The sequence below is a fragment of the Spermophilus citellus genome (genome assembly GCF_964194105.1).
Source record: "Spermophilus citellus genome assembly, chromosome: X".
Classification (NCBI taxonomy): Eukaryota; Metazoa; Chordata; class Mammalia; order Rodentia; family Sciuridae; genus Spermophilus; species Spermophilus citellus.
In genome coordinates, this window is record NC_138190.1 from 31,726,014 (window position 1) to 31,945,741 (window position 219,728).

The following is a 219,728-nucleotide window of genomic DNA, read 5'->3' on the forward strand; positions in this document are numbered from 1 at the left end:
GTCGGAGTGCCCTAAATTCCAGGTGAAAGTTCCTTAAGTCTGAGGCATCTGTGTAAAAGGTAAGATGTGCTACATTTCCAAAACTTTGTGTCTAAAATCTTATTTATGGTGTGTCACAAACTCAATGCCTCTGTAGGCAGGACAGGTATATAATAGCAGATGATGTCAACTATAATAAACTGGGTGTGTGTGCTATCTGAAGGGAACAGTCATTCCCCAACCCCTGTCTAATGTTGCCACTCAGATTTTGTGACCAGCACTGCCTCATCCTCTGACTTTTTGAAAGAGGAAGCAGATGCATGAATTATTTTATATGAATTTTCCCCATTTATAAGTATTATTTCAAACAAACTTAACACAACAGCCATGACAAAGAAAACACTCCTGTAGGCTGGACTTAGCTACTTGATCAGTTGGTGACCTTTGAAACCAAGGGTTTCATGTTATCTCATTTTCCTTATTAGTACTCTTTCACTTAGAAGGTGTACATATTGAGTGTACAAGCACTTTTTTTGGTGAGGGATAAGTGCATAATAAATGATATAATTTATGTAAGAATGACATCTTTTATATAAAAATCAACCTAGGAGTGTGAAGTGGGCCTGGGAAATTTAGAGGAAGTCAGTAATGAATAATGTGACCACTGTGTATCTTTTTATAAGTTGTGTGGTGACTCTGGGGAAAGAGGTCTGATAACTTATAATGGAACACTAATAAGAGACTTTGAAAAACCTGGTTAAACCCCAATAAAAAGGTAAATGACAGAGTCTGGGGAAAGAAGTCATTCCTGAAGGCAGTTGGGTCCATTCTTCAAGGCTGTTTCTGAAAATAAAGCTTTAGGGAAGGACACAGAAGGATTTTGCTAGTCTTGCTGGCAGTTTGTGCGGTTGCTATGAATTGATGGTAGAATTAGATGAATTTGTTGCCTAAACCAATTGGAGTTTCTGTTTGTTTTAAATTGGGTATACAATGTATCATGCTCTGCAGCAACATTTAAATAGAGTTTTAAAATGACTGGGTTATTCCTGGTGGCACATGCCTGTAATCCCAGCAGCTCCGGAGGCTGAGGCAGGAGGATCGTGAGTTCAAAGCCAGCCTCAGCAACTTAGTGAGGCCCTAAGCAACTCACTGAGACCCTCTCTCTAAGAAAATCCAAAATAGGGCTGGGGATATGGCTCTGTGGTTGAGTGCAATCCCTGGTATACCAAAAAAAAAAAAAAAAAGACTTGGTTATTAAACCATAAAAAAAGCTCATTTTTATGGTTTGCATATGAGGCAGTCCCTAAATGCCCATATGTAAGTGCAGGAATGTTTAGAGGGTAAAGTGATTGATCGAATTGTGAGACCTGTAACCTAATCAGTCCATGCTAATTTGAATGTGCTGAGTGGTAACTGTAGGCTGGAGTAGGTGGGTCACTGGTAGTGAGCCCTGGAAGTATTGTTCTTCTGGCGGCCCCTTCCTTTCTCCCTCTCTCTGCTTCCTGGCTATCATGAATGGTGCAGTACTCCTCCATCATGCCCTTCTGCCATTATGGTCGGCCTCATGTAAGGCCCAGAGAAATAAGACTCTGCCAACTGTGGACCAAAACCTCTGGAACCATGAGCCAAAATAAACTTTCCTTCCTCTAAGTTATGCATGTCAGGTATTTTGGTCAAAGTAACACCAAGCTGACTAACACACTCATCAACTTCAGGAATTCTCTGCTACAACCCTCAACTTGTGCCAGAATAGTCTCAGAGAGAAATGGAGAGTGTCTGATTACAATTTTGTAGAGTACTACCCGATACCTTTAATCCCTTTCTGATCATGAAATTCATTGTCGAAGTTAATATAATAATGTTGATTGAGGTACATAGATCTTCCTCATAAAAAAATTGGGGAACTGGGCTGTGGCTGTAGCTCAGTGGTAGTGCACTTGCCTGGCATGTGTGAGGCACTGCAACTTAGTGAGGGCCTATGCAACTCAGTGAGACCCTCTCTCTAAAGAAAATCCAAAATAGGGCTGGGGATATGGCTCTGTGGTTGAGTGCAATCCCTGGTATACCAAAAAAAAAAAAAAAAAAAAAAAAAAAAAGACTTGGTTATTAAACATGTCAGAGGGATCACTAAAGCTCATTGTTATGGTTTGCATATGAGGCAGTCTCCAAATGCCCATATGTAAGTGCAGGAATGTTTAGAGGTAAAGTGATTGATTGAATTTCGAGACCTTAACCTAATCAGTCCATACTAATTTGAATGGGCTGAGTGGTAACTGTAGGCAGATGATTCTCAGCACCACATATAAATAAAAAATAAAGGTCTATCAACAACTAAAAAATATAAAAAAAACAAAAATCTGGGGACCATAGAAGAAGCTGTTTGTGCCCTGCTATGTCCCTTCAGTGTTCAATCAGACATGCAAAGGGCTGCTTATTGAAACACCTGCTACTGCTACTCTTTGCTTGAGGACTTTTTGTTTTGTTTTGTTTTATTTTTGTGGCCAAGGAGGCAAACTCAACTTATATTTGTAACAGGGGTTCACTTGATGCTTTGAGTATATCCCTTGTGGCTTTGAAACTTAGATTTTTTTTTCTTTCTCCCAATCTTCTTTACCCTAAATTTCTCCTCCCTGATTTTCTCCTTCCTGATCTTTCTCTAATCTTATTTTCTCTGAATCACCTCTATAAAAGCCCCCTTTTCCTGTGGATGGGCAAAATCACAGCCTTTGGGACAGAAGTCCCCTATATTTCTCCTTTGCTAGCAAAGCAATAAACTTCTTTTTCCTTTTTCTCAAAACTCTGTTCTCATTAATGGATCAGCATCGGGGAAAAGGATTGGGATTTTGGCAACATATTCAGGGCAAGATGGCCAGAAGTAGCCTTTAACCAATGACTGGTAAGGAGTTTTTGGATAACCAGTTCCCAGGTAATACTCATCTTGCTGGGCCAGGGACCACACTGGGAGAACCACTGTACTAAAAGCATGAGCCACGTCCAGGACCATTTTAGAATTTGATCATGTATGGCTGGGGATATAGCTCAGTTGGTAGAGTGCTTGCCTCACATGCATAAGGCCCTGGGGTCAATCCCCAGCACCCAAAACAAAACAAACAAACAAAACCCAAAAAACAACATTTGATCATGTATTCTTTTGGTAGAATAATTTTCTAAAATCTATTTTTAATTATACCTCCTACCAGTGGAAGTCAATTACTTGAAATAACTAGTAGGGGGAAAAAACTTTTGATTTATATTTTATGTTAGCTATTCCCTTCCTGTGATTTTAATTTTCTTGATGCTAAGGTTAACTGTTTTGGTAGGACTAAACTAGTATTAAAATTCTTTAGTGGGGCTGGGGATGTGGCTCAAGCGCGCTCTCCTGGCATGCGTGCGGCCCGGGTTCGATCCTCAGCACCAACAAAGATGTTGTGTCCGCCAAGAACTAAAAAATAAATATTAAAAATTCTCTCTCTCTCTCTCTCTCTCTCTCCTCTCTCACTCTCTCTTTAAAAAAATTCTTTAGTGCTAGAAGTTTTCTAATATTCCAGAAAAATTCAATAGCATTATTCATAAATCTCGGCAGGTCATATGGGACTTCTTCCACAAGCAATCTTTATAATAATAAACCCTTCATAAACGTAAACACAAATTATTTCATCCTGTTCATAATGTCAGCATTTTAAATTAAGTACATATGTAAATTATATGGCATTTTCTTCTCTGTGATCATATATTTCTTTAAAGGGAATAATATCACTTCAGACTTAATTTTACCTGCTGTCACCTCCTACCTAAATGAGTCATGTCAAGTACTGCATGCCACTTCTCTTGACAGTTACCTGAGAGTTGCTGTTTTCATGCATTCTGGTGCTTTTACTCCTCAAAGTTCCTTGATGTATTCTGAGAAAGAAATTATATTGATTGACTGATGAGAAGAGTTTGTGGGATACTGTTGAAAGCCATTGGTGTTTACCCTTGCCCTCCATCTTCTTATCTCTGAGAATTTCCCACAGATGGTTAATATTATCCTGGGCCTATTTATGGTGTAACCCCATTTTCTGCCAAGTTCTTGAAAACCAGCCATTCACTCACCTCTAGTCCTCTAGTCACTTCTAGGCTCTTCTGTTCCCTCCCCCACTGCTGATTTGTTTTATCCTTTTCCTCTGATAAAACTAACCTAAGGATTTGGGGTGTGCCCAACTTCTGAATCTTGGATATAACAGGGTATAGAGAACATGGTGGCAGACCAACCCAGTATCACAAACTTACACCACCATGTTCCTGTTTCCTTAGCTATGCCAGGCACCGGGAATTTCCCCTCAGGCCTACCTTACTGCTTATCTCCCTGCTCCTTCTGCCTTCTCTCCCTTGCTCTCATCCCTACCTCCCTTTTCCCTGGCTTCCTTCCAGGCCACCTTAATCTCTCTCACTCTGTTTCACAGTGGCATTCAGCTCTCTTTTCTGGCTCTCCTCCAGTTAAACTTTGAGCAAGGGTCCTCACATTTCTCCATTAAAAAGCTAGTCAAGGCCTATCATCAAAGTATAGGATTTTTCTAAATGAAAGCGCTAGCTACTTCTGAGGTGATTTGGATCATTCCCTTAGAGAAGAAGTGGCTGTGGTCAGTATTATTTTAAGTACCAGTTTTTCTTCTGCTCCATCTGTCAAAGGAAAGACAATAGGGCTCCTTGCTGCTGAGAGTATTTGTGTGGCCTGGCCCAGGTTTAGAAAGGAAAACTAAGGTGACTTACAAAATATGTTGTTGCCTTTTGTTAAAGAAAAAGCTTTAAAATGATTCTTGTTAAAGATAGAAAGGAGGGCTTTGTTAGAGGAGACTATCACAATAGGTATGGGAGAAAGGAAATCGAGAAATGAAAGATAGAGACCAGGCAGAGATACATAACAGGCTTGGGTTTCAGGACTCTTATGGGACACGTTCAGGAATCAGAGCCTGGCAGGTCCTAATGTAGGTGGTGAAGGGTTGGGTTGGTATGAGGAAGTAGTGAGCTTTTTTGAGAAAGGCCCTAGGACGGGAAAGTGAAAATTTTCTTAAAATGGCAGTGGCACTTAAGATGGCTGTCCAGATGCTAAGCAAGGACCTTACAGTGGGGACCTCTGGAATGGATTCTTGCAGTGGGAGATAGATTGGCCTCCATTCTAATTCCAACAAGGACAAGTGGGGCTTTAAAACCAAGAAGCAGAGCAGGAGTCTGTGGATGGAAAATGACTAAAAGGAAATATTAGGGGTCAGAGTGATTTTTGCTATGCTAACTCAATATAATTTTTTGTGGAACACAGGCAGGGAGATGAGGTATCATCATACATAAGGCTTTTGTCTGTGCCCAACTTCTGAGGGATTTGATCCTATATTGAGTGTGGTCAGATGCCCAGGGTTGGGGGGGGGTGTTCAGTAAACTGACATTGCAAGATTCTTACTTAAATTGGATTCTAAAAGGACAGAGACAGTAGCCCAAGGTCAGGCCTAATTGAGCAGAGGGCTCAGAGGAGCCTGATTAAAGTTTGGCCAAGAGTCTTTCTCAGTTTTTCTTGCTTAAGGAGTGTGGTAAGTCCAATTCTTGTTTATTCACCTTTTGTCCACTAAGGATCAGCTGAAATTTGTAATCCCAACTACTCCGGAGGCTGAGATAGTAGGAGTTCAAGTCTGAGGCCCCTTGGCAACTTAGTGAGACACTGTTTTGAAATAAAAAATAAATAAAAAGGGCTGTGAATGTAGCTCAGTGGCAAAGCAACCCTGGGTTCAATCCCCAGTATCTCCCTCCCCCACAGCCCTCCAAAAATAAAAGAAAGGAAAGAAAAAAGAATCTGCTGGACCAACAGTTCAGATTAGTTAAAAGAGGATATTTGCTGGAAGGTACAAGCAATTGGGCATTTACTAATGGGGATTTCCATGAGAACAAAAAGGAAAACCAAGGCTAAGAGTTGATATTCAGTTTCTGAGGTGAAAGCAACCTCATTTGGTAGAGTGAGGACAAGAGTTACAATTTGACAAAGTTCCTGGTTTGCAGGGTTTTTTTTTCCTTTGGGGGTGGGGTGCTACCAGGGATTGAACTCAGGGGCACTCAACCACTGAGCCACATCCCCAGCCCTATTCTGTATTTTATTTAGAGACAGGGTCTCACTGAGTTGCTTAGCACCTCCTCATTGCTGAGGCTGGCTTTGAACTCATGATCCTCCTGCCTCAGCCTCCCAAGCTGCTGGGATTACAGGTGTGTGCCACTGAGCTGGGCTTCAGTTCAGTGGTATGATCTTAAAAGTTATCAGAAACCTGTACTTTGGAGTACTTGTCAGAGTCTTTTCCCATGAATCTCTTTGAAGATGAAGCACATTGGACTGTAGCAGATTGCCAATGCTCTCAGAAAAGAATTAGAGTAAAGCAACGACTCTATGTGAATGATAAAAGACTTAAAAATGGCCACAATTAAAGATCTGATGGGAGTTCGTTTGAGAATAAAATTTGGTAATTTCTGAGATACGCAACAAAAAATAATAACTGGAATTATGATCATTAGCATTGTACCAAGATGTATCCTGAATAGCAAGGGTAATGACATGCTTTTAGAAATTGTATTTAATTTCTGAAATACAGATCTGACCTGGGGTGGGTTATTCATCACTTCTGACTTGACAGTGTTTCTCTGTGCAATTTAATGTATTGAATAAACCTTATTATTTCTAATATTCATTTTATAAGGTGAAAGAACAAATCCTTTGAAATCTTGCAAGGATCCTCTGGGAAATCTGAAAGTCTGTTCAAGAACAAGAAGATTTCAATTAAGATTTGATTTTGAGATGCTGCCAAAGGGTTTGAATACTTGATTAAAGAGTATTACAGATCACTATGAAATAATACTTAGGTTTTCTTAAATAATCAAGAATACTATAGGGGCTGGGGTTATGGCTCAGCGGTAGAGCACTCGCCTCGCACGTGCAAGGCCCTGGTTTGATCCTCAGCATCACATATAAATAAATAAAACAAAGTTTTAAAAAAAGAAATTTTATTAAAAAAAGAGTGCTATAAAGGATAACATAAGGCATAGGAAATTATTCTGGTAACACACAGAATCTTGTCTTCCCAGGAAAACTGAAAAGGTAAGCAAAAACCTTTTACTCCTCCTTATTAGTAGAAAAATAATAATCCAAGGAAGATTTGTTGTTCTAGTTTTTCATCAATATACTTTTGACATTAAAGCACATTAAAAAGAAAGAAAGAAAAAAAAAACTTCAAAATAAATCCATTGAGAAATTAGCCAGCTGGGTTATGTGAGATAACATCTCTTTTCCATAAATCTCTAAAAGCATTTATTCAGTTTTTTCTGCTGTATTTTCCTTTTCCTCATTCTGTAGCAACCAGTTGTTTAGCCCTAGAATAAAATTACTTTCTTCCCTTGCCCCAAACAAAAACACATTCATCATACTTTATACATTTTCTTCATACTTTATACATTTTCTTATCAAAACACATCCACCTTCCTCATATACTTTTAAAAAATGCTTTTACCTTCATGTGTAATTTTATGGAAGCTATGGACTACATTTTGGGTAACTGGAGAGACATCTAGCAGCTGTCTGGATGACTCCCAAGCCTATCTGAATGGACAAAGTATCCACTTCTATTTCTAAATAGCCTCTTTCCTCTTTTCAGTCTCAGGTGGGCTGCTTTTGGGTGTCCCTGAGTCCCCTGAGAACTTCCACTGGTAGACAGGTGACCTAGAGTTCAAATGGGGAGGGAAAAGTTCTGACCGAGGTAGGCTGAGGGTTGAAGCAGGTAGGGTTGAAATGGGACTTATCAAAGGATTTGAGATAATTCAAGACAAGATTAAAGGTAGTAAAAGAAGGAAGGAGAAATAGAGGTGATGGGAAGGGAAAAATATTGGAGGAGCCAGTTTGGGGGAGTTCTTGAATTTCCCAAAGAGGCCACTGAAGTTCTACATTATCCTTAGTAAAAGTACGCCTCGAAGAAAGGAAGAAGACCAAGTTGATGGACCAAAGTTTCAAGAAGGGGGCTTTTAATCGACTGAGAAGCTCCCATGTTCTTAACCAATAGTACCTTGACAATAGAAGCAGAGATATTCGGGACTCAAACCCAATTTATATTCCTTATAGAGATTAGCCTCTATAAACAGGAAAGCATAGGCCTCTAGAGCAGACTCAGAACCTTTTTTGTTTTGGTACCAGAGATTGAGCTCAGGGGCACTAGGCCACTGAACCACACCCCCGGCCCTATTTTGTTTTTTATTGAGAGACAGGGTCTCACTGAGTTGTTCAGCCCCTCACTTTTGCTGAGGTTGACTTTGAACTCACAATCCTCCTGCCTCAGCCTCCTGAGCCACTGGGATTACAGGTGTGTACCACTGCATCCGGCCTCAAAATCATTTTTTAAATTAATGCAATATTGTTATATATACTAGTGGGGTTCATTTTGTACATAATCATACTTGCACGGAATATAATTTGCTCCAATTCAGTCCCCTGCACTTCCCCTTTCCCTCCCCTCCTCCCTCCCCGTCTATCCCCTTCCTCTATTTTCCTTTTATTTTCATAGGGATTCCTTCATCCCCACCCCTTTCCTCCCTTGTTTTGCTCTAGCTTCCACATATGAGAGAAAAACCTTAAGATCCTTGACTTTCTGAATCTGGCTTATTTCACTTAATATGATGTTCTACAGTTCCATCCATTTACCAGTGAATGCAATAATTTCATTCTTCTTTTATGGCTGAGTAAAACTACATTGTAGACATATACCACATTTTCTTTATTCATTCATCTGGTTCTATGATTTGGCTATTGTGAATTGTGCTGCTGTACACATTGATTTGCTTATATCGCTATGTATGCTGATTTTAGTTGTTTTGAATAGATACCAAGGAGTGGGATAGCTGGGTCATACAGTGGTTCCATTCCTTAGACTCAGAATCAGAATCTTAAGAACCAAATCTAATTCCTAGCACCACCAAAAAAAAAAAAAAAAGAATAAAAAAAGAAAAGAAAAGAAAAAAAAAGTCAAAATCTATCTTTGCTAAAGTCAACAGATTTATTCAGACCAGTGGTTCGGGAATTGAACTCACTAACGGATTCCTAGATAGTTATCCTAGAGTGAAGACAAAGATTTCATAGGTACACTTGGGAGTCCTGAGAGAGAGGTCCAGGGGTTCAATGATAAATCTTACCTCATCTGAGTCACAGCAGTGTAACTGTCAAAGAAAAAAATAATAAATCTTCAATGATACTTGTTAAAGAACAGTAAGAAAGTCTTTATTCAAGGGGAGACTATTGAGGTGGGTGTAGAGACCATTTCAGTGGGGCTTGCAGTATGGGAGAGAGATCAGGCTTCCCTCCAACTCCAGCATAGACAAGTGGGGATTTGTAGCCAAGTGGCAGGGTAGGGGTCAATAGATGGAAAATAACCAAACATCAGGGAAATGCTGATGCTTACTAGACTAACTCAACTCAACACAATTCTTGCTGAAAGCAGGCCATATATCTCTGTGTGTGTGTGTGTGTGTGTGTGTATGTGTGTGTGTATGTATATATTTGGTACCAGAAATAGAAACCATGGTGCTTAACCATTAAGCCACCTCCCCAGCCCCCTCCCCTTTTTGAAAAAATATTTTTTAGTTTTATGTGGATATAATATCTTTATTTTATTTTAAAATTATTATTATTGTTATTATTATTATTATTATTATTATTTTAGTTGTAGTTGGACACAATATCTTTATTTAATTTATTTATTTTTATGGGTGCTGAGGATGGAACCCAGGGCCTCACACATGCTAAGCAAGTGCTATACCAGTGAGCTACAACCTTAGGCTTTAAAATTCCATCTGTGTCCTGTTATGATACATTTACTAAGCTATTTTATACCCCCTGAATTCATATCAGCAAGTCTATTATTAGGAGAAATTGATTCCAGTTTTAAAAATTTATTAGGTATGATTTCCTCAGTGATAATGAACGCTGGCCAAAATATGTGGAATGACAAAATCAGAAAAATGAAACTATGGAGATATTTTCTAATTTCACTTTTATTTCTTCTTTGACCACTTGGTCAAAGAAAAGTGTGTTGTTTAATTTCTATGAATTTGTGAATTTTCCAGTTTTCATTTTGCTATTGATTTCTAGTCTCACTTCACTTTTGTTGGAAAAGATATTTGACATGATTGCAGTCTTCTCAAGTTTCTTAAGACTTGTTTTGTGACCTAACATATAATGTGTCTTGGAGGATTTTCTCTGTGCTTGAAATGAAGGTATATTCTGCTACTCTTTCCTTATTGATTTTCTGTGTGGACTTTCTATCCATTATTGAAAGCAGGATATTGAATTCTTCTACTATTATTGTATTGCTATCTATTTCTCTCTTTGTTTATGTGAATGTTTGGTTTTCATATTTATTTATTTATCTATTTAAATTTTTTTTTTGGTTGTAGATGGACACAATACTGTTATTTTATTTATTTATTTTTATATGGTGCTGAGGATTGAACCCAGGGCCCCACATGTGGGGGGCAAGTGGTCTAATACTGAGCCACAACCCCAGCCTTGTACTTTTTACTTTTAACAGAGACACAAAACATAAAAATTGTACACATTAATGGAATACCATATAATGTTTTGATGCGTTATAATTATGTGATATTTAAATCAGAATAAACATATCTGCTCAAAAATTTATAATTTCTTTATAAAATGTTTATCATATTTGTAAGACCTGATGTTTGGTGTTTATATATTTATAGTTATTATATCTCTGATGCATTGACCCTTTTATCATCATATAGTATATTTGTCTCTTACGATAGTTTATAACTTAATGTCTGTTTTGTCTGATTCAAGTATAGCTACACTTGCTCGATTTTGTTTAAAATTTGGATAGGTGGTATAGCGATACCAGACTTCAAACTATACTACAGAGCAATAGTAACAAAAACAGCATGGTATTGGTACCAAAACAGGCGGGTGGACCAACGGTACAGAATAGAGGACACAGAAACCAACCCACAAAACTACAACTTTCTTATATTTGATAAAGGGGCTAAAAGCATGCAATGGAGGAAGGATAGCATCTTCAACAAATGGTGCTGGGAAAACTGGAAATCCATATGCAACAAAATGAAACTGAATCCCTTTCTCTCGCCATGCACAAAAGTTAACTCAAAATGGATCAAGGAGCTTGATATCAAACCAGAGACAAGGCATCTGATAGAAGAAAAAGTTGGCTACGACCTACACACTGTGGGGTTGGGCTCCAAATTCCTCAATAGGATACCCATAGCACAAGAATTAATATCTAGAATCAACAAATGGGACTTGCTCAAACTAAAAAGTTTTTTCTCAGCAAAAGAAACAATAAGAGAAGTAAATAGGGAGCCAACATCATGGGAACAAATTTTTACTCCTCACACTTCAGATAGAGCCCTAATATCCAGAGTATACAAAGAACTCAAAAAATTGGACAATAAGATAACAAATAACCCAATCAACAAATGGGCCAAGGACCTAAACAGACACTTCTCAGAGGAGGACATACAATCAATCAACAAGTACATGAAAAAATGCTCACCATCGCTAGCAGTCAGAGAAATGCAAATCAAAACCACCCTAAGATATCATCTCACTCCAGTAAGATTGGCAGCCATTAAGAAGTCAAACAACAACAAGTGCTGGCGAGGATGTGGGGAAAAGGGTACACTTGTACATTGTTGGTGGGACTGCAAATTGGTGCAACCAATTTGGAAAGCAATATGGAGATTTCTTGGAAAGCTGGGAATGGAACCACCATTTGATCCAGCTATTCCCCTTCTGGGTCTATTCCCTAAAGACCTAAAAACAGCATGCTACAGGGACACTGCTACATCAATGTTCATAGCAGTACAATTCACAATAGCAAGACTGTGGAAGCAACCTAGATGCCCTTCAATAGACGAATGGATAAAAAATGTGGCATTTATACACAATGGAGTATTACTCTGCATTAAAAAATGACAAAATTATAGAATTTGGAGGGAAATGGATGGCATTAGAGCAGATTATGCTAAGTGAAGCTAGCCAATCCCTAAAAAACAAATGCCAAATGTCCTCTTTGATATAAGGAGAGTAACTAAGAACAGAGTAGGGAAGAAGAGCATGAGAAAATGACTAATATTAAACAGGGATGAGAGGTGGGAGGGACAGGGAGAGAGAAGGGAAATTGCTTGGAAATGGAAGGAGACCCTCAGGGTTATACAAAATTATATACAAGAGGAAGTGAGGGGAAAGGGAAAAATAATACAAGGGGGAGAAATGCATTACAGTAGAGGGGGTAGAGAGAGAAGAGTGGAGGGGAAGGGAGGGGAGGGGGGATAGTAGAGGATAGGAAAGGCAGCAGAATACAACAGACACTAGTATGGCAATATGTAAATCAGTGGAAGTGTAACTGATGTGACTCTGCAATCTGTATACAGGGTAAAAATGGGAGTTCATAACCCACTTGAATCAAAGTGTGAAATATGATGTATCAAGAACTATGTAATGTTTTGAACAACCAATAAAAAAATTAAAAAAAAATAAAATAAAATAAAATTTGGATAGACTATTCTTTTCCAGTCCTTCACTTTCAGAGTATATGGGTATTTAAATCTAAATTGAGTATCTTATAGGTAACATATACTTGGATCTCATTTTTGAAAAAATTCATTCAGCTACTCTGTGCCTTTTTTAAAAAATGATTTTTTAAAAATATTTATATTTTAGTTGTAGTTGGACTAAAATATCTTTATTTTATATATTTATTTTTATATGGCACATGAGGATCGAACCCAGGGCCCTACACGTGGGAGGCAAGTGCTTTACCACTGAGCCACAACCCCAGCCCCATACTCTGTGCCTTTTTTTGGGGAGTTTATATATTTATATTCAATGTGATTATTGTTAAGAAAAAATTAAGACTATTTTGTTGTTTTCTGTCTATCTTAAGTACTTTTTTCCCTTGCAGTTTTCCTTTGCATTTCATTAATCTTTATTTGACATGCTTTGATTCCCTTTCCCCCATTCTCATTTTCCTTCCCCCTCTTAACATTTGTTAGGTATTGTCTTGTGGTTACAATGAGGCGTACATATAAAACATAGTTATGTAACAGAGCCCTTTTGAAATTAAAGACCCCAAAATGTTTCTTCCCCAGCTTCCTGGTTGTTCTTTTCTCAATTTCAGTGCAAGCTTAGAAACTTCCCCTAAAAAGCAGCAAGGTTTGAAAAACAGGAATTATGACATATTCTCAGGCCAGCACAGCTTAGGTAAATCTACATATGCATATTTCCCTTCTTTTTCCCTATTGTACCCCTCTCCTCTTACAAAAAAAACTGTTCATGTCCCTAAGCCCCCAGAAGATGGGGATTTGAGACAGAAGGTCTGCTTTGAATAAATCGACTTTCGTCCACCAACCTCTGTTTTAGTGGAGCAGTGAGCAGTAGAACCTTTCATTCCCAGTGAGAGTTGTAATAGTCTATTTTAAGCTGACAACAAAATTTCAATCACATACAAAAACTCTATTTTTATTTCCTTCCTGTGCACTTTATGTTATTGGTCTCAAAGTTTGCTTCTTTTTATTCTGTATCTATTAACATTTTATAGTTCTTTTTAGCACTGTTGTCTTGCAAGTTTTATACTAGAAAAAGTGATTCACCTACCATGATTACAATATTATAGTAGTTTACATCTGCTTATATATTCACTCATATCATGTTGTTTTATACTATTTATATGTTTTTGTGTTGCTGTTTTGTGTCCCTTCATTTCAATTTTTACATTTCTTATAAGGCAGGTCTAGTGGTAATGAACTCACTCTACTTTTGTTTAGGAATGTCTTTGCCTTTCTTCATTTTTGAAGGACAGTTTTACAATGTATGATATTTATGGTTGGTAATTTTTATTTTCCAGCACTTTGAATATATCATCCCACTCCCTTCTCGCCTGTAAGGATTTTACTGAGTAGTCTGCTGATAATCTTATGGGGGTTCCTTTGTATATGATAGGTCACTTTTCTTTTGCTGCTTTCAAAACACTTCTTGTCTTTGAGTTTTGACAGTTTGATCACAATGTGTCCCCAGGTGGATTCTCTGGGTTTATCTTATTTGGAATCTATTAGGTTTTCTGGATCTGAATGTCCATGTCAGAATTTATAAAACTTTGGACATTATTTCTTTGAATCAGCTTTCTGCCTCTTTCTTTCTGTCTCTTGTATTTCCATTATATATATATATATATATATATATGTCAGCTTGATGGTTTCCCACAAGTCCCTTAAGCTTTATTCACTCCTTTGCATTCATTTTCTTTTCCCTATTCTGAATAATTTTCAATAACCTGTGTTTGAGGTCAACGATCCTTTCTTCTTTCATAATCTTGTCTACTGTCAAACCTCTCTAGTGAATTTTTTCAGTTATTATATTCTTCAACTTCAATATTTTTGCTTGGTACTTTTAAAATAATTTCTATCTCTGTTGAAATTCTCACTTTTCAAATGCATTCTTCTTTTTTTATTTTTTTTATTGGTTGTTCACAACATTACAAAGCTCTTGGCATATCATATTTCTTACATTAGATTGAAGTTCTTGTCAAGCATTTTATGATGCTTGAATTCTCTGTCAGGTACATGATGTATTTCCATTTTACTAGAATTAGTTTCTGGAATTTATCTTTTTTTACTTTTCTGGATCATATTTCCTAGTTTCTTCCTTTTCTTTCACTCTTTGTGTTGGTATACATTAGAAAAAGCAGCCATCTCTCCCAGTTTTCACGGACTGATCTCACACAGAAGAAAACCATCATCAATCAACCCCACCAGAGATTCAGGGGATTTCTCAGTCCTTCATTGTAATCCAAACTACTGTCTTTATTCATAGCAGCCCCAGTTATAGATGGCAAAATGACAAGAAAGCAGCTCCCTATAGTATGCTAGGTCCTGACAGTGCTCTGAGATGGGCAAGACAGAGTCATGTTTTTCCTGAAGCCTTTGGAAAAGTTGGATCATTGGATGCAACATCCAACTCTTTTCTTCCTCAAGGAGATTCTGGGATTTCAGGCTTTTGCCCACTCATTTATACTGAACCAGGGAAGGGGATGTGGCAGGTATTTGTGGGCTAGTTCAAACCACCATCTTTGCACTTCGGGGCCCCCCCAGCCTTCTAGAGTATACTGGGCATCATCAAAGCTCTGAAATAGGTGAGACGGATGCTCCTTGGGCATTATGTTACAAAAGTTGTAACATCAGATGCATGGTTCAGTTTTTTCAATTCCCAAAGAAAAGATGGGACGTGGAATTTTCCTTCCCATTACATGGTTTTATGGTAGGGGTAGAGATTATGGTGAGAGAGTGTCTTGAATTTTCCTACAGGCTTTGATGTAGCTGGTTTCTCATTCCCCCAGGGTTCAGTGACCTCTTAACTAATTTCGGAAGTTCTCACAAAGAAAATTTGTGCACGTATTATTGTTGAGTCAGTGCGTCCATGGGGAAAAGGAACATCTAAGATTTCCTATTCCAACATCTTACCTTTCTAAATCAAGTCATTTTAATTGTACTAGAGAAGTTTACTGTTCAAGTAAATTCAGAGGTTTTTTTTTTTTTTTTTTCAGTGCTGGGGATCAAATTCAGGGCCTTCAACGTGATAGACTAGTACTCTGTCATTGAGCTACACATAAAATACATAATCACTTAATGTGTATACCCAAATTTTCATATCTCAGGTTTTTTAAGCTAAGATTTTTTTTTTACATTTAGATATGGAATTTTAAATCAAGGTACATCTATTGTTATATTTGAGTTGGGAGGAATTTCTTTTCTCTAAAGAATAGACCATTATGCAAGTTACAATGTAATAGTACTCAGAGAGTCCTTATTCTTAACAATAGATTCACATTTTAGGACTATGTCGAAGGAAGGCCATTTATATATAATTTATTCATAACCAGCTTCATGCTAATTTTTGAATCTCTGCTTCTTTCTAAAGAACTGTACCATTTTAGAGGTTCAGGACACTACATTTTTATTTTTTAAGAAAATCAAGCAATTTAATAGATTCTTGATGTGGAACTTGTAAATGATCTTTAAAAAAAAAAAACAAGATTTATGGGGGCTGGGGTTGTGGCTCAGTGGTAGAGCACTTGCCCAGCATGTGTGAGGCACTGGCTTCAATTCTCAGCACCACATATAAATAAATCAAATAATAAAGGTCCATTGTCAACTAAAAAAATTTTAAAAAGACTTATTGAGGTACAATCTACGTGCAGCAAAATTTCCCAAACTAACTTGCATATTTGGTGAATTTTTCCTAACGTATGAGGCTAAGTGCCATACCTTTGTGTGTATGTGTATGGTAATGGGGATTGAGCTTAGGTCCTTGCACATGCCAGGCAAGCACCCTACCACTGAGCCACATCCCCAGCCCAGTCCAAAAAGTTATTTCTTGCCAGCTTACAGTCAATGCCTTTTCCCCAACCCTGGGTAACTATTGATTTGGTTTCTTTCATCATAGATATTTTTTTGAGGGAAGTGGGGGTACCAGATATTGAACTCAGGGGTGCTGAGCCAGTCCTATTTTGTATCTTATTTAGAGACAGGGTCTCACTGAGTTGCTTAGGGCCTCACTTTTGCTGAGGCTGGCATTGAACTCGCAATCCTGTCTCGGCCTCGCAAGCCACTAGGATTACAGGTATGTGCCACCGAGCCTGCCCAGTATTTTCATTTCTTTTAGGTAAATACTTAGTGGTAGAATTCCATGTCTAAAAGTGTAATTTAAAAAGCAATAGCTAAACTATTTGCCAAATGTTGAATGACCATTTTTCATTCCCACCAGCAATGTATAGGACTCATTTGCTACCAGAGGGTATGGGCAGTCTTTTAAATTTTAGTCATTCTACTAGGTGTATAGTGGCAACACATTATTGTAACCCGTCGCCCGTGCGTGCACCAGGGATTGAACCTAGGAGCACTTAACTACTAAGCCGCATCCCCAGCCCTTTTTATATTTTATTTAGAGACAGGGTCTCACTGAGTTGCTTAGGGCCTCAGTAAGTTGCTGAGGTTGGCTTTTGAACTCGCGATCCTCCTGCCTCAGCCTCTCAAACTGCTGGGATTACGAACGTTAGCCACCATGCGAGCCACCATGCACAGCCACATTATTGTTTTAATTTGCTTTTCCGTAGTGAATAATAGAGTTAAGTATCTTGTCCTGTGTTTATTGACCACACATTTATTTGATGAAGCATTTTTCTAAATCTTGCTCATTTAAAAAAATGGGTTTCTTTTTTCTTAGTTTTGTATAGTATGTGTTTTTAAATTAATATTTTGGATAGGAATCTTTTATCAGATACCTGGTTTGAAAATGTCTTCTCAGTGACTTGACTTTTCATCTTCTTAAGAGCATCTTTCTAAGAATGGAAGTCTTAAATTTTGATGAGGCACATTTTATCAATGCTTTTTTTTTTTGTTTGTGGTTTATGCCTTTTGTGTCTTAAGAAGTCTTTGCCTAACCCAAGGTCACAAAGATTCTCTCCTGTGCATTCTAGAAGTGTTATTTAATTTTAGCACTTGTATTTATGTGTATGACTCATTTGACATTAATTTTTGTATATAGTATAAGGGAAAATTTGAGATTAATTTTTCTCCCATGTGGGTATACAATTGTTCTAGCACCATTTATTGAAAATTATCCTTTTCCAATTGAATTGAATTGCTTTGGGACATTTGTTGAATGTCTGGACTGTCTAGGTCCCCAGCGAATATGTAAAGTAGTTTCTGAACTCTGAAGACTTCATTAATAACTCACCTTCACCACCACCAGTATATGGTTTACTCTGTTCACTATTCTAAGTCTGTATCTTATACATATTTCTTTCATTTCACAGACATAATCTATTGCAATGATCTGTTTACATGATGTCTTTCCAGATAGCCTATTAGCTCTTTGATGGCAAGAACTGTTCTCTTCATTTATGTTCTGATGTGCTAACACCAGGCATGTAATAGGCATCCCAAACATAATTTATTGAAACAAATTGAATATGCAAATCAGATTCAAATGTCAAGTAGTTTTCCTATATGTGCATAACTGGAATTATTTTTGCAAAGTCCAAGCCAACTTACTCACTTTGTTGTCATATATATGTATATATACATGTATATATATATATATATATATATATATATATATATATATATATGTATGTATGTGTGTATAGTATATAGATGTATTGGCACTGGGGACAGAATCCAGGGGTGCTTTACCACTGAGCTACATCCCCAGCCTTTCTCATTTTTTATTTTGAGATAGGTCTTACTAAGTTCTTGGGGTTGGCCTCAAACTTGAGATTTTCCTGCCTCAGTTTCTCAAATTGCTGTGATTACAGGTGTGTACCACCATGCCTGGCTATTATCTAATATTGCTACATAGCACAAATGTCAATTTTTTTCCTGTCATCACAGACAGTTTAATTCTGACTATTAGGATAAGATTTTCATTTTAGAATCTGTTCTTTGACCTAATAATAAAACAGTTCATTACAGTTGCTATACTAAATGCTAATATGTATTACCTTATTTGATCTTTATAATAACGAGGCCATCATTATTATTATCCTTTTTTTACAGATGATGGAATAGAGCTAGGGGGTTCAGTAATCTGTCCAAGTCACACATGGACAATGACAGATAGGATGTAGGTGGCTCTTAATTTAAATACCACATTATAATTATTGCCTGGCTTCTTTCATGAAGGTTAAGTTGTAAATTAACTTTCACCTAGATAAAATTTAAGTCCCAGGGATCTGAGATATGGTACAACATCTTTGGTGAAAAATCAGGTGCTAGATTCATTGTCATTGAGTAGACATGTAGTTATATTCTCAGGCAAAATTGTGTTATACATTTCTCAGTCACATAATATGAACTCTTTTACATATTGCCAAATGTATTATAGAAGGTATTGTTATGTGTTATTTGGCTTGATATTTCCCCTTTATAAAGACATTCCTTTGGGCACGAAAGCTATTTCTCCTTCTGGAACCTTATTTGAAATACAAATGCCACACACAGCCAAGGCCCTCCTTATCAGCTAATATCTTATTTATTTACACATTACTTTATTAAAGGAAACTGGAAATTCATCCAGGTATAGATTAGAGCATCTTTTCTTTTTCTTTTTCTTTCTTTCTTTTTTCTTTTTTTTTTTGTGTGGTGCTGGGGATTGAACCCAGGGCCTTGTGCATGTGAGACAGGCACTCTACCAGCTGAGTTATGTCCCCAGCCATAAGTAGAGCATCTTGAGACTGATGAGTCTTACAAGCAAAGAAAGCCTAAGGGTATCAAGAGTTTGCATCTCAATTTTTTCCCAACTCTACTAGGAGCCCAGATCCTAACCGTTCCTAAATCCAATTTTTCTGATAGTTATGAGTTTCAAGCCAATTTTCTGTAATCTCAGGAATGGTACTTCTTATCATTTTCTAAAACTGAGCTGTTCTTGTGGATAGCTCTCTTTCTCAATATACCACTGATCATCTTTGAGAATTTGTCAGCACCTTTCTTCTTTACCTCACCAGCATCTGAGATCTATATTTTTAGTCACACATTCATTATAACAATTATGGTAGTATTAAGAGTAATAGCAAAAGCTGAGTTTAAATAGCATTTGCCTTTTTTCTGGTTGACTCATAGTGCATTATCTTCTTTATATTCACAATAATTGTGTGAAGTAAGTTCTTTTATCATTCCATTTTATAGTTGAGATATTTAAGGCTTAAATGTGTAAGTCCCTTGCCAAAGGTCATGTGACCTATAGTTGAGAGACAGGGCATGGAGTTAGTTTTGTTTGACAGAAGGATGAATACTTTTAATCATTTCATCATAATGCTTCACAGAAACCCCCCAAATGCCTCAGAAATGGGACCAGTTTGTCAGCCAAGCAGAAGATAATATTAGTAATAATCATGATCTTTATATCACATCTTGTTATTCATAAAGCACTATCAGATCTATCATTGGGATAGGATTTGTGTGCTGATTTCTTTTCCTATGAAATTATATTACAGATTAGCAAGAATTTTAGGAAGACTTTAGGAGTATTTAAAAAAGTGTCTTCTTCAAGAGTAAGAAGGGCAATCTGATAAAATGACCTTGGGATGAGTAACAAATTCAATTTCTTTGCAGTTACTTTAATAAGTTACCTCTTTATGTTACTTTGAAAGAGAACATTAATTTTTTGAATAAATGTTAGGAGAAGTAACTCAAGAGGAGATAATTAAATTTTTTGATTTAGTGTAAGTTCATTTAGAATGTTTTGTCTAGGATAGATTCTCATGTTCCTTGAATATTTGAATGGTTCCACCTGAAGATGAAGTGGTTGATCTCTGAGAAGCCTTTCTAAGATTTAAAACAAACAAACAAAAAAACCCCCAAGAATACCTATTAAGAGTTCAGTAGTGTTGTGTTAGAATGCTGACCCTTCATTGCCTGCTTAAAGCTTTTACTTCAATTATTTAAAAGGTGATTGGATAATGACCTTAGACCTTTTTACCTCTAAAATTTGTTGAGTTTGACTCTCTTCCTGATGGTTTTTAGATTTATATGATGTTTATTTATCTTAATATTGAAGAATACCATAGAAAAGTGCTCCTCAAACTTTTTGGCCTTGTGCCTTTCAGAAATTATTGAGGACCCTGAAAAGCTTCTATTAACATTTACCATAGTAGAATTAAAATTGAAACATTTTGAAACATAAGAATACATGAATAAATGTTCCATTGGCCATCAGAGTGATGATATCATCACGGGGTCATATAGCCTCTGGAAAACTCCACTGTACATTCAGGAGAAAATGAGAGAAAAAATGGTATTACAGAAGTAGTCTTGAGTTCAATGACTCCTTGAAAGAGTCTTGGGGATCTGGGGATCTTGTATGATATTTAAGAACTGTTTCTGGGTTGGGGATATAGCTTAGTGGGAAACTTGCCTAGCTTGTAGACCTGGGCTCAATCCCTAGCACTGCAAAAACAAACAACAAACAAACAAACAATTACTTAGTGCTGTAGAACTTATGTATTTAATTTCTTTATAGATGAAAGCAGATTAACGTTCAGGGAGTCTAGTTGACCATTATCTGTCTGCTATCCCTTCTTGGTCACTTCCTCAATTGCAGGGTAATGTATTAACAGGATAGGCCTTGTCTAAGCAAATTATTGTATAATGGTGCTATTTATCTGTTCTCCTCTGCACATTAAAATCTAGACCCAAACTATTGGTTGAAATACTTTTTTGTTAACACCCTGAGGGTTTCCTTTCAAGTCTTATGTTAATAATTGAAGGATTAATTTGAAAAAGATGAACACACATTGTAAAATAAACCAAATAGTGTGTACCAAATAATTTGAGAAATATCTACTTACCACAAATTTTAAAAATAATGTAGAGTATGGTTCCTAACATTAATTTCCAATCATGGAGTATAAAAATGAATGAAACCTTCAACAAAATGTATGTAAGGAAATGTCTCTGGTTCATGTAAGGAATTCTCTTTTAGTCATTCAGATTCCAAACCATCCATTAATTCTCTGCTGTGAACCCACTCTTATCTCTCAGTAGACTTCTTCCTTCTGCATATAAAAGATTTCCCCTCCCCTCCCCTCCCCTCCCCCTCCTCCTCCTCCTCCTCCTCCTCCTCCTCCTCCTCCTCCTCTTTCTCTCTCTCTTTTCTGGGAATCAAACCCAGGGCCTCATGTTCAGCATGAGCTCTACCACTGAGCTATGACCTTAACCCCATGCTTTAGTTAATCTTTCTTTGCTGTGACCAAAATACCCAATGAGAACAATTTGGAGGAGGAAAAGTTTATTTGAGGTTCACGGTTTCAAAGGTCTCAGTCCATAGATGGCAGACCCCATTGTTCTGGGCACAAGGTGAGACAACACATCATGGGGGAAAGGCCCAGCCGAAGAAAGCTGCTCAGTTCATGGCAGGGTCAGGAAGGAGAGAGAGATATAGAGATAGAGAAAAAAGATGAAAAGACCATAGAGAAGATGTACCCTTCCAGGACACAACCCCAGTGACCCACCTCCTCAGTCCAAGCCTCACCTGCCTACAGTTAGCACCCAGTTAGTCCATTCAAAGTAGGATGGAATGATTAGGTTACAGCTTTCATAATCTAACCATTTTACCTCCGAATATTCCTGCATTAACACAGGAGCTTTTGGGGTACACCTCATATCCAATCCATAATACTTTATAAAGGATTTGTATCTGTTTTAGAGGATCCTCATTCTAACTATAATTACTTTGAGTTCAAACTTGAAGTCCAGAGTTCTCTACAACTAAAATTTATTGTTCTGATTACTTTAATTTGTTAGTATGCATATTTATTAATGCTAAATTTAATGAAGCTCACTGTCTTTCAAAACCACCTGCAGTGACTGGAGAATGACAGTCTCTCTACTCTAATGGGGTGATAGAAGCATGATGGTACAACTTGGCCTTTTGTTGGAAAAGATAAATTTGAAGTTGAATATCTCTGGTTAAAAAAGTCTTCTCCAGGGCTGGGGTTGTGGCTCAGAGGTAGAGTGCTCACCTAGCAATTGTGAGGCACTGGGTTCAATCCTCAGCACCACATAAAAATAAAGATATTGTATCCACCTATAATTAAAAAATAAATATTTTTAAAAAGTCTCCAATGCTAAATCAGAGAAGTTAACGCCTTTGTCATTCATGCACACCTGTGGTTTCTTGTTATAAGCTTGTGTGAGTCTTTGCCTAGAACTATTTTTCTGGCCATGATTGTAACTTCACATTATAGAGACAGGAAAAAATATATCCAAGGACTACAGAAGAAGATCAATGAATAATGAAGGGTGGAAGTTTGTGGATAGATACCTCAGCTCCCTCACTCTGGGTTGAGACAATTCTGAGACTTGTTCTCTACAAACTCCTAGGTAGTCCCAATGGAATTGAGCACCGGGTGTCCACAGCAGAAGCCTGCTCATTAGTGAGCCTTGTATTGACTTTCTTCCCTTCTATCACTTACTATGGTGTTCCCTCAGGGCCACTTCTCATTTGTACTCACATCCTTGTCTCAAGTCTGTTTCTAGGGTATCTTGAACTAAGATACATGCCACCCATAAATGTGATTTACTCTTCTATGTTTACTTATGCCCTAGCCACATTAACATGTTCTACTTCCTGTAGCACCAGTGGTCAGTGTTAGTCACTGTTCCCATGGTAGCAGCCAGAACTTACAGTCAGTAGTGTCCCAATAAATTTTTAACAGCCAGCCTCAGAAAAAGAAGTCTTCTTTTATAGGTTTTGCTGACTACTGCCATGTATGTACTCCTACCACAACTGATTTCAAGCCACTAAAGTGATGGTCCTGAATGTCAGGATGAGAAGACATATGCAGAGTTGATTCTCATGAACCTATATAAGTTGATTTAGCATACCACTGTTTACAGGGCTAAGCTGATACAAACAGGGCAGTTCCAGTGACGAATATTTGAGTGGAATTTCTAATAATGGAGCATAAATATAATCTAATCATATTCTCATGCTTTAAATAAGGACCCTGACTTATGTTTACGGGGAGGAAGGAATCTGTTTAATATCATGTTGTTAATTAGGGAAATCAGAAATCTGGTCTTACTTCTTGTCCATTGATGCAGATGACAAGGAGCAGCATTTGAGGGCTACAAAAAGGATCTGTTTTACCAGGTTCAGTGGTAATGGTGAAAGGTGTGTTGTTGGAGGTGTAGGATCAACTAGGAATAGGGTTAGGTAGGAAAAAATGCGGCTAGTGCCTTATTGGTTTGCTTTTCTGATCTCCCTTCCATCCTTCAACAAATATTTATTGATGGTATATGACATGCCTGGAACTACACATTCAACACTGAAAAAAAAAAGAAAGAGTGCTTGTCATCATCCAGTTTACATACTAGAAATAATAAAGATGCCTAATAATTAATTGCAAGTGTATTAAGTATTAAGAAAAGGAGAGCTGGGCATGGTGGTGCACGCTTGTAACCCCTGCAACTTGGGAGGCTGAGGAAGGAGGATTGCGAGTTTGAGGCCAGCCTCAGCAGCTTAGCTAGGATCTAAGCTACTTTAGCAACACTCTGTCTCTAAATAAAAATAAAAAGAGCTGGGGATGTGGCTTAGTGGTAAAGCATCCCTGGGTTCAATCCTCAGTACCAAACAACAAAACAAAACAAAACAAAAACAGGGAAAGGGGGCTATGTAGTAACAGAAACTTAACCTTGTCTGGAACTTCAAAGAAAGGATTTTGAGGAGAGCAAACAGACTTGCAATTCAGAAAGACTGATTTGCAGAGCTAGATTAAGGGCAGGAAAACAGTGCTGGAAGTACAGTAAACTAGAAAAAAGGAAAGAATTATCAGAGAGAAAGTTTACTATATATGATTGTAACAAATATTTTCTTTCCTGTTCTGGGGTGGAATGGGTTTGGGAAGTGAAAGATGGTAAGTCATTGACTGTTTTAAACAGGGTTGAGGTGTGCTTTAGTTTATGTTTTTAGAAATATCACCATAATTATGGAGTAGAAAAGGATCCAAGCTTGGGCTAAACCAGGACAGTTACTCTGACGTCTTTTAGGATCTCATAAATGTCTAATGGGTGATTGTTCCAATGATTCCATAACCCCCTGATGGTTTATCTTAGCAATCTGATAAGTAGATATCCTATAAATATCAGCTATGATGTTTTAATATTATTTATACTCATCATTTTAATTTCTAACCTTTATACTACTCTAGTAGGTATTTGGTAATATAATCTGAACCTTATAATACAATGATAACTATAAAAACACTAGATGTCATCCTGAGTTACTTCATGAATATTAACTCATTGAATATGCCCAACAACCCTATACTCATCCTTATTTTGTTAAGAAACTAAAAGCACAGTGAAGTCATTTGCCCTATGTTACAGGGATAACAAATGGAAGAGCTAGGATTGAGACCCCAGGCTGTCTTCACCCCAGTGTCTGAGTATTATCCCCTGTGAAAAAATCACTTTGTATAATGTATGACCCAGGTAGGGAATTAGTTGTAATAAGTCCAATTATTGAGGTCTCTATTGAAGTAATTCTCTTCAGGTCTGAAATTTGCCAGTTTGATTATATTTGTTTTGTAACTTTGTTACTGGATTGAAATAATTGAACTTTTTAGTTAATTAGAGTCCCAGAGTACCAGGCTCTTCATTTTTTCCTCTTATTTACTTAACAAACATGTTTGTTATGCATTGTTATAAATGTACCACAAATACTAATTCATGACAACCCAAGGAGGTATGTATTGCCATTATCTGCATTTTACAGGTGAAGAAACAGGGGCACCAGAAGTTTGAATAAGACCAAATATAAATAAATGAATAAAATAAAGGTCTATCAACATCTAAAAATTATTTTTTAAAAAGCTAATAAACTAATTGGGCTGCATACCTAGGCACTCTGGCTTGGAGGTCTTGATTTTAACTTCTAGGCTGTACCATCTTTCTTACCTAGAACAGTTTCTCTTAGTCTCAGACAATTCTAATTTATTGAATAATAATGAATATTTCATTTTTGTAGAAAATATTCCTAATCTTTCCTTGATAGTACAATTTGACACAATATACACTAACATACTTGAACTCTTCACATAAACTACTAGAAGGTTAGTTTTATAGCCTATAGATTCCCCCCAACTTTCTGGAGGTATACTTATATATAACAATTGCTTATAATTAATGTTTCCAATCTGATTAGTTTGAACATATGTATTACATGTTTAATTTCTACACAATCTAGGTTAAATATATATATATATATATATATATATATATATATATATATATATATCTCACCTCTTAAAATTTTCTGTGTCCCATTAGTTTTTATTTTTATAATAAGGACATTTAACATAAGATCTGCCCTCTTAATACTTTTTTTTTTGGTACCAGGGATTGAACGCAGGGGCACTTGACCACTGAGCCACATCCCCAGCCCTATTTTGTATTTTACTTAGAGACAGGGTCTCACTAAGTTGCTTAGTGCCTTGCCATTGCTGAGGTGGGCTTCAAACTTGTGATTCTCCTGTCTCAGCCTCCTGAGCCACTGAGATTACAAGTGAGTGCCACTGCACCCGACTCTTAATAGGTTTTTATTTACGTGTACCGGTCTATTTTCTGTTACTATAATGAAATACCTGAGGTTGGGTTCTTACAAAGAAAATGACTTTTTTAGTTCATAGTTTTGGAGGTTGAAAGTTGAAATGACATACCCCTGGCTCTGGTGAGGGCCCTTTTGGCTGTGTCATTTCATGGCAAAGATGGCACCATGATGACAAGAGTGCATATTGCCAGAGAAGAAGTCAGAGTGAGAGGAGAAGTCAGGGTTGTTCTTTTTATAACAGCCTTCTTGCAAGAATGAATTCTCAGTCTCATAATAGCTGCCTTAATCCCTTCAGAGAGCAGCATGCCTTGTGACCACCCCTCCCCCAACACATACACACCTTTTTTTCTTCTTTTTCTGCTGTACTGGGGATTGACCTGCAGGGCCTCACACATGCTAGGCAAGCACTCTATCACTAAGCTGCATCCCTAGTCTAATTTTATTTTAAGACAGCATTTCACTAAGTTTCTCAAGCTGGCCTCGAACTTGTGATCCCCCTGCTTCAGTCTCCTGAGTAGCTAGGACTATAGACATGCATTACTGCACCTGGATAGGTCCTTCCTCTTAAAGGTCCCACCATTTCTACACTACCACACTAAGAAACAAACCTCCAATACCTAAATCTTGAGGAATAACCTTGAATCATATGTAAGCCATAGCAGTATACAATACTGTATTGTTAACTATGTGTAGCCTGTAATTTTTTTTTCTCTAGGGAAGACTTTTTTTGATTATTTTTAGTTATACATAACATTAGGATTCATTTGGATATAATTATAAAAGCATGGAACATAATTTGCTCTAATTCAGTCCCCATTACTTCTGTTTTCCCTCTCCTTCTCCCTCCCAGTTCCCTTTCCTATATTCTACTGATCTTTCTGCTATTTACTTACAGGTTTGTTTTTCTTAATTAATTAGTGTTTTGTGGATGTACATGATGGTGAGATTCACTGCAGTATATTCATATATGTACATAGGAAAATGAGGTCAGATTCATTCCATTGCTCTTTCCTTATCCTGTCCCTCCTCCCTCCCCCTCAATCCTCTTCATCTAGTCCACTTATCTTCCATTTTGATGGAATCCCCTCCTCCTTTTCCTTTCACCCCCTCCCCCCTTTTTTTGAACTAGCTGCCACATAGCAGAGAAAAATTCAACCTTTGTCTTTTTGGGTCTGGCTTATTTCACTTAGCACAATAGTCTCCATTTTCATCCATTTACCAGCAAATGTTATAATTTCATTCATCTTTATTAGCCTGTAGATTTTTAAACTTCCTAAGTATTATTCTTCTCTTACCCCTCCTTTCCTCTTATATGTAATTTTGTATAACCCTGAGGAACACCTTCCATTTCCATGTGATTTCCCTTCTCACTCCCTTTCCCTCCCACCTCTCATCCCTGTTTAATGTTAATCTTCTTCTCAAGCTCTTCGTCCCTACCCTGTCCTTGGTTACTCCCCTTATATCAAAGAAGTCATTTGGCATTTGTTTTTTAAGGATTGGCTAGCTTCACTTAGCATAATCTGCTCTAATGCCATCCATTTCCCTCCAAATTCTATGATTTTGTCATTTTTTAATGCAGAGTAATACTCCATTGTGTAAAAATGCCACATTTTTTTATCCATTCATCTATTGAAGGGCATCTAGGTTGGTTCCACAATCTTGCTATCATGAATTGTGCTGCTATGAACATCGATGTAGCAGTGTCCCTGTAGCATGCTCTTATTAGGTCTTTAGGGAATAGTCCGAGAAGGGGAATAGCTGGGTCAAATGGTAGTTCCATTCCCAGCTTTCCAAGAAATCTCCATACTGCTTTCCAAATTGGCTGCACCATTTTGCAGTCCCACCAACAATGAACAAGTGTACCCTTTTCCCCACATCCTCTCCAGCACGTGTTGTTGTTGGACTTCATAATGGCTGCCAATCTTACTGGAGTGAGATGGTATCTTAGGGTGGTTTTGATTTGCATTTCTCTGACTGCTAGAGATGGTGAGCATTTTTTCATGTACTTATTGATTGATTGTATGTCCTCCTCTGAGAAGTGTCTGTTCAGGTCCTTGGCCCATTTGTTGATTGGGTTATTTGTTATCTTATTGTCTAATTTTTTGAGTTCTTTGTATACTCTGGATATTAGGGCTCTATCTGAAGTGTGTGGAGTAAAGATTTGTTCCCAGGATGTAGGCTCCCTGTTTATCTCTCTTATTGTTTCTTTTGCTGAGAAAAAACTTTTTAGGGGGTAGAGAGAGAAAAGGGGAGGGGAGGGGAGGGGAGGGGAAGGGGGATAGTAGAGAATAGGATAGACAGCAGAATACATCAGACACTAGAATGGCAATATGTAAATCAATGGAAGTGTAACTGATGTGATACAGCAATCTGTATATGGGGTAAAAATGGGAGTTCATAACCCACTTGAATCAAACTGTGAAATATGATATATTAAGAACTATGTAATGTTTTGAACGACCAACAATAAAAAAAAACAAAAAATAAAAAAATAAAATAAATAAAAAGTAATAAATAAATAAATAAATAAATAAACTTCCTAAGAACCCAAGAAGGGAAGAATCATCATAGAAGTTCCATAATTTGCTCCTTGATTGATCTATATATGTTTTTCATTTCCATATTAGAATTGATATGTTAAAGCCCTGTCTAATTTTACAACCTGACATATAAATAACAACAAAGAATCATATATTCATTAAAATATTATATTTAAATAGGAATTACAATGTGACTTCTACTAACATTCTCATATCAAGTATATTCAAACTAGGTAATAGAAATCAACTTTAAAAATATGCATGTAACTTATAAATGGAGCTGTAAAGGCTTGCAATTAAGGAAGACCACTTTCTGTGGCTGTCATCCATCAAAGAACCTCTTTGTCATTACAATTTCTCGAACAACCATTTGGCAATTCTGTGCCTTGATGGGCTCAGGTCATTTTAGCTTTAAAGAACATTCTAATTTTCAGAACATTTTAAGGTGCATAGGTTCCCCCCCCCCAACTTTCTGTATTGCTTTCACTTCATCACTGTTGGCTTTCTTATCTCTAACCGAAACTCCAGGTGGTGCCTCAATAACTAGAAAGGACATGATGCAGAGTTGCAGAGTAAATATTTCTGGTTGATCTTCAGCTCAGTGAAATGCAGCCTTTTGAGTGCTGTCATAAAAGCTAGCATGACTCACAGCCCACATCTTATTTTCAGAGGTGACTAATGCTTCACAGATGTGTGATTGGCGTTCCACAATTACAAAAAATGCATTTGTCCCCCATTTCCTGGTTTTAATTCATTCCTTTCTCTCAGTTTCATCCTTGACCTTGACAAGATCCCCCTTGAAGATATAACTGTTTTCACCACTCAGATTACTAGAACAACTTCCTGGCTGGCTTTTTTTTTTTTTTTCCTGTGGTTATTAAACAAACCACTGGAAAACATGAACTTCTTGAATTGAAGGACCACCTGAAATTTTGAGAAAAAGCAAATCCACCCAACCAAGATGTCATTTAATTATTGAGCAAATATTATTGAGAGTCTTAGGATTTGACTTGGCATTAGATTTTTTAAGATGAATATCTAATTATAAATACTTAGTGCCCAATGTAAAGGGCCTGGGTCTTTTGAAGTCTGTGAAATCAGAGTGAAATTACTTGGAATCAATACTTGCATGTTCTAATCAACTGTATAAATTCAAGAGAAAGGTAATCAATTCTTATTAAACATTTGATAAAACTAGATGTCTTGGATGAATTATCTCATTTAATTCTTACACAATTTGGAAAGAAAGGAATAATTCACACATTTTACAGATGAGGAAACTTAGAATGGGAAAGATTAAATAATTTGCTTACAGTTACATACTTGGCAGAGCTGGGGTAGAACATAGGTGTGTGTGATCCCAATGTCTGTGTTCTTTGAACTGCATAACCTTATGTATTTTGTGCCATGGATTTCCATTATTCGAGTTTGTCTTTTCACATTGAAAAAGTAAATCCTAATGAGAAAATTAAAAAAGAAAAAAGGGAAAATAAAATAAACAAGCAAATATAAGACCAAAAAATGGGATTGGAACAACAGCTATGGCTATAAGGTTATGTAAAGTTACATAGCATCCTATGAACTACTGTGTACTGGGATTGAGATGGGAAAGCACAAAGGTTCTGAAAATTGGAACTTTAGTGACCATCAGGCACTTTTACATAAGGAAGTTTTGCGGCATCCACTATTTCATGGCAGAGGACCAGCCAAATATTTCAGGTAATTCCAATGACAGGAAATGCACATACAATTTGAGACTGTTTACCCCATTTTTGATCTTCTGTCTTGGTAAGAAAATCTTTCCAATAACCACAAATATCAAATACCTGTGGTTTCTATTTATGGATTCTAGTTATGTTCTATTTGTGTCCCTGAAACAATATAGAATTCATTAATTGAGTAAATGTTTTTTGACCATGTCTTAAGTGTGAGTTATAGAAAATTCTTGACCTGCAGGGGAAATCTGCTAGTTTTCTCTACTGGTAGTATTCTAGTTCCTGTGATAGTTTTAAAAATTTCCTTTGTGTGTCTTGTAAAATTGGTTAATGTCAGTAAACCTCTGATCTGCTTGTTTTTGGACCTGGGCTCAGTTGAAATCTTTGAGTGTTTTTTTTTTACCCCCTTCATTTTTTGCTTTGCTTTTTTTTTTTTTTTTTCCAGTGCTGGAGTTGGAACCCAGGGCCTGGTTCATGCTAGGCAAGCACTCTACCACTGAGTTATATCCCCAGTCAGAGGGTGTTTTTCTTTTAAAACCAAGATCATGACTCATACTCTGGTAGAGTTCTTTTTTGTTGTTGTTGTTCTAAGTTAGGTATATATGACAGCAGAATATATTTCGATTCATTATACGCAAATGGAGCACAACTTTTCATTTCTCTGGTTGTACACAATGTAGAGTCACAACATTTGGGGGATCCTATATGCACCTAGGGTAATGCTGTCTCATTCCACCATCTTTGCCACCCCTATGCCCCCTCCCCTCCCCTCACTCCCCTCTGCCCAATCCACAGTTCCTCTATTCTTCCCTTACCCCCCTCCCCCACCATTATAGATCAGCCTCCACGTATCAGAAAAAACATTTAGCCTTTGGTTTTTTTGGACTGGCTTATTTGCTTAGTACGATATTGATATTCTTTAACTCCATTCATTTACCTGCAAATGCCATAATTTTATTCTCTTTTAATGCTGAGTAATATTCCATTGTGTATCTATGCCACCGTTTCTTTATCCATTCATCTATTAAAGGGCATCTAGATTAGTTCCACAGTTTAGCTATTGTGAATTGAGCTGCTACAAACACTGGTAGGCTTCTTAGTAGCCAAGTTATTGGAACATTAATGGGCCACTCACCATTCTGACCCTACTATGTGGACCATGAGATATTTTTTCCCCGTGTGTTGATTCAATTGAATATAAAATGATATAGAGACAATTAAGAGGACAGCTAGCCCAGATTTGGTGACAAAAGGTTTTCCTGAGTCCACAGACATAAGAACTAAGTTTAAAAGAGGGTAGCCAGACAAGGTTGGATAGGCAGTGGGGATGGGGGTCAGGGCTATACATAATGGCAGGGAGGCCTATGAGAGCATGTCAGGTTTGAGCAACTATAAAAGTTCCACTATGTCTTCCTGAATTCTTATTTTCAAATTCATTGAGGTATAATTTATGTAGAATAAACTTTGTCCATTCAAACTAATGATGCAATGTAAGTTTTGATCCATGTATACACTCAGGAAACAATTACCATAACCAAATATAGATTTTTCCCCCAATTTCACTCCATCTTACCCTCCATTTCCAGCCCTGGGACAACAGGAATCTGCTTTCTGTCTCTGAAGATCAGTTTATCTTTTCTAGAATTTTACATAAAAGAGATTATACAGGATGTACAATTTTGTGTCTGACTTTTTTTATTCAGCAAAATGATTTTGAGGCCCAGTGTGTGCTGACATAAACTTGTAATCTCAGCTATTCAGGAGGTCAAAATAGGAGGATCACAAGTTCAAGGCTAGCCTCAGCAACTTGGTGAGACCCTGTCTTAAATTATAATATTAAGAGGACTGGGGATGTAGTTCAATAGTATAGCAATTGCCTATTATGTGTGAGGCCCTGCGTTCAATCTCAAGTGCTGACAAAAACATATTTTAAGATTTATTTTTATGTTCTATATATACCAGTCATTTGTTTCCTTTTATTTCTGAGAAGAAGTTCCTTGTGTGGATATGCCACGTTTTATTCATCCCCACTGGCCTATTGGTGGCCATTCAAATTGTTTCTAGTTTTGAGCAGTTATGAATAAAATTGATATAAACATTCATGTACAATCTTTGTGAGGACATATATTTTCATTTCTCTTGGCAAAATAGCTAGAAAGAGAATAACTAGGTAGCTTGGAAAGTGTCTAAAGGTGTTAAGAAACTGCCAAAAATTTTCCAAAGTGGTTATACCATTTTACTTAGCCATGAGCATGTATAAGATTTCCAGTTTTTCCAAATTCTCCTCAACACATGGCAGTGGTGTTTTATTATGAATGGTATGTGCTAGTATGTCATTATGGTTGTTTTAAATTTAATTTTATTATTTTATTGGCACATAATATTTTCATATATTTATGAGGTACAATATCATGTGTTGACTGATGTCTACATTGAGTAATGGTCAACTCAGGGTGATTAGTGCATCTATTACCTTCAACTTCCATCATTTCCTCATGGTGAGTACATTCACATTCCTCTCTAAGTGTTTTGAGATGTGCAATGCATTATGGTTAACTATAGTCAGTCTACTGTGCTGTAGAACACCAGAACTCTTCTACTAACTGTAATATTTTTAATTTGCATTTTCCTAATCTCTAAAGATGTTGGATAGCTTTTCATGTGTTTATTGGCCATTTACATATCTTTTTTTTATGAAGTGCCAATTCATGTATTTTGCCCATTTTTAATTGGTTATCTTCTGCTAATTGAGGAATAATATTTTTGTACTTCTATCTAAGAAGGATGTTTTATATATATATATATATATATATATATATATATATATATATATATATATATAATGTATTTATATGTATATACAAAATGTAAAAATAATATAACATATAAATAAATTTTTCCCAGTCTTCCACTTGCCTTTTCATTTTCTTAATGGTTTCATCTGATGAGAGAAAGTTTTTATTTTGGTAGTCTAATTTATAGATTTTTTTCTTTCATGATTCATGCTTTTGATATCAAGAAATCTTCACTTAACTCAGGGTTACAAAAAAATAGTCTCCAGTGTTTTCTTCTAGAAGTTTTGTGTTTTAGCTTTCACATTTAAGTCTATCATCCATTTCTAATTTATAGCATATTTTATATATCATATTATCATTGTTATGCACAACATATTATGTATTGTCTATATCTATCACGATACATTACTATATATATCATACATATGTTATATGGGTATGTATAAATGTAAGTAAGAGCTAAGGGTTTTTTCTTCCCATATGAAGATTGAATTGTGCAGGTACCATTTGTGAACAAGATTGTCTTTTCTCCATTGAATTACCTTGATGAACTCTATAAAAAAACCTCTTGACCATACATTTTGGGTCTATTTTTGTCTTTTAAATCTGTTCCATTGATCTAAAAGTCTATCATTTTATTATACTGACTCTATTACTATAGTTTTATAGTAAGACTTAATATCAGGTCACATGTCTTTCGACTTCTCTTTTAAATCATTTTGGGAATTGCAAGAGATGAAGACAGAGTTAGTCAAGGTTCAGATTATAATACAAGGTATTTTTAGGCAGGCTACAGAGCTATGTCCTGAAACTAGTGAACTATTAAAGAATTGTTTATGTAAGAGCAACAAGGTTATATATGTATTCTGGAAATCATTCTAGGAAATTAGTAGAGAATAGATTGGAGGGTCCAAACTGTTTATTTGTACATTTCTGATACCAAATGTTTGGGATTTTCCTCACACTAACCAATATTTCAGATCTCTGGATACTAACTGACTGTCCTATAATTCAATTCAATTCCGACCCTAGCTACCTGGAGTATCACACACCTCAGCGGTTAAGAGATCAGTCTCACAAGACTACACTCACTTCAGATGCAATTTGCAAGTCTGGGCCATCTGTACTTCTGACAGACCAGCTATAAAGTGGGAGATTCTCATAATGCCTTCTCCACTTTTGATTTGGTAGGAAAACCTGCAGAACTCAGGAAGTGACTTTACTTACTCACACCAGTTTATTATAAAAGATATTACTCAAGGGCTGGGGATGTGGCTCAAGCGGTAGTGCGCTCGCCTGGCATGCGTGCGGCCCGGGTTCGATCCTCAGCACCACATACCAACAAAAGATGTTGTGTCCGCCGAGAACTAAAAACTAAATATTAAAAATTCTCTCTCTCTCCTCTCTCACTCTCTCTTTAAAAAAAAAAAGATATTACTCAAGCATACATGCCTGTAATCTCAGGTACTGGGTAGGCTGAGGCAGGAGTGTTGGCAAGTTGAAGGCCAGCCTTGGCAACTTAACGAGAGTCTGTCTCAAAATAAAATTTTTAAAAGGGCTGAAGATGTGGCTCAGGTATAAATCACTTGCCTAACATGCATGAAGTCCTGGGTTCAATCTCTACTATTCCCACTAACAAAGGTGGCGGGGGGCAGGGGATACTACTCAAATGGAAGAAGTGTACAGGGCAAGGGGGATGGACAGTGCAGAGTTTCCATGTCCTCTCTCCTAGCATCATGATGTATTTATTAATCCAAAAGCTCCATGAAACCCATCATTCAGGGTTTTTTATGGAGATTCCATCATGTAGGCATAATTGATTCACCCATTGGTCGTTGGCAATTAACTCAATCTCCAGAACCTCTCCTCTCCCCAGAGGTATGGGGTGGAACAGTGTTGAAAGTTGGAACCCTCTAATCATGTTTTGGTTTTTCTGACAACCAGCCCTGATCCTGAAGCTATCCAGAGGCCCACCAAGAATGGCCTCATTAGAACAAAAGATGCTTCTATCATCCAAGCAATTTCAAGGGATTTGGAACTGAGGACAAGGACCAAATATATATTTATCACAGAAGTATAGGATTAAAATCTGAAAGAGTAAGAATAGTTAGCCTGTTTTAGTAATATAGAAGAGATGGTAAGGATTTTATTTAGGTCACCAAGATAGAACAGTACCGACCAATGGAAATTTTTGTAATGGTGGTACTTGGTATGGACTAATGTTTGTGTCCCCTCAGAATTGTTCTGTGGTGCCCTTATAGTCTAGATCTGTACTAACTAATAGCCAGAAGATACACATTTCTACTGAGTTCTTGAAATGTGTCCAATGAAACTGAAGAACTGAATTTTAAATCTTATTTAATTTGAATCAATTAAAAGGCTACATGTGTCTAGTGGCTACTGGATTATATAGTGTGGAGCTCCAATAAAGAATTGACTTCAGAAATAATGAGAAAGTTTTGAAAGAATTTCATCACTGATGGAGGTCAGACTGGGGATTCAATAAAGAAGAGAAAGAAGTTAAATATGAAACCCAAATTTCTGTGCATTGTGGTGTATTAATTATTTAACATCCTTATTACTTCTACAGCACAAACTTAATGAGGGTGAGGCCTGTTTGTCTTAGTCAATGTTTTATCCCTAGCACCTTATATCATACCTGATATATAGGAGGTGCTCACTGAGTATTTGTCAAAGGATGGATGGAAGGGAGGAAGGCAAAACAATCTGATAAAGCACTAGCCACATTCAATATGATAAAGGATTAGTATGAGAAGAAAATCCAGGAGGAAGTAAGTAGTATCTCATATGTCGGCACTTCTTATATATTCCTACTGCATTACATCATTTAATCTGTTCAATAATTCCCTGAGTTAGATATTTATTCCCATTTTACAGACACTCAAATTGAAAGTTGGAAAAGTTAAAGAAACTGAGCAAAGTGACCTTAACTAGGTGGTAGAGTTTCAAACTCTTGAGTTGGGACTAACTTACAGGAAAACAATACTAGCTCCAGGAGAGAAGTTTGGACTCTATACATACACTTTTTGGAATCAACAGTAAAAAGAAGTACTGAGGAAAGCTATGGGAGGAAGTCCAGAAAAGAGTCTTATCCTTAAATCTAAGGGTGAAGAAGGGCTAAGGAAGGGGAGGGAGTGGCCCCCATCTCAAGGACTAAATGTGGTCCATGTGTTTCATGGGTCTATAGCAAAAGTACTTTCTTGAACTGGGGACAGAGTCAGATAATAAGGCACCAAGGAGGGATTAGAAGAAGATACAATGATAGCAAGTGCAAACTTTTATTCTTTTTTTTTTCTTGGAAAGGGGATTGAACCCAGTAGTGATTAACCACTGAGCCACATCCTCAGCCCTTCTTATATTTTATTTAGAGACAGGATCTCACTGAGTTACTTAAGGCTTCACTAAGTTGCTTAGGCTGGCTTTGAGCTTGCAATCCTCCTGCCTCAGCCTCTTGAGTCATGGGATTACAGGTGTGCTCCACCACACCTGGCTATTAACGTTGCTATTTTAAGAAGGAAAATATTTGAGCTGGGCATAGTAGCTGCACTGCTGTAATCCCAGTGACTTGGGAAGCTGAGGCAGGAGGATTGAAAGTTTAAAGGCAGCCTCATCCTCTGTGACGCACTAAACAACTCAATGAGACCCTGTCTCTAAATAAAATATAAAATAGGGCTGGGGATGTGGCTCAGTGGTTGAGTGCACCTGAGTTCAATTCCTGGTACCACCCCCCAAAAAAAAAGAAAAGAAAATATTTGAGCATGCTTGTGGGAAATAAAAGACCATTGAGGTGGAGGAGGACCAGAGTGTGAAAATCCTGATGATGGATGTTGTGATCTATAATAACGCTTCTCAAACTGTGATCAGCAGACTCATACCAGTCCATGAACTGTGAGTTACTACTTGTCCAATATAGTAAATTCCTCTATTTTTATTTCATTTTTTACAGTGTGGGGATGGAACTCAGTGCCTTGATGCATGGTAGGTAAGCACACTACCACTGAGCTACACCTCTAGCCTCTGAGACAGTAACTTGTGATGCATACAGAAATGAAAAATAGAACTGGAGCGGTACCTTAGTGGTAGGATGCTTGCCTAACATGTGCAAGGCCCCTGGGTTTATTATAGCAAGACCCTATCTCAAATTAAAAAAATAAAAAATAAAAGCACTGAGGAGGTAGCTCAGTGGTAAAGCACCCCTGGGTTCAATCCTCAGTACTAATAAATAAATAAATAATTTTTAGCACAATTTGTTTTTTGGGGTGCGAGTTCAGGGGAGTGAACTCAGGGGCACTTGACTGCTGAGCCACATCCTCAGCCCTATTTTGTATTTTATTTAGAGACAGGGTCTCACGGAGTTGCTTAGTGCCTCGCTTTTGCTGGCTTTGAACTCTCAATACTCCTGCCTCAGGCTCTCAAGCTGCCAGATATACAGGCGTGTGCCACTGCAACTGGCCTTTTAGAACAATTTGAAAGAATTATTTGATAATTATTGATCTCAAATATTTAAAAACATGGGGCTTGTGTTTTATATGTCCTTCTTCCATGATGGTTATTTTCCAATGATTGACTTTGAATACATTTTACAAAAATATTGGTCCTCAGTGGACTGGATATTTTTTAAAGGTCCTTCATCACAGTATTAGAAGTATTGCTCTAAAGCAAAGATGCCATAGTGAGGTACAGAGAATAATTCTCAATGGTGTGAGAATACAAGAACATCTGTATGTGACAGAGAGATTATGTGAGAGAGAGAGAAAAGAGAAAGAGAGATTGAATTGTCTTACTATTATTTAATGGAGAAAATGGCTTTGCCAGGCATACTTGATCTATTTGTCCGGTGGTTTCTTGATGAATAGGGATTCCAGAGAAAGTAAAGATCTTCTATTAAGATGACGAATTGCAATGATGTTGTCATTGGGTCTTTAGGATTGAGCATATTTAAAAGTGTTGTAATTCTTATAGCCTAAGTGGATTTATGTATTATCCTCCCTAACATTTTTGTTTGCTTGTTTCTTTTTTCAGGGTTGGGGGTCAAACCTAGCTCCTCCTGCATGCTAACAAGTATTCTATTGCCCAGCCCCATCTTACTTAGTTTTAATTCAATTTACCCTCACTAAATGGAAAAGTAGATGAATAGACTTTTTCAAAGACAAAACAAATTGGTGTTAATGCTAATAAAAAACGTACAAATGAACAGCAGGAAGTCAACAGGGAAACAGTTGTTCAACTGCTAGCACAGGCTTTTAGTCACATTATGAAGAACCTGCATTAACAAGGTAGTTCAGTTTGACAAGATGGCAGCTGAAAAACATTCATGTTAACAAGAAGTTTCTTTGTCATGAGGATGCACTGTCAGTGTAATTAATGCCCTAAGAGTATTTTATGTCTAGAGAATGATTAATGATATTAATTAAGCTAGCAAATCAAAATTGGCAAGGCATTAAAAAAACCTTAAATGTCAAGTAAGTAAAAAGAAATGTCTAGAATTGTTTTCAGAAAGTTTCAAGTCATTTGTTCCTATTCCAGTACCTTTATTAATTTCATCAAATTGAGTAATAATTATTTAGAAAGTTATTTTGGTATTTCTTACAAACAAAAGATAAAAATCCACAAATTAGTGGGGAAATATTCATGCCTCTTGACTTTGTAAAAATGGTTAAGATAACCAGGCACGGTGGCGCACACCTGTGATCTCAGTGGTTTGGGAGGCTGAGGCAGGACTGGTAGCAAGTTCAAAGCCAGCCTCAGCAACTTAGCGAGGCCCTAAGCAACTCAGTGAGACCCTGTCTCTCTAAATAAAATACACAATAGAGCTGGGATGTGGCTCAGTGGTTGAGTGCCCCTAAGTCAATCCCTGGTAAAAAAAAAAAAAAAAAAAAAAAGAAAAAAAAAGTTAACATAATGAAACATGCACTGTTTAATCAGTAATTACTGTTTTAAAAGGCATAAGAAACAGTTGCAAATTAGAAGAAGCATATGAAAACCAAGAGCAGGGTTAATACATACATATTTTCGCTAACAACAAATCCTTTTTTAAAAGCCACCAAAATTGCTGTAGGGCACTCTAAACCCTATCCCCCCACGGAACAATTAAGTATAAACTATCAAAATCAACTTTTTCAGGATTCTGGGATACATTTCAAAACCCACAAAAACCTGGAAAGCACTTAATGAAGAACGAAGCTGTGAACATTTGGTAAGATAATTGGTGATTTAACTTACTTGCTATTTCCTGTTCCCACCAGCTCAGTGGTGGCTAGAAAACAAGGACCCCTGTACCTGCTGTCATTTAGTACTAGAGAGTGCAATGTAGGCTTACTCTCATAAAATTGTGTCTATGGTGAAACACCAAGTTGATCAAAGACTTAAATGTAGTCACTCCTAAGTGAAAAAAGCCAGACATGGCAAGAAAAATACTGCATGACTCACTTAGATGTTGAATCTTAAAAAAAATGTCAAATATATACAAACAGAGCAGAATGGTGGTTACATATTAAATGATTTTAGTTTTAGCATCCACAATAGGTAACTCCATAGAGACAAGAAAGAAGATTTATGGTTGCTAGGGGCTGGGGAACAGGAAGAATGGGAAATGACGTGTTGGGTAAAGGGTTCCCTTTGGAGATGAGAAAAAGGACTTAGGTGGTTGTGATGGTTGCCCAATTTTGTGACTGTACTACAGGCCACAGAATCGCCATCTAAAATGGAGAATTTTATGTTAAGTGAATTTTACCACAATAACAATTAACAAACAAACAGTGAGAAAGACAGTGAGAACAAGGAAGCATGCATGAGAAAGTGTTAATATTTAGGAGGCCTGGTAGACTATGGGAGCTCTTTGTACAGTAGATAGTGTCAATGTTTTCAAATACCCCCCTAGCTTCCCACATTCCCTATTGCAAGCAGCTACCATGCTCATACTGGCTGAAACCGGAAGAAAACACTATAATCTATAGTATCCACATTTGTTTTTATGGGAAGGGAGAATGAGACATGTGAGTCACTTTCCATTTCAGTAACTGATCATCTCATGAGTCTTCAGCCACAGAAGCTACATTTCTTTTTTTTACTTTGACTTTAATAGAAAAGCATCCTAGAGATCTAAAAGACTCTCAGTAATGAAGAGTTTGTGTTCTACAAATAATAAACAACTCTTCTCATGTTGCCACTGCCACAAAATGAATACCTTTAGTGTCTAGATTTTAAATATTTTACAATTATTTCATTAACCATGCAAATTTTTTGAGGAGGGTATGGGAGTACTAGAGATTGAACTCAGGGGCACTCGACCACTGAGCCACATCTCCAGCCCTATTTTGCATTTTAATTACAGACAGGGTCTCATTGAATTACTTAGGGCCTATTACATTGCTGAGGCTGGCTTTGAACTCATGATCTTCCTGTCTTGGCTTCCTGAGCTGCTCGGATTACAGGCATGCACCACTGTGCCCAGCTTGATCTGGATCTTTAAGGACCCAAATCAATTTGCCCACCATAAAAGGGAAGAAGCTGGGCTAAAAGTGGAGGTGCAGGATAAGAAGGAAAGGTACATATTTAACTTAAGCATAAATTATGTGAAGTGTTTTTGTTGTTGTTGTTTTGCAGTGCTAGGGATTGAGCCCTGTCATGCATGCTTTACCACTGAGCCACATCCCTAATCCTTTTTATTTTTCATTTTGTGTCAGGGTCTTGCTAAGTGGCTGAGGCTAGCTTCTGATTTGTAATCCTGCCTCAGCCTCCTTAGTAGATGATGCGCTGCTACACCCAGCTATACATGAAGTTTGTGCAGTGAAATATATGCATATGAAATATATCATTATTTCACCTTTAGGCAAGACCCAATTAGATAGATATTTTTGAAGCTACTTTATCAGACTGTTTTAGAAATGTGAACCAGCCTGTTGCAATAATCTATTATCACTGATTTAAAGTGTCTGCTCCTGAGAACTGGGTTTGCTAGCTTCCTTGCTGACCCAGGTGCCAGAGGTCAGCAGGTGTGGTTGCCTGAATAGTTATTTTCCCCTCATTTTTGGTCATTCTTCTTCCCTGACATGCTGGTATTTACAACATTTTTTTTAGTTGTTGTAATTAAGGTCTTTATAAATAAAAAAATAGACTTAGCATTTCCTAGGGCACAGAACATTTAGCTGCAGATTTTATTTTTAAAAACAGTTTGAATATGTTGTAGTAAAGAAGTTAATTGTCAGACTGAGAGATCCCAGGAGTGGCTGCTCTTAGAAGTCAAGAAAAGATGGAAGAAATTCAGGGTAGAGTGCTGTTGCATTCTTTAGCTCTCTTCATTGGAAAATTCTATGGGTGGTTAAATGCAATTAATTTCCTGTTCAGTGATTTTCACATTTTATTTGCATTATGGGTAAAGCATCTCAGTCTATATTTTCAGACTCTGGGAATTGAAGTAAGGATGTTTTTAGATGTGAAAATACCCACTCTCTTTTCTCTCACTTTCTGGCCAAAATGTCTGGCAAAACGGGATCTTGCTCTGTAGCAAGTTGAGTTTTCATGAAATGATTATTTTCAAATGTAACAATGGATCCTATTAATTAAAGCCATATCTTAAGTCTTGCTTGCCACTGTGAATTGTGGCAATACTTTTTCTCTATAATGCAGAAAATGGCTATTTTTTTACTATCTTTGGAATTAAGCTTCATTCAAATGTCTTTATAAATCAAAGTTTTCTTTTTTTTCTTTTAAAAAAATTTATTTATTTTTTATTTATATATGATAGCGGAATGCATTACAATTCTTATTACACATATACAGCACAATTTTTCCTATCTCTGGTTGTATACAAAGTATATTCACACCATTAGTGTCTTCATACCTGTACTTTGGATAATAATGATCATCACATTCCACCATCACTAATAATCCCATGCCCCCTCATTTCTCCTCCCACCCCTCTACCCTCTCTAGAGTTCGTCTATTCCTCCCATGCTCCCTCTCCCTATCCCACTATGAATCAGCCTCCTTATATCAAAGAAAACATTCGGCATTTGGGTTTTGGGGATTGGCTAACTTCACTTGGCATTATGTTCTCTAACTCCATGCCATGATTTTATTCTCTTTTATTGCTGAGTAATATTCCATTGTGTATATGTGCCACATTTTTTTTTATCCATTCATCTATTGAAGGGCATCTAGGTTGGCTCCACAGTTTAGCTATTGTGAATTGTGCTGCTATAAACATTGATGTGGCTGTGTCCCTGTAGTATGCTATTTTTAAGTCCTTTGGGTATAGACCAAGGAGAGGGATAGCTGGGTCATGAATCTGTACTCTTTGGAACAAATTTTAGGGAACTCAAGTTGATAATCAGAAAGAGTGAAAGAAAAAAATGAAAGTTTCTAAATTTTTTAACAGTTCTAAAACATGAATATAATATTTAGTATCACAACATATGTAGCCTAGAACACTACAGTTAGTGGGAAAGGCATAAAACTTATTTAATACACTTTCATGTTAGAGAAAAATTCACCTGATTATATTCCATGTTTGATAAAGAATAATTCAAGCTGAGTTGTGGGCTATCTTTTTTTAAAATATTCTTTTTTTTAATTGTATTGAATATTTTTTTTCTTTTTTTAAAATTTTTATTGTTGGTTGTTCAAAACATTACATAGTTCTTGATATATCATACTTCACACTTTGATTCAAGTGGGTTATGAACTCCCATTTTTACCCCGTAAGTTTTCTAATTTGGGGGAGCTTAACCACTGAGCCACATCCACAACCTTTTTTATTTTGTATTTTGAGATAGATTCTTGCTAAATTGCTTAGTCTTGCTGAATTGCTTAGGACCTAAATTGCTAAAGTTGGTTCCTTCCTTAAGCCTTCCTAGTCCCTGGTATTACAGGCATGTGCCACCATGCCCAGTATAACATAAATCTTAAACAACCATTTAAAGTCTCTAGAAATGGTCTTAAAGACAAACAGTAAATGAAGAAATACTTATTCAAGAAAATCTACTAAAACTTAGTGAAAATGTATCAATTAAAAAAGATAAATAGAAGGAAGACCAATAGAGTAGAGGAAGGAGGTGAGGGGGACGGAGAGGAGAGGAAAAGAGGAAGTACTGGGAATTGAAATGGAGCAAACAATATTATGTCCATTTATGAATATGTCAAAATGAACTCCACAATTATGTGTAATTATAATGCACTAGTAAAAACTAAATAAAAATAAAATAACAGTAAAAAAACAGCGAGAGCTGGACGCAATGGCGCATGCCTGTAATCTCAGTGGCTCTGGAGGTGGAGGCAGGAGGATTGTAGGTTCAAAGCCAGCTTCAGCACGTTAGCAAGGCGCTAAGCAATCAGTGAGACCCTGTCTCTAATAAAATACAAAATAGGGCTGGGGATGTGGCTCAGTGGTAAGTGCCCCTGAGTTCAATACCTGGTACCAAAAAAAAAAAAAAAAAAAAAAAAAAAAACCCAAACAATAAAACAACAACAAAAACCTGTGAGAGTTAAGATTCTGTAATATTTGAACTGAGATTGAGTCTTTGTTTCTCTCTTCCTGCTTTTGCAAAATGGAAACTCCCACAGGGCCTTGTGCAACAAAGAACACAGAAATCCTTCCCCCTCTACCTTCTATTAGGGCTATTTTTAGGGGAATTCAAGACACCAGCATTTTTTATCCTGCCCCCAGCCACTTGTTGCTATAGCAAATTTCTGGGTAGTGTGGCTAAGAGATTGGAGATTGCTATCCAAAGCTCAGTCTTTGTCCCCAATCCCAATCCAATAAGGAGGACACAGTTTTGAGAAAAAGAAAAGACATTTTACTGCTTTGCTAGCAAAAGAGAAACCCAGGAGACTCCTGTCCTAGAGGCTGTGATTCTGCCCATCAGGGGGAACAGGGGTTTTTAAAGAGGTGATTTGAAGGCTACGTTCCATGTGTTCTCTGGAGTTGTAATTCACTTGTTAATTTGGGAGATAATAATTTCTGAGATCTTCTGGGTGCCATCCCCAAGTCTGTGGTGGGTGTGTGCTCAAGGACATAACTCTATTACTCTGCCTAGGATGGGGAAGAAATGTAATCCTGTTTCCTTGAGGAGGGAGAGAGATTAGGGAGGAGGACAGAGAGGAAGAGAAACGTGTCCTTTTAAAAAGAAATTGCAGCCAGGCTCAAAGGCATGTGCCTGTAATCCAAACAGTTTGGGAGGCTAAGGCAAGAGGATCATGAGTTTAAAGCCAGCCTCTGCAACTTAGTGAGGCCCTGAGCAATGGGAAAAGGGCTGGGGATGTGGCTCAGGAGTCAAGCACCTCTGGGTTCAATCCCTGGTACAAAAAAAAAAAAAAAAAAAAAAGCACAGTGGCAGAGCAGCAAGGGCTATAGCATAAAGTGGAACACTGTTATAATTCCTTCTTCCTCTCAGGCCTCACTCATGGAATGGAAGCTCCACTCTCGGTGTGGCATCGTTGAGTATACTGGGACCTGATCATCCTTGCATGGGTTGTAATCCATGTGTGGTCCACTCTGGCAGAGGCAAGCTGAGAAGACCCAAAGCTACTCTTTCCTTTTACAAGTACTTAGCTCCTATAATAGGCGTGTTACTCTGAGAATATTGTGCCATTGTCCCTGGTCCCAGCTGTAGAATCAAGGCTCAGAAATTTTGTCTTTGAAGAGAAACAAGCCATAAAACAAAGAACTCTGAATTTCATGACTTTGTTTGCAATAAAGAATGGAAAAGTTCAAGGCTAAGGGTAGTCTCAAAAACAGTGAAAGTCTAGTGGAAAGCAATTGCCCCAGGACATTGTTAAGAACAATAGAGCAGTCAGCCAGTAATTCTGGAATTAGACAGCTAGGCTTGTCAGGGAAACAGACAAAGGGAGCTCTGTCAAACCAGTGTCATCCCAGGGTGACTGTGGTCCTACTCAAGTCTGCGCTCCTTACCGAATAACATCAAAGGTTTTACATTGCACTGGGGGCAGGATAAACTTCACCAAAATAATCCAGCTAGTCAATAAACAGGCAATTGATAACAAACACTTGGAGAAGGGGGTCAATACCCAGAGTTGCTACAAAAAAATGATGAGATATTCGAAGAAAAGGAAATTATGACCCATGTACACCAGAAAAAAGCAGGCAACAGAAACTGCCTGTGAGAGCATATCATATATATATATATATATATATTTTTTTTTTTTGGAAATGGAAATCCTTGATAATATATCGCAGCAACTCTGGGTATTGCCCCCTCACCAAGTACTTGTTATTACTTGCTTCTTTGTTTAGTGACTGGTTGGATTATTTTAGATGAGGAATTTAACAAACACCTCAAGGCTGTGATTATAAAGAGATAGAAAGTACAAAGCACCAAATGGAGGATTCCACCAATTGGGTCCCCTTCTTCCTCTGGGGAGAAGTCTTTTCTACTGTCCTTTAATAAAGCTTCTACTTTCCACTCAAAAAAAAAAAAAAAAAAAAAGAACCAAATGGAAATTCTGGAATTGAGAATTACAATAACTGAGATGAAAAGTTCAATAGAGGGCTGACCAGTAGTTTGAATGGCAAAGTGAATTTGCTGATAATGCAATTGAGATAACCTAATTTAAGAAGCAGAAAAAAAGAAGAATGAAGAAAAATGAAAAGAAGTTCTTCAGGCTGAAAGCAAATATCTATAGACAGTAATTCAAATCATAAATTTCAAAAAATAAATAATATTAACAAAGTACACTGGTGAAGATAATTATGCAGCTACAAAAGACCAGATTAGAGCATATTTATTTTCTTTAACTGATTTAAAAAGCAATTACATAAAATAATATGTGTATAATATATTGTGTATATAATATATACAAGTGTAATATATTTTCAAAAAATAAAGGGAGTGGATGTGAGCAATGTCATACTGAATTAAGGAAATGACCCTGGATAGTAACCTGAAACCACAGGAACAAATGAAGATGACTAGAAATGGCAAATGAAAAGGTCAATATTATTTATTCTTCTCTTGGCTTCTTTAAAGTACATAAGATCATATGGAATATTAATTATGTCAATGTATTTTTGGATTTATAGAATTTATTGATTTAATATGTATATCAATAATACCACAAAAGGATAAGTTAATAGCTCAGTGTCTCAATGGAATTAACATAAATTAGAGATTGTTTTTGATGAGATATGGTATAAGCCCTACAGAAACCACTAAAGAAGTAACTCCAGAAAATATAGTGAAAAAATAAAGGAATTAAAATGCTGCTTTAGAAAATATTCACTTACTGCAAAAGGAAGTAGTAAAGGATGAATATAAGAGCAAAAAGGACATGTGAGGGGGGCTGGGGTTGTGGCTCAGTGGTAGAACATTTGCCTACCATGTGAGACACTGGGTTCAATCCCCAGCACCACATAAAAATAAAAACAAATAAAGATATTGTGTCCATCCACAACTAAAAAAATATTTTAAAAAAGGACATGTGAGATATAGGAAACAAAATGTAAAATAGCAGGGGAAAATTAACTGTATCAGGAATAATATTAAATGCAAACAAAAGACAGATTATCTGACTGAATTAATAAACAAAATCCAACTATAAGTGTCTCAAGGAGACATACTTTAGAGTCAAAGATAAAATTCATGGAGCATACACCTGCACTACAAGCTACTCAGGAGGCTGAGGTAGAAGAATTGCAAGTTCAAGGCCAGCCTGAGCTACTTAGTGAGATTGTGTCTCAATATAAAAAATAAAAAAGGGCTGGGGATGTAGGTCAATTGTAGAACACCCCTGGGTCCCATCACCAATAAACAAACAAAAAGGGATGGCAAAAGATAAACCATAGAGACAGCAACCACAAGAAAGCTGGATTAGCTAGACTAACGTCTGAAAATGAGTATGTTAAAATTAAAAAAAAAAAGGCTACTAGAGATAAAGAGGAACAATCCATCCGGAAGATAATCAAGATAGTAATACTGGCATAAGCATGGACATATAGATCAATGGGATCAAGTTGAGTACTGAAATATATATACAACTGCTTGTTGGCAAGAGTACCAACACCAGTCACTGGGGAAAAGGCACAGTCCTGTTAATAAATGGTGGTAAGAGCTAAAACCATAAAACTTTTGGACAAAAGAAACAAAGGAATAAGTCTTTATGACCTTTGTTTCTGCAATTGGTTCTTACTTGACACTGAAAGCACAAGCATCAAATGACTTAATTAAGGAACACTTGGAGGATAATAAGCATTATTTCTGGGTGTGTGTGTGTAACAGGTTGTTTCCAAAGGAGGTTGATGTGTTGTTGTACTGAGTAGGGAAGATCCACCCTCAATGTGGGTGGGTACTCTCCCATCAGCTGGGGCCTGGGTAGAACAAAAAGGGGAGAAAAAGATTTTTCTGTCTGTCTCTTCTGGAGCTAGGACACTCTTTTCCTCCTGCCCTTGGATATCAGAACCCAGGCTGTCCAGCCTTGGGATTCTAGAACTTATACTAGCAAACCCCCAGGCGCTCAGACCTTTGACTGCAGACTAATTGCATCATTGACTTCTTTTCTGGTTCTTAGGCTTTTGGACTTGGACTGAGCCATGTTACCAGCATTCCAGGGTCTCCAGCTTACAAATGGCTTGTTGTGGGACTTCTAAGCCTCCTCAGTTCCTTAATAAATCTTCTTTATCTATCTATCTATCTATCCATCCATCCATCCATCCACCTACCTACCTACCTACCTACCTATCTATCCTATTGGTTCTATTGGTTTTGGTTCTTCTCTGGAGAACCTAGTCTAATACATCTCTCATATTGCAGCAACCCTAGCTCATGCTTATTTTTTATTTTTATTTATTTTTGGTAACTGAGATTGAACCCAGGGGTGTTTAACCACTGAGAAACACTTCCCCCAGCCCTTTTTATTTTGAGCGAATCTTGCTAAGTTACTGAGGCTGGCTTTGAACTTGAGATCCTCCTGCCTCAGCCTCCAGAGCCACTGGGATTACAAGCATGTGCCATCAGGGTTCTCATACTTAACTTTTTAAGTTTTATTTCTTTTGTACTGTTTAGCTTATGCTTGTGACATGACAGAAATGTTTCCAGTGAGAGTGAAGAAACACAGTCTTATGAGGACCAGACCTGTTTTATTTCCCCAAGTAAGTAGTAATGCTGACTCAGAGTTAAGTGATGAGGATATAGGCATTATGTCTTTATGAGAGGAGATTCAAAGTCACATTTTCAAAAGTGTGGATACAGGGCTGGGGTTGTAACTCAGTGGCAGAGCGCTTACCTAGCATGTGTGAGGTACTGGGTTCCATCCTCAGCACCACATAAAAAATAAATAAATAAACAAAATAAAGGTATTTTGTCCATCTACAACTAAAAAAAATTAAAAAATAAAAAAGTATAGATACATAGAGTAGATTACAGATAACAGAATAATTGTGGTCACTTCGTAAATAATTTATCATATAATATTACAACCATTCATTTTATACCTGTGCACCCTTAGAAAGAACCATTTTCTATCTATCATTAGTTAATCAAAATAGATAAATTATATTCTTCTTCATCCAAATTTGAGAGATGGATCTAAGTGCCAAGAAGTGTATTAAATTCTGATTCTTCCTTATTTGTAGGTACACATATTAGGTCATCTAAAACCACTTTCCTTACTTGTACTTAGGTTTGGCCATGCTTACTAGCTTTTATCATTTATTGATTCTTGGTATTAATTCTTGTTCTATAGGAGTCTTATTAAGGAAGTTGGGGCCTAATCTGACATGATAGAGATTTGGGCCTACTTTTTCTTCTAATAGACACAGTGTCTCTGTTTAATTCCTAGGTCCTTGATCCACTTTGAGTTGAGTTTTGTGCATGGTCAGAGATAGGGGTTTGCATATGGATTTCCAATTTTCCCAGCACCATTTGTTGAAGAGGCTATCTTTTCTCCAATATACATTTTTGGCACCTTTGTCAAATATAAGATAACTGTAATTATGTGGGCTAGTCTCTGTGTCCTCTAATCTGTATCATTGGTCTACCAGTCTATTTTGGTGCCAATACCATGCTGTTTTTGTTACTATTGCTCTGTAGTATAGTTTAAGGTTTGGTATAGTGATGCCATCTGCTTCACTCTTCTTGCTAAGGATTTAACTATTAACTATTTAACTCTGACTATTCTGAGTCTCTTATTTTTCCAGATGAACTTCATGACTTTTTCTATTTCTATAAGAAATGTCATTGGGATTTTGATTGGATTTGTATTAAATCTGTATAGTGCTTTTGGTAGTATGGTCATTTTAACAATATTAATTCTGCCTATCCAAGAACAAGGGAGATCTTTCCATCTTCTAAGGTCTTCTTTAATTTCTTTCTTTAGCGTTCTGTAGTTTTCATTGTAGAGTTCACCTCTTTCATTGGATTAATTCCCAAGTATTTTTTTTTGAGGCTACTGTAAATGGGGTAGTTTTCCTCATTTCCCTTTCAGAGGATTTGTCATTGATATACAGAAATGCCTTTGATTTATGGGTGTTCATTTTGTATCCTGCTACTTTGCTGAATTAATTTACCAGTTCTAGAAGTTTTCTGGTGGAATTTTTTGGGTCTACTAGGTATAGAATCATATTATCAGCAAATAGTGCTAATTAGAGTTCTTCTTTACCTATCCATATCCCTTTAATTTCTTTCATCTAATTGCTCTGGCTACTGTTTCAAGAATTATGTTAAATAGAAGTGGTGAAAGAGGGCATCCCTGTCTTGTTGCATTTTTTAGAGGGAATGCCTTCAATTTTTCTCCATTTAGAATGATGTTGGCCTGGGGCTTAGCATAGATAGCTTTTATGATGTTAAGATATGTTTCTGTTATCCCTAGTTTTTGTAGTGTTTTGTACATAAACAGGTGCTATATTTTGTTGAAAGCTTTTTCTGCATCTATTGAGATGACCATATGGTTCTTAACTTTAAGTCTATTGATGTGATGAATTACATTTATTGATTTCTGTATATTGAACCAAACTTGTATCCCTGGAATGAACCCCACTTGATTATGGTGTACTATATTTTTGATATGTTTTTGTATTCTATTTGCTATATATTTATTGAAAATTTTTGCATCTATATTCACTAGAGATATTTGTCTGAAGTTTTCTTTCTTTGATGTGCTTTGCCTGGTTTTGGAATCAGGGTGATATTGGCCTCATAGAATGAGTTTGGAATTACTCCTTTTTTTTCTATTTCCTGAAATAAATTGAAGAGTACTGGTATTAGTTATTCTTTAAAGGTCTTGTAGAACTCAGGTGTGTGTCCATCCAGTCCTGGGCTTTTCTTGGTTGGTAGACTTTTGATGTCATCTGTTAGTTCTTTACTTGAAATTGATCTGTTTAAATTGTGTATATCATCCTGATTCAGTCTGGGCAAATTATATGACTCTAGAAATTTGTCAATACCTTTGATATTTTCTATTTTACTGGAGTACAAGTTTTCAAAATAATTTCTAATTATCTTCTGTATTTCTGTAGTGTCTGTTGTGATATTTCCTTTTTCATTACATAATGTTAGTAATTTGAGTTTTCTCTCTCCTTCTCTTCATTAGCATGGCTAAGGGCCTATCAAGTTATTTACTTTTTTAAAGAACCAATTTTTTGTTTTGTCAATTTTTTCAATTGTTTCTTTTGTTTTAATTTCATCTCTCATTTCAAATATTTCCTAACTTCTATTTCTTTTGGTGTAGATTTGTTCTTTTTCTAGGACTTTGAGATATAATCTTAAGTCATTTATTTGTTGACTTTTTCATCTTTTAAGGAATGAACTCCAGGCAATGAACTTTTCTTCTTAGAACTGCCTTCATAGTGTTTCAGAGATTTTAATATGTTGTATCTGTGTTCTCATTCACCTCTAAACATTTTTTAATCTCCTCCTTGATATCTTCTGCAACCCATTGTTTATTCAGTAGCATATTATTTAGTTTCCAGGTGTTGGAGTAGCTTTTATTTCTTATTTTATCATTGATTTCTAATTTCATTCCATATGATCTGAGATAATGCAGGGTAGTATTTTATATTTGCTAAGAGTTGCTTTGTGGCATAATATATGGTCTATTTTAGAGAAGGATCCATGTACTGCTGAGAAGAAAGTGTATTCACTTGTTGAAGGATGAAATATTCTATATATGTCAGTTAAGTTTAAGTTATTGATTGTATTATTGAGTAGTGAAAGAAGTGTGTTAAGGTCACTCAAAATTATTGTGTTGTGGTCTATTTGACTCTTTAGCTTGAGAAGAGTTTTTTTAATGAACATAGATGCTCCATTGTTGGGGCATATATATTTATAATTGTTATGTCTTGTTGGTGTATGGTTCCCTTGAGCAGTATGTAGTGTCCTTCTTTATCCCTTTTGATTGACTTTAGCTTGAAGTCTACTGCCGCAGTCTGGCTGGGCACAATTCAGGAGCCACTTGTCAAAAGAAACGAACTTTATTTTTAGAACTACAGACACCAAACAAAACAGCTCCTCAGGAAAAAAAACCCTCAGAGCCCAACTGCCACCACCAGCTTCCCACAAGCCTCTCACCCACACAAGCCTCACCACCTCCCACAATCCTCCTGCTCTTGAGGCCGATTGGCTGGGTTGCGTGGTCGGAGCCAAAGAAGTCCCCCAATGAGCAGCTCCATGGTCTGAAAGGGCAGGGAAACAGCCCAATGAACATCACCGCAGAGGAGCCAATAAGCTAGATGTTGCTGGGGCCGCTGTGAACCAATCATCAGCCGGCAGCTGGAAGTTTGCTGGCAGCTAGAAGTTTGCTGGGGCCCCTTTGGCTGTGGCTCTCAACATGAGACCAAAAACTAGACATATAAAATGAGTAGGAAGGAAAATGAAATGAAAAATTTAACATTGAAATTATACCTAGAAAAAAACAGAATTCACAGAGTTCTGTTGTGCTTTGAATACACCTAGAACAGGCAAGAAAAGACACTCTTGGGCCTTACTGAGACTGAGGATACATCTCTGTTACTAAAATTTCTAGGTGAATCCACTGGGAATATCAGTAGGCCTCAAATACAGTTTAAAAGGTATTTTCAAACAGAGTAAAATCATGGTACTCATGCAGATATGAAATGGAAATATTCTGAAAGACTCTTCTTAACTCATGAGGGAATTGACAGATATTATAAGCAGTTCAAAAAAGAATCCAAAAACCAGACATTGAAATGTTTGTCATGAGGGATAGAGCTCAGTTGGTAGAATGATTGCCTCACATTCCCAGGCCCTGGGTTCAATTCCCAGCACCAAAAAAAAAAAAAAAAAAAAAAAAAAAAAAAAAGAGTTCAGATGGAGAAATGTTTATCATGAATATTTAAGTAACTGTATAAATGGACCTCTCCCAGACAACATGTTCAACATGTCTATCAGTGACCCAGATTTCAAAAGGGATGGGAAAAAGAATAAAGACAAAGTAAGGCTAGAATAATCAGAAAACCTAGTACAGTGTGCTCTAGGTAGAGTAATGTTTTCATTGAAACATGAATTTGTACTAGAATGTTAAAGCCCAGTAGAAAGTTAGAATTCCCACAAGAAGAGAGTCCCCTAAGGCCACTAACTTCCTATTATGGGCATTTGTAGACTGAGGCCTGATCAGGGCCCAGTGGACACCAGTGATATCATAAAAGTGGAGGGTGTCACAAAGACAGGTTCTGACCAATGAGGGACTGGAACACACTAATATAGTGAGCAGAACTAAGCTTTGATGTTTCAAGAGGCCCCGGCCACTGGAGAAATCAAGCAGAGCCTGTGGTAGCAGAAGGCATCAAGCATCATGGCTGGAAAAAAATACCATCAGAACTACAGGACTAAGAAGCAGACCATTTCCAGATCCACCAGAACAGAGCTGCAGTTCCCTGTGAGCCGCGTGGACCGCCTCCTGAGACAAGGTCACTATGCCCAGCGTCTAAGCTTTTTTACACCCATTTTCCTGGCTGGTGTCCTTGAGTACCTAACAGCTAACATCCTGGATCTGGCAGCTCAGGAGGCCGAGAGCAACCGCAGGGCACACATCACCCCAGATCATGTGAAGAAGGTGCTGGAGAAGAACCCGCAGCTCTGCCGCCTCTTCAAGGCTAACACCAAATCTCTGGGAACTTACAAGGCCTACAAGAGTAAGAAGTAATGATGACTGGGTCTCCAGCCCTGGTCAGACTTCTATCAAATGTCTCACCCAGCTCCAAAATCCCATACAGGAGGGATCCTGTGCTGTTGTCATCATCATTAAAAGCGTTTAAGTCAAAACTTGTGGATGTGACTCCTCTCAGTTTCTGTCATGTTGAGTTGGAGGGGTTTGTGAGGCACCCAGCAGGGGTTATCCCAAAGAGGGTTGGAGGGGTGACAACAGGGGTCAGTGTGGGGTGTTTGAATCAGTGATTTCAGGGGAGTGGTTTCTAACAGAGACAGTGCGGTCCCTGGTGGGGGGGAGCTGGCTGGGGTAGGAGGCAGAGAAGCTGTCCTTGTGGGCCCTGAACAAGGAGGACCCTGGGAGGCCAGGGGGTTGGCTGGGGCCTTCCCAGGCATGTGGGGTTCCCAGAAGGAAGCTGGTAACTGCGGGGGGGAGCTGAAGACCATGACTGAGGTGGGGAAGGCTTTCTTCACAGTAGAGAAAGTCTAAAGTCAGAAGGTGGCAGTGGTGGGAGTGGGGGGAGAATGTGGCACACCATTGGCATGAATTTAATGGGATGGGGTGTTCACACAAAGATGGAGGAGGGATGGAGAAACCACAAGGGAATGTCTGAAACAGGAATGATGGGGATGCTAATTCATTTATTCTTCATTCATATTCTTACACTCTGCCTCATTTTAAAAGATGGCTTATGCAGTGGCAGGCCACGCTCTGGTTTCCTCTGTGCTCCCTGTACCTGGTGCTGACTCACCCTCTCTGCCTCTGTGGAAGCAGAAGCACCTGGCTTGGCCTTTGGCTAATGCTCAGGAGCAGCCTGAAGATGAAGGAAACAGTGTCAGGGTTGTGCTTAGGGCTCCTTGGATGCTGTGCATGTAGAAACCCAAGAAGCCTTTCGTGCCACATAATGCCCGCAGGTCCTCACACTTACAGAAACCTCATGGTCAGGACATCCACCCCACAAAGCTGTGATTCCACATAGAGCCTTGAAGCACTCCTTGGCCAAGTTCATCTCTTCCTGCGCTGCTCATGCAAGTAGCAAGCAGGCCTCTCCCAGGTGACTGCTGGTGGAGGGTCCCCTTCAGCTGATCACATGGTAGGGACACCATTGCCCCTCTCTTCCCTGCAGTGAAACATCTCAGTGTCCAGGGCCTGGGTTTCTCCTTGTCCTGTGTCCTTTTATGGAGAGTGAGTGCCTCTAAAATGGGCAATGTCAGGGAGTAGTCTGAGTCACACTCTGGTGTGTGAAGTGGCACTTGGAGGTTAAACCTGAATGAGCCCTTGCTGATGGGTCCTCTACAGAGTCAAGGGGCCTAGAAGATCAGCAGTGACACTACTGTCTCTTTATATATTATGTTCAGTTGTGTTTGTGGTGTTCACAGGAAACATGGGGACTATGACCAGCATGGCATCATCCTAATCCAGCACCCTGCCAAATGCCCCTTCCACATGTGAAGGAAATGTATACTCGGGAAGAAAGGGGGTGCAGTGAGAACTACTGCCCTTGAGAAGGCATGAGACCACCCAGGTTTAAGCCTCTTGTGCCTTTTTAAACAATGGGTGGGTGATGTGAGGAAATGTTCCCTGTAGCCCGGATCCTGTGGAGAGAGAATGCTAAAACCTGACCAAAGAGAGGCTGCCAGTCAGGTCTGTGGTCACGTCACTGTCAGGGCCTGCCAGGGTCTGACACAGGCCAACACAGCAGAAATTATCATCAGTGACAATGGATGAGTCCAAGAGTCAAATCTTGAGGGGAATTTAGAATAATATTGCCATTGCCTGGGGAAATGATGCCTTTTGAAGCCCCAGGTTCCCCTACCATTGTGACAGATCCTGAAGGATATGACCAGAATCTGACAGTCTGAAACTTTGAAAAGGGCCTTTCTTACTTGTTGAGAGCCACAGCTGAAAGGGGCCCCAACAAACCTCCAGCTGCCAGCAAACTTCCAGCTGCCAGCTGATGATTGGCTCACAGTGGTGCCAGCAAACTTCTAGCTGCCAACTGATTGGCTCCTCTGTGGTGATGCTCATTGGGCTGTTTCCCTGCCCTTTCAGACCACAGAGCTGCTCATTGGGGGAATTTTTTGGCTCCACCCACGCGACCCAGCCAATCAGCCTCAAGAGCAGGAGGAGTGGGGGGAGGTGGAGAGGCTTGTGGGAAGCCGGTGGTGGCAGTTGGGCTCTGAGGGTTTTTCCTGAGGAGCTGTGTGGTGTGGTGTGTGTGTTCTAAAAATAAAGTTTGTTTCTTTTGACAAGTGGCTCCTGAATTGTGCCCAGCCAGACTGCGGCATTTGGTGGCCCGTACGGGGAACGAACCCACGACCTTGGCATTATCAGCTCCCAAAAGATGATTCTAAAAAGAGCAATCCTTCTACTGAATTCCAATATACTATTATGTAATTCACAAATCACAAAGTGCCCAGGTCACATTCCTATTCAGCTTCATCAGGAATACAGTGATATTTTAGAAAGAAAATTAATTGGCTATCCACATTTAAAAATCAACATGTTTTTGGCCAGGGATGTAGCACAGTGGTACTATGCTCGCCTGGTAAGAGTGAGGCCCTGGATTTGATCCTCACCGCTTCAAAAAAATTAATAAAAAATTAAAATAACAAACTGAATAAATCAAAATCTAAGAATAATTTAAAAATCTAAATTAAAAAAAAACTCTAAAAAAATCAAAATCAAAAATCTCAATTTAAAAATCTCAATTTGTGACTTCTCTTGGGAAATCACAGGGCCTGGGCATGTACATGGCTCACATCAGACAGAAATGATTAGCTGCTGCCCTATTAAAACTAGTCCTCTGTTGGTTGTAGCCCATACCCTTCCCTCTTGTATCCCATTGTTAACTCTGCTTATTTATAGTACCTGCACGGCTCCAAATACTACTTGAATTCATTATTCCTGCTGGAAGTTAAATCTAAAGCCATGATGTTCAGAAATATTCTTATTTAACCAATTAATATAGTGACATTCTCTTCAAACTGTCTCTGATATAAGACTAGTATTTTCTGTGTTTCTTGTTCTATCCAATTGTTGACAGATATGTGATCCTATTGTGCATGACTAATATAAAGTACATCTTTGAATCATCACTAGAGTTCAACAACACCCAGACTGGTGTACATTCTCTCCAACAAGAAGATTCCACTTACTTAAATATGTGAAAATCTCAGATTTCTATAAAGTTTCCTAAATGGTGTTGCTCAATTCCCATACCTGTTCAGTCAATCTTACTTGTTGTTGAAGCTCGTTCCTGTAGTGTATCCTGAGAAAAATGCTTTGAGATAGAATGTGTTAAATGTTCCCCTTTGGGAAGAAAGAATTCAAGTCTTCAATACTGAGGTATTAGTATTTCTCAGATTTCTGCCTTTTTTTTCTTTTCTTGTTACCTGGGATGGAACCCAAGGATGCTGTACCACTGAGATACATTCCCAACCTTTTATATACATGTATATTCAGTTGTAGATGGACACAACACTTTTTATTTTATTTGTTTTTATTTATTTATTTTATGTGATGCTGGGGGTTGAACCCAGTGCCTCACATACGCTAGGCAAGCGCTGTATCTCTGAGCCACAACCCAGCCATTCCCAGCCCTTTTCATCTTTTATTTTGAGATAGGGTCTTGCTAAATTGCCAAGACTAGCCTCAAACTTGTGATCCTCCTGCCTCAACCTCTGAACTTCTGTATACTGCTTTTGTGACCATGGACAAATCCTGAAATTATTTTTCATAACATTGGAATATTCAATTTACTTTCTTGTACTGTTTTAGGACTGTGATTTTAAATAGAACAAAAGTCAGTGAATAGGGTCTGCATTTAATATTCTTTTAGTGTTTGTCCTTTGAAGTCCTTCAAGGAAGTAGAAGATTGGTTTCTCTTAATATTCTCGAATAACTGGGGGTGAAATGTCTCTAAACTTCTTCTGTTAAAGCGAAATGTACCAAAGAAGGCAGGTTTGATATTGTGATCATGAGATTTTTGGGTTCTAAAATGTAGGATGAAAGGAATCTACCAACTCAACTCTGGGCGGGGCGGTCTTCATGACAGGAAGAGTCAAAATAGTGAAAGGAGAGGGAGAATACTATGCTCTGTTCTTGTAGTCTGATTTACTTGGGTTTCCATCAGCCTTCCGGGTTTTAAAATTAGGTTGAAAAGTATTTCAAAGATCTACTCAAGGTATACGATTTGCCATGTTAAGCTTCTCAGTTAAGCTTTCTGGAAATTCTAACTATCCACTGACATGGTCGTAAAGGTGGATATATGATAACATGAGAAGCTTGTGTTCAAGAGTCTACTCTCTGAAGTACTTGAGGTCCTGTCCTTTTTCTTGAATTCTGAGACTGGACTTTTTTGAAGACATTTTTTTTTTTTTTTTTGGTACTGGGAATTGAACTCAAGAGCACTCAACCACTGAGCTACATCCTCAGCCCTATTTTGTATTTTATCTAGAGTCAGGGTCTTGCTGAGTTGCTTAGCACCTCACTTTTGCTGAAGCTGTTTAACTCGAGATCCTCCTGCCTCAGCCTCCTGAGCTGCTGGAATTACAGGTGTGCACCACTGCACCTGGCTGAAGACAAATTTTTTGAAGACAAAATTTCTGTCTTGCAGCTGATTGTAGGATTTCAGGGAAGCATCAATATATATCAAAAACTCTCTGGAGTTGACAGAAATATAAAATGCTTGTGGTTCACTTATTCCAGGTAAAACAATATTTAATTGCCACAAGTAAAAATTCTGTGGGATAGCACAATAATAATATAACTGAAGAATATAAGGAGAAAAGGAGAAGAATATAAAGTCACAAAGAGTTTTTGTCAAAGTATCTATAAACAAAATGATTTAGCCTATTTTCTGTTAAGTATGGATGAGTGCTAAGCCTCTGTATTTGAATGAGCCTCCAGAGATAAATTTGATATGCTTCTTTAGTTGAAAAGTGATGACCTAGAAAATGCTATTGCAAACTAAAATAGTCAGATTGCAACCAAACATTTAGAAATAAAAACTGAAATCATGCTTTATAGCACTATAGTGTTATTGATTAATAATAGGGAAAGTCCTTCCAGGACTCTGATAAATAAAAACATAAAATTGACAGTGAGATTCTAACACTTATATAGATTCTTCCCTTATGTGACAGACTTTCTAAAAAATATTTCTGTTAATAATATTTTCTCTCCCCTGATTTTATCATAACACAATGTTTACACATATCAAGTAGCACATTGTACCCCAGGAATATGTACAATTGGTATGTGTCAACCATAAATAAGGTAAATTTTTTTAAAAAAATTAACAATGCAGACTGATAACCTCTTTGGATTAGACAATTTTTTCCCTGTACAACTCAGAAGTATCATCATCAAGGGACAGTAAATTTTTGTTATTTTCCAAGGACTTATGGGAAATTTTAAAAGATGTCTTTTTTTCTTTTTTTAGAGTGAGAGAGGAGGGAGGGAGGGAGGGGGAGAGAGAGAGAGAGAGAGAGAGAGAGAGAGAGAGAGAGAAAGAGAATTTTTAATATTTATTTTTTTTAGTTCTTGGCGGACACAACATCTTTGTTGGTATGTGGTGCTGAGGATCGAACCCGGGCCGCACGCATGCCAGGCGAGCACGCTACCGCTTGAGCCACATCCCCAGCCCTTAAAAGATGTCTTGAGTGAAAAATATATTTAAATGCATTATTTTTCATTTTAAGATTCTGTTAGGGAAAGATAAAAATAAAATTGCCAAGATTTAAGTAGGATTGTAAAAACCTGAGAATGTGCATGGTTGTAGCTCAGTTATCTTTCTCGAAGTGGTACTGCAATAAATATTTAAATAAACACTAAAGTAGTAACTTATTTTTCTTTCATTTAAAGATAGTAATCTGGGGCATATTAAAGTGAGAATGTGTTGCAAGTCATTCTATTACGATATGTAATCTGTACTTTGGGGGCAGATTGTAAAGAAAATGACCTATAGAAACTGAGGTTGGACTCCCTGACATCCAGAAGTATCAGTGTATAAATTTGTGTGCCTTTTAAGCCACCAAGATTTTAACAATTTGTTTTAGCAATGTAGGAAATGAATACATTTGCAAAGTTATCTTGTACATTATATTATTAAAATCAGATCCATTCTCTAACAAAACTTGATCTTTTTCCAGAGCAAATCAAATTTTTAGGTTGAATTCAAGATCCAAAATGATACTTAATTCTAAAGAAATTACAAGCTGTTTTTGAAAATTTATGCATTAGCTAATGAAAATTAAGTCAGCTTTGACAATTTTTAATACAAATTTGTACTCTTTTTCAAATTCTGTTCTGTGAACTTTCCAAATCTTTTGATACCTGCTCAATTTTGTCTTCTGCCAGTCTCTTTCCTCTTGTGGGACAAAAAGCCATTTTGCTTCTGAACAGAAAAATCTTACTTTTTCTCTTAGTAAAACATAAACCTTATCTGGAGATTCCTTAGTAGAATATCATTAACACATACAAATTATAACATTTAAGCCAAGTAACTTCTATTTCATGGAGAAAACTAGAGGTAGATAATTGTGTACTGTTTGTGATTTTTCTCAGATAGCTCATGAATATATCTAACTCAGTTTCGTTCAGCTACATGCATCTCTTTGAGTTTTTGTTTGTTTGGTTTGATTTTTGCCAAGGGGTGAAGGGTACTCAGGATTGAACCCAGGAATGCTCTAGCACTGAGCTACATTCAGAATCCTATTGATTGATTGATTGATTGATACTGGGGATTGAACCTAGGAGTGCTTAACCACTGGGCCACATCCCCAGCCTTTTATATTTTTTTATTTTGAGACAAGGTCTTACTAAATTGATGAGGCTGACTTTGAACTCGAAGTCCTCCTGCCTCAGGCTCCTGAGTCCTTTTCATTTTCAAAAGTTCTAAATTCCTTCAGTGTTTCAACTTTTAAGTGATGAAGACATTTGTTGAATGCTCGAAAAAGAATTCAAATTGTTTAAGCAAATTTATGATACTTACATCTTAAACTTGTTGTAGAAACAATTCTAGATCATTTTATTAGTAAAACTGTATAATTTTAGAAAAATACACCCAAGAAACATAAAAATATGTGATTGCATTATACTTAGTATTGATAAGTTAGGGAAGACATTATTATTTTCATAAAATCTGTATTAGGGTTCTCCAGAGAAACAGAACCCATAGGATATATACATTTCTGGTTATATATATTTGGAGATTATATATATATATATATATATATATATACATACACACACACACATATATAGACATGTGTGTGTGTAAATATATATATTTACACACACATATATAATCACACACACACACACACACATATATATGAAGAGCTATATTATTGAAATTGTCTCACTTAGTTGTGGAGGCCAAGAAGTTCTACACCCTGAAAGCTTGAAACCCTGGAAATTTGAAGGTATAATTCAGTCTGTGTCTATAGGCCCTCAAACCAGGAATGCCTATGTATGAGGCCAAGAGAAGATGTGTTGAGAGCCATCTGTGGGCTGTGTGTGGACTGCATGGCTCATCACAGCCTAGTGAATAGGATAATCTAGTGTCTGGAACTTCCGGTGGACATTTCCTCTGGCTGACTGCCTAGACACATGGTGAGTCCTACTCAAGCTCTGCCAAAGGTTCCGCACAGCACCAGAGATGAGGTGACCTGCTGTAGCCTCATAGCCCCTCTGAGATGGGTGTGACCTGCCAAGATGCCAGTTAATCTGCTGACTGCAAGATGTCACAAAGCAAGATTCTACCTCTGAAACCTTACTCCTGCCTTTGATGTCCCCCCTTAAATAAACCATAGGAGCCATTTTCTAGTTGTCCAGCTCCAGCTCCTGTTGGATTGGACCTATCAGGACTTCATCTTTAAAAGTATCCTTTCTCTTTGTCTTTTGTTCTTCTCTAATTGTTCTAGACTTTAATTTCTCAGGAGGCTTATCCCTCTGAGCAGGCAAGAATTCCCTGGTGAGGTGCTGGCCATCCCATGATACAGATGGACGTCCCAGCTTAGAGAGAGTGAATTCTCCCTCTACCACTTTCTTGTTCTATTTGGGCCCTCCATGGATTGGATGATGCATAGTCACATTGGTTAGGGCAATCTTTACTCAGTTTCCTGATTCAAAGACTAATCTCTCCTAGAAGCACCCAGAAATAATGTTTTACCAGCTGTCGGGGGATCCCTTAGCCCATGCAAGTTGACAGACAACGTTAACCATCAAAAAACACAAAATATGGCGGTGCTGGTATTTAGAGCGCAGCGGCTGATGGGCCAGGTCGCTGGCTCGCCCCCACCCTGCCCTGCTCGCAGACAAGTCCAAGACCAAGAACAGCCCCGAGTATGCTTCATTCTTTGCGGTCATGGGTGCTTTGTCCCCCATGACCTTCAGGGCCCTGGGTGCCGCCTATGGCACGGGCAAGAGTGGCGCCGGCATCGCAGCCATGTCAGTCATGAGGCCGGAGCTGATCATGAAGTCCATCATCCCAGTGGTCATGGTTGGGATCATCGCCATCTACGGCCTGGTGGTGGCAGTCCTCATCGCCAACTCCCTGAATGATGGTATTAGCCTCTACAGGAGTTTCCTCCAGCTTGGTGCAGGCTTGAGCGTTGGCCTGAGTGGCCTGGCAGCTGGCTTTGCCATTGGCATTGTGGGGGACGCCAGTGTTTGGGGCACTGCCCAGCAGCCCCGGCTGTTTGTGGGCATGATCCTGATCCTCATCTTCGCTGAGGTGCTTGGCCTCTATGGTCTCATGGTGGCCCTCATACTCTCCACAAAGTAGTCCCTCAAGCTCACCACCCACAGAACACCATGTAAAGACCACCCCCCTCCTCATTCCAGAACAAACAGCCTGACAACACTCAGGGGCAGCTGCCCCCTCCTCCATAGTTGGTCTTGTAAATGCTTAGTGTCCTAGTGCCCATCTTCTGTTGCCCCGCCTGGCCCACTCATCTCCCATCCAGGACCCCGACCAGTGAGGATGCCAGCCTCCGGCCCCTGCCCACCGCCCTAGAGTGCTTTGTGTATAAGGATGAATTAGAGTTGTAATTTTTCTCTTCACTGGATGTTTATTTATAAAAGATTTGACCTTGTTCATGCATCTGTGGAGCAACCCTCATCTCTCAACTATATAGTACCCTTTAGGTACAGTGTTGCCTTGTGGAGTCCCCCTTGCTGAGACTCCTTGGATAGAACCGCCCCTTGTGCCCAGTGCCCAGGTCGGGGGCAGAACGCCAGCCACCAGGCCCTGGCGCCCATCTGTGTCCAATAAAATTCTCGGATGTGAAAAAAAAAACCCACAAAATATTAAGCTAGTCTTATTTCCTAAAGATTTGCATAAACTGTATGACTTTAAATTATTTAAATGGTTATAATTTATAATTGGCTAGTACATATGTAATCAGAATAAAGCTCCTTTAATTCAGCAATTTGTATGAACTAATATATTAATATCATCCAGAGGTACAAAAACATTACATACTCACAAACATACAGGCAGAGAGAAATAAAGCTTGTAACTCTAGTTCTACAATTTTAGGCATAGTCAAAAGTAAGCACCAAAAGAGAAAACACTGGTTTAGATATTTTTAAAAATTCTTTTCCCAAAGGATACAAGATTCTTAATTGATTTGAGCTCAAAAACAAACAACAAACAAAAAGACTGGAAAACCATATTTTCTGTTGTTTGTCACCTAATGGAGATTAGGTCTCTATAAGCCATGAATTCATTTAGAGAGATCTCAAAATCATCAGACCCTAAAATGAAATTCTCATCCATTCTACCAACATTGGAGAACAATTTGTGGGTTATAAATGTATCTAAAATAAAACAAACACTAAGTTTGTTTAAACTTAAAATTAAAACTAAAAAAAATAGAGTCAATGATATTCTTTAGGTGATCTGGATTCCACTGAAAGAGCCAAGAAATAAATAAATAAATATATATATATATATATATATATATATATATATATATATATATATATGTTTAAAACCATGCACAAAGTGTATTTGTCATTGAAATTTGCTTGGAAGGGCTGGGGATGTGGCTCAAGTGGTAGTGTGCTTGCCTGGCATGCATGAGGCACTGGGTTTGATCCTCAGCACCATATAAAAATGAAATAAATATATTTTTTTAAAAAAGAAATTTGCTTGGATATGGTAGGTGAATATATCAGGCATTTTGGTTTGACATCTGAAACGATTAAAAGACGATTTTTAGAACAGGGTTAAATCATGATACTCATTATAGGTATGAAATGAACACATGTTAAAAGGTTTTATTTAACTCATGAGGCAACTAAAAGATGTTGTAACCATTTTTTTTTTAAAGAGAGAGTGATAGAGGGAGAGAGAGAGAGAATTTTTAATATTTATTTTTTAGTTCTCGGCGGACACAACATCGTTGTTTGTATGTGGTGCTGAGGATCGAACCCGGGCCACACGCATGCCAGGCGAGCAGGCTACCACTTGAGCCACATCCCCAGCCCCTATTTTAAAGGAGAATCCATACAGCAGGGACAAGAATATTAATCAATAATATTAAACTATGCCCAGAGATCAAAGCAAAGGCCTTAGGATGGAGCCTCTGTCCCAAAGTTTGAACTGCAGGCCCAGAAGGCAGAGCTTTAAGCCACAGAGGATGATTTTTAGGGCTTAAAACCTAATAGAACTTGTTAGTTGGGTTTCAGAATTGCTTGGGGCCACTGACTCTACTTTTTACTTTTTTCTCCCTTTTGGAATCAGGCTATCTATAACTTTTATCATATACCTGCCCCACCATTCTATTTGAGAGTATACAACTTGTTTTCTAGTTTAACAGGTCCACAGATGGAAAATAATTTTGTCTCAGGTTGTATTACATCTATAGTCTCACTCATACTTGATTAAATCATGACATTTTGGACTTCGGATTACTACTAAACTTGGTTGAGATTTTTGGAATTGATAGAAAGGGGTGAATATATTTTGCATGTGCATTGGATATGAATTGCTGGGAGCCAGAATGGACTTTGCTAGACTGGATAATGGCCCTGAAAGGCATCTAATTTCTAACCCCTAACCCTGTTAATGTTACCTTATGTGGCAAAAGAAACACTGTAGATATGATACCTACAAAGGGAAGGCTTTTGATATGGGGAGATTATCCTGGATTAAATGGCCGAGCCCTAAATGAACCACAGGTATCCTTATGAGGAAGGTAGGGAAGATTTGACACTGAAGAAGATAATGTGACTAATGAACTTGGATGCTATGTAATTGTCTTTGAAGATGGAGGAAGGGCCACAAGATATGAAATACAAGGACTATCACTCAAGGAACTGAAAACATAAGCAAATAAGATTCTCCCCTTGAGCCTCTGAAGGGTGCAGCCCTGTTAACAACCAGACTTCAACTTAGTGAAATGATTTTCAACTTCTGACTTCCAGAACCACAAGACAATAAATGTGTGTTGTTTTAAACAACTGACACTGTGGAAATTTATTAAAGAAGCAACTAGAAACTAATACACTTCCCAAATAAGCTTTTAACTAATCCTTGTCTCAACATCTGTTTGTAAGGGAACTTGCTAAGGATACAGGATGCAAACTAAATTTTCTTGTTTCTCCTGGTTTCCCGTCACCTTCCTGTTGCATGAAACATGTGATCATGTTCTGAGAGGGGTTAGAATTGTGAAAAACTGTATAAGGCTTGGCAGGATGAATAAGGTTTTTGGTGACACTTTAGTCAATAGTGAATCCCTCTGAGAGACTTTTGCTGTGACTATGATGGAGTAACTGGCATTCGATGGGCTCCTGTGTATAAACAACTAAAAAATTGGGGGAAAATATATGACCTGTTTTTCAGGCATTGTACAACAGGAAGGACAATGCAGTGATTTCATAGGAAACTTACAAGGTAGCTCAGCCATCACACTAGAGCTCTGCCTGGGAAAATGTTATAATGAATTTAAGGAAGTGAACTGGATTCCAGGCAGAACACAGTACAGTGGTCCTGCTGAACTAAGAAGGCAGACACTGGAGTTCAATAGACCTGAAAAAGCTGGGATTTGCAAGACAGGGCATTAGAAAGGAAGTTGCTATACAGAGCAAGATCTTCACAAATCCCTCCGTGGTGCATGCCTGTAATCCCAGTGGCTTCGGAGGCTAAGGTAGGAGCCTCTTCCAGCCCCCATCTCTTCCATGACACATTGATGAAACCCGGAGGTCATTTCACACATGCGCAAACATGCACAGACTCAAGGGCATACCCAGGTTAAAATTGACCTTCCTCTCCTTTGTCCCTTTTGTGGTATGTTCATACATTTTTATCGAAGAAAATACCACGTGATGTTCAATATTTTATTTCTTTTATGGGTCTATCCTGTAGTTCCACCTTCATAACAGATCACCCAAAACTTTATGGTTTAAAATAACAACTTTGGCCAGGCCTGTAATCCCAGCAACTCGGGAGGCTGAGGCAGGAGGATTGCGAGTTCAAAGCCAGCCTCAGCAATGGCGAGGCCCTAAGCAACTCAGTGAGACCCTGTGTCTGAATAAAATACAAAATAGGGCTGGGGATGTGGCTCAGTGGTTAAGCGCCCCTGAGTTCAATCTCTAGAATCAAAAAAAAAAAAAAAAAAACCCACCACCACCACAAAAACAAAACCAACCAACCAACCAAACAAACAAAACAACTCCACAAATCCACTTGGAGATTTTTCAGAGGGCTGAGGGCCACACATGTCTGCTACAGGTTTGAAGAGGAATAAAGTTATTACTAGTTAGCCAGTGTTGGGGAATGTTGGAGCTTTGGTGCAGCAAGAATAAAATGACCTTGAAAATACCTTGTTAATATCCTGGACATCCAGCCAAGACTTTGCAGAAGCCTTAGAAGTAATGACTATGCCCCTTCTTTGGGATTCCCACGGTTGCTAAAAATAGACGTGACTTTGGTACTATAAATCATCTTAGGAAAACAATTTTCTAAAAACTTCACTTTGTTCAACTCAAGATGCAGTGCAACACATGCCCTAAAAGAGCCTTATTTATTACCTAATGCTCAGTGCAATGCAACGGTTAAATACGTGGACTACTACCACATTGGAGTACCTGGGCTTATCTTCTGATTCTACCATTTATTAACTGGGTGACAATGACTAGACTATTGTTTGTTCATTCATAATGTGGAAATAATAATATTAGTACATACCTAATAAATGTGGGGAGTTTTAGGAGATCATATGCAAAGCATTTACAACAGTATATAGCACATAGGTGTTAGTTGTTATTATTTCATATATTTTTCTCAGATCCTTTAAACATAGTTTTCCGGGTGTTGAAAAGTCTGTTAAAAGAATGAATGAATCACCTTCAAAGCACTAGTGGAAAAAGTATATCATGTCAGAAAACCTCTTAAATGTTCTTTAGAAGATGAAATTGATTACCTTTCCCCTCCTGATCCCTGCTCAACTGTGCAGATACTGCATGCGTCTTGGAAAAGCTGTCCACCAGAGATAAACATTACTCTGTGCTACTGGGTGTGTTCGATGTGTAAATAGATTGTGGAAACACGGGAGGCTGGTTTTTCAAGTTCCTAGCACTTCACGAGGGTCAGGTAGCCCAGGATTGTACAGGTTGTGTGTCTGAAAGAACAGCAAGTCTACTGAACAGTCTAACCTTCAGTCTGAGGTAAGGCTAATATGTTTGTGGGTCTCCAATGTAGTATCTGCTTTCGTGATTTTTGTATTTTGTATCTTGATTTTTGTATTTTTTCAAAGGGTTTGGGGGAGGTTTACTGGTCAGGAAGGAAATTATTCCTCCCATCATTTGATATTGGATTTTACAATGAAAAGAGAAAGGGAGAAATACATGCAGCAAGGACATTTTGACCATCAGGCTGCTATAAGTTTGATGAATTGTGATGAGAAAGAGAGGTATCTTTTTGTTATGAGCACTTAATTTAATCTACAAAGTGAAACATTGCAATAGATTCTACTGAACACTAGTGACAAAAGATAGAAGTTCACAGCATAAGTACTATGTCATTTTGTCAAGAACCTCTCACACTTCTATGTATAAGACAAGACAGTCATCTTTCTCTGTATTTCTTTCAATTATTAGAAATTTCAGATGTTGCACTTAGCATTATTGAATCTTTTTTTGCATTCAGTTCCATTTTTAAAATTTTAAAATTTATTCTATATTTTCTATTGCTGCAATATAGTTGTGCATAATGGTGGGATTTGTTGTTACATATCATACAAGCACACGATATCAGTTCCATTTTTGATATGGATGGACATGATTTGTTGTTACATATTCATACAAGCACACGATATCAGTTCCATTTTTGATATGGATGGACATCCAGTATGGATAGATAATCAGTAGAAAGGTTTCAAGTTTGAAAACCCTGGAATAATCTCAACAAGAATGTGATATTTTTAACAGCAGGAGATGAGATATTGACTATGAATGTAAAGATGCATCAGGTTTTAAAAATTTCTCTTTAATATAGGTCATTTTATTCTGCAATGCAGTCTCCCTTATTTAAGTGAAAATATATTTTTTCAACATAATGTAGCAAACTAGAGAAAACAGGAGCTATATATTCAAAGCATTCAAAATAGAAAAAATTACTTATATGTAATAATACATTTAAAATAAATACTGTTTAAATACTAGCCTCCTTATAAAGCTTTTTCCCCTTCTTTTTATTGTACCAGGGATTGAACCCAGGGGCACTTTACTACTGAACCACATCACCAGCCCTTTTTAGTTTTTAAGTTTCAGGTAGGGTCTCAATAAGTTGCTCAGGGTCTTGCTATAAATTGCTGAAGGTGGCTTGAAGCTTCCATCCTCCTGTCTCAGCCTCCCAAGCTGCTGAGATTACAGGTGTGCGTCATAGCACCCAGCCTTATAAAGCTTTTAAACACAAGAATTAAGTGTTTGATATTTTCAACTTATGATGAATTGTTTAGACAACAGCTTAAACACAACACTATTAACAATTCATACTCCATGACTTAAGTACCATTCAGTACCATTCAGTTGGACTCTAGTGAAATCCTTAAATAGTTCTCTACGTCCCTTAGTACATATATGCACATACCCACACGTACATATATATTACATATGGGTAACTAATATCAAGAAAGTGGATACGAGGAAAGGTGAGAAAATGTCTTATTGGTCTTTTCATTGTTGAATCATATTGTTTTTATGTATTTATGAGATAATAAAATTCTCTGCTAGGGCTGGGGCTGTAGCTCAGTGGTAGAGCACTCGCCTATCACGTGCAAGGCATTGGGTTCGATCCTCAACACCTCATAAAAATAAATAAATAATAAATAAAATAAAAGTATTGTGTCTAACTACAACTAAGAAGAAAAAATTAAAAAGAGAAAAAATTCTCTGATAGAATGTGTTGTCTTTCAATTTATTCAGCTTTGATAAAAGTTTTCTAATAACAGGTTTAATGAATACAATTATTGGGTTTCTACCACTTTGTGTCTTGGAGCACATTTAGTACTTTTGTTGAAACCACTTTCTTATAATTATTTAGAGCGTTAAAGGAAGGGAAGGGAAATACAGCTTTAAAATGTGTGAAATGAGCAGTTTGTTTAAGCTAAGCTTTGTTACACAATGACATATGTTGTGACTGTTTTGCCAGCATATGTAAACTCTTGGATAATCATCTTTCATATGTTCTATTTCGGATTTACTTCTAACTATATTTTTGTACATCCCATATGTTGCTCGGGTGTGCTCCCTCACTCTCTTTTCTCTTTCTCTCTCGCCACCGCCTCCTGCACACATTCACACACTTTAGATGATTTCCCAGACCTCTTTAACTTCTCTGCAGCCGGGTTCAGTTCCTGCTGGTCTCTTTCTGTGTATCTTATCATCATTTCCTTAAACCTCTGTTTCTCCATATCTTCTGATTATGTTTTCTCCACATCTCCCATCATGCCTAGCCCACGGTTCTGATTCTACTAAAGACAGCACTAAAGCAAGTGGATCTCATTGCTTCTGTTACTTGCAAAGCTGTTAGCTGTAGTGACCACCTTAAGTTCTGGAAGATCATCTGGAAGTAGTGCAAAGCTCTTAGAGAAACAAATGTGATAAATACACAGTATACTGGAATAGGAAATTCACCTGATCTGGTTTCTCTTGCTTTTCAGGAAAAAAAAAAAAAATATATATATATATATATATATATATATATATATATGAGGTAACTAATACTTCCTCAATTTCTCTTTAAAATTTTACTTCCTTGGAGATTCCCCCATGTCATGAAACTGTCTTGATCACTTTACTGAGATTATACTTCTAAGTATCATCTATATATAGTGCTGTTAGGAAATGCTTTTCCAAATCCTTATCCGTTTTGTCTCCTTTGCATTAGGTAACACTTATGATCAGCTCCAACTTCTTGAATTTTCTCTTTCTTTGTTGTCCATTACTCTATATTATTCATTCAACTATTTTCTATCATTTTCCCTCGTCTCCTTTTCCTCTTCTCTTACCTACCTGTGGGCTTCTCCTATAGATTTAACATTCAGCTCATAATCTGTTACTTTTTTCCTTTGCCTGTGATTTCTCACCCAACCTATAATTTTAAATATCACCTTTAAGTGGATGCCCATCTCCAGATCTTATCTCTTTTTTTTGTACCAGGGATTGAACCCAGGGGTGCTTAACCACTGAGCCACATCTGCAGCCCTTTTTATATTATATTTTGAAACAGGGTCTCACTGAGATGCTGAGATTCTTGCTAAATTGCTGAGGCTGGCTTTAAACTCGCCATCTCCTGCCTCACCTCCCGGGCTGCTAGGATCAGAGGCGTGCGCCACTGTGCAGACTCAGGTCTTATCTTTTCATCTGTTTTATGTTTTCCCACCTACATGTCCAACTGTTGCCTGATCCGTGTCATAGCCAACTCCCTGCCTTTCGTATTGAACCACTTCCCCTTTTATCTATGTTTCTGCTAATGACATTGAAGATCTTCTGCTTTCTCACATTTGAAACCTTAGAGCCCATTTACTTCTAACTTTTCCTTCATTCCCAGTTCCCAAACTACTACCAAGTCCTTTCATTCCTCCCATCACAGTATACCTAGCAGCCATCCTCTCCCATTTCCTTTTTCTGTTATTTTTATTTTGTTTTATTCTCTATTTTTTTTTCATCCTTTCCTCTCTTGATTCCAAAGCTACTGAGAATTCAAGCTCTTGCTCAGACCCCACTTCCATCAGACTTCACACCTCATGGATATCTTTTTTTTTCCTAAACCCTGCAAACAGAATCATGGGGTGTGGGAAGAAAGTCAAAGACCAAGTTCAAGTTCTGATTCTACCATTCACGGCCTCCTGTGTCCCGTTAGCCTCAGTGTCCTATCTCATACAGCAGGGGAAAGGTATAAGTAAGATCATGGAAGTGAAATCATTTTGAACTAGAAGCACTATCTAAATATGAAAGCAAGATTTTTTTTAATTGGAATAACTCAGGGGCCAGTCCCAAGGCCTCAGGTCTTAACTACTAAGTAATATAGTATAGGAGTTGAAAGCATGAACTTTACAGCCAGATGACTTGAGTTTGAATCACAGTTCCACTACATATCAGCCATGTGAAATTTTGTTCCCTGAGTTTCCTTTTCCGTAAAATGGGAATATTAATAGTTTCTACTCATGGAAGTGTTATAGGATTCAAAGGTTGAATATGTAAAATGCACAGATTAATATGTAAATTGCATTTAATATGTAAGTTCAATATACAAATTGATTTGTAATTAATATGCAAAATAAATGGTATGTACATTTGATAAGTAAATTACATTTGATATGTAAATTAAATGGGTTAATATGTAAAATACAGATATAGAGCAGGAGCTGGCACATAGGTGCTCTATAAGAGGTGGTGGGGCCGGTGACACTGGCTATGGATATGAGGTCAGAGCCAGTTATCAGAAGTGAGCCACAAGGTGAGGTATAGCTAGAATGGAAATGACGAACCACAGGGTGGACACCTCTGCCTAGCACAATCTCTCCTTATTCAGATCCAAAATGGTCTTGTTGTGAGGGTGTGGTGGCATAGTTCTGTAATCTCAGAGAGTTGGGGGGCTGAGGCAGGAGGATTGCAAGTTTGAGGCCAGCCTCAGTAATTTAGTGAAGCCCTAAGCAACTTAGCAAGACCCTGTCTCAAAATATAAAATGAAAAGGACTGGGGATGTGACTCAGTGGTTAAGTACCCCTGGGGTCAATTCCTAGTAGAAAAAAAAATCTTTTCTTTGGGGTGGAACTGAGCAAAAGCACACTGATGTGGCCTGAACATTCAGAGCAACCATGTGGAGCTTAAGAATGGGCCCATCCAGCCGAGCAGTGGCACATGCCTGTAATCCCTGAGGCTTGGGAGGCTGAGGCAGGAGGATAATGAGTTCAAAGCCAGCCTCAGCAAAAGGGAGGCACAAAGCAACTCAGTGAGACTCTGTCTCTAAATAAAATACAAAATAGGGCTGGGGATGTGGCTCAGTGGTTGAGTGCTTCTCAGTTCAATCCTCAGTACCAGAAAAAAAAAAAAGAATGGGCCCATCCAGATACATTTTTTGTTTAAAGAAAAAAGAATGTTAAATAGTTCGCTCTTTACAATCATGAAATGTGTCAGTATACCATGGAATCAAAATGTCAGTATCTGAATATCCAAATGTTAAGAAAGCAGACATGTTTGACTTCTTTATTCTATTATAGAAGTTCCTATCTTTAACAAGCATAGATTTCTAGCATTTTAAAGTGCAAGAGACCTTAGAAATGCCATTATTTTCAATTTATAGGACCATTGACTAGAGTACATACTTTACAAATACATAATGTTCTCTTGAATAAGATTTTTTGTTTTATTTTTCATGTTAAGAAAGTAAAAATGATACTTAGAATCACCCAGGGGTTGTTCTAAGTGCTTTAATTTTCTTTTTTTTTTTGTGTGTGTGTGTGTATGTGTGTGTATGTGTGGTGCTGGGCATTGAACCCAGGGGCTTGTGCATGTGAGGCAAGCACTGTACCAACTGAGCTATATCCCCAGTATTACTGTAAGTTTTTAAAATATTTAATCTTTATAAGAACCCCATGCGATAGACATCATCATCCTATTTACATAAGAATAAATTGAGGATCATAAAGATCATTCATGTTAATGGATAGTTGGATCAAGTTTCAAACTCAGCCCTGCACCAGAGTCCATATTATCAGCCATCGGGTGCCACCATCTCAGCACCTGTGTGCTCTAGCATCTGGGTGTGTGGACAGGCTCTGGAGTTCTAAGTAGCTAATACTTGTAGTCCCAGTTTTTCTTAACAAGTGCCATTAAATAATAATTTTTCATAAGAGATAAAACAATTAATAATATTTATGTCAGGTATTTCAATATCCAGAAATTATGAGCAAGAAGAGTCTGCTTTTTCTTATCCATGATTCTATAGTTAAATATCAAAGGGCTCAAATATTGACACTTTCTATTTCCTAGACAGTATATTATACTGCCTTGTTCTGTGCTTAATTGATGCTGCTGGCCGTGAAGATATTTTCAAGTGTATGTTAGTTTTCATTTTTATCTTTGCTAATGTCTCAAAAGTTCAAGTTTTTTTTAATTGATTTTTTTTGTTTCTGATTTTATTTCATTATTTTAAAAAATTTTAAATTCTCTTTTTTAATTGAAATGACTGTACATATTTATGGGGTACCATGTTTCCTGTTTTAATTAAGTCTTGTTCATTTAAATGCTCTTTCATCTTAGTTTTTAAAAATTGTTTTTCTCTAAGCATAACCAAGTACAAAAATTAATAGGCTTTGCTTTATTTTCTTCTTCAGTGAGTAAAAATATATTAAAAATCAAACTTATCTTCACTGAACCTTTAATAACCTTATTCATTTCCAAGTAGGCACAGTACTATTTGTAACTCTTGTTAAAGTTTAATTTGGCAGTTTCCAGTCCTTACAGCAGTTGACTTATCCAGGCTAATTTGATTTAATCTTTCTAACAGAATGTCAGGATACACTCTGTTCCTACATGAAGAACATGTCCAGTTCATTTAAGGGTTGGTGGTTCATGTAAATAGACATCGGTAGCACTTTCATTTTGCTGTTGTATAGTCAGAAATATTTCTAAGAGTATCAGGATTTGGGGTAAAAACTAAAAACATGAATTTAAAACAAAACCTCTAAGGTAGATGTCATCCTAAAGCAAGTAAAATCCTCAAGACCAAACAATATAGTCTTTTTTTGGGGGGGGGGTTACTGGAAATTAAACCCAGAGGCACTCTACCACTGAACATTTGTTTGTTTGTTTGTTTGTTTGTTTGTTTATTATTTTGAGATAGGGTCTCACTAAGTTGCTGAGGCTGGCCTTGAACTTGTGAACCCCTTCCTTCAGCCTCCCAAGTCACTGGGATTTCATGTGTATACCACTACATCTGGCTCAAGATCAAACAATATAATTTTAAAAATCATTTAACAGACAATGTTTTCTAATAATGAAAGTAGTAGACTCTACCAGAAAACATTGTTGAGATGGAGTGGCAGGTGTGTAGGGGGAGATAGAAATCAAACTTGGAATGTAGCCATCAAATAATGATGTTCTAGGGTTTAAAAATAGACTTTAAAGCTAAACATACTTTTATCTGGATTATAAAAATGAAAGTTCAGCAATAGCCCACTTGGTAAACACAGACCAAGAGAGATCATATCAAACACATTTGTTTAATTCAAATAGCAGAGTATTGTCAAATCCATTAAAATATCCTCCCAAGAGCTATATGCAGACAGCAATAATTTTCAGTCCCCTTATGTGAAGTCACAATGAAATTAGTATATAATTAAATTTTTGGAGTTAATTTTGTTAAACCAAGTGATATATCAAGTTTTCAAATGAAACAGTAAATGCCTAGTGTAAAATAGATATTTTTCCAACTTTCAACAGATAACAATGTATCCAAAAACGTTCCCACAAACAAATGTATGATTTTTATGTTGCATGTTTGGACTAGAACTAAAAGTCTACTAAAAACTCAATTTGTGATGAAGAATCATTTTCCTCTAATTGAAAAACTACGACAGGGGAAATGCTATTGATCTTAACTGAAGGGAAATCTGGTTAATAACCTAAAACAAAGATCAGGATCTGTTTTCACTAGCCATATTTAAGAATGAAGAATTTGCTGTGTTTGTGGCTCAGTAGTAAAGCGCCTGCTTAGCACACGTGAAGCCCTGGGTTTGATCCTCAGCACCACATAAAAATAAATAAACAAAATAAAGATATTGTATCCATGCATAACTAAATTAAAAAAAAAAGAATGAAGAATTTAACTTGCTTCAAATCATTCACAGCTTCTTTTATTTACTTTTGTTGGCCAGTGCAGAATTTGAGCTCTGAACATGGGAAGGTTGTCTCTAAATCAGTAATACACAGCAAACCAAACAGCTATTGATTTTCTTTCAAGTGAATGCCTGTCTGACTCTCATTGTTCTCCTGAGTAATAGTCATATGTTTGGCCTTACACTTAGGCACAACAGGATATGACTAAATTATCAGCTTTATCCCAACCTAGAGAGTCTTCTGAACAAGGATTAAACCCAAGAGAAATCTTCAGTTATATTGGGAAAAAAATATTGAACCTGGGTCAGCAAACATGGGCTGTAGGTCTACTGCTCACACTTTCTGAAGATTTATAGTGACATAAGGAGTATTCAAGGGTTTTCTAGGTAGCCAAGACATGTCTCCAAGATCCCCTAAACTCACAAATTTCAGAACCTAGATTCAAACCAGGTATCAGGATCACCTTGTCTGAGTTAAATAACTTCCAATAGTAACTTGCTGGAATATTTTTTCCTGCTACCCTAACTTTTACCTTTCTCTCTGGTTCTCAGGTTTATTCAATCTGTGTTGGTATCTATGAAACTGTCACTGGTCTGGCTTGGTCCCTATCCTCATACTGGTTGGCTTCTCCTCAGTGACTTTTTGTTAAAGAGGACTTTCTCAGGGTCCCTCATTATTACCCAAGGCTTCTACGCCAACTGGCTCCCTCAGTACTCCCATCCCCCAACCACCACTGACTGACTCCTCTTCCCAGTTTAGCTCCCCAGTTGGTCCACACTCATAGGAGCCAAAGAACCTCAGGCCCTTGCCAGTCTCATTCCTCTCTACCCTTTCCATATTCTGGATTTTTTCTTTCCTCAGTCAGGGGAATCTGCTTTTGCCACAATTCCATATCCCCCACATTGCCTTAGAATATATTTTTTTTGATGGTGTTGGGAAATCGAACCCAGGAGGGTCTTGCACTGTGCATTATGTTGTGGATTATGTTATATATTATATTGTTTTGTGTTTGTATATATAGGCTTATATGTTGAATTCTATAGGACAGTATAGTGATCAAGAGCAGTTATTAGAGACAAAATATTTTAGCTCAAATTCTAGCTTCACTAATAAGCTGTGTGGCAGAAGGATTTAATCTCCATCTGCTTTGGTTTCCTTATTTGTAATATAGGAAGAATAAAATCAACTCAAAAGGCTGATAAGAAAATTGAATGAAAAGATGGTGAAATGAGATGGGCATCATTACCATATGTACATGTGTGATTGCTTGAATGGTGTGACCGTATTTCGTGTACAATCGGAGAAGTCAAAAATTGTGCTCCATTTGTGTACGATGAATCGAAGAGCATTCTGCTGTTATGTATAACTGATTAGAACAAATTAAAAAAGATAAAAAAGGGGAAAAAAGAAAATTGAACTAGTAATATATATGAATTAAGACCTTAGAACAGGACCTGATACTTTTATTTAAATGCTATGTAATTATTTTCTTTATTGTTGAGAGTCAAGGGGAAAATGAGTTGATGCAAATATAATATTGAAGCAGGAAATATACAATCCAATATAAAATACAAAGAAGTGAATTAGCTTAGTTTCTATAACATGGTAAGAGACAAATTTGTGATTTGAACTCAGAGCTTCTTGACTTCCCAAACTTGAGTCTTTTTGCAAGTGTCCACTTGAATTCTCCATTGGAACCCAATTGGAAGTTAAAAAATGGTGCCTGGCCTCCAAATTGGATTTTTTTTTTTTTTTTGGTACTGGGAATTGAACTCAGGGGCACTCAACCACTGAGCCACATCCCCAGCCCTATTTTGTATTTTATTTAGAGACAGGGTCTCACTGAGGCTGGCTTTGAACTCGTGATCCTCCTGCCTCAGCCTCCCAGGCTGCTGGGATTATAAGCTTGTGCCACTGTGCCTGGCTGCAATTTTTTTTAAAGAGTTTTAATTAGATTTAATGTACACACCATACAATTAAGCCATTTAAAGTGTGCAATTCAATATCTTTTGTACTGTATTCACAATGTATTTATCACTGCAATCTAATTTTAGAACATTTTCATCTTGGAGTGGGCCTGATAACAGGGTCCCTGAGGTGTTAATTTCAAGGCCACGAATTCTGTAGAAGTCTTGACTAGACTTCTAATGGTTTGTAAACCTTTTCTAGGACTCACAGATTTCATGATTTTTTTCTAAAGGTACTAAAATGTAACCCAGAAAGTATTAAGAAACTTTAGACCAGTGTGGTCTGAATCTTTTGAGGTGCACAAAGATCACTGGGGGCCCATAAGAAAATTCACATCCAGTAGGCACAGGGTGAGGCCTGAGCTATTATCATTTCCTATCATTATATTGATGATAAGAGTGCTAACTTTGGACCCAATGATGTCAAATGTTATGTGCTCTAAAAGTCCATTCTCATTACCAGATCCTTGTTACAAAAATCACCTGTGCTCAGTGATTATTACTATACTTTCATTTTGTCAATAAAACATTGTAGACATCTGTTAACTCAGTTGTTGCATAAGTATCTATGAAGTAGCTATGATTTGGGCCCTTGGTCCTAAAAGTCTAAAATATTTGCTAGCCAGGCCTGACTAAAAAAGAGTTTTGCCAACTCCTGCTGTAGAACATGGTGTAAAGTCCCTTTTGAGGAGCAGAAATGTCATCCATCTTATTCTCCACAGTTCATTGCTGCATGTGACAGACATGGCATTACCAAGAATTAAATACAAGGGACAGTAAGCTGGCTGTATTTATGAATCATTCCTCCTCTAGTTGGAAAAAGAGGTACAGGTGAGCGGGAGTCAAGTTCAGGATTAGTTTAAAAATAGATCCTCCTGGAGTGGCAAGCTACTCTCCTGGTGATAGCACGGGCAGATATCTATCAAGGAACTTGATTCTTTCTCATCTGAGTCGTGTGTCCACAATCTCGGAAGCAAGATTCCCTGGGATTAATCTTCAGTCCAAGTTACAAGCTTGGTTAACTAGGTTTGGACGGTGGTTAGTGGAACTTATGGGTAGAAGTTGCATCTTCTCACACCAGCCTTCAAACTAGTTAAGATATTTGTTCAGGGAAATAAGATTTCAAAAGCTATGTGACCACGTATTTCATTTGTATTAAGGTATTTCTGCTCATTTTTTCCTGACATTAACTCACTTTGATCCCATATGGAAAAGACCTATTCTATATTTACTTCAGAACATGCATGACTTTTGAAATTCTCCATGCTTCAAGTAGGGTCCTGCACCATAATCCTCTAGTGCAGAGTTTCCTCCCTGATGTCCACCTTGATCTGTTGTTTCCTTTGGTTTTGTCAATGCAAGTTTAGATCTCCTAACTAATGTTTAATTTGGGATCCCCCTTTTCGATACAAGAAATTGCCCATTCTCAATACCCACCCCTCCTTCCAAACAACCCTCATTGCCACAAGGCCCATAGCGGTGATCAGATTTTAGCATGCTACAGGGGAACAAGTACAAAGTTTAACCTGCAAATAATTAGATTATATGCCAAAAAATTCCAAGATATGTTTTGTATTATTAGAAGCTTGCGGGGGGTGGTCAACCTAAGGAAATTGTGATACTACACTGGATTAGGTTTAAGTTATTGATGTGGTGCAAGAGATTCTGGGTTTAGTGTGCTACATTTTTGCCAATGGAGGTATTTGTAACTGTTTACCTGATTGGATAGTTGAAAGCTGAATGTAGCAAAGACCTATACCATTGACTGAGTAATATCCTTGTCTCCTGGCTCAATACACTCTACTAATTCTCCCATATTTTTTGTTTATCCCTCCTTGGTCTCTTTCATCATCTCCTTTATTCCTCTGTCCATTCCTTAAATATTGTTGCTTGTAATGGTACTATCCTTATTCCTTTTCTCTTCTGGGTGATCTCACTTGATTGGCTTCAGCTATCACCTAGGGCCCAGTGATTCCCAATTCAATGTCACTAGTGTAGATTTCTCTGATAAACTCTAAAAAGTTTATTGAAAGTTCCATATTCCAAATGCCTTTTTGGACAAATCTTTATTAATGCTTACTTTATAAGCACCTGGACCTCAATGCATCTAAATTGTAATTAATTATTATTTTTCTTTCACAATCTTTTTCATCTTGTCTTCTCCATACCTGCAAAGAGTATTACCATCAACATTCCAAGATTTTACCTCAGTTTTACTGAATCAGAATCTCTGGAACTGGAACCTCAGGAATCTATTTGGCGGGAGGGGGTATCGTGGATTGAACTCAGGGGCACTTGGCTACTGAGCCACATCAATCAGCCCTTTATTTTATTTTATTTAGAGACAAGGTCTTGCTGAGTTGCTCAGGGCCTCACTCAGTTGCTGAGGCTGGCTTTGAACTTTCGATCCTCCTTGCCTCAGCCTCCCAAGCTGCTGGGATTATAAGCATGTGCCGCCGCATCCCACAGGAATCTATTTTTTTTTAAACAAACCCCTTACATATTCTTATATGCATTAAAATTTGAGAGCCATGCTGGACACACTCTCTTCCTTACCACTCATATCTAGTTGGTCACTGGTTCTTATTGAGATCATCCCCCAAGATCTCAAAAATGAACCTTATTTTCTGTCCCACTATCACTGCTTTAATTCCCAGATTTTCCCTGGCTCTCCTGCAGGTACCTCCTCGTTGTTTATCTGACCTCCATCCTGTCCTTCAACCAGTCACCAAGGAGTGATGTTTTTCAAAATACAAATCTAAACTAGAAATCTGACTGTGTTATTCCTTGGTTTAAAAGCTTTCAACAGCTTGATGCCATAGGAGCAGTTTTTGTAGACTTTTTAAGGTCATGGAACTCTTGCTTCAAATAAAATTTGATCAGGAAATCCAACTTATAGAACAGATAAAAACAGGCTTGGCTGCTCAGCCTCTCTTACTGTGTTTCCTGAGAAAACATCCTGCAGATAGAGTTTGATAAACACTAGATAAAATCCAGATGCTTTAGTGGATACCAAATTCCTCCCAAACCAGGATCCCCATCCTTTCAACTCTTTGCCATTAGCCCAGACCCTGGCCCTGGGGTTAATCACTAATTCCTGGACTAGTTATGTGTTCTTGTGACTTTTCACATTTGCTTTTCTTTACAACCCAGAATAACCACTCTCTTCTCCCTTATTGTTTTCTTTATGCTCTCAGTTCTAGAGTGACATTTGTGACATTTTTATGTCTCCATGACAAAGTAGACAAAGCCCTTGAGAATGGGACCCATGCTTTCTTCATGTGTGCATTCCTTAGATCCAGAACAGTTTCTGACACATGGTTTATATATGCTTCTTCCATGGTTTGAGTGGGAAATAATAGGGTTGGGTTATTTGGTTTTTATTTTCTTTTCAGATTGAACATGCCCCCATAAATTGAATACTTTTAAAAATACGTGTATTGGGCTGGGTTTGTGACTCAGTGGTAGAGCACTTGCCTCGCACACGTGAGGCCCTGGGTTTGATCCTCAGAACCATATGAAAATAAATAAATGAAATAGAGGCATTGTGTCCAACTACAACTAAAAAAAATAAATGTTTTTTAAATTTTTTTTAAATAAGTGCGTTATCCTCCGGCTCTCCTACCCTACTCTATGACTCTAGTACTTACTGTTCTTTTCTTGATTGGTGGCCAAGCATGATAATTAGCGGATACACACACACACACACACACACACACACACACATATATATATATATATATATATATATATATATATATATATATTATCATGACATATGAAGCTGAGCTAGTACAGCTACAATATATTTTTGACAGAAATGACATTTGCTGGATTTTTTTATGTGATTCTCATAGGTTTTTTCCCTCCACATTTTTATTGTTGCATTATAGTTGTACATAATAGAGGGATTTGTACATGCACCATTTGCTGGATTTTTTTTGGGAGGGAAGGGTACTGGGGATTAAATTCTGTGCATACTTAGGAATTAGGATGTGAAGATAGGAGGGGAGAATGTCCCAGGCAGTCTTGCAAGTAGGAAGATCTGGAGGTGAGAGAAATTATTGCTTCTTTAGAGAAATGAAACACTGAGTGTGACTAGGGGATAGATATGTGAGAGAGGGGTGCGTAAGGGCCAGATTGTGAAAGGTTTGTGACTCATATTAAACAATTTGAGCTAATAACAGTAAAGAAAGTCAGGCACAGAGGTGCACACCTATAATCCTAGCATTTGGAAGGCTGAGGCAAGAGAATCTCAAGTTGGAGGTCTACCTTAGCATCTTAGTGAGACCTTATCTCAAAATAAAAAAAAAATGGCTGGGGATATGGCTCAGAGGTAGAACACCCCTGGATTCAATCTCCAGCACTGAAAATAAAAGGGGGGATGCGAGACATTGACACATTGAAGAGTTTGCAGTATGAGAGTGACAATTATCAAATTTGTGTTTTTGATGAATCCTGCTATGGTTTGGATATGAGGTGTCCCCCCAAAAGCTTCCGTGTCCATGCATGGATGTTCAAAGGTAAAATGATGAGATTTTGAGAGCTGTAACCTCATCAATCCATCCTAGTGCGCATGGACTGACTGAATGATAACCATAGGCAGGTGGGGCATGGCTGGAAAAGGTGGGTCACCGGGTATATGGCCTAGAAGGGTGCATCTTCCTTGTCCCCCTCTCCTCTATTTCACTGCTCCCTGGTGACCATGAACAGATCAGCTTTCCACTGTTTGACCCTTCTGCCATGATGTTCTGCATTACCTGAGGCCCAAAGCAATGGAGCTGGCTGATCATGGGCCAAACCTCCCAGACCATGAGCCCAAATAAACTTTTCCTCTTCTAAGTTGCACTTGTCAGGTATTTTGGTCACAGTGACCAAAAAAAAAAAAAAAAAAAAAAAAAAAAAAAAAAAAACAGAAATCCTATATGGAAGAACAAGAATTGAGACAGAATACTATGAGAACTAGGGTGTCACATAATTCACAGTATGTCTAAAACCCAAGCCCGTTATTGCCCACTCAAACCAGCATATTGCCCCTACCTCCCATTTCCCTATTGCTATAATGTCACCTGTGTCCTTCTAGGATCAAATTCTTAAAATTATTTTTTCGCTTCTGCTTCTCTTGTTTCTAACTCCAGACTACCACTACACCTTATTGCTTCTTAACATTTTTTAAACTCATAAATGATATAAAATTATAGGAACATGTTCAAAATAATGAACAATGTAGAAATGTCTTTTTTTTTTCATCCCTTCTCAAACCCCTCCAATCTCTGGATGCAACGTGATTCACAAGCCAGTATGCATCATGCTTTGCCTTTTCCTGTGTATCTACATGTATTACATATGCACATATCTGTTGCATTAAACATACATGCATTTAAAAACCTAATTATCTTCCTATTTTCAACTAATAATATAACTGAAATGTTTTACACTTCAGGTGTGTTTTATGTACTTCATCTAAATTACTCCATCATATTGCTGTAACTTGAAACTACATCAAAATTTCCACTCTTTGGTAATTATCTCAAAATGTAAGTGCATCTTCTAATTTTTCTTTCAAAACTTCCTCTCTTGGATTTGTTATTTAGGTTTTCTCCTAACCAATATTTTAAAACTAAAAATAGTCTTCACTTTAAAATTATCAAAATACCTGATGCCAAGATATAAACTAATAATATTAAATATCTTTTTCCAAACTAAGGATTCAGTAAAAGTTCACAGTGAACATTAGTGCATTCATATGAATTAATGTCAGACTATAGAATTTTTTGAAATTCCATAAAATATTTAATAGCATCTTGTGGACTAATTTTATTCCATGGCGGCACTAAGATGCAGAAAATATGATGGTTATAAATAAGATCCCTGAAACCAGACTACTCTAAGTTACTTACTAACTGGTTGACTATGGACAAGTTATTTAACTTCTCTATGCTTCAGTTTTCTCATCTGTATAATGGAGATAGTATTTCATGAAGTGGGATCATAAAGGTTAGTTGAGCCATGTTAGTATTAGCTGTTATTGTAGAATCTTCTGAGAATGCAAATCTTGAAGCATCAATATAAAGTTTATGGTACTGTTAATTGGCCTTCTTATTGTTTGGAGAATCAATTCCATGTGAAATTTGAAAAAAAAAAAAAAACCTCAGCTACTACACTCCCACATAATATACCGTAGAGTGGCTCAGCGAGAAGAAATTGTTCTATTGAAAAAGAATGCCTGCAATTCCATAGCATCTGCCCTTGAGTCTTTTGTAGTAAAAGTACTATTTTTTTCTCTCCCTACAGCATCTTTATCTTTATGATAGTTCCTACTTTTGACAGTCATATGTACTGATACTCTAGTTATAGTTTCCCTGCAGGATGACTGCTTTTTCTTTTTGAAAGACACCCTCAAGTGAATTGTGCATATGTTATTTAGCTTTTCTTCCAAACATCCCTCTAAGAATGTTGGAAATCCATCTAATTGTGTTGTCACATAGTAATAGGCAAAAAGCAAATTAACTTTTTTTTTCCTTACTGGGGATAAAACCCAGGGCCTCATGCATGGTAGGCAAGCACTCTATCATTGAGCTATATCCCCAGCTTTTAAATTATTATTATTAATTTCATTCTAAGAGCACACCCATAAATATTCTGTTTTTAAAGCTCAATTTCAAGTACACAGTAAAGAGAAATTTTAAGATATACCCTTTCTTTTGACTCAAATATCAACCTCTATCATTTTTAAGTGTGTTACTCAAAATAGATGCTTTTTTAGAATTTATATCCTTGTGTGATACTGTTAGAATGTTTGTATTATGGCATTGTTTTTGATGATCAGGAGAGTTAATGACCTACAAAAGCTATCAATGCCCAAAGGCAGCTGAATGACATACAAGTCATGTCATCTTTCCAAACAGATTAGCCCATTTCAGCAGTTACTGACCACAGAACAGAATCCACATGTGAAATGTTTAAACAGAGCCATTTAGGTAAGGAAATGAAGAATAAAATAAAATGAATTTCTCTCTCCTAATCTGACTAGTATTTACTGTGCACATTTAACTTAAAAAATTAGGATCAACTATTCATTTTGTTTTTCACTTATTTGAAGTATGTAGTGGGTAAAGGGTTGTTCAACTGGGCCTATGAACTACCCGAAAAGAGGAATCAAAAGATGCTATATACTAGCTGGCATGGTGGTGCACGCCTGTAATCCCAGCAGCCCAGAAGGCTGAGGCAGGAGGATCACGAGTTCAAAGGCAGCCTCAGCAACAGTGAGGTACTAAACAACTCAGTGAGACCTGTCTCCAAATAAAATACAAAATAGGGCTGGAGATGTGGCTTAGTGGTTGAGTGCTCCTGGTTCAATCCCTGAGACCCCACCCCCAACCCCAACACCACACACAAAGATGCTTCATACTTACATAAATTCATTCAGCCCAGATTCTGAAATTCTGGTTCTCAGTGCAAAGGCTCAGAAATTTGATTTGGTTGGCACACAATGAACAGGTGAGACATGGACTAAAACTAAACCAAGCATAGAGTTCCCTGTAGGCAGAACCAGAATATTCATTCCTGGAGCGAGAACTCTATGGAAAACCAACTTACAGTGAGGAGTTTCTAGAAGGAAATGAAGTTTGAGCAAGAGGACTTCATTGTATGATTTGAGTGATTAATAGTATGAAGATTTGTCAGACAGTGATTTGTTTCATCACCCAACATAGAACATGTGTTATAGAGTACAAACAAGCTGTTTCCCTTTAGAGACCTGGAAATTTCTTCCCTGGTTACAGTCCATATGTACACCATCAGCATCTAGCTCCTTAGATCTTCTTTAACTAGGTCCAAGCTCACTGTCTCTTCTCCCCCATCCCATGTTTCTTTTAAAGGACTGTATTATCATCAAATAGATTCCATCTTACTGAATTACAATCACAGTCCAACCCTGCCTTCTGGAGGAAACATCCTGATTTTCTTGATAAAGTTTTGGCTATTTCTGATCTTGGCCACTCATTTACAAACCCATTAGCCTATTCATACAGATACATTCAGAGCTTAACTAATTGAACTCTCAGAGGACAATTTTATTTCTTATATTCTTTCCATCTTCTCTGTCATCTGTATGTGCTTCCCTTCCTCTATTCCCCTCACAGGGCAGTCCTTTGGATTTTTAGAACAAAGACTAGATTTTACAGCCAAAGGCAGGGATAACAATTAGCATCATTCAAACATTTTTTTATAGCTCTCCACTCCTTGAATAATTGCTAAATATGATTCTGTAGAGCACTCATGTAGGACCTTCTAAATCTGATATTTCAGACATAAAATATTTCTTAAGTAAATCTGGCTGTAATGATAATATATTCATTGACTGAGTTTCCAATTATTTTTTCCATGTCAGCATAAAATCAAAGAGACACACAAAGAATGGAAAGAATCAATCATGTTCTTTATGTGAGGAGACAGCAGTTGACAGTGATGCACAATCCAAACCATTAAATTTTCTGAAGTGCCCCTTTTGCTCTTAACCTTGCTTCTTCCTGTTTGTTTCAATCTTGGGTCCCTCTGTTCCCTGATGCCTCTAAGGCTTTAGATATGGAAGAAAGATTTAGAGTAAATCCAGACAGTCTGCAACGACTTGGGCAATTTCCTCAGAGGTGGCTACCTCTTGGTCTGTAGGAAACAGTTCAATTTTGAGTCATTTCAACAACATTTTGGTTTGGTGCTTACTGTATACAATAAACAGGGGATTGGAAATTTGGGAAGGCTCTGGATTCGAACTTGTCCTTTCAGTTGTTCTGAGATTTTGAGGTCATCCTGATCTTATGGCTATTGCAAAGCCCCAGAGCAGTCTTTGAGTGGCTATGTCTGCAAGTCTGGCAAGAGCCAAGCAAACCATGTATAACTTGCATGTAGATCGTAGTTCATAGACCTGAGGAGAGACTAAGGGATAGTATGTTGGGATGATGTTCAATCACAAAATCCAACAGATCACCCTAGGAGTCATCATCATTGACGAATTGTACAGAGAGAATCCAAATCAATAAAATGTGCTCAAAAGTTAGTGATGAGAGACAGGGCCTGGCAAGCTTCTTATGTTCACAAGGGGGTAGTTTTAAAACATCTATTTTGTAGTTCAGTAGTTGCCCCCATATAGCATCCAAAGACGTCCATAATGGATGCCTGAAACTGAAGATAGTAATGAACCATATATACACTAAGTTTTTTTTTCCTGTCTACCACATAGTACCATATTTAATTTGTCCTTCTATGTTTTATGACCTATGTCTTATGCCTTCTTAAAACATATGTTTTAAGCTTCATTTGTATCACTATTTTTGCACCATGAGGCCATTATCAATAATCATTACTTGAACATAAATACTGCAATATGGATTAACAAGATGGCTATTAAGTGAGTAATGGGCAGGTAGTATATACAGTATGAATACACTGAACAAAGGGAGAAGCCACATCCTGAGCAGGACAGAATGGGATGGCACAAAATGTCATCACTCTACTCAAAATGGCACACGATTTAAAACTTCAGAATTGCTTGCTTTTGGAATTTTTTATATTTTCAGACTGAAGTTGACTTCAGGTAATTGAAACTGCAAATGAGCGGGGAGATATATATATATTACATATTTGTGATAATTCACAAACAACTGCATAAATCATGAGAAATAAAGCCCTTCTTATGAGTAAAACATTACCCAGTATAGGGGAAGGCCCTGTGTTCTCCTCTGTGATTATATGAAAGTAATCAGGATCTTGAATTTCCCCTGAATTTACCTATATTTATACTACTAATGTATGTAGTTCTAAATAAAATAAAATAAAAGATACAAGATATAGCCTTCATATTGCAGTCATTCTGCATGAATTCTTCTGTAACTGAAGCATTTTCATTCATTGTTTGTGAGATATATTTAGATTGATACATAGTATGCATTCATACTTGTTTCACCAGTTGTGCTTTTTATGCCTATGGCCCTAGTTTGGGCAGGCGGGAGAAGGAGGGAGCTGCTTAAAGGGTCCTGACCTGTTGTGGACCATCCAGTATGTGCATTTAATGTCCCAAAGTGGTGACCCAATACAGCTGCAAGAGTGATGATGGGATCTGTCTGTCAGAGGAAGCCAATTATAATAGAAGAAACTGAATTTGCATGGAGGGCCTGGAATCAACTCAATGCCATTTTGTGGTTTAAAAAACAAAACATGAAATAAGTATTTAATAAATGCATGTTTTCTGATTTTAAAAATGTTGTTTGTGTTAGGTACATTGGTATTTCAAAAATTATGTCATTTTACAAGTGCTGTGGGGAAAACTGCCTAATTAATTTTTCTCTTTTGTTTCTTCCACCTTTTCAGTATTTTAATCATTCTGTCCCAGGGGATCTGATTCCTGCTTTGCAGCTTTCTGAAGAACCCAAGTTGAGCATCATTAGTGAAATTCAGCCGCTGTCTGACTACACATCACAGTAAAACTTTGGAAAATTTTTCTTTTTTTTTAGTTAAAACAATAATGACTTTCTTGGAACACAATTCCAGTAGAGTCTGTTTTCTGTGTATCGTGGAAGACTATCTAGCCACCATCAGCAATTCTGCAGAGACTTTATAAAAACTACTTTCACCAAACTTGAGCCGAGTGACTCTGAGTTGGCCAGGGGGAACCTCAGCAATCGTCCACATCATTTCACCCTCTGGAAGATTCAACCAGTGAGTCCTACTCACAGCTGCCACTGAAATATCATGTCTAAGAATTCGGAATTGATCAATCTGTCATTCTTATTAGATCATGAGAAGGAAATGATCCTGGGAGTCCTAAAGAGAGATGAATATTTGAAAAAAGTGGAGGACAAGAGAATAAGGTAAGACCCTTTTATCATTTCCTCCCTCCTTGACTGTTTCCTGTTTGATGCAATTTAAATCAGAAATAAGATAAGCATGACCGCATTGGAGACAGATGTTTGTCAGGGACGTTATGGGTTCCCAATAGTGGACCAAATATTAGAAAACATCTTCGTTATTTCAGCATTTAGTAAAATAGGAACATGAACTCCATTGAATCATATGATGTTAATGAGAGTGCTCATTTGCTAACAACATCATGACTAATATCTAAGAAGAAAGATACTCAAGTTTGTTTAACAACCCTGGTGTGTATTTGTTGTGTGACTTTGAGCAAGTTATTTGCTATGATTTGGATCTTGACTATTCCTCAAAGGCCTATATGTAAATGTCATGGTCCCCAGCTTGGTGCTCATGAGAGGTGTTAGAAACTATAAGAGATGGGGCCTATCTTCAACAGATGAATGGATAAAGAAACTGTGGTGTATATACACGATAGACTACTACTCTGCCCTAAAGAAGAATGAAATTATGGTATTTGCAGGTAAATGGATGGAGTTGAAGAATATAATGCTAAGTAAAGTAAGCCAATCCCCAAAAACCAAAGGCCGAATGTTTTCTCTGATATGAGGATGCTGATACATAATGGGGATGGTGGGGAAGCATGGGAGGAATGGAGGAACTTTAGATAGGGCAAAGGGGAGGGAGGGGAAAGGAAGGGGACATAGGGGTAGGAAATATGGTGGAATGAGATGGACATCATTACCCCAAGTACATGTATGAAGTCACAAATGGTATGAATCTACTTTGTGTACAACCAGAGACATGAAAAATTATGCTGTATATGTGCACTATGAATTGAAATACATTCTGATGTCATGTATAACAAATTAGAATAAATAAATAAATTTTTAAAAATTAAAAAAAAAGAAAAATAAACAAGGAGAGAAATGAATTACAGTAGATGGGGTAGAGAGAGAAGATGGGAGGGGAGGGAAGGGAGGATAGTAGGGGATAGGAAAGGTAGCAGAATACAACAGTCACTAATATGGCAGTATGTAAAAATGTGATGTGTAACCAATGTGATTCTGCAATCTGTATTTGAGGTAAAATTGGGGGTTCATAACCCACTTCAATCTAATGTATGAAATATGATATGTCAAGAGCTTTGTAATGTTGTGAACAACCAATAAAAAAAAAATTTTAAAAAAGAGAGAGAGATACAGCCTAGTGGGAGGACTTAGGTCACTGGGGTTGTGCCCACAAAGGGGATTGTGGGACACCAATCTCTTTTTTTCTTTCTTTTTTTTTCTACCTCACTTTATTTTATTGGTTGTTCAAAATATTACAAAGATTGCAGAATCACATCAGTTACACATCCACATTTTTACATGCTGCCCAATTAGTAACTGTTGTATTCTGCTACCTTTCCTATCCTCTACTATCCTCCCTTCCCTCCCCTCCCATCTTCTCTCTCTACCCCATCTACTGTAATTCATTTCTCTCCTTGTTTTTTTCCCCATTCCCCTCACAACCTCTTATATGTAATTTTATATAACATTGAGGGTCTCCCTTCATTTCCATGCAGTTTCCCTTTTCTCTCCCTTTCCCTCCCACCTCATGTCTCTGTTTAATGTTAATCTTTTCCTCCTGCTCTTCCTCCCTGCTCTGTTCTTAGTTGCTCTCATTATATCAAAGAAGACATTTGGCATTTGTTTTTTAGGGATTGGCTAGCTTCACTTAGCATAATCTTCTCTAGTGCCATCCATTTCCCTGCAAATTCCATGATTTTGTCATTTTTTAGTTCTGCGTAGTACTCCATTGTGTATAAATGCCACATTTTTTTTATCTATTCATCTATTGAAGGGCATCTGGGTTGGTTCCACAGTCTAGCTATTGTGAATTGTGCTGCTATGAACATCGATGTGGCAGTATCCCTGTAGTACGCTCTTTTAATGTCTTCAGGGAATAGTCCGAGAAGGGCAATAGCTGGGTCAAATGGTGGTTCCATTCCCAGCTTTCCCAGGAATCTCCATACTGCTTTTCAAATTGGCCACACCAATTTGCAGTCCCACCAGCAATGTACAAGTGTACCCTTTTCCCCACATCCTCGCCAGCACTTGTTGTTGTTGGACTTCATAATGGCTGCCAATCTTACTGGAGTGAGATGGTATCTTAGGGTGGTTTTGATTTGCATTTCTCTGACTGCTAGAGATGGTGAGCATTTTTTCATGTACTTGTTGATTGATTGTATGTCCTCCTCTGAGAAGTGTCTGTTCAGGTCTTTGGCCCATTTATTGATTGGGTTATTTGTTTTCTTATTGTTTAATTTTTTGAGTTCTTTGTACATTCTGGATATTAGGGCTCTATCTGAAGTGTGAGGAATAAAAATTTGTACCCATAATGTAGGCTCCCTGTTTACCTCTCTTATTGTTTCTCTTGCTGAGAAAAAAACTTTTTAGTTTAAGTAAGTCCCATTTGTTGATTCTTGTTATTAACTCTTGTGCTATGGGTGTCCTATTAAGGAATTTGGAGCCGGACTCCACAATATGTAGATCGGAGCCAACTTTTTCTTCTATCAGACGCAGAGTCTCTGATTTGATATCAAGCTCCTTGATCCATTTTGAGTTAACTTTTGTGCATGGCGAGAGAAAGGGATTCAGTTTCATTTTGTTGCATATGGATTTCCAGTTTTCCCAACACCATTTGTTGAAGATGCTATCCTTCCTCCATTGCATGCTTTTAGCACCTTTATCAAATATAAGATCGTTGTAATTTTGTGGATTGGTTTCTGTGTCCTCTATTCTATACCATTGGTCCACCCGCCTGTTTTGGTACCAGTACCATGCTGTTTTTGTTACTCTTGCTCTGTAGTACAGTTTGAAATCTGGTATCGCTACACCTCCTGATTCACACTTACTGCTTAGAATTGCTTTTGCGATTCTGGGTCTTTTATTTTTCCATATGAATTTCATGATTGCTTTACCTATTTCTATAAGAAATGCCGTTGGGATTTTGATTGGCATTGCATTGAACCTATAGAGAACTTTTGGTAATATCGCCATTTTGATGATGTTAGTTCTGCCTATCCATGAACAGGGTATATTTTTCCATCTTCTAAGATCTTCTTCTACTTCTCTCTTTAGGGTTCTGTAGTTTTCATTGTATAAATCTTTCACCTCTTTTGTTAGGTTGATTCCCAAGTATTTTATTTTTTTGAGGATATTGTGAATGGAGTGTTTTTCCTCATTTCCGTTTCAGAAGTTTTGTCGCTGATATACAGAAATGCCTTTGATTTATGTGTGTTGATTTTATATCCTGCCACTTTGCTGAATTCATTTATTAGTTCTAGTAGTTTCTCTGTAGACCCTTTTGGGTCTTCTAGGTATAGGATCATATCATCCACAAATAGTGATAATTTAAGTTCTTCTTTTCCTATCTTAATGCCTTTAATTTCTTTTGTCTGTCTAATTGCTCTGGCCAGTATTTCGAGAACTATATTGAATAGAAGTGGTGATAGAGGGCATCCCTGTCTTGTTCCAGATTTTAGAGGGAAGGCCTTCAATTTTTCTCCATTTAGAATGATGCTAGCCTGAGGCTTAGCATATATAGCTTTTATAATGTTGAGGTAAGTTCCTGTTATCCCTAGTTTTTCTAATGTTTTGAACATAAAAGGATGCTGTACTTTGTCGAATGCTTTTTCTGCATCTATTGAGATGACCATATGGTTCTTATCTTTAAGTCTATTGATGTGGTGAATAACATTTATTCATTTCCGTATATTGAACCAGCCTTGCATCCCAGGGATGAATCCTACTTGATCATGGTGCACGATCTTTTTGATATGTTTTTGTATACGATTTGCCAGAATTTTATTGAGGATTTTTGCATTTAAATTCATTAGGGATATTGGTCTGTAGTTTTCTTTCTTTGAGGTGTCTTTATCTGGTTTGGGGATCAGGGTGATATTGGCCTCATAGAATGAATTTGGAAGTTCTCCCTCTTTTTCTATCTTCTGAAATAGATTGTGGAGTATTGGTATTAGTTCTTCTTTAAAATTCTTGTAAAACTCTGCTGTATATCCATCCGGTCCTGGGCTTTTCTTGGTTGGTAGTCTTTTGATGGCTTCTTCTATTTCCTCACTTGATATTGGTCTGTTTAGGTTGTTTATATCTTCCTGACTCAATCTGGGTAGTTCATATGTCTTAAGGAATTTACCGATGCCTTCACTATCTTTTGCTTTCTGGTCACCATGAGGTAAATAGGCATCCTATGCCACATGCACCCACTGTGTGTATTACCTTGTCAAAGCCCAAAAGCAACTGGACCAAGCCACCATGGGTGGAAACCATGAGCCAAAATAAACCTTTTCTGCTTTTAAGTTGATTATTTCAGATATTTTGTTATAGTAACAGAAAGCTGAAAACACATTACTCAATTTCTTCATGCCTTGCTTTCTCATCAGTAAAACAAAGATAATAAGTCAAGCGTGGTGGTGCATACCTGTAATTCCAGCAGCTCGGGAGACTGAGATAGGAGGATCATGAGTTTAAAGCCAGCCTCAGCAATGGCGAGGCCCTAAGCAACTCAGTGAGACCCTGTTTCTAAATAAAATACAAAATAGGGATGGAGATGTAGCTCAGTGCCTCTGGATTCAATCCCTGGTACCAAAAAAAGAATAGTACCTCACAGGATTATTGAAGAAAAGTAATTATCAAGAAAGATGATACACATGCAATGCTTGATACCTGAGTATTCAATAAACATGAGTTATTATTTATTTGTAATGCCTTTCTCAGGTCAGTCTTATTGGAACTTTGCCTTTACCCACACCTGGGAGAAGAAGAAAGGGATCTGGATAGTGAAAAGTTCCCATGGTAACTACCGAGTCAGTTGAATTTATTGACATAAGTTTCTATGTGAATGGAGTTGAGCAATATGAATACAGTTGGGTTTCACATACATTTTAGGCAGGGATGATATTTAGTTGGTTTCCCAGGTATGACCTCACCTGTGTGTCAGCCAGCATCCACTCTGATTGGTTGCATCATCTGCTCTGAATTGTCATATCATCATTATGATTAGTTGCAATACCCATTGTCATAGGTTGCTGCCTGTACTGGTTATTACGCCTCACCCCGGAAGAGAGGTTATACATAAAAAATCAATATAAAGAAATTCCCTCTTCAATAACTGCCAACTGTGCATGGTGTACTTTTTTTGGTCTTTTGTGGCTCCCCAAATAATAATCTGAGTCTTATATTTATTATTTTATTTTCTGGTGCTGAGGATTGAATCCAGAGCCTTGTGCATGATAAGCATGATAAACATATACTCTGTCACTGAGCTGCACCCCCAGCTCATGAAACTTATTTTACTTGAGGATAAAACTTGTCATAAAATTATCTTCACATGTTACAAAAATATTCACTATGCCTGAAGCAAGTAGGATCCTTAGAATTGTAACTACATCAAAATATTCTTGACTTGATATTTATTTCATAGTTAAAAGTACAGAGAGTTCATTTCTACTTTTCCAAGATATTCAACCAATCTTATAGAAACCAAAGATTTTGATTAAAATTAGTGTCCTTTTTCGAGGCCTAGAATTCAACTGCAGTTAATTATTGTAAAGAAATCAGGAATTGTATTTTTGGCATTAGTGTAGTCTAGTTGCAAAAGTTAATAAATTGTGTAATGCACTGCAGAAAGTGACATTGTTTATGGGGGATGATGTATTAACTTATTGGTGACATTCTCAGGGAAATTAAAAATCATTCCCTAGGAAGAAATAATTTAATACCAGATCCCAGGAAGCATTGAAATATAACAAATAGGATTTTATTCAGAATATTTGTTACTGTCATTCCAATAACTTTTTGAAATAATCTATTATACTCCCTCTTCTCTTTTCCCATTTTATTTTTTCCTTGTCTTCTTACCAACTATAAATGAATAAAGCCAATTGTGTAATTTACAACAGAGCTGTCAAGAATACCATCACTAATTTCCTGGATTTTTCAAAACTTTTGAGAGTAGCAGAAAAAAGGCTTCTATAGATCCAAGAGACACTTTTATAGAAAATAGGTGTTTTAAAGCTATGTTTTTCCCCTTCTTTAATAATAACAGTGTCTAATATTTATTGAGTGTCCTGTATAACTGCATTAGATATGTTGTCTCATTTTGGTCTGAGCTCTCAAGACAGGAGCTTAGGCTGGGTGACTCAGACTCAGCCACCCTTAATGGCCTCATGTATTGAGAAGTCATCCCAAAGTGGGTGGCAAGATGTTTAGAGTACATGCTGTTGAATCGCACATCCAGAATTCAAATCTTAGATGCATCGTGGAATCTTTCGATTACTTTAGACAAGAAGCTTCCATAGATAAATCTATTTCCCCATCTGACAAAATAGAAATAATAATAGTAGTTACCTTATAAGGTTGGCTTTAGGATTAAATCAGTTGTCTTTAAGTGACTGGAGTTTCCCTTAGAGCCACAAGTGACAGGCAACTCTCCCCTGCGTCCCCTTCTCCCTTACAGATTTCTCTGAGAGTACTTCAGAAGTCACTTGTACACAAGTGTACATCTCAGAATTACTTCTGGAAGATCCAGCCCAAAAGACTGTAAAGCTTCTATTACTAAAGATATTGCTATTTAACAAAGTTAGTTTTAAGGGAAATATACATATAATAAGTCTGGGGGTAACATTAAAAATGAGGATTTTTGGTTTATTTTATTTATAAATTAAGATGTTCCCAGCAATTTTTATCATAGTCATTAGGGTTTACATACTGGCAAAACAAGAAATGAGGCACTACATTTAAGCACCTTGGTCAGATAGTATTATTTTCTGCTTTTTTTTTTTTTACCCTTTATCCTTCTCTGATTTTTCCTTTTTTTTTTTTTTTTGAGAGAGAGAGAGAGAGAAAGAATTTTTTTAAATATTTATTTTTTTTTTTAGTTTTCGGCGGGCACAACATCTTTGTTTGTATGTGGTGTGAGGATCGAACCTGGGCTGCACGCATGCCAGACAAGCGCGCTACCGCTTGAGCCACATCCACACCCCTCTTCCTCTTTTTTATTGTAAGTTTAAATGCAACCTAAATCCACTCAGTGCAGCTTAATTTGGACCCAATATATCTGCATGATAGTGAAACTCTGCAAATACTTTTGTATCACCTGCTTTCTACTGGTCCATGTTGGACTCTTGAGAGAAGAGCAGATTGATATAAAAGAACAGAAGACTCCTCGGGGTATTCTGCTATAGAATCCAGAGATTCTGTAATATTCAATTGGAGGAAAACTATACCCTTATCTTTATCAGCCTTAAGTGAAATTCAGCATGTCATTCAGTTATGAATGTAGGCAGAACACCACAGTAATATTAACTGTATCTCTGACTTTGTCACCAGGAGAGGTCGTAGAAATTAACATATCACATTGATGATGTAACAAATACTTCAAAATATCATTTATGTTCATCACTACTACAAAATTATGGCAATTATTAAGTCTTCCAGAGGATTTTTCATATTTAATATGAAAATTAAGTACCTATTATTGTAGATCAATTTAATTTAATTTTTTTTCTTTTTTTTTTCCACTCTTAGGAATGGAATCCAGGGCCTTACACATTCTAGGCAAGTGCTCGGCAAACACTGAGCCATATTCTCAGCTCCAATTTATTTTTTAATATTTTAATACTGCATTTCAATATAATTAAGTTTCTTTGTAAACCTGTGTATTGTATAATATACAGACAAAAGCATGATTCTGAGATCAGGGTCCTTAAGCTTCACCAGGCTAGCAGAATACTTCATGGCACCCAAAACAGGAAGGTGCCCAATATAGAAGCTTACAGGGGAAGACAGATATGTAACAAACTAAAGAAAATAAGCACAAACTAGATGCAGAACCCAGAGGTTAGCATAGAACACACTGTCTTGGGGATTCTATTAGTCAGGACTCTCCAGAGAAACAGAACCAATAGAATGTAGATAGATAGATAGAAGAATGGAGAGATACATGGACAGGTAAAGGTATTCATTATAAGGAATTGACTCATGTGATTGTGGAGGTTGAGAAGTCCAGTTCCAGGAAAAAAAAATGGCATAGTTTCAATCCAAGTCCACAGGCCTGAGAACTATGAAAGCCAATGGTGTAAATTCCGGTCCAAGTCTGAAGGCCAAATGCAAGAGAAAACTGATCTCCCAGCTTGATTGTCAAGAAGAGAAAGAGAATTCTTTATTACTCAGCCTTTTATTCTATTCAGCTCTTTACTAGATCAGTTGAAGGTCACTTATACTGGGGAGGGCAATATACTTTATCTAGTCTACTGTTAATCTCATCCAGAAACACTGCAACAAGAAATATGCAGAAACAATGTTTAATCAAATATCTGGGCACTCAGTGGCCCAGTTAAGTTGCCACATATACTTAGCAGGAAAATATATATATTAGTAAAGGGACTATTGTCATATAGTCCCTTTATTACACTTTTTTTTTTGTGGGGGGGGCACTGGAGATTGAATCCAGGGTCACTTAACCACTGATCCACATCCCCAGCCCTATTTTTTGTTTTCTTTTTCTTTTTTGAGACAGAGTCTCACTACATCCTTAGGGCCTTGCTAGGTTGCCGAGGTTGGTCTTCAATTTACAATCTTCCTGCCTCAGCCTCCAAAGTCACTGGAATTACAAGTGTGAACCACTACTTCTGGCTTTCTTACACTTTTGTGAATTTTATAGCTAGTACTGGCTTTACATTCCTATTTCCCTCTCTCTCTCTCTCTCTCTCTCTCTCTCTCTCTCTATATATATATATATATATATATATATATATATATATATATATATATATCCTTGCATCTCACCACTTGTGGCTATTCCTTTCTCTAACTTTGCCAGATCAGACAGGGAACTTAGTCCTTTTTACTTCTTATCCTCCCAAACCATCAACACAAGGAATGTAGGTGTGTAACATGTTTTATTGCAGCAGTAAACTTTGATGCTCCCCATTTCAAAAACCGTTTCCACCATGCTACCAAGATATACATTGATATCTTGTGGAAGTTGAAGGTAATGTAATTATGAATGAGATACAAATTGAAGAATTATTTGAGCTTGACTTCAAAATGAATAAAAGATTTCAAAATTGTCAAATAATTATAGGTCAGCTGTATTTCAGTTCTCTACCATAACGTGCAAAATTGCTTTCAGATTCTGCTAATCAGTTTCAGAATGAAATAGAAGTCAAGTAATTTTTTAAAGAATTATAAAGATTACAAAGAAGAATCTTACTCCACTAGTCAATAAATTGGAGTTTGAATAGGTTGATTATGTGTTTGTGTGTTTATTTGAGTAGATCTTCCTTTGAAATGAAAAAAATGGAAGAAGAAAAAATATAAAAATTGTATCAAATTAATGTTTTAGACCTTATGCCCAGATGTTATCCACAGTCAACAAAACCACTGAAATGTGATATTATTTGAGGTGGGACTGGTTGCCGGAGGCTCATGAAGATACTCCATACCCAGAAGGTACAGAGCAAACCTGATAATTACCTCCAGGCATAAGGGCTAAGGGCTGGCAGGGAGTCACCTGCCCGTTACCATTATATTCTGGGTTCATCCAAATATACATTATTTTCCTTCAGACCAAGCAGAAAGGAGTCATAGGAGACAACTAGACACAGGGTTTAACTGTTAGAGAATAAGAGAATTTAAATGTTCTCTGTGGAAAACAAATCACTCAGATTTCTTGATGGCTCTAATGCATCAAAGAAAGAGGGAAGAATTGTTACAAAGAAAATTGAGCTATCAATAGTAATTGCAAATGGAAAAAAAATACTGACAGTTTGTGAGTACAAAACAGAAATCACTGTTGATTGTATCATATCCTAGACTTTTCTAACTGAAAGAACTCAGACTAACATAAAATATACATGACTCATAGTATCTACTCCAAAAATTCTCATTAACACATTTTTAATGCACTTGATCTCCTATACCTAAAAACAAATACTATTCAATGTTTACTTTGTGGTATTGGTTCATTTAGGAGTTCTTCAGCTTATAAATAACTATTCACTTTAGCAGTTCATTTGTGGGTTTTATTCTCTCTAAGGGGATGTCATTTCCATTTGGCTACCACACACAAAAATACAGCAACCTTTACATTCTCTTGGGTACCTAATCTTGGGCTTTACTCGGTGGCAGACCCTCTTCATTGCTTTACAGCATACATTTCTACTTTCCCTCCCTATTCAAACTTGCTTTGCTCAGCTCCAGCAAAAGATTTTTTTTAAATAATTAGTCATAATTAGTTAGCATTGTTTTGTTGTAGTTACTGGGGATTGAACCCAGGGGCACTCAACCACTGAGCCACACTTCCAGCCCTTTTTATTTTTTTGTTTTGAGACAGTGTCTCACTGAGTTGCTTAGGGCCTCACTAAGATCCTAAGGCTGGCTTTGAATTCTCAATCCTCCTGCCTTATTTTCCAAGCTTCTGGGATTACAGGTGTGCACCACCATGCCAGGTTATTTGTTAGCATCTAGAATCTATCACATTTCTAAAATTCTTATTTAAACCATATAATATGCTTCCTTATTATTTATAGCAATTTCAATCAGATTCTCTGTTATATGCAGTTAAAAGCATCCTACAATCCCCAAGAGTCAGAATTAACCAACATTTGTGCAGTACCCTTTATAGGCCTAGTGCTATTTTGGGAGGGGGAGTCAGGTTCTAGGGATCTAATCAGGTCTTTGCACATGCTAAGCCCATACTCTACCACTAAGCTACATCCCTAACCCCAATGGTTATTTTTATTGTTGAAATAATGGAAATGAGCTGAGACACAATTTTCATGCTTATTGGATCTATAAAGAAGTTTGTAGTTATAGATTATATATTTATTTTATCATGTATTTGTGGATCATGTATTTATTTATTTATGTATTTATTAATGGAGTAGACCGGAGGTCAACAAATTTTCTACATTAAGGGCCTGAGAGTAAATATCTTAGGCTCTACAGGCCATATGTTGTGTGTTACAAGTACTTTGACATTGTAGAATAAAAGTAGCCATTGAAAATATGTAAACAAATTGCTATGGCTGTATGCCAATAGAGGTTTGTTTACAAAAACAACAGTGTGCTGACTTTGTTGTCATCAACACCTTGGTAGGTCTATCTAGCCTTGGGAATAGCTGGCTACATTAGAAAGCCCCGATAGCTACTTAAGGGGGAAGCAGAACCTCTATAGTCCAAGAGATTCTTTTCTAGGGACAGCAGGTAGTGGGGATTGAATCCAGGGAACTTTACCACTGAGCTATATCCTTAGCCCTTTCTTTTTTTATTTTGAGACCAAGTCTCACTAAGTTGCTGTGCTGGTCTCAGATTCATGATCCTCCTTCCTTAGCCTCTGGAATTTCTGGGATTGCAGGTATGCACCACCATGCTTGGTTAGCCCAAGAAATTCAATGGAGTTGGACTATAAACAGCTCTTAGAGATGGAACATTTGCTCCTTGTTAGACCACAACGCAAAGACCACCGACTCCAATTGAAATCCAATTAAAGCAAGCTGTCTCTCCCAAAAACCGCAGGAACAGAAGACATCCTCCCCCAGCTCTCTAGGAGCACAGCTTTATAAAAGCACAGAAAGTTACACAAAGGGGGGGGGGGTTTGAGAACTTACACATAACAAAATTTTGACAAAAATAGCACAAAGGCTAGTTAATATTTTACCTGGCCCTGACATCAGAATTTATGAGGGCCATTAGAGTTTCAAGAGAGGGTTTTATCTGGTCAGGGAGAGCCAGGCATGGGTGAGTTCAAGGCACAGGCAGGCATTCCAAGCAAGTTTAGAAATTTCAGTAATTTTTTTTTTTAAAGAGAGAGTGAGAGAGGGGAGAGAGAGAGAGAGAGAATTTTTTTTAATATTTATTTTTAGTTCTCGGTGGACACAACATCTTTGTTGGTATGTGGTGCTGAGGATCGAACCCGGGCCGCACGCATGCCAGGCGAGCGCGCTACCGCTTGAGCCACATCCCCAGCCCCAAATTTCAGTAATTTATAGTAAAGCCAAAATTAACTTTTCATGCCTTTGTGGTGAGATGGCTCCCAATCTTAAGAGGGAATTAGACTGGGTTTATCACTCCTGTCTGGAAGGTTTGATCATTTCACAAAGTCCCACCATCTCCAGATTATGCCTCACCCAGTCTGTAGTAGCACATGTCCTGATACAGCTTAAATGTGTTTCATTGTCTTTAAAGAATCTGGATGTCTAGAAGATACCAAGAAATAGAGGAACATTCTGCAAAACTGCAATAGACAGATTATAAATTCATTCATATAATGATGTAAGAACTATGAATAGTCCCATTTACAGATGAGGAAGCTGATGTGCAGTTAACTTGTCCAAGGTCACTTTACCTAGTAAGTGCTAGGACTGCAATTTGTAACCTCACAGCCTGGCTTCAGAGCTCAGATTGAACTCTTGGGCCACTTTGAATTTCTGAGAAATTTATCAAACTTTGTTGGGATAGGAGAGGCCAAAATAGAGATAGTAAGCTATCCAATGCTTACCTTGCACCAGAGAATGTATTACTCAATTCGCACATATATTCTTGTTTAATCCCCAGATTGTTCTGGAGGTATATGTTATTATAATGTACTATAGCTATGGCAACTGAAATTTGAGAGATTAAAATTTTGGAGGGGAGGGCGGTTATCAGGGATTGAACTCAGAGGCACTCGGCCATTGAGCCATATCCCCAGAACTACTTTTTTTTTGTATTTTATTTAGAAACAGGGTATCACTGAGTTGCTTAGTGTCTCACCATTGCTGAAGCTGGCTTTGAACTCACGACCCTCCTGCCTCAGCCTGCGGAGCCACAGGAATTTCAAGCATGCTCCACTGCGCTCGGCTGAGAGGTTCAAATTTTCACCCAGCTGGGAAACATCACAGCTGAGGTTGTCTCATTCATATCACCACCCTTTTCTCTATGCTGTGATGTTTTACACGTATTTAGGCCTTTTTGAATGTCCGCCCATGGTCTTTCCAACAGCTGTCACAGAAATGAAACAAAACAGAAAAACATTTCCTTATTTTGGTATTTACTGACAGCTCTGACCTATAAGCTGTATGACATTATCCAAAGTTACTATGACTTTTTTCAAACAATAAAAAGGAACAAAAGTTCTTCAAGTTCTGCTATTCTTTATGCTGTTGGAAAACCCAAGTACAAGTTTATTGTTTTGTTCTACACAGCTGGTTTCACAGAAATGGGCCACTATGCAAGCCAAAGCTTAGCATCATCAAGAGACCATAGACCCCAGTCTGGAAATTAGCATTCACCTTATGGTTTTTTCTTTAATGTGGTTGATTCCTTCAGTTCAGTCCTAGAGGAAGAGAAGGAAGGAGAAATAGACGGCAAAAGTATATTCAAATTGGCTATTTGGAATCCTGCAGAGAAGCTAAAGATTGGGTTCAAATGGATTTGATGTGATTCTAGGAATTATAAGTTCAGCCTGGAAGTCAAGGAGAGCAATAAGTACCAAACAATAATATCCTGTTAGTACTCCACAAACGTTTGATCTGCGGAATTATTTGTTTTTCCAAATCTTATCGCACTGCTGCTAAGAACAAAATTAGTTTGACCTTCTCAAAAACCCAAAGACCCACTGTCTCCATAAAACACCAGGAGAACTATTGGAGTAGACTTCTAGTTTGGTAAACATTTTGTTTTAATCCTAATAGAATTGCCACAAAGCTTCTTCATAGATTAACAGAAATTCCCAGCATGAACATACTGGTTCCCTAATAGAACTCTAACACTTAATGAGTCACAGAGTAAATGAAACAAAAAAATTCAGCTCTGCCTTAAATGAATTTAAAACTTTGGGGAGTTTTCCTACCAAGATCTTACTAATTTCAGTATAAACATATATATAGGAAACTAACTTATATTTTGATTTTTGCAGCATTTTCCTCCAAGTAATTTTTACTTCTAGTGCTTACTATAGGCACAGGGCCCCAAGTATCTGATATTTGGAGACATATCAACTATTTGATTATCCAAATAAATCAACTTATACTTGCTCAGCCATGTTTTGTTTGAAACTATATGTCACTAATAGTCTTAAGTAAGTTTGATACCTATCTAGATTTTATGTATTTATGTATCTATATCTACATGTGTGTGTCTTTATAGAGGTCTATATTATTTCATGCTAATATTATTTATATTATTTCAAAGATATAGATATACTGTAGAGAAACATAGAAATAATCTGTCAATATCTGTATCTTTCAAATCTCTGTGTACACATACACACACACACACACACACACACACAGTCTATTTCTAAATATCTTTTACTCTTCCCCCATATTCCCATTTTAATACATTTCCTTCTTTTTTGTTCTTCTGTAGCCAGAATTGGCATAGAGGACATGACTGTAGGCAGCAGGGGTTAACTTGTACTCATAGCCAGTAAATTTCCCTTCTTTTTTTACTATAAATTGCAAAAACATAGAATGATCCACCTTATGTTATCTAGAATGTGACTAAATGTTAAGTCTGGGAGGGGGAGTGAACAAGATTCATGCCCACCTAAATATAGATCAATTCATAAGGAAATAACTAATATCAATTATATTGTTGGGAAAATAGGTATTTAATTTCTAAATAAATAATATAAGCAAAATTTTCACTAATAAAAATGTCACTTCATGGGGCTGGAGTTGTAGCTCAGTGGTAGAACACTTGCCTGGCATGTGTGAGGCTAAGGGTTTGATCCTCAGCACTACATATAAATAAATAAATAAAGAAATAAAGAAATAAAGAAATAAAAGATCCATTAACAACTAAAATATTTTTAAAAAGTCACTTCTTATATTGCAGATTTCAGGCAGGTGATCATTTTATATTAATAGCAATATTATAAGAAATTACCAAAATTAATTAAGAATTATTGTTTAATCACTTTTAATCAGTAATAAGATTAGGCTGACATGTGTTTAATAATTTTTCTTACAATTATTTTACTACAGAGCAATTAAACATAACTATTGAACATTTAATGCAAATAACTAAAATTAATAAAACTTTTTAAACACCAAAGGATTTTTAAAAAAAATTTTAGTTGTAGTTGGACACAATACCTTTATTTTGTTTATTTATTTTTATGTGGTGCTGAGGCTCGAACCCAGGGCCTCACACGTGCAAGACAAGCGCTCTACCACTGAGCCATAATCTCAGACTCAAAGGATTTTTTTTTACACTGCTGGGGATGGAACCCAGGGCTACACACATGCTAGGCAAACGCTCTAACAAAAAGCTATATGCTCAGGCCAGAACTGCACTAGGATCCAAAAAGGACATCAATGTCTACAAATTTTATATATCCTAAAACCTCTACCCAATTAAATAAACTTTTAATATCTTCTGATAAATTTTCATCATAAAAGTTATAGGCTTATTATAGAAAATCAGAAAATTATATAACCTGAACTTTTAAACCTCACATAGATTTCCTCTTCTCTGAGATAGTCTTCACCTGTGTTGAATTCCTTCCTAACACTTTTATGTATTTATTCATAGTTTTTTTGTAATTGGAACCATACTGCATATATATAATTTTATATTCTTTGTTTTTGTTTGATATTATTTCATGAGTGGTTTCATATCATGAAAAATTTTTTTGGAGCCGATCACAGTGGTGCACACCTGTAGTCCCAGCGGCTGGGGAGGCTGAGACAGGAGGATCACGAGTTCAAAGCTAGCCTCAGCAACAGTGAGGCACTAAGCAACTCAGTGATCCCTCTCTCTAAATAAAATACACAATAGGACTGGGGATGTGACTCAATGGTTGAGTGTCCCTGAGTTCAATCCCTGGTATCATTTTATTGGATAGCTACGATTTCATAAAGTAACAGTCTTATCTTTCTTATGTTATTTTATGTAATGTATATAAATATATAAAAATCTTATGCTATTTTATGAAATCTTTTAGATATACATACATATATATATAAAGAACATGGATATACAAGGTTTTGCTTAACTGTTTTGTTTCCATGAATGTCTTTATTCTTAAATCTTTTGTCTTAATTATGTTTTGATTCATATTTTGTTTCCTTTAGATTGAGAAATTGTGTGTCAAGAATGTTATGTCAGTTTCCTCTTAAGTGTTACATTATACCTCTGATAATATCAGTCTTATTACTTAAATCTGATTTGATAAAGGGGCATTTATATGATTACAGAGTTTTTAAATGATTGTTAGTCATTTATATTTCTTCCTTCATGAGTTTTTATTCACTTCCTTTGTCCATTTACTATTGAATATCAGTGTCATTTCAGTATTAATTTATATGAGCTTTCTTTCTTGTATAGTTGGGAAATTCATTTTCCAAGACTCAGAAAAAAATCATTGAGCACTTACTATATGCAAGACAGAGGGAATAGAAATGATAATTTTTAATTTAACAGAAGCAAAATTGTATCTTATTGAATTGCACACTTAAAGTCCCCATTTTCCTACAAATTCAAATCAAATTGATATACTGTTGTGTAAAACAGAAATAATTGACATTTTTGATAGACTCTATCTATAACTAGTATTTTAAAGCCAAACATTGCATACTTTTTTAAAAAAAATTATAGTTGTAAATAGACACAATACCTTTATTTTATTTATTTATTTTTATGTGGTGTTGAGGATTGAACCCAGTGCCTCACATGTGCTAGGCAAGCGCTCTACCACTGATTCACAACCAAACTTTGCATTCTTTTTTTTTTTTTGGTGCATTCTTTACTTCTGTAATAGTGTACCATTTATGCATTTATGATTGTAGAAATTAGGACAAGTTTTGCTGTGTCAGAAAAATCAAAATAATATTAGCTTAAGTAATACAGTAGTTTCTTTCTTTCTTTCTTTTCTTCCTTTTTTTTAAACCTGGATAAAGTCATGAGGAAAGCAATCAGGTCTGGTAATGGTAACTCCATGCTAATCAGAAGCCCAGGATCCTTCAAAATGGTTGCCTGCTATCTTCAACATAGGTTAAGTTTTTTAAAAAATTGAAACTTATTTAAGGAAGATTTTTATCCAGAACTACTACTGTTGAGACTATCACAGTAGGGAAGAGAGATCGGACTTAACTTTAAATATAGCAGAGACTGCTGGGAATTTATAACCAAAAGCAGAATGAGCAGGTCAATGGATAGAAAATTCCTAAGAGGAGTCATCCAGGATGGGGGGATTCTTGCTAGATTTACTTAGCAGGATTCTTGTTAAAACTCAGTTATGCAGGCCAAATACAGGGACCCAGGACAAGGCCTCACTAAAAAGAGGATTCCGAAAATCTATCTAAAGTTTGGTCAAGGAGAAAGTCTTTGTCTACACACCTTATGGTCAAAGTGGCTGTTCCAGCTTTAGTCATCTTGTCCTTGTTCCAATAGGTAGGGAAATGGGCAAAGAACAGAGGGAAAAAAGGTATGTTCTTTTCCCTTTAAGATGTTTCTGGAAAGTTTCATATAGGATGATACTTACATCAAGTTGGCTAGAATGTTGCCATACTTACTTGCAAGGGAGCTTGCATATTTAATTGGGAAATGTAGCCTTTATTCTTGGCAATCATATGACCAAGAAACATATATCTTGTATTGATACAAGAGTAGCAGAATCCCAGATAGTTGAGAGGCTGAGGAAGGAGGATTGTAAGTTTGAGGCCTGCCTGGGCAATTTAGCAAGGTACTGTCTCAAAAACAAATAATACAATAAAATAAATTAAGGCTGGGGTTGTGGCTTAGAGGTAGAGTGCTTGCCTAACATGCATGAGGCACTGGCTTTGATCCTCAGCACCACGGAAGGTAAAATAAAGACATTGTGCCCACCTATAAGTAAAAAATAAATTTTAAAATTAAATAAATAAATAAATACATACATAGTAGGAAGATATCGGGAGCAACTTGCAATCTGAGAAAATGGAGAAATGGATTCAATTACGATCATGCATCTTATGGATCATATTTGTTTATTACTCAGCACAAATATCTTCTTTATGTCAAATCTAAAAGTAATTGTCAATGATGGTTTTCAGTGAAATACATAAGAAAAAATAACATATAAAATAAACATTTATAATCATCTTCAATTAATTTCAAATAAACATGGTGACTTGATTTTCTGTATCATGATACCAACTTGGAAAACTGCTAATGGTGTTTTTATTTTTATATTAACCCTCATCTATGAAAATATGAATCCCCATAAACATCACCTAAAAATGTAAAATGGGAAAAATTCAGTATTCATTGCTTTTACTGTGCATGCATACCCCTTCCTTGCAGTATATAAAATAATCTAGTTTGCACAAATTTAATTTAGAGATAAATTTCAGCTATATCTCTATAAAAACTATAACTGAAACCCTCTGGTGTGTGCCCATATTCAACAGAAGTGGTTTTTAAAGAAGTTTTCAAGGGCAGCATGTTCCTTTGAAGTATGTATTTTTTTGTGTGTGTGTAAGCACCCAGTTTCCTTCCATCCAGTCAATTCTGTCATTGCATTGTCATTGCAACCATTTTTAAAAGCCCAGTATTTTATCCATGTTGTTCCTTAAAGAAATAGAGCTTTCTTACTTTTTGCTATCCTCATTCTATCTCCACCTACACTTTTTTGGAGCAATTTGTCATATTGATGACAGGACTTTCTGCTGTTTTTGCTATTCAGGAAAGATATTCTTTGGGTTTCAGATGACAAAAACACATCCCTGTTTCATGGTGGGCCCTGATATTGAGATAATAGTTGTCTTAAGGTAAGTCCAGGTGCAAGTCTGGGTTGCTGATTACATAGATCATCAGTTTCTGCTACGACTTTAAATTGAAAATTAACAAACAGCCAAGTATCAAATAGCAATGATTCCTAACTCCCTTACAGTTGTGATAAACTGTTCTGTCAAAGGATTTATGAGATCTTTGTCTTAGGTTCCCCCCATATAGACCTTGAACTCAGGATTTGTATGCAGGTGATTCATTTAAAAACAAACAATCAAAAAAAAAAAAAAAAAACCGACCACAACAAACCAAAAACTAGTAGAGAAAGCAATAGGGAAAGGGAAGAGGCCAAGCAAGGGTGAGATGTCAGGCAGAGCTTGACAGAGGGATCTTGAGCACGACTTCACAGAAGCAGATAATATTTGCTGATTGGACTCTATCATCCTCTCTAAAAAGCATTTAGAATGTCATTGCCCTTTTGCAATATACATGAGTGCATTTAATATCTCTGAAAAGTCCATAATGATCCACTGATTCCTCTCTTGGGTTGTGTGCTTTTAATTATTTCCACTCAGTCTACCACTTTTCAGTATTATTGCTCTTTTCGTTTGTTTGCTTTTTTGTTCGATTTTGCTGTGGTCAGCTGCCTGTCTATTCATATGATTTTTGTGACACTTCCTGGTATATTCCTATGAGCCAAGCTTTTTAGTGTCAAGAAGTGCTTGGTGTCATCTGAAGACATGAGAATTTCATAATGGCCTCTTAAGATACTGTTTAAACATGAAATTAGCATAATTCACAAGACTTTTTCTTTCTTTCTTTTTTGGTACCAGGGATTGAACCCAGGGACACTTAACCACTGAGCCACATTCTCAACCCTTTTTATTTGTTATTTTTATTTTGAGACAGAGTCTCACTAACTTGCTTAGGGCATCCCTAAATTGCTGAGGCTGGCTTTGAATTTGCAATCCTTCTGTCTGAGCTTTCTGAGTCTCTGGGATTACAGGCATGAACCACAGGTCTGGCTCACAAAACTTCTGTAACTAGACAAGTAGTCTTTCAATTCTGTTCCTTGTTACTTTCCCTGAAACAATTTTTTTTTTTTTTTTTTTAGTTCTGGGTGGACAATACCTTTATTTTGTTTGTTTTTATGTGGTGCTGAGGATTGAACCACATGTGAGGGATTGAACTCAGGGGCACTTGACCACTGAGCCACATACCCAGCCCTATTTTGTATTTTATGTAGAGACAGGGTCTCACTGAGTTACTTAGTGCATCACTGTTGCTGAGGCTGGCTTTGAACTTGCGATCCTCCTGCCTCAGCTTCCCAAACTGCTGGGATTACAGGCATGCACCCCTGCACTTGGGTCTCTGAAACAATTTTTTTATCCAGGCAAATTTTTCTGCATTCTCAGAGGGTATTGGTTCTTTTTACTAGCTTTTGATTTGAAAACTAATCAAATTCTTCATGAAGTTTATTAGAGCCAGAGTGGTGCTTATTGAAGAATGGCTCCTTTGGGGAATGTGTGTCATGAGAGACTTTGTGGTGAGGTTGAACTTGGGCAGATGCTATATGGTGGGAGAAGCAGGGCAGGCAGAAGAAATCCTTCATGTGCACTGAAGCTTAACTTTGAGTGTTCAACATGGCTTTGCCCAATTGGGAAAGAAATAGCAGTCACTAATAAATACAGAGTCCTTTCCTAGCAAAGATATTTTAATAGATCGAGAACCAGTGAAAGGACTCTGATGTGTGAGAAGAGCATAGATGTTGAAAAATAAAACTCTGGATCTGAATCCTGGCTTAAGAGCTCTGTGACCCACAGCAAGTTGCCTCTCCGAGAATCTACTTTTTACCTATCAAGTGGGAATCACAATTCCTTTCTCATGGGTTGTTGTCCAAGTTTAATGGCATGACATGTATGGAAGCATGCCAATCATAGAAGCTACATTCAAAACAAAAGGTAATATATTGTAATTTTCTAGATTTTTGTTTGTTTTGCCATGCTGGGGATGGAACCCAGGCCTCAGGCATGCTAAGTGAGTGTTCAACCCCAACCCCCAAACAGGTAACATTTTTTTATATTCAGGGTACAAAAGGGAGATATGCTCAGCCATGAACTTTCCTCATCAAATGTGACATAGCACCAGAGTTGATGGCATTTCTTCTGAACATGAATATAAGATGGGAGTATTAGGAACTGTGTGCAAGCGTCGGCATCAGGCTACAGTGGTGTTATTCTGCTTGCATATATTATCTAAATGATTTTCGTCTCGTTGTTTCTGGTTTGACAATGTATCTCATCAGTCACTGTGTTTTTTCTCTCTTAATGGAATATGAAACTCTGGCTCAAGACAAGGAGTTCGCTTGCAGATATGGCTGCAGAGGCTGAAGTAAAACCTGGAAAAAATGATGGCTCTGAAAGTATAATAAGAGCTAATATTAAAGTATAATAAGAGCTAATAAGAGTTCGCTTGCAGATATGGCTGCAGAGGCTGAAGTAAAACCTGGAAAAAATGATGGCTCTGAAAGTATAATAAGAGCTAATATTTACTGAGTTCTTATTGGATTTGTTGAGAACTAGATTTGGCTGCAGATAACAGAAACACATTATAATAATGACTTAAACAATATGGAAATATATGCCGTTGTAATGTAAAAATCTGGGTTGACTGATAGATTTGTTCTATTATAGAGGCTCATGAAGCTGGGGTCTGGGCTCCTTGTGTTTTACTGCTCCACTATCTTGAGAGGTTAGCTCTTGATCCACAGTGACTCAACCTGTATCCTTAGCCCAGTCTTTGGGAAAGGATAAGGGATTGAGGGAAAAGGGTACTTCCTTTTCCATTAGGGACATGAGCTTCAGGTTACATACCTCCTTTCTGATCACATTTCACTGGCAATAGTAGGAAATCTACTCTTTTAAAATTTTAAGGCTGAGGTTGTGGCTCAGTGGTAGAGTGCTTGCCTAGCATGCATGAGGCACTGGGTTCCATCCTCAGCACCACATAAAAATTAAAAAAAAAAAAAAGATATTGTGTCCACCTAAAACTAAAAAATATTTTTAAAAAAATTTAGTTGTACTTTTGATTAACATAATAATCATGCATGTCAATGGGATGCAGTGTGATTTCAACATGTCTATGCAGCATGTATTGATTAAATAAGGATAATTAGGATTTTCCTCTCTTTATCATTTCTTTATGTTTAGAAACTTCAATCTCCTCTCCTCTACTTCTTCATAAAATATATGATGCCGACGCTTTCACAGTTCCTAACACTCCCATCTTATATTCATGTTCAGAGGAAATGCTATCAACTCTGGTGCTGTGTCACATTTGATGAGGAAAGTTCATGGCTGAGCATATCTCCCTTTTGTACCCTGAATATAAAAAAAAAATGTTACCTGTTTGGGGGTTGGGGTTGAACACTCACTTAGCATGCCTGAGGCCTAGGTTCCATCCCCAGCATGGCAAAACAAACAAAAACCTAGAAAATTACAATATATTACCTCTTGTTTTGAATGTAGCTTCTATGATTGTCATAAAATATATACTAGGTTATTGTGAACAAGTCACTCCACTATGCTGCAGAACACAGAATTTATTTCTCTTACCTAACAGTGCTTTGGTACTCATTACCCCTACCTCCCTTTATCTCCTAACCCTGTCACCCTTCCCAAACTCTAGTAATCACTATTCTGTATTCAGACCATCATTTCTAGCTTCCACATATGAGAGCGCACATATGGCATTTATCTTTCTGTATCTGTCTTATTTTACTGAACATAATGTCTCCATTTCCATCCAGTTAACTGCAGGTGACAGGGTTTCCTTCTTTGTGACTGAATAATATTCCATTGTGTGGATATACCACATTTTCTTTATCTATTCATTCACTGATGAGCATCTAGGTTGATTCTGTTTCTTAGCTATTGTGGATAGTGTTGCAATAAACATGGACATGCAGATATCTCTGTAGTATGCTGATTTCATTTCCTTTGGGCATATACCCAGTCGTGAGGATTGCTGGATGTGGTATATCCATATGGTAGATCTATGTTTAGTTTACTGAGGAACCTCCATAATGTTATCTATAATACTTGTACTAATTTATATTCCCACCACCAGTTTGAGATTTTCCCCTTTATATATTTATTTTTTACTTATAGGTGGACACAATATCTTTATTTTATTTTTATGTAGTGCTGAGGATTGAACCCAGTGCCTCATGCATGCTAGGCAAATGCTCTACCACTGAGCCACACCCCCGGCCCTTAAGACTTCCTTTTTAATACATTTTTTTTTAGTTATAGATAAGCACAATACCTTTATTTATTTATTTATTTTTATGTGGTGCTGAGGATCTAATCCAGTGCCTCACATATGTACTAGGCAAGTGCTCTACCGCTGAGCCATGACCCCAACCCTGTTGGTCATTTTTATTGCTTCCTTTGAGATACATCTATGCAGATAATTTATCAATTTTTTTAAAAGTAGATCATTGTCCTCCCTCTCCCTTTTATTGAGAGACAGGGTCTTGATATGTTACCCAGGCTGGCCCCAAACCTCAGGGCTCAAGCAGTCCCTCTGTTTCAGCCTTTCGAGTTGCTAGGACTACAAGGTGTGTGTCACTACACCTGGTGAATGATTGGTTTTTATGGTTTTTTTAAGGTTTTAGAGTTCTTGGATATTAATTCTTTGTCAGATGAATAATTTGAAAATATTTCCTGCCAGTCTGTAGGTTGTCTCTTCACTCTTGATCATCTCCTGTGCTGTTCAGAGGCCTTTTTGTTTGATATACGGTCCCATTTACTTGTGCTTTTTTTTTTTTTTTGCCTGTGCTTTTTGGGGTCTTATCTGAAAAATCATCACCTATACCAATGTCTTGAAGTGTTTCCCCTATGTTTTCTTCTAGTACTTTCATATTCTCAGGTATTGTATTCAGTTCTTTCATTCATTTTGAATTGATTTTTTTACAGAGAGACAGAGGTGGAGTTCCAATCCTCTGCATGTAGATATCCAGTTTTCCCAGCACCATTTATTAAAAGGCTGTCATTTCTCCAATGTATGTTTTTGGCATCGTTTTCAAGAACCAGCTGGCTGTAGATGCATGAATTTATTTCTGGGATCTCCATTCTGTTCCGCTGATCTATGTGTCTGTTTTTATGCACTACTGTGCTATTTTAGTTACTATGGCTCTGTACTCTGTCTTGAAAATCAGGTACTGTGATGCTTCCAATTTTTTTTAAATTTGCTTTTCTTAAAACTCGGGGTGCTCTGTACCTCCATATGAAATTAAGGATTATTTAGAAATCTAGTCTTTAGTCTGAGTAGCCACGAGCCTTGTTTGATGTTCACTAATGGAGACCTAAAGGGAGCACAGATACTGGGAAACACATACCACACCGGTCTGTTCCACAATTACTATGTGTCAAGCTATGCTAAATACTTACAAATATTGTTTCACTTAATAAATTAATAAATATTAATACTTTTAATAAATAAATTAATAATAATTTTATAAATTAATAAATAGTGTTCTATTTAATGCTCACCAAAACCAGATGAAGTTGTTTTACAGAGGGGATAGTTTGCAACACAGAGAAATTAAGTCTCCTTAAATTTTCAGACAGACAGGTGAAGTAATTGTGGTAAGGTCTCAGAGGAAATAAGTGGCATTACCAGGATTTGATCCCAGGCTGTCTGACTTCAGAGTTCTCTGCTCTGGGGTCAGTATGTAATTCTGGCTTGTTTATTATGTCCCTTGGGTCTTGATGTGTTCTGCTAGATGAGATTGTTTAAAAGCATCAAGAAATAAAGGTCTGTTTATAAATTATTTATTCATGACTTCCTCTTCCGGGAAGCTAGTTGTTTCCATTCTTATCTTGTTTGGTACAAAGTAGTAATTGGTACAACTTTATCTAGACAGGGAAACAAAAGAAAAATACCACCATTCAATGTGACAGGAATTTTAATGAAAGCAATTCCTGATTTGAAAGAAATGTATCTATGCAATGATAAAGCAAAAAGTCAGTTTAACAGATTGAATTTTTTCAATGATGGAATTTTAAAAAAAGTGAATTCAGTATATCACCAGAATATAGAAATAAAAAGATAGTTCAATTTTTTTAGTCTTTAATATTTCAACTTCGTATAGCCCATCAATTCATATGTTAATATGAATGCTTCTGTATAGCAATAAAGAAAACTAAATAATAAACATATTTAAAAAATACAAGCACATCCTGCATTTATCCCAAATTAAGAATTGATGCTAGCTGGAATTAAATTTCTTCAATAGCTGTTTTTCTTTTTTCTTTTTTTGTATCCCACCCGTTTTTAACAGTTGAGAAGGGGTCATATTTATTTCTATGCATTTATACGATCTGAAGAGAAACCAGAGTATTATTTCTATGCATTTTTCCACCAACCTCTCATACTCTTTGCTTTTCTTTCAATAAAAATATTAGAGGAAATGGTTAGAATTTTTAATATTTTGGGGAATCAAAATATTCTTGCTGGCCTAGCATGGTGGCGCATACCTGTAATCCCAGTGACTCAGAAGGCTGAGGCAGGAGGATCAAAAGTTCAAAGCCAGCCTCAGCAACTTAGCGAGGCCCTAAGCAACTCATTGAGACCCTGTCTCTAAATAAATTACAAAATAGGGCTGAGATGTGGCTCAGTGGTCAAGTGCCCCTGAGTTCAATCCCTGATACCAAAAAAATTGTTAAAAGTCTTGCTGTCTAAATAAAAGTGAGTAGTTAGAAAAAGGTTAAGGAGGATGGAAAAAGTTTTAGTCTTTAGCAAGGAATTGAGAATATTCTGTAATTTTTTATGCTCTTACTTTTAGCTACTTTTATTTTTACTTTCTTGTCTTTTATTGGTACATTGTGATTATACTTCACAGTGGGATTCATTATTATATATTTGTATATGAATTACTTTCCCTAGTCCCTCCCCCTTTTTCTCTCCTCGTCCCTCCTCCTGGTCTCCTTCCTCAACTCTGCTGGTATTGCTTCTATTTTTTACGGGGTCCTCCTTTAAAAAAAAAAATAAAAAAAAATAAAAAAACTCTTTCTCTCTAGCTTCCCCTAGAAAGAACAGACAACCTTTGACTTTCTGATGGCTTATTTCACTCAACTTAAGGCTCTCCAGTTCCACTAATTTTCCTGCAAATTGCATAATTTTCTTCTTCTTTATGGCTGAATAAAGTGCCATTGTACATATAGACCATATTTTCATTATCCATGGATGGACACCTAGACTGGTTCTCTAACTTTTTTATTGTACATTGCAGAGAAACATGGGTATTCATGGATAATAGTTTGCTGACTTTAATTCTTTTGGAAAAATACTGAGGAGTGGTATAGCTGGGTCTTATGGGGTTCCATCCCTAGTGTTTGAGGAACCTCCATACCGATTTCCACAGAGGTTGTACTGATTTACCACCCCACTAAGAGTATAAAAGTGTTCCTTTTTCTCTACATCTTCTATTTAGTTCATTTGCTCATTTATTGATCAGGTTATTTGTGGGTTTTTTTTTTTTTTTGGCTGGGTTTTCTTTTCTCTCCCTCCCTCCCTCACCCCACACCCCTCCCTTCTTTGTATATTCTGGATATTGATCCTCTGTTGGAAGAGTGCCTAGCAAAGATTTTCTTCCATTCTGTAAGCTCTTTCTTTGCACTCTCGTTTCCTTTGCTGTGCAGAAGGTTTTTAATTTGATGCCATCCCACTTCCTAATTTTTGGTGTTATTTCCTGAGCTTCAGTAGTCCTATTGAGAAAGTCTCTGCATGTGCCTACATGTTGGGGTGTTTACGCCATGTTTTCTTCTAGCAGTTGCAGAATTTCTGGTCTAATTCCTAAGTCTTTGATCCACTTTCAGTTGACTGCCTGGGTCCAGCTCTGGCAGGAGATCCAGGGGTCCTAAAGGAGGAGTGGCATTGGTGAAAGAAGAAGAGATGGGACAACAGGTTGCAAGTTATGAGCAGCCTCCAGAAAAAAATCTGCTGTCCTTAGAGGGGCCTTTATTTTTATACCTTTTTGACAGGTGTTTTTTCAGGTAGGTAATGAATAGTTTCAAAGCCTGAAACTTCTTTAATTTACATAATTTTCAAGAGTTACAATCTTTTCTGACATACATTGATTACCTTAGATATTGAGTACATTGTTCAAAATATATTCCAGCACCCCTAGCCAATCATGATTAAGCTTTTAAGTTTTTACCTCAATCAGTAGGTGTTAGACTACACAACTAGATTACATGTCTCCTGACCTATTATTCACTTTTAACTTTAAAGCATACCTATAGTTATTTCATTAACCTTTAAAGCATACTTATGATTATTGTAAGCTTTCTTACTTCTAAACTAAAATCCTAGCAAAACCCACTTAAAATAGTGAAAGTCTATTACTTAAAAGCCTACTACTCTGAAGTGCCTCTAAAATATATCTATATTAATTTTACATTATTTTATTTTTATTTCCAAGGTAATTTCTGTTTTTCATATGACCTATTTAACTGCTTTCTTAAAGAGTTTCCTTGATCCTTGGTCAAAGCACACCAATTCTTATGTCTTTGTAATCTTTAACTAAAGGGCAGGCTCTGCACCTCAGCTCATTTGTCATTAATATTGACCATGTGTTTTCCATTCTCATCATGAATTCCTGTGTAAGGCAAAGGAGGTTCTGTTCCTGGGGAGAATGTATGTTGCACAGGTTGTGGCTTTAAAACGGGGGTGGGGGGGCTTAATGTAAATTGTTAAGCTTTCCTCAGGAACCTCAATTTGCAATCTTTTTTCTGTGAATTTCTTGAGGAATAACACTATTGTTTGTGTCCTGAGAGATATTGAAACCCACCTTATGGCATGTCTCAGTTGTATCCTTAGTCTCATTCTGGGAATTTTCCTGCAATCTCAGGCAATATGTACTTTTATTATTGATTGACGTATGCCCTGTTATCCATATCATGAGTATCATAAACAAAACACTTAACATTCCCCATGGTTCCGGTTTCCAGATGGTGTGGTCCTGCCGAAGCATCCCCCACGCTGTGACCCTGTCAGACAGTGGGTGCAGGAACCCCATCACCAGTTGATTTTTGTGCAGGGGAAGAGATAGAGATCCAAATTCATTCTTTTATTTTTAATACCTTTCTTTTTTTTTCTTTTTTTATTGGTTGTTCAAAACATTACAAAGCTCTTGTCATATCATATTTCATACATTAGATTCAAGTGGGTTATGAACTCCCATTTTTACCCCAAATACAGATTGCAGAATCACGTCGGTTACACATCCACAATTTTACATAATGCCCTATTAGTAACTGTTGTATTCTGCTACCTTTCCTATCCTCTACTATCCTCCCACCCCTCCCCTCCCATCTTCTGTCTCTACCCCATCTACTGTAATTCATTTCTCTCCTTGTTTATTTTCCCATTCCCCTCACAACCTCTTATATGTAATTTTGTATAGCAATGAGGGTCTCCCTCCATTTCCATGCAATTTCTCTTTTCTCTCCCTTTCCCTCTCACCTCATGTCTCTGTTTAATGTTAATCTTTTCTTCCTGCTCTTCCTCCCTGCTCTGTTCTTAGTTGCTCTCATTATATCAAAGAAGACATTTGGTATTTGTTTTTTAGGGATTGGCTAGCTTCACTAAGCATAATCTGCTCTAGTGCCATCCATTTCCCTGCAAATTCCATGATTTTGTCATTTTTTAGTGCTGCATAGTACTCCATTGTGTATAAATGCCACATTTTTTTATCCATTCATCTATTGAAGGGCATCTGGGTTGGTTCCACAGTCTAGCTATTGTGAATTGTGCTGCTATGAACATTGATGTAGCAGTATCCCTATAGTACGCTCTTTTAAGGTCTTCAAGGAATAGTCCAAGAAGGGCAATAGCAGGGTCAAATGGTGGTTCCATTCCCAGCTTTCCCAGGAATCTCCATACTGCTTTTCAAATTGGCCGTACCAGTTTGCAGTCCCACCAGCAATGTACAAGTGTACCCTTTTCCCCACATCCTCGCCAGCACTTGTTGTTGTTTGACTTCATAATGGCTGCCAATCTTACTGGAGTGAGATGGTATCTTAGGGTGGTTTTGATTTGCATTTCTCTGACTGCTAGAGATGGTGAGCATTTTTTCATGTACTTGTTGATTGATTGTATGTCCTCCTCTGAGAAGTGTCTGTTCAGGTCCTTGGCCCATTTGTTGATTGGGTTATTTGTTATCTTATTGTTTAATTTTTTGAGTTCTTTGTATACTCTGGATATTAGGGCTCTATCTGAAGTGTGAGGAGTAAAAATTTGTTCCCATGATGTAGGCTCCCTATTTACCTCTCTTATTGTGTCTCTTGCTGAGAAAAAAACTTTTCAGTTTAAGTAAGTCCAATTTGTTGATTCTTCTCATTAACTCTTGTGCTATGGGTATCCTATTAAGGAATTTGGAGCCCGACTCCACAATATGTAGAACGGAGCCAACTTTTTCTTCTATCAGATGCAGAGTCTCTGATTTGATATCTAGCTCCTTGATCCACTTTGAGTTAACTTTTGTGCATGGCAAGAGAAGGGAATTCAGTTTCAGTTTGTTGCATATGGATTTCCAGTTTTCCCAACACCATTTGTTGAAGATGCTATCCTTCCTCCATTGCATGCTTTTAGCCCCTTTATCAAATATAAGATACTTGTAGCTTTGTGGATGAGTCTCTGTTTCCTCTATTCTATACCATTGGTCCACCTGCCTGTTTTGGTACCAGTACCATGCTGTTTTTGTTACTATTGCTCTGTAATATAGTTTGAAATCTGGTATCGCTATACCGCCTGATTCACACTTCCTGCTTAGAATTGCTTTTGCTATTCTGGGTCTTTTATTTTTCCATATGAATTTCATGATTGCTTTATCTATTTCTACAAGAAATGCCGTTGGGATTTTGATTGGCATTGCACTAAACCTATAGAGAGCTTTTGGTAATATCGCCATTTTGATGATGTTAGTTCTGCCTATCCATGAACAGGGTATATTTTTCCATCTTCTAAGATCTTCTTCTACTTCTCTTTTTAGGGTTCTGTAGTTTTCATTGTATAAATCTTTCACCTCTTTTGTTAGGTTGATTCCCAAGTATTTTATTTTATTTTTTAGGATATTGTGAATGGAGTGTTTGTCCTCATTTCCGTTTCAGAAGTTTTGTCGCTGATATACAGAAATGCCTTTGATTTATGCGTGTTGATTTTATATCCTGCCACTTTGCTGAATTCATTTATTAGTTCTAGTAGTTTTTTTGTAGACCCTTTTGGGTCTTCTAGGTATAGAATCATGTTGTCCGCAAATAGTGATAATTAAAGTTCTTCTTTTCCTATTTTTATGCCTTTAATTTCTTTTGTCTGTCTAATTGCTCTGGCCAGTGTTTTGAGAACTATATTGAATAGAAGTAGTGATAGAGGTCATCCCTGTCTTGTTCCAGATTTTAGAGGGAATGCCTTGAATTTTTCTCCATTCAGAATGATGCTAGCCTGAGGCTTAGCATAGATAGCTTTTACAATGTCGAGGAAAGTTCCTGTTATCCCTAGTTTTTCTAATGTTTTGAACATAAAGGGATGCTGTACTTTGTCAAATGCTTTTTCTGCATCTATCGAGATGATCATATGGTTCTTATCTTTAAGTCTATTGATGTGGTGAATAACATTTATTGATTTCCGAATATTGAACCATCCTTGCATCCCAGGGATGAATCCTACTTGATCATGGTGCACAATTTTTTTGATGTGCCTTTGTATCCGATTTGCCAGAATTTTATTGAGGATTTTTGCATCTAGGTTCATCAGAGATATTGGTCTGTAGTTTTCTTTCTTTGAGGTGTCTTTGTCTGGTTTTGGAATCAGGGTGATGTTGGCCTCATAGAATGAATTTGGCAGAGCTCCCTCTTTTTCTATTTCCTGAAATAACTTGAAAAGTATTGGTATTAGTTCTTCTTTAAAATTCTTGTAAAACTCTGCTGTATATCCATCCGGTCCTGGGCTTTTCTTGGTTGGTAGTCTTTTGATTGCTTCTTCTATTTCATCCATTGATATTGGTCTGTTCAAATTGTGTGTATCCTCCTGACTCAGTCTGGGCAAATCATATGACTTAAGAAATGTATCGATGTCTTCACTATCTTCTATTTTATTGGAGTATAGGTTTTCAAAATAATTTCTAATTGTCTTCTGTATTTCTGTAGCATCTGTTTTTTCATCCCGTATGTTAGTAATTTGAGTTCTCTCTCTTCTTCTCTTCGTTAGCATGGCTAAGGGTCTGTCGATCTTATTTATTTTTTCGAAGAACCACCTTTTAGTTTTGTTAATTTTTTCAATAGTTTCTTTTGTTTCAATTTCGTTGATTTCTGCTCTGATTTTAATTATTTCTTTCCTTCTGCTACATTTGCTGTTGTTTTGCTCTTCCTTTTCTAGGGCTTTGAGATGAAGTGTGAGCTCATTTATTTGTTGGTTTTTCCTTTTTTTTGAGGAATGACCTCCAGGCGATGAATTTTCCTCTTAAAACTGCTTTCATTGTGTCCCATAGATTCCAATATGTTGTGTCTGTATTTTCATTTATCTCTAAGAATTTTTTGATTTCCTCCTTTATGTCTTCTGTAACCCATTGATCATTCAGTAACATATTGTTCATTTTCCATGTGATGTAGGATTTTTCCTTCCTTCTTTTATCATTGATTTCCAGTTTCATTCCATTGTGATCAGATAAAATGCATGGTATTATCTCCACCCCTTTATATTTACTGAGGGTTGCCCTATGGCATAATATATGGTCTATTTTTGAGAAGGATCCATGTGCTGCTGAGAAAAAAGTATATCCATTTGATGATGGTTGATATATTCTATATATGTCAGTTAAGTCTAGGTTATTGATTGTGATATTGAGTTCTATAGTTTCTTTATTCAACTTTTGTTTGGAGAATCTGTCCAATGGTGAGAGAGGTGTGTTGAAGTCACCCATAATTATTGTGTTGTGGTCTATTTGATTCTTGAACTTGAGGAGAATTTGTTTTATGAACGTCACAGCACCATTATTTGGTGCATAAATATTGATAATTGTTATGTCTTGTTGGTGAATGGTTCCTTTTAACAGTATATAATATCCTTCCTTATCCCTTTTGATTAACTTAGTCTTGAAGTCAATTTTATTCTATATGAGGATGGCCACCCCTTCTTGCTTACAAGGACCGTGTGCGTGGTATATTTTTTCCCAACCTTTCACCTTCAGCCTGTGTATGTCTTTTCCAATCAGATGTGTCTCCTGGAGGCAACATATTGTTGGATTTGTTTTTTTTTTAATCCATGTTACCAGCCTATGTCTCTTTATTGGTGAGTTTAAGCCATTAACGTTTAGAGTTACTATTGATATATGGTTTGTACTGCCAGCCATGTTTAATTATTTATCTTTTTTTTAAATTTAGTTTGTTTCTCCATGATTAGCTTCCCCCCCCCCGCCCTCTGTCATTACCGAGGCACTTCCCACTGATAGTTTTGGTTGTTGTTTTTCATTTCTTCCTCGTGTAGTGTTTTGCTCAAGATGCTTTGCAATGCTGGTTTTCTGGCTTCAAATTCTTTTAGCTTTTATTTATCATGAAAGATTTTTATTTTGTTGTCATACCTGAAGCTTATTTTGCTGGATACAGAATTTTTGGTTGGCATCCATTGTCTTTCAGTGTTTGAAATACGTTGTTCCAGGATGTTCTTGCTTTCAGCGTCTGTGATGAAAAATCTATTGTTAACCTTATTGGTTTACCCCTGAATGTAATCTGCCTCCTTTCTCTTGTAGCTTTTAATATTTTCTCTTTGTTCTGTATATTGGCTATCTTCATAACAATGTGTCTTGGCGTTGGTCTACTGTGATTTTGTGTGCTCGGTGTCCTGTATGCATCTACAATTTGTATATCCATTTTCTTTTTTATTTCTGGAAAGTTTTCTGTAATTATTTCATTCAGCAGGTTACTCATTCCCTTGGTTTGAATCTCTGTACTTTCCTCTCTCCCGATGACTCGTAAGTTTGGTTTTTTTATGTTATCCCATATCTCTTGGATGTTTTTCTCGTGATTTTTTACCAGACTTTCTGAGTTGGCTAGACTTTTTTCAAGATGATATATTTTGTCTTCATTATCTGATGTTCTGGCTTCTACTTGCTCCACTCTGTTAGTGATACTCTCAATTGAGTTTTTAATTTGGTTTATCGTTTCCTTCGTTTCTAGAATTATTGTTTGATTTTTTTAATAATCTGTATCTCCTGATAAAGATGCTTAACTTCTTCTTTTATCTGTTTATGTAATTCATTTTCAATGTGTTCTTTCACTGTTTGGATTTGCTGTCTCGTATCCTCTTTAAGATTCCATTCCATCTGTCTAAGGTGTTCCTTGAGTTCTTTATATGACCATTTTTCTGATGACTCTAGGTTCTCCTGAATATTTAGGCTGTCCTTCATTTTTTGTACTCCTTTTCTTCCTTGCTTTTTGAAGCTGCTCATGTTACTTCTTGTTCTGTTTGACTGCTGAGTTACTGTTTATTCCTATAAATTTATTTGATGCTTGGGAGGAAAGATATTAGAAGGGAAGGTAAGAAGTCACTAAAGAGAATGAGAGTAGGCAGGTAGAATTCAAGGAAGGGGGAATAAGAAAATTGAAAAGAAATGAAAAGACAAAAGAGAAAAAAAATAGAAAATAAAGAAAGAAAGAAAAAAATTTTTTAAAAAATAATAATGATAATAAAAAATTAAAATTAAAATTTAAAATAATAATAATAATAATAAAATAAAAAATTTAAAAAATTAAAAACATTTAAAAAAGTTAAAGAACAACAACAACAAGAAATGAAAATGAAGGAAAAAAACCAAATTAAAAATAATAATAATAATAATAATAATAAATGCAGTCATAGAGTTTGATTAACTTCTCTTCCAGTAGGTGGAGCTGTGCCCACTGGGCCAAGCTTCTCCTCTCAATAGGTGGGAACCAATCACTGTGCAGCAGCTCTTCCTTCCAGACTGGGCAGGTCTCCAATCTTGAGTGTCTAGGGCCTTCTCTTGTGTTTCCTCAAGCCCGGCCCTGCTCATCTGTGATGCTCAGCACAATACTGGCTACACGCCAGGTCTGCTGCTCCTGGGAGCCCTGTTTTCATGAACACCTGGGCACACTCTCCCTGTTTGCCTCCCTCAGACCCTAAGTTTGTAGAGCTTGGAGCTGAGAACCCCCAGCGAATTTGCTTGCCCTCCAGTAGCCACGTCCCCAGTAGCTGGTGCAAGAGACCTCAGTTCTCAGCATTGGTGGGAGCGCTGCGGGTCCGCGCCACTCCTGATTCCCTCAGTCTGGCTATCGCGCTCACGGGAGAGCTGGGAGGGGCCCTTATGGGAGAGCTGGGAGGGGCCCTTATGGGAGAGCTGGGAGGGGCCCTTATGGGAGAGCTGGGAGGGGCCCTTACGGGAGAGATGGGAGGGGCCCTTATGGGAGAGCTGGGAGGGGCCCTTATGGGAGAGATGGGAGGGGCCCTTAAGGTTTCCCCCGCTGTGTGGAGAGGGATGGCTAGGGGATTACACACCTGTTGCCACTGGTTTCAATGAAGTTATCTCCTCCACCCGTGACGTCAGTTCTCTGCCATGGTGGTATCCCATGCAAATGGTGACCGTTCGTTCCCTTTGCCGGGTGACCAATGCAACGGGTGGGTCCTGACTGTCTCTCCCAAGCCCCGTTTCAATCCTGTGGCCACTGCCTATGAAGGCTCAGTTGGCTTTTACCTCTGTAAGTTCAGAAGGGCCAACCAGTTATTTCAGTGGGATCGTCAGTGCTGAGTCATGAGAAGCAGGCGAACCAGAGCTTGAATGCAGCCAATCCGGGCTCAGTGTGTGTTCTGCGAGGCCCAAACTGTTCGCCCTAGATCCACGTCAGTTCAGCATTGCCTAGTGATCCTGAGCAAACAGAATTTAGACAGTTTACGACTCCCTATGCCCGCACAGCTGAAGAGGTCAGAGACTTGATCTCTCTGCGTCCGCCGCCGTGTTCTAATACCTTTATCTTATTTTTAAATTTTTTTATATGGTGCTGAGGATTGAACCCAGGGCCTCCCATGTGCTAGGTGGGTACTCTACCGCTGAGCCACAACCCCACCCCCCCAAATCCATTCTTGTACATACGAGTGTCTAGTTTCCCCATCACCATTTGTTAAAGAGACTGTCTTTTCTTCAATGTATGTTTCTTGGCACCATTGTCAAGAATGAGATGATCATAGCTCTTTGGGTGTGTTTCTTTGTCTTCTGTCTTACTGGTCTATAAGTCTGTTTTTATGCCAGTACCATGTTTTTATGCCAGACCCATTTTTAAGGCTGTTACTTGGAACCAGAAGCATTTCTAGATTATGTGGATAGCTTATGAGAAAGATGAGTAGATACTGTGCCTGCAGGCCAAAAGCTCACCTTCCTCAGGTACCTTCCTGAGGCTAGGCCATCCATGCAGGAACCCAAGGTGGTTCACCTTGCTTTGTAAGTGCTCATTAAACATAAGACAGAGACATAGCCCATCTTATTCCTCTCCTAGTTCCCTATGCTTTCCTTTCTCTTTAGTACTGCAGAGAAGACATTAAACAGGAGTGAGTTTGTTATCATAGTGATGCTGGTGCCCTCTTCTGCTCTTGGCTTTCCTGCCCTTCCACCTTTCGCCATGTTGGACACAGCAACAAAGGCCTTGCCAGATTGCCAGCCCCTTGATCTTGGATTTCAGAATAGTAAGAAACAAATGTCTGCTTTTTACCAATTACCCAGAGTGTGGAATTCTATTGTACGACACAAAACAGACCAAGACACCCTACCATTGCCCTTCCTCTGCTTCCTGTGTGTCTGAAAATGGCTGTGCCCACATAACATGGATTCTCTTAGATCTGATTGAATTAGATCAATTTCAAAGACAGGCTGGAAAACTCAGTAAGCTCTTTAATAGCTTTCACCAACCTCTGCAATTCTTCTCAGTTTTCTCCACATGTCTCAGAGATAGTTGCCAGAATATATGGACCCATAAGCACCAATTATATTAGCATTTGCCCAACCAAGATGTTCAGGCCTTTCATCTTTGCTTCCTTGTGACCTGACTTATACTTGGCCCCAAGTCCTTTTCAACACTTGTAACTGTGAACTGTAAAAGCCAATTGCTAAATAAAGTCCTGTCAAGTGGAGCACAAAGAAAGATGCAATACATACATATATAAGATGCAATACAAATGTTTGACTAATTTGTGGCCATAATTTCTCCAGGTGGTCTCAGCTCCTCCAGTTTAAGGAGGTGCTGTGTGGTTAAACTTCAGGAACTTGACTATAGACTCTTTTCTAGGAGAGAATTTGCCTCAAGAATATTCCACAATTCCCCATTTTCTTAGTTTATTACTCTTTGGTCCATCAACCCACTTGGGCTGCTCCCTGGGATTGCTGGCTTTTTTCTACTTGTTTTGAGTAGTTTGTTTCTTTATCACTGTTGCATGGATTGTTATAGATTTTGGACACTGCAGTGTTCTGTTTTTCCTGCTCCCTGAGGGTTGGGCAGGACAAAGTTTAGTATCACAAATGTAAAAAGGAGATGGTATGAAAGATGTGGGATGATTGTGGACTTTTTTTCCCCTGGAACATAGAAATGTTGTGTTGAAGGGAATAGAGATCAACAGCACGAAGGAACCAAATGTCTCTGAAGCATTTAACTGAGAATGAGCCTGTCTTCTATAGTAGTGTTTTCCAAATTTGGCACTATATTTGAGTAAATAATGGAAGTGTTTAAAATACCATTGTATAGGCCACATCCAAATCCAATGATATCAGAATGTGTGGAAGTGAGACCTGGGAATCACTATATTTAAAAAAAAAATCTTCCCAAATTATTTCAACATATAGCCAAATTTGAGAACAAATGTTTCAAAGCTGTGCCTCTCAAACTCTAATCACCTGAATATTTTATGAAACCACTGATTTGAAAAAATGCACTTTCTGATCCAGTAGGTCTGAAGTGTAGCATTCTTACCAAGTTCCCTGGAGAAAGGACTACCCTGGTACCTATGTGCCAGATACCATTCTGGGAACTTTATTTATATTTGCTCATTTAATATATATATTTTTTTGGAATCAGGGATTAAACCCAGAGGCAATCAACCACTGAGCCACATCCCCAGCCTATTTATTTATTTATTTATTTATTTATTTATTTATTTATTTATTTATTTAGTGCTGGGGATTGAACTGAGGGGCACTCGACCACTGAGCCACATCCCCAGCCCTATTTTGTATTTTATTTAGAGACAGGGTCTCACTGAGTTGCTTAGGCCTTGCTAAGTTGCTGAGGCTGGCTTTGAACTTATGATCCTCTTGTCTCAGCTTCCTGAGCCACTGAGATTACAGGTGTGCACCACTGTGCCCGACTTTATTTTTTTATCTTGAGACAGAGTCTCCGTAAGTTGCTTAGGGCCTTGCCAAGTTGCTGAAGCTGGTCTTGAACTTGAGATCCACCCGAACTGTGTCAGCCTCCTGAGCTGCTGGGATTACAGGTGTGTGCCACCACACCTGGCAACCCATTTAATCTTAAAAACAACTATGAAATAATACAATTACTCTCATTTTTAAAAATGAGAGATTGAAATTGACTAAATCATTGCCTAAGGTTGGACGGCTAGTACATGAGGAACCTGGATTCATAGACATGACTGATAGCAACGTCATAGGTTAATGGAAATTGTTGGATACTATCAAATGCTAAGCAGAAGTGTCAATATCTGAAATGCTAGACACTATTTTGTAGGCACAACATTCTTGGGATCAGGAAGGAAAGTACCAGTGTGTCGATTGGTTTTGCACTGTTGTCTCATGTAGTACATCCAGGCAGACAAAGCCCCTGCAACCATGCGTGCCTTTGCACCCCAGCAATACTCCAGTATTGTGGCATCAAAGATTTCCTGGATAAGTTGGAGTAGAATATGAATAAATCTTCATAGAAAAATAGTGCTAGTGGAAGATGTCAAAAATAAAGCATGAGGGGCTGGTGTTTTGGCTCACTGGCAGAGCACTTGCCCGCATGTGTGAGGCCCTGAGTTTGATCCTCAGCACCACATAAAAATAAACAAACATAGATAAAAAATTAAAACAAAATAAACATATTGTATCCATCTATAACTAAAAAAATTTTTTAAAAGCATGAACGTAATTTTTTTTCTTTTTTTTTATTGATTATTTAAAGCATTACATAGCTCATGATATATCATCTTTCATACATTTGACTCAAATTGTGTTTTGAGCTCCCATTTTCACCCCAAATACAGATTGCAGAATCACATCTGTTACATATTCACATTTTTACATAATGCCATATTAGTGACTGTTGTATTCTGCTACCTTTCCTATCCCCTACTATCCCCCCTCCCCTCCCCTCCCCTCCCATCTTCCCTCTCTACCTCCCCTGCTGTTGTTCAATTCTCTCCCTTTTTTTCCCTCCCCCTTGCCCCTCATAACCTCTTATAATTCTATGTATCATTGAAGGTCTCCTACTATTTCCATGTGCTTTCCCTTCTCTCTCCGTTTCTCTCCCCCCATTCGTCTTTGTTTACTGTAGTCTTTTCCTCATGCTCTTCCTTCCTGTTCTGTTCTTAGTTGTTCTCTTTATATCAAAGCAGACATTTGGCATTTGTTTTTTAGGGCTTGGCTAGCTTCGCTTAGCATAATCTGCTCTAATGCCATCCATTTCCCTGAAAATTCTATGATTTTGTCATTTCTTAGTGCTGCATAATACTCCATTGTGTATAGATGCCACATTTTTTTTATCCATTCATCTATTGAGGGGCATCTAGATTGGTTCCACAGTCTAGCTATTGTGAGTTGTGCTGCTATAATCATTGATGCAGCCGTATCCCTATAGAGCGCTTTTTTAAGGTCCTCAGGGAATAGTCCGAGAAGTGCGATAGCTGGGTCAAATGGTGGATCCATTCCCAGCTTTCCCAGGAATCTCCATACTGCTTTCCAAATTGGCCTCACCATTTTGCAGCCCCACCAGCAGTGTACAAGTGTACCCTTTTCCCCACATCCCCGCCAACACTTATTGTTGTTTGACTTCATAATGGCTGCCAATCTTACTGGAGTGAGATGGTATCTTAGGGTGGTTTTGATTTGCATTTCTCTGACTGCTAGAGATGGTGAGCATTTTTTCATGTACTTGTTGATTGATTGTATGTCCTCCTCTGAGAAGTGTCTGTTCAGGTCCTTGGCCCATTTGTTGATTGGGTTATTTGTTATCTTATTGTTTAATTTTTTGAGTTCTTTGTACATTCTGGATATTAGGGCTCTATCGGAGGTGCGTAATTTTCAACTACATATCAATGGATCATTGATTCTGGAGGAGATATTATATTCCCTGCAAGTATTTGGCTTTGCCTCCTTGATTCGAATAGTCTTCCAAATGAAAACATCTATTTAAAATAGGTCTGCTCCTATATGTATGTGTGTTCTTGTACTTGGGATTGAACCCAGAGGTGCTTTACCTTGGAAATACTCCCCCAGCCCTTTTTATTTCTTTATTTTGAGACAGTATCTCATTACATTGCTGAGGCTAGCCTCAAACTTGCGATTCTCCTGCTTCAGCCTCCTGAGTCACTGGAATTACAGGCATGCGCCACCACGCCTAGCTCTGTGTGTACTTTTTTAAATGATTTTTTTTTCTCTTCCAGGAAGCTGAAAAATGAGCTTCTGGAGGCAAAACGTAGAAGTGGGAAGACTCAACAGGAGACCAGCAGAGTCTGTGTTCACTGTCAGAGAAACCTGGGCCTCATTTTTGACCGGGGAGACCCGTGCCAGGCCTGCTCACTGAGGGTGTGCAGTGAATGTCGTGTTGTGGGCCTCAATGGCAGCTGGAAATGCACTGTCTGTGCCAAAGTCGCGTGAGTTTTTTGCTCCCCCCTTTTTTTTTTTGTGGAAAGAGAAAATTTGATAGATTGGAGTGGGGAAAGCAAGAAAGAAAAATAGTGTGTTATAAATTTAGGGATAGAGTTAGATAGGGTTCAAGTATAGCCCAGTTACACTTTCAGCAATGCCTTGGCAGGACTCTGGGGTGTTGTGTGTATGTATGTGTGTGTGTGTGTGTGTGTGTGTGTGTGAGAGAGAGAGAGAGAGAGAGAGAGAGAGAGAGAGAGAGAAACAGAAAGGAGAGTTGAGAGTGAGAGACAGAGAGAGAGACAGAGAGAGATAAAGACAGAGAGACAGAGAAACAGAAAGGAGAGTTGAGATAGAAAGGTACATTCAAAGACAGAAAAAAAAGAGTATTTAAATTCCTTTTGCAGCTGGGAGATTTAGCTCAGGGGATAGGGCACTTGCCTAGCATGGGCAATGCCCTGAGTTCAATCCCCAGTACCAAAAATATAAAATAAAGTTCTTTTCTTTATTGTACTCGGGGTTGAATGCTAGTGTGTTCTACTACTGAGTTATACCCCAAGACCTTTACATTTTTTTATTTTGAGACAGGGTCTCACTAGGTTTCCCAGGCTGGCCTCAAACTTGTGATGCCTCAGCCTCCGGAGTAGCTGGAATCAGAGGTGTGCACCACCATGCTCAGCAGAGAACAATATTTAAAAGAATAACTGTGGCTGGGTACCATGGCACACATCTGTAATCCCAGCAGCTTGGGAGGCTGAGGCGGGAGGCTCACAAGTTCAAAGCCAGCCTCAGGAACTTAGTGAGGCCCTGAGCAACTTAGTGAGAAACTGTTTTAAAAAAAGTGCTGGGGATGTGGTCAGTAGTTAAGCACCCCTGAGTTCAATCCCTGTTACAAAAAAAATTATCTTGGGAGGAAATGTGGGTGGTGTGGTACCAGAGTGACTCCATTTCTCCATTTTCTGCTTCTCTCAATAAGAACTACTGCTCTGTTGAAAACTTTTATATTCAGTGACTGTTACTTAACTATTTTTTTCTGTTGTTTCATAAAGGTAACCCTGAATAGAGCAATTTATACTATGTTTCAACAATGAATCGAGAAAAGCCATTCTAAAGAAATGGAGCATTTAAGTTATTTTATTTATTTTTTTTTTGTGTGTGTGTGGCACTAGGGATCAAACCCAGGGCCTTGTGCATGCAAAACAAGCACTCTACCCACTGAGCTATATCCCCAGCCCAAATTATTTTAATGACTTACTTGGGATACATTACTTTGATTGACTTAAGTAATTATATTCAATTCAACAAAAGTCCCACATAAGCAAATCAGTTTTAATACTTCCTTCCTGTCATTAGAGAACATCCTCTATCAGATCTAGGAGAAATCATTGACATGTAGGTTTCAACATAGCCTTCTACTGATTTGAAGGAATTCTTTATACATTAAGCACAGAAGTTGTGTTGGCTACATGTGTTGAAAATATCTTCTCCCACCTTCTCACTTGGCTTTCCACTTGCTTAATGGTTCCATTTAGTGAACAGAAATCTCTAATTTGTGGTAGTTTAATATATTCATGTTTTTCTTGTATAATTAATGGAACTTCTTCTTCTGTATTCTTTTTAAGGAAATTTTCCCTAGCCCCCAAATCATGGAAATATTTTCTTATGTGATCTTCTGTAATTGTTATTATTGTATATTATTGTTATTATAATTGTTATTAATTTACATATAAAATTACTTATAATTGTTGTTATTTTATTTTATACCAGTTGACAGATAATCTACCTGGAATTGATATTGAGAGAGATATACTAAACTCTCTCAATAACCATTGTGAAATTTCTATTTATCCTTTTAGTTATGTTTATATTTGCTTATATATTTAGATTTACAACATAGCTACCCTTTTCATTACTATATATTCTTTGCTACATTTCTTTGCTTTAATTCAGAATATATATATATATATATATATATATATATATATATATATATATATATATATGTTTTCCTTTTGCCTAAAGGTAGGGTACTCATTAGTGTTTAGTGCCATTCTGTTACTGATGAATATGTGTTATTCTTAGCATGACTTTATTTCACTCTTGAGTTTTCAATGGTTATTCTGTTTATTACTTTTCAAATTTAAGTTAAATTTATTTGAAATCATAAAACCAAAAATTGAAGGCATATTTTGATACATGTATGTATTGTATAATGTTTAAATCAGATTAAACATATCCATCTTCTCAAACATTTACCATTTCTTTATGGTAAAAATTTCCAGAATCCTTTCTTCTTTTTGAAATGTCAATGCATTGCTGTCACCTATAGCCATCCTCCTGTCCAATAGCACATCAGAACTTCTTGGGGTTGTGGCTCAGTGGAAGAGCGCTTGCCTTGCACATGTGAGGCACTGGGTTGGATCCTCAGCACCACATAAAAATAAATAAACAAAGTAAAGTTATTGAGTCCATGTATGAATAAAAAAGTATTTTACAAAAAGAACTTCTTATTTTAACTGTAATTGATAACTTTTTCCCCTTCTTGTGTCTCTCTCGCCAATGACCCGCACAAATGAGGTGAACTAGGCTTAAAAGAGCAGGCTGCAACATTAAGCTAAGAAAGGGGCAAAAAAAATCACACAATACAGAGAATAGTTTTTAAACCGAGAGTAGGACAGCTCTGCAGCCTTAAGGGTCAGCTTCCATGCTGGAAAGAAGGTTGGAATAGGGAGTACATGCACCCAGAATCCCTTTATTTATAGTGGTGGGTGTGTGGCAGGGCATCAAAGGGGGATAAGGTTTCAAGGGTGGAGTCTTGCTTCCTGATGTCTTCCTGATGGTCAGCAGATTGACTGTCATCTTGGCGAGTCACACCCATCTCAGGTACGGTGTAAGATCTTAGGCAGAGCTAGAGGGGGAGGTGCACCTGCATCATCCGATTGCTCCCTGACATGGATTTGCAGAGCCAGGCCTCTCCCCTCAAGAGGCCAGGATGCGCAACACAATCCACGCACAGCCCAGGACAGCTCATGACACCTCTCCCCTATTCTTCTCAGCCTCTGGTAATCACCGTTCTAGTCTCAATTTCTATGAGATCAACTTTTTTGGATTCCATGTATGAGTGAGATCTTGTGCTCCCTGTCTTTCTGAGCCTGCCTTATTTCATTTAACATAATGATCTCTGGTTCCACCCATGTTGTCACTAATGACAGGATTCCACTCTTCTTTATGACTGAATAGTATAACGTTATGCATATTTACCACATTTTCTTTATCCATTCATAAGTTGATGGGCACATAGGTTGTTTCCATTTCTTGGTTGTTGTGATATTGTTGCAATAAACGTGGGCATGCAGATGTTTCTTCAACATACTGATTTCATTTCCTTTGGATATATGCTGGGTAGTGAGATTGCTGGATCATATAGTAGTTCTATTTTTAATGTTTTTTTGAAGAACCTCAAAAATGTTCAAAATGTTTACTGGTTATTGAATCCTAGGCTGGAAGTTATTAACTTTCAGTAAGTTGAAGGTTCCATTGGCTTCTGGTTTCTAATATTTGTTAGGTAATCAGCTATCAGTATACTGTTGCCCCTTTGAAGGTAATATTTTCCTTGCTTTCTTTGTATCTTTTTCTTTTTCGTATTTCTGGGACTGGAGATCAAATCCAGGGCCTCTCACATGCTAAGCAAGTGCTCTGCCACTGAACTTAGGATAATTCATTCAGGACAATGAAGAAGGAAATAAAATTTCAACAAATAACTGATGTTTCAACTGCAGACACTTTCTTTTGACTATTTTTAATATTTCTCCCCTTTCTACTGGACTTTCAACAGTTACTGTAGCATATCTCAGTCTGATTTTCTTTGTTTTTAATCCCTCTTGGGGTTCCTAGAGCATCTTGAATCTGTGTCTTAATTTTTGTCACACATGAAAACTTCTCAATCTCTCTCTAGATATTTCTTTTCCTCCATTATCTTGCTCCTGTGTATCTTAGTCAGCCTCAACATTTTTTTATATATCACTCATGGTCCTTTCTGTATTTTCTATCCTTTTGTATCAGAATTCAGTTTGTATATTTTTGTGAGGCCTTTCTTCAAGTTCCTAAGTCTTATCTTTGGCTGTGTCTAATTTGCTGTTAAACCCATCTATTTAATTCTTAAACTCAGTTATTGTGTTTTTCAGTTTTAAAATTTTCATATTGTTTCAGTTGTACTTTCTATCTCTTTGCTGATCTTCTTATTCTTTTCTTGAAATGTATTCAAATTATTTGTAGTTATTTAATAGTCAACTGAGTGTCCTATGGGATTATTTCTATTGATGGTTGTTTCTCTGGGTTTTGGTCATATATTTCTATAAACCTGGTAGTTTTTGATGATGGTCAAAGTATAGGAAAAATGGTGAAGCTTAGTGAGATTCTGTATAATATGAATCCATTGAGAATATACATTCTTCTTTTGGAAGGAAAATAGGACAGGAACACTGCATATCCTTGATTACCTTAAGTCAAAGATTGAAAAAATTTCAAAATTGGGGCCTCAGTCCCCATGAGGGCTAACATGTTTCTGGATCATATGTACTCCTAGGGAATACTCTCTCAAGGTCTCATAGCATACGTAAGAGAGACAATTGGGTTTACATTTTATAGATGGCAGAAATAAGAGCACAAGAGATAGTATGTGTGTTAGTTGACTTGGGAAGAGTATCAATGTTCTTGAGTTTATTTGTTTCTTCACCCAGCTCCTTTCCCACCAGACTATATCAAGTTGAGATCTGACATTTCAGGACAATAAAGAAGGAAATAAAATTTCAACAAATACCTGATGTTTCAACTGCAGAGTTAGAATTGATGGGATTCCTTAATAACCATTTCTCTGATTCTTATACAATGCTATTTTATTTGATTCAGTATTTATTCTTTTCCATTTTTATTCCACTTCTGTTCATCCTCAACTTTACACTCCAGACCCTCATTCACTCAGACTGAACTACAGACCCTCATTCATGCAGACTGAATTAACTAGTAACAGTGACTCAAAAGCCCTTCAGTCATTCCCAAGTAGCCCCAAGCTTTGGTATGGGAAGAAGACTTTTATCTTTAATTTATGAATACCACTGGCAATTTCTGAAGCATACTTTTCAATACAAGACCCAAGAAGCTTATGTTTTTAGCCATCAACTCATTTACTAGTTAGTATGAATGGTAACTGAAGTCTAATTCTGAGACCTTCCTTCTAAAGCTTGTCTGATTACATTTAGGCTATATTAATGAGAAATTAACTTTAAATGTGTTAAGTGAGTAGGATTTGGCAAGTGTTATAGAAGCTAACCTACCCAAACCAATACAAAACCATTTCTGTGTTTCTACTTTAGATATTATGTGCTATGTATTTTACTTATTTATCCTTTTTGTATTTCTTCCTCCACTAGAATATAAGCTTCATAACCATGAGGGCAAGGTTTTTATCTATACTGATATAGTTCTAGTGCCTAAAAGAATGCATATAATAAGTCCTCAAAATGTATATGTTAAATGAATAGATGGAAAACAAACTGATAAATACATGGACAAATGGCTTCTACTTAAAGCATTTCAGACTTGAGCAACTGAAACAAATAGAGTTTTTTGTTTTTGTTTGTTTTGTTTTGTTTTTCTCTCAAGATCAGGGGTTTAAAACAATGAGCCATATCAAATACATTTGTCTCCTGAACAAAGACATTTTTTAGCTATTAGAAAAATATAATAATAACATAAGTTGTTGTCAGAAGGTGTAAGAATAAATAACAACAAATTGGAAATTCTGTGTTCTTCTTGGGCATGTTAATGCCTTAATAAGAACTTTCTGAATCAGTTGCATTCCTCTTATTGGTGAGACAATAATTGAATAAAACCAACCATCCACCTATTCAATTGATCTATCCATAGACCCTTTCATTCATCCTTGCTGCACATTAATTGATAACCTGTTGTTATACAAGGAGCTAAGGACACAAAAAACTACCCTCAATGGTTTCATAAGCTAAGGAGCAAGGTGTGTCTATTAATTTATCATTTCATCCACAAATAAAATTCTGTTTATTTATTTATTTATTCGGTGGGGTACCAGGGATTGAACTCAGGGCACTCGGCCACTGAGCCACATCCCCAGCCTTATTTTCCATTTTATTTAGAGACAGGGTCTCATTGAGTTAATTAGGTAGGGCCTTACTAAGTTACTGAGGCTGGCTTTGAACTCATAATCCTCCTGCTTCAGCCTCCAGATCCACTGGGATTATAGGCTTGCGCCACCGCACCGGGCTCTAAAATTCTGTTTAAATATATTAAAGTGTCCTAAGGAGAAAACAGCTTTTATGTGTGATTCTTATATCTCTGTGACAACAACTCATTTATAGTTATATCCTCCTGCAACCATTGGAAATTTACATGATGGGTGTTTAAATTTAGGATGTCAAAATCCATGCTTAATTTTCAAACTGAAAATCAGAGTATACTACTCTCCAATATTCCAGCTACCAGTGTGAGTGATCCCAGAAGATCAAAACTATTTATCAGTATTGGAAGAATCTTGTTTGCTATTCATAGAGCAGTTTTCAGAAAGGAAGCATGAACGATATTTTATTGCCAGTGCACACCCTTTGTTTGTTATGAGAGACTGTTACAACCCCACTGGGCTATCTCCTTGTTTAATAGACCATAAAATTGAAATTCCCACCCTGACCTCTAAGAGATGAGATGAGTCAGAAAGTGACTCATTCTCTAATCAGCTGGAAGAACAACCTTTATTGTCATTTACCTTGGATTGGATAAAAGTAAAGACATTTTATTTCTGAAGCGCTGAAATGATTACAGCAGGGACTGATGGAAGGGATGCTACCTGTTCAAATGAGCTAAGCAGTTCCTGACATTTTCTCCAACCCAATTCAACAAGTTAGCCTCTATAGGTCTAGTTCTAAAAACGACTCTATAGAAACAGAATGAAAGGGACCTTGACCCAACCAGTTGGTTCATTTTGCTATCTCAATAAGATCTATAAAATTCCATATGATTATGTTAGCTGAGGCAGTTGCCATCTAACACAAAGATGGTCATAATGATTGTTTTTCTGAATTAGCACTCAATTGATCCCCAAAGGACACCAACAATAATAATAAAATAAAAAGACACCAAAAATGAAATAACTTTAATATGGCATTGATTAACTGATTCATAGCATGTTGTGATATCTCATGCTGCTATTTTTTAGTACTATAATTATTAGTACATATTAATTAATAGGATTCACTGTGACATTTCCATACGTCCATACATCATGGAATGATCATGTCTATTCACCCTTCTTTTATCCTTTTCCACTTGGCCCTCTATCCCTCTCCTCCCCTGACTTCCTTCCTAGTCCCCAGTAACCCTTTTTCTACTTTCAGCTCATCTTCTTCTTTGTTTGTTTTTTTGGTCTCCACATAAGACAGAGGATATGTAATATTTTGCTGAACATGATGTAGGAAGTGCCTGAAAAAATTTTTTTGATGAACTGGTAATGATTACTGCAATAGATGAAATATAACTGAAATAGATGAAATAGAAGAGTGTCTATAAAAAACAAAACCCTTGAAATGTGACATTTGCCAGTAAATGGATCCATCTGGAAAGTATCATGCTAAGTGAAATAAGCCAATCCCCCAAAACCAAAGGTTGAATGTTTTTGCCAATAGGTGGAAGTTAAACCACAATAAAGGTGGGGAAGAAGAGAAGTTCAGTAGATTAGACAAAGGGAACGGAAGGGAGGGGGGATAAGAATAGGAAAGACAATATAAGAAATCTAACACAATATTCCTGTGTACATGTATGAAAATACCTAAATGAACTCCACCATCTTGCCTACCCACAAGAATGTCCTAATTAGAATAAGATATATCTCATGCTTGTATATTTTTATCAAAATGGATTCTAGTGTCATGTATAACTAAGAAGAACCAATAAAAATAACACCATACTGATGAGGAAAGGGAATGGAGGTGGAGGGAGAAAGGTAGGGAAAGAGGAAGTACTGAGGACTGTTTAAAGCAATTATATTCCATGCATATTTATATTTATATATAAATTATATATAAATATAATTATATATTCCATTTATATTTATATATAAAGCAAATATATTCCATACCACAATGTTATGTATATCTATAAGGCACTAATATATTTTTGAGGGTACTAAGGATTAAACTCAGGGGCATTCAACTATTGAGCCACATCCCCAGCCCTATTTTGTATTTTATTTAGAGACAGGGTCTCACTGAATTGCTTAGTGTCTCGCTTTTTGCTGAGGCTGGCTTTGAACTCACCATCCTCCTGTCTCAGCCTCCTAAGCCACTGGAATTACAGGCATGTGCCACCACAACTGGAGATTGCACTAATATTTTTCAAATTAAAAAAGGTTTAGGGCTAGGGATAGCTCAGTTGGTAGAGTGCTTGCTTTGCATTCACAAGGTGCTGAGTTCAATCCCCAGCACCACAAAGAAAAAAAAAGAAAGAAAGAAAAAACAAATTTTTAAAAAATGAGAAAAGCTGGTGCCAATGGATATCACATACATAGTGAGTGCAGGAGGAATCTATAGTTCTTTATTATGTTAAAGAACAATGTGGTCCCTGACACTTAGAAAGTGATCTGACACATATAGGTGTTGGTGTTCTTAGGTGTTGACACTCAGAGGTGGGCTATGGTGTTCTGTTGGACAAAATCTCAGAGACAAGCATGCACAAGATCATTCTACGACCACAACGAAGTGGGAGAAAACAAGAACACGTCATAATCCTGTCTAAGCATAGACAAACACAAGGGAAACAATTATGCCACACAGTACCACGGCCCCCCTTTCTTAGTTAACATGAATCGCCTGTTATTTTCTTACTAGATAAAGTTTATTAGCCTAGCCATCATAGAATTGTCCCCACTTACTGACATCACTTAATCCAGAGAAAATTCCTGCTCCTCTGAACTCTTCCCCAGATTACCCAACATGAACCTGAATCCTACAGTAAATCTTTTTGAGCACCTCTTATTTTTTTAATTTATTTTTTATTTTTTTTTATTTTTTTTATTGGTTGTTCACAACATTACAAAGCTCTTGACATATCATATTTCATACATTAGATTGAAGTGGGTTATGAACTCCCAATTTTACCCCAAATGCAGATTGCAGAATCATGTCGGTTACACATCCACAATTTTACATAATGCCCTATTAGTAATTGTTGTATTTTGCTACCTTTCCTATCCCCTACTATCCCCCCTCCGCTTCCCTCACATCTTCTCTCTCTACCCCATCTACTGTAATTCATTTCTCTCCTTGTTTATTTTCCCATTCCCCTCACAACCTCTTATATGTAATTTTGTATAGCAATGAGGGTCTCCCTTCATTTCCATGCAATTTCCCTTTTCTCTCCCTTTCCCTCCCATCTCATGTCTCTGTTTAAAGTTAATCTTTTCTTCCTGCTCTTCCTCCCTACTCTGTTCATAGTTGCTCTCATTATATCAAAGAAGACATTTGGTATTTGTTTTTTAGGGATTGGCTAGCTTCACTAAGCATAATCTGCTCTAGTGCCATCCATCCCTGCAAATTCCATGATTTTGTCATTTTTTAGTGCTGCGTAATATTCCATAGTGTATAAATGCCACGATACCACCCATGGCTCCTCTGTCATATATTTTCCTTCATCAAAATAAGAAAGAATCTCAACATATTCAACCATAAGGAGGTTCCTGGTGTTCCTTGTGAGGGTCTACAGTTGCCACATAGCCATTTCAAAATCACCCCTTAGTTTAGCAAATTTTCATAATACAGCTGCAAAGGAGAAATTTCACATCAGCAATCCCCCACTGACCCAAAGTTATTTGGAAAGGTAAGAAGCTGTTTGGGGTGCCTTGATTTGCTATTTTACATAGCCTATCAATTATATACAAGCGACCCCACACTTTTTCAATGTGCTTTGTTCACTGGGAGATTGGTATCTTAAACCTACATAAACTAGAAAGATTTTTTTAATGTGAAAATATCATACCTTTCAAAGACTCTATAATATGTATGTAAGGTCGAAACAATATTTAAGAAAATACCTGTGTATTCATCACTTAGTTTAAGCATCAACATATTCAACCAGACACAGTAGCACATACCTGTAATCCCAGTGGCTCAGGAGGCTAAGGATGGCAAGTTCTAGGCCAGCCTCAGCAACTCAGCAACATCCTGTCTCAAATTACAATACTGAAAGGGCCGGGGATGACTCTCAGTGGTAGAGCACCCCTGGGTTCAATTCCTAGTACCACCAAAAAAAAAAAAAAAAGACCCGAGATCAACACATTCTTGTTTTGCATTTTTCATTTCTTTATGGTTTTACTGTATTTGGGTATTTCCCTAGGTAATGTATTTTCTAGTTGTATATTTTGGGACATTATAGAAATGAAAATCATACTATATGCATTCTTTTGTGATTTTTTTTCCCTTTGGCAGTTCTGGGGATTGAACTCAGGGGCATTCTGCCACTGAGATTCATCCCCAGTCCTTTTTTTTTTTTTTTTTTTTTTTAAGAGAGAGTGAGAGAGGAGAGAGAGTGAGAGAGAGAGAGAATTTTTTTTAATATTTTTTTTTTTTTTTTTTTTTTTAGTTCTCGGCGGACACAACATCTTTGTTGGTATGTGGTGCTGAGGATCGAACTCGGGCCGCACGCATGCGAGGCGAGCGCGCTACCGCTTGAGCCACATCCCCAGCCCCATCCCCAGTCCTTTTTAATTTTTTTTTTTTTAATTTTGAAACAAGGTCTTGCTAAGTTGCTGAGGCTGGCCTTGAACTTGTGATCTTCCTGCCTCAGCCTCCCGAGTCACTGGAATTACAGATGTGTGCCATCATGTTCAGCTAGGGTAAAATTTTTATCATGTATACCCTAGGGTGGATTTTTAAATCTGTACAGCATGATGCATTTGTAGATTGTAATCAGTATTTTAAAAATTAAATATAATAGAAAATGTCATCTACATATACATTTATGTATGCAAATACATATGCACTTATACATATGTACATACGTATGTACATAACATCTGTGTATTTATCTTCTGGATTATGATGTAAAATGTTTCTCACTGTCTGCCACAAATATTTAAAAAGACTACTGCAGAGTGATAACTAGGAATGAAATTTCAGGGCAAATGCTATGAGCATTTTCAACTTTATAAAACAGTATTTTTTTAACCTTTTTTTTAGGGCTGGGGTTGTGGCTCAGCGGTAGAGCACTCATCTAGCATGTGTGAGGCCCTGGGTTCAATCCTCAGTACCACATAATAAATAAATAGATAGATAGATAGATAGGTAAAATAAAGGTATTGTGTCCAACTACAATTTTAAAAAATTTAAATATAAAAAACTTTTTTTTTATTTGTAGATGGACACAATATGTTTATTTTTATTTATTTTATGTGGTGCTGAGGATTGATCCCAGGACTACAACCCCAGCCCATAAAACAGTATTTGTTTTTATAACAATTGTACCAAATTAAACTCCACCAGCATTGTATAAGGGTTTCCTTTGCTTTGTAATCTTACCAGCACTTGGTATCATGAGAATTTTTAATTTTTTCCAAATCAATAAATAGAAGGATATCTCTCCCTATTGTTTTAATTTGTATTTTTCCAGTTACTAATGAGGTTAGATAGCTTTTTATTATGGTTATTGCCTCTGTAGTTCGTTTTCTGTGTTAGGACTATTTCTGCATATTGCATAATTTTTATTAGGTTATTGGTTTTTACCTTATTAATTTGGACATATTCTTTATGACCCTCTTCATCTCTAGAAGTGCTTTTGTCTTAAGTCTATTTTTTCCACATTCTTATTGGTACACTATAGTCGTACATAATGGTGGGATTTATTGTTACATATTCATACACACACACAACATAACAATGTTAATTGGCCAGTGTCACTCCCAGCACTTCCCCCTTCCTCCCTTCCTCTAACACCCTGTCCCTTTCCTCTATTCTACTGACCTCCCTTTGATTTTCATGAAACCTCACCCCTCCCCACACACTCACCATTTTTTTTTTCTTTTTCCTAACTTCCTCACATGAGAGAAAACATAAGACCTGTGACCTTCTGAGTTTGGCTTATTTTGCTTAATGTAATAGTCTCTAGTTCATCCATTTTTCTGCAAATGACATTTATTTCATTCTTCTTTATGGCCAAATAAAATTCTGTTGTGTATATATATACCATATTTTCTTTATCCATTTATCCATTAATGGACACCTGGGCCAGTTCTATATTTGGCTATTGTGAATAGTGCAACTACAAACATGGGTATGCATGTATCACTGTAGTGTGACAACTTTAATTCTTCAGGATAAATACCAAGAAGTGTTATAGCTGGGTCATATGGTGGTTCTGTGCCTAGTCTTTTGAGGAACCTCTGTATTGATTTCCATAGAAGTTATACTAATTTACTGTCCCAGCAACAGTGTAAAAGTGTTCCTTTTTTCCCACATCCTCTCCAGCATTTGTTATTATTTGTATTCTTTCCTTTCCTTTTTTTTTTTTTTTTTTTTTTGATACCTGGGATTGAACCCAGGGGCAATCAACCACTGAGCCACATCCCAAGCCCTTTTTAAATAATTTATCTAGAGACAGGGTCTCACTGAGTTGCTTAGGGCCTTGCTAAATTGCTGAGGCTGGCTTTGAACTCACAATCCTCCTGCCTCAGCCTCCTGAGCTGCTGGGATTACAAGTGTACAGCGCTGCTCCCGGCTATAGAGAGCCATTTTAACAGTATTAATTCTTTGTAATCATGAAGGTGAGAAATCTTCTTATGTCTTTAATCTCTTTCTTCAGTGTTCTATATTTCATTGTAGAGGTCTTTCACCTCCTTAGTTAGATTTATTCTTAGCTATTTTATTTTAGGCTATTGTGAATGAGATTGTTTTCCTGATTTCTTTCTCAGCAGATTCATTGTTGGTGTATAGGAAAACTTTTGATTTTTGTATGTTGATTTTGTACCCTGCTAGTTGGCTGAATTGGTTTATTAGTTTTAGCAGTCTTTTGGTAGAGTTGTTTTTTTTTTTTTTTATTCTCTTGCCTAATTGCTCTGGCTATAATTTCTAGCACTATATTAAATAGTTATGCTGAGAATGGACATCCTTTTCTTGTTCCAGATGTTTTAAGTCCATTTTGTCTGGTACTAATAAAATATTGGCACAGTATGTATTTTTCTGTCCTTTGAATTTGAACCTTTCATTGTTTATATTGTTTAAAGTGAATCTCTTGCATATGACATATATGCTACTTAAAAATGTTATATATACTTAAATATTTGCTATAATACATGCTATATATCCTGTGTATGCATTATTGTAATATAAATATATCTGTATGTAATCTTAAAAGTTAAGATGACAGTATTTATTCTTAAATAATAGAGTTTGGTGAACATATTCTTTGTTATTACTATAATATTTGCATTAATTTGTATTATCTATAGTTTGATTGAAATACATTTTTCTCATTCCATTATATCCTTTCTACTGGTGTAGGTATTATATCCTTTTTTTCCCCCAGTGGTTACCCTAGAAATGACAACTTTCATATTTAACTTCGCAAATCAATAGTTTTACCTTTCTTCTGATCAATAAAAGGAGCTCAATATTCTTTTTTGTTGTTGTTTTGTTATGTTTTTTATATCAGAGATTGAACCCAGGGATGCTTAGCCACTGAGCCACATCCCCAGCCCTTTTTAAATATTTTATTTAGAGAGGGTCTCACTGAGTTGCTAAGTGCCTCGCTAAATTGTTGAGGCTGGCTTTGAACTCGAGATCCACCTGTGTCAGCCTCCCAAGCTGCTGGGATCACAGGCTTACGCCACCACACCCAGATGTGTTCAGTATTCTTAAATTGCAAATATCTCCTTTCTAGCTGGCATATAAGTTTTGTCCTGTGTTTAGACAAACCTTGTTGTTTAATCCAACAATTTCAATATTAATTTTGTGTACATATAATTTGTTTATATTTATGCACATTTTTCAATTTCAGTGTTCACCATTGCTTTTTATATGTCAGCTCTATTTTATCTTCTTTTCAAGTACGGTATTTAAAGTTTCTGTAAGCAGTTTTTATTTTGTTGAAAAATTCTTCATTTCATCATTATTCTTAAACAGTGGATAATACATTCTAGATTGACAGCTATTTTTTTCCCAGAACTTTGAATATATCATTTTACTGGCTTCTCAAGTGTCATTCCAGTTGCTCTTTCTTTATAGGTAATTGTTTTTTTTTTTCTCCCTAGTTATGTTTGAGATGTTCTCTTGGCCTTTAAGTGGTCTGTAGTTTTACCATAATGTACCTAGGGATTTCTTTTCACTTTTCTTGCTTGGGAAGGAATAAAGGAATAAACCTAGACCATCATCACCTTATGGCCAGGATCTTCATTAGTCTTCTTCACCTGTATTTTTAACCCTAAACACAGGGCCTGACACATAGTAGCAATGCAATAAATATGTGTTAGGTAATGAATCCATTCATAAATAATTCTAATTCATTTCCTTACAAATAACAAAAGAAAAATATATCAGCATATCTATTAGCATATCTTATTTCAGATGTCTCCAGTAGTTAACAGCAAATCGGGCGCAAGGGCACACACCTGTAAGCCCAGCAGCTTGGGAGGCTGAGACAGAAGGATTGTGAGTTCAAAGCCAGCCTCAAAATTAAAAAGTCTGTGTATGGGCTGGGGTTATGGCTCAGAGGTAGAGTGCTTGCTGAGCATGCATGAGGCACTGGGTTCGATCCAACACCACATAAAAATGAGCAAAACAAATGTATTGTGTCTATCTACAACCAAAAAGTATTTTTAAAAATCTAAAAAAAAAAAAAGTCTGTGTATGTGGCTTAGTGGTTAAGGACCCCTGGGTTCAATCCCTGGTACAAAAAAAAAAAGTTCATAGTAGATAAAGAAACAAAGTGAAATTTGGGGTCATTATTATTTTTTAGAACAAGAGTCCTTATTTTCCCCCTATAAATCCAAAGAGAACCTAACTTAGATTCACTCTGAAATAAGTTTCCAAGTGGTTTGAGGTCCCAGGAGTTTAATGTCAAATAAAACCAGGACTTAACAAATTCTGAATACTTGGTAATCATTATTCACAAATTGTGAGTATAACTCATTGTAAATCCAGTCAAACCCATTCTTTAGAGTACAACTTAGAGGAAACAGAGTCTATTTCAAGCCTTGAGTTTTTCAAATGCTAGACTGATATGGTAGATAGGGACATAAAATATATAATACGTGTCACATTGGTTTTTCTATTCTCTTTGCCTCTATTTATTCTGTCCACTCTGCCCTCAAAACACACACACACACACACACACACACACACACACAATGTGTTATTCCTTGCTTTCTGTAGGTTTTCACCCCTCCTCAAATCCTTGTTAAAGTTGGTAGGTATAAATTCTCTTCTGACATTGTTTCCAAACATAAAGGGTATAGGCTTTCAATATAAACCCTGTCTCTGTGGTAACACCTTTACAACTTTTGGCAAATTATTTAACACATGTGAGCTTTACTTTCCTTGTCTGTAAACTGAGAATAATAATAGCTATTTGATGTCTCACTGTGAGGATTAGAGATAGCATATATAATGTGCTTGGTACATTCATTACCTTATTACAATACCTGGTATGAATTCATTTAGTATTAGTATTAGTTTCCTGTTATTCTGCCAAGCTTCTATCTACCTTCAGGACTTGAACAGGTGACTCAGGTATAATCCCAAGAGATTGTTCTGATGTTTTGAAATTCTAAAGTAACAAATGACTCAAGCACATAATTGAGTTGAGCAAATACAAGGATAGCAAAAGGTAATGCCTAACAATTCTAGAAAGATCTTATTTGTGTTAGGTGTTGGCAGCTCTAGATGTCAGTAGTAAAGGTGATATGGAGGCTCATTTCCTGGGGCATGAATACTGGAAGTGTCCCACTTTCTCCTGTCATGCATGAAACTTTTATCAGTATGTTATTCACTCCATACCTTATCCTAAGAACATATCAAAAAAAAAAAAAGAGCTAAGACCTTGGCATGTCACCAGTGGGTGGTTTTCAACCACTGAGCTATATTGTTCCTCTTAGTCTTTTTCATTCTGTGAAAACCCTGACTTATTAAAGAGGTAGACAAACTTTTTTTCTTTTCCTAAAACACCAGAGAGTAAATATTTTAGGCCTTTTGGGCTATATTGTCTACTGTTACAACTGTTCAATTTTGTGGTTAAGGCACATGAACAACCAGGAAAAACACATAAATAATTAAGCCTCACTATCTTCCAATAAAACTTTATTCACACACACTAAATTTTGAATTTCATCTAATTTTCATTTGTCATGAAATATTCTTTCAGGATTTTTTTCCCAGTCATTTAAAAAATTGTAAAAACTGTTTCCTAACTTGCATGTTGGACAAAATAGGTTGGTAGGGTGAATTTGACCCACAGACCACAGTGTGTCCATCTCTACTCTATTGTGCTTCTGGATTTTTCTTATTATCTTCTTGTGACGTGTGCAGATCTTTCCTGTGCTAAATTTTAAAATACATACTTGACTATGTTTAATTATTATAGTAGTTTCTATTGTCAGCTTAACAAATTATCATAATTTGGCAGCTTTAAAGAATACAAAGTTATTATCTGATCATTCCATAAGCTTGAAAGTCTGGATTGGATTGGCTCATTTTTCTACTTCTGGTTCCACAAGACTGAGATCAAGGTGTCAACTGATTGAACTCTTATAAAGCAGCTCTGGAAAGAACCTAATTCCATGATACTCTTGTAGGCAGAATCCTGTTCCTTGTGGCTGTATAAATGAAGTCGCCATTTCCTTGTGGGCTATTACTGAGAACCACTCTTAATTCCTTGAGGCCTCTCTTTCCATTCCTTGCCTGTAAGATCCCCACATCTTAGAGCCTCCTCAGCATGTTGAGCTTCACATTTGCAATCTGACTTCTGACTTCTGTTTTTTCCTCTGCTTTTAAAGACTCATATGATTACCTTGGGCCCACAGGAATAATCCAGGATCATTTGCTATTCTAAGGTCAACTAATTAGCAACCTAATTCCATCTGCAAAGTCTGATATCATCAGTATGTACATTAGTGTTTGATTGGCAGTAATCTTGAGAGGACATCTTTAGTATTTAAATACCACAATTATCACCTGGATTTCTAACATAAGTATAAATGTATAGATCACTCGAGCTGCACCCAGAAATAGTTTAACATATTCAAGTCTTTTGGTTTTGGTAGGTTAGACCTTCTTAGATTTGATATATCCTAACAGTCTGTGCTTCTCAGTAGGTGATATAGTCACTTGGGAGTAAACCTGAGTTAGACATGCTATGGTCTCGCCTTTCAATGAATGCTTTCTCCAAGGTTGACATTTTTACTTTTTTCCTTAGTATTGTAACTTTGTTCCATGTATAACTTGCCTTTCTCACTTATATTCAGAAGGATTTCATGGTAATTGCTGTGGGGAACAAGGGTGACATTTTTTTTCTGGATTTTTATATTTGCCATCCAGCTGTTGATGTATAATCCAACCAATTGCTAAATTTTGTGGATATAATACTCTCATGCTAGATACCTCTATTTGACTCTGTTTCTTTTCTCAGCCATCACATTCAACTTATCATCAGTTCTTGCTAATCTCATCTTCAATGGTTGAAGGATCTTTATCCTTCTTTTTACCCCTCATCCCCATGAAACCCTGATTTATATCTTCATCATTTCCTATCGTGACTATTGCAATAACTTCCTAATTGGCCTGCTTGGTTCTTTTGATTTCTCTCTTCTCTTATATTTCTCCAGAGATTACAATATCCAATCTGAACTTTAGAAAAACTGCCTGAGTACCCCATCGCCTCCACAGTGACATTCTGGCTCCTTTGTATGGTATTCAGACTTCCATTACATGGCCCCAAGCCTACCTTTCAACCGCACTTTCCACTACACTCCTCCACAAACTCTTTACCCTAGTCGCACAGGCCTATTTACCATTCTCAGAATGTTCCCTAAGTAGCTAAATACATTTCTTCCTTTTTAATTAGAAATCTGTTTAGACTACCAAATGACTTCTGTGATTGTTAAAATTCTCTTTGTAAGCTTGAAAATAGACTTTATTTATCACAGTACTGGGGATTGAACCCAGGGGTTCTTTACCACTGAGCCACATCCCCAGCCTTTTTTATTTTTTATTTTGAGACAGGGTGTCGCTAATTTGCTGAGGCTGGCCTCCAACTTTCGATTCTCTTGCCTCAGCCTCCCAAGTCACTGGAATTACAGGCGTGTGCAGCCATACCCAGCTCAAAATAGATTTTATACCAGCACAGCTGCTATAGGTTGAATTCTAGATGTCTTAATTCATTCCACAAATATTTACTAAGCACAGTGCCAAGTACTTCTCCTAGAGATGGTGAACAACACAGCTAAGATTCTTGCCCTCATGCCACTGATAGTACTGAGGGCTGTGAGGATGTGAAAAGAGTAATGTGTTAAAGTGGTGGGGAGCAGTCAATCATTCATTTTTAAAGTAGTACTTGAGAGCACAGTTTATGAAAAACTCTCTTCTGGGTACCAGGGAGAAAGATGAATCAGACAGAAATTGTCTCTCAGTGAGCTTAGAGCCCAGTAGGGAAGATATAACTCTAAAATAAAGTTTAAAATGTTATAGGTCATAGGAGAAGTGCAAATGAAGAAGAGGGTAATAGGCATTTCAGGAGGGAAGACAGGAGATGATTTCACATAGTCATGGCAGGTAAGGCTTAAAAGATGGAAAGGGCTACTCAAATATTCTTTCCCATCTTAACTTTCAATCAATGGCAAAATCCAAGCAGGTTCTCCTACCACCTGCATTTTGAACGTGTCTGTTAGTGCCGCAGTCTGGCTGGGCACAAAATCACGAGCCACTCAAGCAGGAACAAACTTTATTTTTTGAAACTGCCCAATGCCTCATATGCGCCCGGGAAGATTGCCAATCCACTCACGCAGTGTTCTCCCGGAACCCCAGAGGAAGTTCCTCCCCCGGAATTCCCTCCTACTGCACTTCCCCAACCAATGGGAACTCTCCAGGAGTCCCGTAGCAGGCCAAGGGGAGGTGAACAGCAGGAGTCCAATATCCATATGAATGCAAATCTTAACATAATCATATCATCTCAATGGCTAGCTGGCGTCACCTTTCAACCAAAAATGCCATGCATCATATTACTTGGCTGTGGCTCTTAGCATGTTAGTCAGGCCATTGTCCTAGCATGGGTTCTGTCCCCTCCCTCCTAGGCTACTACAATGGCCAATCTGTCTTTATTCTCTACTGTAATCCAGCATTCATGTTGCATCAAGAAATCTTTCTAGGCTGGGGTGTAGTTCAGAGGTAGAGCATTTGCCTAGCAGGTGCAAGGCCCTGGGTTCCATCTCCAGCACCAAACAAACAAACAAACCAAAAGAGAAGAAAAAAAGGGGAAAAAAGAAAATTTAAATTTGAATCTAATTGTAATCCCTGTATCATTTGAAATCTTCACTTGTTCCTCATTGCTTACATCAAAGATCACTTCCTGCCTGGTTACCCCTGTTATCCTAGCTGCTCAGGAGGCTGAGGCAGGAGGACCACAAGTTCAAAGCCAGCCTCAGCAGTTTAGAGAGGACTTAAGCAACTTAGCAAGACCCTGTCTCTTAAAAAAAAATATGGCTGGGGTTGTGGTTCATCAGTAGAGCACTCACCTAGCACATGTGAAGCGCTGGGTTTGATCCTCAGCATCACATAAAAATTAAAAAAAAAATAAAATAAAGGGATTGTGTCCAACTACAACTAAAAAATATATATTTTAAAAAATACAAAATAGGGTTGGCGATGTGGCTCAGTGTTTGAGTGCCCCGAGTTCAATCCCTGGTACCAAAAATATAAAGAAAATATAAAGGGTGGGGGTGTTGCTCAGTGGTTAGGCACCCTGGGTTTCAATCCCTGGTAGTATAGTAGTTGTAGTAGTAATAATAATAATAATTATTATTATTTCTCCCCAATAATGTAGCAGGTAAGAAAAAACATGAGCCCTAAACCAGACTATTTGGGAGGGGACTCTAGCTCTAATATTTACCAGCTATGTTATGTGAGATATGCCATTTTTTTTATTGCTGTAGGTTTCTGTTTCCTCAGCTATAAAAATGGAGATTAACACAAGTTGTTATGAATCAAAACAGAACAAGTATGAAGAGTCATTAACAAGTACCTAGCAGATAGTATACATATATTTGATTAATACAGTAGTGTCTTTTATTGTCACTATAAAATACTAGAGATTGAGATCGACTCCTTAAGTAGCTATTTTTACTTCATTAGACGTTTTTGAGAGTTAATTATGCAGCTGAATAATCAAATTTTAATACTCTGCCTTTTTCCCTTGAGAAGGCAGCTAAGGATTATAACTGGTGAATGGTTCTTTGAAGAAAAGGCAAAGCGTTTCAAGCAAGTGAATGTTCTGGGCACTGATGTTGTCCGGCAGTCCATCTTAAGAAGAAGTCCAGGTAACTAAAGCAATGATTTACTTTCAAAACTGTTTTCATCTTTATTTTGGCTTGCTAAATAACCTCCCTGTGTTATGTAGAAAATGAGCACAGCTAAATTTTCTGACTCCCTAAGGTTATTTCACACCTCAGTAGCACGGAATCAAAATATGTAATTCATACAAAAAAAGGAATACAGTGAAAAATAAAATTCATAGTGATTTTCCATAAATCTAACATGCTGAGGGCTTCAAAAGAGCCATTTGTCTTCATCACAGACACTTCTCTTTCTGATGAACTTCTAATATTTTACTAAATAACCAAGAAAGTAACATAAAACAAGTGAATTAAATGATTCACATTGTGAAAGCAATTCTTGATTTTTTTCAACAAGTTTTGTTTCAGATGTATTTTATTTAAATGATACTTTTTTTAATCCTTGGGTGTTTTTTTTTTGGGGGGGGGAAGTACCAGGGATTGAACCCAGGGCACTTAACCACTGAGCCACATCTTGAGTCCTATTTTGTATTTTATTTAGAGACAGGGTCTCACTGAGTTGCTCAGGGCCTCACTGTTGCTGAAGCTGGCCTTGCGATCCTCCTGCCTTGGGCTCCAGAGTCGCTGGGATTACAGGCCTGCTCCACTGCACCCAGCTAATCCTTGGTTCTTGACAAAGCATTGATACTGTGCACTGCATTCTTGTTCCCCAAACAGGGGCATTTAGAAATGCAAAGGAGCAGATTATGCTAAGTGAAGTCAGCCAATCCCTTAAAAACAAATGCCTAATGTCTTCTTTGATATAAGGGGGGGGGGGCAACTCAAAACAGAGCAGGGAGGAAGAACATGAGAAGAAGATTACCATCAAACAGGGAGGAGAGGTGGGAGGGAAAGGGAGAGAGAAGGGGAATTGCATGGAAGAGGGAAGGAGACCCGCATTGTTATACAAAAATACATGTAAGAGGATGTGAGGCAAAGGGGAGGAAAAAATAAATTAAAAAAAAAATAAGAGAGAGTGAGAGAAATGAGTTATGGTAGATGGGGTAGAGGGAGAGGAGGGGAGGGGAGAGGAGGGGAGGGGGGATAATAGAGGATAGGAAGGGCAGCAGAATACAATAGACACTTGTTTGGCAATATGTATAAACGTGGCTGTATAATCAATGTGATTCTGCAATCTGTACACGGGGGAATAATAGGAATTCATACCCCATTTGAAACAAATGTATGATATATGATATGTCAAGATCAATGTAATGTTTTGAGCAACCAATAAATTTCTGATGCTTAAAAAAAAAAAGAAAAAAGGATAGAAGGAAAAAAAAAAGAAATGCAAAGGGGCATTTCTAGTTGCCACAACGACTAAGTTGGGTTGATGGTATTTAGTGGCAGGAGCCAGAGATGCTAAATGATCAGAAATGCATGGGATAGTTTCTCTCAATGAAGAATTATACTGGCCCCAAATGCAAATAACACCTTCAGAATGCTTACAAACTACAACTTAATTGGTTAAATATTAAGTACAATTTGTCCTTGGGAGCATGTTTCTCGTGCCCAGTAGACAGGCATCTTCTGGCCTATCCCTACACTATCTCATCTTTCATAGATAGGAGACTAGTACCCTTGCTTTTAAGTCTGGCTGACTGCACTGGGAGCCCTACAACTGATTCCATTGCCACTTCTGGGTGTGGCACTTTCCAGGAAGGGCTTTCACAGATGGGGAACAGGTGCCCTCCCAGGATGACTGGCTTATGTGCTCAGAAGTGAGGTTATCGTTACTATAATCTCATGCTAAAACTCAGCTTCTACAGATTTGAAGTTGTCATGAACCCAGACTTCTCCGCCCTATAGAGGGTTGATGTATTCCTTCCCCAGGAAAGCTTATCCCAGCAAACCTCCCATAGATGAGTCCTAATCTTAGTCCTTAGTTAATTCTATAATATTTCAACAAGTTAGAAATAAGTGTGTACCTGAGCAATTTGAGGTGGGAATGTCATTACCATTTACTCTGCATTTACTTTTCTGGATTAGCACAAGAATCTTTGTGGGACAGTGGCTGCAGAATAGAAATTTGCATTCATTGGGCATGGTGGCACACACCTTTAACCCATGCGAATCAACAGTCTGAGGCAGGAGGATTGCAAGTTTGAGGCCACCCTCAGCAATTTAACAAGGCCCTAAGCAACTTATGGAGACCCCATCTCAAATCAATCAATGAATCAATCAATCAATTAAAAACAAGGGCTGTGGCTGGCCTAGTGGTACATGCCTATAATCCCAGCAGCTTGGGAGGCTGAGGCAGAAGGATCACGAGTTCAAAGCCAGCCTCAGCAATGGCGAGGCGCTAAGCAACTCAGTGAGACCCTGTCTCTAAACAAAATAGGGCTGGGGATGTGGCTCAGTGGTTCAATGCCCCTGAGTTCAGTCCCTGGTACCAAAAAAAAAAAAAAAAAAAAAAAAAAAATCATGGGTTAGGGATGTAGTTCAGTGTAAAGCATCCCTGGGTTCAATCCCCAGTGAAGAAAGAAAGAAAGAAAGAAAGAAAGAAAGAAAGAAAGAAAGAAAGAAAGAAAGAAAGAAAAGAAAAAAATCTCAAATATTTTAAAAGAAGAAGAAAAAAAGAAATTTGCTCTCATCTCTGGCCATTTTGTGTGTAAACTTGTCTTCTGATTGTTTTTAATGAGGATCTGAAGAAGTACGAAGCCAAGAACAAACCCGCCAGGATGTGGAGAAATCAGACACTTCGCCTTCTGTTGGGCAGAAAGCCAGCCATGATGGGCCCAAGAGAAAGGGGTAAGAAACAGCTTATTGAAGGGAAAATTGAATTTTTATTTCAGTCATCTCTGAAATAAAGACTCCTTTGTTTTTCAAGTCTGTTATTGCTTCAGTGACCCTGAGGAGGGCAAGAGACTCAACTGAAGTAATAGTTTCTTAGCATTCTTCTCAGGAAATGCATTTTTAATTACTTTCCACTTTTGGTAAATAAAGCATGTATGAGTTCTTTCTTTTCACATATCTGCTCCCATTACTTCTAGGTAGAAGGTTTTATGTCAGGAAGAGTATTGTCTATAAACAGGTGACGACTACCTTTGTTGTAGGATGCTCCTCCCCACCAACCTGAGCACTGATACACTCAAAGCAGAGATATCTTATTTGAGCTTCACACATTTTATCCCCTGTTTAAAATTCAGGATTCTTTAAGGAGAAAAAAACAACAACAACATTTAGCCACCTCAACTGAATTCAGAAAGCAAATACATGTGTCAAGTACTAAACACAGCAATGGGAGATACACAGGGCAGCAAGATGCCAGAAGGCACAGGCGACCTGGGAGCAAGAGAATTCATCTAGAAGAGTTGTCCCCATGCAGACTCTGAGGATCAAAAGGCAAATTGCTCTGTCTCAGCTCTGTACTGTGTAGTCTTTGTTTCTGAGGCAGCTATTGGACAGTTTTGTGGCCAAAGTAGAAAGAGTTCTAATATGTGCCAAGTCACGTTACGATCCTTTCCAGGTACCATTGCTTCATTTTCTCAGCAGAAGGCAGCCTGAAATTCTGACAGTGTCTCAGCCTTTATCTGGCTCTAAAAACAAGTCTGGGATTTTTTTTTTTTTTTTTTTTTTTAGAATCCTGAACTCTGAGTGGGATTGAACTCTAAATGTCATCTAACTCAAACACTCTTGATTAACCACATCTTCATTACTTAGCAGAGATGAATGGGAAAGAAAATCCAAAGTCTCCCAAATATCCTATCCCAGGTATCAATCCTTCATCTCACATTGAATCCATTTATCTCATCTCAGGACTCCCACAATGCCTTGGGCCTATGCGTCACTCTTTCCATTACACTCTGACTTTCCCATTCCCACTCTTAATTGTAAGCTGTTTCAGTGCTAGACCAGTGGCTTCTTTGCTTTTGTGTTGCAATATCTAGCATAGTGCCTGATTCCTGAAAAACAATCAGTGGTTGATTGAATATGTGATTCAGAGCCCCCCCAAATGCTGCTAGGAGCTACCATTTGCAGATCCCAGTCCAAGCATCACAGACTAGGTTGCAGAGTTAAGTAGAGTTTTGAGCTGACAGACAGTAAGTAACCCACCAACACAATGAATTATGCAAATCCTGACTCATTCATGACTCTCAGCTGGGCCCTGCTGAAACTGAAAACTGGCATCCATGGTTCTTGGTCCTCAAAGGATATAACATCTATTTAGTTTGGTGGCACACATCTGGAATCCCAGCAACTCAGGAGACTGAGGCAGAAAGGTTGCAAGTTCTAGGCCAGCCTAGACAACTTAGTGAGACCATGTCTCAAAATAAAAACTAATCCTGGCATGGTGGTGCACACCTGTAATCCCGGCAGCACAGGAGACTGAGGCAGGAGGATCATGAGTTCAAAGCCAGCCTCAGCAAAAGCGAGGCACTAAGCCAATCAATTGAGGTCCTGTCTCTAAATAAAATAGGGCTGGGGATGTGGTTCAGTGGTTGAGTGACCCTGAGTTCAATCCCCAGCACAAAGATAAATAAATAAATAAATACTAAAAATAAAAAGTAAAAAGGGCTGGGGATGTACGTAGCTCAGTAGTAGAGCAACCCTGGGTTCAATCCCCATTAAAAGGATTAGAAAAAAAAAAGAATTTGACATCCAGTTGGGAAAGAAAAGGTTCATACATGAAAAGTTAATAAGTCTAAAAGAGCTAGGCACAGTGGTGCATGCCTGTAATCCCAGCAGCTCAGGAGGCTGAGGCAGGAGAATCATGAGTTCAAAACCAGCCTCAGCAAAAGCAACCCAGTGAGACCCTATTTCTAAATAAAATACAAAATAGGGCTGGAAATTGGCTCAGTGGTCAAGTACCCCTGGGTTCAATCCCTGGTACCCAAAATAATAATAAGTATAAAAAGAATCGCAGGAAAATATAAAATAGCAATATGAGTTGCCAAAAGCTTCTCTAAACAAGGCAGAGTGCTAATAAATCCCAAGAGATGTCATAAGGCTATAACTTACTCAGTATTAAGTGAGTAGCTAAATAATAAATTCCTACTTGATGGGGTAATGGGAGCTATCAAGAAAGACATCAAATTGTAGCCAGGTGCAGTGGCACATTCTTGTAATCCCAGTGGCTTGGGAGGCTGAGGCAGGAAGATCTCGAGTTCAAAGCCAGCCTCAGCAATGGCGAGGTACTAAGCAACTCAGTGAGACCCTTTCTCTAAATAAAATGCAAAATAGGGCTGGGGAGGGGCTCAGTGGTCGAATGCCCCTGAGTTCAATCCCCAGTAACACCCCCTGCAAAAAAATTGGGGGATGGGGTTGTAGCTTAGTGGCAGAGCACTTGCCTCGAATATGTGAGGCACTGGGTTCAATTCTCAGCACCACATATAATAAAATAAAGGTCCATAAGAACTAAAATGAATAAATAAATAAAATTTAAAAACAAAACAAAAAAAAAAAAACATGTGGACCTTGACAGATGGATGGAGCTCAGGATATCAAAAGGGAGGAAGAATGATTTCCAGCAGAGGAGACATTAAATAGAGGTGCACAGGTGGGGATATGCACGAGTTGGTTCTCAGAGCAGCATAAACTGACATTATATTAGTGCCATTTTCACCAAAAAGAAATCAATTTTCCAGTAGATTGAAGCTTCTGACAATTGACAGTGACACTTCTGGGGTTCTTTGAAGCAGAGACAACTTAGCAGATTCTATTAAGATCCTGCCAGTACCTTTGGAATCCACTTTTCCCCTAGAAAACTGTTGAATGTAAAGTAAGTTAACTGGTCTTTCCCAATGCCATCCCCCAAAAGAATATTATAGCCTTTTATTATTATTATTAAATTGCTCTTGGAAACTGCCATGTTTGGGGCCCTCTGTAATATCAGTGTTTGAATCAGGGTTCCTGAAAAGCTATTTCTGTTTAAGTTTCAAATAATTTAGTAAAATGGAAATTCAATAAGTGTTCATCTAACATGAGGCACTCCATTATTCAAACTTTGTTATGACAGGAAGAAATGTCATGGAGGATATAGATGGCTTCCACCACATGAGTTTAGTCACTCATTCCACAAGAATTGATTAGTTCTAATATGTACCACATATCATTCTAGGCTCAGAGAAAGTGGTAGGGAATGAGAAAGGCAGTCACTGCTATCATGGAGATGCAGTCTAACAAGTTGCTACCTCAGTTTGTCTCAAAGGATTAGCCCCCTCTCTGAGCCACGTGAGTGTGAGCAATCTATTCTGCAAATATGCCCAGGCCAAGTGATACTTTCCCTCCCCAGGTTATAGTGCTGAGTTCCCTATATAGGTGGTCTTTTGCTTAGCAGGGACAGAGTCCTGGCTTACCAGCAGGTAGTATGGTCCTGGAAGAATGTCACACCCTTCTACCTTACCACCAGTGACACTATACTGCGGAAGTACTGGGACTCCCCAGAATGCCTGAGGCCCAGGGCTTCTTTAATGAAGAACTATTTATTATTCAAAGTCCTAGGAAGCCAGGTGTGAGGGAGCATGCCTGTAATCCCAGCGACTCCAGAGGCTGAGGCAGGAGGATCTTGTGTTCAAAGCCAGCCTCAGCAATTTAGTGAGGTGCTAAGCAACTCAGTGAGACCCTGTCTCTAAATAAAATATACAAAATAGGGATGGGGATGTGGCTCAGTGGCCAAGTGCCCCTGAGTTCAGTGCCTGGTACCTTGCCCCTCCAAAAATACAAAGTACTAGGAATTTTATTCTTTGTATTATGTTTTTATTAATGCATTATAATACACATAATAGTGGGGATCATTGGGATGTATTTATACATGCACATAACATAATTTAGTAAGAATTATATTCTTGAAATATCTTTAAATACTTTTTTATCTTACTTTTAAATACCTACAAATATATATATAATTTCAGATTTCTACTTAGCAAGTTCAGATCAGCAACCAGAGGAGAAATTGTAACTCCAAAAATTGAAAGTGGGCGGAGCTACAGCTTGGATTTCGACAGCCAAAATTTTCGCAGTTTAAAGTCAGCCCCTGGTTCAGACAGGTAAGACACATACCATTGGCAATCAGGTAGCTTGGGGATGAGGTTGATGAATTTCCATCCAAACAGGACTTCTGGCTATCTGTAAAGTATCTCCACTTAGAGAACCAACACATAATACAGAAAGTCAGGAGGATATTTTTTAGTTGAAAGAGAAAGCATTTACCTTCCTCATGGACTTAGAGCTGTTGGAATTGTCTGTGTCACCAGCAGGGATACAAGTGTCTGGGGACTCAGGACTGTAGTTCAAATGGAGATGTACAGGTCAAATATGTTCTTTTTCTTTTTGATTTTTTTCTTTTTAGATATTTATGACAGATGAGTGTACTTTGACATACATACATGGAGAATAACTATTCTAATTAGGATTTAATTCTTGTGGTTGTACATGATGTGGAGTTTCACTGGTCGTGTATTCGTATATGAACAGAGGAAAGTTCTGTCCAAGTCTTTTACTGCCTTCCCTATTCCCATCCCCCTCTCCTCCCTTCTTTCCCCTTGGTCTAATCCAATAAACTTTTACTCTCCACCTCCCTTTATTGTGTGTTAGCTTCTGAATATCAGAGAGATCATTCAGCCTTTGGTTTTTTGGGATTGGTTTATTTCACTTAGCATGATAGTCTCCAGTTCTATCTATTTACAAGCAAATGTTATAATTTCATTCTTTTTATGGCAGAGTAATATTCCATTGTGTATATTTACCACAATTTCTTTATCCATTCATCTGTTGAAGAGCACCTAGGTTGGTTCCTAGGTGCTTGGCTATTATGAATTGAGCTGCTATAAACATTAATGTGGCTGCATCACTGTAGTATGCTGATTTTTAAGTCCTTTGGGTATATGCCGAGGACTAGAATAACTGGGTCAAATGGTGGTTCCATTTCAAGTTTCCTGAGGAATCTCCACATTGCTTTCCAGAGGGGTTGCACCAATTTGCATTCCTACCGACAATGTAAGAGTGTACCTTTTCCCCTTTTCATTTAATTGCTTGATCTTTTTGTATTGAAGCTTCTGCAATAGAAAACTTTAAGTGTCATATGCACTTCCTGCAACTTATAAAAATATTAATAATTTTATCATTTGGATTGCCTCAGGCATTGTTCCCTAAATTCCACTTCCTCCAACTGATTGTCAGAAGGGCCAAGTGAGATTCTCCTGTGCACAAAGCTATCACTTGTCAGAAAAAGTAACAAAAAGTAGGACAGCTAAGAGCATTGTCACTTCTCATCAGATTTGATTTTTTCAATCCTGTGGATACATAAATCAAGGCTTATTTTCACTATTAGTGTGATATCAAAGCTAGAGATGAGAAAAAAGAGCCACCCCTAGTTTTGTTTTTTGTTTTTTGTTTTTGTTACTAGGGATTGAACTCAGATGTGGCACTGAGCCTCATCCCCAGCCCTATTTTGTATTTTATTTAGAGACAGGGTCTCACTGAGTTGCTTAGCACCTCACCATTGCTGAGGCTGGCTTTGAACTCGCGTTCCTCCTGCCTCGGCCTCCTGAGCTGCTGTGTGCACCACCATGCCCGGCACACCCCTATGTTAATTCCCTTTTCTTTACTTGGGGCTGCAGTAATTTTGCTAAGCCAGGCAGTAAAACTGGCAGACATTCTTTTCTCCTTAGGTTCTGCAAACAGAATTATATTCTCCCTATAATCCTAATCTTTTTTGTTTGTTTCTTGTGGTGTTAATCATCAAACCCAGGGCTCAGTTCACTGTGATCATTTTAGAATATAGACCAGAGTATTTCCCTAGAAGATACCCTCTTTTCACTATTGTTTTTCTTTCCCATGATGACTCTCCATACCTATTTCTTTTTTCCCTATAGCATTCTTGCAAGCAGGTATCTTTTTATGTAAATCCATACAGAAAAAAATCCTTATAAAAACAGAATAAGTCATTTTCATCCACTATCAAAGGATCATCACTGTTCAGTATTTTCCAAATATTCAAGAATCTAGATAAATTCTTTTTATGATTAAAAAATGTAAATTACAGTTGTTTTTGCCCTTGAAATAATTTCATTTGTCTTCCTTTAGGGAAGCCCCATACTGTCACCCACAAAAACCTGCTATAAAAATCTCATTTTTTGTTTTTGCTTGTTGGACTCCTGATCTCTGAGGTAGTAGTGTTCAAAATTATTTAGAGATGACAGCCTTGGCAACTTAGTGAGACCCTGTCACAAAATAAAAAAATAAAAAGTACTGAGTATGTAATTCAGTGGTAAAACGCCCTTGAGATTCAATCCGCAGTATATATAAAATACTTAGTAATGATATGCAGCTAAGGTAAGTGTTGCTCATTTTCCTCAGTCCTCTGGGGTTGAGCCATCTTGGCTTATTCTTTGGGACTAGTGTTTAAGAAGAATACTATATCAAAAGTGGAAAAACAGTTCCTTTTTTGGTGTGTGTTGGGGGGTACCTGGGATTGAACTCAGGGGCACTTGACCACTAAGCCACATCTCCAGCCCTATTTTGAGACAGGGTCTCACTGAGTTGCTTAGTGCCTTGCTTTTGCTGAGGCTGGCTTTGAACTCACAGTCCTCCTGCTTCAGCCTCCCCAGCTGCTAGGATTACAGGTTTGCACCACCTCACCTGGCAAGACAGAGTTTCTTATTGAAAAAGAAAGGCTCCAGACCTACCAAAAAATTAGATCATGCCATTTTAAGTTATTTGTCTTACAGTTACTGAACAAAAATAAGAATATTCCCCAATATCACACTGTTTATATTTATTTTAGAATCTATCTGCCCAGGTTTACTCCTTGTGTCTTATCTACTGCTAAGTATAAATAATCTAAGCTATAAAGTCATATGGACATGATTCACAAAATACTGGGGTATTGACATGGGGAGTTCTTGTTCTTTTTTGATAAAAAAGTAGTTTTTTGTTTTGTTTTGTTTTGTTGGTATCAGGGATTGAACCACACTCAGCCATTGAGCTACATCCCCAGCCCTTTTTTTGTATTTAGTTGCTTAGGGCCTCACTGAATTGCAGAGGCTGGCTTTGAACTCAGGATCCTGCTGTCTTAGCCTCCTGAGCTCCTGGGATTACAGGCATGTGCTTGGCCAAAAAACTAGTTCTTTATTAGTTTGAGAAACAAAGCCCTAGACAATCTTGTGCAGTGTATTTTAATCTCTCTTTACAGACAAGGAAAAAGACACAGAGAAGTTGGGTGGCTTGTGTAAGATTATAAACCTTGTAAATGTACATGGAGACTTCTTATTATGAAATGGAGAAGGTCCCTAAGTAAACTATTTTTAAAATTGTAAGTACCTGAAATGGTTTACAGATAATTGGAATGTAGTAGTCAGGACTGCTTTGGCGTAAGCATGCTAAGAACAATATTTTCCTATTAAGAAAGAAAAGAAGTGCTCTGGAGATCAATAAAGCAAAATGTCCTTTTCCTGGAACATGTATTTATCACCATAATGACTCATTAATGGACCGCCACAGCAAGAGATGTGTTCCATTATCCCCAAAATGATTCCTAAGAAAGTTGAGGCAGGAGATGTCCCATCTTTTCTTAATTCCCATCATCTAAAGAGATCGTGAGCTCCCCCTTTCTTTGGGCTATTACCTGACTTAGTTTGAGAATTATTCTCCTTTCTCCTCCACAATGCAGATTTCTTCATGGTTCATTGGTCTTTTCCTGGAGCAGCTGAGCTTGGATATTACTCCCCCCATAATATTGTTTTATTATTTAAATTTTTATATTCATGCATTATGTTCTCTTCTTTATTTCCTCTTTTTAAAAATATTTCAATTATGTTTCAGTATACATGACAGTAGAGTGTATTTTGACATATTATTCATACTTGGAATATAACTTCTTCTAATTAGGATCCCATTCTTGAGGTTGTACATGATGTGGAGATTCACTGGTGGTATATTCATACATATACACAGGAAAGTTATGTCTGATTATTTCTGTCTTTCCTATTCCCATGCCCCCACTTCATTCCCCTTTGTCTAATCCAATGAACTTCTATTCCCACCCGCCTTGTTATGTGTTAGCATCTGCATATCAGAAAGACTATCCAGCCTTTGGTTTTTCTGGAATTAGCTTATCTTGCTTAGCATGACAGTGTCCAGATCCATCCATTTACAGGCAAATGCCATCATTTCATTCTTTCATATGGCAGAGTAATATTCCATTGTGTGTGTGTGTGTGTGTGTGTGTGTGTATATATCATATTTTCTTTATCCATTTATTGTTTGAAGGGCACCTAGTTTGGTTCCATAGCTTGGCTGTTGTGAATTGAGCTGCTATAAACATTGATGTGGCTGCATCACTGTAGTATGCTGATTTTAAGTCCTTTGGGTATATACCAAGGAGTGGGATAACTGGGTCAAATGATGGTTCCATTCCAAGTCTTCTGAGGAATCTCACATTGCTTTCCAGGGGAGTTGTACCAATTTGCAGTCTCACCAGCAATGTATGAGTGTACCTTTTTCCCCACATCCTTATCAACATTTATTATTGCTTGTATTCTTGTATTCAGCCATTCTGACTGGAGTGAGATGGAATCTCAGTATAGTTTTGGTCTGCATTTCTCTATTTGCTAGATATGTTAAGCATTTTTTTTTCATATATTTGTTGACCATTTGTATTTCTTCTTCTGTGAAGTGTCTGTTCAGTTTCTTAGCCTATTTATTGATTGGGTTATTTTTGTGTGTGTGTTAATTTTTTTGAGCTCTCTATATATCCTGGAAATTAATGCTTTATCTGGAGTAGGACTGCACTCTTATAAGTAATGTACATGTGCTATCTCAGTCTTCCCAATAACCTTATAAAGTATATCAGAAAAGAGTGGAGGTGGGACTGAGGCACTCAGTGGTAGAGCGCCTGCCCCACACGTGTAAGGCATTAGGTTCGATCCTCAGCACCACATAAAAAATAAAATAAAGGTATTGTGTTCATCTACCACTAAAGAAATATTTTCTAAAAAGAGTGGAAATGATGTTTTAGCAGATGTCTAATTGACTATTTCTTTTCAGTGGTTTCAAAGCAGGAGAAAATATGAATGGGCTAGGAAAGGCCTAGCAGACTCTCAGAGTAAAACAAATTGCTAGTTGCTAGAGACTGAACATATGAGACAAAGGAGAGTTTTTATCTTTTCTTTTTTTTTTATTGGTTGTTCACAACATTACAAAGCTCTTGACATATCATATTTCATACATTAGAATCAAGTGGGTTATGAACTCCCATTTTTACCCCAAATACAGATTGCAGAATCACATCGGTTACACATCACATTTTTACATACTGCCATATTAGTGACTGTTGTATTCTGCTACCTTTCCTAACCTCTACTATCCCCCTTCCCCTCCCCTCCCATCTTCTCTCTCTACCCCATCTACTGTAATTCATTTCCCTAAAGGAGAGTTTTTAAATGGATATAATTGTAAATTATAGTTGATAAAGAGAATGCTATTCAATGCAGTGATTCTGAGTCCCTTCTAAGTTGGGATGAGTAGTCACGGTGTTGTGATTTTGGGACGTCTCTATCTTCAATCATTCTCTGCCAGAAATAGACCCTCAAACAAGGATTCATAAGCAAGCAAGTTATTAATTTTATTAATCCAATTTTAATTTTATTAATCCACAAAAACCAGTAAGGGAGTAAGAGAGGCAGAATGGAGAAGGTGAAGAAGCTAAGTAATGGTGCTATCTAAGATATGTCTAAGTCTCAGGACCCAGCCTGATTTCACGGGGGAATCTGGAGCATGAACTATGTCCCTGAATTTTGTTTGGAAGAGCTAGACCATTGCACTCCAACACCTGTCAGGCACTGACTATGAATGTCCTTGGGTAGGATTTCTAGACTCTAGAAAGGTTGTTTCTTAAGAAATTATTTTCCTGGCTATGATTACTGGGAAACCATTATATGAACCAAAATGGCAACTCATTAAATTATAGTCTTTGTCCCTTATCCTTGGATCCTCTATCCAGAAATGGATACATCTGGAAAGTCATTATCAAGATTTGGGGGATTTTAAAAGTTTATTTATATCCTGAAGAAATGAGATTTTTTTCTAACCTAGAAAATGTGTCATTCTGTAACCCATGATAACCAAGCTCCCCAGACAATGTCACATCCCGTCACTTGGTCCCTGTTAGAATAAGATACATGTATCGCTTTCTTGCCCATTTTCCCTTAACCCATTGAGCTTGAAGGTTGGTTGGCACTGATCTAATTCTTCTTATTTAATCACAGTAACATGATATCTGAATCACAAATAGCTCTTTCTTAATTGGTCTTTAAACTTATCTGCTTTAATTTAGGCTTCGGGATGCTGTTTTCCCTCTTTCTATTTAAGTGGCAAAGGTTCATGTATTTTATGTCATGTTTTATATAACATCTAAAAGAGTTGGCACCCAAATATTTATGATCTGCCTCATTAGGCTAAACCTTTTCTTAGTCTAATCAACTGAAAGGAAAATATTTTTGAGAGGCTTACAGTAAATGTCAGGAACAAATGAGAAAGTGCATGTCATTTTTGAGATAATGCTGCTGGCCACGATGATTTCCAGTAGCTGACTTACGATCACAGGAATTCTTTCCTTATTACAGGATCGCCTCTCAAATGTCATCACCATAATTAATCAACTTCTGCCAGAGCTTCTACACAAGTAGGAGTTTTGGTTTCAGTAGGGCTAATCCACCATGGGGACTTTGTCCAAACCACCTGGATCTGAGAATATCTTCAGCACACACACAAACAGAAATGCCCACATGAAACCTTTTGCTTGTAATTTCTTGGTTCTGTTGTACACTATTCACCCCAGCCTTTATTTTTTGAAACTATTTTACCTAAAACAATAAGGAGAAAGATTTTTATGATAATAGTTAGGAGAGTAGAGTACTTATGGTCACCACACCACAGCACTGGGCAGGTCCCCTAAGGCCTTCCTGAGATGAACAGAAAACACTTGGAAAGGTAGGACTATGACTAGCTACTGTCAAATGTAGCAGTATAATACCTGAGGTAGGAAGGCTCGGGAAAATCACCCAGAAACTTAAAATTCCAAATTACAACAATCTACTGGATCAGAAAAAAAATTTTTTCTCATTGTCAGGATCAATAAACACAATCACAAGTCCCCCCTGAGCTGAGTTCATACCACTATAATTTAGAATATCAGTTCTAGAAAGAGGAGCCTGAAGATCTACATAATGTCAAAGGGATGTTGCCAGAAAATTTTCAAAATTATTTTAATCAAATCCCAACAAACTAACCCCTAACTCTGATCCTCAGATTCTCTTCTTGATCATTTATTCTATTAGTGCAGAACTCCCCTGGTTGAAATGATTTTATCTTGATGAAATGATACATGAGCAGTATGAGAAACCAGAATGGACTCAGGCTTTGTGTGGATGGACAATACTATTTTTATCCTGACTGTCATGTATTGTGTGACAGCATGGTAGTGTGGTGACAGGTGTGTGTAATTACAAACACGTGTATGCATACATATATGGAATCATTATTTAACCTCTCCAAGACTCAGTTTACTCTTTAAAATAGAATTTTTTACTTTTAACATTTTAATGATTTTCTTAACATTTTTTAAAATATATTTTTTAGTTGTTAATGGACTATTTATTTATTTATTTATATGCCATGGTGAGACTCAAACACAGTGCCTAGCACATGCTAAGCAAGTGCTCTGCCACTGAGCCACAACCCAGCCCCAACATTTTTTAATATATATTTTTTAGTTATAGGTGAACACAATGTCTTTATATTACTTTTATGTGGTGCTGAGGGTCGAACCCAGTGCTTCATGCATGCCAGGCGAGTGCTCTACCTCTGAGCCACAACCCTAGCCCCCAGCCTCAACATTTTCAAATTTTGAAGAGTAGCATTTATTACAAAGGCTGGCAGGGTTGGTACTTGTGTTTCAGAGTCTTGGTAAGAAACTTCTTTACTGCTACATTTTTATTTTTACTTTCTTCCAAGCTCTGTGACAATACAGTTTTACAGGGATGTTGGGCAATGGAAACTGGCTAACACCTAAAAAATATTCAGTAAATGTAGCTGCTTTTTGCATAGTTATTGAAGATGGTAGTGTTAATCGGGTTATATCTGACTTTTATGGCTTCTCTAGTGCCCAGAATGGAAAAAACAATCACTCAGAGTTGTGGTTGACAGCTCTGATGGTCATTCCCTATTCTTTATTCTGCCAGATTTATCTTGTGGTAATGATATATGTAAGTTCAGACATTTAAAAAAAAAGATCCTTCCTTTATTCTATCTGGTTTCTATGATTGACTCAACTGTAAGCCAAAAAAAAAAAAATCACTTGTTAACCAGTGCTGGTGTGCTTTGCCAATAATATACTTACTTTCATGACTTATTAAGATAGTAACTAAGAGAATGAAACTCAGCATATATTGCATACATCCCAGCATAATTTGTAGCATATTTTGTGTGCACTGGGGGTTAATGATGGATAAAATTAGAACACTTAAATTGTGATTTGTCGAAACTCTACATTTACTTATGAAGCTCTCTTTAATAAGAAAATTGTGATCATCTGGAAGGCAGAAATTATTTTTCTTTTATCATTATTGAATGAAATTAAATCACTTTAGCAAACATGAAAGTGATTCAAACCCATTTAGCAAACATCATTATTTTATACCACATCTATTAAATATGCACCATGGGTCAAACACTAAAACAACAAAGAAATGAAATATAATTTCTGATCTTTGATTAAAACATGTACTGAGTAACTTCTTTGTATCAAGGCACTATGAAGGTGCTGGAGATATCATGGTAAATATAACATAGACTCTGTCCCCAAGGAGCTCACAGATCAAAGAAACACCAAGGCCCACAAGTGTGGATCAATTAGGGAACCAAATAAGACATTCTGAAGTTTTAAATGCCATTTAATGGTGACAACTTCTTTATCACGACCAAATCTCTTACTAAATGGTACGGCAAAGACCAAAAGTCAGCAGCAACTAAGGGGAGGACAGTTGAACAAGGCCTGTGCTTGACAGGAAAGACCTCACAAGGAAAGCCGAACTTCTCTGGCCTCCAGGAATGGACAAGATTTACAGACACAGGGGGCATATTGGGTGGGGAGAAAGGAAAATGCCTTAGAGGTAGAAGTGAACTTGATGAATTGAGAGAATACTCAGGAATGTAGAATGGCTGGGAGGATGCTGGTAAGAACTGGGAAGTAAAGTCAAAAAGTTCAGGGGGTGCTCAATTCCAAAGACCCTGGAGTCAGGCAAATGGGGCTAAACCCAGTGAGCCCTTGGAGGGTCTTGAGGAGGAGGGTGATGTGATAGTTGCTGAGCAATTCCAGTGCGGCTCTTTCGAACTAAGTGTAGGTCACATGTGTTCATCAGTTTTTTGTTTGTTTGTTTGTTTTGTTTTGTTTTTGAGGCTGTCCCCTGCCTGTGTCTTTGATTGTTGCTTGGCTACCATGTTAAAATCAGAATGTGCTTTATCATTAGAGGAAGCATCGGTTCTTCAGATCTCATGGACCAAGAGGTCAGACCTGGGACCCCAAAGAGCATCTGGAGCAATGGTATGACCCCAATCACTCAGAGGTCACCAGCCCCAAGCACTCGAAGTGTGGCCTCAATCAGCAGCAGAGTAAGTACACAAATGTAAAGAGACCCCCAGCCTCTGGGACTTGACTATACCATTAAGGCATGACTGGGTTTAACCTCTCTGTATCTCAGGCATGTCATTTATGTCATTTAATGGTAAAAATTTCTTTACCAGGACCAAGACTCCTGCATCCTTAGTTTTTGGCCCAAAACCCAAAGTGAAAAAGAAATGGAAAGACAAGATGTAAAGGTGGCATTGTATGCTGGGATTTACATTGTTGAATGGTTTAAACAAATATAAAGAATGTGTTGAAGGCTCTGATTTTAATCCTCCATGTTTCTTCTCAGACAAAATATTCATAAGTGGACAGCACTAAAATTTCTCCAAGCTGTTTTGCACCTGGAAAAGTAGAACCTTGAAATGTTGTTATAGTGTTCTATGTATCCGTTAAAATAAGGTGTCAACACATAATGAATGCTTAAATGGAATATTTTACATGTGGTAAAGTACATTTTATGTTGCCTTTCTCTTTTAAGGGAGAAGATGGAGAAAGTATTTGGAAGGTGTTATGGTTTAGATCTGAGGTGTCCTCCAAAAGCTCATGTGTGAGACAATGAAAGAAAATTTAGAGATTAGATGATTGGGTTATAAGAGCCTTAACTTAATCAATGCATTAATCTCCTGACAGAGACTAACTGGGTGGTAATTGTAGGCAGGTAGCGTGTGGCTGGAGGAGGTGGGTCCTTGGGGGTGTGCCCTTGAGGTATATATTTCCATTCTGGTGAGTGAGAGTTCTCTCTGATTCCTGATTATCATGTCCTGAGCTGTTATCCTTTGCCATCCTCTTCCACCATGGTGTTTTGCTCCATCTTGTGCCCAGAGCAATGGACTTGACCATCTATGGACTGAGACCTCTGAAACTGTGAGCCCCAAATAAACTTTTCCTCCTCTAAATTGTTCTTGTTAGGTGTTTTGGTCACAGCAGTGAAAAAGCAGACTAAAACAGAAAGAAAAATTTTTAATGAAATATTTGTTGGAAGTCTTTCTTGGAATGAATTAGCATCTACTACATTTATTAAAATTATTTTGGTACTGGGGATTGAATCCCGGGGGTACTCTACCACTGAGCTACATCCCCAGTCTTTTTTAGTTTTTATTTTGAGGCAGGGTCTTGCTATGTTGCTGAAGCTGGCCTTGAATTTGTGATCCTCCTGCCTCTGACTTCTGAATTGATAGGATTACAGGCGTGTACCAGCTGATATATTTTTTTAATTAAATAATAAACAGTATAGATTGCTGGCATGTATATATAAGAAACATTATATATGAACCACAATTCTTTGACTTAGCCAATATTTAGTGGAGGTTTTAGTATATGACAGGCACCAGTCAAGCAAAGACTCGAAGGAAGTAAAATGTTTGGATCTAGGTGTCCTCCAGGCAGAGACAATGATGACATTTGGCAGGCGCACCTGGGGAAAGCAGCTTACTTACCTACAGCTAGCCTCCATCTTGAATGGACAGTGACTTGTTCAATCAGTTTCTTTTGTTTGTTTATTTTGTACTAGGGATTAAACTCAGGGACACTCGACCACTGAGCCACATCCCCAGCTCTATTTTGTATTTTATTTAGAGACAGGGTCTCACTGTGTTGCTTAGCACCTCGCTTTTGATGAGGCTGGCTTTGAACTCACCATCCTCCTGTCTCAGCCTCTTGAGCTGCTGGGATTATAGGCGGGCACCACTGTACCTGGCTCAACCAGTTTCTAAAATATTTTTAATGCCTCCTGAGGAAAAGCAAGTGCAAAGACCCTGAGGGGCTATACACCTAGCACATTCAAGAAGGATCCAAGTAGTAAATGAAGGGGAAGGTACTAGGAAATGAATTCAAAGAGATCATAGGCCAAATAGGACCCGAAAACTACTGCATGTACTTTGACATTTACTCAGGTTAAGATGGGGGAAGCTGGAGGGTTTGAGGCAGAGGAGTGATAGGATCTGCCTTCTGTTTAAGCAGGATCTGGGAACTGTTGAGAAGCAACTGCAGGGCAACAAGAGTGGTGCCAATGTCTTGGCTGGGCACAAGATCACGAGCCACCGCACACCTTGTAGATTCAAACAGCAATTCTTTATTCCCGAACTCACACCGGCCTCTACACACACTCTGGGGAAATCCCAGTTCTGCCGCCGCCCAATTCACCTACTCCACGAGGCTTTTTTCCCAAAATACTCTCTGAATCTCACGAGAACTCAAAGGGAGCTCAGGTAGCAGGAACGCCCTATTTCCAGCAGCAATAATCCTCAACATCGAACTTCCCTAAAACCCATAGTCTTAAACCGGGAACGCCCTAAACTTGTCTTAAACCGGAACGCCTTAAACCCAAGGAGCGGGATACTTCCTCAAACCTGCAGGATACACCCTAATCCTGGATCCACCCTGGTCCTTGAGCAAGGTCACCTTACATGCAATGTCAACAGCGAAATTCCAAGGCAAGTCCATTTAACATGGGGTACGCTGGCAAGGAAATTTCGATGCGTCATTCCTACTTGGCAATGGCCCTCAGCAGAGTGGAAGCCAGGAGACCAATTGGGAGGCCATTGTCATATTCTAAGCAAGAGACTGGGCTTTGTAAAAGGGAAATAACAGTGGAGGCGGTGAGCAATCAGATTCTATAAATATTTTTAAGGAAGAGCCAAAAGGCATTCAGACTGATTTAATAACAATAATAGATTTGTTTAAACACAGTCTAGGTTGTACTTGCTAAGATAAAAGGCGTATTTTAAATTTCATAAACATTTATGCTAAGCTCAGCAAGCTGATTATGTTCAGTAGTCAGAAAAGTACACAGATAGTTGTTGATTATGCTTATTTCTTTGTGACCTAACAAGGAATGATATGCAAAATATTTAGTAACTGGTATGGCAGGGACACTGAGTAATCAGAATAAATACTGGCTGGGGCAGTATCCTGGGGTCCCTTCCATGCTACTCATTAACCTGGATTATGGGGAAACATGGGGAGGGGGAGGTAGATGAGGAGTAGTGCTGTTCAGCAACTAATACAAAAGTATTTAAAAAATTTTAGCAGCTGGTGCAGCTGTGCCACTGGGTAGCACCTATCAGTCCAATAACCAAATAATAATAATAATAATAATAATAATAATAATAATCAAGTTTTTCTCAAAATAAGGATTATTGGCCAGGCAGAGTGGTGCACATCTATAATTCTGGTAATTTGGGAGGTTGAAGAAGAAGAATCACAAATTTGAGGCCAGCCTGGAAGATTAACAAGACCCCGTCTCAAATTAAAAAGGTCTGGGAAGGTAGCTCAGTGGTAAAGCACCCCTGAATTTAATCCCTAGTACAGAAAAAAAAAAGAAAGAAAGATTATCTTCCTAAGGGCCAGCCCTTTCAGATGATTAGGAAGCAAAAATCACCTGTCAAGCCAGTCGTGGTGGCGCACACCTGTAATCTCAGCATTTTGGGAGGCTGAGGCAGGAAGATGGCAAGTTCAAAGCCAACCTCAGTGACTTAGTGGAGCCCTAACAACTTAGTGAGACCCCGTCTCAAAATAAAAAATAAAAAGGGCTGGGGATGTGGCTGAGTGGTTAAACGCTCCTGGGTCAATGCCTGGTACCAAAATAATAATAATAATAATAATAATAATAATAGTAATAATAATAATAATAATTAAAAATCACCTGTCAACAGAAATTCCCTGCAATTGACTTGAGTCTATTTACATATACATAGGCAGTGCCTATGTAGATCTCTTGAATTCTAGCTGGTCTAAACTGGTGTTTTCTAAGAAAAAAAGAGAGACAAAGAGAAATATTGCCTGTGGAATAAAAATAAGACAGCATCACAGTTCATGAAGCACATTTGCTTTTTCACAATGAAGGGAAGAGGTATATAGAGTTAAATGGTGAGCGAGGTCACATCTTCTCAATTTCTCCTATTTCTTAGCATCTCTGTTTCAATGTTCTTTTCTGTTTTAGCATGTAAGAAGTAATTTTTTGAGTGGAGAACTTGTACAACATGATAGTCTCTAAACTGTCCTCTGCTATGATGTAATCTGTTAATTTTAGGTTTGACATCTGGAAATTCCATGGCACGTATTGCATGTTAATGACTGTATAATATTAATTGGCCTGTTAGTGCTCAATATTGGCAGTATTGCCATCATCATAATTGCCTGTAAGGAACTTGGTCTTGATTCATTACAGTGCTCTGCATGTGAAGAACTTCTTGAGGCAGTGTCAAAAACTAACCTAAACTAGATTGTCTATTTGACCTCTGTCATGCTTTTGACAAACCACATTGGTCTATGACATTTAGAGAACTTAAGAGCTATAAACTTCCTATTACAGGTCTTAGCTGTTGGAAAACAATGAAAGATTAAGACCAGTATTTATTGCAGCTGAATTGTTTAGTATGCTAAGCAACTGAGAGTCATATCTCTATGGAGTGAGTTTATCTAAGTATGTCTGAATGTCTAAGATGAAGGCAACAAAAAGGGAATTCCATCCTATAAGACTTTGACCTTTGACAGAAGTCCTTTATTGATTGATTGATTGATTGATTGATTGTAGTACTGGGGACTGAACCCAGGGCCTCAGCACATCCTACTAAAGCATTCTATCACTGAGCTACATCAGCCCCCATCCTGTAAGACTTTGAAAGGCAATTTTTGATTGTTTACAGAAGGAAGAATTGAAAAGTCTTTTTCAGATTTGATCATTATCACACCATGATACCACCAGCATGGACATTTAACCTTCAGCTCAATTCACAAAAGGAACATTTTTGTTTGTTTGTTTTTACTAGTCACACAAGCTTGGGATGATATAGTAGTCAAGCTTCTATGGGCATGGACAAAGTTGGGATACAGGTTTCCTTTATCATATGTTACTTGAAAGCCCATCTCAGACTGAAGTCTGCCACATGTAAAAATATTTATTTTATTACACCCCCCCACACACACACAGCTCACTTATTCCTATAAGCTAGGAAAGTTCCCACTCATGAGCATGGATAAGCACTATGCATGAAACTTTAGTTCTAATGTAGAAATAACCAGTCATATTCTGATCACTTAACCTTCCAGATAGAAAAGGTGGCATGGTTTCCTATTAAATGGGGACAGAGGAGATAAGGTATTAGTTAGCTTTCTATTACTTTAACAAATACTAGGGAAAATCAATGTTAAAATAGGAAAGATTGCCTGAAACAGTGGCACATGCCTGTAATTCCAGACACTTGAGAGGCTGAAGCAGGAAGAACACCAATTCTGAGGCCAGTCTTGGGAATTTAGCAAAACCCTAAGGGGGGACTGGGCATATAACTCAGTGATGGTAAAGCACCCCTGGATTCAATCCACAGTACCTCCCCAAAAGAATAAAGGTTTAATTTTGTTCACGATTTTGGAGGTTTCAGACCATGGTCAGGATGACACATTCCTTTGGGGCCTGTGGTAAGGCAGCACAATATTGTACGCAAGAACTGAAAGAGTGACAGAAATAGACCAGCATTCCACAATTCTCTTCAAGGATACTCACCCAATAACCTAAAACCTCTGACTCGGCCCCACATCCAAATGCTTTCCACCACTTACCAATGGCACCAAGCTAAGGACAAAGCCTCCAATTTAGAATAGAAGACATTCTAAATTCAAACTATATCAGGTGATTGAGGAGAAGGAATGTTGAGAGTGGGGGCAAATATAAGACCAAACACATTTCTAAGCTCAAGTGCTATTCTGAGGGTATAACACTTGCCAGATTCTTAAAATTACTTTATATAGCATTGAGGTTACCTTTACCATTGTACTAACCATATTTTAAAACACTCATTTTGTGAATGAAAAATTACTCAAACTACCTTTTGTATTAAATAATAAATCTCTGGAAATCTATTTTCGATAGCAATTATTGATAGCAAGTTTAGGCATCATGTGGTTTTCTGACAAAGGTCCTTCAAATGTCAATTCACTTCTCTTAAAAAGGAACATGCACAAGTGTGTTTATACTGAAGTATGTTTATTTCTATAGAGGGATTTTAAACTACGGCCAGTATAATGCTCCTTTCTTCATTTCTACCTTGTGGGAAGGAGCGTGGTTTTGAACATTCCATGGGTTTGGCTGCCATTGAAAGCACCTCTGAGGAGCTTACAAAGAGTCACCGCAGAAACACTTCAGGCACACCTTCCATTGAAGTGTCTGGGACTTCCCTTTCCTCAGGTGGGTAGTTACAACATGACTACTCTGTTGTTAAAAAAAAAAAATGACCCAATCAGATGGAATTGGCTGCTTTATGTTATACCATGTGTATGTTTTCTGCCTCAGAAAACAGTTGCCAATTCTTGTACCTATGGTAGTAGGCTCCCTGTGTGAGAACTGCTTGAAGGTGGTCCCAAGTGCAAATCTATTTATTGAGTGCATACTATTGTTAGGCATCATCTTCAAGTTTTAGAGCTATATTAGAGTATCGGTATAGAAGTATAGGAAATATAAGTGGTTCCAGAATATGTTTGCTATGATACATAACACTTGCCCAGAGTGCAAGGAAATTGTCGTTCAACTGATATGGTGGACTGAAGTTCCCTATATCCAGATAAACCACTGTGTGGTTTAATGAAGGAGCTTGTTTGCAAGCTGAATTAAGGTATTAATAATAACCATTTTCGTTTGTATGGCACATTCTCACATATCATTTTAGTTCATGATTACAGCAATCCAGTGAATCAGGTATTATTTATGTTGCAAATATTTTTACCTATGAATGAGGAAACTCTAGATAAATTTGTCATAATTATGAAGTTTAGGTCCATATATAGAACTGATTTCATGATGAAGTCTTCAACATTAAAACGTTATCTGTTGCTGGACATAGTGGCGCACGCCTGTAATCCCAGCAGCTTGGGAGGCTGAGGTCAGAGCATTGCAAGTTCAAAATCAGCTTCAGCAATGGCAAGGTGCTAAACAACTTAGTGAGAACCTGTCTCTAAATAAAATACAAAATACAGTGTCCCATGAGTTCAATCCCTGACACCCCCCCCCCAAAAAAAAGATTTTTTATTGATGGAAGAATGTTCTGGTGCCTAGTGAACTTCCTTTCAATGATTGGTAGTCACTCCCTTTTTATGTGAAAGGAACTTGGTATATCATTTGAAAGTAGATATTTAAAATTGGTCAACTTGTATTTTATGTCAAATATGAAAGTACAGTAAATTCTCTAAATATTGAAATCAAGAATGCTTAATGTTCACCAGGTACAGTGGTACATGCCTGTAATACCAGCTACTCAGGAGACTGAAGCAGGAGGACTGCAAATTCGAGGCCAGCATCAACATCTTAATGAGGCCTTAAGCAACTTAGTGAGACTATATCTCAAAATTAAGAATAAAAAGGGGCCTGGGGAATAGCTCAGTTGGTAGAGTGCTTGCCTTGCATGCACAAGGCCCTGGGTTCAATCCCTAGCACCCCCCCACACAAAAAAATTAAACTAAAAAGGGTTGGTGATATGGCTCAGTGGTTACACACCCCTGGGTTCAATTTTGTTTTGTACTATGAAAAACAAAATTAAAAAGATTAATTATTAATTATTATTTTCCAAGTTTAAAGACCCAATCTATGAGATTTTTTAAATTCTAGGAGTAAAGCAGAAGATTATTGTAACATAAACTGCATGAAGTTATTGATTCTGGCTGTTAGCATGACTATCCATGCTCTGTGCCTAAAAAGAATTGAAATAAGGAAGAAACATTTGCAATGAAAAATAAGAACTTATCTCCAAAGTAAGAAGATATACTTATTTTTTCTTTTTCTCTCTCCAGACCGGAGTCGATCTGAGTTAGATTTGAGTGAATCATTTACAGAAGACTTAGAAGATACTGTAAGCATAAGAAGCAGATCAGTCCCTGGGACTTTAGACAAAGACTTGGTAAGTTGAATGTGTAAGAGTCCAAGATATGACAAAAGAAGGTCATGGTCTTGCTCCAAGTAGTTCCACTTTTAGGTGATGATGAGTTACCTAAAGGAACTTAGTTATCTAAGTTTTCTCTTCCTCTTAGTCTCAACATAATAAGTGCTACTAAACCAAGTGTGGTGGTGGCACATGCCTGTAATCCCAGCAGCTCAGGAGGCTGAGCCAGGAGGATTGTGAGTTCAAAGTCAGCCTCAGCAATTTAGCAAGGCCCTAAGCAACTCGGGGAGACCCTGTCTCTAAATAAAAATAAAAAGGACTGGTGATGTGGCTCAGTGGTTAAGCATCCCTGGGTTCAATCCCAGTACCAAAAAAAAAAAAGGAGCAACAAAAAGAATTATTTATTAAAAAGCAACTAATCAGGTTAATGATAGATTATCTCTAGCAAAGTATCTGTCAAGAGATTTATTTCCATTCCTGGCTAAAGGCTCATCAGTTTGTCTAAACCTTGGATCTAAGGGATCTTGGCATTTTCTAAACCAAATATTACTTTCTGACTATATATTTTACATGACCCTTTTTTATATATCAAGTTGTCCCCAATGAGCTGCCTTCCTGAGACTAAATTATGTGAGAATTAATGTTCCAGTGCACTCAATTATAAAATGAGAAGGTTAAATTCGATTATTGTTAAGGTTACTTCCCACTCTAATATTCTGATATTCTGATTTCTGTAACTGCCATAATGAAATTTGAACTCCTTAGAAGAAAGATATAGCACAAATGTTAATTTATATTTATAGTTTTTCCAAAGCAAGCCAGGAAACTTAAAGCTCTGGAACTAAATATGATTTACTACAGCATAAAAAGCTGGGAAAGTACTTTAAAATCCACTAGAATAAAGAAGGTATTTGGGCTGGGGATGTGGCTCAAGCGGTGGCACGCTTGCCTGGCATGCGTGGAGCGCTGGGTTCGATCCTCAGCACCATATACAAATAAAATAAAGATGTTGTGTCCACCGAAAACTAAAAGATAAATATTAAAAAATTCTCTCTCTCTCTTTAAAAAAAAAGAAGAAGAAAGTATGCAATGGGATCCGATGATTCCAAGACTTACTTTTAAAGAACTGCTTACCTTTAAAGAACTAACTCAAATGTTATTAAACTATTCCTGTCCTTAGAAAACTATGAAAATCTTCAAATTCATAGTATGAAGCCAGCCAGTTAACCTCTAAACTCAAACTTGATTTTAAAAATTGTTTAAAAACTAACATTGTATTCAAATTGGTTTATGAAAATATATACAAAACTTAACCGGGCACAATGGTGCATGCCTATAATCCCAGTAGCTTGGAGGCTGAGACAGGAGGATCTCCAGTTGAAAGCCAGCCTCAGCAACTTAGCAAGTCCTTAAGCAACTCAGTGAAACTCTCTCGCTAATAAAATATAAAAAAGGGCTGAGGGGCTGCGACTATAGCTCAGTGGTAGAACACTTGAGTAGCATGTGTGAGGCACTAGGTTCAATTTCAGCATTGCATATAAAATAAATAAACAAATAAAATAAAGGTCTATCAACAACTAAAAAAAATTTAAAAAAAAAGGTGCTGAGGATGTGTCTCCATGGTTAAGTGCCCCTGGGTTCAATCCCCAGTACCAAAATATATATATATGTATGTATGTATATATTTTTACATGAATGTGTGTATATGTATGTATATAATTTAAATATAATATTTATAAATTTATATATATTTATATAAAACTTGAAATATAATATCAAGTAAAACAGTAGTGAATCAAAAAATATTGCAATAAGAGTAAGTTTTATTCTAGGTATGAGTTAAAGAATTAATGTATATAAGAAATCTGGTAACATTGTTACTATATTTGAGAACAGGGCTAGGGATATAGCTCAGTTGGTGAAGTAAGGAGTAAGGCCCTGAGTTCAATCCCCAGCACCATCAAAAAAGAAGAAGAAGAAGAAGAAGAAGAAGAAGAAGAAGAAGAAGAAGAAGAGGAAGAAGAGGAAGAAGAGGAAGAAGAGGAAGAAGAGGAAGAAGAGGAAGAAGAGGAAGAAGAGGAAGAAGAGGAAGAAGAAGAAGAAGAAGAAGAAGAAGAAGAAGAAGAAGAAGAAGAAGAAGAAGAAGAAGAAGAACACACAAAACTAAGTCAAAGGATTTTTGGCAAAATTTTTGGCAAAATTCTACAGCTTTATTGAATAAAAAAACTAATTTGAATATGATTTCTCAGATACTAAATATCTAAAAGGCCACAACATATTTCACTTTAAATATTGATGTGAAGGAACTATTTTCATTAAAATGAGAAAAGGGGATTCTCACCGTTGCTATTATTAGTGAACATTGTTCTAAAGGTTCTGAAAAGTGCAATACGAAAATAAAATGACCTTTATAAATATTAAATAAGATATTAAATTACACATTTTGCTAATAATATGCTTGCCTGGTCAAAAAACCCTATGTGGTTTAGTGACTAAAAGCTACTAGGATTAGGGTTGGGGTTGTGGCTCAGTGGTAGAGCATTTGCCTAGCTTGTGTGAAGCACTGGGTTCGATCCTCAGCACCACATAACAATAAAATAAAATAAAGGTATTGTGTCCATCTACAACTAAAATAAATGAATAAATAAATAAGGTACTAGAAATAACAAGAGAATTTTAGAAGACCAATAGCTCAGCTACTCTGAGTTTATAGCCCTGGTTGGGGTAAGCAATAGATCCCTGAACTAGCCAGAAATGTAATAGGAAATCAATCAACAAGAAAGTCATATATGGCCTTGATAAGCACTCTGAACATTCATGTGGAGGATTGGGGGGAGGGAAAAGCTGATGGGCACAAGCTATGCAAACATCCCTGGCTGATCATAAACCTGAGCACATCCGAGAAAGCCCTAGGGAAGTAACAGATGGGGGTGACTTAAAAGGTGACTGATTTTGATACACTCTAAAAACAACACACAGATCCACTGAAATGAGGATGAAGGGTCACTGGCTGGAAGTGTTTGAGCACAATATCTTCACAATCATTAACTTACCATTAAATTCTGCACACACAGAGATGAATCATAGGAAGTTTGTTAAAAGTAAAAACTGAGCAGAGACATCAGCAGACACATGGGACAGAAAACAGATTCTAGAGATGAGTCCAGGCAAGATGCTAAACCTACAAACTAAAAATGAAGCATATAGAAACAAGCAAAAGTAGCAACCCTCAGAATCCAGAGTTGTTACAATACATGAAGGCAAATAAATATTGGTTCTTTGAGATCAACCATATTGATTTTCCTAGCCAGGATTTCTCAATCTTGGCACTATTGATATTTCTGACTGTATAATTTTTTGTTGGAGTGGGAGGAATTCTCTTTTGTGTAAAGTAGTATGTTTGGAAGTATCCCTGATCTTTACCTAGGCACCAAAAACTCTCCGCCAACTGTGCCCTCAAAATTCCCCAGACATTACCAAATGTCCCAGAGGGGACAAATCCATCTCAGATGAAAACCAGTGAGTTAAAGTAGGCAAGAGTAGCCAAGAAAAAAGGTGAGAAGACACAAATTACAAAAGGAGGAATAAACAAGGGGATACAACTGCCCATATAACAAAAATGTTAATGATTATAAGGTCATACTGTGAACAACTGTACGCCAACACAATTGACAGCTTAGATGAAATAGATACATCTTTAGGAAGACACAAAGTACCAGAAATACCTCAGAAAGTAGAAAATCTGAGTAGATCTGTAATAAGTAAAGATATTGAATTAATAATTTATTATTTTTGCCCATGTACATTTCTTTTTTTCCATATTTTTATTGGTGTATTATTGTACATAATGATGGGATTTGTTATTACATATTTAAACATGCACATAATACAGCAATATAATGTAGTCAATATCATTCCCCAATATTTTTCCTTTCCCTCCCCTCCTCCCTCCCCCAGTCCCTTTCCTCTACTCTGAATTAACAATTTAAGCCTTATTTATTAAAAGAAAAAAGACCACAAATCTAGCTTTGTGGACCTTTATTGGCATTATTTGCAATTCTAGAATCTGCTAGCAGTGTGGACCAAAAGTGGTTTAGAATGCCTTACCACATGGGCAGGTTATACTTTTAGGCAGAGAAAAGGAAGTGACATATAGAAGATGGAAATAAGGTATAGAGACAGCCTAATTGGTCACAACTCAAGTCTATCTTATTTAAATGTGATTTGAACAGGCGGCTGTTTGTGATTGGCCATAGGTGTCTACTTTTACAAGAGTAGGTTGCAGTCTATTTACATATCATGTTCGGTTGCAGTTCACTGTTTGGAGAAATTAAAGCCAAACTTAAAATATGTATGGAGGAAGCTTTAGGCCAACCTTAAAATTTTCCAAAGAAAATCCAAGGCACAGATGGCTTCACTAATGAACTCCATCAAGTATTTGAAGAAGAAGTAATTCTAATAATTCACAAATTTGTTCAAAAATGAAGGAAGAAATATTTCTGAACTAATTTTATGAGGTCTGTATTATACTTATAGCAAACCTAGATAAAGACATCATTAAAAAAATCAGCCGAGTGTGGTGGTGCATGCCTGTAATCCCAGAGACTTGGGAGGCTGAGGCAGGAGGGTTTCAAATTCAAAGCCAGCCTCAGCAACCTAGTGAGATCCTAAGCAACTTAGTGAAACCCTGTCTCAAAATAAAAAATAAAATGGGTTGGGGATGTGGCTCAGTGGTTAAGTGCTCCTGGGTTAAATCCCTGGTACAAAAGGAAAGAGAGAGAGAGATCTCGGGTGAGTGAGCTACAGACCAATCAATATCCATTATGTCTTTTTTGGAGGGGTGGGGTTTGCCAGGTATTGAACTCAGGGGCACTGACCACTGAGCAACACCCCCAGCCCTATTTTGCATTTTATTTAGAGACAGGGTCTCACTGAATTGCTTAGCACCTCACCGTTGCTGAGGCTGGTTTTTGAACTTGTAATCCTCCTGCCTCAGCCTCCCAAGCCACTGGGGCATCCAATATCTATTATGAATATAGATGCAAAAATCCTTAATAAAGCCAGGTGTGGTGGCACATACCTGTAATCCCAGGGACTTTGGAGGCTGCAGCAGGAAGATCACAAGTTGAAGGCCAGCCTCCTCCACTTAGCAAGGCCCTAAGCAACTTGGTGAAACCCTGTTTCAAAATTTTAAAAAGGGCTGGGGATGTGGCTCAGTGGTAAAGCACCACTGGGTCGGATCCCAGTATCTCTCTCTCTCACACACACACAAAGTCCTTAATGAAGTATTAATAAATTAAGTCCAGTAACAAAAGAGAATCATATACCATAACAAAGTAGGATTTATTGCAGGTATGCAGGATTGATTTAGCATTCAAAAACAAACTAATGCACCAAGTGTAACTGTCTCAGCCAGGAGAATCCCAAGTTTCAGGCCTGCCTCAAAATTTAAAAAAAAAAAAAAAAAATTAAAGTATTAGGGATGTAATTCAGTGGTAAAGCGCCCCTGGGTTCAATCCCCAGTACTAAAGAATAAATATATAAAATTAATGTAATAGCCACATCACCACGGTATGTGCAGTAAAATTAATTAATAAAATCCAACATCCATTCTCAACAATTTAGAAATAGAGGGAATTTCCTCAGTCTAGTAAAGAACAAAGTTACTACAACTTAACATCATACTTAATGGCAAAAGGAGCCAATTTCTTCCTACCTAAGTGGAGGAACAAAGCAAGGATTCTTTTCTTCTGTCCTTCCCCTCCCTTCCCTTCCTTCCCCTCCCAGCCTCCCCACTCACTCGTTCGTTCCTCTCTCTCTCTCTCTCTCTCTCTCTCTCTCTCTCTCTCTCTCTCTCTCTCTCTCTCTCCAGGGATTGACCCAGGGATGCTTAACAACTGAGCTATATCCCAGCCCTTTTTATATTTCAGCTAGAGACAGGGTCTCACCAAGTTACTTGGGGCCTCACCAAGTTGCTGAGGCTGGTTTTGAATTCACCATCCTCCTGCCTCAGCCTCCGGAACCACTGGGCTTACATCACCATGCCTGGTCAAAGTAAGGATTTCTGTTTGTACCACTTCTATTCAACATTGTACAGGAAGGAGATTTTAGCTATTACAGTAAAGAAGGGAGAAAGAAAAGAATGGAAAAGGAAAATGGAAAAGAAGATATCTCATTGGAAATAAGGAAGTAATTATCTTCCTTACCTGAAGATGATATACTTTTGTGTATTGCAAATCCTAAAACATGCAAAAATATGACTAGAACTAATCAATTCAATAAAGTTGAAGGATATTAAATAAATGCATAAAAGTCAATTGTATTTTATATACTAGAAATGAAAAACTGGAGCCAGGTATGGTGGTATATACCTGAATCCTAGCAAGTCAGGAGCCAGGAGGCAGAGGCAAGAGGATTGAAAGTTTGAGGCCAGCCTCAGCAATTTAGCCACACCCTGTCTCAAAACAAACAAAAAAAATTAAAAGAGGAGAAATGAACAATTGGACAATGAATTTAAAAATATAATTTCATTCACAATGGCATGAAAAATATTAAAGAAAGACTTAGGAATTAATTTATTTTGTTTTTTTTTTTGGTTTCTAAGATGTGTAATTCACAAAGTCATATCTATAGCACAACACAAACTGATACATGTCTCTATGGTTCCTGATATTTTTATGGTTGAAAATATGCCAATGTTAAGGAAAATTCCTTATACAAACTTGCTACATCCTAAAGTGTTCAAATTTATTTAATAGTAAGAGAAAGGAAAATCTCATCATCCACAAAACACTTCAGATGTATTTTTTAATGTAATTTTAAAATTTATATATGACAGTAGAATGTATTACAATTCTTACTACATATATAGAGCTCAATTTTTCATATCTCTGGTTGTATACATAGTACATTCACACCAATTTGTGTCTTCATACATGTACTTTGGATAGTAATGATCATCACATTCCACCATCATTAATTACCCCATGCTCCTTCCCTTCCCCTCCCACCCCTCAGGAATTAATTTATTTTGAAAAGTGTAAGATGTGTACGTTGAAATTTACAAAAATGTTGCTGCACCAAATTAAAGATCTAAATAAATAGAGACATGTTCTATGTTCCTTGATTAAAAAATTTACTATTTTTGAGATGAAATTTCTCTCCAAATGAATCTGTAGATTTAATACTAATGAAAATCCAGGTAGTATGTTTTGTGGAAATGGAGATGATGATTTAAAGTTTTTATGAAAATTCTAAGATCCCAGAAATAAGATTTTCAAATTTGAAGAGTAAAGTTGGAAGACTTATACTAATAGATTTCAAAATTCACTATGCAAAGATAATAGTCAGTACAGTGCAGTAATGGCATAAGCAATCACAAACCCAAAATAATAATAATAATTATTATTCTCCTCCTCCTCCTCCTCCTCCTTTTTTTTTTTTTTTTTTTTGTACTGAGCTTCATCCCCAGCCCTTTTTATTTTTTATTTTGAGACAGGGTCTCACTAAGTTACTTAGGGCCTTTCTAAGTTGCTGTGGTTGACCTTGAACTTTTGATCCTCCTGCCTCAGCCTCCTGAGTCACTGGCCCAAAATTATTTTAAAATTAATAATAAGTATGTTCCCCAAAGGGAATCTTCTTAGAGGCTGGGGAAGTAGGAATTGAACCCAAGTCTGAATGATTACAAATTTGCAAACACTATTAGAAAAGAGACCCTGTCCTCTACCTCCAGCCCCTGTCTACTTCTCCAATGCTGTAATTCAATTTGACTTGGGGGGGGGTGTCCTAGGAATGGGGTGATTTCTAGATATTTTAATCTGATTTTCAGATATTTATGAAAGAAAGTTGTGTTTCAGTTAAAACAGTTTCTAGGAAAGAAATGAATGAAACCACTGATTTTCTCTCCTCCTTTTTTAGATCTCCTTGGAAGACACTGAAGGCGTTGACTTAGCATCCTCCCAGTTTTCTGCAAACACCCACAGTCTGGCAGGTGGCCTGTCAACCGTAAGCAGTTCTCTAGCACACACAGAAATTTTCTTCTTTCTCTTGTTAATTTTCTGTGCATTTCCAAAGAAGAAATGAATGTTCTTGAGAAAATGTGTGAGACTGAATTAAAAATCATTGTAGATTCCTACTTATCCTTTGCCCACAGAGTACTATTTAGTCTAACTTTATGAGGGCTTTATCTAAGGCTCCTGGTTCCTTCCATGTTTCTTGCCCAGGCTTTAAAATCTCTTAATTCTTAGCCTTTTTAAAAAATATATTTATTTTTTAGTTTTAGGTGAACACAATATCTTTATTTTACATTTATGTGGTGCTGAGGATCGAACCCAGTGCCTTGTGCGTGCATGCTAGGTGGGCACTCTACCATTGAGCCACAACCCCAGCCCCTAATTCTTAGCCTTTTATGTTGGCACATACATATAATCCAAGTTGCTTTAGAGGCTGAGGCAGGAGAATCTCAAGTTAGAGGCCAGCCTCAGCAACTTAGCAAGATCTTGTCTCAAAATAAAAGATAAAAAGTGATGGGGATGTAGCTCAGTGGTAAAGTGACCCTGGGCTCAATCCCTAATGCCAAAACAATAAAAAAAAATCAAAAAATTCTCTTCATTCCCATTTTATAAAGTGCCTGAAGAGTTTGAAGGTTCCCAACACAAAGAAATAATGTGTTTAAGGAGATGGAAATGTAATTACCCTTATTTGATCGTTATACATCATGCTCATGTATTGAATTTTCAAACTCTACCCTGTAAATTTGTACAATTTTGTGTGGAGTTTTAAAAATCTCCATTTGCTAGTTTAGGCCCAATTAGCTCAAGCCTATAAATGATTTTAGTTCTCTGCTGGCAGATTTCCATGACACCATTCTCTCCACTCCCCAACTGTCCTCCACACCACTGTCTACAGTAAATTTGCAAAACATACCACTCAGTGCCGGGCGCAGTGGTGCACGCGTGTAATCCCAGCAGCTGGGGAGGCTAAGGCAGGGGGGTTGTGAGTTCAAAGCCAGCCTCAGCAAAAGCGAGGTGCTAAGCAACTCAGTGAGATCCTGTCTCTAAATAAAATACAAAATAGGGCTGGGGATGGGCTCAGTGGTAGAGTGTCCCTGAGTTCAATTCCCAGTACCAAACAAAACAAAACAAAACAAAAAAACCCATATACCACTCAGATGTCTCTAGTTCAGCTTCCCACTGCCTACAGAATCAAGCCCATTCTTTAGTGTTCAAAGTGTTCCTTGAGAGGAAGGTTTTAGGAGCCCCTGTGTCTTTTTTTAAAATCTGTGTGCCTGTAAGTCTTTTTCTTTGCTTCTCTGACTTCTATGCTCTAATCTCCCTTTTCTTTTGATCATTGGCTGTCTTAAAGAATGCTCACGCAGGCTCTGACAGGAAGTGGACCTACCTAAATGTACCTGATGCTGATTCAGATACTGTAAGTTTTCAAACTTTCTTTTTCCTTCTTTCCAACTGTACTTCACAAATTCCATGGTTCGGGAAACATGATTTGGTGGGCAATTCTTCCAGCATATATCTTTTTCTGATTTGTTAACCAGAGATTCTCTTTTGAAAAGATGAATGAGGTTAGGAGAACTCAAGTATTCCAACTAATTCAACATTAGAATCTGGGTGCTAGTCAAAAGACACCATGCAAACCTCCAAGCCAGTATTGGTGGTGCATGCATGTATACTAGTGACTAAGGAGGCTGAGGCAGGAGAATCACACATTCGAGGCCAGCCTGGACAATTTACTGAGGACCTAAGCAACTTAGCAAGACCCTGTCTCAAAATAAAAATAAGAAAGGCTGGGAGCCAGGCTCTGTGTCACATGCCTGTAATCCCAGCGGATTGGGAAGCTGAGACAGGAAGATCATGAGTTTGAATCCAGCCTCAGCAATTTAGCGAGGCCCTAAGCAACTCAGTGAGACCCTGTCTCTAAATAAACTACAAAATAGGGCTGGGGATGTGGCTCAGTGGTCAAGTGCCCCTGAGTTCAATTTCCAGTACCAAAGAAAAAAAAAAAGAAGGGCTAGGGATGTAGCTCAGTGGTAGCATACTCCTAGGTTGAACCCCCAGTATCATAAAAAAAAAGACACAATCTATAATGACTCATCATTAACAAGATCTTTGGAGTGAACATCTTTATAGTCACAGCTGGGGCTTGCTTAAGAGCATCAAGTTTGGCTAGGAGTAAAATTGCCATACTACCTTAAATTCTCCCAAACCTCAGCATTTGTGGGTTCTTAGATTTTCTTCTATACCATGGGGATCCCCTGCTTACAGAGATTCCTCTTTGATCATGTGGCTACAGAGGGATGTGAAGACACAAGTCAGCCATACAAGGAGATAGTGAGATGTGGTAGGAGGGCCCCCAACTAGAAACCTAACCTCTCTGAATGTTTTGACACTGCCAACAATTTTTGTGAGCCAGGTGTGTGGGAATTAAGGCTTGATTGAATTGATATGAGATAATTGAGGCTTTTTTTTTTTTTTTTTTTTGGTGGTGCTGTTGCTGAAAGCTCGAGCTTGGTCCTTGTCCCCAAAGTCAATCCAGTTAAGAGGACATGGTTTTGAGAAAAAGGAAAAAGAAGTTTTATTGCTTTGCTAGCAAATGAGAGGCACAGAGGACTCCCAGGTCATGGTTTTGCCCTCTAGGGAAAACAGCTAGCTTTTTCTTAATGTGATATTGGGAATTGAACACAGGGCCTACATGCGTGCTGAGCAAGCACTCTACCAACTGAGCTATACCCCCAGCCCTAGCACAGCCCTTTTAAAGAAGCTATTTAAAGGCTGCTTTCCAGGTATATCCTGATAGTTTGATGAAATTCACTTGTTAATTTGACATCTCCTTCTCCTGAAGGACTGATATCTCAAGGTAATCTTGTTCCCTGTCCCCAGGTTAGGGAGGGGGAGAAGGAGAAGTGGAAAATAAAAACACATCCTTTTTAAAATAAGCAGCAAGGGCTATATTCAAAAGGTGATGTGATCCCTGTTACAGTGCTGGGGATGGAACCTACAGCCTTGTGTACGCTAGGCATAGCACTCTACCACTGAACCACATCCCCAGCCTCTTGAGGCTTATTCTTGAAGCCCTTGCTACTCAAAGCCTGGTCCGTGGACCAGTTTATATAAACTGGGATAGACTCCAAAACCTTTTCAGTTCACAAAGCCTCTAAGAGTCTGGATAATTCTTTTATGGCTCTCCTAGACCAAAAGCAACAACTGACTAGTCAATTTATTAAGTCATTAGATCTAAACAACTTAATAATCACTTGGGCACGAACAATAACCGTTTGAAAAAATAATGGAGGTCAATAGAAGGCAAAATAATATCTTGGCTCCATTCTTAAGTAGCCGCAATTACTTACTGATTAGGACATATGTGTCTGCTGAGCCTCACATGGTTTCTCAAATCTTGGAATCTGATTAGACATCATCACTTTCATTTCCTGTTCCACATTTTTATGAAATATTTGCTTTGTGTTGCAGAAACTGCCAAAAGTTCAACTTCACGTAGCCATTGAAAAAAAGTATTATGATTTAACGGTGACACTGGAAACTACTAGTTAGTATATTGTGTGGTGCCTGATAGATGATGCTGTGTTTTCTTTAAAATATTTTCTGATGCTCCTGTGAACTTGCTGTTGTGTTCTAGGGTACTTACTGTTTGGGAACTTTGGATCTACGTGTTTGTTGGAAAAGCATTATCTCAGACCCCCACCCAGACTGCATCATTAGTCAAAATCTTCATTTTTAAAAGATCCTCAGGTGCCAGAACAGTGGCACATGCCTGTAATTCCAGCAGCTCCAGAGGCTGAGTCAGTAGGATTGCAAGTTCAAGGTTAACCTCTGAAATTTAGCATGGCCCTAGACAACTTAGCCAGACCCTGTCTAAAAATGTTTTTTTAAAAAATAAAATAAAAGGAACTGGAGGGTGTTAGTAGTTAAGAACCCCGGGGTTCAATCTCAGTCCAAAAAAAAAAAAAAGTCCCCAGGTGATTTATATCAATGAAAGTTTGAAAAGCACTGCTGAAAGCCACCTACTATGCATGTACATTTTGTCGCTTTGTTTTAGGAATGAGAAAGACAAATTTGGTTACTCTCTCTCTCTTTAAGCTGTAGTTTCCAAATAATTTCAGAATTCTTGATTTGCTTTTGCCCTTGTCTTAAGCTTAGAAGAGAGACAGGAGCAATGTCACAAACATACTATTGTTTGAATAGCTCTACTCTAAGTGATTGAAGGAACACAATGGCTTTTGTAACAGTCTCTCTCTCTCTCTCTCTCTCTCTCTCTCTCTCTCTCTCTCTCTCTCTCTCTCACACACACACACACACACACACACACACGTAGAAAACCTAAACTCTCTTTGCATTTACCATAGTCTTCAGTGGTTTGCAGAAGAGGGTTTACGAAAACTACTGGATCATTCCATCATTCATGAAAGCCTTCTATGGTATTCATGCATGTTACTGGTCTATGTGAAAGTCTTGTTAATGTTACTGGCAGCCAAGCCAAGGAATCTACTAGATAGATTGCAGCTGGTGAGATTTCAGTTGCCCACCAGCATGAGAAAAAAGCAAAGGACCCCAAAGGAGAAAACAAATTTAGTGTCTTTAGCTAAAACTGGAGAGAAGCAGCTGCATGGTTTCTTTCTCTGCAGGTCCTATAGAAGCAGTTACAGTTTAACAAAACAAAAGCCAGGAAATACACATATATAGATTTAGCTGGCTTGTGTTAGCCAGAAAACAAGTCACAGTTTGGGCTTCACTGGCATCTGGAGGGTGGGGGACCCCAGGTGGGGTGGGGTGGGGATTTCTCAATTTCCATTCTCAGCACGAGGAGGTTTGGAAGCTAAAACAATTAAGATCTTTTCATTCCGAAAGGGTCTTCATTTCATTACAAAGATATAGTTTTTGCTTCTAGCACTAAAGGATAATTTTGTTGCATGTAATTAAAAATAGGCCTCATGTCATTAGTGTCAAAAGCCTCGTTTATTCTGGAAGATTTGGACCTTTGGGGAATTTTTTATTTTATTATTTGGTAGGGCTATGATTTTATTGGTTAGTGTTATAGTTTGTGGATTGCTATTTTACAGAGAATTACAAAGCCACTTCCTACATAGCCACAGAGTAACTTGAGGAATCAAAGCAGATATCAGTGCATGAGTTCCTGCCCTTGCTAAAGCTAAAGTTCCTGCCCTGGCTCCCCGAAACTGAATGCATGATCCTTGTTGAATGTCAGAGAAAGAAGTTTTGCTAGTACTGCGTATGAGATGAGCTTTTCTTTGTCCTGCTCAGTGTATTCCAGACTTTGAAGCACATTGAACTTGAGTCTGCCAGTAAAAATGCAGAAAGTTGCAGCAATGTAGAGGGGAGGGGGCATTCACAATTCCTCATGAATAAGCAAAAGGTCTAGCTAACTGGGGAAAGGCAGTGCTTCCCCTCTGAGCAAGTTTCCTGCCTTCCTTATGAATGGTACAAGATCTGTTGCCTATCTTGCTCTGGGATTTTCTCCACCAGCAAAACAAGCTGCTGGCTTTCTTCCCTCACCGCCCGCTCCCCTTCTCTGTTCCTTGTAAAGAACAGGAATGGTAATCCATGAAGGGGGTGGATTCTGTGAAGAGATTCTTACAATAACACTAGGTGCCTTCTTTCCTTTTATTTTTTCCAGACCAGCCTTAACAGCATGATGAGTGTTTACAGTGAAACAGGAGACTATGGCAACGTGAAGGTCAGTGGCGAGATCCTTCTGCACATCAGCTACTGCTACAAAACTGGCGGGCTCTACATTTATGTCAAGAATTGCAGAAATCTGGCCATAGGAGATGAAAAGAAACAGAGGACAGATGCGTAAGCACATAGCATGTTCCTCAGACCATGCCAAGTACCACCTACTTTGTGTGTATGTGTGTTTCTGTTTCCAAAGAGCCTAAGTGTTCCTCTGGATTCAGAGCATGCTCAGAGACCTTCCTCCCATACATGCTTCTAAATGTTGTCTGAAGTACACATATAATGGTCACATCCTTGGTTACCTCATTTTTTGGGGGGGGGGCTACTGAGGATTGAACCCAGGGGTGCCTATCCACTGAACCACATCCCCAGCCCGTTTTTATTTTTTTGTTTGTTTGTTTATTTTTTTAGAGAGAGAGAGAGAGAGAGAGAGAGAGAGAGAGAGAGAATTTTTTAATATTTATTTTTTAGTTCTCGGCGGACACAACATCTTTGTTGGTATGTGGTGCTGAGGATCGAACCCGGGCCGCACGCATGCCAGGCGAGCGCGCTACCGCTTGAGCCACATCCCCAGCCCCCCAGCCCTTTTTTATATATATTTTTTAGAGACAGGGTTTCACTGAGTTGCTAAGTGCCTCACTAACTTGCTGAGGCTGGCTTTGAACTCCCCATTCTTCTGCTTCAGCCTCCTGAGCTGCTGGGATTACAGATGTGCGCCACGGGTCCCAGCTGGTTACCTTATTTTTAAGAGGCCATTACTCAACATAATTCAGCAGTGACAAATTTGTATTTTGCACAGAGATCACTCTTTGAGGTAGAAGCCCGAAATGTTGGCATACCCAGGATGTACAAGAGTATCCTCTTGATTTTTGTTCTGGGAAAACTTCCAGACATAATTACCAAGCTGTTACCCAATTTAACAACTCAGAAGGGCAATTAGTGAGGCTCTGGGGATCCTAGGGATCAGCCTGAGTGGTCCAATATAAAGCATGACATGTTGGAGGGGAGCTCGATGTAAAGATGAGTCAGGGGTCCCCATGACAACTGCCAGGTTCATTGATTCACTAGAAAGGCTCACAGGAATGTACATGTAGTTATAAGCAATAAAGAGAAAAGACACGTGAAAGGGAAAGTCCTGAATAAACCAGACTCAAGCTTCCAAGGGAATCACACATGATGCTCTTAATTCTTGTGAAATGTCTACCAGGGAAGCTTCTAAGAGGCTCAGCTGGTCATGTACCAAATTTCCAGGCTCCCAGAAAGAAAACACATGTTCAGTATAAGTTATATTGTTTGTACAAACAGTTTAGGCCCAATGAGCCACATTTATCAGTTCTAAGAATGGTAGGAACCCTCCTGAAATCCATGTTCCCAAATGACATCTAAGGGCCAAACTTGCAAGCAAGCTTTTCTTTTTTTTTTTTTCTTTTTCTTTTAAGAGAGAGTGAGAGAGAGAGAGAGAATTTTTTTAATATTTTTTTTTTTTTTTTAGTTCTCGGCGGACACAACATCTTTGTTGGTGTGTGGTGCTGAGGATCAAATGGCAATCTCAGGCCTGCTATGTTAACTCTTTTTTGCATATTACATGATCTAAGCCAATAAACAACTCAATAAAACTGGTTCCAAGTATCCTAAAGTAGACAGATGATTGGATTCTGACTATACATTGGTCCATCTGCCTCCTTAACTACATTTCAGAGGGTTCCAGGACCAATATAATAATCATTTTGACTAGCATGGAAGGGGGCCATCTAAAACCCTAGCAGGAGCTGGGTTTGTGACTCAGCAAAGACTGCTTGCTAAGCATGCGTGAAGCCTCGGATTTAAAACCCAGCAGCACAGAAAATAAACAAATAAAATATAAAACCCCAGCAGATATACTTTAGAACCCTGGCAGCAACTCACGCATTTCTATGTCTACTATGACGCCCCTGCCACAAAAAAATAGTTCAAGCCAAGGTGTTTGGTACAATTGCTCTTATGACTTCTGGTTGTTGTTTTCTGTTTCTCCTTTTTCACTATTTTCTTTCATCACTCATTACCATTGACCCCTACTCCCCAACATCAGAAGGCAGGATGAAGAATAGAGAGGCCTATACCCTAGAAAATTTGTGAGAATACTGATAATGAAAACAGATTACATTTATTGAGTGGTCCAATATGTCTTCTCCTTGCAGGTATCAACTAATTTAATCCTCACAATGCCATGAGTTACATACTGTTATCATCCCAGTTTTATTTTATTTATTTATGGTACTGGGGATTGAACCCAGGGCCTTGTGCATGCAAGGGAAGCACTCTACCAACTGAGCTATAGCCCCAGCCCCTCATCCCAGTTTTACACTAGAAGAAACTGAGACCCAGTGAAGCATGGGTGATCCAAAATCAGTGGGTCTAACTCCAGAATCTGCCATCTTTACCACTAGAATTTACTTCTTCTCTTTTTTCAAGGGCCCAGAGTTATTTTTGTTTGTCTTTTTGGTACCAGGGACTGAACCCTGGAGTGTTTAAACACTGAGCCACATCCCTAGCCATTTTTGTTGTTGTTGTTCAGAGACAGGGTGTCTCTGAGTTGCTTAGGGCCTCCCTAAGTTGCTGAGGCTGGCTTTGAACTTGTGATCCTCCTGCCTCACCCTCCTTAGCTACTGGGATTACAGGTGTGGACCACTGTGCCCGGCTGCCCAGAGTTGTCTGTTTGTTTCTTTTTGTTTTGTTTGACAGTACTGGGGACTGAACCAGGGCCTCAAACATCCCCAGTCCAATCAGAGTTATATTTTAAGGTGTCTTGATATATATACTACATTCTCTTTCCTTCTGTCTCTTATACTTACTGACCTATTGCCCTTTATTCACTGAAGTCTCTGAGCATTTCTTACAAAATAGGTGTTTCCAAATGATTACTTTCATCCTTTATTATCCGCAGTTATGTCAAGTCATACCTTCTTCCTGATAAGTCCCGGAACAATAAGCGCAAGACCAAAATCAGAACAGGCACCAATCCAGAATTCAATGAAATACTAAAGGTAAGTAAATATTCTCATAGTAAACTCATGTGATATCGATCACAACCTCATTAGTTTAATTTGCATTCAAAACTTATGTATGTTTTAGAAAATTGGAATTGGAATAAGTGATTGTAATACCCTGGCTTTCCTAACAGGTTTTTTTTTTTTGGGGGGGGGGGCGGGGACCAGGGATTGAACTCAGGGGCACTCAACCACTGAGCCACATCCCCAGCCCTTTTTTTGTATTTTGTTTAGAGACAGGGTCTCACTGAGTTGCTTAGCACCTCACTAAATTGCTGAGATTGGCTTCAAACTCATAATCCTCCTGTCTCAGCCTCCCGAGGTGCTGGGATTACAGGTGTGTGCCACTGCACCCAGCTTCCTAACAGTTTTTGGAAAAGAAAAAAATGTAAATCACTTTTAATTTGTTTATTTCTCTGCTGCTGCTAAAGTTGCACCTTCAGTAGACTTGATTCCACAGAATTACATCTGAACATCAGTCCCATCTTGTCACAAAGTACATTTTACCCTTGGGAAAACTGCTTTTTCAGATACCCTTCCAAATGAAGTTTGTCACAATTTTGACCCTTATTTAGTAGGTCACTTTGTACACATCCATTATTCTGCTAACAGCATGGATATGTTTTGTTTCTTGTTAGGGTTTCAGAATTTGGGTAAATTTAGGTGTGTGGTTAATGACTGGTAGAGATGCAGAGTGAGTGAGATTGAAGTAATGTCAGAGAAAGTGGTCTAGATAAAATATGACCCAGGTCCTAATCCTAAAGATATTTCTATTTCTAATGGACTTCCATACAACAACCCCTTCTTTCACTCTGGGCCAATCTTACCTGGTAAGAAATATTTTGTGAGAATAAAATGTACATAAAAGTTGCCAGGTATAGTAGTGCATGCCTATAGTCCCTGAGACTCACGAGGCTGAGGCAGGAGGATCGTGAGTTCAAAGCCAGCCTCACCAACTTAGCGAAGCCCTAAGTAATTTAGTAAGACTCTGTCTCAAAATAAAAAGGGCTAGAGATGTGGCTCAGTGGTTTAGCGCCCCTTAGTCCAATCCCCAGTGCAAAAAAGAAAAAAGAAAGGTAGAAGATATTGCCAATCCCAGGAAAATGTATGGACTTGTACTCAGAATGATGGTGTCAGAAAGCCAATATCTGAGGAAGTTGGTGATGGCAAAAAGCCATGAGCCTACATGGTTCAGTGAAGGCATGTTTGGAAATAGGAGCCAATATCAAGACAGACCAGTGGCCATAACAAGGTCACAAAGACAAGGCTAAACATAGTGGCAGAATAAATTCAGGAAGCAGGGAGCCAAAGTTTATCATGTCAGTATCATGTCAGGACAGAAATTGACACAAATCCAAGATCAGAAATCAGTCTGTTTTGCTGAGCTCAGTAGTGCATGCCTGCAATCCCAGCAACTCAAAAGGGTGAGGCAGGAGGATCACAAGTTCGAGGCCAGCCTCAGCAACCTAGCAAGGCCCTAAGGAACTTAGCAAGGCCCTGTCTCCAAATGAAAAGGGCTGGGAATATAGTTCAGTGATAAAGTGAGCACCCTAGGTTTAATCCCCAGTACACACACACACACACACACACAGAGAGAGAGAGAGAGAGAGAGAGAGAGAGAGAGAGAGAGAGATCAGTCTGAAGTGTGGCCCAGATGGTGATTTCATGGAATGAGCAGAAGGTTGGAGGGTGTGTGGGCATGGGGCCCTCTGTATCGTTCTGCTGGAAAAGAAAGCACTGTCCCTTCTGCTCACTGTGTATTCATCTTCGTCTCTGTATTTAGACCAGGCTTTATGAAGTTTGGTGTCTAAAAGCTTCTTGTAGTCAATAAGAATGATGTCTCCCAACTTTGGGGAACTTAAGGGGTTTCATTATGAATAAATACAGCACAGAAGTTGGAGAATTGATATATTAAACCTTGAACTACAAAGTAGATGTGAGTGGCTGGGCACAGTGGTACATGCCTGTAATCCCAGTGGCTCCAGAGGCTGAGGCAGGAGGATCACAAGTTCAAAGCCAGCCTCAGCAAAAAGTGAGGCCCTAAGTAACTCAGTGAGACCCTGTCTCTAAATAAAATACAAAATAGGGCTGGGGATGTGGCTCAGTGGTCAAGTGCCCCTGAGTTCAATCTCCAGTACCCCCCACTCCTCAAAAAATGTAGATGTGAAAAAATAGGCAAATGAAAATCAGGTAAAAATTAGACAGAGGAGAAGCTTTATCACCTAATGTTTTTTAATTCCATATCTGGAGTTTATTGCTCTTCCCCCCAGATAATTTATTGATATATACTTCAGCATCAGATATGGTGCAAAATGATTTTTATGAAACAACTTCAATTGTCACAAAAACAAAGAAAGTTTTCTTTGTGTTAGTTTTGTTCATATTTCTGATGTCTGTGATCTGAAGATGATGGAAGTAAATGTCAACCTGTCCAGGAACTGGACAGAACCCTCCTTTCGGAGTGTGATATTGTAAATCTCCTTTGCAGTACACCATCAGCCATACCCAATTGGAAACGAGAACTCTGCAGCTCTCGGTCTGGCACTATGATCGATTTGGACATAACAGCTTCCTCGGAGAGGTGGAGATTCCTTTTGACTCATGGAACTTTGAAAATCCATGTGATGAGTGGTTTGTGCTTCAGCCCAAGGTAGGAAAATACTTCCAAATCACTCAAACAGTTATGCAGTCTGGCAAGTTTGAGCAAAATTAATGTCATAGGCCTCCTGAAGAATCTGAAGGCTTCCAGGTTTCCAGTGATAACCTACAAAGATTAGTTGAGCATATTTTGGAATAATATTATCATAAACATTGTAATACCATTGCTCTGAAAACTTCATCAATATAGATTGTCTGATGATGCAAGCTGTAATAACCATATATATTATTAGTTTTATTACTAAAAATTCATTCATCATTTGAGGGTCTTCATGGGTAACCATGAAGAATACATTATATGATCCTGTTAGAATGAGGAAGTCTGTCAGGTGTGATGGTGCCTGCCTGTAACCCCAGCGACTCAGGAGGCTGACACAGGAGGATGGCAAATTGGAGGCCAGCCTCAGCAATTTATCAAGACCCTGTCTCAAAATTAAAAAAAAAAATACAAAGGGCTGGAGCTGTAGCTCAATGGTAAAGTATCCCTGGGTTCAATTGCCAGTACCAAAAAAATAAAATAAAAAGAGAGAAATTTTTCATTTCACATAGGAAAAAACAAACCTATGGAGCATGATCAATCTCAAAACATTATCTCTGTTTCGCATTCTCTACAGACCATAAACAGAATAGTCTTGCGTTGGTTCAGTTGAGGAAGTGAAACAAAATATCTGGTTTACTACATTCATACTTTTGAGATTCATAACCTAGGCCTTAAGATAACTCAACAAAAACAAGCTTAGAGCTGATTTTCTAGAAACGAAGCACCAGTATAGTATGCATATTCTTTTTTAAAAATATTTTTTAGTTGTCAAGACTTTATTTATTGTTTATTTTTATGTGGTGCTGAGACTCAAACTAGTGCCTGACACATGCTAGGCAAGTGCTCTTCCATTGAGTGACAACTCCAGCCCATAGTAGGTCATATTGTAATCTAGACCAACAGATCCTTGGATTCACTCTAAGCAACTAGGGTTTCTCTACATTTATAGTAACTTTTAAGTCAAACGGAGAGTAAAAGCCAGGTATGGTGGGTGCACACCTTTAACCCCAGAGATTTAGGAGGCTGAGGATCACAAGTTGGTGGCCAGCCTTGACAACTTAGTGAGGTCCTAAGCAACTTAGCAAGACCCATCTCAAAATAAAAAATAAAAAGGGCTGGGGATGTGTCTCAGTAGTATAGCACCTCTGGGTTCAATCCCCAGTACTTAGGACAGGAGGGCAGGGAGACATAGGGGCTCTTTGAAGATTAGTTTGGAGATAAAAGCAGCATCTTTCCAGCGAATTTTCTGGAATTGATTGAAATACTTTGCTCTCTTAAGACATCTTTTGTGCCTAAGGTCACAGTTTTTCAAGGTAATGGCCTCCATATTACCATAGGGTATTTCCCTTTCTGTCATAAGCAGGAAGCTTCTCTGGGTCTCTCTGAGCTACTGAAGGTAAAAATTCTGATTGTGTTCACTGTCTGAATAAACCATCATTCCTTTGCTAGATCCCTTCAGATTTCTAATGATTCTAGGAGATTACATTCTACAACTTCCACCTGAGACTCTTTTTTAGAAATCTGGCTTCAGACTACTATAGCTTTTTTTTTCTCTTTTTTTCTTTTTTTTATTGGTTGTTCAAAACATTACAAAGCTCTTGACATATCATATTTCATACATTAGAATCAAGTGGGTTATGAACTCCCATTTTTACCCCAAATACTGATTGCAGAATCACATCGGTTACACACTCACATTTTTACATAATGCCATATTAGTAACTGTTGTATTCTGCTACCTTTCCTATCCTCTACTATCCCCCCTCCCCCTCCCCTCCCATCTTCTCTCTCTACCCCATCTACTGTAATTCATTTCTCACCTTGTTTATTTTCCCATTCCCCTCACAACCTCTTATATGTAATTTTGTATGACAATGAGGGTCTCCCTCCATTTCCATGCAATTTCCCTTTTTTATCCCTTTCCCTCCCACCTCATGTCTCTGTTTAATGTTAATCTTTTCTTCCTGCTCTTCCTCCCTGCTCTGTTCTTAGTTGCTCTCATTATATCAAAGAAGACATTTGGTATTTGTTTTTTAGGGATTGGCTAGCTTCACTAAGCATAATCTGCTCTAGTGCCATCCATTTCCCTGCAAATTCCATGATTTTGTCATTTTTTAGTGCTGCGTAATACTCCATGGTGTATAAATGCCACATTTTTTATCCATTCATCTATTGAAGGGCATCTGGGTTGGTTCCACAGTCTAGCAATTGTGAATTGTGCTGCTATGAACATCGATGTGGCAGTATCCCTGTATTGTGCTCTTTTTAGGTCTTTAGGGAATAGTCCAAGAAGGGCAATAGCTGGGTCAAATGGTGGTTCCATTCCCAGCTTTCCCAGGAATCTCCAAACTGCTTTCCAAATTGGCTGCACCAATTTGCAGTCCCACCAGCAATGTACAAGTGTACCCTTTTCTCCACACCCTCGCCAGCACTTGTTGTTTGACTTTATAATAGCTGCCAATCTTACTGGAGTGAGATGGTATCTTAGGGTGGTTTTGATTTGCATTTCTCTGACTGCTAGAGATGGTGAGCATTTTTTCATGTACTTGTTGATTGATTGTATGTCCTCCTCTGTGAAGTGTTTGTTCATGTCCTTGGCCTTTTGCCCCCATAGATAGTCATTTATTCCTGAGAGGTTTTGTACCCCTGCCATGAGGCAACTCTTAGTAAATAACCAACAGGCGAGGAAGCTTGCAAACCTACTTTCCTTACTGAGAAAGAGAAAAATGCCAAAGTGTTAGTTATTCCCCAGAGCACCTCTGCCACCTCAGGCCAAAGCTGCCTTCCATTGTACCCAGAATTGTACCTGCTTCTCCCACCCCTTCACTGGTGTCTCAAGGGAACACTTCCTTAATAAATCACTTGCATAAGACGCTTTACCTCAGAGTTCGCTGAACCCAAACTGGGGAACCCAAAAGAAGCTAGCGTCTCTAATCCATATCATCATCCTCTGCCAGGCCTACTCATTTAGAAGATACATTTAGAAGAAAGGCCGAAGACTCAGACTTGCTTTGGGGAGGACAGATGTAAAGGCATGCTCTGTATGTTGAGCTGTATGTTAATCAGCTTTTCATGGCTGTTACAAAATACTTGAGATAATCAACTTTTTTAAAAAAGAAGGTTTATTTTGGTTCACAGTTTCATTGATCTGGTTGTTTCTGGACCTGTGGTGAGGCAGTACACCAAGGACAGGAGTTTGTGGTGGAGAAGGCCTGTTCATCTCATGGCAGCCAGAAAGCAAAAAGGAGAGACAGGAAGGATCAGGGTCCCAATATCCCTTCCAATGGCATGACCCCCATAACCAAGCTTTCTCCCATTACAACCCTCATCTTGAAGGTTCCCTCCCTCCCAATAGCATCAAAGGCTGGGGACCAAGCCTTTAACACATAGGCTCTGGGGGAACATTCCAGATCTAAACTATAGCAGCTGTGCTATGTGTGGTGGATTATGGGTCAGCTATGTGAAGGGTCACTTTATTCTCAATCTCCTGTCTTACACATTTGGTGCTATAGGCACTCCAACAGCTGCACTTAGGATATGAGCAGCCCTGGAGATTAGATGTTTCTGGTAGGTTATCCATCTGAGGAAGCCAAGCATGAGCTACAAGGACCAACTTCCCTAATAATGAAGAATTAGAATGAATAGTTCTTAAACATTCAAAAATAGTGACATCCTTTTACAATGGGAATGGCAGAAAACATCCTGCCTTATTGCTTACTGATTCTATGTTGCTGGAAGTCTCTTGGTACCTAGCTTTGTTTGTGTTAGGTCTCAGCAGAAGCCCGTAGGAGGCTGGTACAGACAGAGAAAGAATTCAAGAAGTCAAACTCAAGTACCATAAAGTAGTTTCACAGCCTAACTTCCATTTTGCCACATGACATGGAACTATTTATTAGCTATAACTCATTATCCTTCTGAAAGGCATGTTAGGGAGGCAGACAAGAAGTGTTTGTCAGTATGAATTGCCTTTCTAGCCTTCCCAGAGGTGCTATTATAAAAATAAGGATTTCTGAAACACGACAGTCTGATTAAGTGGTTTTCCAAGGAAACATTCCTTTTCTGTCTTCAGGCACAGAGGAAATGCAAGTTCTGGAACTTATATTTCACTTTCGCTTTAGCTTTTAACTACATTTAGCTGAAAGACTCTCTATGCTTAGCAGTTTGGGCAGACTTTGATCTGTGATTTATTACCCCACCTTATACCTGTAAATGCACTGGAAATTGTTTCTTGCTCCAATGGAAAATGGATCTTTTCTTTTGAGAAAGGAGAAAATGGTGGATGTTGTCTGAATCTTCTTTTTTTTTTCTTTTTTTTTTTGTATTTTAATTTGTTCTTTTTACTTAAATTTTTTTTAAATAACTTAATTTTATTTGTTTATTCTTTTATGTAATTTTTTTATATATGACAGCAGAATGCATTACAATTCTTATTACATATACACAGCACAATTTTTCATATCTCTGGTTGTATACGACAGTTGAGTATACTTTGACATATTATATATACATGGAGTATGACTTGTTCTAATTAGGATTCCATTCTTGTGGTTGTGCATGATGTGGAGTTTCACTGGTCGTGTATTCATATATGAACATAGGGAAATTATGTCTGATTCATTCTATGTCTTTCCTTTTCCCATCCCCCTCCCTTCCCTTCACTCTCCTTGGTCTAATCCAATGAACTTCTAGTTCCCTCCCCTCCTTTATGGTAAATCAGCATCCGCATATCAGAAAGAACATTCAGCCTTTGGTTTGGGGGGGGGGATTGGCTTATTTCACACAGCATGATAGTCTCTGGTTCCATCCATTTATTTTATTTTATTTTTTAAATATTTTTTTAATTGTTGATAGACCTTTATTTTAGAACCCAGGGCCTCACACATGCTAGGCGAGTGCTCCACCACTGAGCCACAACCCCAGCCTGACATTAAATTTTCTATGTAGTAGAAGCAAAGAGGACCAGTAGTAGGTCAATTAATAATAAAGTTATAGAAACCCCCCCGCATTCAAATACTTGCTCTCAAAGCGTTTTTAATACTTGATTTTTAATAGGAATTCATTTTATGAATTGACAGATAAGTTGTATATAGTTTTCATGTACAAGATGTTGTTTTGAAATATAATAATAATACATTGTAGAATAGCTAAATCGAGATGATTAACACATGTGTTACTTTACACACCTATTTTTATAATGAGAATACTTAAAAATTCCTAGCAAATCTGGGTATGGTGGTGCAGTCCTATAATCCCAGCAGCTTGAGAGTCTGAGGCAGGAGGATCACAAATTTGAGGCCAGCCTCAGCAACTTAAGCGAGACCCTAAACAACTTAGTGAGACCCTGTCTCAAAATTAAAAATAAGGGCTGAGATGTGGCTCAAGTGGTAGCGCACTCATCTGGCATGTGTGAGGCACTGGGTTCGATCCTCAGCACCACATAAAAAGAAAATAAAGATATTTAAAACATTTAAAATAAACTGGATGCAGTGGCACATGCCTGTAATCCCAGCAGATCGGGAGGCTGAGGCAGGAGGATTATGAGCTGAAACCAGCCTCAGCAATTTAATATGAGGCCCTAAGCAACTCAGTGAGACCCTATCTCTAAATAAATACAAAAAAGGGCTGGGGATGTGGCTCAGTGATTGAGTGCCCCTGAGTTCAATCTCCAGTGCCCCCCCAAAAAATAAAAAAAAAAAAGAAAATTAAACATAAAAAGGACTGGGGATGTGACTTAGTGGTTAAGCACCCCTGGGGTTCAATCCCTGGTAAACACACACACACACACACACACACACACACACACACACACACTATATGTTTGAATGTACAATATTTGCTTGGTGGCAACTTTTAAGAATACAATACATCACTATTAAGGATAGTCAGCATGTTTGTTGAACTTATGTGATATAAGGATTTAATTTCATTCTTCTGCATGTAAATATTCAGTTTTCCCAACACCAGTTATTGACGAGACTTTCCTTTCCTCTTTGTATGTTCTTGGTACCTTTGTTGAAAATCAGTTAACCATAAAGGTGTGTATTTATTTCTGTGCTCTCGGTTCTGTTCTGTTCCATTGGTCTGTGTGTAACATGCTGGTTTGATTACTTCAGTTTCTCAATATTTTTATTGAACATATATGTTACTTTAAAACAATTACCTGTTCATTCATGTGTATATCTTCCATTATTGAAGACAATTTTGTTTGACTATGGGTTTAGTAATTAAAATTCTGGAATATCTTTCTGGAATTAATTTTACCTCCTAATGCATCATTAACAAAAATTTCTCACTTGAGTTTTTCTAAAGCAAAACCAGAATGTATGAATACTTACAGCTGGGCACAGTGGTGCACATTTGTAATCCTAGCTACATGGGAGGCTGAGATAGGAGGATCACAAGTTCAAGGCCAGCCTGGGCAACTTAGAGAGACCCTGTCTCAAACTTAAAAAAAAAAAATTAAAAGGGTTGGGGATGTAGCTCAGTGCTAAAATCCCCCTCAGTTCAATCCCCAGTACCAAAACAAACAAACAAAATTAAAAAAAAAAAAAAAACTCAGAATGGTTTCAAAGTAAACCAAATGCAAAATCTTTCTTAATGTTCATGGTATTTTTCTAATGTTTTCAGCCTTTTTTTGTACCAGGACTTGAACACAGAGTGCTTAACCACTGAGCCACATCCCCAGCCCTATTTTGTATTTTTTTTTAAGAGACAGTGTCTCACTGAGTTGCTGAGGGCCTTCCTAAGTTGCTGAGGCTGACTTTGAACTAGCCATCTCCTGTCTCAGCCTCCTGAGCCACTGGGATTACAGGTGTGCACCACCACATCCAGTTCTTTTACAGTTTTAAGCCCACACCTAAATAATAGCAACCTTGTTTTAGGATCTTAGGCTCTTCTAAAATATTCAACTTAAATTTTTATAGTAACAGCTTTCTTTTGCACCAATCAACTTATGTAATATCAAATTATATAATGACAATCACAAATATGGCTAGCAGAAAGAGCTTAGGGGACTAATGCAGTGGACTCTTGGTGAGCATGCCTTTCTGCTCATGGAAGCAGACACAGTGATTGTTGTAGAGATGTTCCTGCTCTTCACTGGGGATGGAGAACATTAATTAATCTGATGAGTCAGTTAATGTGGGTAGATTAATAGAGCTTTTACCACAGATATCTCCTGGATAAACTGAAAGCTGATTGAAAGCAGGGTCTGTGTCTCATGTGTCCCCACAACACTTAGCAAAGTACTTAATAAAAAGTAAGCATTCTGGATATGTTTGTAGAATGGAACTGAATTCAATTTCACTACCTTATTTTGAGCAGGACTTCATTGCAGAAGGGAAATGGTAATATGCCAGGAGAGGGTGTTACCTTGGAATCTTCTAGAAAGAGTACCAAAACTACCCCCTACCAAGATGTTAGATATGTGCTGCAAGATGACCTTTGCAGTATGTTATTAAAATGCTATAAGGCTTCATCTGTATTGTGTTCTACTTTCATAAGACTTGATGTCTATTTTATACAACATCACCAGTATATTTTAATTTAAGCCAAAAAGCAACAGAACTTAACCAATGAGCCATATTCCCAGCCCTTTTTTTTGTATCTTATTTAGAGCCAGGACCTCACAGAATTGCTTAGGTAGCCTCTCTAAGTTTCTGAGACTGGATTTGAACTCTGGATCCTCTTGCCTCATCCTCCTGAACTGCTGGGATTACAGCCATCCGTAACCACACCGGGATCCAGTTTTTTATTATTACAAATGAAGCTGATAGGAATATTAGTGTTCATGTTTCTATGGATATAATTTTTCATTTCTCTGGAATAAATGCCTAAACATTTAATTTCTAAGTTGCATGGTAGCTGCATGTTTAGTTTTAGGAGAAATTATAAAACTGTTATTTAGAATGGCCACACCATTTTACATTCCTGCTAGCAATATTTAAGTGAACCATTTTCTCTACATTTTTTTATTTCATTTTTTTTATCCATATTGATATTTGATGATACAAGTTACCAATATTGCCTTCAATAATGGGTGGCTGGCAGCCCATTGTAATCAAGCATGACTGCCTACATATCCCATCTTGATCACTTAGAAAAGTTTCAAGACATCAAAGACAGGGAGACATAACTTTTGGAACTGTTTCTGAGGCATATTTATTCCTGCCTCACACTGCATACTGCATGCATATGATAGGTGATAGCTCAATCTTCACTGTATTACTCAATATCCATTGGGATAAAATATGTGTAATATATCTCCTTTCAAATTCCTTTTACTTTAATGTTAAAAGTTATATGCAAAAAAAAGTTATATGCAAATGTCTTAGTATACTTTTATAGCTTTTCTTATAAGTCATCTCAAAAAATAAGAACTAACATAGTTGAATGGAAATGGATTGTCACATTTAAGCCACCAAGCAAATATTGTACATTCAAACATGGGTTGCAATACTCTATGCCAAGCATTTCACCTCTTTCTTGTCTCCTTTGGCCAGATGGAGTCTGTTGCTGACATTGGCCTTCAATACAAAGGAGAACTAACAGTTGTTTTGCGCTACATTCCTCCAGAGGATTACCTGACGCTTCCACAAGGACAGCTTCAAGGTAGAGTAAAAATCAATGACTTTGATCAATGACATTCTATTTTTACAAATATGGAATGGCACTCAGGGATTGGTTGGGCTATGTTACTGTTACTTCTTTTTTTTTTTTTTTTTTTGGTACCCGGGATTGAAGTCGGGGCACTTGGCCACTAAGCCACATCCCCAGACCTATTTTGTATTTTATTTAGAGACAGGGTCTCACTGAGTTGCTTAGCGCCTCGCTTTTGCTGAGGTTGGCTTTGAACTCACGATACTCCTGCCTCAGCTTCCCAAGCCACTGGGATTATAGGCTTGCACCATCTTGTCCAGATAGACTATGTTATTTTAATGCTAAACAGATGAAACTTAGAGTGAGGTGTTTCTGTCTTTTTAGGAGTGGCGAGAGTATATACCATATATGGAGAAAGATGTGGGATTCTTATAAGGAAAACAAGTTCATACTTAGAAACCATGTTGGATGATGAGCTTTATGTTCTGTTTCATTCTCAGAGATATAGGATCTTCCCCAGAGTGGGGGGATCTACTGGAAGGGGATATAGGAATGCTGTATGGATTTATGTCTTTCATAGCTACTCAGGGAGTCTTGAGGAAGAAGCTCACATACAACACAGAATGCAAAGAAAAAATCCAGATGGAGTTAATTTGTAAATCTCTCTTGCTCTTCTCCTTCCATCAACTCCACCAGGCAGCCTCCAATATCTTCCCATTCATGATCACCCTCTTCAATGTGTCCCTATACAAGGAATGTACTGTCTCCTGGCCTTGGTTTTCTCACTTCAAAGGGTTGTTGAAAGTATTTAATTGACAAAGATGGTGGTTGTTATTCCCGTTGTACATATTTCATCCCAATAACAATGTGAGGTAGGAGAGAGTTTTCTCTCATTCAAAAATGTAATTGTAGCTGGGCTTGATGGCACATGCCTGTAATCCCAGTGGCTCAGGAGGCTAAGGCAGGAGGATTACAAATTTGAGGCCAGCCTTAGCACTTAGTGAGGCCCTAAGCAATTTGTGAGATCCTGTAGGGAAATAAAAAATAAAAAGGACTATGGATGTGGCTCAGTGGTTAAGCATCCCTGAGTGCAATCCCTGGTACCCCCCCATAAAAAGTAATTGTACCTGGGCTGCAGCCTCTAGAGCTGACCCTGCCCAAAGCTGACAATTTACAAAAAGAGAGTTATGGAATTTTCTCTTTTGGAGACTTGGTGCTTGTGTCTGGCTTTCATCATAGCTAATTCTCATTATAATGGTGACTCTAGAAGCAGCTCTCAGGATCTTTTCTGTTCCCTTCTTTCAGATCCTGTGATAAGTATGCTTTGTAGGGGACTAGTTAAGTTTTGAAGTTTACTTGTTCACTTTCTTGCAACAAATACAAATGAAAGACCCATTTATAAGGAATCAAATGTATTTCTTCCCACTTTCTTTTTTGGTACTGGGAACTGAACTCAGGGCCACTCGATCACTGGGTCTCACTGAGACAGGGTCTCATTGAGTTGCTTAGCACTTCACTTTTGCTGAGGCTGGTTTGAACTCACGATCCTCCTGTCTCAGTCTGCCGAGCTGCTGGGATTACAGGAGTGCACCACCACACCCAGCTTTTTTTTTCCACATTTTTTATTGGTACACTATAGTTGTACATGTTGATTGGATTTGTTGTTACATATTCATACATGCACACAATACACAATACAACAATCTAGTATTACATATTAGTGATATGGGTCAATATCACTCTCAGCACTTCCTCCCTCCCTATGTCCCACCCCTTGGTCCCTTTCCTCTTCTGATCTACCTTTGATTTTTAGGAGATCCACCCCTACATTTCTTTTCCATTTCCCTCTCTAGTTTCCATTTTTGAGAGAAAACATATGGCCCTTAAACTTCTGAGTTTGGCTTATCTCACTTAACATTATATCTCTAATTCCATTCATTTTCCTGAAAATGACATAATTTCATTTTTCTTTATGACTGAAAAAACCCCATTGTGTATATGTGCCCCATTTTCTTTATCCATTTGATGGACACCTAGACTGGTTCCACAATTTGACTATTGTGAATTGTGCTGGAATAAACATGGGTGTGCATGTATCACTGTAGTATGGTGATTTTAATTCTTAGGATAAATACCGAGGAGTGGTATATCTGGGTCATGTGGTGGTTCCATGCTTAGTCTTTTGAGGAACTTCCATATTAAGAATCCAATTTAAATAAATATAAAATATACAATAGCATAAATACCCCATTCAGTCAGCAAATGAAGTCAATGTTTGCAGATATTATTTGCAAATTTTGAAGTGGAATCCATGATCATCATCTCTTCACCCCCCCCCCCCATCATTTTAGTGGCTGATGCAGGAAAGAAGACCTTTAAAAAGGGAAAGAAAAAGGAATCACCTGTAATGTCTGGAGGAATACTAGAAGTGTTCATCAAAGAAGCAAAGAATTTGACAGCGGTGAAATCAGGAGGCACCTCTGACAGCTTTGTGAAGGGGTAATTTTGTTTTAGTGCATTTCTGATACTTAGGAGATGAAAAGATCTATGATCCACAAGACTGGTGGCTATGAGGCTTCCATGTTCCATTCCTAGGACATGTCCTGAGGAGGAGCCAGCCACCCTAAGCGCTGGCTCTTATATCTAAAACAATAGGAATGTTGAGGGAGCCACTTCTTGAAGCTTACACTGTGTTTCCAGAATGTTTCAGGAGTTCCTGTCTTTCTCACCCTCAAGACCAGCAGATTTTCCTTTGGTATTCATTTCTTTTTTTTTTTTTTTAAGAGAGAGTGAGAGAAGAGAGAGAGAGAGAGAGAGAGAGAGAGAGAGAGAGAGAGAGAGAGAGAATTTTTAATATTTATTTTTTAGTTCTTGGTGGACACAACATCTTTGTTTGTATGTGGTGCTGAGGATCGAACCCTGGCCGCACGCATGCCAGGCGAGCGCACTACCGCTTGAGCCACATCCCCAGCCCAAGGTATTCATTTCTTAAAGGAAGAAAAAGTATGATTTTTTTGTGCATAATGTACTTTTATTATGGTTTGTTATTATTTGGTGCCAATATAAAACAACAACCAAAATATTGGATACTTGCTATTTTGCTCTCTTGGGAAATTTTTTAAAGTAGACAAATCAGAGCATCTTCCTTGGAGATAGGCACTAGAGAGTGTTCTGGAGAGCCTCCAGGACCATCTGCTGAGCTAAGACGTGATGCTGGCTTTACAGAGAATCATAGAGCACATGAGGTAAAGAAAGTTCCTTTGCTGGAAGGCCACCAGGTTAATTCTTTGAGTCAGATGACAGTTTTTTTCTTCTCGTGCAGCCTTCTTAGAAATGTATATTTTTCTTACAAGAAAATGAGTCATGCCTTTATCCTCAAATGTTCTTTTTGTTTTGTTTTGTTTTTTGCCATGCTGGGGATTAAAACCAGGGCCTCACGCGTGCTAGGCAAATGCTCCACCACTGAGCTATCTGACCCCATCCCACCATTGCACATTGTGACTTTGGTAAAGCCAATAGCCAATAGTGAGGAGAAGCCGATGTCTGGGGCTTCCCCATTGGTGAACGTGTGTCCTTGTTCATCAGTTTTTCATTCTTTCTTGCAATAGATTGAAGCATAGAAGAAATACTTTTTTGGATCTTGAGGGTACAGTTTGTCTCACCAACCCCACCATCCACTTGTGGCCTCTGCTGTTCTCTGTCTTATGGGATAAGAGGATGGCTCCTGGCCCATGACCTCACTGTGACCTTACAGGGGTGACTTACTATCTTCTGGAACAGTTTTCACTTTCTCCTATTGAGAATTTATGAAACAGAAATAATAAAGGATAGCACTTTTGCTCTATTAAAAAAAAGTCTAACTTTCCAGTAAATTTTCTTCTTATTTGTACTTAAATATTAAGCTGATTTTAAAGGAAACTGACATTTTTAAGTTATTTATTTATTATATATGTATATATATTTTTGGTAATGGGGACTGAATTCAAAGATGATTTACCATTTATCCCCAGCCCTTTTTATTTTTGATATAGAGACAGGGTCTTGCTAAGTTGTTTAGGGCCTCGCCAAGATGCTGAGGCTGGCCTTGAACTTGTGATTCTCCTGCCTCAGCTTCCCACATTGCTGGGATTACAGGCATGTGGCACTACACCCAGCCCTAAAATTAAAAAATAAAAACAAACAAACATAAAATCAGAGAGAGAGAGAGAGAGAGAGAGAGAGCAAGAATAGACCTTTATGTAAGTTTAATATTCTAACATTTTAAAATTAAATAATTAATTATATTAGTTTGTCAGTGAGCTAAATTAACAGTGGCTTAAAAAAGACAAAAGTTTCTCTTTATTTCTCTTACATGTCAGAAAAGACTCAAGCTAATGTACCCATGGCAGGCATGGAAACATCATAATTATAAGTGACACAGTATTTTTTTGTATCTCATTATGGTATCTACTTCTTGGGCCAGGATAGCTGTTCAGATTTCAGCTATCCCATCCCAATTCCAGCTGGTAGGATACTTCCCATAAGTTTCATATAAAACTATTTCATATGTCCCACTGGCCAGAACCTAGTCATGTTGCTGTACTAGCTACACAGGGGCAGGGGGTGAGGGTGGAGGTAGTTTTTTTTTTTTTTAAACCAGGGATTGAACCAAGGGGTGCTCAACCATTGAGCTACATCAAACCAGGGATTAAACCAAGGGGTGCTCAACCACTGAGCTACATCCCTAGCCATTTTTGTATTTTTTATTTAGAGACAGGGTCTCAGGGTCTCGCTAAGTCGTTCAGTTGCTGAGGCTGGCTTTGAACTTGCAATCCTCCTGCCTCAGCCTCCTGAGATGCTGGGATTATATGCCTGTGTCATTACCTAGGTTAGAGGTATTCTTTATTCTGGTCACACTTGTACCTCAAATTTTAAAGTGGGGATTTCTTTTAGAGGAATACATAGAGACTGAATGTTGTATGCCAACATGAATTCTCGGCATGGTACACAAAATGACATTTTACGTGATCTATTGTATCTTCTTTAATGTAAACTCACTTGCTTGTGCTACTTTTCATTATTGTCAGATGCACTGATTCCATACACATATCAATCTCTTTCTCTAAAGCATAGTCCCTGAGGGAGAAAAAGTAGTATTCATCATGTACATAGAGCCTGGGACAGTTGACTATAGTAGAAAAGGCCTAAGCACACGTGTTTAATTGGACAAGAAGTTCCAAAAAGTACCAATGAGAGAGTGGAGAAGGTGAGATAGAAGAGGGAGAAAGGTTGATTAAAAAAAAGATATGTTTGGGGCTGGGGATGTGGCTCAAGTGGTAGCGCACTTTCCTGGCATGTGCGGGGTGCTGGGTTCGATCCTCAGCACCACATAAAAATAAAATAAAGATGTTGTGTCCACCAAAAACTAAAAAATAAATATTAAAAAATTCTCTCTCTCTCTCTCTCTCTCTCTCTCTCTCTCTCTCTCCTTTAAATAAAAAAAAAGGATATGTTAATGGGCAAGTTAATATTATGGGTCACTAGGACTCAATTTTACTAAGGAGGCAACAAGGAACTCTGTAAATGTTCCTTAGGGTTGTCTCTTCAAGGGATAAGGAACCCCAATTTCCAAAACTCATTGATTGAGGATTGTTCCCAAAGGCATTGAATCACCAGTAATTCCAAGGTGCTCTCTACATAAGTTGAGCTCACACAGGAACAAAGTCTTAATTGGCGAAGTTGAGACACACAGGTGCTCTATGTGCAGAATTGAAAGTGTGTGCCAGGAACTGTCCATCCTGGCTATAAGTTAGCTCAGAGGTGACCCAAGAAAAGACAAAAAGGGCTTTTGGTAGTATTTATTAGAGGAGGTATTTCCTTTACAAGATGGGGAGAAGGACCAAAATAGGATTAGAAAAAAGAGAGGGGCGTATTACTACTGCCTCACTTAAAAGAAAACTAAGCAGCCATTCCACAATGCAAATCCAGATGTAAACATACGAGAGCCTGGGAGAAGCCAGGCACAGTGACACATGCCTGTAATCCCAATGACTCGGGAGACTGAAGCAAGAAGATCACAAGTTCAAAGCCAGCCTCAGAACTTAGCAATGCTCTAAGCAACTCAGTGAGACCCTGTCTCTAAATAAAATACAAAAAAGGGCTGGGGATGTGGCTCAGTGATTGAGTTCCCTTGAGTTCAATCTCCCCAATACACACAAAAGAAGAACCTGGGAGAGAAAGTCAAATACATATATCACATTTGTGTGCATGCACACATATGCACACACATGCACACACACATACATACACATACCAGGAATTACCCATAATTCAAATGATTACTTGAGCATATCCCACTAATGGTTTGATTGTGTTTTTTCCTACAGCTACCTGCTCCCTGATGACAACAAAGCCACAAAGCACAAAACTATGGTCATAAAAAAGAGTGTTAATCCTCAGTGGAATCATACTTTCATGTTCAGTGGCCTGCATCCCCAGGATATAAAGAATGTTTGCCTAGAACTTACCATCTGGGACAAGGAGGCCTTTTCCAGCAACATCTTTCTAGGAGGAGTTCGTTTGAATTCTGGAAGTGGTGAGGAACTTGGGAACCCTGAGACAGTCTGTGGCTGAGCATGGCACAAGGGCATGATTTCTTTATGTATGAGGTGTAGTAAATGTTTATATAGTTTCAGCAATAACTGACCTGAAATTATCATAGACATTCCATTCCTTTAGCTAAAGATTTGCTCGTTGATAAAATAGAACCATTACTCCTATAACTTCATATCCTTAGGCTAGACGTTTGGGAGGTATAATGTTTATATTCATATTTATGTTGCTGGGCAAAGCAGCAGTGCATGCCTGTAATCCCAAAGGGTCTTGGGGCTGAGACATGAGGATTGCATGTTCAAGACCAACCCCAGCAACTTAATGAGGCTCTAGGAAATTTAGTAAGACCCTGTCTCAAAACAAAAAGGGCTGGGGATGTCGTTCAGAGGTAAGTACCCCTGGGTTAAATCTCCAGTACAAAAAAAAAAATTTTTTTTCTTGGGTCTTACTTTAGGTTTTTCTTAGGAGAGACTGTTCAAGACAGCACAGGCTTCTTTTTAATGGGGGAGGTACTGGGGATTGAATTCAGGGGCACTGAACCACTGAGCCACATCCTCAGCCCTATTTGTATTTTATTTAGAGACAGGGTCTCACTGAGTTGCTTAGCACCTTGCTGTTGCTGAGGCTGGTTTTGAACTCGCGATCCTTCTGCCTCAGCCTCTGGAGCTGCTGGGATTACAGGTGTGCACAGCACAGGCTTTTGATAGTGAAGACAGGACCTTCAAGGCCAAGTTTACCTAATCCTCTTCTCTGTTCTGTCTAGCACTTGCAGCCATTATTCATACTGGTAGAATTGAAACAAAACCAATTATTTTCTCTAAAAAATAATAACTAGTGCTGTTTATACAGGTCATGGAAACACACCACTGGTGCCACAAGATGGAACTATAACAGGGTGTATTGGGGGAGGGGCACATTCTAGTATTTGAGCATGTGAGCATTAGCAGAGCATATGCAGTCCCCCAAACCCTCCTTATCCCATTGCTTAGACAGACATATATGTTATGCACTATTATTTCTGTTGAGAAAGACCCCACCCCCTATAATGCTTTACTTATTTGTAGATTAATTAGATCTAAGGATATCTATGCCACTCCGATCAGAGAAGTGATCGTGTTAGAAAGAGAGCTGAAGTCATGTTAACTCGGTCCCAGTGAGCCAGCTCTCCATGGAACTACCAAAGTGGAGAGTAAATGAACTACCAGAGCTGGCCTGATTGGTCTCACATTGTCTAAGCAGAAAAAAGTAGTGCAGCCGCAAAGGACTGATTCCATTCTGACAGGGCTCACTAGATGGGGAAGTGATAACAAGCCAGAGAAGGGCTCTCTCATTAAAAGGCTCCCTCACTGTCTGATAGGTGCCTTTCAGAAGGTGAATATATCTCATCTGTGAAATGTAACGCTCCCCTTTCCCTTCTTCAGGTGTGAGCCATGGGAAGAATGTGGATTGGATGGACTCTCAGGGGGAAGAGCAACGCCTTTGGCAAAAGATGGCCGACAACCCTGGAACCCCTGTGGAGGGGATACTCATGCTCCGTTCCAGCATGGGGAAGTGTAGGCTCTGAAGGAAGCAGTTCTTCAAGGATAACTGGGGATTGTCTGTCTGGCTGCCATTTCCTACCAGTAGTCCAAGTCTAGGACCTTGGACTCTGTTTCCCTGCCATTTTTCACCTGAGGGTATTGGGACATGAGGGGAGAGATGTCAGTGTTATGAACACTCAGGATCTTGCTGAGTGCAAAAAAAAAAAAAAAAAGAAAAAAAAAAAACCATGCACTTCTGTTTGTCCATGGACCAGAGCCTCCTTGATTAGAAAATAGAAAGTATACCACACTGTCCTGTCAATAAGCAAATTGTGTAGTGGTTCAACGGCTTTATATGATAACAGAAATGGCACAAGCTTATTTAAAGCAATTAGAGATTGGGGTCTCCAATCTTTTTCTGAGTTACTTTAGGTTTTCTCAAATAGTTGGAGCAGAAAGGAAACCACTAAGAAGGCAGATCGTTTGAAGAGTTAAAAGCAGGCATACTGGCCACCCTTTGCTCACCCTAGGAATTCCTGCGATCCAAAGAAGGAGCGATGGGGGATGGTTTCCTGGATAAGGGCTGTTCCTGTTATGGTAGCAAACTTAAATTGAGCAGGCAGTGTTTCAAGATGGACTGACAGGGCTTGCTCTGGTGACTATAGAATTCATCTTCTAAATCAGCCTACTTTTGAGAGAAGAGAGCTCAGTAATTATACCACCACAACAGATGTAGACTAGAATGGACCTGGGTAAACTGGGATATATAGGGTCACCCTACTGATGACCTAACTATTAACTCTGTTATAAACATTTATTTTTAGAAATGTTCTAAGCCATTAACTAAAAAGGAATAAGAAAAAAAGGCAATCAATACATCTTTTCACATTTTGTTCATTGAGACAAGTTTAAAGTTTAATGCTGCTATTTCATTTCTGCCTCTCTCTCTTTTTTTTTTTTTTTTTTTTTTTTTTTTTTTTTTTTTTTTTTGGTACCAAGGATTAAATCCAGGGGCATTTAACCACTGAGCCACATCCCCAGCCCTTTTTTCATTTTTTATTTAGAGACAGGGTCTCACTGAATGGCTTAAGGCCTAAGTTGCTGAGGCTGGCTTTGAACTCAGTGATCCTCCTGCCTCAGCCTCCAGGGCCACTGGAATTTCAGGCGTGGGCCACTGGAATTTCAGGCGTGGGCCACTGCACCTGGCTCATTTCTGTCTCTGTTCTATACTAATATAGGAGTCAGAGACTATTTGTTCTCTCCCTTTTATGTTTCCCTCCCCCAAGTTCTCATTAGCTTTTTTGGTAGTGGTTAGCTATGGCCATAATAATGCTGAATGAAAACTATGCCAAATGTCAGTGACTGAAAACAACAACCTCTTTTTTCCTCATAGTTATGGAGCCTGCCTAAGGCAGCTCTGCTTCCTGCTACAGGCCTAAGAGTCTAGGTCTGCAGCTTGTATCTGTTTCTTGGATGAAACAGAATGAGCGCCACTGCTCAACTACATTTAGATCCCCTGCTTGTGTCATGTCTCATTGGTCAAAGGAAATCCATATGGCCAAGCCCAAAAGTCAGGAGGCAAGGAAATATACTTTGCCCACATTGAAGCCATGATAAGAATGAGCATGCAGGAAGGGATACAAAAATTGGGGCCAATAATTCAATTTGTTGTATCTTCTTTACCTGGAATTCCAGATACTTGAGTCACCAAACTTAGATACAAAAGTAGTTACAGCTAATTCTAATTCAGGCCTGGTTCTTCATTTTGAGAATTCTAAATCTGAAGCCCAGTGAGCTGAGATGACTTGCCCAAGGTCATGGGGAGGCTGTGGCAGAATCTGAACTTCAATCTTAGGCCAGTGTTTGTCCCATTGCAGGCCTTGACATGATTCTATGCTTATTAAGGTGGACACAGGGCATATATCAAGGAAGATAGGTGAGAGTCTGATTACTTGTGCATGAAATGCATGACCTAGGAATGTTCTGGAGCCATAGTCTGGCTCAGCTCATTTTCTCACTTGAATACATATAAAATCCTTAAAAGTATAGAAGGGCTGGGGTTGTGGCTCAGTGGTAGAGCGCTTGCCTTGCATGTATGAAGCCCTAGGTTCGATCCTCAGCACCACATAAAAATAAATAAACAAAATAAATAAAGGTATCATGTCCATCTACAATTAAAAAATATTAAAAAAAGATTAAAAGGTATAGGAACTGAATTTTAATAGTAGGAGAACCAGAATCATGTTCAGGTTTCTTCTGGACAGTTGTTCTATTATTTTTAGACTGCCTCTTGAACTTTGAAAATTGATTGAAGAATTTATGTAGTATTATTCTTCACAAAGGAATTAATAATCCATTTTCAATATTGTTCAAAAATAGGCCATCTAATTCTAGAAAACTGACGTTATTAGTCTAGCATCACTTAGAAAGTACGGTACTTTTTAAAAAACCACACTTATATCTTCATGTTGCCTTTTTTAAAAGCAGAAAACAAAAGGTAGATGATCATCACTACTTCCCACAGAAGAAATAAATTGTCTTCAGACTTGATGTGACTCATTCTGTCTTCAGTGACATTTTTAGGGGAAGTAGTGATGAAGTCTAGAGATATCTCTGAAGTAGATACAACCAAGTAGATTTATTCACTAATAATAAATGTGGCAAAATAATAAATCCCCAAATTTATAACTTGAATTCAAGAAGAACATGAAATTTATATGTTCAGAACTTTGCATTTTGAGCAATTCTCTGTATCATGGTTTCATAAAATCCAACACCTAACTGGATATCTATTAGACAAAAACCCAGATATGCAAAAGTCTATTAGAAACCTCATTTACCAAGTTGAGATAAAATAATAATTCAAAACATAGGTAATACTTATGAATGGCACAGATTCCAATAGTTCAAAATTGTGATAGAAATATATATATCAACCGCCTTGTTCTTTTTTATAGCTACAGGGTATCACACTATTGGAATATTTATTTAACCAGGCCTGTCAAATGCCATGTTAAATATGGCTAACTTAGCCATCTGTGCTTAATGGCTTCTCTAAGCAATGTTTGCTTTAAAAATAAACACTCTGAAATTCAAAATGAGATATGTATTTTTTCCAGAAATTCCATTTCTGGGCATATATCCTAAAGAGATAGGTGCATATGTGAGAAATCAGTACATATAAGGGCATTTATTGCAAGAGATTGGAAACAGCCCAAAAGCCATAAGTCATAAATGCCTGCTCCAGACGCTCTCATGCAAGCCCAATCCAATGAAATGACCCACCTGCTATGACTTTAAGATCAATTTTACTTAGCAACTGTCATTGCTTACCAATCAGAGCTTGCCTGCTCCCCAAAATCATTGCCAGCACCTATGAACTTGCTTCCAAAATAATTTGTGTAATCCCCTCTCTCCAATAAAACCCTAATCTTTTACTTAATTCTCTGGCCATACCAGAGATTGCTTCAGTCTTATGTCTGATTGTAATCCTGTGTTTTATTCCCAAATAAAATCTTTTTCTTGGAAATTTGTGGCTGTATTTGTATTTGACTTTGACAAACCAGATCCATTTGCTTCTATGACACCAGGATAGTTTATGTTTGAAACACGTTCAAAACTGAATTCTGAGTTCTTTGTCCCACCATCTCTCTCACACCATGTCTTCCTCCTCCAGTGCTCCTTGTCTCAGTACTTGGTCTCATCATCCAACCAATTTCGGTAACTAGGCACTTAGTAGTAAACTTTGATTTCTGTCTCTCCCTTGCTCTGAGGCAAAAATCAATCAGGAAATCATATTAATTCTGTCTTCTCAATATCTCTAGAGCCTATGAAAGTCTCCTTTCTCTGTGGCAAGCCACCATTACCCCATTCCAAAATTATTTCAATGGTGTCCTTGCTGTGATCTGGGCAACCACTCATTTTTCTTTTGTGTGTGTTTTTGCAAGGGCGGGGGATGTCATGGTACTGGGAATTGAACCCAGGACCTTGTGCATTCTAGGCAAGCACTCTACCAACTGAACTATATCCACAGCCCCTGGGAAACCACTCTTGTCCTCCCTCCATCCATCCTCCACACATTAGATAGAATGATTTGTCCCAAAATGTTATTTAACATGTTCAAACATACAGAAAGGTTGAAAGAATTTCATGGCGAACACCCTTAGACCCATCACCTATATTCACCATCTACCATTTGCCCATCATGATAAATCTCTCTCTCCATCCCCAGAGTGATCTTTAAAACCTTCCACAGCTTTCCGTTGTCTTGATTATAAAACACAGATTCTTGTTCATAGCCCTGCATAAGGTGGCCACTGCTGGGGCTGGGGCTGTAGCTCAGTGGCCTAGCACTTGCCTATCATGTATGAGGCACTGGGTTGGATCCTCAGCACCACATAAAAATAAACAAACAAAATAAAGGCATTCTGCCCATCTACAACTACAAAAAAAAAAAAAAAAAAAAAAAAAAAAAAAAAAAAAAAAAAAAAAAGAAGGCCACTGCCTCATTCTGGCTTGTCCCAGGCTGTCTTCCCTCCCTTTCTCCTTGGACACACAGTGCTTGACCTGCTTGTCCACAGTGCCAGGCTGCAGCCCACCTCACGGTCTTTGCTAGGCATCCTCTTAGTCCTTCTCCTCACCAACCTGCTTCCCATTAATCATCCGGGTCTTAAATGTTACATCCTCCGTAAAACCTCCCCTGATCCTCCGCTGAACTAGGTCACAGCAGTCTGCCTCTATTTCCCCTTCACTGCACACATGGCAATTATAATAAATTATTCATGTAATGAGTCCTTTAATGTATCTATTCCCTCCCCACCATGTAAGATTCATAAGGGTAGAAACACTATTTTTTTTCACAGCTACATCCCCAACACTTGTCTCAGAGTAGGTAATCAAAAAAATTTTTGTGAAATAAATTTTGAAAAGAAAGCATGATATAACATCGGAGAATGTTAGAACAATAGGCATCTTTAAAGACCACCTACTCAGCCCACCCTCCCTTGCTGGGGATCAAACAAGCCTACTTTACCCCTGAACCACACCCCTAGTCCAAGACCTTCATTTCTAACTCCCAATTGACAGGAGTCACACAGATCAAGAAAAATTTCTGAATATGCTAACTGATTGGTATTTTCAAAGTAACCTTTGTAAGTTAATGATAATGTACATTTCAAAAAAGTTAAAAGAGATTTTAAATTGTTGTCACCACAAAGAAATGATAACCATTCAAGGTCATAGATATGCAACATAGCCTGATTCGATTGTTTTGCAATGTGTACACATAAAAAAACCATCAGATTGTACCTCCCTAAATGTATACAATTATTATTTGTCAATTAAAAACAAAATAAAGGCAAACTTTCTGCAAGGACTGTAATTACAACCCTAGACTGTTGGTTCCAGCATTCCACTTATTGGAAGAAGAGATCATGGCCCTGCCTGGAATATTCCATTCCTTATTTGGATATATTGAGTCTCATTTTTCCCTCAGATGAATCAAACAAGTTGTAGAGTCATAGGTAAACAGAAAAGCCTGACTGTATCCACCCAGTATATAAATAACACCTGCAAGACACAGAGGATTCGGGTAATCAGCTCGTTTCACTTATGTTGCTGCTGTCATTGGACTTACTCATCAGGATGTAGATTTTCTAGATCATAAAAACAAAGATATTTTGATGGAACTTCATATACTTCCCTTTCCTTAAGAAAGGATCACAAGGGGCTGGGGTTGTAGCTAATAGATACGGAAAATGAAGAATCCCCAAAATAATGTAGCCTGAGAAAAAGGGAGTAAAAAGAAAGCCAAGCACTGACAGCTTTCATTTCCCAAGACAAATGTTTCCCTGATGTTAACTGCAGGCAGGAAGGAGGTGTCTCATCACACTAAGGTTATAGCCTCTCACAGGTATTGACCTTCCTTTGAGTAAATCCTCTCCAGATGTGGATCATAGACCCTGACCCAAGAGCTCAAATTCCTCAGCACTCAAACTCACCCCTTCACGGATTGATAGAACAAACCTCAAATTCCTGGGTGCCCAAGAAAACTGATATGCTCACTAGACCACCTCTCAGGATAACCTATATAAGCCCAGGCCCTTCCTTTGTTCGTGGGCTCATTTTCCACCAGGAAAGTGGGTCCCACCACGGCATCATTTCATCCCTGCATCCCCTGCTCCTAAGTGAAACTTTGTTCCTGAATAAAGTGCTGAGCTGATTTGTGAAGTTTGCATTCTTCCAGGTGTTTGGGGGCTAACAGTGGCTCAGTGGTAGAGCACTTGTCTAGCATGTGTGAGGCCCTGGGTTCGAGCCTTAGTACCACATAAAAATAAATAAATAAAATAAAGGTATTGTGTCCAACTACAGCTAAAAATAAAAACAAGAAAGGAACACAAATACATAAGTAATAATCATTAGAATGAATTGAGCCCAGATTCACAGTAATATTAATCTCATTATCACATGCCAAGGTTTAACAGTCAGTAGAGGAGAATGAGAAGGCCATGCGAGAAATAAGGGGAAACCCTTTCTTTTAAAGCAAAGTGGAGAAAAATGTCAAGTTCTAGAAGGCCCGGAGAGTGAGAACCTGTAATGTGTTGGGTGTGATCAGTGTTTTTTTTTTCCCCATGTACATATTTCACATTAAACTGAATATTGCTTCTAGGAATTAGCAAGAGAATTTTCCTCCTACAGTAGTGTCTTTTGAAATTAAAGAAAAGCAACAGTAAAAAAAGTCTACACTGGCAAGGTTATAACCAAAATTAGATCTGACAAGGTTTGAACAATAGCTAGGAAAATTGTGCCACATCAAAAATTCCAAAAGATTGTGTGAATCACCTGAAGTATGAATTTAACATATCGATTCCAGAGCACTGCTCCAAACTTATTAGACAAAATCTTCAGAAATCCCAATAATTTTTATCAAACTTCTGTGGTTCTAATACAAGTGGATTACACTTTAAGAAACACTGTATTAGAGGACAAATGATCTCAACTATATAATTTGGACCATCTCTATGTCATGATGGTTGCTTGGATTTGGCCTTGGAATAATCTCCCTTTTAAATAATCCAAAGATTATTAACTGCAAGGCAATTACAATGAGGTGGAAAGAACCTAACCTTAGTCTCAGAAGACATTAGCTCAAATCTCAACTACTTATCAACCATGTGAACTCAGCAAGTTAATTATCCAATCTAGGCCTTGGCCTATTTGATTAGAAAATAGGAATTATAAGGCTATCTTGGAGTAATTGAAGATATCAAATGAGATAATATGTGTAAATATGCTTTGTAAATTTTAACCACTTTTTAAAAATTGAATTATCTGTAGTGCTACGTGGTTCATAATCTGTTTAGGGACCTGTTTTACCTGATAGGTTGGTTAGGGCTTAAGCAGTCTATATATTACATTGTATATCTCACAATGACTCTTTCTATGACCCATCCCCTCTCCCCCACATCAGGGAGATGAAACCTGCCTTTCTCACAGGAATGTTGTTCAAAATCCTGCTTTTTATCTACAGAAACAAAATTACTATTCTGTCAAAACAAATTCCATAGAAACACGAACTACTATTGTCACTATGAGTAATTCATACTGTTTCAAAGATTATCAATTGTACCTCACTAGAATTCATCAGACAATTTTGGGGGGAGGGATCTTTTCATACTTGAAAAAGGAAAATACAATATATAATTAGAATTTTGCATGAATGGCAAAACACTCATATAAAGTTTAAATCACTGGAATTTGCTGAGGGAAAGATGTCTCCTTATAGGAATGCAGAGAACTAGATATGTGTTTAAATCAAAATATTATATTTTTTATCCTCTTTATTGTTAGATATACTTAATTTGGGGGAGGAAACTGATTGCACTTTTCTATATAGCCAGTGGCTCATTTTGTCTTCAGAAAGTTGAAACTTATTTGTGCAAATCTGTGGGGATTAATGAGTCCTGGTAGTAATACTAATGTTTAAATCTTTCTCATTTGGAAACAAGGAAGGAAATCATTCTATCACAAAGCGGTCATGTCAATCACTCATGGTTAAACTGTAGTTCGAGTGATTGGGGGTTTTGAATATATTTTCTTTTCCATCTTTTCCTATATTCATTATTCATAAATGGACCTTTTTTTTTAAAAAAAAGAGATTCTTGGCTTTCAGTGAATATAAAAAAAGAGATATTTGGACTTTTCTGGAATCTTTTCTGATATCTTTCTGACTCATGGGGTGCACACCTGAACCATGGGAGGTCCCCTTCATGCTTTTGTATGCATGGGTTTATGGAAATATTGTTATTTCTTTTCAATTCCTTCCTGTTGCTGCAGAACCTGGCTCTATTAGAGTTGTTTGCTTGCAAAGCATCTGAATGCTCTGAGTCAAGTGAAGAGGTGGGCTGGCTGGCAGCTACTCAGGGTGCCAATTATAAGGGGCACTAAACATCCCTGGAAATGTAATGAGGTGGAGAACTACTCTCAGGAAGAATACGGTATGAGCAGGAAGGAATAATATCTACTTGAGTAGACAGAGGAGGTAGGGACCCCATACCTGAAGAGATATTCATGGTTGATAAATTGCCTTCTAATAAGAACAGGTCTGGTTAGAGGTGGGGGTTTTGTTTTGCAGAATGGAGCATACAAGTTCTGGTCAGATTTGAATTGCTAAAAACACAGGGACAGCAAAATCCTGTCTCTAAATAAAATATAAAAAAGGGCTGGGAATGTGGCTCAGTGATTAAGTGCCCTTGGATTTAATCCCTGGTTCCAAACAACAACAACAAAGAACACAGGGAAAAGAGGAGTTTGCCTTCACTGAGGATTTCCTCTGTACCCTTTCCACCAGGTAGGTGTGACTCAAAATAAATCGTGTACAAATATTGAAAAAGCATCTGAAAAGTGTACCATGTGGTATATCAGCTCATGTATTGGCTCAGCTCTGTGAAGGCACCAGATCTCCATTCCTGGATTGAACACAGTAGTCCTGAATAAGTGGGGTGTTTTTCTCTGGGACTTGAAGATGAGACTGGGGTCTAAAGGGCTAGAGAAGGAAGATACATTTTCTTTCTTTTTTTTTCTTTGTGGCAGGGGGCAGATACTGGGGATTGAACTCAGGGGCACTCGACCACTGAGCCACATCCCCAGCCCTATTTTGTGTTTTATTTAGAGACATGGTCTCACTGAGTTGCTTAAGTCCTTGCTAAGTTGCTGAAGCTGGCTTTGAACTTGTGATCCTCCTGCTTCAGGGAGGCACCACTCTGCCTGGCAGGAAGATACATTTTCAATATCCTGTGAATATCTATTAATCACTGGATTACTGGGACTCTGGAATGCGGTGTTTTTTGGGGGGGAAGAAATAAGAGGGTAATTTGCCAAACTCTGCCATGATCTGCACATACATTCATTTCTGCTTTCTCCCTGTCGTCTACCTATATCAGCTAACAATGCACTCTCCTAAACATCCTGTTCTGATGGGAATTTGGGCTCTTTGGTTTGCTTCTAATTAATAGGCTTTATTTCTAGGAGCAGTATTAGGTTTACAGAAAAATCAAGCAGAAAGTACAGAGTTCCAATATGCTACCCCCATCCCAGTTTCTCTTATTATTAACATCTTGTATCAATGTGGTACATTTGTTAGAATTGATGAGCCAATATTAATATGTTATTTTTAACTAAAGATCATAGTTTCTACTAGAGTTCATTCTTTGTGTTTTACAGTTTTATTGGTTTTGATAAGTGCATAATATAAGATATATACAATTACATTTTCATGCAGAATAGCTTCACTGTCCTCAAAATTTCCTGTGCTCCAACCACTAACTTTTTACTATCTTCAGTAAAAAGTTTATGGTCTTTTTTTCAGAATGTCATATACTTAAAATCATGGTAAGCAGACTTTTCAGACTTGCTTCTTTTGCATATCAATAGGCATTTGGGTTTCTCCACATCTTTTGTGACTTTATAATTTATTTTTTTAAAAAACTATGATGGACTGTGCACAGTGGTGCATACCTTTGTCCCAGTGGTTCAGGAGGCTGAGGCAAGAAGGTCACAAGTTCAAAGCCAGCCTCAGCAATTTAGTGAGGCCCTAAACAACTCAGTGAGACCCTGTCTCTAAATAAAATACAAAAAAGGGGTGGGGATGTGGTTCAGTGGCTAAATGGCCCTGAGTCCAATCCCTGGTACCAAAAAACAACCAACCAAACAAAAAACAACCAAAACACCATGGTTGGCTGGGCATGGTGATGAAAACCTTTAATCCCAGCTGCTCAGGAGGCTGAGGCAGGAGGATCACAAGTTCAAGTTAACTTCAGCAACTTAGTGAGGCACTTAGCAACTCAGCATGAACCTGTCTCAAAATAAAAAATAAAAAAGGGCTAAGGATGTGGCTCAGTGGTAAAGCACCTCTGGGTTCAATCCCTGGTACCAACATAAATATTTTAAAAATTTAAAAATTGTGGTAAGAATACTTAACATGAGATCTACCATCTACAATACAAACACCCTTCGAGGGAAGTAGGCACTAGGGATTGGACCCAGAGGAACTTGACCACTGAGCTATACCCCTAGTCCTTTTTATTTTTTTATTTTGAGACAGGGTCTCAATAAATTGCTGAAGCTGTCCTCAAACTTGTGATTCTCCTATCTCAGCCTCCCTAGTTGCTGGGATTAGAAGTATGCACCGACATGCCTTGTTTCAACACATTTTTAAATGTGCAATACAGTATTTGTTCTTGTTGTGCTGTTTTTTTAAGTAGAGTGAGAAAGAGAAAATAATGGAACTCTGAGGAAACAATAACAATTTTTAAAAATCCCATCAGATGCTGGGTATATGGCACACATCTGTAATCCCAGCTGCTCCATAGGCTGAGACAGGAGGATTTCAAGCTCAAAGCCAGCCTCAACAATTTAGTTGGACCCTAAGATATCTGGCAAGACCCTGTCTCTAAATAAAATATAGAAAGGGTTGGTGATATGGCTCAGTAGCAAAGTTCTCCTGGGTTCAATCCCTAGTATCTGCCCCCCAAATCCCATCAGATGATGGGAAGTCTGCATTTGTTTTGTTAGAGTTATTATTACTGTTATCAGCTACAAACAGTGGTCTTGTTTATTTATCTAATCATGTTTAGTGCAAAATTAGTAGCAATTTTAATGCAGTAATTTTAGTGCAAAATTAGCAGAAGTTTTCTGCTTATTTTTTTTTCCTGTAAACTTATACTGCTCTTAGAAATACAGCCT

At 37.9% G+C, this 219,728-nt stretch overlaps 2 protein-coding genes across 3 annotated transcripts; both read left to right on the plus strand.

The window, feature by feature from the left end:
• Window positions 1–61,692: 61,692 nt before the first annotated feature.
• Window positions 61,693–62,219, plus strand: LOC308638755 (V-type proton ATPase 16 kDa proteolipid subunit c-like). The gene has a single exon (XM_081276520.1). The coding sequence runs from the start codon at window positions 61,731–61,733 to the stop codon at window positions 62,148–62,150; it is 420 nt and encodes a 139-aa protein (XP_081132646.1). The 5' UTR covers window positions 61,693–61,730; the 3' UTR covers window positions 62,151–62,219.
• A 25,210-nt stretch (window positions 62,220–87,429) lies between these two features.
• On the plus strand, window positions 87,430–208,531 carry SYTL5 (synaptotagmin like 5; the record flags this gene model as incomplete). Of its 2 annotated transcripts, XM_081277015.1 has the most annotated exons (17): window positions 87,430–87,548; window positions 127,029–127,238; window positions 147,708–147,823; window positions 150,481–150,589; window positions 154,693–154,827; window positions 164,308–164,449; window positions 170,517–170,646; window positions 172,242–172,348; window positions 180,248–180,334; window positions 181,694–181,759; window positions 185,996–186,174; window positions 188,978–189,077; window positions 191,569–191,730; window positions 200,280–200,388; window positions 202,740–202,875; window positions 206,742–206,950; window positions 208,389–208,531. In XM_081277015.1, the coding sequence occupies 17 exons, from the start codon at window positions 87,430–87,432 to the stop codon at window positions 208,529–208,531; spliced, it is 2,259 nt and encodes a 752-aa protein (XP_081133141.1). The 2 variants fall into 2 exon arrangements, with proteins under 2 accessions (XP_081133141.1, XP_081133142.1); XM_081277016.1 differs by lacking the exon at window positions 181,694–181,759.
• Window positions 208,532–219,728: the final 11,197 nt, after the last annotated feature.

Bases quoted from the DNA above. Each gene is read 5' to 3' on its own strand.
- LOC308638755 (XM_081276520.1), top strand. From the start codon at position 61,731: ATGGGTGCTTTGTCCCCCATGACCTTCAGGGCCCTGGGTGCCGCCTAT.